Source organism: Carcharhinus amblyrhynchos, chromosome 26 (assembly GCF_965287045.1).
Source record: "Carcharhinus amblyrhynchos chromosome 26, sCarAmb.v2.hapA, whole genome shotgun sequence".
NCBI lineage: Eukaryota > Metazoa > Chordata > Chondrichthyes > Carcharhiniformes > Carcharhinidae > Carcharhinus > Carcharhinus amblyrhynchos.
Window position 1 is genome coordinate 13,416,117 of NC_137349.1, and position 288,358 is coordinate 13,704,474.

A 288,358-nucleotide genomic window follows, 5' to 3' on the forward strand; every position below is an offset into this window, starting at 1 on the left:
GCCCGGACTGATCCCTGTTCTATTCTGCTCCAGCTCCTTGGCCCCCTTTCCCGTTATATAATTCTGTACATTTCTACCCTGCTTCAGTTCTGTCAAAGAATCATTTAGACCCAAAATGTTAACTCTGTTCCTCTCCACAGAAGCTGCCAGAGCTGCTGAGTTTATCTAGCATTTTCTGTTTTTATTGCTGCCCATTTTCCTGTCTCTGCTTGGTAATGGATACTAAAATGATTCTCTGACCATGAGGAGTAGACAGCAGATTGGTTCAAGATTCTTTTGAAACTTTTTTGAAGCAGGGATGAATTTGTGGCCAGTTGGAGAGAGTTAGGGACTGAGTCAGGGTGGATTTACAATGAAGCACATTGTGCACAGACACAGTGTCCCAAACAGACACAATGCCCCCAAACAACAGGGGACCCCAAAATGATGAGCAAGTCTCCCACGGCCAATCAGGAACTGAACTACTGTGAAATCACTTCCAGAATTTACATGTCAATCTCTTGTCTGAGTCAATAACAGAAGAGAAGGCAACATTTCCCTGACACCAGCCCATGGAAATGACATTACACATGTGGCTTGTGGTGTGTTACTAAACTCTGTTAATCTTCTGTTCAGTGTTCCAACCTGAAACACCAGTTTCACGCAGTATGTTCTTCTTTTGTATATTAACAGGAAATGTTTGTGGAAATAGTGAAATCTCAGCCTTTCATTGAATTACAATAAAGAATATTTATTGAAGTAGAAGAAAGATAATAAAACACAGCAAAGAATAATCATAAACTTCAGCAAATTAATAGTAAGCACTTAGTCCCTTAAAGACTGAAAACCCAAAAAGTATCTGTTTCTCCCATAAAGGGGTGGCGGTGGGGGCAGAGATTGTGTGAGGGGGAGAGAGAACGTGTGTGAGAGGGGAGAGAGAGTGTGTGTGAGAGAGGAGAGAGTGTGTGAGAGGGGAGAGAGAGTGTGTGCGAGGGGGGAGAGAGTGTGTGTGAGAGGGGAGAGAGAGTGTGTGTGAGAGGGGAGAGAGAGTGTGTGTGAGAGGGGGAGAGAGTGTGTGTGAGAGGGGGAGAGAGTGTGTGAGAGGGGGGAGAGAGTGTGTGCGAGGGGGGAGAGAGTGTGTGCGAGGGGGGAGAGAGTGTGTGTGAGAGGGGGAGAGAGTGTGTGCGAGGGGGGAGAGAGAGTGTGTGTGAGAGGGGGAGAGAGAGTGTGCGAGGGGGGAGAGAGTGTGTGAGGGGGGAGAGAGTGTGTGAGAGGGGAGAGAGAGTGTGTGAGGGGGAGAGTGAGTGTGTGCGAGGGGGGAGAGAGTGTGTGAGGGGGGAGAGAGAGTGTGCGAGGGGGGAGAGAGAGTGTGCGAGGGGGGAGAGAGTGTGTGAGGGGGGAGAGAGTGTGTGAGAGGGGAGAGAGAGTGTGTGAGGGGGAGAGTGAGTGTGTGCGGGGGGGACAGAGTGTGCGAGGGGGGGGAGAGAGTGTGAGGGGGGAGAGAGTGTGTGCGAGGGGGGAGAGAGTGTGTGCGAGGGGGGAGAGAGTGTGTGCGAGGGGGGAGAGAGTGTGTGCGAGGGGGGAGAGAGTGTGTGCGAGGGGGGAGAGAGTGTGTGCGAGGGGGGAGAGAGTGTGTGCGAGGGGGGAGAGAGTGTGTGCGAGGGGGGAGAGAGTGTGTGCGAGGGGGGAGAGAGTGTGTGCGAGGGGGGAGAGAGTGTGTGCGAGGGGGGAGAGTGTGTGTGAAAGGAGACAATGAATGAGGGTGGGGAAAGAGAGAGTGCACGTGAGGGGTGGGTGTAAGTGTTGGGGGCGCTGCTGAGGAAGAGAGTATGTGTGAGGGGTGGGGGTGGAGGATAGAGGGAGTTTTTATGAGGTGAGGATCAGCCTCCAGATCCTGAGGTAGGAGAGTCCAGAGCCCCATGGACTGTGAATCCGCCTGAAAGAATTGAAGGAACAGCCATTGTTATATATGAAAGCCCGGCTCTTTATGTTGCAGTGCTGGTGTCTCATTGATGAGATCTTAAACAGAAATACCTTTATTGTGAGGCTTTAGCTATTTACCGTTTATTTAATATGATCCCAGCTGCTCACAGTGATCTTCCAGACTGTTCTCTGACCATGTGACTACATACATCACATTGTGGGCAATGCCAGTCCCAGGTTAACTCTTACTTTGCCAAGCACCTTACATTATAATTCATGCAGCACGTCGCAGTGATGGAGTGAGGACAAGAGGAAGAGAGAAAGTGTATGTGTGGAGGAGAGGGGTCTGTATAGCTGGGTTGGGGAGGTTACAGGGAGACAAGGTCCTGAAAGAATTTAAAAGACCATGAAATGAATGTTCTACAGAGCAGCTAGAATGTTGCAGCACCAGGATGGTGGGACAGACTGAGTTGCATCAGGGCAGAAGGTATGAAAAAAATCCAAAAGATGAAGCCGTTTCCCCAACTTTCAGTTGAAGCTGAATATGCTTCATAAGCATGAACATAAAGGAGAACATGCCTCTGTCTACATCAATGGGGACAAAGTAGAAAGGGTCAAGAGCTTCAAGTTTTTAGGTGTCCAGATCACCAACAAACAACCTGTCCTGGTCCCCCCATGCCGACACTATAATTAAGAAAGCCCACCAATGCCTCTACTTTCTCAGAAGACTAAGGAAATTTGGCATGTCAGCTACGACTCTCACCAACTTTTACGGATGCACCATAGAAAGCATTCTTTCTGGTTGTATCACAGCTTGGTATGGCTCCTGCTCTGCCCAAGACCGCAAGGAACTAGAAAAGATATGTAGCCCAATCCATCACGCAAACCAGCTTCCCATCCATCAACTCTGTCTACACTTCCCATTGCCTCGGCAAAGCAGCCAGCATAATTAAAGACCCCATGCACCCCAGACATTCTCTCTTCCACCTTCTTCTGTCCAGAAAAACATACAAAAGTCTGAGATCACGTACCAACTGACTCAAGAACAACTTCATTCCTGCTGCCATCAGACTTTTGAGTAGACTTACCTCGCATTAAATTGATCTTTCTCTACACCCTAGCTATGACTATGACACTACATTCTACACCCGCTTGTTTCCTTCTCTATGAATGGTATGCTTTGTCTATTTGGCATGCATGAAACAATACTTTTCATTATATGTTAATACATGTGACAATAATAAATCAAATCAAAAGCTGGTCTTTGTGTAATCTTCAAACCTGGATATTCCATCCATTGGGTGGGCGCTTGGTGAGCCTGGAAGTGAAATCAAAACATGTGCCTGGCTGCAATCCAGCCTGGAATGTGACTTCACACCAGCTCATAACACTGGCTGGAAAAGGCTCCAGCACTGCTGGATAGGAAGAAGCCAAGAGTGCAGAGGGTGTGGGCTGGAGCTGAGACTGCAGAGGATGTGGGCTGGAGCTGAGACCACAGAGGGTGTGGGCTGGAGCTGAGATCACAGAGGGTGGGGGGCTGGAGATGAGACCGCAGAGGGTATGGGCTGGAGCTGAGACCGCAGAGGGTGGGGGCTGGAGCTGAGACTGCAGAGGGTGCGGGCAGGCACTGAGACCGCAGAGGGTGCGGGCTGGCGCTGAGACTGCAGAGGGTGGGGGCTGGCGCTGAGACCACAGAGGGTGCAGGCTGGCACTGAGACCGCAGAGGGTATGGGCTGGCACTGAGACCGCAGAGGGTGCGGGCTGGCACTGAGACCGCAGAGGGTGCGGGCTGGCACTGAGACTGCAGAGGGTATGGGCTGGAGCTGAGATCACAGAGGGTGCGGGCTGGCACTGAGACCGCAGAGGGTGGGGGCTGGAGCTGAGACCACAGAGGGTGCGGGCTGGCACTGAGACCGCAGAGGGTATGGGCTGGCACTGAGACCACAGAGGGTGCGGGCTGGCACTGAGACTGCAGAGGGAGGGGGCTGGAGCTGAGACCACAGAGGGTGGGGGCTGGAGCTGAGACCGCAGAGGGTGGGGGCTGGCACTGAGACCACAGAGGGTGCGGGCTGGCACTGAGACCACAGAGGGTGGGGGCTGGCACTGAGACCACAGAGGGTGCGGGCTGGCACTGAGACCACAGAGGGTACAGGCTGGATCTTCTAATGTGCTCCTTCTGGAATACAGCCGCTGCGGAGCTGTACAAAATTCATTGTGATGGAAAAAATATGCAAAGGGGGTCTAGGCAGCACATTCAAACACAAACCTCATTCCCAGACACTTCTTAAAGTTTATTTCAGCTCAGACATTTCAACCCACCCTGGTCGAAGTTGTAGCTAAAAGGTAAAGGCTGCCCCACCAACCATGAGAGCAAACAGACCATATAAAATTGCATCCAAATGGCCCCTTAATGGTCTAAATTGTCTGGTTGTGAGTTTCTCAGTCTCATGATTGCCTACGGACTGAAACTTTGCATGTATGTGTAATGGGTCAACTGCCCAAAGTCTTTTTGCAGAATTCCACACGTTTCCAGATCGGGTGCCGCGCCCCAAGCAATGTAAAATCCTGGTCTGTATCTAGGAAGCTGAATCATATCATTGTGGAAAAGTACCAGAAGATACCTGCCCTGGGATCTGAATTCTAAACAGCATCAGGTGCCTACATTATTTCCAAAACAACTAAGCACCAGATCCCATCCCTTGTTTATGGATCAGCTCCATTCAGAACTGATTATATAAATAAACGCAAATATCCTGAGCTCCTTGACAAAATCTGCAGTTAACTTTGAAATATCATAAATCTTCAATCCAACACACAGGATATCTGGTGGGAAAGATTCCTGTGTCCTTTCTCCCAGCCAGCAAAAGGAAGGTTTTAGACTGTGATAGAGCAAAACCAAGTGATGGCAAAATAGCAAAATAGCAAAATCCATGGCCCACAGGGCCACAGCACCCCCCCCCCCCTTCCCAAGCCCAGGGGGATCAGCGCTGTGACCATTATTGTCCATGATATACATAAACAACACAGGTGAGAATGTGGGGGGACTACAAGTAAGTTTGTGGATTACACAGAGATTGGTGAGATGGCAATTAAGAAGGCATACGAATATTTGTCTTTATCAGTCATGGAATAGATTATAAAATCAAGGAGATTATGTAGGAGCTGTACAAAACTTGAGAGTGAGAGAGTCTGAGAGTCAGAGAAAGAGAGAGAGTCAGAGAGAGAGTCTGTGAGCGTCTGGGAGAGCGAGTGGCTCTGTGACAGCGACAGAGTCAGCGAGCAAGAGAGAGAGAGCGAGAAACTCTGAGACAGTCTGAGAGAGTGAATGTGAGAGTGGGAGAGTTTGTGAGAATGAGTCTGTGAGAATGAGAGAGTCTGGGAGTGAGACTGTAAAGGTGAGCCTGAGTGAGTTGAATGAGAGTCCGAGTGAGTGGGAGTCTGAGTGAATTTTATTATTGATAAACTTGCTTCACGTGATGTAAACCTGAGTGAGTGGAATCTCCTCGAATGAGAATTCAATTCTCAAAAGATTCAAGAGGAATTGTCCGGATCTTTCCAGTGTCAATTTGCTTAGTTATCGACCGGCTTCGCTCTTGCTGATTTTGAAACAACTCTGAACTGTCCGTATGTATCTTGCACTATTACATTGATGGAGCGCTTGTATTTCTCCAGTGCAGGATCTGGGTGCTGTCTTCTTGTCTCACATTGAGTGCAGTCAGAAACTCGACTGAAGCACTGGATGAAAGTGTTGTACGAAACACTAGTTAAGACACAGTGATTACCCTGGATAGGGCAAAGAGATTTACTAGAGCTTTAACTGAGGGAAGATTGGATATTCTGGGGCTTTTCTTTAGAACAAAGAAGGTGCCAGGGACCCAGGTTCAATTCCAGCCTCAGGTCACTGTCTGTGTGAAGTCTGCATGTTCTCTCTGTGTCTACCTGAGTTTCCTCCAGGTGCTTCGGTTTCCCCCAAAAGGTATGAAGTTAGGTGGACTGGCTATGCTAAATTGCCACTTAGTGTCCAAAGATTTGCAGGTTAGGTTGATTGGCCGTGCTAACTTGCTGCTCAGTGTCAGAGGGTCTAGCAGGATAAATACGTGGGCTTAAGGAGATAGGATCTGGGTGGGATTGTTGTCAATGTAGACTTGATGGGTTGAATGGCCTCCTTCTGCACTGAAGCGATACTATGATTCAACTGAGGTGTATCAAATTGAGAGGTAAAATGGATAGGCAGGAGCTATTTTTGTGAGCAATGGGGTCAACACCAGTGGGCATAAATTTAGAGTAATTGGTAGAAGGAAAACAAAGGGACCTGGGACACACTGTCTGAAAAGGCGACTGTGGTGAAAACCCAAATCAAATCTAAAAACTACTGGATATGTTGTAACCTGAGGTCAAAAAGCTGGAAAGTGGTCAAGGCTACCTGATTGTTATTGGCTGGAACACATGTTGAGTCAAATGGCCACTTCTTGCTCTGTATGTTTCTGATTCACAGCTCCAGAATCCAATATGATCCTGGGAGAAATATCAGTTATTAGATGCTCCATCATCAAGGCTACCCATTTTCAGTCCTGTAACGTTGTCTATGCCTCTGTCACAATTCATCTGCTGCTGAAAACTTCCTTCATTCTGCCTTTGACTATTCCAATGTACTTCTAGCTGGCTTCCAACTTGCACATTGTAAACTCTGCTTTCTGTTTCCTAACTTACACCAAGAACCATTCATTCGTGCTTGATTGCTTTGGTTGCCAGTCTAGCGAGGCTTCAATTTTAAAATTCTGATTCTCATTTTCAAATGGCCTACTCCCTCCCAATCTCTATAATCCCCTCCAGCCTCATAACTCAAAAAATCTGTATCCTTCCAACTTTGCCTTCTTGCTTATCTGACTCTCATTGTGTTACTGTGTATCTTCAGCTACCTAGTCACCAGGTTCTGAAATTCCCTAAATCTCTTTGCCATCTTTCTCCTGCTGCAAGATAATCCTTAAAACCTTCCTTTTTGACCACGCTCTTAGTCCCTATCCAGATATGCCTTTTTCACCACTCTACTAACATGCCCTTCTGCCTTGAGAGGGTTGAATGTCCATCCCCAATAATTTCCCTACCATTGACATGAGACTCACTGGTTTGTAGTTCCCTGGCTTATCTCTACAACCCTTAAGTAGTGGAACCACATTAGCTTGGCACCTCCTCGTGGCCAGAGAATTGAAAATTTGGGTCAGAGCCTCTATGATCCTCTCCCTTGCTTCCCATAGCAGCTAGATAAGATTTATCCACTTTTAAGCCTGCCAGCACCTCCAATACCTAGTCACTCCCCATCTCAATTTGCTCTGATTTCCATACCTTCATCATTCTCTTGGGTGAAGATGGATGTGAAGTATTCATTCAATAATCCAATGTTCTATGGCTCCATCTACAGGTTGTCCACTTGGTCCCTAATGGGCCTTATTCTTTCCTTGGTTATCCTCTTCCCATTGATATCTTGGGATTTTCCCTAATTTTACCAGCTAGAGCTTTCTCATATCCCCCCTTTGCTTTCCTAACTGCATTTTTAAGCTCCACACTGCACTTTCTGCACTTCACTAATGCCTCTGCTCATTTGAACTCCTCTACTTGCTAAAAGCCTCTGTTTTCCTTCTCATTGTATCCTGGATATCTCTGGTCTTCCATGGTTCTCTGGGCTTGTTATTCCTTCCTATCACTGTAGAAGGAACATGTTGGGCCTATAACCTCCTTTTTGAAATCTGTAGATTTCCCCACAAGTAGCCCTTCCCAATCTACCTTGGTCAGATCCTGCATCATTTTACTGAATTCTACTCTCCCTAATCTAAAACCACATTTGTTGCAATGTGTCTATTTCTTTTCATAATGAGCTTAAATTGTACCATGCTGTGATCACTATCACTAAAATGCTCCCCCTCCACCACTGGCTTCATTCCCCAAAATTAGATTCAGCCATCTGGCCCATCTAGTCTGCACTGACCACAATCCCACTCAGGCCCTATCCCCATTTAGCATAGCTACTCCCCCTGACATGGAGGGCAGTTTAGCATGGTCAATCCACCTAACCCACACATTTTTGGATTGTGGAAGGAAACCAGAGCACCAGGAGGAAACCCAGACACGGGAAGAACATGCAAAATCCAGAGTCACCCAAGCTGGGAATCAAACCCAGGTCCCTGGTGCTGTGAAACGGCAGTGCTAACCACTGTGCTGCCCAATCAGTGGGCTGTAACATGTCAAAGGGGTGAAGAATCATCAGATGGTATCTTCATGGGGAATATAATTACTAAGTCAGCTCCCTTACACAACAGGTATTTCAAACTGCATGTTTTGTGTGTGTGTGTGTATGTATGTATATGGGGGGGGTGGTGGTGGGGGGCTTGGATAGGGAAAATTCTGATTCCCCCTCTCCCACCCCAGATGGATCATAGGGGATTAAGTGTAATATTCCTCTGCCACCCCCCATTGTTTTCTGCATCTACCTTGGCAAGTGTAAGAATTTTATGTTTGAATGAGATTACCTCATTCTTCTAAACTCCAGAGAATAAAGGCCTAGTCTATTTAATCTTTCCTTGCAGGATAATCCCCCCCATCCCAGGAAATAAAAGCAAAATACTTCTGATGCTGGAATCTAAAACAAACCATGCTGAAAAATCTCAGCAGGTCTGTCAGCATCTGTGGGGAGAGAATTAAGCCCAACTTTGAGCCTAGATAACTCTTCGTCACGGCACTGCCTCTTTAAAAATTATTGCCCCTTGAGAAGGTGGTGGTGAGCTGCCTTCTTGAACTGCTGTTGTCCATGTGTAGGTACACCCACAGTACTGTTAGGGAGAAGTTTCAGGATTTTGACCCAGCGACAGCAAGGGAATAACGATACATGTCAAAGTCAAAACGGTGAGTAAGCTGGAGGGAACTTCCAGGTGACGATGAGCTCATTGTTCTTCTAGATGAAGGGTCTCCAAACTACAGCCCACAGGCCACATCCAGATGATAGTGGTTGTGGGTTTGAAAGGTGCTGCCTACAGAGCCTTGGTTAGTTCTTGCAGTACATCTTGTACATTGTACACATGGCTGTTACAGTTCTTTGGTGGCGGACAGATTAAATGCTTATTGGTGGGCTGAGTCAAGAAGGTGGCTTTGTCCTGGATGGTGTCGAGCTGCTTGAGTGTTGTCGGTGCTGCATTCACCCAGGAAAGTGGAGAGTATTCCATCACACTCCTGACTAGTGCCTTGTAGATGGTGGACAGGCTTTGGGAGTCAGGTGTGATACTCACGACAGAATTCTCAGCCTCTTACCTGCTCTTGTAGTCACGATATTTATATGGCTAGTCCAGTTCAATTGCTGGTCAATGGTAATCCCCAGGATGTTGATAGTGGGGGTTCAGTGATGGTAATGCCATCGAAAGCCAAGGGATTTATCGGGATGATACCGGGGCTAAAATAAATCGATTGTGTATACTAAGCTTACATTCCTTTGAGCGTAAGATGATCTAATTGAGGGTGTTTAAGATGGTTAAAGGAGTTGATAAAGTCAAGGAAGGGAAACTATTCCGTCTGATGGGGGAGTCCAGACAAGGGAGCAAAACCTTAAAATTACAGCTAGACGATTTAGGGATCAGGAATCTTCACGTGAAGGGTGGTGGAAATCTAATCTCTCTCACCAGGCTGGGGATCAACTGAAAAATTGAAATTGATAATATTTGTAAGAAAAGGTTTAAGGTTAACAGAACCTCAGGTTTCAGGGTTGCAGAAGCTACAGGTTTCTGGATAACAGTTCCTGCTGTTTGTCACTCAACACATATGTGAGGAAATAAAGACACAACAAGTGCTAATATTTATACATATAATCATTAAATATTCTGTAGTTCAACAATCATCCTAGCTTGTATTCCTTGGTATATACAACTCCGTGATCAGTTCCTTAGCTACATTCACTCAAAAATATTAAGAGTGTAGAAACATTTTTATCTGACATCTGTTCTCAAAAAAATAGTTTTATTTAAACTCCAGAAGGTTCAAAAATTTTTAAGTTTTTGTTTTTTAATTCAGAAATATGTTCTGAGAGCTGGGTATTGTAACACTGTGCACAGGGTTAGCAGAAAGTATAGCAAGGTAACAGAGGACAGACTCACTGCTTCATTTCCTGGCTCATTAAGTAAGTCACAAAGGAGAAATCTGGTTGAAATACTGGGGTGGAAGAGCAAAACAATGAATTCTGGATATCTAAACAAACTGGAAAAAATGCAATAGGACAGGACCACCTCAAAGGGAAGACAAACTTAGTCCTTCAAGCCCTTATCCAAATGGTTTTCCTATTTCTTTGTCTGATAAGGACCTCACCGCTCCGTGCCCCCAACGCTCCTCTTGCCAATCCCAAGGTTGCAATGTACACACAGCACAAGAAACTACACACAATCTTTGGTGTGAACAGAAACTTCCAACCGAGGAAGGTGAGGAAGTGAAAATACATGAACCATCGATCACACCCAGTGCTCTCCACTCATTCCTTGGCAGGTGGCAAAGGCGTTATTGGAGGCCATGTGGGGAAGCCTTTACTCCAAGAGACGTACAGGAGGAGGGATTCTGATCCTCTGGTATCACTGAACTTGGATGGGGCATAACACATTCAAACAGCAACTTAACACAAGTTTCAGACACATCCCAAACAGTGAACGACACTGAAGCATGTTGCAGTATGCACAACAGCCATTTGCCAATCGCAAAATCTTCAAAACAGTTGAGATGATTTGTTAATCTGGCTTTGGAGAGAGATGATTGGATTGTTGATGTCCATAAGGACCACCTGGGTTTTCCATCTCATCTGATCAAACCCTCAGGAATGTGGTACCCTCTCAGTCTTGCTCCAGTATCAGCCTAGATTACCTATTTAAGTCCTAGAGTAGGACTTAAGAACCCACAAGCTACTGACTTGGAGGGAAATGGGCCAGAGATTGGGGCGCAAGGGGCCACAGACATGAGATAGCTGTGAGGAGATGTACATACAGCAACACTATCTTTGATTCAATCAATGCTGCTTTCTGTTACAAATGAGTAAATCGCAGACCTAAACTAATGACGGACTGTTTCACTGCTTTACCCTCAAGTGATTGTTACGTTTTTAGTACTTGGGATACAGGAATTCAGAATGTCTGTATGCTATGCCTGTGTCCATACAGAACTCAAATTCCAGGTAACAATAAAAGTTAAATGAAAAGTAATCGAGACCTGATATAGATTTCTCAATAGCATTGGGTGAGCCAGTGCTGGTGTTTGTTCCAATGTGCTGTCATCATTTAGGTGAAATGGGGCAGGTGTCGGGTTTATTTAACTTTTTTTTGTGTTCACTGATTCCCAGAGCCAGTACCAAGTCAAGTACTGTACTGTCAAAAGCTCCATTCCAAATGTGGTGTATGGTGAGGTAGAAACAATACACTAACCCCAATTCTCATAGCCACATAGTGCCGTCATTGGACACATGGCCACGAGCTGTACCAACATCCATTGCAAGACAAAATACTAAATTTAGTCTTTTTCTATGGGCACCAACTGTTTAAACAAAGACAAGGGTTGGTCCTTCAATCACCACTGCTGTCAAGCAGTCACACTATGATTCTGCAGTCAGTTAGTTCCTGGTTTGGAACAAAACTCTAGTGCAATGTTAATCCAGCTTTAAAAAGTGCTCAGATCCCCCGGATGCTATAAACTGAGGAACGTGTTCTACAAAGCGTGTAGTTCTGCGTCTGGCAAACATAATTCTGACTGGCAACAGGGCTCAGACATTGCCCATATTCTTTAACTCTAATTTCAACCTTAATATATAATCCTGTACAGAATAGGCTGGTGTAGGCTGACCCTTTACCAATGTTGCTGTTTAATGGGGAGAGAGATAACATTCACTGACAGAAAAAAAAATTCGAATATTTTGCCTACACCTCCCAGATGCAGACTGAGTCCTTGAACCAGTGTGCTGGGAAAACAATTAACAGTTCAAACTTCAAAGAATCTTTACTTATAAATAAATTAAGGTATACAAAGGATTGTGCAAGACAGGATTGGAAGATTCCATTAGACTCCCAGGGGCAGGTTACCCAATTCTGCACTCGACAGCCCACAACCTGCTGAGGGCTTCTCTCCTCACATTCCAAAGACAATGATTACAGCAGGTCTCCCATAGTTCCAGCTCGGAAGGGGCAGTGAATGCAGTGGAATCGCTCCTCAGAGGTAGGTCAGCGAGGAAGTTAGAAAACAAAGGGACCCATTCAGAACTGTGGGGAATGTAGAGTGGAGATTGGGATCCAGCTGATATCTGCTTCTTGGAGGTCACAACAGAGAATGCCTGACTCATTCTCCAAAACACACTAAAATCAAATCTGTTGCAATTTCACCCCAACCTTTTCAGAGTAAATTAATGAAACAAATATCAAACAGAAACCAATGATGTCAGGCTATTGAATGAAGTCCTGTTAATACTGAACAAAATAATGTGGCCACATCCATGAGGCATCCCACCCACCCAGCCAGCCAGCAAAGACCCACTCCAAGGTAAAAGACAATATTGGCACATTTCATTGCTGGGCTGATAACAGTGTGATACACTGGAGCTCCTGAAAATCCTCAAATGAATGCCAATCACTCTGCAATTACTATCGTGTGTCAATGAATCTGGGGCTTGGTGAAAGGCATAAATCACAAAAGAACTGAAAATGCAAGGGTCAGATGGGAGAAAGCATTTGATTTGTAGATTAGATTTTCAAATCTGAAAACATTCAATGAAATGTCTTTACTTTGTCTCCAGTAGAGCAGTAAGATACTGTTGGCTATCTAGTGTACATTTTAAATTATTCTCTTTGTGCATCTCACAGGGCTGGACTAATTTAGGAATAAAAGGATCATAACGTGAATTGAGAGGGTGAGGATGGTGAGGTTTCAATGGGACCTTGCACATTCCTTTATGTTTTAACCTGAGTAAACTGCATCAGTCAGATTTTTGAATGTGCTTTGTAGAAGATTAAAGTACAATTGTCTTTCCTTAGATTGTTCAGATTAACATCTCATCTCAAAAGCTCAATGCAAGAAGCACTGCTAGAGAGATGGATGCATCACTCAACTGGAGCCTGAAAGACAAAGTTGCACAGCAAGTGCAAATCAGGATAAAGAGATGGCTTTGTCAGGGAATGGGACAGGAGCCACAATTCAGGAATCAGCATCGCACAACACAGAAGATGGTGTGGTATCAGCAGCCCTTAGCTGTCTAGAGCAGGTGACGAGGGAGCTTGTAGTTCAAGCTCTGAACTTGGAGGAAAAGGGAGGCAAGACTACCTTAGGTAAAGGTTAATGACATAAGCAGTTGTCTCGCTGTTGGCCCTTTAGATGGAAAGGAGGAAGGGCTGAGTGAAGAATGGAATATACAAACACTGGGAATTTCAGAACCACAGCATCAAGGCATAACTGAGGCCCTTGTAGGAGACATTGGCACAAGAGTGACCCTCATGGGCAGTGATGAAATCCTGAAGCACTGCAGCCAGGACACTATGAGACAAGTTTTGACAGAATCTGGATCTCTCTATCTCCAAAACATTATTCATTATATAAAATAATACAATCACTTACTCGTGATTCCATTCACTCCTGCCTGGTTTGAGATGGGGGTGGGGGTGACAGCACTGATATTGGTTCATTAGTTTACCCAGCCTGTTGGGGGAAAGATGCCATTTCATTGTGGGACTTGCCCAGTTGCACTGATCACAGTAAATAACATCTCTAGTAAGTTCAAACACCTTTTTCTTGGAGTTGGTAGGTGGGATCTGAACTTCAGGTTATTAGTAGCTAATAGCCTGAAAAGCAGATGTAGCATGGCCATTAGCAAGTGCCTGGCTGGCTTCAAAGAAGATTCACTGGATGCTGCAGCTTGTACCTGTAACCCAGCGAGTCAACGGATAGTAACTGCCCTCGGATTCCCAGTTATTGCAACCACTGCAGTTTCTGGACAGACATTTTAAATACTTTACGAGGAAAGTGGGCACTTAATGCCAAACAACCAGGGCAGAAAGCGCTCAAATAAACAGATGCCAACCCCTCAAACTAGTCTCTTTGGGTGGCAGAGTTTACATATAATACTTGGACCATATCTTGCACAGTGAAGAAGGCAGACAAAGGCAACAGCAGCAAAAATATCGCTCCCAAAAGGAAGAGTTTGAAGAGTCAGGTGAGGGGCACATAATGAACAAATTTGCAGAGTCTGGGGCGGGGAAGGAGGAGGAGACAGTAAGTCTGGGGACACAATGAACAAAAGTCCTGGATACAGCTTCCATTTTTTTAAACCCTTTGTCCTTTAGAACACTAAACTCTCCTCACTAGACAGTTACTGACAGGGATTCCCCCCTCCCATCCCCACAAGTTTCTCCAATTAAAGTTAGCGCTGGTCTCAGTCGATGCAGTTTTCCTCCTCTTGTGAAACACACACAGGAGAAGCTGGAAACAACTAGATGCAATTGCTTGCTGTATCTCTCTCTCTCGCTGGTTAAATAGCCATGCTAATGCCAGGTTTGCAGCTGCTTCTGGTCATATTCTGCTATCAATTTCTTAATGTGAGCCAGTTTGTTGTGCAGATATTCACAGCGATATTTCTCCTGGCTGTAATTGGGATTTGTCTGCATAAAAAAAGAAATACATCATTAAATTAAATTAAACTCAGACCCCACATCACACTCTCAACTTCTATGCCTGACAGTAACGGCAATTTCAAATATAACATTGAAGCAGTACTTGCAGAAGGCTATCGGGAGAGGGCAGGGCAATGGGATTAGTTTTGGACAGCTCCAACAAAGAGCAAGTATAGACAGGAAAGGCTGAATGGCTTTGTTCCATGCTGTAAACTCAAATGGTTGTATCTCCCAAAAATAATTGATTCATTAGATGTTTAATGATTTAGTTAGTGAGGCCAGTGACAGATCACACCCATTGCCCAGCAACTCTTCACTAAATGGGTTGCATTGAGTTAGAGGTGTTGTAATTAGCCTCAGAGAGACGGTAGCACACAGCTGATGCACTCTGTCCTAAATTCACAACACACTGCTGCTGATATTCAACTGGAATCAACTGCACTGCACCAACACAAGGTCTTCGCTGCACCCACTGTTTAAATTCTTTACACCTCTGTGTTACTCACTCTGCTCCGACACATTGCCACCAGCTTTCTGCATCCTACTAGCCTTGTCCCACCTGCTCAGCAGCTGTTCAGATGAGGAGGATTGTAACAGACACCTACAGACGCTGAAAGACATCGTCATAAGAACAGGATATGGCACTTGACTCATCGATTGACGGTTCTGACGTGCCACAGCGAAAAACTGCACCAACCTCCTCAAAAGACAAACACGGGACACAGTGGACAGAATACCCTTCATCGTCTAGTATTTCCCTGGAGCGGAGAAGCTACGACATTTTTCCAGAGCCTTCAACATGTCATTGATGAAGACAAACACCTCGCCAAGCCCATCCCCCCACCCCCATTTCTTGCCTTCAAACAACTGCACAATCTCAAACAGACCATTGTCCACAGCAAACTACTCAGCCTTCAGGAGAACAGTGATCACGACACCACACAACCCTGCCACAACAACGTCTGCAAGACGTGTTGGATCATCGACATGGATGCCATTGTCTCACCTGAGAACACTACCCGCTAGGTACGTGGTACACACTCTTGCGACTCAGCCAACGTTGCCTACCTGATACGCTGCAGAAAAGGATGTCCCGAAACATGGTACATTGCTGACACCATGCAGACACTATGACAATGGATGAAAGGACACTGCTCGACAATCACCTGGCAGGAATGTTGTCTTCCTGTTGGGGAACACTTCAGCGGTCACGAGCATTCAGTCTCTGATCTTTGGATAAGCATTCTCCGAGGCGGCTTTCATGACACATGAGAACACAATCGCTGAGCAGAAATGGATAGTCAAGTTCCGCATACATGAGGACGGCCTCAACTGGGATCCTGGGTTCATGTCACATTATCTGTAATTCCCACGATTTACCTGGGCTTGCAAAATCTCACTAATTGTCCTGGCTGGAGACAATAGACACCTCTTTAATCTGTGCTTAACCCTCTCTCCACTCACATTGCCTGTGCCTTTAAGACTTGATTACCTGAAAAGACTTGCATTCCAACCATTATCTTGTAAATTGAGTTTGTGTCTATATATGCCCTGTTTGTGAACACAACTCCTCATGCACCTGAAGGAATAACACTCAAAGCTTTTGCTACCACATAAACTTGTTGGACTTTGACTTGGTATTCTGAGACTTCTTACTGTGCCACCTGCAGTTACCAGGAGTTTGGCCTTTCCAGGGTTGCCCCCTCCACCAGAATCTAATTCCGGTTCACCGTTACTGTTCTAGTGGGAACATTGGCAGCAGCAGCAATTTCTGCATGACATTTACCTTCTTAATTTTTCGATATTCTTGTAATATCTGGTCATGAGTACTCTGTGAGAACAAGAACAAGATGCATGGGTAAAGGTCAGAGACAGAATGGCAACAGACTTTACAAAAATACAATCTAAACCTAATAAGGGGCAATCTCTCAGCATCATGTAAACAAGTGGAAGTTGGCCCACTTTTTGAATGTAGAATACTTGCTCTGGTTATACAGGTGATAGTCAGCTTATATAAAACAAATCTTTCTATTAAGTTCTCAGAAAAAATATTTCCACAAGTACTGTTTGACCAAATCACGATGAGACAGAGCTGAGGGGCTGCGTAACTGACCCTCAACCTCAAATGCTAAACAAACTGGGTCTCAAACCAAAGTTTTACTACATGGGTTCAAACAGCACCTGGGTCCACACACACAGGAGGGGATAAAGAAAAATTTGAACAGGGAAATGTGATGCTTCTCTGAAACACCTGAGTAATGTTTATAAAATGCACTGGGATTCGCTGTCCTGTCATTGACTGGTTGTGTGTGGGAGAGGCAGGTGGGAGGGCTATGTGTAATTATTTCCTGAGACTGAAGTAATTATCCTCATACCTTGTAGTCTGCAGATCCGGGTGAGAGCTGTTTCAGCTCAGCGTCAAGCTGTGTGAATCGCCTGGTAATGCTCTCTATCCTGGAGTGCAGGTCCCGGTACTCACTGTACTCTGCATTGAAATCAGTTTTGTAACCCTGTCTCTGTTCCTGCGATGCAATTGCTGCATATTTGCTGAGGGAGGAAACCACACCAGATAACACTTCACACAAGGAGTCAGAAAGAGAAGTGGCACTACCAGGGTATTATTACATTTTATGGTGTTACACAAACAACTCTGGGCTTCATTTATGCAAACATAGAAATTTTACAGAGAAATGCAACAGCAAGTAACAGATTAATTGAGGGGAAATGTGTTTCTGGTTGTGTAGCTTGAGGGAGAGGAATTTTGGACACCTTCCCAACAGCACAGTGGGATCTTTACCATTCCCCTGCACTGAACCGTACTTTATTCTCACATCTGAAGGATGGAAATTACAACAATGTAGCACTCCCTCAGCACTGGCCCTCTGACAGTGCAATCCCTCTGGCCACCAAATACAGAACATTTCCGTTTCCACTTCCAGACGCTGCTCAGTAGCTAGTCTGAGCTTGACAATCAGCAACTTTGGCTAGGAAGGCCAATAACTCTATTAGCCTGGGATCCCACAGGTGATCACACTGACCTATGAGTGTGAACATGTCTGCACATCATCTGGATATTCTACAATACAGTGATTATTGGAAATCATTGGGGGAAGTGTGGTAATATAGCAGTCATCCCAAGGAGCAGGCTAATATCTGGAGACAAGGCTCCAAATCCCACCATAGCGACTGGCGGAATTTAAATTCAACTAATAAACTCAAAATTTTTAAGATAATGTCAGTAACATTGACCATGAAACTATCATTTGTTAAAAAAAACTCATCCATTTCATTGGTGACCTTATGATGATCTTACTTCTTTGATCTGGAAGGGTCACCCAGACTCGAAGTGCTGGTTCTATTCTCTCACCACAGAGATAGTCAGACCAGCTGAGATTTTTCAGCATTTTCTGTTTTTGTTTCAGATTCCAACACCCGCAATATTTTGCTTTTATTTTATGAAGAACTTACCCGGTCTGACCTACGTGTGACTCCGGACCCACAGCAATGCAGTTGACTCTTAAAATGCCCTCTCAAATGGGCCAGCATCCACTCAGTTCAAAAGCAATTAGGGACGAGCAACAAATATTTTCCTTGCTAATGATTCCCACATCCCATAAAAGAATTTAAGAAAAGCTCACTAGCTTATGAAGAATAGACCCTTGTCTGAGTACAGCTGAACACGTATTCAACACATGAAGATATCAAGAGGCTGAAAAAGAAACACTGACTACAAGGGCCAGCCAAAGGCTGCGAAAGAATTTGTACTTACTGTAAATAATCAGGCACGTCTGATGCCGATGTTGGAACAGTGGAACTGTTACACATCCCATTCAAACCTACAAGGAAACAGATTAAAAAAGATGAGCCCAAAACATCACAAACGAGGCATGAAATCTCCAAACAGAGCAGCACCACTTCACCTAGCTCTTTTGTTCCCGAACCTTCCACATTTGCCCCATGTGCAACAGCACAACACCTCCAGCGGTCTCTCATCCAATAGTACAACCACTCCCCCACATAGCCCATGTCCAAGAGCCCCCTTGCACCACCTTTCTCTCTGTAAAGGGACTGAGAGTTGCTGTTTGCAATGTAAATGTCAGTCTGCTTTATTGCAGCTGAGGTCACTGAGTTATTGAATTAGGCAAGCACTCTACAGATAAAGGTGTGACTATGCTGCTCTGTTCAATGTTGTGCAAACCTTGCCATTAATCTTTTTATACGCAGAGGGGCACGGTGGTTAGCACTTCTACCTTGCAGCACCAGGGATCCAGGTTCAATTCTGGCCTTGGGTCACTGTCTGTGTGGATTTTGCATGTTCTCTGTGTCTGTGTGGGTTTCCCCCAGGTGCTCCGGTTTACTCCCACAGCCCAAAGGTGTGCAGGTTAGGTCCACTGGCTATGCTAAAATTGCATCTTAGTATCGGGGAATTAACAGGGTAAATACATGGGCTTATTGGTGTCAGGCTTGGGTGGGATTGTTGTTGGTGCAGGCTCAATGGGCTGAATAGCCTCATTTGCACTGTAGGGATTTTATGATCCTATGTTTGGTGTGAGTGGAAGATTGTCGCTGCAACGGGATATGTGCAGTGCAATCTGCACAGTGATGTGGAGCGACAGAATCAGCAGTTTGTGTTAGGTGGCTGGGTTGGAATGAAGTGACGTGGGGTGGGGGAGAAGAGCTGGAAATAGCATAAGTCTGTAAGAAGCCAACTGGTGAAGTGTGCAGCACACATTCACCAGCAGGGTGAGTAGGCACTGCAGCCATTCACAAAGCCGGCTTCACTGCACCAACAACTGGAGTATTTCAGAGATACGCAAAATGCTGCAAGTACCTCCCTCTGGTGGATTCATAGCATTGCTTCAAAGTTGATGGTTCCAAAGTACAATTTCTGGCAGCATCCGGGATTACAGTCAGGGAAAATGCTGAACACCGGATATAAATGCAGAAATCCTGGCAATACATAGCTCAGATTACTCAGAATAAGGAGAGATATACAGGGATGAGAAAACAAGAGGAGTCAGTGCGTGCGGGACCCGCACCCCAGACAGAGTCAGTGCGTGCGGGACCCGCACCCCAGACAGAGTCAGTGCGTGCGGGACCCGCACCCCAGACAGAGTCAGTGCGTGCGGGACCCGCACCCCAGACAGAGTCAGTGCGTGCGGGACCCGCACCCCAGACAGAGTCAGTGCGTGCGGGACCCGCACCCCAGACAGAGTCAGTGCGTGCGGGACCCGCACCCCAGACAGAGTCAGTGCGTGCGGGACCCGCACCCCAGACAGAGTCAGTGCGTGCGGGACCCGCACCCCAGACAGAGTCAGTGCGTGCGGGACCCGCACCCCAGACAGAGTCAGTGCGTGCGGGACCCGCACCCCAGACAGAGTCAGTGCGTGCGGGACCCGCACCCCAGACAGAGTCAGTGCGTGCGGGACCCGCACCCCAGACAGAGTCAGTGCGTGCGGGACCCGCACCCCAGACAGAGTCAGTGCGTGCGGGACCCGCACCCCAGACAGAGTCAGTGCGTGCGGGACCCGCACCCCAGACAGAGTCAGTGCGTGCGGGACCCGCACCCCAGACAGAGTCAGTGCGTGCGGGACCCGCACCCCAGACAGAGTCAGTGCGTGCGGGACCCGCACCCCAGACAGAGTCAGTGCGTGCGGGACCCGCACCCCAGACAGAGTCAGTGCGTGCGGGACCCGCACCCCAGACAGAGTCAGTGCGTGCGGGACCCGCACCCCAGACAGAGTCAGTGCGTGCGGGACCCGCACCCCAGACAGAGTCAGTGCGTGCGGGACCCGCACCCCAGACAGAGTCAGTGCGTGCGGGACCCGCACCCCAGACAGAGTCAGTGCGTGCGGGACCCGCACCCCAGACAGAGTCAGTGCGTGCGGGACCCGCACCCCAGACAGAGTCAGTGCGTGCGGGACCCGCACCCCAGACAGAGTCAGTGCGTGCGGGACCCGCACCCCAGACAGAGTCAGTGCGTGCGGGACCCGCACCCCAGACAGAGTCAGTGCGTGCGGGACCCGCACCCCAGACAGAGTCAGTGCGTGCGGGACCCGCACCCCAGACAGAGTCAGTGCGTGCGGGACCCGCACCCCAGACAGAGTCAGTGCGTGCGGGACCCGCACCCCAGACAGAGTCAGTGCGTGCGGGACCCGCACCCCAGACAGAGTCAGTGCGTGCGGGACCCGCACCCCAGACAGAGTCAGTGCGTGCGGGACCCGCACCCCAGAGAGAGTCAGTGCGTGCGGGACCCGCACCCCAGAGAGAGTCAGTGTGTGTGGGACCCGCACTCCTGTGAGTTAGTGTGAAGTGAAATACAAGCTGAAAGCACACTTGGGAGTATGATTTTATAGCTGTTACTGAGATTTTTTTTTGCAAGAAGGGAAGGAATGACCACTTTATTTCTGGTTACAAGGTTTTCAAAATACAAAGGGAGCTACAAAAGAGAGGGATTACAATATCGAAACAATTATAGCTGCGAGGAGGGATAATGTGGTGCAATGATCTTCAAATGGGGCCATATGGGATGAACTGAAAACTAAAAGAGGGGCAATCATGCTCCTGTGTGTTCAATAGATCGGCATCTGGGCGACCTGGGGGGGAGCAAATAAGTAGGGAAATTTCTTAATTATGAAAATAAATGGCTTTAAGAAGGGAGAATTTCAAGTATCATAATATTAACTGGGCATTAACTTGAAGTAAGGAGGGAGCAGAATTCTTGGAATGCAATCAGGAGAATCTCTCTTAAATCAGCATGCAGCGTATCCAACAAGAGGAGGGGTAATTCTGGCCTTAGTTTTAGGGAATGAAAAGGTAGATGCAATGAAAGTCAATTGGAAAGCACCTTAGTGGAAATGGCAATAATTCATTTTGATTTAGCCTGGTTATGTGCAAGGACAAGGATATAAATGGAATAACTCAAATTGGGAAAAAGCTAATTTTATAAAGCCAAGATGTGATTTAGCTGAAGTGCATCGGAAATAACTTCTTAAATGTGCCAGACCAGTGAGAGGCATTGAAAGAGGAATTGGGTTCAGAACAAGGATAGCTCTTTAAAGAAAAATGTGTTATTAACAAATTCAGTGCCTCTTGGATGTTAAGGAGCTTAAAGGAGAGGATAAAGGAAATAAGGGAAGTTCATGACAGATAGCGAGAGGTACATTTTACAGAAAATCTACAGAAGTATGGGAAGTAAGCAAAGAAAGAGCCAAGAAATCTTGTAAAGTAAAATGAAGGGGAAATTTTTTTTCAAAATAAATTGATATAAAGCAAAAGGATAACTAAAGAATGAGAGTTTATTGTTAACAGGATCCAAGGCAGTTGGCAAGGCCAAAACCAAAGCACTGAGTTTTTCATCATTGAGGGAATTTATTGACTTGTTCAGTCTTGTCCCCTGCTACCCCTTCTTTATTTATGGTCAAAGACAATTAATACTCATTCTATTTTCTTTTAACCATACCATAATAATTGACATTAATGAACCTTAATATTTAATTGACAAATGAATAACATATGTTATAGATCAGGTGGGTAATGTGTGTACCTGTGTGTGGAGGACGGTGGGGTGGAAGGATGTGGGTATGATTCTTAATGAATACATTAAGCCTGTTTTCACAAAAGCAAAGGATAACACAACAGGGAGGAGTGTGAAATACGAGATGAACTTAACATGCAAGAGAGGACATATTCAGGCATTTGACAACTTTGAAAATGGATAAATCCCCAGGCCCAGATGAAATTCAACCTAGGGTCAAAGGCTTTGACCATTTCCAATCCTCTTTGGTTACAGGTTGACAGAACTGGAGGATGTCAACTCCTACCATTGTTTAAAAAAAGATTAATTAGAGGCCAGTCATCCTAACTGTTTCCATGCTGTAAACCTCTATGACTCTAACCTCAGTGTTGAAAAAATTCTGAGGGACAAGATAAACCTTCATTCAGAAAGACAAGGATTAATCAAAATCTGTCAGCAGGGATTTAAGGAGGAGGCTCATGTCTGGCTAACATGGATGAATTTTTTTGAAGTAGTAATGAGGAGGGTTGATGAAGGTCAAGCATTTGGTGTTTTCTGTACAAATTTTAACAAGCTTTTGATATGGCAAACTGATCACAAAAGTAGAAGCCCACGGAATTCAAGGCAAAACAGCAATTTGGTTTCACAACTGTCTGAGGCAGGACGCAAAGGATAATAGTCGATGGATGTTTGTGTGACTGGAACGCAACATCTAGTGGTGTTTCTGCAGGACTCAGTCCTTGCTTTTTGTGATATACATTAATGCTTGGATTTGATTAGCAATTAAGAAGTTTGCAGATGACACAAAAATCATCTGTGCAGCTCATGATGAATAAGAAAACTAAAGTGCAGGAAGATATCAGTGATCTAGTCAGTTCGGTGGAGAGTGGTAAGTGGATTTCAGTCTGGAGATGTGTGAGGTAATGCATTTCGGTGAGGACAAAGGGGAAGGGAACAGTCAGATTCTGAGAAATGTAGAAGAACAGAGACACTTAAGAGTGCATCGCCACACAAATCCCAAAATGTGGCCACACAAATCCAAGGGTGGTTAAGAGGGATACTAGAAACTTGCCTTTATTAGCTGAAGCATAGAATATAAGAGTTCAGAGGTTATGCTGGAACTGTGTAAAATATTGGTTAGGCCATGGCTGGAGTACCACATACTGTTCTGGTCACCACGCAATAGGAAAAAAATATGTTTGCACTAAAAGGATACAGATGGGATTTAACAAGATTGCTTCTGGGACTGGAATTTAGGGATGAGGAATGATTGGATGGTCAGAGGCTGTCTTCTTTGGAACAAAGCAGGATGAGGGGAGACCCAAATGAAATGTGTAAAATTATGAAGGGTCTATAGATAGGAAGGCCCTATTTTCTTTGATTAAAGAGTCCATAACCAGGCAGCACAGATTTAAACTAAGAGGCAGGAGATTTAGAGGGAAATTCTTCCACACAGCAAGTACTGAGAATTTGGGATTCATTGCTTGAAAGGATAATAGAGGCAGGAATCTTCAGAATATTTAAAAAGCATTAGGATATTGCCATAACCTACAGGGTTACGGCAATATCCTAGTGCTTTTTGAATATTCTGAAGGCCAAGAACAGGAAAGTGGGATTAGGCTGGATGATTTCATATCTGCCGGCATGAACATGATGGGTCTAATGGCCTCTTTTCATGCTGTATATTTCTACGATTCTATGAACACCCACCTGCAGCCTTCTGAGGAGCAGTTTTCTTCTGCTCCCTGCAACTCTGAAGGAAATCACAGACTTTTACTCGCTCTCCACACCCTTCCTCGCTGCCCTGCTTCTCCCTTGCTCGCTCCTTGTCCTTATGCTTTTTAGGCTTTTTCTTTGACTTCACGTGGAGTGAAGGTGCGCTCGGATGAGGAAAATGCGAGGGGGGCGGGCAGACAGTTCGCTCTGGGACCTCCTGGCTTTCGCAGTCCCGGCCATTGTGACTTGAATTGCTGCTGACTTCTGAAGGAAGGTTGTGTGGTCGCTGAATATCCACGAACGCCGGCAAGGTGGAAGTGGAGCTCACCGAATCGGGGGCAGTCGACTGGATAGAGGAAGCTCCTGCCTCTTTCCCACTGGAGGGATTTATCCTGCCATTTAAAGTCGGTGGAACCCGACTGGTCAAAAGAGATATCCTTGGCTTCTTATTGGCTAATGGATCAATAAAATCGGTGGGTAGTGATCGTTTCTAGAAAGAGGAAACACTTCAAGTTATTTCTGCGCAAGCACAGCCTTAACTGATAGACTATATCAGAAACCGTTCATGACACATATTACTTTATTTCCACAGTAACCGTGCTGCCTGAAGGACACAGAGTGAGTTCACTACAAAGCAGACTGGTGAACTGAAAGGAAGTGACATGTGTGCAGTAATTTAACTTGGGACTGTGAATAAATAACACTCTAGGGTACAGTTACAAAACTTATAAATCTTGTTGCAGGATTAGAGATGAGAATACTTTTCCTCCCACAAGTTTTGGGCAGAGTAATCCTGACATTGTTGCAAAGGAACAAATCAATTCCTGACAAAGGACAGAGTTGTGGACATATTAACAATTAGTTTGGTCGGAATTTTTGTGTGCGCGTGTGTGCGTATGTGGGCAGGAGGGGGAGCGGGTGGAGGATACGCAAAAGAAGAAAAAGCAAGAGTTCACGACAGAGATGGTAACAGGACTTGAGTTCAACCCCACAAAAAGTTTTTCTTGTTAGCCAAGATTGTGTGTATTTGGTGGAGCTGGTGAGTTCTCTCCATTCAGCTCCAGTATAATTTTTGTCTAAAATTGCTGTAGATAATGGAGTACCTGATGGGACCAACAGTCTATCACCTTAACCCACTGAAGTTTAAGGATTTGAATGGTTAGAAAAACTCAGAAATGGCAGCTTGGACATTATTCAAACAAAAACTTATCACAGAAATACACATCTTCCTGAGTGCAATTCAAAGTTTTTCCCCGTGGAATGACACATAAATAATGCACCAGTCTACCCAGGGCCACCATTATTCTTGAGAAATTCACATAATAAACATTGATGCCTATATGGTGAAAGTGAGATAATTTACAGCAATTTAAAACTCAGTTATCTATAGAATCAGCATGCAGATTGCTAATTGCTTGCATATTAGTGGATCGACTCTAAGCCCAACTCAAAACCCTGTCGAGCTGAAATGAACTTATCAACAACTATATTCTCAGCCAGAATCCATGACAAACCAATTTAAAAAAAAACAATTCAAACTAGTTTTCCTTGCATCCTGGTGTGTGCTTCATGTGGCATGTACAGAACAATTGCTAACTGTTTCAAAGTGGAAGGCCACTGGAAACACAAATTACTTCTTACCATGAAGCACCAACCTTAATGCTCTATCATAGGTTTCATTAACAGTCCCAGTGTAATTATAATTTATTGATGCAGTGAGGTTGATGGTAAGATCTGTTTTACAAAAGGCTAATGGCATAAATTGTCCAGCAACTTGTTGCGATTCTCATCCCACAATGTAACTCCACCACGCTACAAACTGGAAGAATCATTTTTGAACACACTAATAATAAAACCCTATACCTTTTATTGGCCTAATACTGCAACCAAACTTCTCCCACTTTGCAATATTAGCAACAATAAGTGGGAAATGCCAGGTTGAGTCAAAATGTTTGTTCACAGCAGTCGTAAAACCCCCGGTACTAAACTCATTCCAGTCATATTGACAATGGTGCAGAAAAAGGCAAACTATAAACTACTTGATTTTATAAATGGGAAATCATATTCGATAAATCTAACTGTTAGCGTTTTGACAACGTAGCTAGCAGCACAGATAGGGGAACGAGTGTATAGCATCAGAATAGCATAGCAGAAGAGGCAGCTATTCACACTTGTCAAGCATGCACTGGCTCTTTCAAAGAGCAATCCAGTTAGTCTCACTAACAGCACCATAGGTGTACCTACACCATATGGATTCCAGCAATTAAAGAAGGCAGCTCATCTTCACTTTCTCAAGGGCAATTAGGGATGGGCAATAAATGCTGGCCTAGTCAGCGACCCCACATCCCCATGAACGCTTTGTAAAAATGAGGATCAGGTGGTAGAGTTGGGGTAGCTCGTAAGTTGGATCAGCGTTGATCTTAATGAATGGTGGAGCAGGCACAAGGCACTGTAAGATCCTCTGCTCCTATTTCTCCTGCACTTATAAATTCTGCTGCAACACGATTGGTGATGGTCAATGTGACATTCCCTCAGTTAACCATCCGCCTTGAACCAGTAATTCACCAATATACATGGGCACTGAAATTCACTTATGTACGGCATCAATATCAATTCAGTGACAGCAAACAAACCAGCACATTTGCCAAAATATCACCTTGTGCACAGGAGGAAAGCCTTTTGCTGTTTCTATAAAGCTGATACCAGTGACAAAACTAATTCAGTAAGAGCCCCTTCACTAAAGTTGGAAGGGTTTGTGTTTGAGCCTCACTCAAAGACATGACCCAAGGGTATCTTTTAGTGGGATTATGAGCTCACTCGGCTAACACTGGGACATTGCCACATGAAGACTAGTTTAAATTTAAATAACTCTAATTTCCTGACTAGTCATAAATGGGCAGCACGGTGATTAGCACTGCTGCCTCACAGCGCCAGGGACCCAGGATCAATTCCAGCCTTGGATCATCATCTGTGCAGAGTTTGCACATTCTCCATGTGTCTGTGTGGGTTTCCTCTAGGTGCTCCAATTTCCTCCCACAGTCCAAAAGGTAGAATCATAGAATCCCACAGTGCAGAAGCAGGCCATTCAGCCCATCAACCACAATCCCAATTCACACTGTTTTTTTTCATCCCCACAACTCCATGCAGTCCCCCCAGTACCAAGGGACAATTTAGAATGGCCAATCCACATAACTACACATCTTTGGATTGTGGGGGGAAAACCAGACCACCTGGAGGAAACCTACACAGACACGGGGAGAATGTGCAACTTCCACACAGTGTCCTAACCCAGAAATCAAACCTGATATGCAGGTTAGGCTGATTGACCCTAGTGTCAGGGGGATTAGCAGGGTAAGTGTGTGGAATTACAGGAATAGGGCCTGGGTGAAACTGTTGTCATACAGACTCTATGGGACAAATGGCCTCCTTCTGTAGTATAAGGATTCTACGATTTTTGGCTGTAATCAGTTCAACAACCACCAGGTGGGGCTGCTATCACAGACACTCCAATGTGGTGCGTCACACAGCCTGAAAGGCAACAAGGCCAAAATATTACAGTCACAGAGACAGAAAATCAGACAGACAGTAATTTACTAAGCAGCACCTTGCTGTAGATGTCATACCTGTGGTGGAGAGGCTGAATTTGCGCTGTCCTTTGGACTTGATGAAGGCGTCTCCCCAGAGCCCCCACTGGGATTGTACGGCTGACAGGATTTCCTATGGAAACAGAATTAACATCCAAAAGTGAGAGAAGTCTGGATCCGAGACGGGAGTGAGAGGCTTGCACAGAGGAAGGTGGCACAGATACACGTCACTAAATTATCCTGGTGCACAAAGAACAACACAGCATGGGAAACAGGCCCTTCGGCCCACCGAGTCCACACCGCCATCTTAACAATGTGTTTTTCCTCCTCCACCCTTGACCCATGTCTATGCTGATGGTACCCCCATTGGAAACCAGATTAAGGGGAGAATAATTTAGGGACAATTTGTTACACATTTCTCAACTAACCATACTAGAGAGTTGGTAAACCACAGCCGACAGAAAAGTCAGAACTGCCAACTAGGATCAAACATGTCTCCCAACACACTGCTGGGACCCTGGTCAGACCCATCACAGTGCTCAGTGCATTCCTTGTTCCAGTTCCATTTCTTCTGGGCACAAGGCAATAAATTGAAATAATCCAGCCTACTATTTTAAGCTTTGCGGAGACATCACTGGATCTGCTGTAATGTTACACACATTAAATTTCCATAGTGTCCAAATGTTGTTTTGTGTTTTTCATCCTTACTTTCAAATCACTCCAAGCCTTGCTCCTTTTCCCATCTCTGCAATCCTCTCTAGCGCACAGAGGCCAATGCAGTCCTCCAATTCTGGTGACTTGTGCACTTGCAGTGTCTACCTCTCTGTCACTGGCAGTCATGATATTAGCTGTCCAGACTTTGATTTGATTTGTCACATGTATTAGTATACAGTGAAAAGTATTGTTTCTAGCATGCTATACAGACAAAGCATATTGTTCATAGGGCACATAGGAGAGAAAGAAAGAGAGGGTGCAGTATATCGTGTCACAGTCATAGCTAGGGAGTCATACAGAAAGATCAATTAATATAAAGTAGTTCCATTCAAAAGTCTGATGGCAGTAGGGAAGATGATGTTTTTTGAGTCAGTTGGTACACAACCTCAAACATTTGTATCTTTTTTCCGATGGAAGGTGGAAGAGAGATTGTCCAGGGTGCGTGAGCTCCTTGGTTATGCCAGCTGCTTTTCTGAAGCAGCGGGAAATGTAGATGGAGTCAATGGATGGGAGACTAGTTTGCCCGATGAACTGGGCTACATTCACAATCTTTTTTTGTTTCTTGCTGTCTTGGTCAGAGCAGGAGCCATACCAAAATGTGATACATCCAGAAAGAATGCTTTCTATGGTGTAAAAATTGGTGAAAGTTGTAGCAGACATATCAAATTTCCTTAGCCTCCCAAGAAAGTAGAGGCGTTGGTGAGCTTTCTTAACTATAGCGTCAACGGACAGGTCGTTGGTGATTTGGACACCTAGAAATTTGAAGCTTTTGACCATTTCCACTTCATTGCCTTTGAGGTAGACAGGGGCATTTTCTCCTCTACGCTTCCTGAAGTCAATGACTATCTCCTTCATTTTACTGACATTGTGGGAGAGACGAATAACTTTGCACCAATTCACCAGATTCTCTATCTCTTTCCTGTACTCTGTCTCATCATTGTTTGAGATCTGACCCACTACAGTGGTGTCATCAACAAACTTGAAAATTGAGTTTGAGCAGAATTTGGCCAGAGGTGTAAAAGTATAGCAAGGGGCTGAGGACACAACCTTGTGGGTCACTGGTGTTGAGGAGAATCGGAGGGTGTGGGGGAGTCGTTGCCTATTCTTACTGATTGCAGTCTAGGATCCAGTTGCAGAGGGAGGAGCCAAGCCCTAGGCCACGGAGTTTGGAGATGAGTTTTGTAGGAATAAAGCTGTTGAACGATGAGCTGTAGTTGATAAGCAGAAGTCTGACATTAAGCGTCTTTGTTATCCGGGTGTCCCAGGGTTGATTGTAGAGCCAAGGAGATGGCATCTGCTGTGGACTTGTGGAGCGATAGGTGAACTGTAGTGGATCCAGGCAATCAGGGAGGTCGGAGTTGAAGTGAAGTTTATTTATTAGTCACAAGTAAGGCTTACATAAACACTGCAATGAAGTTATTGTGAAATTCCCCTAGTTGTCACAGTCCGGCACCTGTTTGGGTCAACGCACCCACGCAGAGTGACCCAAGCCAGGAATTGAACCCAGGTCCCTAGCGCTGTGAAGCAGCATTGCTACTGTGCCACTGATGCAATGCGATGACTAACTTTGATGTCATGACATGATACATGCCATGACTAATGTTTTAAGGGTTTTCATTCCCTTAAAACAGGAGGGAATTTCATTCCTTAAACTCTCTGCCCTTCTTTAAACAGATCCTTAAACTACATCTCCTTGTTCAAGTCTACCTCAAGTTACCTGTTCTGACATCTCGTTATCTGACTTTGTCAAATTCTATTGGTTAATAATCCCGTGAAGTATCATGGGGCTGCACCATGACATGCATTGCTGTCTCTCAGCGCCAGGGACCCAGGTTCAGCTCCCAACTTGGGTCACTGTCAGTGCGGAATTGCATGCTCTCCCAGTGTCTGCGTGGGTTTCCTCCCACAGTCCAAAGATGTGCAAGTTAGTTGGATTGGCTATGCTAAATTTTCCCTTAATGTCAATGGGACTAACTAGGGTAAATGCATAAAATTATGGGCAAAGGCCTGGGTGGGATTGTGTCAGCGCAGACTCTGGATGGGCCAAATGGCCTCTTTCTGCACCGTAGGATTCTATAGGACATTAAACAAGCATTGTTTCCAAATTGGCAGATTGTCCAAGGGCAGAACTTTGAGCTCTTCAACATTGGGTGAGGTGCCAGTGGTTACAGATCTGTCAGTGGATAGTAGAAGTCGGAACAAGTTGAATGTGTGAATTGAATGGGTGCATTTTAATGCATTTAAGCATGCTGGTTCTTTTCAGTTTTCTCACCAATGCACTCAAACCCAGGAAGCAAACAAGGTGTGGGACATTGACGAGTAAAATCTCAGGTAACCAAACATGGAACATTAGCAACTAAAAAGTGAGTTTATTAACATTGTTGATGACTATTCAGAACCGATCTGCACAGTCTTAATTCTAACATCACAACACTCATGGTCACGGTCTCTGACCTCAATCCAGCTTTAAAAACTCTACACCTGCATATTTGATAAACAGGGACATAAGTAATAAGCTTCTGATTGAATATGAGTGACTCTGTCCTCTTGAGGAGGACTAACCCTGGAATTTGGAACCACCTTTTCTGCTGTATCAAACTATTTTATACAGTGAATTATTTCCAAATGCAGTGACAGGTTTTTTAGTGAACAGCAGTCATTCAGCAACATCCCACAAAAAGCACAGATAAAAGATTCAAGGGAGTCCCCCTGCGAAACAAACATAACAACACATATGTACTAATGTGCTTGAATTTCAGTTGCTGTAAAAGTTGTGATCATGATCATTTGTATTGTGTGTGAATTGTATGGATGTCATAAATTTGTCATAAATTTTGGGGCTGTTGTTGGTCAAGATGGTAAGAGCATCAGGACGACTCCCCTGTCCTGCTTTGAGCAGCGTCACAGAATTTGATACATCCTCCTGAACAATCACTGAAAGTCTCAGTTTAAGAACAAAGAAAATTACAGCACAGGAGCAGGCCCTTCAGCCCTCCAAGCCTGCATTGACCATGCTGCCCGACTTGACTAAAACACCCTATCCTTCCAGGGACCATATCCCTCTATTCCCATCTCATTCATGTACTTGTCATGACACCTCTTAAAAGTCACTACTGTATCCGCTTCCACTACCTCCTCCCGGCAACGAGTTCCAAGCACGCACTACTGTGTGTAAAAAAATCTGCCTCGTACATCTCCTTTAAACTTTGCCCCTCGCACCTTAGACTTACACATCTGAGTAATTGACCTTCCACAATGGGAAAAAGCTTCTGACTAACAACTCTGTCCATGCTCTCATAATCTTGTAGACTTCTATCAGGTCTTCCCTCAACCTCCGTCGCTCCAGTGAGAACAAACCAAGTTTCTCCAACCTCTCCTCATAACTAATGCCCTCCATACCAGGCAACATCCTAGTAAATCTTTTCTGTACCCCCTCCAAAGCGTCCACATTCTTCTGGTACTGTGGCGACCAGAATTGAACACTATATGCCAAGTGGACCCTAACTAAGGCTCTACAAAGCTGCAACATGACTTGCCAATTTTTAAACTCAATATGCCAGCAGATGAAGGCAAACATGCCATATGCCTTCTTGAGTACCTTCTCCATCCGCATCGCCACTTTCAGTGACCTGTGTACCTGTACACCCAGATCACTTTGCCTATCAATACTCGTAATGGTTCTGTCATTTACAGTATATTTCCTATCTATATTAGGCCTTCCAAAATGCATTACCTCACATTTGTCCGGGTTAAACTTCATCTGCCATCTCTCTGCCCAAGTCTCCAACTGATCTATGTCCTGCTGTATCCTCTGATGGTCTTCATTGCTTTCCGCAATCCACCAACTTTTGTGTCGTCCACAAACTTACTAATCAATCCAGTTACATTTTCCTCCAAATCATTTATATATATTACAAATAGCAAAGGTCCCAGCACTGATCCCTGAGAAACACCACTCGTCATAGAATTAAGGATGATTTCACAACTGCACTGGAAGATAAACATTGTTCTGCACCTTAATATTATTTATCTGTTGATGTATATCTTTAACAAAGGAAAACCTATCAATCTCAGCTCTGAAAATGTGAATCGAATTCCAGCATCACCTTTGGCCATTTACTTTGGAGTGTGGTGTGTCCAGTCTGCCAGTTGGTTCACATGTACTGCATGCTTATCCTGAATATTAAGAGTAGAGATGGTAAATCCTTTTATCTCTTCAAATTTGTTAGTGTCTGTAAAGAGATAGCTGGGGTGAAGGAATAGTGAACATTTAATCATTTTCTTCTGTTTGTATTGGGATCTTTCCAACCTTTTCATCTGGTGTAATACAGTTCATCTCTCTTGGTAAATAAATGCTTTAATTTTTGTGTTAAAAGTTCATCGACAGACTCCTATGAATCTGTTCCATAACTTTCCTCCATGGTTCAAGAAAAGGTAAAAGCTCAGGTCTATCAAGCCAACTTTCACTCTGGGATCTGTATCAACACAGCTAGGATCACAATATGAGCTTTTTGGGGCAAACCTCCTCAAAGCATCAAATACAAAAACACAAGAATTAGGAATAGGCCAATCAGCTCCCTGAGCAATAAGATCCGCGGCTATGGCCTCAACGTCACTTTGTTTCTGCTCCCGAAACAACCCTCAACTCTCGTCAATCAAAAATCTATCTCCAGCACATCCTAATCTTAAAGCTAATGGTTACAAAGTATCTTATACGGAATTCACTGAAACAGACTATTCGGCTAACAGGTCCATGCTGGTTATGCTCCACATCCTTCCTCGTTTAACTCTAACAGTGTAACCTTTATTTCCCTTTCTTCCTAATGTGTTTAGCTAGTTTGCTGTTAAGTCTATGCTATTCAGTTCGACTACGCCATGTAATGGTGAGTCCCTATTCTTATCACTGTGAGATGTCTCACAACACCAGGTTAAAGTCCAACAGGTTTATTTGCTAGCACGAGTTTTTGGAGCACTGCTTCTTCATTGGATGAGTGAAGACTTGGGTTCACAAACAGGCCATGCCCTATTTGTGAACCCAACTCTTTACTCATCTGATGTAGGAGCAGTGCTCTGAAAGCTCGTGCTACCAAATAAATCTTTTGGACTTTAACCTGGTGTTGAGAGACCTCTTACTGTGCGTACCCTAGTCCAAAGCTGGCATCTCCACATCATGGTTATCGTTGTGGATAGGGAAGCTTCTCTTGGATATCTGGTTTTTATGACTTTTAGTTCTGGTTCCCTTGCAAGTGGAAATAACATCCATTGAACCCTACATCTGAAACTTCTTTCAGGCCATCTCCTCAATCAGTCTTTAAATAATGACATTTAAAAGCAATACTCCCTTAAACTACAACACGAAGGTTTGATTCAGCATGTCTCTCTCTGGATATGTCAACATTTGTCTTGCAACATACAATCCCTTCTGCAACTATTTTCATCCAATTGTTTGAAAAGGAAGCAATTAATGTAGAACCCAAGGTTCTTAACGAACATGCTCTCTGGGAGAATGCAACACGTTACAGCCTTCCTACAGTCTTCTCTCAATACAGGAGCAATGTCCTTGGCTCCTTGGTGCCCATCAGATAAATGCCATAGCAGTAAGAAGAATTTTAGGTAGCATTTTCATCTGATGCCTGGCTGATTGCCAGGAACCACATGCTGTTTACTCAGTTGAACCCATCCTTTCCTGTGACTATTTATAGATCTGGCTGCTGCAGAGCTGGTAGCACAGCTCATGAGAAAATGTAGTTCAGATCGAGGAAGTCCTGTTGGGGGAGCAGACTGTAACAAACATTTAACTCTTTAGATACTGCAGTGTCAGGTATGCAGAATAGCAATAAGACATAGCTGGAATGATGTTGCACTCTTGCCTGAGTTTAATAGTTATCAATGCAACAGAACATTAAAGCTAATGCATTACTGAATACTTAAAAGGAAGCTTCCATAGAATAAGAGCCTTCACTTCAGAAAAACTGGAAAGCACCATTCCATATTTTTTCTAAAAGTACAAGGATATCTATTGTATTTGTGCAGAATCACTGTTTATTCAGGGTAAGGATCACTCACTGTAATTGTACAGAGTGACTGTTTATTCAGGGTAAGAGTCACTCACTGTGTAACTGTACAGAATCACTGCTTTTCAGCAAGCTAACTGTAACGAGAGTCACTTTAATCAGGGTATGAATTGCATGACAAAGTTTGAAATTTGCAACAATTTGTTGATATTAAGCAGCAGATATTTTGGAAAACTGTCAGCTCTCATAACTGAAATTGCACCACTGTAGGAGTCAGTATGAAGTTTAACACTCTTGTGACAGCCATGCATTCTGTTGTCAGAAAGAACAAGTGCAAAGCTGTCAAGTCTCCTAGCTCAGACAAAACCTTACATTTCCAACTTGGAGGACAGTAATCAATCATCACAGGATACAGCAGAGCACAGCATACGTACAAAACCCACAGTGCTGAATCTGAAGCCCTATTTCAATTGATTAGAATGCTGGGTAAATGGGGTGGTGAAAACAAAGGAGACAAATGTGGATTTAAGCTTACAAGAGCCATCAGTAATGTTGGGGCCTTGCTGGAAAATTAGACACCCTGACATTTGCCCTACCTGAAAGCGAACAACACAAAGGGAACATTGATACAGGGATGAAAGAATCAAGTAGGAAAGGAGTTGTTCAAACATGGAGGATTGCTTCCTACTCCCATACTCTCCCTGCATTTGTGCTGCTGTAGTCTGCTTCTGCCCCCAGCTTATGCAGCATTGTGTTGACCATTCCTCTCCCAGGATCATGTGCCTTAATCCCACTGGGCATTACACCTTAGCATCCCTACAGTGCAGAAAGAGGCCATTCAGCCTATACTGACAATAATCCCACCCAGGGCCTATCCTCGTAACCCCACATATTTATCCTGCTAACCTCTATGGCACAAAGGGCCAATCAACCTAACCTGCACATCCGTGTGATTTTGGGAGGAGACCAGAGTGCCTGGAGGAAACCCACTCAGACATGGAAAGAATGTGCAAACTCCACACAGATAGTTGTCTGAAGTCAGAATTGAACTGGCTCCCTGGTGCTGAGAGACATTAGTGCTAACCACTGTGCTGCCTTGAGGGTGCTATACTGGCCATGAAGACAGTGCAGTGCAGATTCTCAGAACAATATCTGGGCTAAAAAAAGGTTAAATTTTGTGGCCTGAATTCACAGACTAGGTTTATATCCCCTCAAGTATAGAAGGTTGAGTGGTGATTTGATAGGGTAGGATTGAGAGAAACTAGAATCTACTACTTCTAGTTGGTTGGGGAGGTGTGGTGGTGGAGGGGAGGTGGCTTCCTAACAAGGGTGTGTAACTTTAAAATTAAAGCCAGGCCATTCAGGAGTAATGTTTAGAAGAATTTCTTCATAAAAAAGGATAGTGAAAATCTTGAACTCTCCCTGAATAAAGTTGTTGAGGCTGGAGGTCAGTTGGAAAACTGACATTGCTGTAATTATGTAGGGCAAAGGTCTTTAGGATTAGGGAAACAAGACAAGCAAATGGAGTCTAAGTGCAAAATGCAGCTGAAAGGCAGAACTGGTTTGAGTGTCTGAACGGCTAGCTTCTTTTCCTGCATTCCAGCGTGTAGCTATACACCTCATGAAGAGGTCGGTAAGGGAACAGGGTCTCCTGAATGTTGCCCCTCTAGACCAAATCCAGGAGCTGAAAGAGCAAACTTGGAAAATTGCTCTTTCATTTTTTTCTGTATCTGTTGCTTTTCTTATAGTATTATTTTTGTCAATAAACATTTATTCAGATTATACCGATTTTACGTTACAGCACTCTTGCCAGGGAATGCCCGGAGTGTACTACTATTGCCAGGGCATCTCTTATACATCACTATCGTCAGAGATCTCCAGAAAAATGTCAATATCACCAGGGTCGTACATAAAAAACACTTGATAACTACAGGTAAGTATTTGATTTTCACTATTGAGTGTTGATGTTACTTATCTGTTTCCACATCTCTATTAATCTAGCTGATCATTAATTTGCTTACATAATAAACAGCTAGCTATAAAACGGTCACAGCACTTCATGAAGCAATTCATTTTGTAAATTGCTGTGTTCAATTCCAATGCTAAGATAAGGTGCTATGTAGAACAAAGAACAAAAAAGAAAGAAAACTACAGCACAGGGACAGATCCATTGGCCCTCCATTGACCATGCTGTCCAACTGAACTAAAACCCTCGACCCTTTCGGGGACCTATCCCTCTATTCCCATCCTATTCACATATGTCAAGATGCTCTTAAAAGTCACTTTCATTTCTGCTTCCACTACCTCCCTGGCAGCGAGTTCCAGGCACCCACCACCCTCTAAAAAAATTGCCTCGTACGTCTCCTTTAAACTTTGCCTCTCGCATCTTAAACCTTTGCCCCTGAGTAATTGACTCTTCTACCCTGTGAAAAAGCTTCTGACTATCCACTCTGTCCATGCGCCTTGTAATTTTGTAGACTTCTATCACATTGCCTCACAACCTCTGTTGTTCCAGTGAGAACAAACCAAGTTTCTCCAATCTCTCCTCATTGCTAAGGCCTTCCACGTCAGGCAACATCCTGATAAATCTTTTCTGTACCTTCTCCACAACCTCCACATACTTCTGGTAGTGTGGCAACCAGAATTGAACACTATACTCCAAGTTCAGCCTAACTAAGGTTCTACAAAGCTGCAATAGGACTTGCCAATTTTTAAGCTCAGTGTCCTGGCTGATGAAGGCAAGCATGCCGCATGCCTTCTTGACTACCTTCTCCACCTGCGTTGCAACTTTCAGTGACCTGTGTACCTGCACACCCAGAACCCTTTGCCTATCAATACACTTAAGGGTTCTGTCATTTGTTGTATATTTCCTATCTGTATTAGACCTTCCAAAATGCATTACCTCACATTTGCCCAGATTAAACTCCATCTACGATTTCTCCGCCCAAGATTCCAACCTATCCATATCCTGCTGTATGCTTTGATGATTCTCATTGCTATCCACAAATCTACCAACCTTTGTGTTATCCGCAAACATACTAATCAAATCAGTTACATTTTCCTCCAAATCATTTATGTATATTACAAACAGCAAAGTTCCCAGCACTGATCACTGAGGAACATAACTTGTCACAGCTCTCCATTCAGAAACGCACCCTTCCACTGTTACTGTCTTTTATGACCAAGCCAGTTCTGTATCCACCTTGCCAGCTCACCTCTGATCCCATGCAACTTCACCTTGTGCACCAGTCTGCCATGAGGGACCTTGTCAAAGGCCTCACTGAAGTCCATGTAGACAACAGCCACTGCCCTACCCTCATCAATCATCTTTGTCACTTCCTCGAAAAACTCCAACAAGTTTGTGTTGCCTCTCACTAATACATTCACTTATTCCAAATTCTGACTCGAAGAATCCTCTCCAATAATTTCCCTACCACTGCCTCAAGGCTCACTGGCTTGTAGAAAATCAAGGATTCCTTTCTCAATCGTAAATTAACAAATTACAATAACTTGCCAGAAGAATTTGAAGTTGAAGATTTTCTTTATCAAAGTGGATCATTGTCTCACATACGTAGTAAGTATTACTTATTTTCCAGCGAGATTCAAGGTTCAAACCTCCAAAGGCCTAAACTGATTGATTCTAATTGGGACCACTAATGGATTCCAACTTTTGGCTAAAAGAGTAACATAGATTTGTCCTCGTGATCTTGTCCTTCCAGGTGGGCGGGTTCTGGGAGGTGTTGCTATAGAAGCTTTGCCGGCTTGATGTAATGGATCTCTAGATAGTATATGCAAGGCTTGTACTCGTTAGAGTTTAGAAGAATGAGGGGAGATCTCATTGAGACGTATAAGATGATGAATGGGATGGATAGGATAGAGGTGGAGAGACTCTTCCCGCTCAAAAAAGACAGTAGGACTAGGGGGCACAGCCTCAAGATAAAGGGGAGGCGGTTTAGAACGGAGTTGAGGAGGAACTTCTTCACTCAAAGGGTGGTGAATCTCTGGAATTCTCTGCCCGTTGAAGTGGTGGAGGCTGCCTCGCTAAGTATTTTTAAGCAGCTGGTTGATGGGTTCTTGATAAGAGAGGGGATTAAGGGTTATGGGGAGAGGGCGGGAAAGTGGAACTGAGCCACGACAGATCAGCCATGATCTTATTGAATGGCGGGGCAGGCTCGAAGGGCTAGATGGCCTACTCCTGCTCCTATTTCTTATGTTCTTATTTCTTATTGGTGGTGAATGTGGATGATTAAGCCAGTGGATGGGGTGCTGATACCTTTGTTCCAAAAGACGTTGAAGTTCTTGAATGTTGGTGGGCTATGCCCATCAGGCCATTATACTCCTGATACGTGCTTTTTAGGTGGTCAAGGCATTTTGCAGAGTCACTTGCAAAAAAATGCCCACCCTCTGACCTGTAGTAGCCATATAAAGTCACTGAAGATTGTGGTTAATGACGACTCCCAGGAGACTGATGCTGGGTAATGTTAATGACATTGAAACTATATTGTATCAGACTATTACTGATAAAAGAACTATGCATGTTCCTACACTGCACTGACTATACCAATTCAAGGAGGTGGCTCACTACAACTTCTCAAGGGCAATTAACGGTGGACAATAAAAGCTGGCCTTGTTTGCAACAGTTACATTGCATGAATAAAGTAAAAATGTTCATGATGTTTTACAATGTCATAAGCATGAAATAAATACAGGTGGCTGTCAAGGAAAAGTGGTTATTTATACTTTCAAATGTTTTGCCAGATATAAGCGCAGTGCAAACGTTATTTGCTATTTATCAGCCTTAGCCTGGTCGGGTGTTGTTACAATAGTAATTTTCTCTCTACCTGGGAAAACATGTTCAATATCCTTTGATATTCTTTTGACAAAACTCTGGTCAACTCAAACTCTCAGCTGGGCTTCATACATACCTCTATATTTATTTTAACTACTTTTTAACCCCCTCCCCACAATTGTAACTTACCGAACAAGAACTCTCTTCAGTAACTGTTGGTCACCATCTGAGTATCCAGGCCAATCTCTCTGGATCTCCTTGTATGCAAAGTCTTTCAGCGTAAAGGTACCATCCTTTACATTCAGGTTAGCCACCTGCAACACATCCAGGATACAACTCATCAGTGCAGGCTCCAAATTAGAAGATAAATTTGGATAGTCAGGAGAACATTTTCATCCAAAGGAAAGTGAAGAATAAGGTAAGCATTAAAGCAGGCAGTGCTAAGATACAATGAATGTGTTTCTGCAGAGGGAAATTAGTGAGAGACATGGTGGAAGGATGGCAGGTGAAGTTGGGACTATAATTGGGTGGGGTTAGGCATCCTTAAGTTTTATTATTGTCACAAGTCGGCTCACATTAACACTGCAATGAAGTTACTGTGAAAATCTCCTAAGTGCTACACTCCATCGCCTGTCCACTACACAGAGAGAATTTGGTATGGCCAATGCATCTAACCAGAACGTCTTTCAATTGTGGGAGGAAACTGGAACACCTGAAGGAAACTCATACACGTATGGGAGAACATGCAGGCTCTGCATAGACCCAAGGCAGGAATCAAACCCAGTCTCTGGAGCTGCGAGGCAGCTGTGCTAACCACTGTGCCACCTTGTTCCACCAAGTCTACCCTCCTGCGCTAACTCCAAATCCCTTGACCCAATTGATAAATCACTTTGGTGGGTTAACCCACCAGAATTGAAGAACACCAGAAGAGGAGACATCCTAAGCCACTAGGGTTATAAGGCCAATTACTTGTTAAAAATCAGGGAGGGACCTTGTAAAATCCATAAACTTATTCACTCTGAATCCCCAGCACCAAATCCTGACCTTACTGGGCATGCCTCTCTCTTCCTCCCTTTATGCATACCTTACAAGATCATCGCACATTATCAAGTTGCTGAGAAACGCCACCAACATTTTCAAGTACAACAAACTAGTTTGATGTGAAGTCACTATTGTTGGATCCAAATTACACACAACATACATTGAATAGCAGTGAGATCAATGAAGATATTGGATGAGGGAAGAATGTTGCTCTGGCAGAGAAACAATTCCCTGCATCTCTCTAAACAATGTGCTGTGGAACCTTTAACACACATCCATGATATATGTACATGTATATCAACATATACTTAATATTTTACCTGAAGTGACCAACTCTATCAACACTAGATTTAATGTTGGGAGGCACTGAATTTGACTAATTCTGCACCTGCAGGGGGAGTGTTTGATGGGGACAATGTAGAGGACAGATATAGCATCCTGCTCTATTTGTATTATGTCCGTTTCTCTTTTCCTTGAGGTCTCCATGTTTCCTTACTTTTCTTCTTCGGCAGTCAATCAGATGGGACACCGGGCCCATTTTTATTATTTTCCCGGGGAGGCCAAGCGTACCAAATTTAAAGTTCCTTATGAATACTAAGTCATTTACCTCAAATGACCGATCACACTTAACAGGATGATATCCCTTTTGTACACTAATTTGTTTCATTTCTATGTACCCAGATAAGTTTGGAAACACCAGGTCAAGTCTTGTCCAGAGGTGAAGACAAGAAAGAGAAGCAGGAGTAGGCCACCAGGCCTTTCAAGCCTGCCCACCATTCAACACAATCATGGCTGCTTTATACCAGCCTCGACTTCTTTTGGGTGCCATTTCCCCATAACCCTCTATTCCTTGTTCAAATATTTATCCCCCTCTTAAACACTTCTAATTAATGATCCAGCCTCCATTACCCTTGAGACAGAGAATTCCAGACATTCAGCACCCTCTGCAAGAAAAGATTTCTACGCATGTCTGAAATAACCAGTGCTTCATCTTGTAGCTATGCCCCCTTGTTCAAGGCTCTCCCACTAGTCAAACATCTCCCTGTCAAGCCTCCTCAGGATCTGATATGTTTTAATAAGGTCATCGCTCACTCTTCTAAACTTAAAGGAATACAGACCCAAACAATTTAGGCTCTCTTGAAAGGATAACCCTCTCATCCCAGGGATTAATCTGCTGAATCTCCTTGGGGCCGCCTCCAACGTTACTTAATCTTTTTTTTAGCTAAGAGGACCAAAACTGTGACAATATATTCCAGATGAGGCCTCACCAACACCCTGTACAATCGTAACAAAACCTCCTTATTTTTAATCTCTAACCCCTTTGCAATAAAAGCCAAAATGCTGCTGCCTTCTAATTACTTTTGGGACCTGCGTGCTCACACTAGAACATGTAGATCCCTCTGCACTTCATTCACCTGCAGCTTTCCGCAACGACTAGCGATTTCCTCTTTGACGATTGATTCTAATATCTTGCCAATAACAGATATTAAACTCTGTGGGCCTTCCTGTCTTTCTCCCTTTTTGAATAGGGAGTCACACTGACTGTTTTCCAATCTTCTGGTACTCTCTTAGAATTTAGCAAGTTACAAAAAATTTTAACCAATGGGCACACTATCTCCGTAGCCACTTCCATTACAACTCTAAGGTGCAGTTCATTGGGTCCTGGTGACTTGTCCACTTTTAACCCCTTGAATTTCTCTAATACTTTATCCTTTGTGATTGGGATTTTTCTAAGTTCTACCATGTTATTTGTAATCAGCCCATCTGATATCTTAGAGATATTCGCAATGTCTTCCACGATGAAGACAGATGCAAAAAATTCATTGAGGATATTTACCATTTCTTTGCTGTTATCAATTCACCTACCTGTATCAAAGAGGTCCCACATTTACCTTAGCTGCCTGTGTCCTATTTATATATCCGTAGAGACTCTTACAGTTTCTTTCTATATTGCATTCAAGTTTTCTCTCAAAATTTATTTTCTTCCTTATGAGCTTTTTAGTTTTTTGCTGCTGCACCTTCCTAGTCCTCCAATCTCCCACTATCCCTTAACACTTTGTATATCCTGCTTTTCCATTGAACATTATCCCTGCCTCTTTCCTATGGAATCCCTCCTTTTGATTGTTATAAACTCCTGCTGAATATTTTGGACCAGCTGTTTGAATATCAAGGGCAGCACAGTGGCACAGTGATTTGCACTGCTCCCTCACAGCGCCAGGGACCCAGGTCCAATCCCTGGCTTGGGTCACTGTCTGTACAGAGTCTGTACGTTCTCCCCACATCTGTGTGGGTTTTCTCTGGGTGTTCTGGTTTCCTCCCACAGTCCAAGAGACATGCTGGTTAGGTGCATTGGCTGTGCTAAATTCTCCCTCAGTGTACCCGAACAGGCGCCAGAGTGTGGCGACCAGGGAACTGTCTCAGCAACTTAACGTAAGCCTACTTGTGACTAATAAGCATTAATTTTAAACAGCCATTGCTCACCTACTGACCTACATCTTAGCTTGTTTACCCAGTTCACCTTAGACAACCCCTCCCTCATACTATTATAATTGCCCTTATTTAAGCTGAAGACATTGGTTATGGACCTACGGCAATCATCATCAAACAGTATCTGGAATTCTATCATATTGTGGTCACTACCCCTAGGGGATCCTTAACCACAATATCCCTTATTAATCCCTCTTCATTACACAAAACCACATCTAAAACAGCCTGTTCCCAGATGGAACAAAGAACAATACACCACAAATACAGGCCCTTCGGTCCTCTAAGCCCGTGCTGATCATGATTTCCTAACTAAGCTAAATAAAAAATCTTCTGCCCTTACCCAGATCGTATCCCTCGATTTCTTCCCTAGCCTTCTCAAAAGTCAACCCACGGAAAGCAACTGGCTCAGATGGGGTACCCAAACGAGCACTCAGATCCTGCGGAGACCAGCTGTCGGCAGTATTTTTAACCTCTCTTTACACCAATTTGAGGTCCCTAGCTGTTCAAGATGGCAGGTCTTGAAGCAGATAGCAGATGATGGTCCACCATTATCCTTGTACAAAAGGAGAAAGTCAGGCAGGGTGCCTTGATGACTATCATCCAGTGACTCAGACATTCCTCATTATGAAGTGCTTTGAAAGGTTAGTCACTGCACCAATTCCGACCTCCGAGATTGCCTGTATTCACTACAGTTTGCCTATCGCCGCAACAAGTCCACAGTAGACACTTTCTCCCTGGCCTCAACCCTGGATAACAAAAACACTTATGTCTGACTCCTATTTATTGACTACAGCTCAGCCTTAAACACCATTATTCCTCTGAAACTCATCTCCAAACTCTAGCCTGGGGTTTGGCTCCTCCCTTTGCAACTGCATTCTAGGCTTCCTAACCCACAGACCGCATCAATAAGGATAGGCAACAACACCTCCTCCATGATCATCCTCAACACCAGTGCCCCACAAGACTGTGTCGTCAGCCCCTTATTATACTCCTTACACACCTATAAGTGCGTGGTCAAATTCCCCTCCAACTCAACTTCAAGTTTGCTAATGGCACCACTGTAGTGGTCATGATGTGGGTATGCCGGCGTTGGACTGGCGTAAACACAGTAAAAAGTCTGACAACACCAGGTTTTAGTCCAACCTATTTATTTGATAGTCCAACCTATTTATCAAATAAATAGGTTGGACTAAAACCTGGTGTTGTCAGACTTTTTACTGTGTGTTACCACTGTAGTGGGTCAGATCTCAAACAATGATATGGGGAAGTACAGGAAAGAGTTAGAGAATGTGGTGAACTGATGCAATGACAATAATCTCCTCCTCAATGTCAACAAAACGAAGAAAATACTGTAATGTAGGCAGTAAGTAGCATGTCCTCCGTTATGCCTTCTGAAGTCAAAGGTGACAAAGTGGAAATGGTCGAGAGCATCAAGTTTGTAGGTGTCCAGATCACCAACCTATGCTGGTCCCTCCAAACCAAAGCTATAGTTAAGAAGCCCACCCATGCCCCCACTTTTTCAGGAGGCCAAGGAAATTTGGCATGTCTGCGACAACTCTCACCAACTTTCACAGATGCACTGTAGAAAGCAATCTTTCTGGCTGTATCACAGCTTGGTGTGGCTCCTGTTCTGACCAAGACTGCAAGGAATTACAAAAGGTCATGAACGAAGCCCAGTTCATTGCGCAAACCAGCCTCCAATTCATTGAATCTTGTCTACACTTCCCGCTGCCTCGGAAAAGCAGCCAGCATAATCAAGGACACTACACACCCCGGACATAATTTCTTCTATCTTCTTCTGTCACGAAAATGATACAAAAGTCTGAGGTCACATACCAACCAACTCCAGAACAGCTTCTTCCCTGCTGCCATCAGACCTTTGAATGAGCCTACTTGTATTAAGTTGACCTTTCTCTACGCCTTAATTACGACTGTAATATTACATGCTGCACTCTCTCCTTTCCTTCTCTACGTACGATATGCTTTGTCTGTACAATGTGCAAGAAACAATACTTTTAACTGTATATTAATATATGTGACAATAATAAATCAAATCTTCGTGTACCCAATCCAGATGCTTCTTAAGTGTTGCTAATGTGCCTGCTTCCACCACCACCTCTGGTAGTGTGCTCCAAGCACCTACCATTTCCTGTGTGAAAAACATCCCCTGCACGACTCTCAAACTTCTCCTTTCATCTTGAACCTGTGCCCCCTTGAAATTGACAGTTCCACCCTGGAAAAAGCCCTGATTATTCACCGTCTATGCCTCAATTTTGTAGACCTCAATCAGGTCTCCACTCAGCTTCCATCTTTCCAGTGAAAACAGTCCTAATTTATTCAACCTCTTATCACCAATGACCTTGGGACCAGGCAACTTCCTGATGAACCTTCTTTGCGCTCTCTCCAAAGCTTCCACAACCTTCTGCTACTGTGGTGACTAGAACCGTACACAATACTCCAACTGCAGCCTTACTAAGATCATATTGTTGCAAAGTGATTTGCAAACTCTTGTACCCAATGCCCCGGCTAATGAAGACAAGCATGCCATATGCCTTCTTAATCACCTTGGCTACTTTTAGGGAACTGTGGACCTGCATGACCAGCTCCCTCTGTATGTTAATGCTCCTAAGGGTCTGCCATTTAAAGTATAATTCACACCTAAATTCGATCCTCCAAAATGCATCACCTCATATTTGTCCAGATTAAACTTCATCTGCCATTTCTGTGCCCAAGTCTCCAATCAATCTATATTCTGTTGTATCCTCTGACAATCCTAGCACTATCAGCAACTCCACTAATCTTTGTGTCATCTGCAAATATGCTAATCAGACCACCCACATTTTCCTCCAGAGGTCCAAGCACTGACCTCTGTGGAACATTACCAGCTACAGGTCTCCATTCTGAAAAACACCCTTCCACTGCTACTCTATGACCAAGCCAGTTCTGCATCCATCTAACCAGTCCACCCCAAAACCCACGAGAGTTTTCGTATCAGTCTGCCATGTGGCACCTTGTCAAACGCCTTACTAAAGCCCACATAAACTGCATCCACAACCCTTCTGTCATCAATTTTCTTTGTCATCTCTTCAAAAAACTCAATCAAGTTGGTGAAACATGACCTTTCACTGTACAAAACCACACTGTCTGTCACTACCTTGCCTACTTTCTTCCAAATGTGCATAGATCCTATCCCTCATTATCTTTTTCAAGAGCTTCCCCACCACAGATGTCAGGTTCACCACCTATAATTTGCTGGATTATTCCTGCTTCTTTTTTTAAAGAAGGGAACAACATTGGCTATTCTCCAGTCCTCTGGAGCCTCATCTGCGGTCAAAGAGGATGTAAAGGTAGCTCTTAAGACCCCAGCTATTTCTTCCTTTGCCTCTCTCAGTAACCTGGAATAGATCCCATTTGGTCCTGGGGACTTGTCTACCTTAATAAAATTTAGGATGCCCGACACTTCCTCCTTCAATATATTCACATTATCTACAGTGTTCACACACCCATCCCTGACCTTAACATACGTCATGTCCATCTCCATGGTGAATACCAATACAAAGTACTCATTAAGGATCTCACCCACTTCCTATGGCTCCATGCATAACTTCCTCCACTGTTCTTGAGTGGGTAGGTTCCACAACATACTGCTCTAAAAAGCAATCGCTAATGCACTCCATAAGTTGTTCTTCTATGCCACTCCTTGCCAATTTGTTTTGTCTAATCAATATGCAGATTAAAAACTCCCATGATAATTGCACTTCCTTCCAAACATCTCAAAATGATATTTTCTCATTTATGCTCTGACTTCTTGAGGGGTCACATTTTGCGGGTCTATAGACAATTCCCACTCTTGCCTTCCTTCTCCTGCTATTTATTACTTCAACCCAAACAGCTTCTACATCACTATCCACTGCCTTTATATTAAGACTCAGCACTGCTCTGAATCTTCCTTTGATTAACAACGCTACTCCAACTCCTTTCCTCTTTGGCCTGTTCTTTTGAAACTTGCATACACTGGAATGTTGAGCACCCAGTCCTGGTCACCCTGTAACCATGTTTCTGTAATACAATTGTACTCAGATGTTTTAATCTGTGCTTTCAACTCATCTATCTTGTTGCAAATGTTTTGTACATTCAGATAAAGAACATTTTTTTTAACAATTAAAATCTGGATTTGCTTTGTGCTACATATGCTTATTTAATATTTCTGCGCCAGTCTGTAACAGTCAAGTTCCTCCTCATTACCCTGTGCCACTGCTCCCTCATATAGCCCTGAGTTTTTAAACCTTCTGTTTTTGGCACTCTCTCCCCTCCTAGTTAGGGCTCTTGTATGAGTTCTTGGTGTAACATAATATCATATGGTCTGTCCCCACCTGTAGTTTTCAGTTGACACCCAGACAAATCACTAACCTGCAGTCCTATCTTTTACTCTGACTTCCTAATTTTCCAAGCAACTGAACCCTCACCCCCTTTAGTTTGGAGGCCTCTCTACTTGTACAGTTATATCGTCTGCAAGAACACTGGTCCCAGCATGGTTCAGATGTAGGCTGTCCTAGTAGTACAGCCCCTATTTTCCCCCAGTACTGATGCCAATGTCCCACCACCTGATACTCATTTCTCCCACATCAGTCTTTCAGCCATGTACTCATCTCTTTAATTTTTTGTACCCTTCGCCAATTTGCACATGATTCAGATAATAATCAGGGTGAAGGTTCTGTTCTTCAATTTAATGCCTAACTCCTCAAACCGCCTACACAGAACCCCCTTCCTCGATCGATCTTTGTCACTGGAACACAATCACTGGATCCTCCCTCTCTCATTGCAAGCTCCTCTCCAGCTCAGAGCAGGTGTCCCTGGCACCTGGCAGGCAACACAAACTTTGAGAATCATGGTCCTGACTACAGACAACAGTGACTATTCTCCTTACCATATGACCCCCAAATACAACTACATTCGAGTTTGGACTCGCATTCAACTGCTGCTCCATGCTCTGGGCCTTGCGTGCTACCACCGTATCACACTTCTTAACTTGTGCTCAATTGCTGCATATCACGCTCTGCTGTGCTACCCCACAGAGATTTAATAAAAGAGCTCAAAATAATGAAGTGTTTTGATAAAAGAAAATAAGGTGAATCTGTCATAAGTAATAGAAGGGTCAGTAATTAGTGGACACAGACTTACAGAAATTGCAAACGAACTAAACATGAAAGAGTTTTTTTTTAAAAAAGTTATGATCAGGAATGTACAATCTACAAGGGTGATGGAAACAGATTCAATAGTAATATTTGAAAGGGAATCGGATAAATTCTTAAGGAAAATAACACAAGAGAGAGAGCAGTGGAGTGTGATTAATCAAGTATCTCATTCAAAGTGCTGGGATATGCCTGACGGCCTCCTTCTGTTTGATACCAAGGATCATCAAATGACAAAGGACAGTGGAGTTTGAACACAGTGAAAAGCTCCCTCTAATCTGCCCCAACTCTACGTTTGAGAGAGAGCCTTTCAATGGTCTGCAGTGTGACATTCTCAACATTAGCCATACTGTGGCCTCTCTGTAAGGTTTCAATTGAAGAAGACTTGATACGACACTGCAGCCAGGGCACAACTGGTCATCTGGCTGTGTTTAAATCTGGTACATGGATAAATTACAAATCTCTCTCCTATCGGATCCCTCAGTCCTACTTATGTCAGTTTATTTTCTGAGCTTGCTACCTGGTGCAGGAGATTTTCCAACGAGTCCTTATCCTGCTGGGTGATTCCATCCTTCTGCAATCGAAGAATTAACTCTGGTTTCTTGTAAGGCTTCAGAGCCAGTAGGTGGATGACGCGATCTCGATAAGGCAGATGGGAAACATTACTGACATACTTCTTCATTGTATTTGCCATGTTCACTGGCGTCGGTCGCCTCCTTTGGGGCACAGCATCAGGGATCCCGGGGGCTGGTTTACGGAGCACCCTTTTAGCTGAAAGTAAAAGAAACAAAATGAAAGGAGGAAGGCTGACAGCCAGCACGAACCATACAAGACCCCTAAACAGCAGCTTTACACCAGAAACATTAACCTATATTAGCCTTTTGTGTTGACAAACCTGCTGCATGCATCCAAACTAAACTCTACCCAAACAAACTCTAGAGTCAGTACCATAGCTCAACAGGACAAATATGAACATGAATGTTACATGGTGGGCTAGCATCAACCACACTGCACGATTTACTTCGATTGACTATGAAACTATAGCCTTGCCATTCTAATCTTAGCAGCACTAGAACATAAGTGGAGTGGAGAAGACCGTCAGGACAAGAACTCAGTTTACTGTGCTACAGAGGAATAGATGACTTTGGATTCCCAGAACCCAACACCACTTGGGGTTTCCTCATCTCATGTCTGGGTCTGTTTATAATAATTACTTCCCTACAATTAGTCAACAACTCTATTATTATTGTACCATGTGATTGGACGATGGACCATGGACTTCATTAATCCAACAATTCCTGGGTTCCTGTGTATTCAGGATTCCACACTGCTGGATGAAGAAAGGAGGAAATCTTGGATCTAAAAAGATCCAAGATTTGACTTAAACGCACCCAGAGCCATACAAAAAATCTTTCCTTTAACCCCAGTTCCAAAGATCAAGGGTATAGAAAGATTTTGGTTTGGCGTAGTGAAAGGGGTGATGGTTAGACCTGGGAATGCTGAGTCACGGTACTGGCAAAGTGCAGTATGAGGGAGATGTGTCAACTTGCAACAGGAAGAGAAGTTGAGAAACAGCCCAAGTGGAAATTGTCTGCTTTATTACGTGATGGTTGTCATGGTCAGTAGTCAAGTTGGTGAATATCTTTAAATCTGCCCTCTTGTCTTTGTGACTTGTCAAAAACTAGATCTGAATTATTCTAAGTACTCATCCATCTTTTTTAATTTCACCAACAGCAACTGTGTTGAGAACAGAGACCCTGCTCTTGCACCATCTAGTCCTGCTCATCAGTTTCCACATGCTCTGCTGAGAAGCATAAATGGATGCCAGCTAAGGTTATTTTAGCTCTCTCCTCACCTATATCAACTCATTGCCCACAGGCTTTGAGCATTGGCAAAGAATGTGAATGGCACAATGTATCAGATGGTGACTGATTAAGCAGATAAACGAGGAAAAAAGAGAAGTGGGCTCTGAATATTTCCTTCCAATTCAGCCAATCACTATTTTCCCTTTGATCTCAGTAGTTTTCAGTTTATCCACAAGTCTCTCAAGACATTTTAAAACTTGCATGCTAAAGCCAAATACCAAAAATCTGAAAAAGTCAAATGAGATCTTTCTTTCATAAGCACTTATTACCCTCACTTTAAAAAGGCTCCAAGGTTTATTCTCCAAGACAAATTCTTTAATTAGCAAAATGAAGCTCAGGAAGTTTTTGTTCAAACTACAACCATTGCCAATCTCCTCCACTTATCCAGCAGCATGCCATTTCATCTCCAGGTCCACCAGCAGCCATGGACAAATGCAGCACGCGCACGCACACACACACACACACTTATGATTCCGATCAGAAACTCCAAAATATCTTATGGAACCTGTCTGGATCATGAATTTTGCATCTTGAATTTGGTTAGGATGAGCACGAGATGTTTTGCTTCGGTATGATTCAAATGACCTAATAGGGAGCTTTTATCAAACAAAGTTTATTTCAGAATATAGTTAACATGTAAAGTAAGAAAATTAGCAAGAACTTTTATCAATTACAAATAAGAATCTAAACAACTACTATAACGTATAATCCTTAATGAATATATTTAAGATGTTCCAATCAAAATCAAAACCTTCCATAGACAAAACCCTTTAAACAAGTTCAACACACCAAAGTCTAATGCTCACATGATACTGGAAATTGAGTCCTTTGGTTGAAGTCTGCAGTCCTCTGGATTCATTCAGAACAGTCTGAAGACAAAACACCTTCTCAGAACCCCAGGGAAAGACTCTTTGGTCAAGCTAACCACAGAATTTTTACTGCAGGAAGGCAAGATCTTGCTTTCAGATAGCCAACAGAATTTCCAAAATCAGTCAGGAGAGAGAGAGAAAGCACTTCTTTTCAACTGGCTGTCCCTTCTAAAAATTCCCAAAAACACAAGCCTGCAGCTCAGAAAATGAAAGAACTTCTGTTACCTGACCAGCCAACCAGTACTTTTTTCTTTTAACAACAGATTTTTAAAAATCCAAAGTAAAAACAAACAACTTCAATGAAAGCCACTTGAGGACCAGTAAAAAGACATCTCCAGTCAAGCCAGCAACAATGACATCACTAAAGCTGAGAGAGCTGGAGAAATCATGATTTAAAAAATTCTTTCTTAAAGACACACTAACGTCATAACACGCGTACACACTTTCCAGCCATATTCCGCCGAAGGGTCTTCCAGACTCGAAACAATGACTCTAGTCTTTCTCCACAGATGCTGCCAGACCTGCTGAGATTTTCCAGAATTTTGTTTCAGATTTCAGCGTCTGCACTACTTCACAGACCATGATTGTCTCTCGCAGTTTGCCTTAAGATAGAAAGGAATTGCTCCATTTTTCACCAAACTAATGAACGGAAGCTCTGTGAAGGCCACAGAATCTGTTGCAGGACTGTCTAATGGGAACAAATCATTGGTGGCAACTTTTCCATCACAACACCAAGCTCTTTTAGAAACAACACCTTGATTTAAAGTTAACATGAAAACTAATGCCAATCCCTGTCTTAGCTCATTTCTATCAGAAATACATCCATCCATGCCTTTGCTACCTACAGACTCAAATTCTCCTGCCTGGTCCCCACCTTTTATAAAAGTTCAGCTCATACAAAACTCTACTGCCAGTATCCTAACCACACCAAGTCCAATTCACCTATCACTTTGTGCTCAACGACCCGCAATGGCTCCCAGTCAGGCAATGCATTGATTTTGATACTTTCAACCTTATGTCCAAATCCTTCCACTGCCATGCTCTGATATTGGTGACCTCTCCACTGCTGCAACACTCTCAGCTCTCTATATTTCCCTAATTCGGGCCTCGAGTATCCCCAATTTTAATCGCTCCACCATGGTTGGCCGTGTCTTCAACCACCAATGTCTTAAGATCTGGAATTCCGTCCCTAAATCTCTCCACCATGTTACCTTTTTCCTCCTTTAAGGCACTTCATAAAGCCAATGTCTTTGATCAAGCTTTTGGTCACCTATCTTAATATTTCCTTTTGCAGCTCAATGACACATTATGTTTAGTATTGTTTCTGTGAAATGCCTTGGGATGCTTTCAAATGTTGAAGGTGCTATATAAATGGGTGTAGCTGTTGTGGAACTACCCATGCACCTTAAGAATAAAAAAGCTTGGGCACCTAAATCAAGTCCATGGGGTCAGCACTGATGGTCCCACCTTGGTATTTACTTTTAGCAAGAGGAGTGTTTAACATCAGTGTAAATTATAATGAGATGTGGATCTCCACTGTTGTGTGTAACAGACTGTCACAGCTCATCCTCCAAATGTCACTCAACATTGAGCCAATTCATTAACAGTGAGAGAACATTTTGATCTGTTGTTGTAAACAGTCGGATCTATTTACACATCGAGTCGCACGAGTGGGTAGGTGTTAAAGGCTGCAACACGCACTAAGAGTTTGAAAGAAGTTAAATCACTAAAGCAGAGCTCATCAGAACCTCCACTTGCGGATAGTATACACTACCTACAAGTTCCAGTATGGGTCTCTGCTAGCTGTGCTGAAACAAGTGCACGCTTACACAATTTTACAGTGAGGCAACCATCAGTCTTCTCTCTGACTCGCAGTGGGATCTGGCCCATCACAAGATTTTGGCAGGATAAACTGTGACTTCCTCATAGCCAAGGCCATCCAACATTAACCACACAGCCACTCTACAGTGAAGCTCACTGGAAATGATCCTCAAGCTGGAAGCCTGGCTGATTATTCCACTCCTTATGTTGGACACTGAGGACATCAACTAACTTAGCAGACAGGAGATCCAGGTGGCACAATGACACAATGGTTAGCACTGCTGACTCACAGTGCCATGGTCCCGGATTTGAATCCCGGCTTGGGTCACCGTCTGTGTGGAGTTTGCACATTCTCCCCTTGTCTGTGTGCGTTTCCTCTGGGTGCTCCCGTTCCCTCCCACAGTCCAAAGATGTCTGGGTTAGGTTGATTGGCCATGCTAAACTGACCCTTAAAGTCAGGGAGATTAGCAGGGTAAATACGAGGGGTTACAAGGATAGGGCCTGGATAGGATTGTTGTCGGTGCAAGCTTGATGAGCCAAATGGCCACCTTCAACACTGTAGGGATTCTATAATGTAGGTCTTAAAATAGGAGACCTCTTATTTTCAAACTGTGTCCCCTACTTCTAGTTTCTCCCACAAGGGGAAACATCATCCTAAGCATCTACCCTGTCAACTCATCTGAGAATTTTATGTCTCAATAGAATCATCTCTCAATCTTCTGAACTCCAATAGATACAGACCCAGCCTGTCTAAACATTCCTCACAAAAGTAACCCTCCAACCCAGGGATCAGTCAAGTGTATCTTCTCTAAACAGCTTCTTAATTAAGGAGACCAAAACTGCACACACAACTTTTACCAACATCCTGTACAATTGTAGCAAAACTTCTGTATTTTTATATTCCATTTCTCTTGCAATAAGCAACAACATTTCATTTCCTTTCTAATCACTTGCTGCACCTACAACCTTTGTGATTCAAAATCACACCTTTGTACCTCGGAGTTCTGCAACCTCTCTCCATTTAAATAATACGCTGTCTTTCTATTCTTCCTGCTAAAGTGGACAAGTTCACATTTTCCATATTATACTCCACCTGCCACATTTTTTGCCCACTCAAGTAATGTATCTGTATGTCTATGCAGACTCTTCATGCCCTCCTCACAATTTATTTTCCTACCTTTGTGTCATCAGCAAATTTAGAAACCCTCCCTTCACCCAAGTTGTTGATAAAATTGTAAACAATCGAGGTCTCAGCACTGACCCCTGAGGCACTCCATTTGACAACCCATAAATAACCTATTTATGCCTACTCTGTTTCCTGTTAGCTAACAACTCAGTTATATCAAACACACTACCAGCAGTTCAAGGAGGCCACCCACCTCCACATCAGAATATTTTGGAAACATATAGATTGTAATCACTGATTTATTTGGATGCCATGAATACAGGAGTTATATTAATAGATATGATCATTAGCAACGTTCATCTAATGTCTGTATATATTAATTCAATTATTTCACACTCAAGCCCAATAGCTTAATAATCCCAGAAAGTCACCAGTTCTCTCAGTTTATGAACTTTAAGAGAAATTAATAAGAGTAATGAAAAATAATTAATTAAAGCTCTCTATTGTTTAAAGTCAATACTGATAAGTTTTCCATTTTAAAAGGAAGCCCCAAATTTCCACTTTGCTCAAGTGCTTTCATGCCAAACATGTGTAGCCTGTCTTGTGTGCAGGAGGAAATATTGAAGCACTGGTATACCCCGAGCCAGCAGCAAAGATCAGCTTTCTGACAATTCTTAGAAACTGCTGCAAGATTCCCCAGCTCTGCATCTGCCCAGCATCTGACAAAGGGGTGGAATGTGAATGGGATAAGAATGACACATGGAGTCTGGCCTATCAGATATGTAACATAGAAGTGACTATAGACAGCACCCTACCATCCCCAAATACTGCAGCAGCCCCTCTTGTGTATCCCTCAGTACCACAACAAGGAACTCTTCACCACTATCATTTTAATTTTAACTGAAAAGTGCCTTAAAACCTTTCTCTTTAACAACAGCACGGTTGGCAAAGCGAATGACACAAAATTTGGAAGACTGTGACAAGGACAATGTAGAACTTCAAAAGGATACAAACAGGTTGTAGAGTTGGCAGATTGCATATGAGATGATGCATTTTCGCAAGAAGAAAATACAATATATAAGCAATATAAAACAAGGGGTAAAATTCTTAATGAAGTGCAGAAACAAAGGACGTATATGTGTATAGATCATTGAAGGTGACAGGACAAGTTATAAAATACAGTGTTCTGGGCTTTATTAATCTGGGAATAGATTGGAAGAACAAAGAGGTTATACTGAATTTATCCAACAAACTGGTTAGACCTCAGCTGGAATATTGTGTACAGTTCTGAGCACTACACTATAAGAAGGATGTGAGCGCATTGGACAGTGCGCAGAGGAGGCTGATAAGGATGGTTCCAGTCATTTGAAACTTCAGTTATGAGGGTAGATTGGATGGGTTGGGACTGTTCCCCTTGGATAGAAGGACCATAACACCATAGAACACTACAACACAGAAACAGGCCTTTTGGCCCTTCGTGGCTGTTCCAAACCATTTTTATGCCTAGTCTCACTGACCTGCTCCTGGACCATATCCTTCCACACCCCTCTCATTCATGTCCCTGTCCAAGTTTCTCTTAAATATTAAAAGTGAGCCCGCATTTACCACTTCATCTGGCAGCTTATTCCACACTCCCACCACTCTGTGTGAAGAACACCCCCCTCCCCCCTCAATATTCCCTTTAAACTGTTCCCCCTTCACCCTTAACCCATGCCCTCAAGTTTTTTTCTCCCCTTGCCTCAGTGGAAAAAGCCTGCTTGCATTCACTCTATCTATACCCATCATAATTTCATACACCACTATCAAATCTCCCCTCATTCTTCTACACTCCAGGGAATAAAGTCCTAACCTATTCAACCTTTCTCTGTAACTCAGATTCTCAAGTCCCGGCAACATCCTTGTAAACTTTCTCTGCACTCTTTCAACCTTATTAATATCCTTCCTGTAATTAGGTGACCAAAACTACACACAATACTCTAAATTCGGCCTCATCAATGTCTTATACAACCTCACCATAACATTCCAACTCTTATACTCAATATTTTGATTTATAAAGGCCAGTGTATCAAAAGCACGCTTTACGACCCTATCTACCTGTGACTTTTAGAGAATTATGTATCTGTATTCACAGATCCTCTGTTCTACTAGATTCTTCAGTGTCCTACCATTTACCTTGTATGTTCTACCTTGGTTTATCCTTCCAAAGTGCAATACCTCACACTTGTCTGTATTAAACTCCATCTGTCATGATGTGGAGATACCGGCGTTGGACTGGGATAAACACATTAAGAAGTCTCTCAACACCAGGTTAAAGTCCAACAGGTTTATTTGATAGTAAACCCCGAAAGCTTGTGGGTTTACTGTCAAATAAACCTGTTGGATTTTAACCTAGTGTTGTGAGACTTCTTACTGTGTTAGACTCCATCTGTCATTTTTCAGCCCATTTTTCTAGCTGGTCCAAATCCTGATGCAAGCTTTGAAAACTTTCCTCACTGTCCACTACACCTCCAATCTTTGTATCATCAGCAAATTTGCTGATCCAATTTACATTATCATCCAGATCATTGATATAGACGACAAACAACAATGGACCCAGCACTGATCCCTGCGGCACATCACTAGTCACAGGCCTCCACTCAGAGAAACAATTCTCCACTACCACTCGCTGACTTCTTCCATTGAGCCAATGTCTAATCCAATTTACTACCTCTCCATGTATACCTAGCGAATGAACCTTCTTAACTAACCTCCCATGCAGGACCTTGTCAAAGGCCTTACTGAAGTCCATGTAGACAACATCTACTGCCTTCCCTTCATCCACTTTCCTGGTGCCTCCTCGAAAAACTCTAATAGATCGGTTAAACATGACCTAACACGCACAAAGCAAAGCTGATTCTCCCTAATAAGTCCCTGTCCATCCAAGTATTTATAGATCCTATCTCTTAGTACTCCTTCCAATAATTTACCTACTACTGACGTCAAACTTAACGGCCTATAATTTCCCAGATTACTTTTACAGACTTTTTTAAACAATGGAACAACGTGAGCTATCCTCCAATCATCTGGTACCTCACTTGTGGATACTGACATTTTAAATATATCTGCCAGAGCCCCTGCAATTTCAACACTAGTCTCCTTCAAGGTCTGGTCCTGGGGATTTATCTACTCTGATTTGCCTCAAGACAGCAAGCAGCTCCTCCCCTTTAATTCGTATAGGTTCCATGACTTCCCTGCTTGTTTGCCTTATTTCAGCAGACTCCATGCCAGTTTCCTTAGAACATAAGAACAATTTTATCCCTTACTATCCTTTTGCTCTTAACATACCTGTAGAAACTCTTAGGATTATCCTTCACCTTGACTGCCAGAAGAAGGTCAAGAGGTTTCATAGAGATGTTCAAAATCATGAGAGAACTGAAGAGTAGATAGGGAGAAACTGTTCCCATTTGTAAAAGAATCAAGAACAAGAGAACACAGAGTTAAAGTAATTTGCCAAAAAGCAAATGTGACGTGAGAAAAAAGTAGTTTGGGTCTGGAATGCACTGCCTGGAAGTGTGGTGGAGGCAGGTTCAGTTGAGGAGTTCAAGGGAGCATTAGAGGATTATTTGAATAGAAACAATGAGCAGGGATGTGTGGAAAAGGCAGGGAAATAGCACTAAGACATGACTCTATTTTGGAGAGCCAGCACAAATACAATGGGCCAAATGGCCTCCTTCTGCACCACAACAATTCTGAGATTGTAACTACAGATCATGACATCAGAGTTTGTTGGTTATCTGTTATAATAAACTATTTGGAAAGTCCAGGTAGTTCACAAAGATTGAAAAGTTGTCAAGATCTGTTTCACTTAATTGAAGATCATTTGTATTTGTGTGGCAGAGATATAGTTATGAATGAGCATTGGGAAGTGCATATCATGGGAGTGCAGACTGGAACACCATAGAACAGGCACTGGGAAACAAGAATTCACCCTTCTTTTACAGATTCCCTGCAGCTAATCCACAGAAGTAAATTTGGCATTTAAATGTTAACTATCAGTCACTGAAGAAAATTGTGCTCATTAAGGGGAGTGATCTTTATGATGAAAATGTATATTTTCCATTTCAAGAATCCTGTGTCAGCACCAAACATAAGAACATAAGAAATAGGAGCAGGAGTAGGCCATCCAGCCCTTCGAAATCCAAACATTCTTCGGGCGAGTACTGTATGGGTTTGGTACTGAGAATAGCTCCTGCTACACTCTACCCATCAAACACGCTCAGCAATGTGGAAGGAATTAAATACAAAGTTAATTTTTTCCTTACAGTGTACCTCAACATAAATCTGGCAAAGTGCTATCTCCTACTTCCAAGGTTTATTCCTCCCCCGGTAGCCAGTTTAATAAGAGGTAAAACATGTAAAATCAAGTTATGCTGTCATCACCTGCAATAAGATTGCAGCAGTGTACTGATTCATCTGACTTAATGCTCACACACTTTGCCCTTGTGAAGTGTGATGGGAAAATGATAATAAAGAGTAGCCAGCAATAGAACAAATCAACAGGGCAGCACCAGGGCCTTTGAGTAGACCACTGCAAGCATGCCCAGGATTTTCATACCTCTGTATCGGCCTCCGGGTTTAATAACTATCGCTCCACGACTTCGGGTTTCCTCCTCTGCTTGAGTCATACGTTCCCTGGTCATCTGGTACGAGTCATCAGTGGCGCACACAGTAATTTTATCCTGTATGCCCCCGAGACAATCTAGCTGCACATTGCCAAGGCTGCCAGAAAATGAACGTAAAGACACACAATTAGAAAGAGTTCTAAATAGGAAAAGTAAACATGCAAGGAGACCTTCACTTTGGCATATTGAATTATGTGGCCTGTAAGAAATCAACACAAAAGCCCTCACTGAATTTATCCAGAGGGACCCATCCCATGAAGAACAGATGGAGCAAAACTTGATGCCAAACACACGCTGTGTTAGTCTTCAGTTAGGTGACAGTGGATGGCACTATAATCAGTGCCAACAGCACTGAACAAAGATCCCTGGATCAGCTGTTCTGCACCGATTGCAACCCAGTGCCTCCTGCCAGAAGCCGCAGGTATTGTGGATAAGAATGACATCACTTAATGAGCTTGCACAGCATCCCTTGGGTGAGTTAATACAGACTGTTGTAGAAGTGCTCAATAGCACAAGTCTGAACTGACTGTTGTGAAAGTGCTCAATAGCACCTGGGCCATTTATTGGGTGACATTTCAGAGACTGGAATTAGAACCCTTCTGGGCCCACTTTGAAATGAGACAGGAGGAAGAACATTGCTGGTTGGGAGTTGGGGGACCCTGAAAGAAACCCAGAAAGGAGGATGATGCAGAGTTCTGTACCAACCAACTTGTTTGTGAAAGGCTGTAACCCCAATTGACTCAACATTTCATAACAAAACTGTAATCATAATTCCTTCCAGAGCACAGAATGGACAGTTGGTAAATTGAGAACTGACAATCCCCACAGGAAGGGAGCAAATGAAATAAATCTGCAATAAATAGTTCTATCTGCAGTAACTTAATACAGTGTCTGTTACTGGAGAACAAGGAGAATCACAGTAACTCTCCAAACATTCCACATCATGCAGCCCATGGATGGAGTAATTCTGCTAAGGGCTATAGGCAAAGGAAAGTCAGGCTGCTCAATTCCTCTGGGCCGTACAAATTTCCTTAATATCGATTATAAGATCACAGACAGCTGACAAAGGCTGACTATTCTATCTCAGCTCTTTCACCTTGGAGGCTACACAATTTCTCAACACTTGCTGACTTCTCCTTCTCTCCAAAATCATGCAGCAGTTATTACTGCAGGATCATTGCGGGGAATTATTGACTTAAACCTGCAGCTTCATTATATGGTTCTTTGTCAGACTCATTGTCAGACACTACACAGAGTCTATTCCATGTGGTGTTCATAGTACTTCAGTACTTGATCAAGGAGTCATCAAGGTGGACATACCGAAGAAACAGGCCTAACCAATCAGCTGTACCCATACTGTGGGTTCTTGTACATTTGAAATTGACACAGGTTCATTTCAAATGTACAATTCAATGAAGGAATTGATTAATTAGTGACCTGTTAAGGATAATTCCCTGCGTCAAAAAGAAAGTGAAACCCTTGTGTGTCTCAGCAAACATAAAACACCAGTTTTACAATGTTAGTAGCATTCCCCGTTCTGAATAAGTGGGTTTTGAGTTATAGTCTTGCTCCATGATGAGTTCCTCCATGGTGAGGGGCAGCACAGTGGTTAGCACTGCTGTCTCACAGCACCAGATTCGATTCCTAGTTTGAGTCACTGTCTGTGTGGAGTTTGCACTTTCTCCCTGTCTGCGTGGGTTTCCTCCCGGTGCTCCGGTTTCCCCCCATAGTCCGAAAAACATGCTGGTTAGTGCATTGGGCCATGCTAAATTCTCCCTCAGTATACTTGAGCAGGTGCTGGGAGTGGGTTTTCTCCAGGAGCTCCTATTTCCTCCCACAGTCTGAAAGATGTGCTAGTTAGGTGCATTGACCCGAACAGGCGCTGGAGTGTTCAACTAGGGAAACGTCCCAGTAACTTCATTGCAGTGTTAATGTAAGCCTTAGTTGTGACTAATAAATAAACTTTACTTTAGTTCATAGACTAACAGTTCTTGCAGGGATGAATGCTGCTTTACAGGGTGCTCTCCTATGGATGAGACATTAAATCAAGGCCCCAGCTGTCTGCTAAAGATTCCATGCTAATATTCAAAGGGGAGTAGAATGTTTTTGTATCCAGGTTAACGAACATTCTTCCCTCAACCAACATTGTCAGAAACTGGTTAATCAGTCATTAACCAGTTTTTAACTACATTTGTAAAACACTTTGAGAAAGTTAGGAGGCTTTATATATCAGCTTGAAAATCCTTCAGTCGGTCCCACCTACACATTGAAATAAAAGCTGAGTTATCAGTAGAGTCCCACTAGTAGCCTTGTGACAATATCAGGCCTTGTGCATCTATTATATAATGAATAAAGATGGCTGGTGACTGGTTAACACAGCTTTCTGAGGCAGTGAATAGAGAGGGAATAGTTTGTCAAAGTAAGAAATTGTGTGGACCTGTGTTTGGACTTTCAGTTCTCAATTTGCTCATGAGTTTTAACCAAAGTGCAAGTACACAAAAACATCAGCTTGTGAATTCTCAACTCTGACTGCAAAAATATTAAATCACCAAAGCAAATACAGCTTGACAGCAGATTCCCTTACCCTTCCCAAGAGGAAAATATTTTTAGCTCCTGCCTATACATTACAGATCATAATTACAAGACACAGCAACCAGTGCAATCGTCTGTGAATGTCAAAATCTGAATGTTGTTGGCAAATGGGATTATCAACTGATGGGGCAGCTTTATGTCTCAGCTCTCATACCCCACAAGCATTGTTGCTCTTCAAAGCAGAAGTGATTTACATAACTGCCCCAGTGGCAAAAATATGATACATATCCCAATGTTCTACACAACAGCAGTGTCTCTAACCCAGGTCATTTTCATTCCTTTATAGAACCCCATCCAGTAGAATGCTCAGGTCTCAATATTACAGTCAGTCAAAATGTATAAGAGGATTTCGGAGGTGACAGAACTGATTCCATCCTCATCTCTTCTCCTCCACAACCATCCAGTAAACACCCAATTTCTCAACTATTACCACATTCTCGTTTCAAACAATGCAAAGATTGCAAAGAATCACTGACAAGGTCCTATTAATTATCTGTAACATTTCTCACAATGGTGAATGCGAAATTAAACTACGGGAGCGCTTTAAGATACGCACAGTTCATTCTCTGCTGCAAAAGGCATTGCACTGCAGTAATATAACCGCTTCTCAAAATAAACTGCCCACTACAGATCAGGCAGCCACATACAGGCATGGACAAGATCACCAGGACTGGACAAGCAAGCAGCTTCCATTATGGTCAACCGAGTAGTCATGCTGGAGTGACAGTTCCACAGGTCCCGGAAGCTCATTAACACTTTTCATACAAGTCCAGATATGCATGCTGACAGGCTGTTTGAGGAAACACAAGATCCAGGGATGTTGTATTCTAACTTTTACTTTTACAGCGTGGTTAATCCCAGTTTGATTTTTAAAATGGTGAAGGAGTACGAATATAAGCAAAATTCAGTAGATTCTATGTATAAGGTATTTGAGAAAATCAAAATTAAGGGCCACAATGTTTGATGAAGAGTTATAGCATGGATAGGAAGTTAATTAAAATTCAGGAAAAAGAGCAGCGATTAACAAATGTTTTTAGACCAGAGGAATTTCAATAGCTGTGTCCCTAAGAGGTCAATGTTACTAAATATTTGAACTTGGATAAAAAATGCACAATATTAAAAATTACTGTCAACACAAAAAGAATTTAACTGAACAGGGTTGTAGGCAATTTCAAGAGAAAGACCGACTCAATTTAGCTGATGTCAGATGAAGTTTAATTTTACAGAATATGAACCAATTGATTTTGGGAGAAAGAATAAGGAAGTGAGCACATGAAATGATATGGCTTTATAAGGAATTGTGAGACTTGTTATTCAGATCCACTAATTTTAAAAAAATTAACAAATTAATTAAGCAATAAAAAGACAGGCTATGGAATTCTGATTTTAATAAATATTGTACAAAAGCAAAAATAATGCCAAACCTTTATGAATCATTGATTATTGTATCAGGTTTTGGATACCTGACTTTAGGAAGGCTGTCAATGCCATGGGGGGGGGGATGGGAAGATCCACAATGTTAATTCCAAGGTGTGGGGATTAATGGCAAGACAAGTATTTTGTTGCCCAATCATAATTGCTTTGAACTAAGTGGCCATTTCAGAGAGTGGATGATGTAATTTGAGCTTGTTAAAGACCTGATTCTACAGGTTTGCAACTGATGTCTGTGTACTCCAGTGTTTTAAGTGACAACATGGATTAGAACAAATCAAACATCCCAAAACATAGTTCTGGTCTCCAAATTGCAAAAAGAATATTGAGACATTAGAGAAGGTGCAAAGAAGATTTACATGAATTATTAATTATAATTAACAGGACACACTGAACACGCTGGGATTCTTTTTTGAAAAGACTGAAAAAATGACCTGAAAAGGTCAAAAAATATGCAAGGGATTGATGTGAAATATGTGGAGACGAGTCCACTTACAGTGGAGCTCAAAACTAGGGGCCATAAAATAACATAGTCACCAATAAATCCAATAAGAAATTCAGGAAAAGCCTCTTTACCAGTGCTGAGAATTTGAAAATGGCATGGAGTGGATAAATGCAGCAATGGCATTCATCTTAAGGGAAAGCTAGATATATATGGGGGAGAAAGGAACAGAAGGACAGGTTGATTGAGAGAGACAAAGCAAAACAGGGGGCATAAACACCATCATAGCACAGTTGGGCCGAAAGGCCTGTTTCGTGCTGTATATTTGAGGCAAGGTATGAAATGCTTTCCAAGGAACAACAGCAGAGCTAAATCTTACCGAGATTGATACTGTTGAATACAGTCAAAGCTGCACTGGGGATTGTCCCTGCCGACATTACAAAGGTAAAATGTGAATGTCCGCACTTCATTTGGGCAATCTGGCCTTGGAATGGTGATCCGCTGTTGGAAAGAAAAGAAAATGTCAGCTTTTCAAAACAAAATCCAACATGCTCCAGAAACATTCAACACAGTTTAACCACCACCACCACCGCCCCCCAAGAAAGAGGCACAAATAGGAACCAGATTAAAAAATTATTTAGAAGTCGTCACAGCCTATTGGGAACAATGTAAAAAGTGTCAGCCTCAGTTCAGTTGAAACAACTTCCGTCTCCGTCAAGAGGACAAAGAAAGTTTCACTCCAGGGCCTATTCTAAACTCAGCCCTTCACAGACTGATAAATTGTGCATTTTCTGAGATGCTATCAGATGAGACTCAACTTCCCTGTTTGGATACACACAAAATCCTGCAGCACCGTTCCAAGAACAGGAGAGAGTTCTTGCGGTATCCAGGCCAATATTCTTCCCTCAACCAGAAACACAAATTGGTAATTCATCCCATTGTTACTTCTTGGATCTTGCTGTGCAAAGTGGCCTGGCAAATAAGGCATCCAATAATGTCTTACGCATGTTATCTGTTTGATTTGAACAACTGTATGACAGGATGAAGGTTCAGTGCGATCGCTGACAGAATCATGATGTTACTGATGAGAAAGCTCCAAGTACTGCAGTGGTCACAGCTGCTAGACAGGTGTATAGTCCTGGTGCTGAACTAGAAGCCAACGGCTTCTTTCACAGTGATATTCAGTGTTCTAGCACTGGCCCTCATCAGAATCACAAGGAGATCAATGCACGTTTCAACCTCACTTCAACCAGCTTGTAATCGGAGTCTCACCAACATCAGTAGAGATAAAACAAAGGCGAAAATACAAATTAATTTCAGAAACTGATGAGAGCACTCAGAAGGTTTAGCAGCAGCAGCTGTGGACAGAGAAACAGAGTTAATATTATAGCCGATGACCGCTTGCTTATCAATTCAACAGAGATAATTGTGAGATAGTGCACTGTTGTAGGAAGAATAGAGGGGTCACTTATTATTTGGAACGCCCACGTCTGGGTGAGGTAAAGGAACAAAGGGATCTCAGTACAAATGCATCAATCTCTAAAAGATGTGCCAAAGGTTAGCAAGACCAAAAATAACAAGCACTGGGTTTTATTCCCAGAAGGATAGAATCGAAAAATAGGGAAGTTATGCTAAACTTGTACTGAACCTTGGTTATACCTCACTTGAAACACTGCATACAATTGTGGTTGGCATGCATTGAGAAAAGGATATTAAAGCAGGATGCAGAGAAGATTTACAAAGTTGATACTTGAAATACATAAGTATAACATATCAGGAAAGGAGTGACAGGCTGGGTCTTTGTCAGTAGGTCAAAAGCCATCAGCACTTCAAAAGGTATTTCACCAGATGAGAATGTCAAAAACGAGGTTGGTAGTGCAGACAGACCAAAAGATACATCGTTCCTCTAAAAGGAAGCATTTTGGGCAGACAATTGCACCATCCAGGAAAGGCCTATGTTAGAACTATAGAAGAAAGGGTACATATAGCCAACACACAGAACGAACCATAGCATCCTTAAAGTGCAGAAGGAGGCCATTCAGCCCAATGAATCTGCACCAACCCACCATTTTTTTTAAAAAAGTGTTATCCAGGCTCTACCTCTGTAACCCTACATATCTACCCCACTAATCCTCCCAACCTACACATCTTGGAACGCCAAGGGGCAATTTAGCTTGGCCAATCCACCTAAGCTGCAAATCTTTGGACTGTGCAAGGAAACCAGAGCATTGGAAGGAAATCCATGTAGAGAACATGCAAACTCCACACAGTCACCCAAAGCCGGAATTGAACATGGGTCCATGGTGCTATGAGGCAGCAATGGTAACAACGATGCCACCGTGCTGCCCATCAAAGGAGTATAATTAACTAATAGAGAGGCAGTTTCCATCTAGCAGCCTGAGGGGCAGGTTTTCCATTTAGCAGCTTGTAAGCTAGTTCTAGCGGGCCAGAAGCAAAAGTACGGAAACCTTCATTGAGCTGGTTAAATCTATATATTTGCCGAACCACGAAGAGACTTTCCCCAGAATAACTCCTCAATCGTATACAGCATGGTAAGTATAAGCTGGCCTTTACTTATAGATCAATTGAATGGGATGTTGTTTGGGAAGAGGGAAGTCCTGAAGAAATTCAAATCTCGTAAATCTATTTTGGATCAAATGGTTAATTTCTACTTAAACTGTGTAGATAGAACATAACAGTGCAGAAAAGGCCCTTCGGCCCACAATGTTGCGCCGACCAATTAAGAAAAAAGCAATGACCCTCTAACCTAAACCAATCCCTTTCCATCCACGGACCTCTTAAATGCCCCCAAACTAGGCGCATCTACAACTGCAGCAGGCAGGGCATTCCATTCCCCCACCACCCTCTGGGTAAAGAACCTACCTCTGACATCTGACCTATAACTACCACCCCTTAATTTAAAGCTACGTCCCCTCGTGCTAGCTTTCTCCATCAGAGGAAAAAGGCTATCACTGTCCACCCTATCTAAACCTCTAATCATCTTGTATGTTTCAATAAGGTCTCCTCTTAGCTGCCTTCTTTCCAACGAAAACAACCCCAAATCCCTCAGTCTCTCCTCATAGGACCTTCCCTGATATATAGTGTCTCTGATCATTATAGTTGTATTTGTGTATGTGTCTTTTTCTGCACTGTAATAAACAGTATTTGACAAGTGTCATGCTATGACTAGCTGGTTACTGTTCTCAGTGGGTCTTGCACATGACTCTTCACACCATTCTTGTGAAAATTATACACCACCACAAACCAGTGTCCCAGGTTGGGACACCCTCGCAAATAAGGGAAATGGGAGAAAGGGGGTACCAGGATATTGAATTCGGGTTTTCAGCCATGATCAAGATGAATGGCGGAGCAGACTCAAAGGGCCGAACAGCCTACTCCTGCTTCTAGTTTCTATAACATCAGCTGCACTCGTGACTTTTCTTTATTCAAAAAAGGCTAAGGTGACCTCATCAAGGTATAAAAGGTTTTGATAGAATGGAATCAAAACAGGATGTTTCCTTTCTGGGGAACAGCATAACTAGAAGTCATCAATATATTAGTTGGGGGCATATTGGTATTGTCGCTGGACTAGTAAACCAAAGACCCAGGGTAATGGTCTGGGACTTGGGTTCAAATCCCACCACAGCAGATGGTGAGATCCGAATTCAATAAAAATCTGGAATTTAAAGTTTAATGACGACCATGAAACCACTCAATTGTTATAAAAACCCATTTGAGAGAAGGAAGTCTGCTGTCTTTACCGGGTCCTGCTGACACGTGACTCCAGACCCACAGCAATGTGACTGACTCTCAACTGCCCAATGGATGGGCAATCACTGGTCCAACCAGTGACGTTAACGTCCCATGAACGCTCCCATGAACGAGATAAAAAAAATAAGAGAACCAGCAAGAAATCCAATAGGGAATTCAGAACAACCTTCTTTATGCAAAGAATGGTGAGAATGTGGAACCCGTTATCACAAGGAGTGATTGAGGGAAAGAGGAGCATTTAAGAGAAAGTCAGAAAAGCACATAAGGGAGAAGGGGAAGTAGATGGTCATGATGATAGCTTTAGAAGAGGAAAGATAGGAGGCAGCTCAAGTATACCATAAATTCTGGCATGGACTAAATGGCCTGTTTGTATGCAATATATCCTCTGCAATCCTTTCATAAAATTCATTCGAGATGTGGGCATCACTGGCTAAACCAGCATTTATTGCCCATTCCCAGTTGCCCTCAAGCTGATGGTAGTGAGCTGCCGACTTGAACTGCTGCAGTCCTGGAGGAGTAGGTACACTTACAGTGCTGTTAGGGAGGAAGTTCCAGGATTTTGACACAGCAACAATGAAGGAACGGTGATATATTTCCAAGTCAGGTTGGTGAGTGGCTTAGGGGAGGAGCCTCCAGGTGTTCCCAGGAATCTGATGCTATTGGCTTTTTAGTTGGTAGTGATTTTTGATTTGATTTATTATTGTCACATGTATTTGTATACAGTGAAAAGTACTGTTGTTTTGAACACACAAAGAACAGTGGTTAGCACTGCTACCTCAAAGCAATAGGGATCCAGGTTCAGTTCTAGCCTCAGGTCACTGTCAGTGTGGAGTTTGCACTTTCTCCTTGTCTGCGTGGGTTTCCTCCGGGTGCTCCGGAGGTGTACGTTAGGTTGATTGGCCATGCTAAATTGATCCTAAGCAGGATAGATGTGCGAGGTTACGGGAATAGGTTCTGGTGAGATTGTGGTCAGTACAGATCCGATGGGCCAAATGGCCTCCTCCTGTACTATAGGGGTTGTATAGACAAGGAAAGGAGAGGATGCAGAATGTAGTTTTAAGAGAGTTAGAATAGAGTTTTAAGAGCATAGAACAAGAGTAAAACAGAATTAGAGGGTATGCTGGGCATAGCTTGCAAGAAGTAGCCTCACTCTGGCACCATAGTGGTCATGTGTTTGGAAGGTGCTGCCTAAGGAACTTGAGTGTCCCTGCAGCGCACATGGCTGCCAAGCGTTCGTCAGTGGTGGAGGGATTGAACGTCTGTGGAAGGGGTAGCAATCAAACGGGCTGCTTTGCCCTGAATGGTGTCAAGCTTTGAGTGTTCATCTAGGCAAGTGGAGAGAATTTCATTGCACTCCTGACTGGTGAATTGTACATCTCCTATGAGATCTGTTGAGCATTTTCAGCCTACAATATTTTTCAATCGGCATTCCAGCATCCACAATACCTTTTGCTTTTGTTGTTTTGTTGGTTCTCTCAAACAAACTGGCGGAAGGATGTGGTTGTGAAGCTGCTTCATCTATGGCTACGTAATTGTGAATGCACTGACAAGCCTTTGATCAAGAACATTGGCAAAAAGCACAATTACTGTCTTAACAAGCAGTCAGGGAGACACTTCAAGACATGAGTTTGAGTGGCGGTGTTGGTGCAATGCTCAGTGGCATCCAGCAGAGTTAGTGACCGTGTGTGTAGGCACTCTTGTTCAGTCATGATGTGCACACTGTTTGCTCCCCTTGAGATTGAATTGTAAGTTTCAAACAAAGAACACCACTCAATGGGAATCTCCATTTCCATTGTTACTGTACCTTCTAGGCACATTTAAACTGCTGTCTGACAAGAAAAGCTTGAAAAATGGATTGTGGTGAATAATAACTTGCTTATTTGAGCAAATGAGAGGAGTAGGCAGATCAGCAGGGAAAATATCTTGCCCTTGATTAATATAAATATCATGCGGCATTGTTGCAACACTGAGCTCCTCAGAACTCCAGTTTGAACAAATGGGTATAACAGAACGTACTTTTGAAAATAAACCTGCAACCGCTGTCGGCAGTTTTACTATGCTGTAGTGCAGTTTCAACAGAAGTGGTTAGTGCTTCTAAAAAACACCTTGCATTTACATAGCATCTTTAATGTTGTAAATGATTATAAGGCTCTTCATAGAGTAATTATCAAACAAAATTTGACACCAAGCAACACAAGGAGTTATTAGGATACATGATTGAAGGTTTGTAGAGTGTGACTGACAGATTTTAATTTTTTAATTCTCAAAATAATTTCAAAGATGCAGCATCAGCAGCTCTAGATTTGTGTATAACTTAAGGCAATGTAAAGAATTGCAGGTTGATTCTTGCAGATCCTGTGGTAGGCTGCTTCATTATACATTACAAATGTAGTTTATAGTTTGCCTGCAGGCTTCTTTATTGCAGAAAACACCAGGTTTATAAAAAGTTCCACAAACATTGTACAGCACAGCACCCAGAATCACTGGGCTTTCTTAAAAGAAGTTTTTAAAGTAGAATAGAGGGGGATAGAGGCATTTAGGGAGGGATTTATAAAATCACAGAATCCCTACAGTATAGGAGGCCATTCGGCCCATTGAGACTGCACTGACCACAATCTCACCTAGGCCCTCTGCCTGTAACCCCTCAATTTACCCTATTAATCCCCCTGACACTAGGGTCAATTTAGCATGGTCAATCAACCTAACCTGCACATCTTTGGACTGTGGGAGGAAACTGGAGCACCTGGAGGCCTAGGCAGCTGAAGGCATGGCCACCAACAAAAAGGGGATTAAAATTGGGAATGCAAAAGAGGCCAGAACTGGAAGAGTCTAGAGATCTAGTATTGGACAACCAATGCTGTGCAACCCATCAGTCAAATATCCATGTGATAGTTTGGGAATCTAAATATGACTAATTTCTGATTAGTGAATAACAAATGAGTGAAAGACTCCTCCTTCGAAACAATATGATAGAAGACGTTTGTTAAGAATTTGTACAAATACAATTTACCTGTATGATGAATAAGTATTTCTACTAAAAATAAATTAGATATGGCGCTGGGGCTAAAGGGATCAAAAGATATGGGGGGGAATACTGCATGTGCCAAACATCATTTAACTGCTAATACCTTGCAGTTATAATTGCATTTTTCACGTACAGAAATTCTTCAAAGTAGGCTTAAGAAGAACGTCTGTTGAGCAGTGAACTGAGAGATTGGGAGTGGCAATTAGAAACATGCTTAAAGATACTGAGTTTGAGGCCGTGTTTAAAAATGAAAAAGGCTGGTGGAGGGATTTCAAGAGGAACTGAAGGGTCTCCCATCCGAGCTAGGACAACGGGAGAAGAAGGGATGCCAGGAGCTTGTTCAATGCCCAGTAACTAAAGCCAAGAGCTGCTGGTGCAGTATTTAGCTAGAAATCAGAAGATCTCAGCTTCTATCCTTGGTGTGTGCTAAGATCTCCTCAGCCAGATGATAGGAAAATATCATGCTTCTTCAGCATCCTGCATTTGAGAAATAAATATCTTCCAGGGATCAGAGCTCCTGGTTACTATTAAGAGTTGGAAAGTGAGGCTGCATATTAGGTATGGATTTAATGTGTAATAATGACACACACACTGCCTATACTCACACTAGGTTGTCCAAGTTGACCCATCTCAATACCACCAGATTCCAGATCCTCCAAAATGCAGAAGCAAGAAAGAATCTCCAAACAGCAGCATCCTCTTGCAAAGCAACATGGCCAGCATCGAAGCATCAATCACTCAAAACCGGCTCTGCTGACACCAGATTCCCGAAGCAGCTCTATCTGGAACTTGGTTGTGGCAGAAGACTCTCAGGAGGACAGTGCAAACGCTTTAGGGATATTCTCCAAGCATCTCTGATCAGATCAAACATGCTTGTTGACTCATGGCAACCCCTGACTCATGGCCAACCAAAACAGAGAAGATTCACTTGAGAAGACACCTCTATCGGCAATAGGGGTGAAGGCAAGGCACCAGAGACAATGCACAAACCTCAAAATTCATTTATCTACCCTTCAAGCACTGATCTGTTCCCAATGTGGCAGAGTCTACTTATCACATATTGGACTTAACATCCATTTCAGAACTCATCGAACCAAAATAGAAACAAGTCCTCCTCAATCCCAAGAGGCTATCTAGGAAGATTCACTAAAACTGTGCAAGTCAGCATTGCCTGTAGGAATGACAGAGGGAGGAAAAGGAGGAGAAATGGACAATTTTAAATAAAAACTTACATCTGACAAAATGATCAACTCTTGACAATATTGTAAATTATATCCCCTGGAGCCAATCCTCCCCAGAATTTTTAGTGAGTTATACAAACATTTAACAGAAACATAACTAAAGAAACTTCCAGCCACCCACTATAGCTGCAGCTCGGAATCTGTCAGAACATGTGGTTACACTAAGCTGAATATTTTCATAAGTTAGACTTACAGCTGAACAACATGAAAATGAATTTTATAGAGTGCCTGATCCACATCTCTCTAACCTTTCAGAGCCTGTCACATGCAACCACTCTTGTGCAAGTAAATGGTGACGTCAATTTGTGCATAAGTTCTCATAACTTGCAACGATTCATCTGTTTTTGATATACTGGCCAGTCCTATGAGATCTGAAAAGCACACAGTATCAGATAGCAAGACAGAGGAATACAGACTGACACAGATGAAAAGAGAAACATTGTCATGAGAACCAACTTGGTCAGCCTTCTAAATTTAATACTGGCTTCAACAATATGCAGCCATTACCACTGCTCCCAATTTTTTGAAGAAGTCGCTGGAAATATTTCTACTGTTTCCAGTTGCAGTTCCTCTAGACCAACTTTTCTCTTTTTACTTGATTATTACCACCCACTTTTGCTTTGCACCACTTAATTACTCCTTACAACAAAAACTATAACACTGACGAAGGGTTATCTTGACTCAAAACTTTGGCTCTGTTCTCTCTCCACAGATGCTGTCAGAGCTGCTAAGATTTTTCAGCATTTTCAGTTTTTGTTTCATATTCCAGCATCCACAGTATTTTGCTTTTGGCTTTTACACTTTGAAAGTATTTCATTGGATGTGAAGTGCTTTGACACAACCAGAAGCAACAATGTAAATGCAATTCCTTTCATTCTTGCTCCTGCCTTCAACACTATCACAGAATTTTTCTTTTGTTCTTTTTCCTCTCTGCACTTGCCTAAAACTTGTTTCATTCTGTATCTACTGTATCTGAAAGGCTAGCTACTTTACACATCAACTCTGCTTCTCTCTATATGGATTTTTTCTCATCTGCTGAGCACAAGAGGTTATTGCAGAAGGTCAGGGGACATGGAGTTGGGGGTAGGGTGTTAGCGTGGATAGAGGATTGGTTGTCAAATAGGAGGCAGAGAGTGGGGGTCAATGGGTGCTATTCAGATTGGCGGTTGGTGACTAGTGGGGTGCCCCAGGGGTCGGTGCTGGGGCCTCAGCTATTTACCATTTATATAGATGATCTGGAGGAGGGAACCGAGTGTAGGGTGTCGAAATTTGCTGATGACACCAAGATTGGGGGAAAGGCAAATTGTGCGGAGGGTGTGGAGAGTCTGCAGAAGGATCTAGATAGGCTGGGCGAATGGGCCAGGAAATGGCAAATGGAATTTAATGTTGGCAAGTGTGAGGTGGTCCACTTTGGTAGGAAGAATGGTAGGAAGGACTATTGCTTACGTGGCGAAAAACTGCAGCAGGCGACGGTGCAGAGGGACCTCGGGGTCCTTGTGCATGAGTCGCAAAAACCCAGCTTGCAGGTGCAGCAGGTGGTCAGGAAGGCGAATGGGATGCTGGCCTTCATCACGAGGGGGATTGAATATAAAAGTAGGGAGGTCTTGCTGCAGCTGTATAGGGCATTGGTGAGGCCGCAGCTGGAGTACTGTGTGCAGTTTTGGGCGCCGCACCTGCGCAAGGATATTTTGGCCTTGGAGGGAGTGCAGAGGAGGTTTACTAGGCTGATACCGGAGTTGAGGGGATTGAGCTATGAGGAGAGGCTGAATAAACTAGGCTTGTACTCGTTAGAGTTTAGAAGAATGAGGGGAGATCTCATTGAGACGTATAAGATGATGAATGGGATGGATAGGATAGAGGTGGAGAGATTCTTCCCGCTCAAAAAGACAGTAGGACTAGGGGGCACAGCCTCAAGATAAAGGGGAGGCGGTTTAGAACGGAGTTGAGGAGGAACTTCTTCACTCAAAGGGTGGTGAATCTCTGGAATTCTCTGCCCGTTGAAGTGGTGGAGGCTGCCTCGCTAAATATTTTTAAGAAGCGGGTTGATGGGTTCTTGATAAGAGAGGGTATTAAGGGTTATGGGGAGAGGGCGGGAAAGTGGAACTGAGCCACGACAGATCAGCCATGATCTTACTGAATGGCGGGGCAGGCTCGAAGGGCTAGATGGCCTACTCCTGCTCCTATTTCTTATGTTCTTATGTTCTTATTTCCAGCATTTCATAGAATCTATAGGGCAGGAGGCCTCCATTTGGCTGATCAAGCCTGTACCAACAACAATCCCACCCAAGTCCTATCCCCATAACCACACACATTTACCCTCCCAATCCCCCTGACACTGAGGGGCAATTTAGCATGGCCAAAATCAACTTAACCCACATGTCTTTGGACTGTGGGAGGAAACCCACACAGACATGGGGAGAATGTGCAAACTCCAGACTGACAGTGACCCAAGGCCAGAATTGAACCCGGGTCCCTGGCACTGAGAGGCAGCAGTGCTAACCACTGTGCTGCCACGCTGCCCATTGAACACTGACAGCAAATGAATTTTGGGGAATCTTACCCTGGTTGGGGAATCGAGAACCAGGAGGGACAGTTTCAGAATACCGAGTAGACTATTTAGGACTGAAATTGAGGAAAAGTTTCTTCACTCAACGGGTAGTGAACCTGTCAAATTCTCTACTACAGAAGGCTGTGGAAGCCATGTCACTGAACATATCCAAGAAAGAGATTGATAATTTTTTGGATTTAAATGGCATCAAGGGGTATGGAGAGAAAGCAGGAATGTGGCTTTGAGATTGAGGATCAGCATGATCTTATTGAATGGCAGAGCAGGGCTGACTAGCCTACTTCTAATTTTATAAAACAGATTTGAAGTGTAGTCACTGTTGTAATATTGACAACAAAGCAGTCAATTTACACAGCAAGCTCCCACAACAGCATTGAAGCCAGATCATCTGTTTCAGTGATGTGGGTTTTGAGGTAAATATTGGCCTTGGACAAAGAAAGTGGTACCTGTACTTTTTCGAATAGTCCAGAGGATCTTTTACATCCACCTGATAGGGCAGATGGGTTTAACATTTCATTTGAAAAATGGCACCTCTGACAGTGCAGCATCCCTTCAGCACTGGCATAACAAGTGTCAGCCTAGATTTTGTGCTCTAGTCTCTGAAGCAGGGCTTACACCTACCACCTTCTGAAATGAGTATACTACAAAGTGAGCCAAAGCTAACACCCCACTGTAAACTGCGAATAAATAACATCTCACGTGACTGAAGGAAATGGAGAAAAGGGAAATGCAAAAGTTTGATGCAGAACCTCAAATGCCATTAACAAATAAGAAATGTTTTAGCAGTGACTTCCAAAAATTAAGCTTTGTAAAAGCTCAGTACACAATCACAGAACAAAAGCATTGGCATTTCCTCAACATCATTTCCAGGCACCCCCTTTGACAAGTTATACCTTTTCCCAGAAAGTGGAAGGGGGAAGGGAAGTCACTACGAGCCAGGAGCTTACTGTAAGAAGCAAACAAATTATTTTTGTCACATTTCCAGGGTCAGAAAGTAAGAAAGAATCTAAGAACTTCTGCAAACCTATTAACACTTCATTCACTGCATGCAGGCAAAGGAAAACAGGACAAAACATAAAATGTTTCTTATGCAAATCATTGAATCATAGCGTGGTTATAGGACAGGAGGAGGCTATTCAGCCTGTCATATCTGTGCCAACTTTCTGCAATAGCAATTCGACTAGTCCCACTCTCCTGCCTTTTCCCTTTAACCCTGCAATTTTTTTCCCCTTCAGACAATGGTTCAATTGCCCTTCTGTAAAAGCTCTGAATGAATGCGTCTCCACCACACTCTCAGGTGGCATATTCCTGATCCTAATCACTCTCTGCCTAAAAATGCTTTTCATGTCATTTTTTTTTTGCCAATCACTTTAAATCAGTATGCTGTGGTTCTTGACCCTTCTGGCAATGGGAATGGTTTCTCCAAACAGCTCTCCAGATCCTTCATGGTTTCGAGTACATTTATCAGATCTCCTCTCAACCTTCTCTGTATGAACAGACCCAGCTTCTCCAATCTATCCCTGGAACCTGCCTGAAGTGGTTTATGCTTGAAAAAACATTGTTTTAACAAATGAAGTTAAATGCAGAGGACATAAGGATAAACCCACTGAGTTAAAGGGTAATTGTCAATGTCTCAAATGCATTACCATTCTATTATTAAATATAAGTTCATTTCCTAGCTCCATTATATTTAGGGAACGGGGGAACAAGAGGAAGGTAATTCAGCTCCCTGAGCCTGTTCCACCATTCAACTACACCATAGTTGGTCTGTATCCCAACTCCTTCAAATTGATTTGACTCTGCCACCCTGAACACCCTTGTTTGACAAAATGAGCAAACTTTTCTTTAGGATATTACATGGATTGGGTAAGGTGAAGAAGAGTACGCTGTTCAGTGTGCAAGGCAGATTTTCCTGTAAGGGGCACGAAAGGGCAAAATTTTAAATTTAGGATTTAAAACTTGGGCAATTTTGAGCTTGTAGTGCCCCTGACTCAAAAACTGAAAATACTGGAAAATCTGAGGTCTGACCGTATCTGTGGAGTGAACGGAGCTAATATTTCTCCTTCAGAGTTATCCAGATTTGAAATGTTAGCCCTGTTCTCTCTATATAGATGCTGAGATTTTCTAGCATTTTCTGCTTTTGTTTCAGATTCCATCATCTGCAGTAATTTGCTTTTAGCTAAGCGGCCCTGACTTTCTTGCTGGCGCAGCTGGTAATATTAACATATAATGGAGCTATATAACCTAGGGATTGTTGGCATAACCATAGAATTATAGGAACTTTACAGCACAGAATGAGGCCATTAAGCCCATTGTGTCTGCACCTAGCCAAAAAATGGGTCACCCAGTCTAATCCCACTTTCCAACATTTGATCCATAGCCCTGGGCACCTCAAGGTTACTTTTTAAATGATTTGACGGCTTTTGCATCATCATCCTTTCAGGCAGTGAGCTTCATCCTCTACAGCTCTCGGTGAAAAATATCTTTCCTCATCTCCCAGCAAAACATACGTATCTAAATCTGTGCCTCCGAGTTACTGACACCTCTGCTAAATAGGCTATTTCCACTCATTCTATCCCAGCCTCTCTCAATTTTATACAACTCAATCAAATCTCTCTCAGCCTCCACTGAAGTGATCTCAATCAAAGGCACTGCAAGGTGCCTTAGCATCTCCTGATGTCATCTAATAACTGTTCTTGGAAAGTACATTCACAAAAATCAGGAGGGAAATGGCATAAGCTTACCAACAGTATTCATCCTTCATGCTCCAATTCTCTACCAACTCTCATCACCCTCGCACATCAAGGAGGCTTTTTGGAGAGATACAAGAGGGTGGCTGGTTTTCCAATGACATTTAGCACCACTAAAAGAGACAAACTGTACCTCCACAGTAAGAGGAAATATTGTGCAGTTATAAATCAATCCCAGGGGCAATTGCCATAGTGGGTCTCTTAGTTGCAAGGTATTATCTAGAAGATTTATATAGCATACTTGACCCAAACATGGTTCAATATTCAACTACAAATGTGTTTTTGAGTTGATTTTTCAAAACTTTCTTTCCCAAGAGAACAATATTCCTAGTACTTCGTGTCGTTGTGTGTGCTTAATTCTGGACCAGCAGATGGGCGCCATAACAGCTCAGTGACTATCACTGCTAGCTGTGCAGATACATGGATTTGGGCCTGTGTCTGTGGGAGTTTGCGCGTTCTCCCTGTGGTTGCGTGGGTTTCCTCCGGGCACTCCGGTTTCCTCCCACACCCCAAAGGTGTGCTCTAAGGCTGATTGGTATACCAAATTGACATTATTCTCCCCTGAATCTGGCTACATTAGGGGTTCCACTCACATACACACAGGGCAGGGTAGGTGTAGGAAGATGTGGCGGCGCGGGCTCGTTGGGCCGAAGGGCCTGTTTCCCGTGCTGGGTTGTTCTTTGTTCTTTTTGTTCTAAATGCTGCTGGGAACAAGATACACAAATTACATTTTTTAATTTCTGTGTTGAAAAAGGCGAGTCTTGGGTTAGGTTTCATTTTTGAGGTTGTGAAGTGCAACTTGGGCAGTCAACCCAAGTTTTCTTGACACACGTGGCTTCAAATCAGGATGCCTATGATGCATTTCCATCCCTTTCAATACCATATTCGTCACCTTCTCCATCACAGGACCATTTCTGGTGTGTCCTTGAACTTGAGAAGCTGTCACAGACAAATCCACGAGTGAAATATAAAGAATATTAGTGAAACTAGTTGATGGCATCAGCTCAATAGGTAAAGGCAAGTGTGATAATGCATCTGCATTACCATGGTACTCTGAGTATATTTTATATCACAGGAATGTGCTGACCATCTTTGCAATTGGCTAGCAGCTAACAACAGCATGCCTTTATATAGCTCAAAAATTGTAGTTAAGGTTGATGATCAGTAAACAATGTGAAATGAGAACCATATAAATAATGACGAAACCATCATACAGCAATTATAAATCATACTGAATGCTTCATTTTTCAGCTATGAATAGTTAGATTCACTACCAGTCAGACTACATAATGCACAATCCATTAGTCATTCTTCTCCCAAAGGCATAATATGTCAAACGACTGCCCCATTCACTAAGGTGAAGCATCACAAGTGAGCAGAAATGGTAGTCTCAGATTAAAGTAGGCCGAGGAACGGCAAATAGATTTCAATACAGTTAAGTGTGAGGTCCTGCATTTTGGAAAGTCATCCAGACTCAAGACGTTGGCGCTATTCTCTCTCCACAGATGCTGTCAGGCCTAATGAGATTTTCTGGCATTTTCTGTTTATCTTTCGGATTCCAGCATTCACAATATTTTGCATTCATATTATTATATGGCAACAAAACTGGTTTACAAAGCTGTGGTAATATTCACACCCCTTTATGTTTTGAGAAGCTTGGACTATATATTCCAGACATATTAAGCAGTTGGACAGGTTCCACATGGGATGTGTTTGAACATGGGCATCAAATAAGAGGACCAAGTGCCCAACACTAAGATATTTCAAAGTGCAGAAATGTCAGAATCCTTGTACTCATCATCAGACCCCAGTTCAGGTGGAGCAACCATGCCTTGTACACCGCCTGAAGTTGGCCAAATTAAGGTCCAAGAAACCCTTTAAGGCAAATCTGCTTTGATTTATTATTGTCACATGTATCAACATGGTGAAAAGTATTGTTTCTTGCACCTATACGGACAAAAGATACTGTTCATAGAGAAGGAAAGGAGAAAGTGCAGAATGTAGTGTTAGTCATAGCTAGGGTGTACAGAAAGATCAACTTAATGCAAGATAAGTCCATTCAAAAGTCTGACAGCAGCAGGGAAGAAGCTGTTCTTGAGTCAATTGGTACATGATCTCAGACTTATATATTTTTTTCCCAAAGGAAGGTGGTGGAAGAGAGAATGCCCAGGGTGCACAGAAGAAGGTGGAAGAGAGAATGTCCGGGGTGCATGGGGTCCTTAATTAAGCTAGCTTCTTTGCCGAGGCAGTGGGAAGTGTAGATAGAGTTAATGGATAGGAGGCTGGTTTGAGTGATGGATTGGGCTATATTCACAACCTTTTGTATTATCTTGGCAGAGCAGGAGCCATACCAAGCTGTGATACAACCAGAAAGAATGCTTTCTATGGTGCATCTGTAAAAGTTGGTGAGAGTCATAGCTGACAATGCCAAATTTCCTTAGTTTTCTGAGAAAGTAGTAGCATTGGCGGGTGTTCTTAACTATAGTGTCGGCATGGAGGGATCAGGACAGGTTGTCGGTGATCTGGACACCTAAAAACTTGAAGCTTTCAACCCTTTCTACTTCGTCCCTATTGATGTCGACAGAGGTACGTTCTCCTTTACGCTTCCTGAAGTCAATGACAATCTCCTTTTTGTTGAAATTGGAATGCACTGCCAAGCAGGGTGGTGGAGGCAGACATGCTGGGATCGTTTAAGACTTATCTGGGTAGCCACATGAACAAACTGGGAACGGAGGGATACAAACGAATGGTTTAGTTGGACCAATGAGCTTGGAGGGCCGAAGGGCCTGTTTCCTGTGTATTGTTCTTTTTATTGAGAGGTTATTGTTGCCACACCAGTTCACCAGATTCTCTATCTCGTTCCTGTACTCTGTCTCGTCATTGTTTGAGATCCGACCCACTACGGTGGTGTTGTCAGCAAACTTGAAAATCAAATTGGAGGGGAATCTGGCCGCAGTCATAGGTGTACAAGGAGTATAGTAGTGGGCTGAGGACATAGCCTTATGGGGCACTGGTGTTGAGGATTATCGTGGAGGTGGTATTGTCACCTATCCTTACTGATATGGTCTGTGAGCTAGGAAGTTCAGGATCCAGTTGCAGAGGGAAGTGCCAAGTCCCAGGCCATGGGGTTTGAAAACGAGTTTTGTGGGAATAATAATGTTGAAGCCTGAGCTGTAGTCAATAAATAGGAGTCTGACATAGGTGTCCTTGTTATCTAGGTGTTCCAGGGTTGAGTGCAGGGCCAGGGAAATGGTGTCTGCTGTGGATCTGTTGTGGCAGTAGGCAAACTGTAGTGGATCCAGGTAGTCCAGTAGGCTGGAATTTATTTGTGTCATTACTAACCTTTCGAAGCACTTCATGATGATGGTTGTCAGACCCACCAGCCGACAGTCATTAAGGCACTTTGGTTTTTCTTAGATACAGGGATGATGGTCGTCTTTTTGAAGCAAATAGGGACCTCAGATTGTTGTAAAGAGAGGTTGAAGATGTCTGTGAATACCTCCCCCCAACTCCCAGCTGATCCGTGCAGGATCCCCATCTGGGCCAGTCAATTTCCATGGGTTGACCTTCAAGAAAGCTGCTCTGACATCTGGAATGGTGACCCCCAGATGTAGGTTCATCCGGAGCTTCCAGGGTGGAGGGCATGCTCTCACTGACGTTTTGCTCAAAACAGGCATAGAATGCATTGAGCTGATCAGGGAGACGTGCATTGGTGCTGGCGATTTTACATGCTTTTATCTTGCAGCCTGTTATGTCTTGCAGACCTTGCCATAGTCGGCAAGGGTCGATGTAGCTCGCCTGGGATTCTTATCTTGATCCAATACTGTCTTTTGGCACCTTTGATGGATCTCCTTAGATTGGCTTTCTTGAATAGGTCAGTGTTGCCTGATTTGAATGCCTCAGACCTGGACTTCAGCAAGCAGTTGATATCCCTGTTCACCCATGGTTTCTGGCTGGGGACGACGCAAATTTGCTTCTTTGGCACGCAGTCTTCGACACACTGATAAAATCAGTTACAGTGGTGCCGTACTCATTCAGGCTGGTCGCAGAGTTTTTAAACACTGATCAGTCCACTAACTCCAAGCAGCCCCATAGGAGATCATCCGATTCTTCGGAATGTCTTACAGGTCTGCACTCGGGCCCCACAGCCGTGTTAGAATGTACAAAAGATAACTCTAAATAGGCAAGAAATGGCCAACTTTAATAATGATGGTAAACTGATGGGCCTGACAACAAAAGTTAACAACAGAGAAGAACATATCTGGCATGAAGGATGCTAGCACCTTCAGAAGATGGGAGAGATAAAATTAGGATAGTCCAAACCCAGTTTGACTTCTTATTAAAACAAGCTATACCAACGGTACTTTCTGAAGCAGCAGATTGTTTGACAATTCATCATAAAGACAATAATGGACATATTTTCCCTGAATTTATACCCATTAAACTTCCATTCCTTTAACTAACTTCAGCAGTAAAGTTTTAAATCTAGCATTACAGCTGAATAAACAGAACATTAAGGGAAAATGCTTAAATGCTGATTCTATCCCCAATGTAGCTTGATTGCTCAGCCAGGTATCTGTGCAACAGAAATCAAAACATTGCAGGTGTGATTCCCAGTTGATAACAAACTCACTGATCTTAGTAGGGGTGCTACAATCAGTTTGCTTGTTATGCTAGGCACAAGAGGAAAAGAAGCATAGCATGGGGCCCCCACTGGATAAAAGAGAAGTGGCACTGAGTTTGGGATCCCCACTATCCAGTGACCTTGCTACAAAGTGTGTGCAGGGATCCCCTGTGAGAACAAGATTAGGTTGGCCTGTGATCTCACGGTGACTATTCACTCCCACAGGACTGGAATGTGTGTGTGTGGCTGGCATCCATAGAGCCAGTACTTCAGCAAGAGTCGGTGTCCCAAAAGAGAAATAAATAAGGCTATTAATTGTACACATGTTGAAGTAGGAAATACATGACTGTTTCAAAATATGCAAATCACACAGCTCAAAAAAATACAACTAACCACTCTGGTTTTTCTGGTAAACACAGTTAAACACTTGGTCAAATGTAATTCAATTAACCTCCCAAAACCATACATTAACCGGTCTCTTGGGAACCCTCGTACATGCAAATATTGAAAGGGGGATTTTGTGATTCATATTTTTGGAATGAGCAAAGCCAACTATTGTTTCCGAATTGGAGGTTATTTTTCCGCTTTTTAACATACAGGCATACTGAAGATTTAATCCACTGCATTAAGCTGGGTCCACATGAAGCTATGATTCCAATCACAATGTAAACTCCACACAGTGCTCCAGGTGCAGCCTCATTAATGCCCTGTACAGCTGTAGCAAGGCTTACCTAGTTTTATACTCCACCCTTTACAATAAAGGCCAGCATTTCATCTGCCTCAAAGTAGAAGGAAAATAGCACACATCGTGGAAACCTGAAACAAAAACAGAAAATGCTGGAAAAACCCAACTGTGAGGAGTTATGAAGACTCGATACATTAATGCTCTCCACAGATGCTGCTATACCTGCTGAATTTTTCCAGCATTTACTGCTTTTATTCAATTTGCCTTCCTAATTACTTGCTGTATCTGCATGCTAACTTTTTGCAACTCATGTACGAGGATGTCCAAATCCGTCTGCACTTCAACACTCTCAGAGAAAGAGTGGCATTATGGCAATGTCACTCGACTAGAATCCACAGACCCAGGTTGGAGACAAGGTTCAATTTAAATTCAATGAATAAAATAAATCTGCAGTTGAAAGCTAGTCTCAGTAACGGTAACCATGTTGTTGTAAAAACTTATCTGATTTACTAATCTTTTACGGGGAAGGAAATCTGCCTTCTTAACCTGATCTGGCCTACTTGCGACTCCAGACCCACAGCACTGTGGTGGACTCTTAGCTGCCCTACCAGGTCACTCAGATCAAGGCAAATCGAGATGAGCAGAAACTGCTGACCTTGCCAGCAACAGCCACATACCATGAAAGGATTTTTAAAAAAGTCTCTCTCCTCAACTTGCTTTCCTATTTTTGCATCTTCAGCACATTTGGCTACAATCCAGACGTGTCCCTTTATCCAAGGCATTAATATAGATCGTAAATACCCTTGATTCCTTGAGCTGTTATCTTCTGTCGTAATCTTTCATATAGCATCTTACTGAATGAATTTTGAAAATCCAAAAAATCCTTTTTTATCCACCTTGCTTGTTACATCCTCAGAGAACTCTAATAAATTTGTCAAACAGTCTTCCCTTTCACAAACCTCTGAATGACTATATTGATTTTTTACACGCTACAACTTCCTTAATAATGGATTCTAGCATTTTCCCAATGATAAGTGTTAGACTAAAGGTCCTTGCTTTGTCTCCCCACCTTCTTGAACAGAGGAGTTATATTTGCCGTTTTCCAAACTGTTCTTTCCAGAATCTCAGGAATTTTGGAAGATTATAACCAATGCATTCACTACCTCACTTCCTGTAGGGTGCAGTGAACTTGTCAGCCTTTAATCCCATTAGTTTTTCTATTGTTTTTCCTTCAGTGATCGTGATGGTTTTAAGTTCCTCCCTCTCTTTCACCTCTTGATTTTCTATTTTGTTGGAATGTTTTGTACCTTCTATTCTGAAGACAGCTATAAAATATTTGTTCAATATCTCTGCCATTTCCTTGTTTCCTATTATTAATTCTTCAGACTTACCCTCTGAGGGACCAACACTCACCTTAGCTACTCTCTTACTCTTTATATTGTCATGACAACGAATCATAGCCCTGAATTACTTATGTACATATTTAATTTTTAAATAAGACATATGTTTTAAAAAAGGATATCACAAGTCAAAGATGACTGAGAACGCAAGTTCTGAGAATGTAATTCATTGACTCCATCTACACTTCCCGCTGCCTCGGGAAAGCAGTCAGCACAATCAAAGATCCCAAGCACCCCAGACATACTCTCTTCCAACTTCTTCTGTCAGGAAAAAGATACTAACGTCTGAAATCACGTACCAACTGATTCAAGAACAGGTCCTACCCCACTGCCACCAGACTTTTAAATGGTCCTATTATATATTAAGCTATTCTCCTCATCCCACTACATCTTGCAACACTATATTCTGCACCCTATCCTTTCCTTCTACTCTATGTACTCTATGAATGGTGTGTTTTGTCTGTATAGTTTACAAGAAACAATACTTTTCACTGTATCTCAATACATGCGACAATAATAAATCAAATCAATTTAATTCAGTGACCATCTGTAAAGTTCTTGTGTGAATTACACGCAGTCCCAACAGAGACCACAAAATGCCACACCTTATTTCAGACTGACGCTTAAAAAAAAGCAACACAATAACTGTAATTTCCTGTGAGATAATGGAGGTTGATTACCATCGCAGTAGAAACCATCTCTTTTGAATTATATTCCAGACTGTGGGCATGATATGATTGGGAAAGAGCAGTCTGTGTGCTACTCAGGTATTGTAGTTTTAATCTGCTGGCATGGGCTGTGAAGATTACAGCTGCAGAACATTCATCAGGCATCCCTCACTTGCAACGTAAAAAAACCCCTCTCTCTCAGATTGCTGGAAGCAAGTCAGCAAATTCACAGTTGAAAAGGAAAACAGGACAGCTCCTTTCAACTAGCCTGCAGAGGCAAGAATCTCCAAACCAACTGCTCAGTTGTCAAAGTCAGTGCTATCGGAATCACCCAGCTTAATTGCCACAATGTTTCACCATCTACTTCTCATGATCAAGCCAAAAGGTGATTTGTATTTTATTTATTTTTGAATTCATTTCTCATCTTTGTATGTGCTGTTTTAGTATTTTCTTCTTGCAATTTAGTAACTAATAAAGTCACTCTTGAACTCAAGAAAGCTCAGTGAAATTGGCCTCTCTTTAAACATAAATATATTTGGGCTGAGGAAAGGGATGGGGTGCTTTTTAAATTAACACTGTTGTGACCAAAAGGGTTGAATACAGAAACAGCATTAACATTTCAGGTCGATGACCTTTGGCCAGCCTTCTTTGCAGACATTTGAGATACAAATTATCAGAACAACTTGATTGTTTTTCGGATATAAAATTGTAGTACATTTTATAACTGAATAGCTTGCCAATTCTCACCTTGAAGATAAATGCACACTTTGAATAGTCATTAGGCTGAGGTTTACAGGGCAGCTGCGTCTGAAGAACTATTTTGGGGATGGCGGCAAGTGTTAGTACTGACTGCACATAGCAATCTGCAATGTAAAGGAAAATACATTTTGCTTAAAATTGTATTCCTTTCTCAGAGTTATAAAGTCAATGCGCAGAGTGGATGAGGCAAGCCCCTAATCCATCTCGTTGCTTGCTCCAAAAAACAATTCAAATTGAATCCAATTCATGGTCCCATAAGAACATAAGAACTAGAAGCAGGCGTAGGCTGTCTGATCCCTTCAGGCTGCTCCACCATTCAATAAGATCATGGCTGATCTTCTCGTGGACTCAGTTCCTGCCTGCTCACCATAACCCTTAATTCCTTTACTGTTCAAAAATGTGTCTATCCTTGCCTTAAAAACAGCTTGCCTCAGCTGCTTCACTGAGCAGGGAATTCCACAGATTCACAACCCTCTGTGTGAAGAAGTTCCCCCTCAACTTAGTTCCAAATCTGCTTCCCCTTATTTTGAGGCTATGCCCCCTAGTTCTAGTTTCACTTGCCAATGGAAACAACTTCCCTGCTTCTATCTCATCTATTCCCTTCATAACATATTTCTGTAAGATTTCCCCTCATTCTTCTGAATTCCAATGAGTATAGCCCCAGTTTACTCAGTTTCTCCTCATAAGCCAACCCTCTCAACTCTGGAATCAACCTATTAAATCTCCTCTGCATCCCCTCCAGTGCTAGTATAACCTTTCTCAAGTAAGGAGACCAAAACTGTACACAATATTCCAAGTGTGGCCTCACCAGCACCTTATACAGCTGCAACATAACCTTGCTGTTTTTAAACTCCATCCCTCTAGCAATAAAGGACAAAATTCCATTTTGCCTTAATTACCTGCTGCACCTGCAAACCAACTCCTTGGTTTGCAGGTGCTATAAGGGACATAAAAAAGTAAAGGGAAGTTTATTTATTAGTCACAAGTAACCTTACATTCACACTGCAATGAAGTTACTGTGAAAATCCCCTAGTCGCCACACACTCTGGCGCCTATTCAGGTACACTGAGGGAGAATTTAGCATGTCAATGCACCTAACCAGCACATCTTTCAGACTGTGGGGGGAAACCAAATCACCCGGAGGAACCCCACGCAGACACAAGGAGAACATGCAAATTCCACAGAGACACTGACCCAAGCATGGAATCAAATCCAGATCCCAGGAACTGAGAAGCTGCAGTGCTAACCATTAAGACACCACGCTGCCCCATACTTCTCTCTAGTCTGAAACACTATTTCCCCTAGGCCAATTTTGTACCCATGCTACCAATATCCCATTAATCCCATGGCTTTAATTGTGCTAACAAGCCTATTATGTCTATCATTATCAAATGCCTTTTGAAAATGTATGCATCAGCCACACTCCCACATTTTTGAAAATGTATGTACGCATCGCCACACTCCGACATCAACCTTATCCCTATTAGTTCATCAGAGAACGCAAACATTTTTGTCAAATATGACTCAGTTCGAACAAATCCATGTTGACTTTCATTTATTAGTCAATACATTTCCAAATATCACTGCAAAACTGTTATTTTTTCTAAATTGCAACTTTTTTTTTCTAATTCCAAATTATATTTCTTCCATATCTTTTCAACTCAATACTTATATTTTGGGAACATTTGTCAGTATATGAAATAGTACTCCACTGACATTACTGCTTTCCAAAATGGTGCTTACCATTGGTAGCTGATTTTCCCCTTTACAACCTTGGGATAATGAAGCATCCCATTATTTCTCCATTAGCAAATAATACACAAACCAGGGAATATCTAATTATTAAACTCAAGTTTAAATATCATAGGAAACTTTGAACCTACTTCAAATTAGACAATTTTTTTTACAAACCAGCAATGACAAAATGACTTTCTCCTCAGAGAGATTTACTCAAGAGGGACAAGATATCTGAAAGGAACTGCAAACCAGGAGAAAGCAGAAATAAATAATATTTTGAAACATTCTACTTTAACTTATGTTTAACATTTAATCTCAAAGACCACTCTGCTACAGAGTATTCTAGAAACTTTTCAAAAGCAATCTTAAATATGATATTGCAAGATTTCAAAATGCCACTTGTAAATGGTATATATTCTACATGAAAATTAAATACAATATGTAGAGGCTGTGGGACTGCTACTGGTCCTGATTTTTTCCTCGAGTGCTGTTGGATGTGTTGTTCAGGGTTTGGTAAGAAGCATGAGGGCCAAGCAGGCACTCCGTATGGAGGACTATCTGCCGGTGTTGTGAATATGTTGGCAATGGCCATGATTGGTGCAGAGTAGACACTGACAGCCTCCAAAAGGATGTGTAAAGAGGCCCATGGGACCCTGTGGTGATGCAAAGAGGGCCACGTGACTAGGTTTGTGGGGGAGAAGAATGTTATAGCACAGTTGGAAAAGGGGAATTCAAAGGCTGCATCCAGAACTGGGCATAAGAAAATACAAGGGTGCCGCTGTTAGTTCTGTTAATTTGAAGTAAGTGAACACAAGGGTGTTGCAGATAAAGGTTATTTTGATTAATCCACACAACCCAGACCGTGGGAAGGTTCTGGAAAAGTGGGCCATTTTGTTGAAAATTGCAGCTGTGGAACTCAGTTTAATGGAGGCTTATGTCTGATGAGAATTGGTACCTAAACCTGTGAAGGAAAGGAACTGCAATTCTTCCTTTCAAAGATCACAGCTTTGAAGAACTTTGTGGCTGAAATTGTTGCCACATATGCTAAGTGGACAATCCAGTAAACCTAGGAGATCTATCTTTGCTCTATTTGCTATTTAATGTGTAATTTATAACAACAGTGATTTGCCTGTTCATTCATATTTATGTTCATTTTGATTTGATTGTTAAAGTGAAAGTTATCAAAGATTAAATTTTATCCGTTGGTTTCTTTCACTGGATTGTTCAATAAATTCAATTAATTTAGTTTGTTAATCTCCACGAGAGAAGTTAAAGCAGTGAGATGTCCCAGATTTCAGGGTGCACATATTAACCAGTAAGGAAATGAGTCCGTGTTGATCAGGTGTCTTTTAGTAAGTGGGAATGTTAGTATGGCTGCTCTAAATCTGTCTTACAGATTTCAAAGAATTATAGAATATGTACAGTACAGAAGGAGGCCATTTGGCCCATCGCGTATGTACTGACACAATCTCACACAGGCTCTATTCCTTAGTCCCACACATTTACTAATCCCTTGATACTAGGGTAAATTTAGCCTGGCCAATCAACCTAACCTGCACATCTCTGGACTGTGGGAGGAAACCAGAGCACCCAGAGGAAATCTACACAGAAAAGGGAGAACATGTAAACTCCACACAGGTAGTGACCTCAAGCTGGAATTGAACCTCGGTTCCTGGCACTGAAAGGCAGCAGTGCTAACCACTCCGCCTGGACATCCTAGACTTTCATGCAATAGTTTACAATTAGAAACAAATACATGAAAGGGGCAATCGGAACGTGAATAAAGACGGATAAAGATAAGTGCAGTCCTCAAGTTGAGGTACTAAATTGATGGGGAGGCTAATTACAACAATATTAGATCGGAAGTGAAGAATGTTGATTAGGGGCAGATGTTTGAGGGCAAATCAAGATCTGACATGTGGGAGGCTTCCAAGTGCAAGCTGTTAGGGATTCAGGACCGACACATTTCTGGAAGGATGAAGGATTAGTATGGCAAGTTTTGGGAACCTTGGATAACGAGAGATATTGTGAGCCTAGTCAAAGAGAAAAAGGAAGCATTTGTCAAAGCTAGGAGGCTGGGAACACACAAAGCAAGTGTGGAATACAAGTAGAAAGAAACTTCAGCAAGGAGTAAAAAGGGCTAAAAGGGGTCACAAAAAAGTGTTGGCCAGCAGAATTAAGGAAAATCCCAAGATTTTTTATACATATATAAAGAGCAAGAGGGTAGCCAGGGAGAGGGTTGGCCCAATCAAGAACAAGGAAGAGAATCCGGGTGTGGAGCCAGAGGAAATAGGTGAGGTATTGAATGAGTACTTTGTGTCTGTATTCATCAAGAGAAGGACTTGGTGGATGATGAGTCTGGGAAAGGATGTGTAGATAGTTTGAGTCATATTGATATCAAAAAAGGTGGCGGTATTGGGATTCTTGAGGAACATTAAAGGTAGACATGTCCCCAGGGCCTGATGGGATATACCCCAGAATACTGAGAGAGGCAAGGGAGGAAATTGCTGGGGCCTTGAGAGAAATCTTTGTATCCTCAGTGGCTACAGCAGAGGTCATGATGTGCAGATGCCAGCATTGGACTGGACGAAGGGGCAGCGCTCTGAAAGCTAATGGCTTTTGCTACCAAATAAACCTGTTGGACTTTAACCTGGTGTTGAGACACTTCTTACAGGGGAGGTCCCAGAGGATTGGAGAATAGCCAATACTGTTCCTTTGTTTAAGAAGGGTAGCAAGAATAATCCAGGTAATTACAGGCTGGTGAGCCTTACATCAGTGGTAGGGAAATTATTGGAGAGGATTGTTCAAGACAGGATTTATTCTACTTGGAAATAAGTGGACGTATTCGTGAGAGGCAACATGGTTGTGAAGGGGAGGTCATGTCTCATGAACTTGATTGAGTTTTTCGAGGAAATGACGAAGATGATTGATGAAAGGGCAGTGGATGTTGTCTACATGGACTTCAGTGAGGCCTTTAATGAGGTCCCTCACGGCATACGGGTGCAGAAGGTGAAGTGGCATGGGATCAGAGGTAAGCTGGCAAGGTGAATACAAAACTGGCTCGGTCAAAGATCTTGGGCTTGGGATTCATGTCACACTATCTGTAACCCCCATGACTTGCCTGAACGTGCAACATCTCACTTACTGTCCTGTCTGGAGACAATACACATCTCTTTAACCTATGCTTAATGCTATCTCCACTCATACTGTCTGCACCTTTAAGACTTGAATAGCAGATTAGCTGTAAAGACTCGCATTCTGTAAATTATGTGTGCCTTTATATGCCCCGTTTGGGATCAGAACTCTCCACTCACCCGATGAAGGAACAGCATTCCAAAAGATAGTGGCGTTTACTACCAAATAAACCTGTTGGACTTTAACCTGGTGTTGAGAGACTTCTTACTTGGTCAAAGATGACAGAGGATAGGAGTGAAAGGGTGCGTTTCTGAATGGAGGGCTTTGACAAGTGGCATTCTTCAGGGATCAGTGCTGGAACCTTTGATGTTTGTAATTTGGAAGAAAATGTAACTGGTTTGATTAGTAAGCTTGCAGGCGACACAAAGGTTGGAGGATTTGTGGATAGCGATGAGGACCATCAGAGGGAGGGTACAACAGGATATAGATCAGTTTGACACTTGGGTGGAGAGATGTCAGATGGAGTTTAATCCAGACAAATGTTAGGTAATGCATCTTGGAAGGTCTAATAGAGATAGGAAATATACAGTAAATGGCAGAACCCTTAAAAGTATCGATAGGCAGAGGGATCTGTGTGTACAGGTACACGGGTCACTGAAAGTGGCAATGCAGGTGGAGAAGGTAGTCAAGAAGGCCTACAACATGCTTGCCTTCATAGGCCAGGGCACTGAGTTTAAAAATGGGCAAGTCATGTTGCAACTTCATAAAACCTTAGTTAGGCCGCACTTGGAATATAGTGTTCAATTCTGATTGCCACATTACCAGAAGGATATGGAGGCTTTGTCAAGGGTACAAAAAAGATTTACCAGGACGTTGCCTAGTATGGAGGGCATTAGCTATGAAAAGAGGTTGGAGAAACTTGGTTTGTTTTCACTGGAACGATGCAGGTTGAGGGATGACATGATGGAAGCCTACAAGATTATGACAAACATGGACAGAAGCTTTTTCCTAGGGTGGAAGAGTCAATTACTAGGGGGCACAGGTTTACAGTGCGAGGGGCAACGTTTAGAGGAGATGTACAAGGCAGATCTTTTAGTTCCAGATGCCTGAAACTAGTTGCTGGGGGGAGGTAGTGGAAGCAGATTTGGTAGTGACTCTTAAGGGACGTCTTGACAAATACAAGAAAAGGATGGAAATATAAGGATATGGTCCCTGGAAAGGTAGGGGGTTTTAGTTAAGTCAGGCAGCTTGGTCAGTGCAGGCTTGGAAGGCCGAAGGCCATGTTCCTGTGCTGTAATTTTTCATGTTCTTTGTGAAGGAAGGCATTTCAGATGACAAAACCTTTTGCCCTGTATTGTTAAGTTCAAACAAAATTGATGGCCAGGCCTTTTGCAGTATACTATGTGATCGCTATCAAATGAAAAAAAATTTCCGTGGTTAGTTACCAAAACCTGCTGAGCAATGAAGAATATTTCAACACCAAAATAATAATGAGATCTACATAATAGCACTAATGAGAGTCAATTCTCTAACATGTCAGATGTTGACAATACATTGATCAGTACAGCTACTGAGCAGAGAGTTTGCTATTCCATTACAGAAAAACATTCTCAATACATAATATTTTAATCATAGAACGCTACAGTGCAAAGAAGGGGCCCTTTGAGTCTGCACCGACCACAATCCCACCCAGGCCCTACCCCCACATATTATTACCCACTAATCTCTCTAATCTAAGCATCTTAGGACACTAAGGGGCAATCTTAGCATGGCCAAATCAACCTAACCAGCACATCTTTGGACTGTGGGAGGCAACCAGAGCACCCGGAGGAAACCCATGCAGACACGAGGAGAACATGCAAACTCCACACAGACAGGACCCGAGCCAGGAACTGAACCCAGGTCCCTGGAGCTGTGAAGCAGCAGTGCTAACCACTGTGCTACTGTGCCACCGTAATAATCTTGTATCTGCTTGCACTACCTGTCAATTATTTATATGTTCCTGTGTCAATTGTTATTATGGAAACATAATCTATGTAAACTTTTCCTGCAGTAATTACACCTTGCATTCGGTGAAGGCACCACAGGGTCACCCACTGACAGAATAGGAGAGTTACAGGATGACAAGTTTATACTTTGATGCCAAAATGAACACTGGAATTCAAAAATAGGAAAAAACAAATGAACATATAACTTCAAAATGGTGAATGAATTGTATCTATGCACGCCGATCAAATTATTCCCCATGCCGTTTAACACATCACCAGAACACATTTTGTCATTGTTTGCTTAGTGATGGGAGAGTTGACACCCCCCCCCCCCAATTCTTAAGTCATCTTGTTAAGCTGCAGTTGGACATGTTTTATGAATGGATGCTGTATCTTTCTACATGCAAAAAGACAGGAAGGGCATCTTTCCTCTGCTTTATCCTATACTAGGCTGCCACTGCCCAGTAAAAACCTTTTTGTAGTCAGACCCAGATCCTTCCTTGCTGGTTGATCGGCTCGAATTTTCAATGTGATTGAAGTCAATACAGCTTATAAACTCAGGACAGAATTCCTGGTTGTGAAGCATAAATAATGTTTCCTGTATCAGTTTGTCCCTGTGTTGGAGCACTGCTTTCAAACTACCTCTCACATGCAGCTGGATCCCTTCTGGGCCTTTTTACTGGACTGTAGACGCCTTCAGGCATTGTTTTCCTAGCCAGTTAGTTCTGACTAAACTGTTAGCAGAAACTGTTGAGCACAAATGGTTGAGAGGTCAAGTCTGCCTGTGGTGATTAGCCAGAACAAAACAAACATAAACTAAACAGAAGCAGGCCAAGAATATGATCAGTAAAGCCAAAACTTGGACAACACGAGCAGTGACAACCAGATCAATAAATAATAATGGCAAATGCTGCAGTCTTATAAATCCCAGTCCTACAAATCCCACAGCAGTTAAGTCAGATTCAAAGAAGAACTGAATAATCTGCTTTAGGTTTCCTAGAGCAGCTCCTATTTCTGCAGTGGGCGCACATATTTAAATATCGAAAAAAATCTCACACTAACAAAGGCTAGATAACATATTGAAATTAATTGTGCTACAGTACTAAATTATTTTGCGCTTACATCAATCAGCATTAAAAAGACTTAACAAAAAGGAGACTCATCATTTTTCAGCCAGTTTCCCTCTCCTTGCCTTTCAAGATACTGACTCTGGCTCAGGCTCCATTCATTCCTTTCAGGTACCTTGCAAAGTGACAATCTGGTTTTGGTCTACTCAACTTTAATAGCCATTCCTGTCAGTCCTTCTCCAACCACAATGGGAGCAGAAAACACAGACTTAGAAATCCAGCTCCTCTTATGGTTCAGCAGATTTATCCACTCTGAACTGAAGAGATCAGGGCACAGCTTCAACCCGGGGTCTCTGCTGAGTTAGCTGATCTCAACCAAGTGAGGACAGCACAACTTACCTCAGTGTCACCAGGCTAGGACAAAGAAATATTTGCCAAAGTTCTTTGCTTCTGATCACTGGCTAGTAACTCACATTGGATGATGCCACCGTCTGTGGATGGCAGGTAATGGGTGGCCCAGTTTGACTTGGATAAGTCACGTGGCCCAGTTGGTGTACATGTCAGGTTAATAACTGAGTGGGGAAGAAAGAGGATGGGTTTACCATGATCTTCAAAACTTCTCTAGATATGGTGCAACTGCCAAAGGAGTGGAAGGTAGCAAATATGATAACCTTGTTCAAGAAAAGATGCAAGATATTGCTGTTAACTACAGGCTAGTCAATTCAACAGTAATGGTGGGTAAGGTTTTAGAACTATACTCAAGAAACAAATTAACTTTGCAATGTTTGCAGTAGATAAGATCTGAAAGATGCAGCATCAATTTGTGAAAAGGCAGATTATATTTGCCTAATATAACTGAAGTTTTTGAAGTAACAGAGTAGGTTGATGAGGGGAATGCAGCAGATCTCTCCGATCTTATCTAATAAATCTTAAGTGTTTGACGTGACACCCACAAAAAGCTCACGAATAAAGGGTCAATGTCAGCTTGAATAAAAGGATGGCTTGAGGAGTGAATAGTGGTGTTCCCAAAGAACAAAGAACAAAGAACAAAGAACAACCCAGCACGGGAAACAGGCCCTTCGGCCCAACGAGCCCGCGCCGCCGCATCGCCCTACACCTATTCTACCCTGCATGTCTACGAATGGGACCCTACTCAGTCAGATTCAGGGAAGAAATAGTGTCAATTTGGTGGAAACCAATTAGCCTAAGAGCACATCTTTGGGGTGTGGGAGGAAACCGGAGCGCCCGGAGGAAACCCACGCAACCACAGGGAGAATGCGCAAACTCCCACAGACACAGGCCCAAATCCATGTATCTGCACAGCTAGCAGTGCTAGTCACTGAGCTGTTGCGGTGCCCATCTATCGGTCCAGGATCAAGCACACACACCGACATGAAGTACTAGGCCACTCCTGGACTTCCAAGAGCAGCCCACGCACAACCTGCCGTGTGCATGCCCCTCGCTTGACACGAGGTGGACCTCCACCTGTGGAATAAAGACAAAACATATTAGTTATACAGCCTGCCCTTCCGGTGTCTCCCGAGGTTTACCCTATTTAATAGCCCCTACCATATCCCTCCATTCCCGTTTCACTCATATGCCTATCTAACTGCATCTTAAACGAGTCCAACGTGCCTGCCTCCACCACCCTACTCGGTAGCGCATTCCAGACCCCCACAACTCTCTGTGTAAAGAACCTTCCTCTTACCTCCAAATTATACCTCCCCCCCCTCACCCTTAATTGATGACCTCTTGTGTTCGTACCCAGTCTAGGGAGCAGTCTCTCACTATTAACTCTATCTATTCCCTTCAGTATCTTATATACCTCTATCATGTCCCCTCTCAATCTCCTTCTTTCCAAGGAGAATAGCCCCAGTCTCTTCAGTCTCTCCTCGTAACCCAGTCCCCCCATGCCAGGCAACATCCTGGTAAACCTCCTCTGCACCCTTTCCAGAGACTCCACGTCCTTCCGGTAATAAGGTGACCAGAACTGGACGCAGTACTCCAAATGCGGTCTAACCAACGTTCTGTATAACTGAAGCATTAGACGGCAGCTTTTATACTCTAAGCCCCTTCCTATAAAGGCTAACATCCCATAAGCCTTCCTAACAACATTCTCCACTTGTGACACAACCTTCATGGATTTGTGGACCTGCACTCCCAGGTCTCTCTGTACATCTATACTCCTAATCGGCCTACCTTTTATCACATAACTCCTCTCTGCATTATTCCTTCCAAAATGCATCACCTCGCATTTGTCAGGATTAAATGCCATCTGCCACCTATCTGCCCACTGCACCAACCTATATATATCCTGTTGTATCACCTGACAATCCAGTTCTGTACCCGCCAACCCTGCCATCTTGGTGTCATCAGCAAACTTGCTGATCACACCACCTACTCCCTCTTCTAAGTCATTTATGTAGACTACAAAGAGGAGAGGTCCCAGTACCGAGCCCTGCGGCACACCACTGGTCACTGGCCTCCAGCCCGACAAGGTACCCTCCACAACTACCCTCTGTCTCCTATTTCCCAACCAGTTCTCAATCCACCTAACTACCTGGCCTCGTTAAAGGGTCAGTGTTAAGACCACAGCATTTTTTGGTGTTGTCTATTGTCTTTTATTTTTCTTCACCTCCCCCCCTCACTCGTTCCCCTTATTTTATCCCCCTTTGCTTCCCATTTCCTCACTTTTCTCAATTTTACCTCTCTCCCATCCCTCCACATCTTCATCTGATTTCAGCTTCTCTGCCATTTGGCCATTAACACCTTCTATTCTATGGACTGCCATTAGCAGCCTTTCCCATTGTTTTTGTGGCTATGACTCATCTTTCATTCCCTCACCCTCAGTATAATATTTCCCACTTTCTATGCCTTTTAATTTTAACAAAAGGTCATCTAGACTCAAAATGTCAGCTGTTTTCTCTTCTTACAGATGCTGCTAGACCTGCTGAGATTTTCCAGCATTTTCTCTGTTGACTTTCTTTTGGTATATGACTTGGATATTCAAATACAGAGTAATATGCCAGCATTTATTGGCAATAGCAATCTTGGGGATGTGGGAATGGTACCAACTGACTGCAACAAGAAATGGATAAGCTAGATAAGTAGCAAATGGAATTTATTACAGAGAAGGTGATGTATTTTAGCATAAGGGATAAGGAGAGGCAACAAAGACTTAATAACAAAGTTCTAAAGAATGCACAGAGTTCTTTTGGGGACGTGTGCACACACAGTTGTGGTCACCACACTTTAGGAAAGATGCAAGAACCCTTGAGAGGGTGCAGAGGCAGCTTACCAGGATGGTCCAAGTGATGAGGGTTTTAATAAAAAGGTTAGGTTGGTGTAGTTGGGGTTGTTCTTGAAGCAAAGCTGTTTGAATGGAGATTATTAATTACTAAATTAAACATCTATTAAGAGATGTTCAAGAATATTAGAACATACAAAAGGTTTATATATGGTTGACAAAGGAAAGCTATTCCCATTAACAGATCATACAAAGACTAGAGGACATAGGCTTAAGGTTTTGGACAATAGATACTGATAAGAGGGATGTGAGGGAGGATGTTTCTATGCAGTGAATGGCAAAAGACCTAAAACTCACTTCCTACAAGGTGATGGAAGTGAAGACTAAGATTGATTTCAGGAGGAAATTGGATAGGCACTTGAAATAAACTTGCTAGGATAGGGCAGAGAAATAAGATAGACTGGATCACTCCACAGAGAATGGCATGGAATTTTTTTTCTTTTCATGGGATGTGGGCATTGCTGACTAGGCCAGCATTTATTGCCCATCCTTAATTGCCCTCAAGAAGAGCTGACTTCTTCAACTGCTGCAGTCCATGCAATGACAGTACACCCACAGTGCTCTTAGGCAGGAAGTTCTAGGATTTTGACCTGGTGACAGTGAAGGCACAGTGATATACTTTCAAGTAAGGATGGTATGGGACATGGAGAGTAACTCACATGTATTGGTGTTCCGATGCATCTGCTGGCCTTATCCTCCTAGATGCTAGTGGTTGTGGGTTTGGAAGATGTTAAATGGGGAGTTCCTGCAGGGCATTTTGTAGATGGTACACAGTGTGTGTTGGTGACAGAAAGACTGAATGTTTATCCATTTCAGAGTGGAAAAACCTGCTGAACCATCAGAGGAGCTGAATTTGAGTCTGTGCTTTCTGCTGCCCATAGTGTTTGACTGCTTCGACTTTCTTGTGGTTGGAGAAGGCTGACAGGAATGGCTATTAAAATTGAAGAGAGCAAAACCATATTGTCACTCTGAGCTTTGCCTAAAAGGAATGATTGGAGCCTGAACTAGAGTCAGTATCTTCAGGGATGAGAAGTGGTGTCAATCAAGCAGGCTGCTTTGTCCTGGATGGTGTACAAATTAACGAGTGTTGTTGGAGCTGCACTTGCCCAGGCACAGAAAATATTCTATCACACTGCTGGTTTATGCCCTGTGAATGGGTGGCTTTGGCAAGTCAGGAGGTGAATTATTGAGCACAGAAGTCCTAGTTCTGACCTGCTGTTAGACCCACAGTATTAATATGGCTAGTTCAGTTCAGTTTTTGGTCAATAGTAACCCCAGGATGTCGATAGTGGGGGATTCAGCAACAATACCATTGAATGTCAAAGAGTGATGGTTAGATTTTCTGTTGTTTGAGATGGTCATTGCCTGGCACTTGTGTGGCATGAATGTTACTTGCCACAGTTCAGACCAAGCCTGATATTTCTGGGCTGAATGGCCTCTGTGTGCTATGACATCATGCCTAATGCATTTTACAGTAGATTAGTAGGGTGAAACCTCATTTTGAAACATGTCCAATCCTGTTCTTGGCATGTGCTCCTGAATTCTTTATTGAATCAAGATCGGTCACTTAGCTTGACGGTAATGGAGAGTGATGCACATACCAGGCCATGAAGTTACACATTGTGGTTAAACACAGTTCTGCTGCTGATGGCCCACTGGGTGGCATGAATGCCCAGTTTTGAGTTCCCAGATCTGTCCTGAAACACTCTCATTTAGCACAGTAGCAATGCCAAACAAAATGATGGAGAGAATCCTCTGTGAAATTGGGACTTCATCCCCACAAGGACTTTGCAGTTGTCAATCCTATCAATGCATCTCTGATAGATAAATTGGTGAGCACGAGGTCAAGTAGGATTTTCCCTCTTGATGGTTTCCTCACCACCTTCTGTAGACCAAGTCTGGCATTCTTGGTTTTCAGAACTTGACCAGCAATGGTGCTACTGAGCTACTCTCTTTTTTTTATTCATGGGACATGAGCGTCACTGGCTGGCCAGCATTTATTGCCCACCTCTAGAGGGCAGTTGGGAACCAACCACATTGCTGTGGCTCTGGAGTCACACATAGGATAGACCAGGTAAGGACGGCAGATTTCCTTCCCTAAAGGACATTAGTGAACCAGATGGATTTTTCTGACAATCGACAACGGTTTCATGGTCATCAGTAGATTCTTAATTCCAGATTTTTTTTACTGAATTCAAATTCCACCATCTGGCACGGTGATATTCAAACCCAGGTCTCTAGAACATTAGCTGAGTTTCTGGATTAATAGTCTAGCGATAATACGACGAGGCTATCACCTCCCCGCTCTTGGTAATGGATACTGAAGTTCTCTACCCACAGTACATTCTATGCCGAACCCATCCTCAGTGCTTCCTCTAAAGTGGTGTTTAACAGGCAAGAATAATGATTCATTAGCTGAGTGGGGATGGTAGGTGGTAATCAGGAGGTTTCCATGCCCATATTTTTCCTGATGCAATGAAAGATCATGGGGTCCTAAGTCAATGTTGAGAATTCTCAGGGCACCTTCCATCCAATTGTATACCAATGCGCTGCCGCCTCTTGTAGGTCTGTCCTGTCGACGGAATAAGACATATCCTGGGATGGTGATGCCTAAAGCCACTGTAAGTTATGACACCGCACGTATGACAAATGTCAGGTGGCTACCTGACTAGTTTGTGAGACTGCTCTCAAAAACGCATCATATATCTTTTTTGTTTCAAGATATTCTCTAGTTCCCTTGTCAACCTTGGAGTTCTGGCTTTAGTTCCCCTACTTTTCAGCCTTGTTGGAACGTATCTAGCCTGTACCTGAAGCATCTCTTCCTGAAAGCTCACTCGTTGTTCCATTACATTTTTTCTTGTCTGTCTTTGGTTCCTTTTCACAAGATGGCAAAATCCTTCCTCAGCCCATTGGAATCAGCCCTCTTCAACTTTAGATGTTCTACTTTACATTGTTCCTTGCTCTTCTGCATTACGAGTCTAAAGCTAATGGCATGATCACATTTTTTCACATTGCCATCTTACCGTTGAAAGATTGGGCAAAGGATACTAAATTATACCTTAGCTTCTGAAGTCAGTCTGCAAATTACTGAAATTGAAATTACATGGTGATATTATGATGCGTAATCCACACAACTACACACACAATTCAAGTGGTTTGCAAACAAGAAATTGGATGGCAACGTAAATACTGAATTGCTTTCTCTAACTCCTCTCCAAAATAGAGTAGTGCTACTCAGGGAAGGTCAAAGATTATGGCAGGCCTCAGGTCAGTGGAAACATCAAATGCATCAGCCAGTGGACTTTTCACAGACTTCCTGTTACAAATTATTGTGTTACTGTTCTTTTTTCTCTTTTTGCACCTTAACAACTGCAGCAAAACGACCCACCAAACAGGAAAATAGATAGAAACAGAACAACATTGCTCAGGAATCCAGCACACGTCAAAACAGAATGCTGAGCTACTTGCACTCGAAGCTTTGATGGCACACCAAAAGCTAAATTCTAAAGCAGAGATGAGAGTTGTTGCCTTTGACATTAAGAGAGCTTTTGAGTGAATAAAGAGCCGGAGCAAATTCGGGATCAATGAAGGTCAAAAGGAAAATGCTCCAATGGGGTGGTGCCACATCCAACACAAAGAAAGATGGCTGCGGTTAAGAGGCCAGCTCCTCCGGGAAGCATCCTTCACCCAACCATCTTCACCCGTTTTACCTTCCCTCCAACTTAAGGTCAGGAGTTTGCTGACGGTCCTACAGAATTCAGTTGCATTCACAAATGCTTTGAAAATGAAGCAGTTTATGCCATCCTCCCAACAGAACTAATAACATTCAAGTTTACAGACAATCCAGCAAGTGGCAGGTACTACGGAAATGCCAGGTAATGCCAAAGTCATATAAGAGAAAGCCGCATACAATTGTTTCCTTGCTCTAAGTAATTTACCTTCTGATCCCACAAGTCTTGCCATTATCTACAAAGTTCATTTCAGGAGGTTGATAAAGTGCTTGCACTTACCTGGATTGCTGCAGGCAGAAAAACACTCAAGAACTCAACATCATCACCACAAAATTGTGTGCTTAATGGACCCCCCACCACTAGACTGAATATCCACTCCCTCCACAGCCTTGAATTGCAGCTGCAATATGTATGATGCACTGCCAAAACTCAAAGTTACATCAACAACTCCTTCTTCCCTTGTAATTTGCACAACTGAGCCTTCTCAGTTGTAGGAACACCATCAAGATCCCTTCCAAATCACACATCATCCCAACTTGGACATGTCTCACTGTCCCTTCATCACAAATGGATCTATATCCTGGAAATCCCAACCTAACACCATTATGGGAGCACCATCACATACTGTAGAAGATCACAGCACAGGCACACTGCTTTCTTGTTACAGCATCTTTATTTATTTTGGGTCTCACTCTACCACTATGCATCAGAGGTCTCTTGAATGAAGAATGCATTATTTTGCTTTAGGAGGCAGGACTCACACATTAAAATCCCAAGACTGAAAGAATGTTGGTTTTGGTTTACCTCACATCAGGAGGTGACGGCCCAGTAGTATTATCGCTAGATTATTAATCCAGAAACTCAGCTAAGGTTACGGGAACCCATTCAAATTCCGCCACGGCAGTTGGTAGAATTTGAATTCAATAAAAAAATCTGGAATTATGCATCTACTAATGACCATGAAACTATTATCGGAAAACCCCATCTGGTTCACTAATGTCCTTTAGGGAAGGAAATCTACCATCCTTACCTGGTCTAGCGTCCCACCCATTCATATTCTGTATACTTCCCACAGCCTCGGAGAAGCAGCTAGCATAACTAAGGACTCCACACACCCCAGATATTATCTCTTCACCTTCTTGCGTCGGGAAAAAGATACAAACGTCCGAGGACATGTGCCAACTGACTCAAGGACAGCTTCCTCCCTGCTGCCATCAAACTTCTAAATGGACTTACCTCGCATTAAGTTGATTTTCTCTACACCTTAGCTGTGACTGTTATACCACATTCTGCAATCCTTTCCTTCTCTAAGAATGGTATGCTTTCAATGTATAGCGTGCAAGAAACAATGCAGCCGAAATAATAAATCAAATCAAAGTGTTTCTGAGTGGACAGCTGTGATATGTGGTGTTCCTCGGGGATCAGTGTTGGGACCTTTTGCTTACATCACAATTTGGAGGAAAATGCGACTGGTTTGATTGGTAAGTTTGCGGATGACACAAAGATAGGTGGACTTGCAAATAGCAAAAAGGGCCATCAGAGGATACAGCAGGATATAGATCAGCTGGAGACTTGGGCAGAGAGATGGCAGATGGAGTTTAATCTGGACAAATGTGAAGTAATGCATTTTGGAAGGTCTAACACAGATGGGAAATATACAGTAAATGGCTGAACTCTTAAGAGTATTGATAGGCAAAGGGATCTGGGTGTACAGACACACAGATCACTGAAAGTGGCAACGCAGGTGGAGAAAATAGTCAAGATGGCATACGGCATGCTTGCCTTCATTGGCTGGGGCATTAACTTTAAAAATTGTTACGTTATATTGCAGCTTTATAAAACCTTAGTTAGGTCACACTTGGAATACCGTGCTCAATTCTGGTCGCCACACTACCAGAGAATGTGGAGGCTTTGGAGAGGGTACGGAAAAGACTTATCAGGATGTTCCCTGGTATGGAGGGCATTAGCTATGGAGAGAGGTTGGAGAAACTTGGTTTGTTCTCACTGGAACGACAGAGGTTGAGGGGAGACCTGAGAAGTCTACAAGATTATGAGGGGTATGGACAGAGTGGATAGTCAGAAGCTTTTTACCAGGGTGCAAGAGTCAATTACTATAGGGCATAAGTTTAAGTTGCGAGGGGCAAGGTTTAAAAGACATGTACGAGGCAGGTGCTTTTACACAGAGGGTGGTGGATGTCTGGAGTTCGCTGCTGGGGGAGGTAGTGAAGCAGATACGATAGCCACTTTTAAAGGGGCATCTTGACAAATACATGTATAGGATGGGACTGGACGGATATGGTTCTGGAAGATTTAGTTCAGTCAGGTAGCATGGTCAGTGCAGGCTTGGAGGGCCAAAGGACCTGTTCCTGTGCTGTAAATTTGTTCTTTGGTTCAAAAATTCAAATGTGACTCCAGATTCACAGCAATGTGGTCGATTCTCAACTGCTTTCAGGCAACTAGGGATGCATAATAAACGCTGGCCATCCGGTGACAACCATGTCCCATGAGTGAATAAAAAACAAACCATTGTTTTAACAGTTTAGTAAGACATGGAAGGCATCATGGTATTATACAGAAAGAAGCAAGTTATTCTTCCAGAGTCCTGCCAACATTCTTCCCTTGAACATCATCATCAAAACCAACTGTTCACTCATTGCATTGTTATTTCTGGTATCTAGCTGCATGCAACATGATTGTGGTATTCGCCTATGTACTAGTTCATTACACTTCACAATAATTAATTGTATGAAGCACTCAGGACATTTCTAAGGGACGCAATACAATGCTGTATAGAAATATCATTCTTTTATCAGCCTGTTTCTAATATTCATTTCCCAATGGAAGTAGCTGTGGGAAATTAGGAGCTAAAAGACTGATCTGATTGGATATATTGCCTTTAGCGCTTTGGTTTGCTGGGTGAGTTCAGCATTTACATTGGACCAATCTTCATCTTTCTTGAAGGTACTGACTTCAGGAAGAGTCACCAAAGTAACTATTTGTAAGCCACAATGATGAGCAATGCAGGAAATTCAGCCTCAAACAAGAATGTAGGCAAGGCCTATTTTGACTTCAGGCGGCATCCATACATGTGCAATATGCAGCAGGAACCCAGGATAGGTTCACCTAAACAAATCCGAGGGCACTCTGATCTGTGTAGCTAAAAATTTTAAAGTTAAAGTTTAAAGTTTATTTATTAGTGTCACACGTAGGCTTACATTAACAATGCAAAGAAGTTGCTGTGAAAATCCCCTAGCCGCCACATTCCCAGCACCTGTTCAGGTACTGAGGGAGAATTTAACATGGCCCAATGCACCTGACCAGCACGTCTTTCGGATTGTGGGAGGAAACCAGAGCACCCAGAGGAAACCCACGCAAACACGGGGAGAACGTGCAAACTCTACACAGCCACCCAAACTGGGAATCACATAAGGTTCCTGGCGCAGTGACACAGCAGTACTAACCACTGTGCCACCGTGCTGTGATATTCAGGGATTGGTGATGAAAGTGGGCAAAGGGAGTTAGGAAGTGAATGAGCCATGGTCAAGTAATGTTGCATAAAATGCTACATTCCATATAGTTATGCAATTTGGCTGTCTATCAATTTAACAATTAACTTGAAAGAAAAAAGACAAGCTGTGAATGACTGCACAGTGAATCACATCTGCACTGTCAAGTGTAGAATTTACAAAATCTTTCAGTAGTAAAAAGGGTTAATGCTGCTGACTCATACATCAAAACTGAGAGCTATACTGTTATGAAGACCAGAAAAGGCACTTGTTTCAATCTATGAATAGCATTATGTTCAAGTTTCAGATTTCTATAAAAAAGCCTGATAGGATTTTAATAAAAGAACAGAAACCCTGGCCAGTCCATCTGTTTCAATCAGTGCAGGGCCACTGGCATGTACTTATTACGCACATATCTCCATGGTGCTGTGGCAATCAATCTGACTCAGAACTGCTCCATCACCACACAATTGCAATTGATTCCAAATTCACCTTTCCCAATTCTTAGTCACAGTTGTGAGTACACATTTTAAATTACCAGAGGCTAGCAAGAGCTAGTAACGGGAAACATTGTCAAGCACATTGTCAAACCTGGCACAGTGATGGAGGGAAAAGGGAGGAGTGGGGAGGAAAAGAGAAAAACCAGATGGTTGATAAGTAACTTGCTGAAAAAAACATGTATAAACACATGCACAGTTGGGAAAGTCATTACATAAGGAGCAAATCTGACAATTTAAATCAGCATTTCTAATTTGGTAGGTGTAATTGGAGGATGGGAAGGATAAGGTTGGCTGGAAAAAGCAAGAATGGATTTCTTACCAATTTGATCTTACTGCTGGGAGTGTTTTTAACTATGAAAATGTTTTGGAATATCAACTGTCAACCCATAATTGTTTAATGTGAAGTACAACATCACAAGTTTGGCAAATTTTTAAGGAGACATTGGAGACTCTCTCTCTGGGGTGATTCCCCATGGTAAGAAGTCAGGTAGGCCTGACGAAGGAACAGCCTTCCGAAAGCTTGTGACATTTACTATCAAATAAACCTGCTGGACTTTAACCTGGTGTTGTGAGTCTTCTTACTGTGTTTGCCCCACTCCAACACCAGCAACTCCACATCGTGATTCCCCATGGGAAGGGATTTGTTGATGGCTTACAGATGCAGCTTCTGCATACCATCAGGATGAATACATGTTCCAACGATGGTCTGTACTGAGATAGTCGAGCTCAGACAGGAGCCTATGAATTTTTACAGCATTGCTAGGTTAGGATCATAGAATGTTTATGGCACCAAAAGAAGCCATTTGGCCCATCACATCTGCGCTGGCAGAAAGACAAGCCTCCAAGCTTAATCCCATTTTCTAACATTTGGTCCGTAACCTTGGAAGTTATGGAACTTAAAGTGCATAGTAAGACAACTTTTAAATGGGTTTCTGCTCTATTACCCTGTCAGGCAGAGTTCCAGACCGCTACAACCCTCAGGAGGGATGGAAAAACTGATCTGCCTTCTCATATATCTACCAATCACTTTAAATCCCTGCTCCCTAATCATTAACCTCGCTGTTAAAATAATTAGGTCCAGCCTCTCCAGGCCACAAATTTCCTCCCAGCCTCCTCTGTTCCAAGGAGAACAACCCCAGTCTGTCCAATCTTTCCTCATTTTCCAGTCCTGGCAACATTCTTCTAAATCTCCTCTGTACCCTCGCTAATGCAATTATGTCCTTTCTGTAATGAGCTGACCAGAATAGCACTCAAGTTGAAGCTTAACTAATGTTCTATATAGTTCCAGCACAACCTTGGCAAATAAATGAAAGGATTGAAAATGCCTTTTTAACCTGTCCTTCTATCTTTAGGAATCTGTGGACATTAACTCCCAGCATCTCTCACTTCATCTACTTATCCTATTTATTGTATAATTCTTTGCCTTGTCCAACCTCCCCAAAAGCATCACCTCACACTTCCCTGGGTTGAATTCCATTTGCCTATTTTCTGCCCTCCTGAGATCTTCCTGCTGTCTATAGCAAGCCTCTTTGTTATCTGTCTACACCACAGCCAATTTTTGTGCCATTTTCAAACTTCATGATCAACCTGACTACATTTACATCCAAATCAATAATATATACCATAAAATGCAGGGGACCTAGTCTTGAACCATGCAGAACCCCAATGGAACCAGCCTTCCAGTCACAGAAACTTGAAACCCTTTGCCTCCTGCCACTGAGCTCATTTTGTATCAAGTTAAGGGAAAGACATAAAAACAATATTCATGGTAGTTGTTGATCTGTGGTAAAAATGCTTGTTTCATCAACATTCAAATCACCCTTTTTTAAGCAATGTTGGTTGGGGAATAAGTATTGATTCCAGGATATTGGAAAAACTCTACTCTTCAAATAATGCTACATGATGTTTTATGTCAACCTCAAAGGGCTTGTGTGGCCCTGGTTTAATGTCTTATCTGAAAAAAAATGGCATCTCTTACATAGCACTGTTCCCTCCATATTGCATTATATCCCATAGACTATTAGTATAGTGCTTTATATTAACCCATTTTATTAACCCTTTTCTTGAAGCGACAGCCTAGGTTTCTCTTAATCAATTATTTTACAGGATATGCTTGTTGCTGGCAAGGCCAGCGGTGCATTTCTAAATGCCCTTAGATTGAGTAGTTTGAAAGGCTATTTCTGAAAGCCATTAGAGTTAATCATATTGCTTTGGAGTCATGTGGGGGAGACCAAGTAAGAACAGCAGATTTCCTTCCCTAAAGGGCATTCAGTCAAAAGGTAAGAATGTTAGTAAGGAGCCACAGCTAGCACCTTAAGACAGACAGACATGCATTTATTCAGTGCCTTATCACATTGCTTAAATACCACCAAGTACCTCATCTATAATTAATTTCTTTGGGTCAAACACAGGTATTTGGCAAACAGGAAGTTCCCTCAAACGGCACGGCAATGAGCAACATTGGCCAGACAATACGAGAATTTTATTCTGCTCTTCAAATTATGGCAAGGAATCTGCAGCAATCACCTGAACCAACAGAGTACAGAAGCTGCAACGATGCAGTAATCCCTTAGTATTTCATCGTAAGCAAGCACGCTGTACTAAGCTGACCATCAACTTTATGGATCAGGGTCACATTCACTGTTAACTGATTTCAGCCAGGGTGGCATAGGGTGCTGAGCAGCAAACTGACCCTCACTCAGGAAATGTAAACCTGCCAAAAGCTTCTGCTTCTAACTAGTAAGCAGCAACTCCTGCCAGAAGATTCCAGCACAAAAATAATTCAAAATGCTAATGTCATATTAGCCTTTATCGCAAAGCAGCTGTAATACAAAGTGGGGGAAGTGATGTTTCTGTTGTATGGAGCAATGAGGTATCTTCAATTCTGAGCACTGCACCTCAGGAAGGATATACTGGCCTTGTGGGTACTGCAACAAAAGAATTGTGCAAAAAGAAATTGCTCCAAAGATCCAAACAAAAATACAAATTGCAAGATTCCAAAGACTTACCCCTTGGTTTCCTTCAAAGCGAATCCCAGGCTGGCAGGACAGTTTGCTCTAAAAGAGAATGGAAGCACAGTTAAACTTTTCCATACGAAATACACAATAACTTACAACACATGATGGGAGGCATCAACTTCTAAACAGGACACTAACAGTGTGTAACAGCACTAAGTACCTACCATACCAGAAGACGCCTGTTTAATTTTTAGCCTATACTAAGCTAGGAAGCAATTGAGATGTTTTGGTTGTCTTCAATGAAGCTGCACCATCATGACAGATGAATCAGCAGGGGCTCCCGTTCCTGATCACTAACCATCAAAAACAGAATCAGCTAGCCGATAACACTGGCACACAGATTATCTGGTTGGACAGCATATGTAGAATCCTACAGCACAGAAAAAGGCCAAACAACTGGCATATAGGGCCAAAAGAGCTAACCAAATAGTCCCACTCCCCTGCTCATTTCACATTCACTGCTACTTTTCTTTTTTCAAGTATTTATCCAATTCTCTTTTGAAAGTTCCTATCGAAAAAGCTTCTACCACCCTTTCAGGTAGCACCTTCCAATTCACAACTCATTGCGTAAAAATATTTCCCATCTCCCCTGATCATTTTGTTAATTACCTTAAATCTGGCATTTCTGGTTACTGGCTTTCCAGCCACTGGAAATGGTTTCTCCAGATCAACTCTATTAAAGCTACTGGAAGGTTCTTGCTTGAACACTCCTGACTGGGAACAGATCCACACCTCTTTTCTGAGATGGAACAGGGTAGGGGGAATGTTTGCAATAAAAACCAACTATGGAAGCATGGAAAGATTGCCCTGAGGGAAAATGCCTCATGGGTAGGAGTGAACATATGAATTAGGAAAAGTCCATTCAGCCCTTAGGGCCTGCTCCACAATGGGACAACAATGTTGTGCAAGTTGCCATTCCAACACTGTTTGAATGCAGCTGCATTCTCCAAAACACCTAAATGGAAGCTGCTGCAACTTAGCTCTCCATGATCAATAACTGGCTACTACAAATGATGTAATGGCAATGAGGTTAACTGGTAAATTTGAGGCTCCCCTGATACCTTAGTCATTGAGCTCTGAAACACTAATGGTTCCAGTTCAATCGGTGCTCTGATCCAGCTATATTGGCGTACAGATTCCACAATTGGCAACAATATCTTGGATTAGCCAGGGTGGGAGTTTAACGCAATGTTTAAAATAGGAACATTACACTGAATTTTACAGTATAGGAACAGGCCATTCTATTCAACAGGTCAATGCTCCCGAAGAGCATTCTCTCCATTTATTCATCTCACCCCATTCCTTTCTTCATGTGCCTTTATAGCTTTCCCAATGGACCTATGCTGAATTTAAATCCCTCTTTTTAGTCTCCCCCAACAATCAGAATCAGGGTCAGAGGTTGGGGTTAGGAATATGCATTCATGAAACCTGGAAGTAATAATCAGCAGGTTGTACTCTGCAATTTCAAATTAATTACAGCAATAAATTGAGATTTCTGGGATTAAAGACTCCAAGTTATGCAGCGAGCGTGATGTATACCCACATGACATGGTCCATCATATAAAGGGCCAATGCAGAAATGGAATTTGGAAGAGCCAGAAAATGCATAGGATGCATTTAAAAAGAACAATGTCAACATCCAGGTTTACCAATGGTGGGTACAGTGAGGACCTTTCCTTAGCAATGGCAGGAAGAAACCTGCAGCTGTTACAAGCAGGGCTGATTAGAGGAGGCTGAGGAAGAGCGTTGTACCCAGCCACAGATGTGATGCTGGGAGCTTCTTAATTCTTAAAGTCGGGAAAGTGGTACATTTGCAAAATTACCTACATTATGTGATGTAGACCTCCCTTGCCAAACATAAATTATCATATTACTCCTCACGCCCATTTAAGTTTCAGCCACACCATTCCTTAATTCTCTATCTACTTCATCTCCCTCTACTGCTGTCAGCGAACCTAGCCCACATATAATGTGATGTATCTATCACAGTCAACCTTGCTGAATACACTGTATGGCTTTTAGGAGAAACAGGACTCAAGTACTGCTTTATCCCTGCTGCTGTCAGATTTTGAATGGACCTTCCATAGATTAAGCTGATCTTTCTCTACACCCTAGCTATGACTGTAATACTACTATTATAGAAAGGATATTATTAAATATTATTAAAGAGTGCAGAAAAGATTTACTAAGATGTTAATGGGACTTGGTAGTTTGAGTTATAAGGAAAGGCTGGATAGACTGGGACTTTTTTCTCTGAAGCGTAGAAGGCTGTAAGAAGTCTCACAACACCAGATTAAAGCCCAACAGGTTTATTTGGTAACAAACACGTTTGTGAGATACCCAGAGGGGTAATTTTTTCAGAGGGCAGTGAGGATCTGGAACCTGAGGTGGTGGTAGTAGAGAGAGGTACAATTTTGTCTTTTAAAAAGCATTTAGACAGTTACATGAGTAAGATGGGTATAGAGGGATATGGGCCAAATGCAGGAAATTGGGACTAGCTTAAGGGTTTAAAAAAAGTAGCATGGACAAGTTGGGCCGAACGGCCTATTTCTATGACTTTAGGACTACATTCTGCATCCTCTCTTTTCCTTCTGCCGTACGCACGCTATGAACGGTCTGCTCTGTCTGTATAGCGCGCAAAAAACAATACTTTTCATTGTATCCTAATACATATGGCAATAATAAATCAAATCAAATCAGTTGGACCAATTAGCAAGAAGATGATTAAGGGTACATCAGGAACTTTGAGATATTAACGCACATGCATTCTTCATAATTACAGACATTTTAAGGAAGTCCATCTTAATAGCTAGAGGATTGGTGGCAGAGGGAACTACAGAAACCATAAAATCCCTACAGTGAAGGAGGCCATTCGGCTCATTGAGTCTGCACCTAATCTCTGAAAGAGCATCTTACCCAACCCATTTCCCCATCTACTCGTAACCCCATGCATTTGCCATGGCTAATCCAAGTAAACTACACCTCTTTGGAAACTAAGGGGCAATTTTGCATGGCCAATCCACCTAACCTGGACATCTTTGGACTGTGGGAGAAAACGGGAGCACCAGAGGAAACCCACGCAGACACAGGGAGAACGTGCAAACTCCACACATGCACCCAAGGCTGAAATTAAACCCGGGTCCCTGGTACTGTGAGACAACAGTGCTCACCATTATGCTGCCAACTGCAAGGATGTCTACCATGGAAAGAGTGCTATCAAATTGAGGCTTCAAACACAGCATCCAATTAGGACCATTTAAGTCAAAATTGGAGGACAGGCACTTTACCCATGGACTTGGGACTGCACCTGATGATTTCCTGAGTCCAGAGAAACTAGTGTTGGAGGCTTTGATTCCAAAGGATTTAGTTCATTTAAAGTTTACTATTTTCCTCAGTTGCCTGAGGTTAAATAATGCTCCCATTGTCCATTCTTCTACACCAATGATCATTTTGGCTCTAGTGGGCAACTTGCATGCATGAGGTCAAGTACTGGAGCCAAGTTGTAGTTGTGTTTCATTGTTCACTGCTTCTAAGCATGCACCAGAGCCTAATCTGCCTGTTAAAACTATCTCAAGTTCTCCTCATTTACATTATTGAGCCAATTTTATAATTTAAAAAAACTTCTCATTTCACATCTCAGCCTTTGCGTTTCTGGAAAAGCGTGCCTGAATGTAAGAGTAGGCTGCCCCCCAAGCCTGTTATGCTACTCAATAGCTGAACTCCATTAATCAGCCTTGGTTCCATGGCTCTGAATACCTTATCCTTATCCAAGAAAAATCGATCAAGCTCAGTTTTAAAATGTCCAATCAACTCCCAGGATCAACCACCTTTTAGGGGGGAGTTTTCCAGATTTCCTTTTTGTGAAGGAGTGCTTCCTGACATCATCCTTGAAATGGCCTGGTTCTAATTTATAGTTATGGCCCCTTATGTTTAGTCTCTCCCACCAGAGGAAATAGTTTTCCTTATTGTGCATAACAATTGCTTTAATTGTCTTAAACACCTTGATTAGATCACTGTTTAATCTTCCACTCTCAAGGGAATACAACCCTAGTCCAAGTAATCTATTCCCATAATTTAAATCTATCCTCTTTTCTCCTTGGTCAGTCCCTCTGGATTAAGGATGACTTGCTCCCACTGTGGTTCAATGGGTTCTGAAATGGCTGATAATCCAATGCACAATCTGCAGATAATCACATGCAGTGCAGATGGTGCTAGAAGAATCCAGTAGATGAGTTGCTTGGAGATCTGTGTGCTCTCTGATGCCTTGATTTGGGCTCCTCATATTGCTGAGAAAGTTGCTTGATGTGTTCAATGCCTCCCTGAATGAACCTTCCCCATTTTAGCACATCACAAGTCAAAGCAATCCCCCTCCATCTTAAACCACCACCTCAGCCCCATTTTATGATTATGAGATAGGATTTATAATCATCTAGAAAGGAATAATTTGATTAGGGATAGTCAACGCGGTTTTGTGAAGGGTAGGTCGTGCCTCACAACTTAGAGTTCTTTGGGAAGGTGACCAAAGAGGTGGATGAGGGTAAAGCAGTTGATGTGGTGTACATGGATTTCAGTAAAGCGGCTGATAAGGTTCCCCGTGGTAAGCTTTTGCAGAAGATACAAAGGCATGGGATTGAGAGTGATTTAGCAGTTTGGATCAGAAATTGGCTAGCTGTAAGAAGACAGAGGGTGGTGGTTGATGGGAAATGTTCATCCTGGAGTTCAGTTACGAGTGGTGTACCGCAAGGATGTTTTGGGGCCACCGCTGTTTGTCATTTTTATAAATGACCTGGATGAGGGCATAAAAGGATGGGTTAGTAAATTTGCAGATGACACAAAAGTCGGTGGAATTGTAGACAGTGCGGAAGGATATTGCGGGTTACAAAAGGACATAGCTAAGCTGCAGAGCTGGGCTGAGAGGTGGCAAATGGAGTTTAATGCAGAAAAGTGTGAAGTGATTCACTTTGAAGGAGTAACGGGAATACAGAGTACTGGGCTAATGGTAAGTTACTTGGTAGTGTGGATGAGCAGAGAGATCTCAGTGTCCAATTGCATAGATCCCTGAAAGTTGGCATCCAGGTTGATAGGGTTGTTGAGAAGGCATACGGCATGTTAGCTTTTATTGGTAGAGGGATTGAGTTTTGGAGCCATGAGGTCATGTTGCAGCTGTACAAAACTCTGGTGTGGCCGCACTTGGAGTATTGTGTATAGTCCTGGTCGCCGCATTATAGGAAGGACGTGGAAGCATTGGAAAGGTGCAGAGGAGATTTACCAGGATGTTGCCTGGTATGATGGGAAGGTCTTATGAGGAAAGGCTGAGGGACTTGAGGCTCTTTTCATTAGAGAGAAGGTGGTTAAGAGGTGACTTAATAGAGGCATACATGATGATCAGTAGATTAGAGAGGATGGACAGTGAGAGTCTTTTTCCTCGGATGGAGATGGCTAGTACGAGGGGACATAGCTTTAAATTGAGGAGTGACAGATAAAGCACAGATGTCAGAGTTGGGTTCTTTACTCAGAGTAAAGAGGGCATGGAATGCCCTGCCTGAAACAGTAGTGGACTCGCCAACTTTAAGGTCATTGGATAAATATATGGGCGATATTGGAATAGTGTAGGTTAGATGGGCTTTAGATTGGTTTCAAAGGTCGGCGCAACATCGAGCACGGAGGGACCTGTACTGCGCTGTAATGTTCTATATTCTATTTTGTAAATTGCTGCCTGCTTTTCAGCTCCATTGCCTGTCCATCAAAATCCCACCCTTTCCCCATATAGCCACCTGTCCCTTACTGTTCAGTTGCTCCCATTAACACATTAGCTATCTCACCTTTCTTTCCTTATTAGCACTCTATCTCTTAATGGTACCATTAATAATCCCTTTAGTCTCATGTCCATTAGATATGTGTAAAAATCACCCTGGGATCACCCTAGCCCTGTTCTTCAATTCTGCCCCTCTTCCTCTGCCCCCCCTTTCTAACTCTATAATTCGGTACATTTTCTACCTTTCTTCAGATTGTGTATAAGGGTCATTTAGACCTGAAACCTTAACTCAGTTTCTCTCCACAGATGTTGCCAGGCCCCTGTGCAGTAACTCAAATATTGGATCAGTCAATGTCCAAATGCAACAATAACTAGACAATCTCCAGGCTTGGGCTGGCAACAAGTAACAAGTAACATTCATGTCACACAAGTGCCAGGCAATGGCCTTCATCAACCAGAGAGGTTCAAGCCAACACCTCATGTCAATGGCACTACTGTAGCTGAATTCTCCACTAACAACTTTGGGATTATCATTGACCAGCAATTGAACTAGGTACAAGAGCAGGTCAGAGGCTGGGAATCCTGCATTGAGTAAATCATCTCCTGATTTCCTGAAATCTGTCCACCATCTACCAGGCACAAATCAGGGGTGTGGTGGAATACTCGCTACTTGCTTGGATGAGTTCAGCTCCAACAACTCTCAAGAAGGTCAAGGCCACCCTGGACAAAGCAGCCCGCTTGATTGACACCCCATGCACAAACATTCACACCCTCCACCACCGACAAACAGTGGCAATCGTATGCATGACAAGTCACATTGCAGGAACTCACCACCTTCCAAACCCATGATCTGTACCAACAAGGACAAGAACAGTAGACACATGGGAAGACCACAAAGTTCTCCTCCAATTTATTTACCATCCTGATGTGGAAATTCCTCCGCTTGGTCAAAATTCAAGTGAAAGAGACAGTTGTATGTAGTGGAACATGGAAATATGGGCAGGATGTTACTACCGATTGGTCAGGCTATTGCATTTGTATTAAGTCAGTATATTTAACATTCTTGTTGCCGAGTGGTCAGTACACATTAATATTCTTGCTGCTTACTGTGTGGAATGGATAATAGTGTGTTTCTTAAGGGTAGCCAGATGTCACTGATGAGAATGGTCACTATCTTGCATGGTACATTGTTGGCAGATCGTCATAAATCCATGACTAGTCTTGTACGCCAATATGTGAGAGATAAGTTTGGAGCTTAGTTTGACAGTAGTTGACTTGTCTCATTCAGTTTGAAGTAGGTTTGATGTTTCTTGGGTTTAGCATATATGCTGCTACCTGTTTCCACAATGTAGGCAAGTCCACGGTACGCTGCAAATTTCTGGTCTATTGTAAGATGGCATTTTAGATGACGTGTCAAACTTTTATATCGCTGACTTGAGTATAAGTTGTGTTCTGTGAGGTGGAACTGATGTGCAGAAGATAAACACTTGTCTGAGTGGATGTAGTCATAGAGAAAGCAACTATTGGGCATGTGTTGCTCTGTTGTGAAGAGAATTCACTGAGTTGAAAAGCAAACTTAATATGGCGACACTCTCGTAGGTTTTTTTGTCACTGGAGTAGGCTCTTCTAATGAGGGTGTAGGAAACCAATTAGAAGGATGACAGAAAGATTGGTAGTTCAGGTACTTGTCAGTATGAGCGGGCTTACAACAGACTTCATATAATGGTGTGCCACTATCAGGCTTAATGAGAACATCAAGAAATGGTATGTAAAGTTTTGTTCCATCTCCATGGCTAAATTAATATTCAAATGTTGATTGTTAAGATGCTGTAAGAAACTATGAAGTTCTCTCATATCATGTTGCCCCAAATGACAAAAGCGTCATTGACACAGCAAAGCCAGAGCGCAGCTTTAAGACTAGCTGATCAAAGTGCTGCAAGTTTGAACTATTCCATGAAGATACTAACAATGATTGGTGACAATGGAAATCCCACAATAGCACTATTAATTTGTTTGAAATAGTAACTGCGCCTTGATAAGAATTAAGACACATCAGTAGAAGATTGTAAATGTGATCCAATGACGTTGCAGTTCTGTCAAAGGAGAAGTCTTCTTCCAAACATCGTTAACAAAGACATGTTGAAGCTTTTCATCTTGCACTCATCAGGACACTTCACAAAAATACCAATATAAGTGGAAAACAATTTTAAATTGGTTATCGGCACAATTTTTTAAGGCACACTGAAGATTATTTAGTAAATGTTGAATCATGGAATTACAGCTAAGGTTGGACACTGTTTTGAGTTTTGCAAGCACAGGCTGGTTGGGTATTGGGTAACTTGCTTTTGCAACCAGCAGCTGGGATATTATGTTTGATACACTCTTGTCAGTCTTTGGGATGTATAGTCGGGCTTGCAATGTGGTGCATTTGCAAGCCTGTAAGTCAAATATATTAATACACACAGCCCTGTTCTTTGAAAACAGAAAGAACATGTACACTCATTCCACCTGTTTCAGCTAAACAAAATAAGTGACAGCCATTCAATGGCTCATTACTCAGAGCAAAGCTGTGGCCAATCAGGATCAAGCTACATGATTTAAATTTCAAACAATGCTTGGCAATTAATTGTCAGCCACCAACAACTGGTGCATTCTCCAAGGCCACTACCTTTATCCACTTGCCAACAAATCAGCACTCTTGTCTTATATAATATATTGCTTTTCCATTATGTTGGTATTCTTACAAAGTGTCCTGATAAGTACAAGGCAAAAAGCTTTGACATTTCTCTTTTTCCTGCAGCAATGCACAAGTTCTGTACTACCAAACAATTCCTCATAGCTTATTGTTTGGCTAAATGATGTTGAACCAACTTATTAAACTTTGCGATTTGTTTGTGCAGACTGGTGTGGAATGCTTTCTTGAAAAAACCTGCTTTTTATTCCTTAAGTCTGTTGAGTTATAATTTCCTTGGCAAATCTTTGATGAGAGAAATGTTTGCATTAAGGGTCTGAATTTGGCATTTGATACAACTTGAGTATCATACTTGCTTGTTGAAAAATAAGCTTTGCAGTGAGATTTGATCAGTGCTCACTTAAAGTGCTAAGCTCTGAAGAATTACATTCGTCACTACATTCCTCAAAGAAATTATGGCTGTTGGTGAATTTTGTTTTGGGTTTGTTCCAGTTTCTGAAGTTTTTAGTGATTGTGCTCCCTGCAGAGCTCAGTTAAATGGAAGATTGTTTGAAAATCTAACGTTCAAAACTTCAAAAATATTCTGCTTATTTACCAAATTGAATAATCTCTCACTTTCCCACATTATACTCCATCTCACTGAATTACTCTGTCTCTCTCTTTACAGCCATGTCCACGTTGCAGTTTCTATTCCCACTTAGCTTTGTATTATATATAATCTTGGATACAACTCACGGTTTCTTTGTTTACATCATTATTGCGAACTGTAATGAGGCTCCTATACCAATCCTTGTGGCACTCCACTAATTATAGCCTGCCAGTCTGATGATGCCCCAACCTGTTCATTAACCAATCTTCCTTGCATGTTATGAGCTCCACCCACCCACCCACTCCACCTCCACGAACCCTATCTTTTGTATTTTATCTATGGCATTTTATGAAATGCCGATTTGAAACCCTAGTACACTACATCCACTGGTCACCCTTTATCTACCCCAAGGGATGATATAACAAAGGGTAACAAGGAGAATTTATTTTCTGCTGTCAGTCATGATGACCTGAAATAGACTGTTTGAAAGGGATGTAAAGCAGATTCAATAGTAACTTTTTAAAGGAAACTGAATATATAGTGAAAGGGGAACATTTTATAGGCCAAGTGGGAAAAGGAGAGTGGGATCAACTGGATAGCTCTGTCAGAAGACCAGGAAAAGTATGTAGTTGTGGCTGAATGGCCTGCTTCTGTGCGGAATCATTCTACACTTCTCTAATCAGTTTGGAACTCCCCACCTGATCATCGTCCAGAGGTTCCTGTTGGAAAGTGCATGTGTAGGAATAAAGGGAACAGGAACAGGTTCAGGTGTAATAACATCCCTTACTACTAGTGTACTACAATAAGGAATGGTGTTGGGGCAGGGGGGGCTCCCTGCCCAAAGTTCAAGACACCAATACGACCCTAGTCACTAAGATGAGTGTAAACTCTTCATCTAACACAATTGGGATTAGAAATAAAAATATTTGCTTCAACATCATGCCCTCACAAGTTAGGCCACTGAGACACCATGTATTTGGTAACTCCTTAAAACTATATGTTTCAATAGTAATTTATACCTTAGCTATTTTTGTAAAAATTGAAACCCTAACAGAAATGTCAGTTATAAACAACCTCCTCTGAAAATGCTCTAAAAATCTATAAATGAAACCGAAATACTCGACTGGGGAAAGCAGCAACAGACAAGTTCTGACCATCTGTGCTACTATCTGGTCTAACTGAAGGTATGAAAATACTCAATTAATATTCGGTGATAACATTCCATTCGAACAGCCATTTACTCAAACCAAACAGACACTTGCAGTCAACAAAAAAAAGGCTGTGATAAGAAATTCTTCCTGCAATTGTCATTTTGTAATTCGGATGGTAATCGAGCTGTTGGAGCCACGCTCACTCAGCAACAATATGGTACGGTATCAGAGACGGAGCAGAGAGTCAGGAAGTCATGACGAGCCCTGGCTTGCATGAACTACACGTTTAAACTGATCCATCATGTCTGATAGACAAGATTAATTCATAAAATGGAACACACATTAAAGCTTTGGAATGACTTGTAATACAAGTCAAAAGTGTTGCATACTCAAGAGAGCAGTGGAAAAAAATATACAAATACATCATCATGTATCAATGAACTTCATATTTTTGTTGCCAATCTCCCTGATCGGATATGAATTCCACAATCACAACTCTACATCTTTACCAAGTGAGCGTTCGACACACAGCAGCCATGGATTGTGGAGCACATCATAACTACCCCCAATCCTATCATTAACCAATGATCAAACATTCACATTTTGCAGTAGAGGCCATTGAGAGTTAGTGCGAAACCTTGAGTCAAGTTTTCTCCCCAAAGTTAAAGAAGGTCAACTATGACATGTGTGTTAATTTTGTTGAGGTCATCCAATGCAACACAAAACTATTTTTAACATTTAATCTCAAGAAAAAGTCTCAAAGAATTTCACAGAAGTGACATCAGATAAAAACCATCAATTGACAGACAATGATTGGTGATAGACAGCTATGTTCAAATGTGAAATTTATTTGCTCAAGATGCCAAACAACACCTGGTATCCATGAAACCTGTACAAATCAGAATCTCAGGAGAGGGTGACAGGTTGAGAAATTTTGCAAGAGTAAATCTAAGTTAGTAACAGGGAAAACAAGCTTCCACTTTCATTGTCATGTCTCATCACACTGACTTTATTCAAACTACAGATATTATTTCTCTTTCTATGGTGTAATCAAACCACTTCTTGATTTAATTTGACTTCTTTGTAAACATGCTGCTGTCCCATACAAGGAAATTTGGGCTTTCACCTGGATTACTCAATTTTAATCAAATCGATAGTCAAGGAGTAAGAACGTTGTCATCCAGGCAGAGGCTTGGGATTGTCAACCAAAATACATTTCTAATAATCTAGACAACTGATCAAGGCACCAGTAGGATCAATGGAGGCATTCAAAAAGGAATTACCTGAAACAAGTGAATATGCATGGTTTCAGGGAAAGTAGGGCATTAGGTGAACTGCTCATTCGGAGAGCAGCACAAACTGGATAGAATTCTATAGTGCAGAAGGAGGCCATTCAGCCCACTGAGTCTGCACCGACCACAACCCCGACCCCATAACCCCATGCATTTACCCTAGCTAGTTCCCCTGATACAAAGGGGCAATTTAGCATGGCCAATTCACCTAACCCACACATCTTTGGACCGTGGGAGGAAACTGGAGCACTCGGAGGAAACCCACACTAACATGGGGAGAACAGGCAAACTCCACACAGACAGTGACCCAAGCCAGGAATCGAACCCAAGTCCTGGCACTGTGAGGCAGCAGTGTTAACCACTTGGCCACCTTAGATGGGATTGGCCCTCCTCTGCACTTTAACCATTCTGTAAGTTAGCCTCGTTTCACATTTACTAAAATTACGAAAACCCTTCTTCTAAAACAAGCTGAGTATATAGACAACAATTATACAATAGAGGTGTGCGAATACAGGGATTCGACTCAACAGCAGCACTGTTTGACAATTCCACTAAGATATCACATTACTTGCTGCGACAGACTTGCAGACCAGTTAGCACTGTACACATTGGGAAATCCTTCAAAGGTATCATTGTCAATTACAAAATGAATACTGTAGTACAAGGTGTCAGTAGCTGAGCTGCCTGTGAAATACAAGACAGTGAGATGAAGGAGCGGAACACATTTACGTAACCATGATAACTTAACAGGGCCAGTAGAAAGAAAGCAAAAACAGACAGCTATTGCACAATACAGTACATGAGTCACCTTAAAGGAGTCATCACAGGAAGAGATGATCAAAACCAAAGAAAATACACACTGGAAAAAGAACTGAGAGTCCTATGACGTCTAGAGATATTGAAGAGCTGTGTCAGATTAGGGCTAAGCCACGAAGACCAGATTGCCATTTTACGCTGAGTTTGCTATCATCAATTCCAATACTATAATTGGCCTCTGTGCTCCAGGCTTAGACAGGCAAGAGAGATTTGGGGGAGGGGGGGAGCGGGAGCGAGGGCGACAGAGGGAGGGGGGGAGCAAGGGCAGGGAGGGGGGGAGCGGGAACCTATACTGCTATGGTCAATATTACCTTATGTTATATTCCTAATAGCCAGTTGCTGAAGAAAGAAATAGGAGCCTGTCCTTACTTCAAATGGATTTATTAACAGAGAGAACTAATATATGCATATGCCTCCTAACAACTCAATTTTGCACAAGTGTCATTTTATACATGCTCAAGTAGCATGTGAATTAACACCCTCCGCCTCCAAGTACTTAATCTCAACTGATAGAATTAACAACCAAATTTTGAAACAGTCTTGCCGAGCTGACTCCAACAGTTCCACTTGCTCCACCTCCAAGGACATAATGAGGAGAATACCATTATTTCCAATTACCCTCCAAGCCAAGCACTATCTGCCGGGACATAATTAAAAATTAACTTATGTGATATGGGGGTCACTAGCTAGGCCAGCATTTATTGCCCCTCCCCAATCTGCTGCAGTCACTTGAGATCTAGGTGCTCTTAGGGAGGGACCTCCAGGATCTAGCAACAGCAAAGGAAGAGCAGGCAATATATTTTCAAATCAGGGTAGTGAGTGACTTGGAAGGGAGCGCTGATAGAAGAACAAGGGCAGCAGATACCTGAGAACACTATGTGGTATTGATCATTAGAATGGAAGGCTCTGCCTGAAGAACCTCGAGTTCCTGCAGAGCATCTTGCAAATGGTGGACACTGTTGCCATTACTTGTCGGTGTTGAAGGGATTGAAATGTTTGTGAAAGGAGTAGCAATCAAGAAGGCTGTTCAGTTCTGGATGGTGTCCAGCTCCTCGAGTGTTCTTTGAGCTGTACTCAGCCAGGCGGGCAGAGAGTATTATATCACATGCCTGACTTGCACCTTGTACATTATGGACAGGTTTTGGGGAGTAGAGGTGAGTTACTTGCCTCAGGATTCCTAGCCCTTAACCTGCTCTTGTAGCCGTAGTATTTAGGCGGTTAGTTCAATTCAGTTTCTGGTCAACGGTAACCACCAAGCAGTTGATAGTGGGGGAATCAGCGACGGTCACGACATTGAATGTCAAGGGGTGATGGTTTGATCATCTCGATGTTCAATTACTGACACTTGTATGGCGCAAATGTCACTTGCCTCACAGCGCCAGGGACCGAGATTCAGTTCCAGCCTTGGGTCACTGTCTGTATGGAATTTGCACTTTCTGCCCATGTCTGCGTGGGTTTCCTCACACTCCATGTGCGGGTTAGGTTGATTGGCCATGCTAAATTGACCCTAGTGTCAGGGGGATTAGCAGAGTAAATGTGTGAGGTTATGGGAGTAGGGCCTGGATGGGCCAAATGGCCTCCTTATGTACTGTAGGGATTCTATGATCCTACTTGTCAGCCCAAGATTGAATACTGTCCAGGACTTATTGCATTTGAACATGGCCTGCTTCAGTATCTGACAAGTCACAAATGGTGTTGGACATTATGCAGCCATTAGCAAACATCCCACTCCCTGACCTTATGATGGAAGGAAGATTATTGATAAAGCAGCTGAAGATAGTTGGGTCTAGGACACTACCCTGAGGAACTCCTGCAGTGATGTCCTGAAGCAGAGATGATTGACTCCAACTACCACAGCCAGCTTTCCTTTGTGCCAGGTATGACTCCAACCAATTTCTGACCCTCATTGAATCCAGTTTTGCTGCGGCACCTTTTTGCCATATTCGGACAAACTCAGCCTTGATGTCAAGGCCAGACACACACACTTCAGCTTAGGAATTCAGCTTGTCCATATTTAAACCACGTTATAATGAGGTCTACGACTGAGTAACCCTGGCGGAACTCAAACTGGCCATCCGTGAGCTGGTTATTGCTCAAGTGTCACTTGATAGCACTATCGATGACCTTCTTCCATCTTCACTGATGATTGTGGGTAGATTAATGGCACAGCAATTGGCTGGCTTGGCTTGTCCTGTTTCTTATGTACGTGATTTCCCTGGGCAATTTTCCACATTGCTGGGTGGATGCCAGTGCTGTAGCTGTACTGGTACATTTTGGGTAGGGGCACAGCAAATTCTGGAGTACAAGATTTCAGTATTACTACCAGAATATTGTCAGGGCCCATAGCCTTTACAGCATCCAGGTCTTTGTCTCCACAAGGACTGTGCAGTGGTCACTCCTACTGATATCTGTCATGGACTGAAGCATCCGCGACAGGCATATTGGCGAGGATGAGGTCAAGTATGAACGAGGAGGCCTCATGGCGTAGTGTTAGCACCCCTACCACTGGACCAGAAGCTCCAGGTTTGAGTCAAACACCAGGACCTGTTGGCCATAGATGGAGCGTTCAATGTGACTCAATGGGCTGATAATCAGCTCACAAATCCTTCTACTAGTTCCCTACTACCCTCCAGGAGTGAAAAACAGTATGGTCAAGATAATTAACAACATTAGTGAATCAGATGGGTTATGACTATCAACAATGGTTTCATGCTTTTATCTGCCATTCCATCATCAACCTCACCCGTCACGGCCACAATGATGCAAACTATCTTCCTGAGCGACATTCTGTGCCGGAGATTAGTTTTAAAAGTTGTCCAATGAAATGTCTGATCTTAAATATTCATTTAAAGTACAATGCAGAGCTGAGATTAGCCACAACACTCAAATTTGACACTTATGACTTGGGATTTGAGCCAATAATAGTTGAAGGTCATAGAACCATAGAATCCCTACAGTGCAGAGAGGGGTCATCAGGCCCATCAAGTCTGCACCCACTCTCCAAGAGTATCCTGCCGAGGCCCCCCTCTCCACTGTATTCCTGTAATCTGACTCATTTACCACAGATAATACATTATACAACAAGAATTTAATTAGAGCTAGCCCCACGGCTGGTTATCACTTGCACATTTTCAAATCTTAAAACAATGATTTAGATAACCGCCTTATTAAAGTCATCTCTTTACATAAAACAGTTAACTTATTTACAATCAAAAGCTATTCACCTCTCACACTGCAGACAGCAAGACAAAAGGTTATAGCACCCTCACATTTAAAATCTATGAGGACAGCAGCGTAATGGTTATGTTACTGGACTAATAATCTAAACAATAACAGGAGTACAAATCTCTGAGAATTTCAGTGACCACTTCAAAAGTAGTAATAAAAAGCTTTGAAAGTAGCTCATTTAAAAAATTTCTGGCCATTAACTTTCTAACTTTGTTCCACGTTATCAGTTGACTCTTAACTAGCCTTTGAAATAGCCTAGAAAATAACTCAGTTGTATCAAACTTGACAACAACATCTCAAGGAGGTTCATCACCACTTTCAGGGAGCTATGGATGGATAATAAATACCAGCCTTGCCAGTGACACCCACATCTGAAGAAATACATTTTCAGATTGAATTATTTGGTCTCAGGACAGGGTTTCTTAATCACTCCATGTCAATTTGTCTCTCAAGTATTGATGAGGAGACATTCTGTAGAAGCTTTTCGTTTTGCATTCATCAGGACAATTGCAAGAATACCAATGTCAGGAAAACAACAGCTTTATGCTCTATGATAAGAGTACTGATCAATCAGCATAATTCTTAGCACACTGACAACCAATTTATCAGTGTGGGTTGGTTTGTCAAGTTGTGTGTTAATTCACAGGGTTCATGTGCATACACTGTGCCAATTTCAGCTAAGCAAAATAACTGATAGCCATTTGCTAACTTTTTCCTCAGAGCACTGGCCATGACCAATCAGGGTTTACCACCCTGGTTTAAATTTCAAACAACTGTTAAATGTCTGTCACCATCATCTGTGCATTCTCCATGGCAACTTATAAAATCTGTATGGTGCAGAGAACAAAGTACAGCACAGGAAAGGCTCTCCAAGCCTGTGCTGATCATGTCGCCTTAGCTAAACTAGAAAAAAATTTCTGCCCTTACTCAGTCTGTATGCCTCCATTCCCTCCCTATTCATGTGCCTATCTAGATGCCTCTTAAATGTTGCCAATGAGCCTCCTTCCACCACCTCCTCTGGCACCACATCCCAGGCACCCACCAGTCTGTGTGAAAACCGCCCCCTGCATACCCCCCTTAAACTTTCTCCTTGTGTCCCTACATAAATGACACTTTCACCTTTGGAAAAAACCTCTGACTAACCACCCTGTATATGTGTCTCAATTTTGTAGACCAGGTGTCCCCTCAGCCTCCACCTTTCCAGTGAAAACAATCCTAGTTCATTCAACCTCTCCTCATAGCCAACACCCTTGAGACCAGGCAAATCCTGGTGAACCTTTTTTGAAATCTGTCCAAAGCTTTCATGTCCTTCTGGTAGTGTGGTGGCCAGAACTGCACACAATACTTTAAATGCGGACTAACCACGGTTTTATATGCAACATGATTTACCAACTCTAGTACTCAATGCCCTGGCTGATGAAGACAAGCATGCCAAATACCTTCTTAATCACCTTAGCCATCTATGTTTCCAATTTTAAGGAACTGCAGAAGGAGGCCATTCAGCCCATCGAGTCAGAACCAACTCTCCAACGGAGCATCCCACCCAGGCCCTATCCCTGCAACCCCACATATTTTCCAATTCCTATACTCAATGCTCTGAAAGCTGAAGGGCAGTGTGCTATATGCCTTCTTGACCACCTTGTCCACCTGAGTTGCCACCTTCAGGGAACTGTGGATCTAGAAATATAGAAACCCTACAGCACAGAAAGAGGTTATTTGGCCCATTGAGTCTGCACACTGACCACAATCCCACCCAGGCCCTACCCCCATATATCTACATTTTTACCCCCAATCCCTCTAACCTACGCATCTTAGGACACTAAGGGCAATTTTAGCGTGGCCAATCAACCTAACCTGTACATCTTTGGACTGTGGGAGGAAACCAGAGCACCTAGAGGAAACCCACACAGATATGAGGAGAATGTGCAAATTTCATACAGGCAGTGACCCACACCAGGAATTGAACCCAGGTCCCTGGAGCTGTGAAGCAGCAGTGCTAACCACTATGCTACCATGCTGCCCTATCTACATGCCTAAATCCCGCTGTATGCTAATATTTCTAAGGGCTCTACCATTTACTGTAAACTTTTCTTCTGCAGTAAACATTCCAAATTGCATCACCTCACATTTATCCGGATTACGTTCCATCTGCCATCTTTCGGCCCAGGTCTCCAGCTGATTTATATCCTGCTATATCCTCCAACAATCCTCCTCACTATCTGTTACTCCCCCAATTCTTGTATCATCTGCAATGTCAGACTACCTACATTTTTCTCCAAATCATTTATATATGTTACAAACAGAGATCTCAGCACTGAGGATTCCTTGTGGAATCACTTGTCAGACCTCCAGTTAGAAAAGTACCCTTCCACTGCTATTCTCTACGTCCAATAAGAAGGAGGCCTCTACTGCCTCCTGAAGATACACAAGGCCAACACACCTGGCCATCCCATCCTTTCAGGCAACGTGATCCTGTGTGAGAACCTCTCCAGCCACATTGAAGGCTTCCTGCAACCCATTGTACAAAGAACCCCAAACTTCTGTCCGACATTATGGGCTTCCTACAGAAACTCAGCACACATGGAGCCATTGAACCAAGAGCACTTCTCATCACAACGGATGTCTCAGCACTCTACACCAGCATCCCTCACGACAACGGCATTGCTGCAATTGCCTCAGTACTCAACAGCAACAATTGCCAATCTTCAGATGCAATTCTACAGCTCATCCAATTCATCCTGGACCACAATGTCATCACCTACAAAAACCAGTTCTTCATCCAGACACACAGACAGCCATGGGGACCAAATTCGCACCTCAATGTCAACATCTTTATGCACAGGTTCGAACAAGTCCTCTTCACCGTACAGGACCTTCAACCGATGCTATACGCTAGATACATTGATGACATTTTCTTCCTTTGAACTTATGGTGAACAATCACAAACAACTGTATGATGACATCAACAAGTTCCATCCCACTATCAGACTCACCATGGACTACTCTCCGGAATTGCCTGCGTTCTTGGACACACGCATCTCCATCAAGGACAGTCACCTCAGCATCTCACTATACCGTAAGCCCACGGATAACCTCATGATGCTACACTTCTCCAGTTTCCACCCCAAATACATTAAAGAAGCCATCCCTTACGGACAAGCCCTCTGTATACACAAGATCTGCTCAGATGAGGAGGATCGTTACCGACACCTCCAGATGCTGCAAGATGCCCTCATAAGAATAAAAATGGTGCTCAACTCATCAATTGACAGTTCCAACATGCTACAGCGAAAAACCACACACTCCTCAGAAGACAAACATGGGACACAGCAGACAGAGTACCCTTTGTCGTCCAGTACTTCCCCAGAGCGAGAAGCTTCAACATCTTCTCCAAAACCTTCAAAATGTCATTGATGAAGATGAACGTCTTGCCAAGGCCATCCCTACACTTCTTGCCTTCAAACAACTGCACAACCTCAAACAGACATTGTCTGCAGCAAACTACCCAGCCTTCAGGAGAACAGTGACCACGACACTACACAACCCTGCCACAGCAACCTCTGCAAGATGTGCCGGATCATTGATACGGATACCATCATCTCACGTGAGGACAACGTAACAGTGAAAAAAAGCAAGGTTCAGTTGGATCGCTTGACAGTTACAAGGTAGCTAGGAATGAGTTAAAAAAAAGGCTTAGGAGAGCTAGGAGGGGGCATGAGAAGTGCTTGGCGGATTGGATAAAGGAAAACCCCAAGGCTTTTTACTCTTACGTGAGAAATGAAAGAATGGCCAAGGTGAGGTTAGGGCCAGTCAAGGATAGTAGTGGGAACTTGTGCGTGGAGTCAGAACAGATAGGTGAGGTGTTGAATGAATACTTTTCTTCAGTGTTCACTAAGGAAAGGAGTCATGTTTTCAAGGATGAGTGAGAGATACAGGCTGATAGGATGGAGGAGGTAGATGTTCTGAGGGAAGATGTATTAGCAATTTTGAAAAACCCGAGGGTTGTTAAGTCCCCTGGGCCAGATGGGATACATCCTAGGATACTTTGGGAGGCAAGGGATGAGATTGCGGAGTCTTTAGCTTTGATCTTTGGGTCCTCACTGTCCACGGGGATTATGCCAGACGATTGGAAAGTGGCAAATGTTGTTCCTCTCTTCAAGAAAGGAAACAGGAACGACCCTGGTAATTATAGGCCAGTTAGTCTTACTTCGGTGGTCGGTAAGTTCATGGAAAAGGTCCTGAGAGATAGTATTTATGACCATTTGGAAAGATGCAGTTTAATCTGGGATAGTCAGCACAGTTTCATGAGGGGTAAGTCCTGCCTCACAAATTTGATTGAATTCTTTGAACAGGTAACTAAGTGTGTAGATGAAGGTAGAGCAGTTGATGTCGTATACATGGATTTAGTAAGGCATTTAAGAAGGTTCCCCATGGTCGGCTCATGAAGAAAGTAAGGAGGTGTGGGATAGAAGGAAATTTGGCCGATTGGGTAAGTAAATGGCTGTCTCATAGAAGACAGAGGATGGTGGTGGAGGGAATATTTTCAGACTGGAGGCCAGTTACCAGGGTATACCTAAGGGATCAGTGCTGGGTCCACTGCTATTTGTGATTTTTATCAATGACTTGGAAGAGAGGGCTGAAGGGTGGGTTAGTAAATTTGCTGATGACATCGAGATTGGAGGAGTAGTGGATGAGGTGGAGGGCTGTCATAGGCTGCAAAGAGACATTGATAGGATGCAGAGCTGGGCTGAAAAGTGGCAGATGGAGTTTAACCCTGACAAGTGCAAGGTGATTCATTTTGGAAGGACAAATTTGAATGCAGATTACAGGGTCAATGGCAGGGTTCTGTGGAATGTGAAGGAACAGAGAGATCTTGGGCTTCATATCCACAGACCTCTGAAGGTTGCTACTCAAGTGGCTAAAGCCGTGAAGGCGGCCTGTAGTGTGTTTGCATTTATTGAGTTTAAGAGCCATGGGGTTACGCTGCAACTGTACAGGACCTTGGTGAGACCACATCTGGAATATTGTGTGCAGTTCTGGTCACCTCACTGTAAGAACGATGTGGAAGCATTGAAGAGAGTGCAGAAGAGATTTATCAGGATGCTGCCTGGTAGGTAGGTCTTATGAGGAAAGGTCGAGGGAGCTAGGGCTTTGCTCTTTAGAGCAGAGGAGGAGAGGCGACTTAATAGAGGTTTATAAGATGATGCGGGGGATAGATAGAGTAGACATGCAGAGACTACTTCCTGGGGTGGATGTAGCTGTTACTGTGGAGCATAACCTTAAGGTTCATGGTGGGAGATATAGGAGGGATGTCCAAGGTAGATTCTTTACTCAGAGTGGTTGAGGTGTGGAATATTCTGCCTGCTGTGATAGTGGAGTCGGACACTTTAGGAACTTTCACACAGTTATTGGATAGGCACACGGGTCACACCAGAATGATAGGGAGTGGGATAGCTTGATCTTGGGTTCGGACGTAACTCGGCACAACATCGAAGGCCAAAGGGCCTTACTGTGCTGTACTGTTCTATGTTTCACCAGGTATATGGTACATACTCTTGCAACTTGGCCAACATTGTCTACCTGATACGCTAAAGGGAAGGATGTCCCGAGGCATGGTACATTGGGGAGATGTCGGCTATGCTGGCATCTCCACGCACATAGTGTCTGCAAGGTCTCCCCTACAACAATGGATGAATGAACACTACTCGACCATCACTAGGCAGGAGTTTTCCCTTCCAGTCAGGGAACATTTCAGCAATCACGGACAATCAGCCTCTGATCTTTGGGCAACTGTTCTCCAAGGCTGCCTTCACGACACAAGAACACAGAACCGATAGCCAAGTTCCACACACGAAGAAGGCCTCTTTCGGGATCTTGGGTTCACGTCACACCATCTGTAACCCCCACGACTTGCCTGGGTTTGCAAAATCTCATTAACTGAGTTGGCTGGAGACAATACTGTGCTTGGCCCTCTGTTCACTCACATTGTCTAAACGTTTAAGACTTGGTTACCTGTAAAGACTCGCATTCCAACCATTATCTTGTAAATTGAGTTTGTGTCTATATACGCCCTGTTTGTGAACACAACTCTTCACTCACCTGAAGGAGTCTGAGACTCCAAAGGCTTGTGCTGCCAAATAAACCTGTTTGGAGTTTAACCTGGTGTTGTGAGACTTCTCACTGTGCTTACCCCAGTCCAACACCAGCATCTCCACATCATTCTATCCTCAAGCCAGTTTCATTTATATCCATCTTCCCAGCTCACCTCGGATCCCATTCAACTTCACATTCTGCATCAGCCATGAGGAACCTTATCAAAGGCTTTACTAAAGTCCATGTATGCAACATCCACTGTCCTGCCCTAGTCAAATAAGCCTATTCTCTTCCAGATGAGAGTACATCCGGTCCCTAAGAATTTTCTCCAATAATTTCCCCGTCACTGACGTAAGGCTCACACGCCTGTAATTTCACAGATTGTCTCTTCTGTCCTTCTTAAACAGGGGAAGGATGTTAGCTACTCTCCAATCCTCTGGTACTTCGCCTCTCAGTATTCTGGGAGATCCTAACTGACCCTGGGGATTGTCCACCTTAATGTTTTTCAAAATCTCCAATACCTCCTCCCTTTTTATCTCAACATGTCCTAAAATGTCTTCATCCTCCTTTCTACTCTCACCATATCCTTCTCTTTCATGAATACTGACGCAAAGGACTCATTAAAAGACCTCACCCATCTCATATGGCTCCGCACACAAATTCCCTCCACTGAACTTGAGTGGACCTATCGTTTCTTTACCTACCCTCTTCCTCTTTATCCCAAATTTTTGTTCCCATGCAAAAACTCTCTCTCCTCCACTGGGGCTGTCACTTATTATGTTTTGCTACATCTTTGTTGCAATCCCTCCAAGCTTGCACTAATCACTGTTCTGCCCGCCCCCATCCTATATATAATCACATTTCTCTTTCTCTTCAGTTAAGGAGTTCACAAACTCAAAAAATTAACTCAGTTTTCTCTCCCTATGGATGCCACCAGCTTTCAGTTTTGTTTTGGATTCCAGCATCTGCAGTATTCTGCTATTGCATAAAGCTGATCCACTAAGGTGGTAATTTTTAGGAACATAACCATGACTGATAGCTAGGGCTTACGGTACAGGATCTCTAAAATTCACCCAAATCACCGAGAACCAAATGAGGCCTCACTTGAAGTTATCACCTCAAGGGCAACAATCTGTCAGTACTGCACTGAATCATCAGCCTGGGCAAGGCAAAGAAACTCCAGCCTGTAGGGACTAAACTTTACAAACCTCTACACTCAGATGAAGGTGTTACCAAGGTATTCTGATGTAAGCTGAGACACCAGAAATGTTAACATAGATTTTCTCTCCACAGATGCTGCCTGACCTGCTTATATCTGGCATCTGTTTTTATTTCAGATTGCCAGCATCTGCAGTATTTTGTTCTTGTGCTAAGACGACTGTTTAACTGACACTAAACCTACTCAAATTCTCCACATCTGGAAAGGAGAACTATCTCCCTGATGCACACACCTCACTCCCTAATCCTACACAACACACACTGCCCTCAACTGTACCAATCTAATACTGCCATCAGATGCTGACCACCCCACCGGACTAACATGACCTGGTACATGAATTGTATTGCTGTGATTTTGGGATAGCATGGCATATTCAAATTGACCAGATCTTCACAAGGTGTCCACGGTGCACTAATAAAAAATTTATTTGGCGCCTGTTTCCTCAATGAAGCCAAGCTGTTTGTTTATCTTTAATAAACTTGTTAGTTTTAGAATTTTTTTAAAATTCAGTTAGACTCAAATCGACAAAGAAATTTACAAATATACGGGCCTTTCTGGAACACTAGTTCTGATCTGTCACAGCCATGATTCAGGGTTGAAAGATTTCCTTCAGAATTGCACACTACATTTTATCTTGAGGATGTCGCTTAAATGTGAGACCTCACTGCTCAAAAATTTGATAAATAAATCCCTCTCCAAAGAGGCAGTAACAGGTCACATAAGACACTCCCTTATTCTGGAGAAGCAGAGATAAACATATAATGAACACAGACACATACATGCAACACTAATTTCTATAACATTACACAAACTGAGTTTTTCTGCAAACTGAGACTGAACATTCAGGCACAGCATTACAATGTGCATACACACACACACACACTCTCACACTCTCCCCCCCCACTCAAATTGCTCTAAATTGGGAACAATTGCAATATTACAGCTGTATTGTGAAGTGGGGTGGGTAGCTGTTAACACAATACAATCAGCACAATTGAAATGAGCTACTGTGCTGTCACTGAGCCAGATGGCATTAGCCATTGTATAGGATTCTGCACACGTTTCATTTAGACACTTGGAGCCTGTTCTGCCCAGCACTGTACTGTTTATAGCCTCAGAGCTAAATCACTAGACAGCTAAAATCTGACTGCTCCTTGATGGCCTCCTGGGCAATGACACTTTGTGTAACCAAGTTCCACTCTCATTAGGTACACAGGGACAAAAGGAGTCATGTAAAGACTCAAGCCTGTTCTGCCATTGAATGAAATCTGCAACCTAACTTCATATTCCCACTTTTGCCCCACACCCCTCAATACTTTTAGATAACAAAAATACATTAATCTCAGATTTAAAATTAACAACTTATCTGGGCACTGATGGGAAGGTTGCATTTATTGCCCATCGGTGACTGTTGAGAAGCTTGTGAATTTTCTCAGTGAGCCATTGCAGTAGTATAGACTTCTTTAATAGAACAATGTTAGATCCTTCAGTATCACTGTCTATAGTTACTGTAAACTATAGTAAAATAGTTACTGTAATTAATGGGTTTATAAATTTGCAGAGTAATATCAAGATGGCAAACCAGAAGAGTTGAATTCTATAAGCTCAGGGCAGACACAGCTGAAGGTTCTATCATTGATGATGGAGTGAGATAAAGGCGGGGATGTACCAACGGTTTGAGGTGCTGCCCGGGAGTTGCAGGCTGTTGAGACTGGATGGTGATACAAGCACAAGGTACTGAGCTTGAATTAAATCAATAAGAGCCTGCAAGGATCACCAAAAATAAAAGTTCCAAGTTACTCCTGCAACTCCCTTCCTAAAAAACTGTTGCAACCATGTTCAACAGAAAATATCAAAACGCAGCTGGATTGTTTTTAGGCAATAGCACTGGGAATTATGGAACCGATGCAAGAGGGGCTGAATGGCTTCCTCCCGTTCTCAAATTTTGAACTTACAAAACCCTCTTCACATCAATGGGTTTATCATGCCTGCTCCAGGCTATCCATGAAGAAATTTTCATCCTGCATTGCGTTACACACAACACAATTCTTTCATCACTTAAAATCGAGCGTCTGTAGGGTACAACTGAAACCAATAAAGGAGCATTTCTTGTGTCCCAAATGGGCTAATGCTGAGCACAGGGGAACACAGATGAGGAATTGCCAGCTTTGTTCCTTAACGGGCCTGAGCAAGTTAGTGGACGGCAGCCAGAACAGATGTAGAACATGTTCCAAGAGGCTCCTTGAATACCAAGGAAAAACAGCATCAGTAAAGATTCTCTCTACCAATTGTTTCCAGCTGGAAGAAAGTGTGAATGTTGGATAAGAACAGGAAAAGGCTCCACACTGTTAAAGTACCTTACCAACATTGGCTACTCCGTCTCGTGTCAAAAATGATTAATTAGTTTAGAGAAGCTTTAAAGAATTAAGGACCAGAAGATCCAAGGTATGATCTCTGATCTGTATAGATGTTGGGCTCTATGACTGGCATCAAGAACACGGCCTGCAATATTGAAGGGCCAAAAGAAATCAATAGTAATTGATCTACATCAAGCTCCTTTTGCAGTCAGATCCTGAACTTACTAGCTCACAGACCACAATCAGTAAAGAAAGGCAACCACACTGGTGCCATCTCAAATCAAACCCAACCACCAAGAATGATCACATGATCAGTATGGCACTAAATGATCAGTTAATAATCTCTTTTTGGTGGTCTTGGGTGAAGGATCACTAATTAGGAAATGAGGAAAACTCTGCTAGAATTGTGAAATGGTTACAATAGATAATAGCATTGCCTGCCTATGCAGAAAGACTTGGACAATGTCAGATGTGGGTGACAAGCAGCAAGTAACATTCGTCACACAAGTGCTAGGCAATGACTATCTCTAACAATAGATAATCCAATCATCATCCCTTCCACTCAATGGCATTACCATCACTAAATCCTCCACTATCAACACCCTAGGTGGGGGGTGGTGGGGTGTGGTTAATCATTGGCCAGAAACTGAATTAGATCAACCATATAAATACTGTGGCTACAAGAGCAAGTCAGAAGCTGCAGATTCTGCAGCGAGTAACACCCCTCCTGAATCCCTAAAGCCTGTCCAGAAGTCCAGAATGTGATGGAATACTCTCCACTTACCTGGATGAATGCAACTCAACAGCACTCAAGATGTTCATCACCATTAAGGGCAAAGTAGCCTGATTGGCTGCACACCATCCATCATCTTCAACACTCACTCCATCACCAACATACAGTGATAGCAGTGTGTACCTTCTATAGGATGCACTGCAACAACTCACCAAGGCTCCTTCGACAACATCTTCCAAACTGGAGACCTTTACCACCTCAAAAGGACAAGTACAACAGATGTACGGAATACCACAACCTGCAAATTCCCTTCAAACCATGCAACATCGTAACTCTGAATTATATTGCCATTTCTTCACTGTCAGAATCAATGAGTCAAAATCCTCCCTAATGACGCTGTTTATCTTCACTATAGCAGTTCAAGGCGAGCTGCTGGCACCATCTTAAGGGCATTTGGGAATGGGCAACATAAAGGTTGGCCTCATCAGTGACACCTCCTGAAAGAATAAAAATTTCTCCTCTCAATTTCCTCTTCTCGAAGGAGGGCAGATCCACTTTTGCCGACCGATTCATGTAAATGAAGCATCTTATCCCCTGAAGCACTCTCACAAATCTGTTCCAGATTCTTTTCAATGTCTGCACATTGTGGTGTTCAGAATTGGCTACACCATTCCAGTTGAGGCAGAAGCACTGTTTTATAAAGATTCATCATAATCTTCTTGCTCTTATGCTCTTTTCCTCTGTTTATAAGCCAGGATCCTTAAGTGTTTGAATTGAACTAAATCCTTTATTTTACATTGCCTTTTTCACTGCATTAAATTTTGCCTTCTGTGAGATCCATTCCACCAGACGCTGATGTCCTTTTGGAGTCTATTACCAGCCCCGTCACAGTTCACAATATTGTTCAGCAGAACAGTGCACAGATTCAGGACATTGCTGTGCTTCAATTAACCATCCCTACTGAATGCAGTGCCTAAAAGGGTGGTGGAAACTGATTCAATAGTATCTTCCAAAAAGGAATTGGATAAATAGTTGAATGTGTAGGGTTATAGGGGGGAAAAAAAAGCAGACAGCAGAACTAATTAGATAACTCAAACAGCCAGTATAGGCATGATGGATCGAATGACCTTCTTCTGTGCTGTAAGAATTTATGATTATGGCAGTTAGTTACCTATTAGTCAGTTTTTTTCATATAAATGAAACCCACCTGCACTGGGTACTGGACAGCAACTGTATTCTATGAAACTAGAACATGGCCAGACAGGACTGTTAGGCAAGCAGATTAAAGACACAAAGAAATTAAGGCAGGTAACCCCAATCCTGTAGCCTCTTCTGACAATCCTTTGGTGTCTAGTCAACCAGAATATCATTTAACCTGAACCTCCTGAAGACTCACACGAGTTGTGTTTTTCTCTCGAAAGGTGCTGTTAGACCTGCTGAGATTTTCCAGCACTTTCCGTTTTTCTATCAGATCTAATAACCCTGATATTTTGAGACATTAAGAGCACACTCAAGTTACCTAGGTTTAAAATGTATTGAAATTTTTTTTAAGCCCACTTACCCAATCCCATGTTTATAGAGTACTCCTTCACTTTCCAACTGAGCAAGACAAACATTGGTAGGTAAGGGAAGAGTAAATTTCATCGCTTTGACTCTAGAACTCTCTCAGTTCTATTTTTGAATAGCCCAAAGCCAAACCTTTCCTGTTGGATTGTATCCAGTGGCAGTGCAACATTCGATTGATTGCACTGGCCTGTAGTAGCACTAGCTTTGCAGCAGCAGGCTGTTAGGCCGCCTCTAAAATTCAACCCAAGGCCACTTCAAGCAGGCTTTTTTAGCAGTTTGCATTCCAAGCATTAAAAACACCAACAATGGTTCAGCATTGCTAACACTGAATAGCTGTACAGACCAGAATGTTCTATGTTTGATTTCAAGCCTGTGCTGAGTCAGATCAGTCACTGGCCTTGATGTAATCCAAGGACTCCTAATTGAAAATACATATGGTGGGGGGACTGGTGAACAGCATATACAGATTAACAGATATGGAATAACCACTTGGATGGGGTAGTACAGGGCTACCAGAATCTAAAGAACAATACCCCAAGCAGACTGACTGCATTTCTTGGCCATTTGGCTAAAATCTAGTGTTAGATCTGGTGCATCTCTCTTGTGGGGACCATGAATTGGATTTACTTTGAATTTGGTTTCTGCAGCAAACAAGGAGATGGCTTTGGCCTTGGCTGGTCCACTCTATGCAGTGGCTTTTTAACTTCAAGAATGGAGTTAAAAAAAAAATCGGCTGTGATCCTCATCAAGTTTCTGGCTTGAACCTAATGCAGCAGAACACGGCTAAATGTCAGAGCTATGGCTGCAACTGTCTTTCCAGGCCAAGGGGTGCAGAACACTCTGAGTAACACTGAAGACATTGGGAGGAGGCTCGCCTGTGGATCAAACCTACCTCATGAAGCGGGTGCTGTTCCGAGTGCTACAGGATTGATGCAGCAGACATCATCTGCTTGCAAGACTTGCCCAGTGATGGCTATTTTGACGTGGTCTTCAAATGCATTGCAGGATGCATCAAACTTCTGAAGGCCTTCAAGGAAGGAAAAAAGAGACCAGGGCACCTCTCCATCCAGACTGTGGAACTTCTGTTCCCTCTATTGTCGCAGAACTGCTAGTTACATTCCGTATGTACAATCCCCACATCACTGAGGTAGGCATAATCATGTTCCTTGCCAGGTACGTCAAGCTGAACGGGAACAGTACTGAAGTGAAAGTTAGTTTTGAAATTTGGACAAGCAAATGCCAGGTAAAAGTGGCCTTGACAATGGATTCAAATGGGAGTCATCCCACAACTGCAGAAACTGCATGCCAGAGGGACATGCAACCAAGGAAGCAAATGCTACATCCTGTTTGGGGAGGCCGACCATCTTAACAAAGCCTGCCCAAAACGGAGCAGTGGGTATGCTCAAAACATCAGTGGCAGAGCAAAAAACAAGGTAATCACAATGGAGGTTCACATGTCCTTAACAACATCACAGCACAAGATGCTGCCAAAAAAGACAAAGCTTCTGAATCAAAAGGTGAAGGCCCCAGCACACCAGACGATACTTTCCCATTTCTATCACAAGAGAACATTCAATGCAAGATGAGGGAGCAGATAATGAAGCATGCTGAATAACTGTGACCAATAACAATTTTAAGAGGAAACGTAGCCCTGGGGATTTGTCCACCTTAATGCTTTCTAATATACCTAACACTTCCTCCCTCGTAATGGTGACTTGCCGTAGACAATTTTCATACCCCTCCAAGCCAGCATCAATCTAAAGTGTCCTGCTCCTTTGTGAATACCGATGCAAAGTACTCATTAAGGATCTCACCCACCTCCTTTGATTCTACGCACAATTTCCCTCCTTTGTCTTTGAATGGACCAACTCTTTCTCAAGCTACCCTCTAGTTTTAAGATATGTATAAAATGCCTGCCTTAATAGGCAGGATTCTCCTCAATCCTACCTACCAAGGACACTTCACGACCTCTTTTTACCCTCCTAATTCCCTGTCTGAGCTCTTTTCTACTTTCCCTGTATTCTTCAAGTGCTTCATCAGTTTTAAGTTGTTTAGATCTTATGTATGCACTTTTTTTTGACTAGACTCACAATTGTCCGGTCTTCCATGGTTCCCGAATCTTGCCATGCCTGTCCTTCCTTTTCACAGGCATGTGCACGTCCTACGCTTTGATCAACTGCGTGTCCTGTTTGTGTCCTCTGCGTTGACGGTCGGGTCCACCGATGGCAAGCTGGTGTTCTTCTCTAACCACTCCACCGATTAGCCAACTGTCACCGACAAGTTAACCAAAGGATGGGCAGGGGGACATAAAAGCTGAATATAAAACTGTTGACGCCAGAGAACCTCGAGGAACTCAAAACGGATTATCACAAAGGTCAGAGAATCATGAAACACTTCTGACTCGCCATCACTCGGGTGGGAAACAATCAAAGGAAACATTAAGAGATTATTCATCCTTAAAGGAATCCAGGAGGCGAGAAAGAGGTCGGAGATGCGTCCTGACTCCAGAAAAGCATGCAGAATCTACTCCAGCTGCAGTTGATGCGAAGGCAGATCTCCAGGAGGTAAGAACCAGCAAGGCTTTTTCTGCCTTGGAGGCCTCCAAGGTCATCTTCCAGTCCAGAGTCCGCTCCATTGAGCAGGATGAAACTTGCTGTGTTTCTTCTTCCAAAATGTGCACACACAGAGCTCTGTGCTCAGCAGCCTGAAGGAAGATGGGTCAGTAAAGTCATCGCAATTTGACATTGAGGATCAGCAAATCCTCCTATACTGGACTGTATGACTAGAAATCAACAGACAGCGCTGCTCCCAGTCCTATTTCTCATGTTCTTGTGTTCTCCCTGTTGTCTATCTCAGAGGTCTTAGACAACAGAGAGAGAGAGAGCCTGGACAAATCACTATCTCTGGATGAGCTGACTAGAGCCGTCAAGCCATTTGAGATGAGTAAAACTCACAGAAATGATGGCTTACTGGTTGAGTTGTGTTTGGGAAGGAAGAAAGAGACACTCGCACACCTCCTTGTGAAATATACCTTTCTTCGCAAAGGACATCTGGAAAGAAATGTGATGATATTTGTTGATGTTCATCTCGAGCAGCCCTGAAACGCTGTTCCCTGGGACAAACATCAACTGCTGCTGGACAACGAAAGATGCTCCTAGGCTGCCTGAAACATGTTTATCTTCCAGTGCAAAGACATGTCCTCGAACAAGTGTTGCAGACTGGCACATTCCAAGGTCCAGGGCTTTGTGCTGAGGGACGTACTCAAGTTTGAGGCAGCTGCCACCAAGTTAGAATGAAGGAAGTCTACTCACTGTGTAAGGCCTTTTAACCAATGTACACTGAGCAGCCGGTAACCAGTTAAAACCCCTCAGACTGTGCGCATAATCCTAAATCTAAGCAAATTTATTGAGGCACCTCAGAGTACAAACCATATACATCGGTATGTTGCAAAAAATTCTATTCTCTATAATGAAAATATTGAAATATGTGATGTTCCCAGTACTGAACTGAAACACCTGAGTGCAACTTGATTATTGGAGAAAATGTAAATATCATTGCATTTGACTGTTATAACAATTTGAAATGTTTTGTAATGCATATTTCAGACTTTATTTGAATCAAGTATATTTCAACAAAAAAATACTGACTACACTGAGATAAAATATCAAGTAATTTCTCAGGAAAACAGGTAGTTGATTGGTTGTGGAGTATTTTTTTCTCATTTATCTTTCAAAATTTTGGTTATTTGGTTTTGGCTCACTAACAGTGGTGAAGCTTATTAGATTGGTTGGTGAGTATTTTCTATTTATCTCAACGGGAGAATCTCAATCGGGTTAAGTAGAACAATTATTGAAATAAGAATAAAAATATGGCCGGCATGGTGGCACAGTGGTTAGCACTACTGCCTCACAGCGCCAGGGACCCAGGTTCAATTCCAGCCTTGGGTGACTGCCTGTGTGGAGTTTGCACTTTCTACCCATGTCTGCATGGGTTTCCTCTGGGTGCTCTGATTTCCCCCCACAGTCTAAAAGATGTGATCAGGTTAATTGGCCACGATAAATCGCCCCTTAGTATAAGGGGGATTAGTATGGTGAATACGTGGGGCTATGGGACTAGTGCCTGGGTGGAATTGTTCTCCGTGCAGACTCGATGGGCCAAATGGCCTCCTTCTGCACTGCTGGGATTCTATGAATAAAAGCACAGGCAGAACTGGCGACACTAAAGTGTAATCAGTAAAACAATTAATGAATTAAACACTAGGAAGATAGCAGGGCAGATGATGTGTGCCAGCTGCAGAATGTGGGAGTTCATTGTCACCTATGTGGAATCAGTGCCAAATTTGTGATGGACCAAAAAGGCAGCTCTTCTATCTTACCAATGTTTGGCTGGAGGAGATTGCAACCCATTACAGCTGGGTATCAGACAAGTTTGACAACACAAAGACACTGGAAGGGTCGAGAGAGACGATGCAGAGCTGTGTGTCATCAACATCTTTGGATGTCACCGGGGTAACAGATTAAGATAAAGATGTCAATGGTAACTTGTGATTCCTCCCTCTGTTTGAAAGTGCGCACGTGAATATTTCTCAAGAACAAGATTAAGGTCGCCTGAGGAGTTGCCTGCACAGATACTCGCTTCATAACACGTACTTTGGGAAGGCCATGGAAGCACCTCTGGGTGGGAAAGCACCTACAGGAAGCCAGAAAACTTGGAAGAAGGGCACTGGCACCCATAAGAAATCTGAGATGGAGAGCTTTTAAAAGCTGAACACAAGTCTACTACTATTAATAGAAACAGAAAATGTTGGCAAGACTCAGCAGCTCTGGCAGCATCTGTGAAGAGAGAAACAGAGTTAGATTCCTCACTCCAGACTGCCAGACCTGCTGATTCTTTCCAGCATTTTCAGGTCTTATTTCAGATTTCGAACACCCACAGTATTTTATTTTTATATTAGTGCCTGCTACTAGCAATTTAGGTAACTTCTTTACCCTGTAGTGAGAATGTGGAACTTCCTGCCACATAATGGTTGAAACAAATAACACATGTATTCAAGGGGAGGTTAGACAAGCATGAAGGAGAAGGGAATTGTGAGTTTCTCTAGTAAAAATCCAGGGTGAAGCTTGAGTGAAGCATAGAGTGGGTGGGCTGAATGGCCTACTTCTGTGTTGTCTATCCTTTGTAATCCACTGTAGCCCTGTAAATGGAGCAGTCAAGATTCATGCTAGCCTATACTTCGCTCTAAGCACGCCAGCATGCAGTAGTGGAGTAATAGAGCCTGTTGTAACACGGCAAACCCGTCATGTTTCAAATTATAACACTGTATATAGATGTAATTTTCTAACTTGTTAGTGCTAAAATGTAAGCTGTTATTTCTCTCCAGCCCGCAAGCTGAGAATGGAGCCATAATGTCTGTGGGAAGCTGGTTAGATTATTTGATCTGGTAATTCAGCATTCAGTGGGAAACCACATTTGCAAAAAAGGAAAGCTAAGGGTATCACTACCGGTCAACCACGGAATCTGAGCACCCCTATTCTACTTTGTCTTGATTGACATATCTTATAGCCATACGAGAGGCAGGCCTAGCTTTCTGCAGGCTGATTCAATCAGATAAATACTGGTAGAAATTTCTGTGCTCAGCATATGATGATGATCTGGAACACACTGTCTGAAAGGATGGTCATAGCAGATTTAATAATAACTTTCAAAGGCAATTGGATAAATATACAAACAAGAAATATTTGCAAGGTAAGGGAGGAGGACTAATTTGTTCATCAAAAAGGCAGCACAGGCACAATGAACAAGTTAACTCTTTTTGAGCTGTTTCATTCAGTGAGCCAGAGCTCCACAACTGCAAAGGTGTATGTTATCTAAAACCTAATCAAGAGATCTTGTTATTTGAACTTTTCTTTAATTCCTTAACGGGACCTGTGACTAGGTCAGCATCTTAGAAGGTGGTGGTGAGCTGCCATCTTGGTCCACTGAAGTCCACATGGTATAGATAAAATGATTTGTAATTTTTAACCGTTGTATCTGCTGAATTTGCTTGCTTCTTAAATTAGTCTTTAGCTTGAGTCAATCATGGTTAGGTTTTAAGTTTATTTATCAGTGTCACAAATACGTTTACATTAACACTGCAATGAGGTAAGTGAAAATCCCCCAGTTGCCATACTTGGGTGTCAATTTGGGTACAGAAAGGGAGAATTTAGCATGGCCAATGCACCCAACCAGGACATCTTTCAGACTGTGGGAAAGAAACAGGAGCACCCGGAGGAAACCCACACAGGCTCAGGGAGAACATGCAGACTCCACACAAAGTGACCCAAGCCAGGAATCAAACCCGGGTCCCTGGCGCTGTCAGGCATCAGTTCTAACCACAGCGCTACCCAGATTTTTAATCAGACTTCAAGAAGATTCTGTCTGCATCAGCCTGTAGTATTTCCAAAGCAAAGGCCAGCAATATCCATTAGACACCATTTATTTCATACAACACCAGGTTCGAGGATTATAGTGTGTGCAGATTTATGTTTGGTAGGTAACTTTTCTTATTTAGAGCAAGTAAGTGAAGCAACTTGAATTTTAGAACATGCGTTGAAACCTTTGCATGGCCCAGAAGCCAAACAATGGGAAAATTAAATTCTGGGGAAAGTTCAGATTTCATTAAGAACTATCCAACCACTGGGACATCCAAGTCCACACCTCTCACAGAGTGCCATGCCATCAACATGACCAACAACTCCTTGGATTAAGCAAATTCCAACCACTTGCTATCTTGCAAGCAGCAGTACCACTGTGCCACAGGCTTCTGAACTTGGGTATACCACCATATTAGAGCAGGACAAGAAACCAGAGATGGGATGGGCATTATCCCTGGCCACCCAATGGCTCAAGCAACATTCCAACCCATGGAATCTGTGGATGGAACGGGAGGGATGGAGGAATTGGAAAGAAAGTGAAAAACATTATGATTTACAATAAATGTTGCAGCAGCTGTAAAATTTATTCAATAACTGCCAATGACCATCAACAACCCGACACACACATTAATAAGTTCCATTTATAGAATCATAGAATGGCTACAGGGCAGGAGGAAGCCATTTGGCTCACTGTGTTCGTGCCAATTCTCTACAAAAGCTATTCACCTAATCCCACTCCTACCAACTTTCCTTCAAATTTTCCCTCTCAAGTCCTTATCCAATGGCCTTTGAAATCCACGATCGAGTCTTTCTCCACTGCACAGTCAGGCTGTGTATATCAGATCTTAACCACTGCCTGTAAAAAAAAACCTCCATGTTGCCATCTACTCACCCTCACCACCATTCTTGCACATCTTTTCCACACTCTCCCTAAAGCTTTCCTGTCCTTTCCAAAGTGCAATGTCCAGAGTTGGACACAAAAATCCAGTTAAGGCAAACCAGTATTCCATAAAGGTTCATCATGACTTCCTTGCATTTGCACAGTACACCTCATACATAAAGTCTATTTGCCTTTTCAACTACTTTCTCAACCTGCCCTGCCACCTTCAATGATTTATGCAGATACATCCCAGGTCCCTGTACTTCAAATATAATGAATTTATTTTGAGGTGACTCATATGGACAAAAATGGCATCCATTTTTCTCATAATAGCATGCTACAAAAAGGAAAGACCAGTTAATCTGTTCTTTTTTTTGTAAGTGCAACGAGACCAAAATGCTATTTAGGAAACTAGGAGAACTTTCTGCTCTTCTCAGAATAGTGCCATGGGACCTTTAACATCCACCTGAACACAGAGTTCAGTGTAAAGTCCCAACAGATAGTCCATACCTCTAACAATGCAGCACCGAACAACAACTTTCAAATTCTTTCATAACATAAAGTCAGAGGTTTACAGCATGGAAAGAGGCCCTACGGCCCAGCTTGTCCATGCTGCCTTTTTTTTTTAAAAGCCCTAAACTAGTCCCAATTGTCTGCATTTGGCCCATATCCCTCTATACCCATAGTAATCATGTAACTATCTAAATGATTTTTAAAAGATAAAATTGTACCCGCCTCTACTACCACCTGTGGCAGCTTGTTCCAGATACTCACCACCCTCTGTGAAAAACTGCCCCTCAGACATTTAGGGGTTAATATCTCACGCAACTATGAGCTTTTGCAAAACTTGCTAAACCAGCAGTTTGGCATATGAAAGGCATAAATAACTTTAGCCTGCTGTGAATTGATTTCAAAATGACAAGCTTAAGACATCTATGATTAATGAACTTACCCATTAACAGTTCTCTTTCTTTCAACATAACCATATTACAACCTTAGATATGGTTAACCTGACTAGAATAAAGGGTGTCTTGTGATAGCATCAGACCGCATGTGACCACGAGGATTGTAAAAATATATAAAGGGGGACTGCCCCGTTATTGAGCACGCCTTTGCTACCTGACTCCCAGCACTGAGTGGAAGTTACGTAGCAAAGGCTTGCCAGCTTGCATATGTAAGAAGAATAAAGAACGTTTGAATCGGACAGCGGTTGGTGTTTGCCTTTGCATCAAGGATGGAAGAGTCTCGTGAAAAATGAACATAACACCTCTGGACGCTTTTGTGTCTCTCCCCTTTCACCTGAAACCTATGCCCTCTAGTTTTAGACTTCCCTACCTTTGGGAAAAGATATTGACTATCTACCTTGTTTATGTCCCTCATTATTTTATAGACCTCTACAAGGTCACCCCTCAGCCTCCTACGTTCCAGAGAAAAAAGTCCCAGTCTACTCAGCTTCTCCCTATAACTCAATCCATCAAGTCCCGATAGCACCCTAGTAAATCTTTTCTGCACTGTAATTTAATAATATATTTTCAATAATAGGGTGACCAGAATTGCACACAGTATTCCAAGTGTGGCCTCACCAAGAAATGTCTTGTACAATTTCAACAAGATGCCCAAACTCCTGTTTTCAATATTCTGACCAATAAAACGAAGCATGCCGAATGCCTTCTTCACCACTCTGTCGACCTGTGACTCACTTTCAAGCAGCTTTGAACATGTACCCCTAGATCTCTGTTCTGTAATTCTCCCCAATGCCGTACCATTAACTGAGTAAGTCCTGCCCTGGTTCAATCTACCAAAATGCATCATCTCGCATTTGTCTAAATTAAACTCCATCTGCCAGCCCACTGGCTCAGTTGATCAAGATCCCACTGCGAATGGAGATAACCTTACTCAGTACACCATGCCACCAATCTTGGTGTCATCTGCAAATTTACTAACCATGTCCCCTAACTTCTCATTCAAATCATTAATATAAATGACAAATAACAGTGGCCTAGTACTGATCCCTGAGGCACATCGCTGGTCAGAGGCTTCCAGTTTGAAAAACAACTCTCTACAACCGCCCTCTGACTTCTGTTAAGAAGCCAATTTTGTATCCATTTAGGTACCTCACCCTGGATCCCGTGAGATTTAACCTTATGCAACAACCTACCATGCTGTACCTTGTCAAAGGCCTTGCTGAAGCCCACGTAGACAACATCAACTGCACTGCCCTCATCTACCTTCTTGGTCACCCCTTCAAAAAATTCAAATTTGAGAGACATGGTTTTCCACTCACAAAGCCATGTTGACTGTCCCTAAATCAGTCCTTGCATCTCTAAATGCCTGTACATGCTGTCTCTCAAAATACCTTCCAACAATTTACCCACCACAGATGTGAGGCTAACTGGCCTGTAGTTCCCAGGCTTTTCCCTGCTGCCCTTTTTAAACAAAGGCACAACATTTGCCACTTTCCAACCTTCAGGCACGTCACCCGTGACTATCAGTGATGCAAATATCTCAGCTAGGGGACCCACAATTCCCTCCCTAGCCTCCCACAATGTCCTCGGATATACTTCATCAGGTACTGCAGATTTATCTACCTTGATGCGCTTTAAGACTTCCAGCACCTCCTTTTCTGTAATATGCACACTCAAGACTTAAATATTTAATTCCTCAAGTTCCCTAACATCCATGCTTTTCTCAACAGTAAATACTGATGAGAAATATTCATTTAGGATCTCACCCATCTCTTGCGGATCTGCACAGAGTGCCTTGCTGATCCTTAACAGGCCCGACTCTCTCCCTTGTTACTCTTTTGCCCTTTACGTATTTTAGAAGCTCTTTGGATTCTCCTTTGCCTTATCTTACATTTTAAATAAAATTTCACAATGAACCATGAATATTAAAACAGGTGATCAAACTGGTAGATTTTAAGCAGCATCTTATCAGATGCAAAGACAGAGGCAGAGAGCTTGAGAGAGGAAATTCCACAGCTTAGAGCCTAGTCTCCCTCAGCATCAGCCCAGATTATACACTCAAGGCTGAAAGTGGAGCAAAAATGTTACAAGCGTATTAGTCTGCAAGGAAGAGGGAATTCACAGCAGGCAATGACTTAACAAGTTAACAGTCACAGGCTGATCATTTTTAGAAACACAATGAGCTGAAACATCACTGTTAGTCAAGGAGCCCACAGACCAATTACAGGAAGAGACACTTCTCTGATTTGGTGACAACTGGCCAAAGCTTTTGAGAGACTGTGCTGATAGGTTAATGTTCACAGATGGATGAGCTAGTGCACTGAATGGTCAAAACTCTCAAGCTGTGCTTAAACAACAGTCCCCTTGATTTGAGATTAGATCACTGTCCTCTGTCCCTCCACATAAGGGAGCCTTAGACCTTTGATCAGGAGACAAGAAACCTCACATCTGGCCAGATTGAACTTGTGCTAACCATTCAGGACAATTAGGAGATGGGGAAAGACAGGCTGCTGCTTTTGACAGCTGATAGAAGTCTGCTGCACGCTTGCATGTTGCTTCACATGCCTCCTAGCACAAGACAATCAGAGCAGCAAAAAACATACAAAACATTCAAAAAAACGTCCAACTGCATTAGCCTTTGGCACAGCTTTGTAAAGATTCAGATGGGAACAGCAGTGCACAATGTGATGCTGACCCATGTAGACTAAAATAGTACCAGATTTGATCTGTCTACTGAGTTGAATGAATCAGGCCAGGAGTAAGACCCCCTTTACCACAAGTTTGTGTTTATAAAAACATATTCAGAATTCTATTTCTCATCACTAGAGGAACTACGTGTGTGGCTGAATAGCCTACTTTTGCTCCTATATCTTATGGCACTGACATTGACAGGATGAGGCTCTTTTACTACATTAACATGTAATAACAGTGTCATTACACCTGTGAGGCATTTAGGTGTTTTTCCTACACAAGATGCTATACAAATGCAAATCATTGTTTTGAATGACAATCGGGTGAGGTACAAGCTGGTGGATGATCTTTGGAATCTCAGTAAGTGGAGAAAAACAGGGTGTGAAAATCGGATCTGGAAAGAGGCCAATGCTGTTCATTGACTCTCTACATATCAAAGTCTGTAAGGCAGAAACCATACCCTTTCAGCCATCACATCCCTGTTCTTGCTATATATATTGGCGAGCATTCAATTCATAATTCTATCTCCTTCACAATTACATTGGAACAAGATAGGATCAGGCAGGCTAGGAAGGCGTTTGTCTGGAGTAAGGGGAAATACGAAGATGTCAGGAAGTTGATTGATCATAATTCATGAAGTTAAAAGATCATAATTTTATCTCCTTCACAATTGCATTGGAACGATAGGATCAGGCAGGCTAGGAAGGTGTTTGTCTGGAGTAAGGGGAAATACGAAGACATCAGGAAGTTAATTGGACAAATAAACTGGAAGGAGGCATTCTTGGGGAAAAGTACCGAAGGAAGGTGGCAGATATTCAAGGAATGTTTGTCTGGAGCTTTGCATGACAACGTTCCGATGAGACAAGGAGGTTTTGGTAGGTCGCGGGAACCGTGGTGCACGAAGGCTGTGATGAACCTAGTCAGGAGGAAAAGGAAGGTGTACAAAAGGTTCAGGGAGCTAGGAGATGTTAAGGATCTTGAGGAGTATAAGGATTGTAGAAAGGAGCTTAAAAGGGAAATTAGGAGAGCCAGAAGGGGTCATGAGAAGGCCTTGGCGGGTAAGATTAAGGAGAATCCCAAGGCCTTCTATAAATATGTGAAAAGTAAAAGGATAAGAGAAGGGATAGGACCTATAAAAGGTGAAGGGGGAAAGGTCTGTGTGGAACCAGAAGAAATGGCAGAGGTGCTTAATGAGTACTTTGCCTCAGTATTCACAGTGGAAACTGATCTGGGAGATTTTGCTACAGGTTTGCAGCAAATGGAAAAGATTGAGTATGTGGATATTAAGGAAGAGGACGTGTTAGAACTTTTGAATTCTATCAAGATAGGTAAATCGCCGGGACCAGATGGGATGTACCCCAGGTTACTGTGGGAGGTGAGGGAGGTGATTACAGAGCCCCTGGCGATGATCTTTGTGTCGTCAATGGAGACGGGAGAGGTTCCGGAGGATTGCGGATGTGGTTCCTATTTTCAAGAAAGGGAACAGAGGTAGCCCGGGAAATTACCGACCGGTGAGTCTGATCTCAGTGGTTGGTAAGCTGACAGATAGGCTTCTGAGGGACAAGATTTATGAGCATTTGGAGAGGTTTGGCATGATCAGAAATAGTCAGCATGGTTTTGTCAAGGGCAGGTCGTGCCTTACGAGCCTAGTTGAGTTCTTCGAAAATGTGACTGAACACATTGACGAAGGAAGAGCAGTGGACGTGGTGTACATGGACTTCAGCAAGGCATTTGATAAGGTCCCCCATGCAAGACTTCTTGAGAAGGTGAGAGGGCATGGGATCCAAGGGGCTTTGGCCTTGTGGATCCAGAACTGGCTTGCCTGCAGAAGGCAGAGTGGTTATGGATGGGTCTTTTCTTGCATGGAGGTCAGTCACCAGTGAAGTGCCCCAGGGATCTGTTCTAGGACCCTTGCTGTTTGTCATTTTCATAAATGACCTAGATGAGGAAGTGGAGGGATAGGTTAGTAAGTTCGCTGATGACACGAAGGTCGGTGATGTTGTGGACGGTCTGGAAGGATGTCAGAAGCTGCAGCAGGACATAAATAGGATGCAGGACTGGGCAGAGAAGTGGCAGATGGACTTCAACACGGATAAATGTGTAGTGGTCCATTTTGGCAGGACCAATGGGATGAACGAGTACACTATCAAGGGCAGGAGTCTTAGCAGTGTTGAAGAGCAGAAGGATCTTGGGGTCTGGGTCCACAGGACTCTTAAATCGGCCTCGCAGGTGGAGGATGTGGTCAAGAAGGCGTATGGTGTACTGGCCTTCATTAATCGAGGGATTGAGTTTAGGAATCGGGAGGTAATGCTGCAACTTTATAAGACCCTTGTCAGGCCTCACTTGGAGTACTGTGCGCAGTTCTGGTCGCCTCACTATAGGAAGGACGTAGAAGCTACTGAAAGGGTACAGAGGAGATTTACAAGGATGTTGCCTGGATTGGGAGGCATGCCTTATGAAGATAGGTTGAGGGAGCTGGGACTCTTCCCCCTGGAGAGACGAAGGTTGAGAGGCGACCTGATAGAGGTTTATAAAATGTTGAGAGGAATAGATAGGGTGGATTCTCAGAGGCTATTTCCCCGGGTTGAAATGGTCGCTACGAGAGGACACAGATTTAAGGTGCGGGGAGGCAAGTACAGAAGTGATGTTAGGGGTATGTTTTTCACTCAGAGGGTGGTGAGTGAATGGAATCGGCTGCCATCAGTGGTGGTGGAGGCGAACTCGCTGGGGTCTTTTAAAAGACTTCTGGATGAGTATATGGGATTTAATGGGATTGGGGGTTATAGATAGGTCTATGGATTGGTAGGTATTGATGTGATCGGTGCAACTCGTGGGCCGAAGGGCCTGTTTGTGCTGTAGTGTTCTATGTTCAACTCGCCAGCGTAACCTGATGTTGAAACTTCTTACTGTATTTACCCCAGTCCAATGCCGGTATCTCCACATCAAAGCATTCAACTGCTAGACCTTAAACTGAAATGCCCTCCCTAAACCTCTCCAACACACACTCATTTATTAAAATGCTCCTTATAACTTACCCCTTTAATCATCTACCCAACTACCGTGTAGCCCCATGTCAAGTTTTGTTGCATATGCCTTGTGATATTTCCCTATGCCAAAGATGCTATATAAATGTAAGCCTGTATAAAAATTAGACATCCTTACTAAACAGATGGATTAGAAAACAGTACTGTGACAATATTGTAGGAATTGAGATAAATCGATCATGGATGCAAAAGACAAGATAATACAATACAAAGGAAAAATGGAGATAGAAAGCACAGTGTATGATACTGATAGGATTAGGCTGGTGGAGAACAAGGTTTGACCATGGTGTTAAGATGATATAATTCACAGGAGGGAAGGTAGACACAGATTACAGCTTTTCACCATTTACCAATCCCATCCTTCAAATAGGTAGGCAGGAGTGGCCAAGTGAATTACCTTCACTTTCAAATCCCACCTGTCTTACTCTAACCTACTGCAAAGTCCTTCAAACATGCACCCCCAGGTTTTTTCCATTTTAGTCCAAGCTCCCCATTCCTGGCCCTCTACAAGTAGCCTCTAGCAGCCTGGAACTCACTCCTCAAACCTCACCTCGCTCCACTAAGCTCAAGCCTTAAACTTTGGTTTCCCTGTTATCTTTCTCCCCTTTTCTCGATATAATTTATCTAAGACATTCTGAACATGAGCAGCATTGCAAACATGCGAGTTAAAAACCCTGCATAGCACAATTCAGTCAGCTGTGCCAAGTGACAAATTGGATCCAGTATCAGGCTGTAATTGACCCTCTGGGGCTGGCCTGGGCAGAATAAGGTTATTTAGCCATAACCTCAGTGATGTGATCAGAGAAGAATGAGTACATACTGCCCAAACCTTCCTCAGTCTCACATACAAAGGGTCTCTCTGCACAAGGCATAAAACCTCTGGGGAAATATCTTAGCAAAGGAAAATTAGAAATCCAATGGGATTTAGAGAGGGCAAAGGAAAGATTTAAAATAATGGTTTCAGGAATGAGGGGCTTCAGCCACCCAGAGGCGGCACGGTGGTTGGCACTGCTACCTCATAGCTCCAGCAGCCTGGGTTCAATTCCTGGCTTGGGTCACTGTCTGTGCGGAGTTTCCACTTTCTCCCCATGATTGCGTGGTTTCCTTCGGATGCTCTGGTTTCCTCCCTCAATCCAAAGATGTGCGGGTGAGGTGGACTGGCAATGTTAAATTGCCCCTTAATGTCCCAGGAAGCATAGGTTAGAAGCGGGGTAAATATATGGGGTTACGAGGATAGGGTCTGCGTGGGACTGTTGTCAGTACAGACTCAATGGGCCGAATGGCCTCTTTCTGCACTGTAGAGATTCTATGATTCAGCCACATAGGTAATTGGGGCTGTTCTCCTTGGGCTGAAGGCTGAGAGGAGATTTGAGAGAGATTTTAAAATGGGGGTGGTGCACTTGATGTAGTTTAAATGGATTTCAGCAAAGCCTTTGACAAGGTGCCACGTGAAAGACTTGTAAGGGCAAATGCACATTGGATACAGGGTAATTTGATACGTGGATTCAAAATTGGCTCAGTTGTAGGGGACAGACGGTGATGACAGAAGGCTACTTTGGAGTGTGATTTGGATTAGTAAGTTTGCAGATGACAAGATTGGCCGGGTGGTTAACAGTGAGGTGGGTGTGTCTCGGGCTACAAGAAGATATAGACAGAATGGTCAAAGGGCAAATAAGTGGCAGATGGAAATTAACCCTAAAAATGTGCAGTGATACTCTTTGGAAGGAGTAATTTAACAAGAAAATATTCAATGAAGGGCATAATACTAGGAAGTTTTGGCGTGTTTGTCTGAAGACAGAAGGGCATGTTAGTGGGGTGGTAAAAAAGGCATATGGAATATTCACCTTTATCAATCACACCACAGATTACAAAAGCAGGGAATTATTTTGGAGTTGTACAAAACTTTGATGAGTCCACAACTAGAATAGTGTGCGCAGTTCTGGTTGCCACATTATAGGAAGGATGTGATTGCACTGGAGGGGGTACAGAAGATTTGCCAGGATGGAACATTTAAATTATGAAGAGGGGTTGGATAGGCTTTGGTTGTTTTTGTTGGAGCAGAGAAGACTGAGAGGTGACTTGATTGAGGTGTACAAGATTATGAGGGACATGGACAGGGTGAATAGGGAGCAGCTGTTCCCCTTAGTTGTAGGGTCAGTCACAAGGGGACACAGGTTCAAAGTGAGGGGCAGGAGGTTTTGGGGGTTTAAGGAAAAACCTTTTTACCCAGAGGATGGTGATGGTCTGGAATGTGGTGCCTGGGAGGGTGGTGGAGGCGGGATGCCTCACATCCTTTAAAAAGTACTTGGATAGCACTTGGTACATCATAACATTCAAGGGTATGAGTCAAGTACTGGTATATGTGATTAGTGGGAGTTCAGGTGTTTCTTGCGCGTCAATCCAGACTTGATGGGCCAAAGGATCTCTTCTGCATTGTACGATTCTATGATCTGTTTAAAGTCATGAGAAACTTAGACAGTGTAGATAGAGAGAAACTGTTCCCATTGGCAGAAAGATAAGAATCACAGATCCCCTGGCCTATGGTGAGTGGCAAAAAATTCAATGGCACCATGAGGAGAAACTCTTTACACAGAAACAGGTTAAGACTTGAAATGTACTACCCAAGCATGTGACGGAGACAGATTCAATCATGCCTTTGAAAATGGAATTAGATAAGCACGTGAAGAGAAAAAAATTGTTGGACTATGGAGAAAGGTATGGGGAGTGGGACTTGAAACACTTGCAGAAAGCGGCCAGGGATATGATGGGCTGAATGGCCTCTTTTTGTCTTGTAACAATTCTGTGATTCCATCTGCAAAATATTACAATAAGCTATGTTTCAAAACAATCTTTTAAAACTTATACTTTCAACGATTTATTCTGCTCAGAGTTGCTTTGGAAATGGCACAAAGTCAAGTCACAAGCATGTCCAAGTTTGGGCATGGTTAAATGCAGGACATTTACTGCACCCAATATCATGACTTCAACCTCATATGGCTTATGCACCTGAACGAATGTCTCTATTTTGAGAGCCTTGACAAACTAATGCTGCAGCTACCAGGATCTAGATTAAGCTCTTTCTACACTCAATTCGAAGCTAGGTAATAAACAGCAGAGGAATTAGACTAACTGAACCAGTCTTTCAAAGAGTGGCATAGACATAGGCAATGACAGGCTGCACGCCATCTTTTTGTTGCTGTAAGATTTTATTTTTTCAGACAGGATTCTTATAGCTTACTCCTATCCATCTGGGCTGGGCTGAACTAACCAGTCCCAATTTTGCAGAAAGCTTAAGGCTGTAAACCCTGCTTCCTATATTCTAACTTACACATCAATTCCTATTCAGACTCAGTTCTCTACACTGGCTTTGGTTCAGCAACATCTTGATTTTAAAAACTGCTCATCTTAATTTTCTAATTCCTCCATGGCTCACCCCTCCCTGTGTTGAATTATCTGGCCTTCATTCCTCCAAATCTCTGAATTTCTCCAGTTCTGGCCTCTTGTGCATCCTTGATTTCCAATGCTGCACCATTGGCAGCCATGCCTTCAGGTGTCTGGGCTCTAATCTCTGGAATTCTATTCCTAAACTTCTTTACTCTCTCCTCCTTTAAACCACTTCTCAAAACCTAACTCTTTAATTAAGCTTTAGGTCACATTTTATAGTAGCTCAGTGACAGTCTTTGTTTGAGAACACTACTATGAAGTATCTTGGGAGGTTTTACTATATTAAAGACGTTATACAAATGTTATTTTGACAAAGGGTTGTCTGGACTCGAAACATCAGCTCTTTTCTCTCCTTACAGACGTTGTCAGACCTGCTGAGATTTTCCAGCATTTTTCTTTTGGATACAAATGCTATTGTTGTGAAGACTCGTAACGTTGACCAATGGCAGGAGTTCACAAATCTCTGCTCATAACTGTGACATAAAAAAGCCTTAAGCAGATAAATCAAGAAGTCTCACAACACCAGGTTGAAGTCCAACAGGTTTTAGAATTTGGATTATTCTAAAAACAACCGGCTGGACTGTAACCTGGTGTTGAGAGACTTCTTAACTGTGCTCATCCCGGCATTTCCACCTCTAGCAAATAAATGGCCAACCACCATCGTCAAAACCACAGCATCAGAAAGCAAGTAATGTTAGCATAGCTGGTAACGTATAAAGGACAAGTGTCTACGTAAGACCATGGGCTATATCTATTATTATTATGGATCTATAGATATCTATATGACATATCAAAAATCTTGTTCCCTGCATGCATTTCCAATAAACATTCAACATCGTAAACTATCTACACAAATTGACATGCTGCAAGCATCTTTCCTCATCTCCAAAGAAGGCCATGAAATGTCAACAGGTGCTGAAGAATATAATTCCAGTGTGACTAGCTTACATCAACATTTTCGCTGCATGGGATGGCACAGAGGTTAGCACTGTTGCCTCACTGTGCCAGGGACCTGGGTTCGATTCCCAGTTTGGGTCACTGTGCGGAGTCAGCACGTTCTCCCCGTGTCTGCATGGGCTTCCTCCTATAGTTCCAAAAGACGTTCTGGTTAGGTGCATTAGCCATGATAAATTCTCCCTCAGTGTACCTGAGCTGATGCTGGGGATTTTCACAGTAACTTCATTGCAGTCCTTGTGCATGAGTCGCAAAAACCCAGCCTGCAGGTGCAGCAGGTGGTCAGGAAGGCGAATGGGATGCTGGCCTTCATAGCGAGGGGGATTGAATATAAAAGTAGGGAGGTCTTGCTGCAGCAGTATAGGGCATTGGTGAGGCCGCAGCTGGAGTACTGTGTGCAGTTTTGGGCGCCGCACCTGCGCAAAGATATTTTGGCCTTGGAGGGAGTGCAGAGGAGGTTTACTAGGCTGATACCAGAGTTGAGGGGGTTGAGCTATGAGGAGAGGCTGAATAAACTAGGCTTGTACTCGTTAGAGTTTAGAAGAATGAGGGGAGATCTCATTGAGACGTATAAGATGATGAATGGGATGGATAGGATAGAGGTGGAGAGACTCTTCCCGCTCAAAAAAGACAGTAGGACTAGGGGGCACAGCCTCAAGATAAAGGGAGGGCGGTTTAGAACGGAGTTGAGGAGGAACTTCTTCACTCAAAGGGTGGTGAATCTCTGGAATTCTCTGCCCGTTGAAGTGGTGGAGGCTGCCTCGCTAAATAATTTTAATACGCGGGTTGATGGGTTTTTGATAAGAGAGGGGATTAAGGGTTATGGGGAGAGGGCGGGAAAGTGGAACTGAGCCACGACAGATCAGCCATGATCTTATTGAATGGCGGGGCAGGCTCGAAGGGCTAGATGGCCTACTCCTGCTCCTATTTCTTATGTTCTTATGTTAATGCAAACCTACTTGTGACTAATAAATAAACTTTAAGACTTTAACTTACTTTACAATGCAAATATAAAAATAAGGACAGTATAATTTTAAAATGCAGATTGAGTTCCATTTGAGTTGATCCAGTTATCTATCACAGTCTATCTCTACCTCACTATGCTTACTCTTGGCTCTCCACATGCAATACTGCAGGAGATGACAACTAACAAGTAAACTAACTATAAATACTTGGAAACATTAGTACAGGTTACACTATGTCCACTACTCCCCCGGGATTTATAATATGTTTCCAAAATAGAAGCAATACACTGCAGATGCTACAAATCTGAAATAAAAACAGAAGATTTTTCTGCATGGCGATAAGCATTGCTGCTTCACAGCACCAGCGACCCGGGTTCAATTCTGGCCTTTGATAATTGCGCAGACTTTGCATTCTCCCAGTAGCTGTAAGGGATTCCTCCAGTTTCCTCCCACAGTCCAAAGATGTGCATGCTTGGAAAAGAGAGGGGAGGGCCTGGATGGAATCCTTCTTCAGAGTCTCAGTACAGGCTCAATGGGCCAAACAGCCTCTTTCTGCACTGTGGGAATTCTATGGAAAATGCTGGAAAACTCAGCAGGTCTCTGGGAGAGAAAAAAAGAGTTAAAGTTAAATATGATTCTGAAGAAAGGTCAGACCTGAGTCTTTCCAGCACTGTTTTAATTATAGTATTAGTTTTACGTTGGAAACATTGAAGTGGAAAAAAAACAACTCAAATCACATCCCAGTATTTTAGAAAGCATTTAAAAAAAAAAATTATCTTCACAGATAAATACATTGCAGCGCAGTTTCAAAACACAATCAAACTGATGAATCAGAAAGTGTGGAATTATGATGCAATTTATCATCTTTTACAAGAAATATATAGCGATAATCTTCTGGTCTTGTATATATGATGAGCAGCACACATTACCACATTTCAACAATTTAAGTGGTGACTGAGGTGAGCAAAATGGCAGCCCTATCACTGCAGCAAACTGCCACATAGGCAGAGAAATTAATGATGGGTTACCTTCTTAGGTGGTGTGGGGAGCGGAATTGGCTCAGGGAGGAATCTTAATCAAGGACTCATTGAAGGATCTTGAGCTTGCACCCAAACTGACAATGAGTGCCTCATTTACGCGAAAGGATCTTGCCTCTCCTCTCTTATGGCAAAACACACTCAGTACTTCAATGAAGTTTGCAAGCTCAGTTACAAGATCAAGTCTGATTCCGACAGTATTCAGACATAGCAAGCATCATCAACTGCTGCTTTGTTCAGTTTAGAAAGATAAAAAGTTTATTTGTCACAAATAGGCTTACATTCACACTGCAATGATGTTACTGTGAAAATTCCCATTCGCCACACACCAATGCCTGTTCGGGTACACCAAGGAAGAGCTTAACACCGCCAATGCACCTAACCAACATGTCTTTCGGACTGGGGAGGAAACTGGAGCACCCAGAGGAAAATAATACAGACACGGAAGAATGTGCAAACTCCACACAAACAGTGACCCAAACTGTGAATCAAACCCAGGTTCCTGATGCTGTGAGACAGCAGTGCTAACCACTGTGCTGCTCCAGCAGGACAAGGTGGAAAGATCTCAGAGGATGTGTCAGCCATCCATCCAACAATGCAGACATTTGTCCAAATATGTCCTACACACAACAGGATAAATCTATCTCATCCAATTACAGCTATATGAGCCTTTCTCATCCATCAGTAAATTGATGGAATAATCAACAGTGTCATCAAGAGACAACCCATCAATATGCACTTTGGATTCAACCAGAAATACTTAGCTCCAGGCCTCATCACAAAAACTGGCACAACAAAAGAGCTGGCTTAGACACCAAAGCTACATTCAAATAGGTATGGCACCATGGAGCCCCAGCAACATGGGGTCAATGTGAAACTCTTCCAGTGACTGGAGTCATGCCTAACACAAAGAATATGCTTATGACTATTGCAGTCAATTACAACCACCCTAGGACAATCCTGCAGAGATTCCACAGAAAGGTATCTACCCAGTTAACTCTAGCTGCTTCATCAATAACATTCTCTCCATTATCAGATCAGGAATGGAGCTGATCATTGACAACTCCTGTCCTTATTTATATTCACAATTCTTTCAATAATGGAAGTCCATGCCAATCTATGACAGACACTGAATGTTGCCTAGACTTATCTGCCAAGTGACAGGTAATATTTGTGCCACAAGTATCAGCTAAAGACTATTAATACTGCTTACCAGTTATGTGGTCCATGGTCCAGAGATGGTGAGGTCAGTTTCAGCAATCCTATTGACATTGACTAACGCAGTGAATTTTTGAATAGATTGCATATAAACCGCTGAATGCAGAAACCCTGTCAGAGGCTGCTATTAAAAGTTTTCCCTCCAGTAAGATCTGTTGCCATAAAATATTTTACAGGAATGTTCTGGGGGTGAGGAATTATACACGCCATATTCAGCATCCTAAACCCTGCAGTAGACCCCACGGTATAGGGATCCTAAGGCATTTCCACCACATACTCACCTAATTTCTCCAGAACATATATCAAGACTAAACTCACCATCTGGTCGGCATCCTAATAGATGCTGATATGACAATTTAATTACATGAATAGCAATGCTTATAAGTCCTATGTATATGGAAAGTGACCAGGAGTACAAGGCCATGCAAACAGTAACAGCACCTGATTACCAAAATTGAACCATTTCTGAGACTGAATGTGGAAATTTACTTAGTTAGAATCCAAAGGTTAGTGTTGTAGCAGAGCTTTAACTAATGAAGTACTGCACCTTGGTCACTGTTTCCACATTCTCACTGCCTGATAATTAATCAAATAAGTTTAAAGTGTAGCTCCTCATTAAGTGCTTGTTTAAACAAAGCAGTAGTTGGGAAGAGACCTCAAGATAATACTGATGGTTAAACATTTGAATGCAATTAGTGTTACGGGGGGAGGGGATAAAGAAAATGCTAGAGTACCAGTTTCCAGCAACCTTATGTTCATTCACCCCATTGTATCTGTGCTAACTTTATAAAGGAGCAAACCAAAACTAATCCCACTAGCTCACGCAGATTTGCTTCTGTGTGCAAAAGAATCAAATCCACGTGTTTCCCAAACAAAAACCACGGATGAACAGGGAGATCGACTCAACAACAAAAACAGAAAAATGCCGTAAGAGCTTAGCAGGTCTGATTGCATCTGTGGAGAGAGAGGAAAGCAAATATTTCGAGTCTAGATGACTTCGTCAGAGCCTGAAGTCCAGGTGTCCCGATTCCAACAACCTGTCTGCTCACTTCCACAGATGCACCATAGAAAGCATTCTTTCCGTTGTATCACAACGTCGTATGGCTCCTGTTCTGTTCAAGACTGCAAAAAACTACAAAGGGTTGTGAACGAAGCCCAGTCCATCACTCAAACCTCCCATGCATTGACACTGTCTACACTTCCCACTGTCTCGGTAAAACAACCAGCATAATCAAGGATCCCACACACCCCAGACACATTCTTCCATTGGGAAAAATATACAAAAGTCTGAGGACAAGTACCAACCAACTCAAAAACAGCTTCTTCCCTGCTGCCAGACTTTTGAATGGACCTATCTCACATTAAGTTGATCTTTCTCTACACTCTAGCTATGACTGTAACACTACATTCTGTACTCTCTCTTTTCTTTCCCTATGTAGAGTATGCTTTGTCTCTATAATGCACAAGAAACAATAAGTTTCACTGTATACTAATATATATGACAAGAAGAAATCAAATCTCATTCATACCCTGTCCATACTTTTTCTTCGCCTGTTTTCTCCTTAAAGGGAGGAACAAAACCTAACACTATTTCAGGGTCTACAGTAAATACAAAAAATACTCCCAGAGCAAAATTTTGGGCAGTGCTACAAAGCTTTCAGATTAAACAGCAGAATGAGAACTTTACTGAATGAGTGGAATGCACTAGGAGTTCTACACTCCACTGAGCCCAGACTCGGACCATTTACATCAGGCAGCCAATCCCAAACCCAAAAAAAATTCAGAGGAGAACACTATAACAGATTTCTGACCTTACTAAACCAGAACTAGAGGGCACAGCCTCAAAATAAGGAGGGGGGGCAGTTTAGAACAGAGTTGAGGAGGAACTTCTTCACTCAAAGGGTGGTGAATCTCTGGAATTCTCTGCCCATTGAAGTGGTGGAGGCTACCTCGTTGAATATGTTTAAGTCACAGGTAGACAGACAAGGGAATTAAGGGTTATGGGGAGCAGGCGGGAAAGTGGAACTGATCCACTTCAGGTCAGCCATGATCTTACTGAATGGCAGGGCAGGCTCAAAGGGCTAGATGGCTTACTCCTGCTCCTATTTCTTATGTTCTTATCTTTAGCACATTTATGAACAAGATTTAACAACCTTAAGATTCCCACAGGAGTGTCACTGAGTTGTTACAGATCCATTTCAAAAACTTTCTAAATGCATGTCATTTTTTATTTCTTCAGTAACAAATGTCTAGAAACAAGTGGATGAAAGGCTTGTATGGAGCTTGGACAAACTGGACCAAGTAGTCATCTTCTACACTGAAACATTTTATGTAATCATGTTAAATTTAGTAATTTTAGCACAGAAACAGGCAATTTGACCTAATGGCAGCTCTGATGCTTCACCTGAGCCTCCTCTCACCTTAGCCTATCTATCAGCATACCATTCTATTCCTTTCTGAAGAAGAGCCATACAGACTCTAAATATTAACTCTGTTTCCCTCTTCAAGGATGCTGCCAGATCTGGGTTTTTCCATATTTTTCTGTTTTCATTTCAGATTTCCAGCAGCTGCTGTATTTCACCTTTCTTCCTTTTATTTATCTAATTTCCCTTAAATGCATCCACGCAATTCACCTCAGTGAAAATGCGATTGTGACTGCCACATTTTCATTACGGTGGGTAAACAAGTTTCTCCAGAATTTCCAATTTGATTTATTAGGGACTATCTTTTGCTTATCACCTTTAGTTTTGATCTCTGCCAAAAGTGGACAAATCTTCCTACGTCCAACCTATCAAACTCCTCATTGTTCAAAAAGATTTATTTGGTCACTCCTCAGGTTTCATCCACACAGATTAGATAAGCCAAATTTAAAATACCAAATAGCAGATAAAAGATGACCGCATAGAAGCAAATTCCCGAGTTTTCACGGATTGTCCATGGCTGCAGCAATCCCATTGGACATTAAACTATACTGAAAGCAATGTTACAAAGTTCAAATACCTGAGTGATAGTTAATTGTAGGCTTTAAACCTATTTACACCTCTCCCCTTTCACGAGGTGGCTGAAACATCAGGTTGATTTTACTCAAATCAATTTCTAGCCCCACATAAATTCAAGGAAGGAAATAAAGAATGCTTGTTCGTCACAAGGCCTACATTAACACTGCAATGAAGTTACTGTGAAATTCCCCTATTTAACCTATATTTAAACTTTAAGCAGAAGATGTACCAAAGACACAATTAAATAAATTGTTATAAAAAGATCTTCAGTGAAAATTATTGTATTGGCAACAAGTTCAAACACGAATTTGTCAGTGGTGAGTATGACCAAACCTGTAGTCAGATCCCTTTAAATGCTGCAGGTTCTGAAATGTGTGAAATGGGGAATGATTGTAGTTTGAGCTGACGAAACGTCATTGACCTGAAATGTTAACTCTGTTACTCTCTCCACAGATTCTGCCAGACCTGCTGTGTTTATCCAACATTTTCTGCTCAGAGTTATTAACTCTTCTGATGAATACTTTGGGTAATTTCTAGTTGGCACATGAAGGAAGTGGCTGAAGTAAACAGACCCCCCCCTTTCCAACCTCTCCCCTCCTCAGCCTGATCTCTCTTCTTTCCCCTCCTCAGCGGGGTGTTGGGGCTTTTTGGAGGGGATATACACCGGCGCTACCATGGTAACGGTCCCGGGTGGTGTGGCTGAGAGCCAGGGCTCTACCTCAGTGGGACTGGGGCCCGCTTTTCTACCCCCCCCCCCTTCTCCTCCCTCACACCACAAAAACACACACTGACTTTTTTAAAAACTCCCTACCTTGCAATTCTGGTAAGCCTCAAGCGCCCGCAACGCGCTGTCGGTGAGTTTGACATGAAGAACCGAGACATTGCTGCCCGAGCTGAGTTTGCCACAGGAGAGCCCATAGCTCTGCTCCTCCTTCAGCGCCGCCATTTTGCCTCGCGCTGCTTCCCCTCCCCCCGCTCACAGCCGGGCACCGCGGCCTCCCCGCACATAGAGCCAGCAACAAAGATGGCGCTCAGCCAATCACCGCGCCACGCTCCCGCCCGTCACAAAGATGGCGCCGGCCAATCAAGCACAGCTATGCCTGTTACAAAGATGCCGCCTATCAAGAAAGCCTGCTAAAAAGATGGCGACGGCCAATTAGCACTCACCACTTGCCTGTCAACAGTTGGGGTCGCCCATAACAAGTATGGCGATAGGGAACTGGGGTTGAAACATAAACCACTCGTCAATGTGCCAGATAGTAACCGTCAATTATTAACCAGAATAACATTAGTAATAAACAAGTTATTCAGAAAGATTGTTTGCAATTATTAGGAACTGATGGTTAATCGACAGTGCGTTGGCGTGGTTGTCACAGATGCTAACTATAATTATTTGCATTTTATGCAAAAGTGCAAAAAGTAATCAACAGTACAACACTGTATTAACACAAACTCCTCCAAAGTGACAAATAAGATTGCGAGGGAACCGAATCAAACAGGAGTAAACATGATTGTAGCCTTGGCCCTGCGTCCATGACCATGCATTGAGTCTGCAGGATCAGAATGGCTGCACTGACTCTAGTGACTCTATGCAGCTTCCTGAACTTTCCTGCTTCACTCCTGCCAGGAAAACTTTCAAAATCTGGAGGCAAAATAACTCATCGATGCGGAGAGGGTTAATCTGTTCCGGGAAAGTAATCTGTAACAGAAACAAAATGTTACTACACTACCATCTAAAGGTGGCTCATGTTCATTGCAGTTAAGTTTGAAAATGATCCTTTAAATAATTAAACAAGTTGATTAATGTAGACGGTTATATCAAAAATCTTCTCTCATCATACATAGAAATATAAGTGTAGGCCATTAGGCCCTTTGAGGCTGCTCTGCCATTCATCTTGATCATGGCTGATCAACGAATTCAATATCCTGATCCCCCTACCCCATATCTCTTGATCCCTTTAGCCCCAGGACCTATATCTAATTTCTCCTTGAAATCAGACGTTTTGGCTTCAACTACATTCTGTGGTAGTGAATTCCACACATTCACCACCCTCCTGGTGAAGAAATTTCCCCTCACTTCAGTTCTGAAAGGTTTACCTCTAAAACTATGACCCTTGTTCTGGACACCTCTCCCATTGGAACATTCTTTCTGAATCTATCCTCTAAGAGTTTTATAAATTTCTATGAGATCCCCTCTCATTCTTCTAAACTCCAGTGAATATAATCCTAACTGACCCAATCTCTCCTCATATGACAGACCTGCCCTCCTGGGAATTAGCATGGTAAACCTTTGCTGTACTCCCTCTATAGCAAGGACATTCTTCCTCAGATAAGGAATTGCACACAACATTCCAGATGTGGCCTATACAATTGCAGTAAAACGTCCCTATCCCCATATTCAAATCCTCTTGTGATGAAGGCCAACATACCATCTGCCTTCTTTACTATCTGCTGTAACTGCGCACTTACTTTCAGTGACTGTTGCACGAGGACACCAAGGTCCCATTGAGTATCCATCTCTCTCAACTTACACCCATTCAAGTAATAATCTGTCTTCCTATTATTGCTACCAAAGCAGATAACCTCACATTTATCCACATTACACTGCAGCTGCCATGCAGATGCCCACACATGCATGCATATCTTATCAATTCCTATATCCTTGTTTAGAGTCAAAACTATCCATGTAAACTTGACAAATTGTATTCCATACCAATGATGATAACCAGATTGTTACAGGAAGGTTCAGAACCTACAAGCTTAAAGGTGCATCAGTGAATGGGGCGAACATTGGGATAATTGGAAGAGACAAAATCTGAATTAATGCAGCAGAATCGCAGAATTGTTACGGTGCAGAAGGAGTCCATTTTTTATTTGATTTATTATTGGCACATGTACTGAGATACAGTGGAAAGTATTGTTTCTTACAAAGAACAAAGAAAAGTGCAGCGCAGGAACAGGCCCTGCAGCCCTCCAAGCCTGTGCCGATGATGCCCTAATTAAACAAAACAAAAACATTCTGCCCTTACATGGTCTGTATTCTTCTATTCCCTCCCTATTCAGGTACCCCTCCAGATGCCTCTTAAATATTGTTAATATGCTTGCTTCCCCCACCACCTCTGGCAGTGCGTTCCAGGCACCCACCACTCTCTACATAAAAAACTTTCCCCCCACATCATCCTTAAACTTTCCCCCTCTCACCTTGAACCTGCACCCCTTCTTGCATGTTTTGCAGACAGCATGTACCATTTATTGAGTGCATAGGGAAGAAGGAAAGGCATAGGGTGCTGGATATAGTGTCACAGTTACAGGTAGGATGAAGCCATGATCTTATTGAATGGCAGGGCAGGCTCGAAGGGCTGGATGGCCTACTCCTGCTCCTATTTCTTATGTTCTTATGTTCTTAAGAGAAAGATCAGCTCAATATATGATAGATCCATTCAAAAGTCTGATGGCAGCAGGGAAGAAGCTGTTCCTGAGTCAATTGGTATGTGTCCTCAGACTTTTGTATCTTTTTCCCATGGAAGAAGGTGGAAGAGAGAATGTCCGGGGTGTGAGGGGTCCTTGGTTATGCTGGCTGCTTTTCTGATGCAGCATGAAGTGTAGACAGAGTCAATAGATTTGGCCCATTGTACCTGCTCTGGCTCTCTAAATGAGCAGTATGATTTAGTGCCATTCCTCTGCCTCTTCTCTGTACCCCTGCGCATCGTTTCTATTCAAATAATCATCTAATAACTTCTCGATTGCCTCAATTGAACCTGCCTCCACTGCAGTTCTAAGCAATGCATTCCAGAGATAAAAAGTTTTTCCTCACACCACATTTGCTTCTTTTGTGAATCCCTTTAAACCTGTGCCCTCTTGTCCTTCATCCTTTTATGAGCAGGAAGAGTTTCTCTCTGTCTATTCTGTCCAGCTCCCTCTTAATTTTGAACATCTCCATCAAATCTCCTCTTAGCCTTCTTCTCACCTGATGAAGGAGCGGCGCTCTGAAAGCTCGTGCTACCAAATAAGCCTGTTGAACTTTAACCTGGTGTTGTAAGACTTCTTACTGTGCCTTCTTCTTTCCAAGGATAACAATCCCAAACTCTCCAACCTCTCCTCATAACTGAACTTTGTCATCCCTGGAACCATTCTTGTGAACCCCTTCTGCAGTCTGTCCAATTCATTCACACTGTTCCTTAAGTGTGGCAGCCATAACTATACATTATATTCCAGCTCGGGTCTAACTAGTGTCCTCTATAAGTTCATCATAACCTCCTTATTCTTGTACCCTATGTCCCTATCAATAAATTCCCCAGAATACAAATGTTTTATTAACTGTTCTCTCCACCTTCAATGATATATGCATGAATATACCAGGTCCCTCTGCTTCTGCTAGCATTTAAAACTTTAACCCTTATTTTATATTGTCCTAGTTTCTCCATGTTGTCCCTACCATAATGGCATGGTAGCACAGTGGTTAGCACTGCTGCCTCACGGTGCCAGGGCCCATGTTCCACTCTGGCCTCAGGTGACTGACTCTGTGGAGTTTGCATGTTCTCTCCATGTCTGCATAGGTTTCCTCCGGGTGCTCTGGTTTCCTCCCAAGATGTGCAGGTTAGGTGGATTGGCCATACTAAATTGCCCCTAATGTCAAAAATATGCATAGGATAGGTAGATATGCAGGGGCTATAGAGATGGAGTAGTTGGGTGGGGATTCAGTGCAGACTTGAAGGGCCAAATGGCCTTCTTCTGCACTGTAAGGATTATATGGTTCTAAATTGCATCACTTCACACTTTTCCACATTGAGTTTTATCTGTCACCTTTCTGCTCATTCCACCAAATTGTTTACGTCCTTTTGAAGCTCTGCACCGTCCTCTTCACGGTTACAAAACTTCTAATCATTCATAGCAAGTCAGATGAATTGATGACACAAATAGAAGTAAGCAGGTTTGATCTGATACTCATTACAGAGGCATTGCTGTAAGGTGATATAATATAATGTAAAAAAGGATAGCAAGAGCTTTTATAAATATATAAAAAGGAAGAGGCTGGCTAGGGTGAACGTTGGACCCTTAGAGGATGAGAGGGGGGACTTAGTGGTAGGGGATGGGGAAATGGCTGAGGTCTTGAATAACTTTTTTGTTTCGGTCTTCATGGAGGAGGACGTGAATAATTTGCCGGGTGTTAGCAATGGAAAGGTGGTAGGACTGGAGGGTCTCAATGACATTGTTGTTACTAGAGAGGCAGTGCTCGACAGACTGGAGGGACTGATTGTGGACAAGTCCCCAGGACCGGATGGAATGCATCCGAGGGTTCTGAAAGAAATGGCGGAGGTGATGGTGGATGCCTTGGTGGTTATTTTCCAAACGTCGCTGGATTCCGGGGAAGTGCCGGAAGATTGGAAAACGGCTAATGTTACGCCGTTGTTTAAGAAGGGTGGCAGGCAAAAGGCAGGGAATTATAGGCCAGTTAGTTTAACGTCTGTTGTAGGTAAAATGTTAGAATCCGTCATCAAGGAGGAAATAGCGAGGCATCTTGAGGGGTATTGCTTGATAGAGCAGACGCAGCACGGTTTTGTTAAGGGGAAGTCGTGTCTGACAAATTTATTGGAGTTCTATGAGGATGTGTCTAGGGCGGTGGATAGAGTAGAGCCGGTGGATGTGGTCTTTCTTGATTTTCAGAAGGCGTTTGACAAGGTACCTCACAAGAGGTTATTGCAGAAGGTAAGGGGGCATGGAGTTGGGGGTAGGGTGTTAGCGTGGATAGAGGATTGGTTGTCAAATAGGAGGCAGAGAGTGGGGGTCAATGGGTGCTATTCGGATTGGCGGTTGGTGACTAGTGGAGTGCCCCAGGGGTCGGTGCTGGGGCCTCAGCTATTTACCATTTATATAGATGATCTGGAGGAGGGAACCGAGTGTATGGTGTCGAAATTTGCTGATGACACCAAGATTGGTGGAACGGCAAATTGCGCGGAGGGTGTGGAGAGTCTGCAGAAGGATCTAGATAGGCTGGGCGAATGGGCCAGGAACTGGCAAATGGAATTTAATGTTGGCAAGTGCGAGGTGGTCCACTTTGGTAGGAAGAATGGTAGGAAGGACTATTACTTACATGGCGAAAAACTGCAGCAGGCGACGGTGCAGAGGGACCTCGGGGTCCTTGTGCATGAGTTGCAAAAACCCAGCCTGCAGGTGCAGCAGGTGGTCAGGAAGGCTAATGGGATGCTGGCCTTCATAGTGAGGGGGATTGAATATAAAAGTAGGGAGGTCTTGCTGCAGCTGTATAGGGCATTGGTGAGGCCGCAGCTGGAGTACTGTGTGCAGTTTTGGTCGCCGCACTTACGCAAGGATATTTTGGCCTTGGAGGGAGTGCAGAGGAGGTTTACTAGGCTGATACCGGAGTTGAGGAGGTTGAGCTATGAGGAGAGGCTGAATAAACTAGGCTTGTACTCGTTAGAGTTTAGAAGAGTGAGGGGAGATCTCATTGAGACATATAAGATGATGAATGGGATGGATAGGATAGAGGTGGAGAGACTCTTCCCGCTCAGAAAGGACAGTAGGACTAGGGGGCACAGCCTCAAGATAAAGGGGGGGACGGTTTAGAACAGAGTTGAGGAGGAACTTCTTCACTCAAAGGGTGGTGAATCTCTGGAATTCTCTGCCCGTTGAAGTGGTGGAGGCTGCCTCGCTAAATATTTTTAAGATGCAGGTTGATGGGTTTTTGATAAGCGAGGGGATTAAGGGTTATGGGGAGAGGGCGGGAATGTGGAACTGAGCCACGACAGATCAGCCATGATCTTATTGAATGGCGGGGCAGGCTCGAAGGGCTAGATGGCCTACTCCTGCTCCTATTTCTTATGTTCTTATGTTATGATCAGGGCTGGAATTTAGTATTCAGGGTGCTTCACACTTCAAAGAATGGGGAAGAACAGAAAAGAAGATGGGAGCTCTGTTAACATCGGATGAGTGTGGAGATGCCAGCGTTGGACTGGGGTAAACATAGCAAGAAGTCTCACAACACCAGGTTAATTTCCAACAAGTTTATTTGGTAGCAAATGCCACTAGTTTTCGGGGTTCTGTCCTTTCATCAGGTGAGTGGGGAGTTGGGGCAGAGCCCCGAAAGCTAGTGGCATTTGCTACCAAATAAACCTGTTGGACTTTAACCTGGCGTTGTGAGACTTCTTACTGTGTTTACCCTGGAGGCCTGTGACCAGTGGTGTCCCTCAGGGATCAGTGCTGGGTCCAATGTTATTTGTGATTTATATTAATGATTTGGATGAAAATATAGAAGGCATGGCTAGTAAGTTTGCAGATGACACCAAGATTGGTGGCATAGTGGATAGTGAAGAAAGATATTTCCAATTGCAATAGAATCTTGATCAATTGGGCTAGTGGGCTGACGAATGGCAGATTGAGTTTAATTTAGATAAATGAGAAGTGATGCATTTTGGTAGATTGAATCAGGGCAGGACTTACTCAGTTAATGGTAGCGAGTTGGGGGGAGTTATAGAACAAAGAGATCTAGAGGTACATGTTCATAGCTCCTTGAAAGTGGAGTCATGGGTGGACAGAGCGGTGAAGAATGCATTCAGCATGCTTGGTTTCATTGGTCAGAACAGGAGTTGAGACGTCTTGTTGAAGTTGTACAAGTCTTTGGAAAGGCCACACTTGGAATACCGTGTGCGATTCTGGTCCCCCTATTATAGAAAGGATATTATTAAACTCGAAAGAGTGCAGAAAAGATTTATTAGGATGCTATCAGGACTTGATTGTTTGAGTTAGAAGGAGAGGCTGGATAGACTGGGACTTTTTTCTCTGGAGCATAGAAGGCAGACGGGTGACCTTATAGACGTCTGTGAAATAATGAGGGGCATAGATCAGCTAGATAGTCAATATTATTTCCCAAAGGTAGGGGAGTCTAAACTAGAGGGCATAGGTTTAAGGTGAGAGGGGATACAAAAGTGTCCAGAGGGGCAATTTTTTTCACACAAAGAGTGGTGAGTGTCTGGAACAAGCTGCCAGAGGTAGTAGTAGAGGCGGGTACAATTTTGACTTTCAAAAAGCATTTAGACAATTATATGGGTAAGATGGGTATAGAGGGATATGGGCCAAATGTGGGCAATTGGGATTAGCTTAGGGGTTTAAAATAATGGCAGCATTGACAAGTTGAGCCAAAGGGCCTTTTCCCATGCTGTGAACCTCGATGACTCAATGATTCCAGAAATGAAGGACTCACCTTACGAAAAGAGATTGAGCAGCTTAGGTGTATTGATAAGCAGAGGCATCTGTGTGTACAGGTACAAAGGTCACTGAAAGTGGCAATGTAGGTGGAGAAGGTAGTCAAGAAGGCATATGGCATGCTTGTCTTCATCGGCCAGGACATTGAGTTTAAAAATTGGCAAGTCATATTGCAGCTTTATAGAACCTCAGTTAAGCTGCACTTGGAACATAGTGTTCAATTCTGGTCGCCATACAATCAGAAGGATGTGGAGGTTTTGGAGAGGGTACAGAAAAGATTTACCAGGATGTTGTCTGGTATGGAGGGCATTAACTATGAGGAGAGGTTGGAGAAACTTGATTTGTTCTCACTCGAGCAACAGACATTGAGGGGCAACCTGATAGAAGTCTACAAGATTATGAGGAACATAGACTGAATGGATAGTCAGAAGCTTTTTCCGAGGTGGAAGAGTCAATTACTAGGGGGCACAGGTTTAAGGTGCGAGAGGCAAGGTTTAAAGGAGATGTATGAGGCAGGTTTTTTACATAGAGGGTGGTGATGGGTGTCTGGAACTTGTTGCCAGGAGAGGTAGTGGAAGCAGAGATGGTAGTGACTTTTAAAGGGTTTCTTGACAAATACATAAATAGGATAGGAATAGAGGGATATAGGCCCTGGAAGGATAGGGGGTTTTAGTTAAGTATGGTTGGTCCAGGCTTGGAGGGTTGAAGGGCCTGTTCCTGTGCTGTAATTTTCTTTGTTCTTTGTTCTAGTTTAGGCCTATACTCCCTGGAGTTTAGAAGAATAAGAGGAGATCTAATTGATGCTAAAGATGCTAAAGGGGATTGACAGAGTAGACGCAGAGCAGATATCTCCTCTTAGAATCATAGGGGGAGATGACTCCCCTAAGGCAGAAAAAGGTCTTTCATCCCATCGAGTCTATGTCAGTCAAAGACCAACTATCCTTGTTAGAACAATATGCCATAGTTTTAGATGAAGGGGTGGCATATTTATAAGAGGAATGACTTCACTCAGAGGATGGTGATTCTGTGGAATTCTCTACCACTAAGTGCAGTGGATGCCGGAACATTAAACACATTTAAGGATGAGTTGCATAGGTTTTTAATTAGCAGTGGGATGAAGGGTTATGGGAACAGGCAAGAAAGTGGAGATGAGGCAGGGATGAAATCAGCTATGATCATTTTGAATGTTGGAGCAGGCTCGAGGAGCTGATTGGCTTACTCCTGCTCTTGGTCCTTATGTTTATGTTCTTATGAAGTACAAGGGTTCCTAGATTTCTGCAAAGAAGAAGCAGCAGAAAATTAACGGTGTTAAATCCACTGAATTTACAGCAGAGTAACAGATGGGTGGCACAGTGGGGGTTAGCACCACTGTCTCACGGTGCCAGGGACCCAGATTCAATTCTCAGCTTGGGTCCATGTCCGCGCGGAGTCTGCACATTCTCCCTGTGTCTGCGTGGGTTTCCTCTGGGTGTTCCGATTTCCTCCCACAGTCTGAAAGACATGCTGGGTAGGGTACATTGGCCATGATAAATTCTCCCTCTGTGTACCCGAACAGGCACCAGAGTGTGGCAACTAGGGGGATTTTCAGAGTAATTTCATTTCAGGGTTAATGTCAGTCTGCTTGTGACACTAATAAATTAACTTTTAAGAGATCATTGCTTTTATTCAGTCACTGTTGATGTTTCATCTCTACACAAGAGAATAGTTTGAATTATATCTGCTCATCCTGCTATTAAACACCTTCATCACCTTTCGCTTCATCTACTCAAGTTATGATTTGTTGGTGTTTTATGGAATATATGAAGTCCTCACAATTCTGGTGAATTGAAACAAAAACATTGGCCACAATCCTCCAGCCGTTCTCGCCCCGTTGCCGCTGTCCGAGAGGACGGAGAATTGGTGCTCAGGCAAATTTCCGCTCACTGTGGTGGGACAGGAGAACCTCGGCTGCCAGCAAGGTTGGAGAATTCTGGCCATTGTCTCTAACTACTAAGTTGATATCAGTGAGGAGTTTGTGTGTGCCCTGGTTGAGTGTGTTTCATGTCCCAGGCATTGTAATGAGTAACTCTATTTATTCAGCAGATTGTGGATCGTTGGTTAGGCCAGCATTTATTGCCCGTCCCTAACTGCCCCTTGGAAGGTGATGGTGAGCCACCTTCTTGAAACACTGCAGTTCCTGTGGTGTAGGTAAACTCATTGTGCTGTTAGGGAGGGAATTCCAGGATTTGGACCCAGTGACAGTGAAGGAACAGCGATATATTTCAAAGTCAGGATGGTGAGTGACTTGGAGGGGAATTTCCAGGTGGTGATGATCCCATGTGTCTGCTGCTCCTGTCCTTCTAGATGGCAGCAGTTGAATGGGGCGTTTTTACGCACTTTATAGCCACCTTGGAGAATATACTCTGTAAACTGAGTGCTCAAGTGAGAATATGATCATGTGACTACAAAAGTGATCCTGTGACAGAAACGTGGGAATTATTCCTGGGAGCTTAGGAAGAACACAAGTGCTTAAGCAGCTGCTAAGCTAGTGAATGAACTACCTTGTTGAAAGTTCTTGTTGACAGTCCTCCAGGGAACATCTACAATACTCCAAAGGTAGAATCTGCAAAACTGACCAAGGGAAGCCACCTCAGTTAATCTTCGCCTAATGCATCGCTCAATAACCTTTAACCTGCAATGTGAGTTAAAATATTTCCCAGTGGCAAACATAAGATCCAGATGGGCAGGACCTCGAGAGCAAAGGATGAATTCAGTCCATTCAGGTACTGCACTCAGACTCAAATAGGGACACCAGGGACTTAAAGAGCCTGAAACTGCAGTGTCTGCGGTGGGATGCTTGCTGCAGGCTCTTAGTGGATATTGCATATTTAGAAAGACGTATTTGTATCTGTGTTTCTCTAATGGCTGCTTGCGCACTTGAATGGGTGCGAGAGGATTTGAGTGGGTGCAAGTGGATTTGAGTGGGTGTGAGTGGAATTGAGTGGGTGCTGTTGGATTTGAGTAGGTGCTGTTGGATTTGAGTGGGTGCTGTTGGATTTGAGTGGGTGCTATTGGAATTGAATGGGTGCTGTTGGAATTGGATGGGTGATGTTGGATTTGAGTGGGTGCTGTTAGATTTGGGTGGATGCTGTTGGAATTGGCTGGGTGCTGTTGGATTTGGGTGGGTGGTGTTGGATTTGGATGGTGCTGTTGGAATTGGGTGGGTGGTGTTGGATTTGGGTGGGTGCTGTTAGATTTGAGTGGGTGCTGTTGGATTTGAGTGGGTGCTGAGTGGATTTGAGTGGGTTTCAGTGGGTGCTGTGGATTTGAGTGGGTGCTGAGTGGATTTGAGTGGGTGCTGAATGGATGCTGTTGGCTCTAAATAGGTTCTGGGTGGGTGCTGTTGGAGCTGGGTGGGTGCTCTTGGCTCTGAGTGAGTGCTGTTGGAGCTGAGTGGATGCTGTTGGAGTTGGATGGGTGCTGGCTGGGTGCTGCTGGGGCTGGCTGGGTGCTGCTGGAGCTGACTGGGTGCTGCTGGGGCTGGCTGGGTGCTGCTGGAGCTGACTGGGTGCTGCTGGGGCTGGCTGGGTGCTGCTGGGGCTGGCTGGGTGCTGCTGGGGCTGGCTGGGTGCTGCTGGAGCTGACTGGGTGCTGCTGGAGCTGGCTGGGTGCTGCTGGGGCTGGCTGGGTGCTGCTGGGGCTGGCTGGGTGCTGCTGGAGCTGACTGGGTGCTGCTGGAGCTGACTGGGTGCTGCTGGAGCTGACTGGGTGCTGCTGGAGCTGGCTGGGTGCTGCTGGGGCTGGCTGGGTGCTGCTGGGGCTGGCTGGGGCCGGCTGGGGCTGGCTGGGTGCTGCTGGGGCTGGCTGGGTGCTGCTGGGGCTGACTGGGTGCTGCTGGGGCTGGCTGGGTGCTGCTGGGGCTGTTACTCGGTTGATGTTACATTTTGGAGGCTGAGTCGGAGGAAGCGGAAATGGTTGTGATTGGCGTTCTCAGCAGCCAATCAGCAGATGGAGCCCGCTGCCAACGGCCAATGAACTGACCCGGGGCGGGACCTCTGTGTGAGTAGCGGAAATCAGGAAGAAGGTGAGTGTGAGGGTGAGGGAGAGGGAGAGATTTAGAGGGAGGGGTAGAGGGAGAGGTAGAGGGAGAGATTTAGAGGGAGGGAGGGGTAGAGGGAGAGATTTAGAGGGAGGGTGAGGGACAGAGGGAGTGAGGGGTAGAGAGATTTAGAGGGAGAGACAGAGGGAGGGTGAGGGGCAGAGGAAGAGGCAGAGAGGGAGGGTGAGGGGCAGAGGCAGAGAGGGAGGGTGAGGGGCAGAGGCAGAGAGGGAGGGTGAGGGGCAGAGGCAGAGAGGGAGGGTGAGGGGCAGAGGCAGAGAGGGAGGGTGAGGGGCAGAGGCAGAGAGGGAGGGTGAGGGGCAGAGGCAGAGAGGGAGGGTGAGGGGCAGAGGCAGAGAGGGAGGGTGAGGGGCAGAGAGGGAGGGTGAGGGGCAGAGAGGGAGGGTGAGGGGCAGAGAGGGAGCGTGAGGGGCAGAGGAAGAGGCAGAGAGGGAGGGTGAGGGGCAGAGGGAGAGGCAGAGAGGGAGGGTGAGAGACAGGGAGGATGAGGGACAGAGGGAGTCAGAGACAGAGAGGGAGGGTGAGGGACAGAGGGAGGATGAGGGACAGAGGGAGTCAGAGACAGAGAGGGAGGGTGAGGGACAGTGGGAGGATGAGGGACAGAGGGAGTCAGAGACAGAGAGGGAGGGTGAGAGACAGAGGGAGGATGAGGGACAGAGGGAGTCAGAGACAGAGAGGGAGGGTGAGGGACAGTGGGAGTCAGAGACAGAGAGGGAGGGTCAGAGAGAGGGATAGGGACTTAAAGGTGATGAATTCCACTGTGGGTTCACTGGGTGTTGCATTTCCAGGTTACTGTTTCTATCCTTGGCACAGAATCTGTCTGATTTACAATTTGTGTCTAGGTAACTCAGGCTTGGGGCCTCCAGTGTTGGAGAGTGGCCTTATGTTGACAAAGATCCTCCTGTAGTGGTTCAGCTGGGCAGTAGCTAAGCAGACACTCTCTGACTCTTTCCCCTCTCTTGAAAATCTTTGCTAGATATGGTTTGGTATCCACATTTGATTTATTGTCACCTGTGTGAACATACAGTGAAAACTACTGTTTCTTGCGTGCTATATGGACAAAGCATACCATTCATAGAGAAGTAAAGGAGAGAGTGCCAAATGTAGTATTATAGTCATAGCTAGGGTGCAGAGAAAGATCAACTTAGTGTGAGGTAGGTTCATTCAAAAAGCTAATGGCAGCAGGGGAGAAACTGTTTTTGAGCTGGTTGGAACCTGTCCTCAGATTTTGCTATCTTTTTCTCGATGGAAGAGAGAATGTCTGGGGTGTGTGCGGTCCTTGATTTTGCTGGCTGCTTTTCTGAGGCAGCAGGAAGTGTAGATGGAGTCAATGGATGGGAGGCTGGTTTGCATGATGGATTGGGCTACTTTAATGACCTTTTGTAGTTTTTTGCAGTCTTGGGCAGAGCAGGAGCCATACCAAGCTGTGATACAATCGGAAAGGATGCTTTGAGAACCCGGTCTCCTGTTTGACTGTGGGAGCATCAGCTTTTACATTGATGCTCTCCGCAGTGTGAACCCTATCACCATTTGCAATGGATAACTGGACAGCAGCTTGGAGTGTGAATACCTGGATCATTTTCCATCAGAAGAATTGATCCTGTGCTGGTTATAATACTCACATTTCTTTCTTTTTCTCTGTTGCAGTTTCTGAGCCAAAATGGAGGAGCTGGTATCGGGTAACCAGGGGGCAGCTGGAGATGCAGGGCCACAGACACTAGGGAATAAGCAAAATGTCATTGTGACCCCAGGGAAGAAATTAATCAACACAAAAGCTTCTCTCCTGGACAGTGGAGAAGATGTTGAGATGACGAATGGTGACACAGATGAGGATGACTCAGGTGATCTCCCTTCTCTGGAACGAGTTGGATTCGCCAAAGAACTGGAGAGAGCAGCTGAGGAAAGTTTGGAGGCCCGTGCATTGGAGGTGAATGGAGAGGACGCAAGCAAGGAAGAAAACTTGGACAGTTCGCAAGATCCAGATGATGAGTGGCTACAGGTGCTGGGTACGGTTAACTACCTTTCGTGCTCTAATAGATCAAATGATACATCAGCGCCGGGGGAGCGCCGCCCGGCCAGGGGGGGTCGGCGCCGGGGGGAGCGCCGCCCGGCCGGGGGGGTCGGCGCCGGGGGGGGTCGGGGTCGGCGCCGGGGGGAGCGCCGCCCGGCCGGGGGGTCGGCGCCGGGGGAGCGCCGCCCGGCCGGAGGGGTCGGGGTCGGCGCCGGGGGAGCGCCGCCCGGCCGGGGGGGTCGGGGTCGGCGCCGGGGGAGCGCCGCCCGGCCGGGGGGGTCGGGGTCGGCGCCGGGGGAGCGCCGCCCGGCCGGGGGGTCGATCTTTTGGTTCAGGCATTAAACTGACGACGTCATCCAGGCTGATCTTGTTTCTGGTCAACGAAGAACCTTTTTTTGTGTTTGCTCTGATTTAATAAAGTGCTTCCATTCGTGTTGGTTCTTTCTCACTCTCTGAGTGACAATGAGGGCCCCTGGCCTGTGATAGCGAACCCATCTCGGTGTCTGAATCCCGTTTTTGCCTGTCTCCCTTTGGAGGATCCGCAGTTGAAATTCAAATGTTCCTGTTCACTCCCTGGGCAAAATCCTTGCTGTTTCTCATTGTTAATGTGTAAACCCAGACACTGTGTTCACAGGATATTTGACTCTCATCACAGCTGAATCCAGATTATTTTTTACAAATGCAACAGGAGATTTGATGTGTTTTCTGCAGGGAACGGGCTTCTGAAGAAGAAGGTTCTGGTCACTGGTAAGCATGAGGAACAAAGGCCGCAGAAAGGTCAGACAGTAACTGTACATCTGAAGGTGATGCTGGAGGATGGGACGGAGGTAGAGGAAGATCCCAGTCTTTGTTTTACCGTGGGGGATGGTGATGTTATCCAGGTTGGTGTGAGGTCAGCTGCTGTGTTCTGGATGTCTTTGGCAGAGCCAGTTTGTATGGGAGCATCATTTCAGGCTCTCTCTCTTTCTCTCCTGGCAGGCGTTAGACCTCTGTATCCAGCTGATGGACCAGGATGAATTGGCGCTAATTATTTCTGATGCGAAGTATGCCTATGGCAGCCTGGGCAGGTGAGTGCGGAGAACTCCACGTTAAAACTGAGCCTTCAAAAACAGCAAACCCCACACCTTAAACTGCAACAATTTCATTGGTCTGTTTCTTCACTTCAATTCCCCCCCTCCACCACACCATCTACTGACTTTCATAGGGCTAAGAGTCAAGCTCTCTCTGTACTGTCCCCCCCATCAAATACACCCAGGACAGGTACAGCACGGGGTTAGATACAGAGTAAAGCTCCCACTACACTGTCCCCATCAAACACTGTAAGAAGTCTGACAACACCAGGTTCAAGTCCAACCGGACTTAAACCTGGTGTTGTCAGACTTCTTACTGTGTTTACCCCAGTCCAACGCCGGCATCTCCACATCATGGCTCCCATCAAACGCTCCCAGGACAGGTGCAGCATGGAGTTAGATACAGAGTAAAGCTCCCACTACACTGTCCCCATCAAACACTCCCAGGACAGGTACAGCACGGGGTTAGATGCAGAGTAAAGCTTGTTCTATAATGCTGTAGTGGATCTGTCACCAGTCTCTCTCTCTGAGATTTTGTGGACTCTTTGTGGTGCTGTGTTGATTCTCACAGGAATTTGGAGTGTTATAGCTCACAGGGTTTGAACCTATTGTTCTGAGCTGGGTTATACCCAGATCCCAGTGAGAATCTCTATCTCACTGTTCCCACAGGACTCTGTGTGTGAAGGTAAACATGCTGTCTGGCACTTTGTGAATTGAATCAAATGGTGTAGTGAGAGTTGTGTATGGGTGGTTATTTATAATGTTGTTTCTCACCTCTTTCTAGCTCCCAGCCTGTTGTCCCTCCAGGCAGCGCTGTCCACTTGGAGGTTCAGCTCCTCTCTGTGAGTGACGGCCCAGATATCGAACTCCTATCAGGAAAAGAGAGATTGCTGCTGGCCAATAAGAAACGAGAGCGAGGGAACTTTTACTTTTTGCGGAATGAATATGTCTTTGCAATCAGCTCCTACGATATTGCCCTCAATGTGGTAAACGCCACCTCCAAAGGTAGGTTCAGCCTCACCACATCAGGGATTGTTTGAATGGTACTCAATGAAAGATGCTAGCCATTGTGACAAACAGGAGGAGGCCATTCAGCCCCTCCAGTCTTCAACTATTCTGTGAGATCATGGCTAATGTGCGTTTTAACTCTATCCATCCACTTGGGCTCTTTATCTCTTAATAATCTTGTCTAGTAAGCGTTGATCAATCTGAGTTAAAATTATGATTGAGTTAGCTTTTTGTGGATGAGAGATTTCCACATTTCTACAATCCTGTGGGTGAAGAAATGTTTCCTAACTTTTCTCCTGAACAGTTGGGTCTGATTTTTAGCTTGTTGCCCTTTTACCTCTACTGCCCCACACTGGAAAACACTGTCTATCTGATTTAACCCTTTCATGATCATAAGAACTGAATCAAATTGACTGTTCACCTTCCATATTTTCGAGAATTCAAATTTAATTCCTGCCTTAGAACAGTTTAAAAGGTCTTGATAAAGTAAATGTAGACCAAAGATACAACCTCAGGCTAAAAGTATGATTCTTTAAAACAGAAATGAGGAGAAATTTCTTCAGCCAGAGAGTGGTGAATTTGTGGAACTCATTGCTGCAGAAGGCTGTGGAGGCCAAACCATTGAGTGTCTTTTAGACTGAGATAGATAGGTTCTTGATTAATAAGGGGATCAGGATTTATGGGGAAAAGGCAGGAGAATGGGGATGAGAAAAATATCAGCCATGATTGAATGGTGGGGAAGATTCAATGGGCCAAATGGCCTAATTCTGCTCCTATGTCTTATGGTTTTATGGTCTAAATGTTTCCTCTTATGGGGCAATCTTGAACAAGAGGTCACGGGTTTACGTTGAGAGGCGGTAGATTTAAAACTGAGATGAGGAGGAACAACTAATCACAGAGTGAGATGAATGTGTGGAACTCGCTGCCCCATAGCGTGATGGAGTCTGAATCATTGAATGGTTTCAAGAAGGAGATAGAGATATTTTAAATTTTTACAAAAGGGAAAAGGGGAACAGATGGGGAGGTGGATTTGAGACCAGGGAGAAATCAGCCATGATCTGATTGAATGACAGAGCAGGCTCAAAGGTCTGAATTTGTCTACTTCTGCTCCTCATGCCTATGTTCCGAACGTCACATGCTTGTGAATCTATGATGCTGTCCTCCCCCGGCCTATCTTTTCTTTCTGAAATGTGATGTCCGGCACCATACACAATTTCATAGCGAGGGGGATTGAATATAAAAGTAGGGAGGTCTTGCTGCGGCTATATAGGGCTTTGGTGAGGCCGCAGCTGGAGTACTGTGTGCAGTTTTGGGCGCCGTACTTACGCAAGGATATTTTGGCCTTGGAGGGAGTGCAGAGGAGGTTTACTAGGCTGATGCCGGAGTTGAGGGGGTTGAGTTATGAGGAGAGGCTGAATAAACTAGGCTTGTACTCGTTAGAGTTCAGAAGAATGAGGGGAGATCTCATTGAGACGTATAAGATGATGAATGGGATGGATAGGATAGAGGTGGAGAGACTCTTCCCGCTCAGAAAGGATAATAGGACTAGGGGGCACAGCCTCAAGATAAAGGGGGGGCGGCTTAGAACAGAGTTGAGGAGGAACTTCTTCACTCAAAGGGTGGTGAATCTCTGGAATTCTCTGCCCGTTGAAGTGGTGGAGGCTGCCTCGCTAAATATTTTTAAGACGCGGGTTGATGGGTTTTTGATAAGAGAGGGGATTAAGGGTTATGGGGAGAGGGCGGGAATCTGGAACTGAGACACGACAGATCAGCCATGATCTTATTGAATGGCGGGGCAGGCTCGAAGGGCTAGATGGCCTACTCCTGCACCTATTTCTTATATTCTTATGTACTCCAGTTGTGATCTAACTTTGTGCAACTGGAGAACTTCCTCTCAACTAGAGTATTGCATCCAGTTCTGGTCAACACACTGTAGGAAGGAGGTGAGGGTTCTTGAAAGGGTGCAGAGGAGATTTACCAGAATGGTTCCAGAGATGAGGAATTTTGGCTGCAAGATTAGTTTGGAGAAGTTAGGTTAATCTCCTCGGAGCAAAGGAGATTGAGGGGTGATTTAATCAAAGTGTGCAATATAATGAAAGACTTAGATAAAGTAGACAAGGAAAAACTCTTCCCATTAACTGATTGTAGGTGAACCAAGGAATACAGATGCAAGGTTTTCTGTCTCCAGCTGTGGTCTAACTTTGCATATCTGAAGAACTTCCTTTTACATTCCAGCTCTTTTGTTATAAAAGCTGACATTCTACCAGCCTTTTGGATTATTATTAGCATCCATTACATTTTAATGATCTGTACAGAGAGGTTCCCAAATCTCTGGGAACTCCTCTGTTTCCAGTTTTTCAGTATATAAATAATACTGAGGTCAAATATTTGAAGTATTGTGTGCAATTCAGGTCACCACACCACCAGAAGGACATGGAAGCTTTGGAGAGAGTGCAAAGAAGGTTCACTAGGATGTTGCCTGGCCTGAAGGGTATTGGCTATGGGGAGGTTGAATAAACTAGGATTGTTTTCACTGGAAAGACAGAGACCGAGGGGAGACCTGATAGAGATCTACAAAATGATGAGAGGCATAGACAAGTGGATAGTCAGAGGTTTTTTCCCTTGGGTGGAAGTGTCAATTACATAAGGGGATGGGTTTAAGTTGAGAGGGGGAAAGATTAAGGGAGAGATGCAGGGGACAGTTTTCATGCAGATAGTGACAGGTGCCTGAAAAGCGCTGCTAGAGGAGGTGATGAAAGGAGGCACCTGGATGGGTACATGAATAAGGAGGGAATAGAGGCATATGGACTGAGTAAGGGCAGAAGGCTTTTTTTAGTTTAGTTAGGGCATCATGATCAGCAGAGGTCTGGAAGACTGAAGGGCCCTTTCCTGTGCTGTACTTTCCTTTTGTTCTTTGTTTCAATTTCTTTTTGGTTCCAAATGGATAATTTTGTGCTTAGCTGCACAGTTTGCCCCCTCCATTTAGAACATAGAACATTACAACGCAGTACAGGCCCTTTGGTTCCACTGGTCGGTGCAACAATCTAATGACCCTCTAACCCAAACTATTCCAATGTTATCCATATGCCTATCCACTGACCATTTGAAGTTGGCAAGTTCACAACTGCTGCAGGCAGGGCATTCCACGCCCTTACTACCCTCCGAGTAAAGCACCTACCTCTGACATCCGTCCTATAACTACCACCCCTTAATTTAAAGCTATGTCCCCTCAATGTTCGTTCAATGTCTGTTTATGATTTTATGGTCAGATCTCCAATGCATACTAAACCAATCTACGTGTCAGCGGCAAAGCTGGGATCTCAGTTGTATAATCTAAATCAGTGATAGGGGAGTTCCCAGGAGCAATTCTGTTGGAAAACTGCTAATCGCAAACTGGGAGCTTTAAACTAAGCTCACGCTCAGTGCTGCTATCTTCCTGTATGAACTATTGTTGCATAGAATTTCACAGTTACAAAACACAGCAATACATCTGTGTGTAGGACAGTCTCCCCGCTATATGACCCAGTTTGTTTTTTTGGTTTGCTTTTTTAACTGTTCTCTACATTGTTTCCCCAGGTGTTTCTCAGGGAAGGGTGCTCTCCTGAGGTCTGCTGTCCCTTCCCCTCTCTTCCTCCCTCCCTCCCTCCTTCTCTGATATTTGATGTGAATTTTGCAGTGGACTTTGCGGACGCAGAGGAAGAAGAGTTGATGGAAGTGAAGGTGAAATGTCTGAATAACCTGGCAGCAGCTCAGTTAAAACTCGAACACTTTGAGGCAGCTCTCAAATCCTCAGATGCTGCCCTCAAGCACCAACCAAACAACGTCAAGGCACTCTTCCGGAAAGGGAAGGTAGGCCCAGGTCCTAATGAATTTGAATCTCAATATTATAAACCTGCTTAAATGATATCTTTGTATTACACTTGGGTAAACTAAAGGAATTTACAGAAAAGTCAAAAAGGAATAAGATCAGACTGATCATCTGGTGTCAAATGAATTACTGTAAACAGGAACAGAAAACCCAGCCCAGTCACACTGCAAAGTCCTTACAAACATCCGGGAACTTGTGGCAAAATTCAATATCCATCCCATAGATTAGTTGGCAACATCCTGACACGTGAACATAGGAATTAGAAGCAGGGGTAGGCCACTCGGCCCTTCGAGCCCTGCTTCACCATTCAAGAAGACCATGGTTGATCTGATTGTAACCTTAACCCACATCCTGCCGACCCTGATAGCCTTTCACCCCCGATAACCTTCCACCCTCCCCCTTGTTTATCAGAAATCTATCTTCCCATACTTCCAAAATATTTAAAGATTCTGCTCTCATTGCCCATAGAGGAAGAAAGTTCCAAAAACTTCTCATCCTCTTGAGAGATAAGAAATTCTCCTCGTCATTGTCTTTATTGAATACCCTCTTCTTTTTAAACAGTGACCTCCCCGCCCTGTTCTAGATTCCCTGACTAGAGGAAACATCCTTTCTGCATCCACCCTGTTAATGCCCCTCATTAGCTTCTTTGTTTCAATCAAGCCATCTCTTATTCTTCTAACCTTTAGTGGATACCATCCTAACCTTTCCTCATAGACCACCCATTCCTGGTATTAGTCTAGTGAACCTTCTCTGAACTGTTGATGCACTTACACTTTTCCATAAATAAGGAGATCAACAGTATTCCAGATGCAGTCTCACAATATCCTGTACTTTTCTATTCAATTCCCCTCGTAATAAATGTTAATGTTCTAATAGATTTCCTAATTACTTGCTGTTCCATGTTGTCATTCATGCACAAGACACCCAGAGCCCCTTGAATCTCGGAGCTTGGCAATCTCTCTCCAATTAAATAATAAGTGACATTTCGCGCCACAGAAATGCCAGGCAATTGCCATCACCAATAAGAGACACTCTAACCATTGCCCCATAACATTCAATGGTGTTACCATTACTGAATCCCCCCACTGTCAACATCCTTGGGGTTACCATTGACCAGGATCACAACTGGACTTGCCACATAAACACACTTGGCTACAAGTGCAGGTCAGAGGCTAGGAATCATGCGGCAAGTATCTCACCTCCTGACTCCCCAAATCCTAGCCACATCTTCAAGGCACAAGTCAGGAGTGTGATGGCATACTCTCCACTTGCCTGGATGGGTGCAGGTCCAACAACACTCAAGAAGCTCAACACCATCCAGGACAAAGCAGCTTGCTTGACTGGCACCACATCTACTCTCTCCACCACCGACGCTCAGTAGTAGCAGTGTGTACTATCTATACGATGCACTGCAGCAATTCACCAAAGATCCTTAGACAGCACCTACCAAATTCACGATCACTTCCATCTAGAAGGACAAGGGCAGCAGATACATGGGAACATCACCACCTGCAAACTCCCCTCCAAGCCATTCACCATCCTGACTTGGAAATATATCAGCTGTTCCTTCACAGTCGCTGAGTCAAAATCCTGGGAATTTGCTCCCAAACAGCATTGTGGGTCAACCCACATCACATGGACTGCAGCAATTCAAGAAGGCAGCTCACCACCACCTTCTCAAGAGCAACTAGGGATGGGAAATAAACGCTGGCCAGCCAGCGATGCCTATATCCTGAAAGCAAAATACTGTGGATGCTGGAAATCTGAAATAAAAACAGAAACTGTGGGATAAACTCAGCAGGTCAAGCAGTGTCTGCTAAACATCACTTAGAGGAAGCACTGAGGGTGGTGGGTACAGAAAATACTCTGGGTGGGGAATTTCAATGTCCATCACCAAGAGTAGCTCAGTAACACCAATACTGACCAAGCTGGTCAAGTTCTGAAGGTCAAATATGCCGGACTTGGTCCACAGCAGGAGGTGAGAAAACCATCAAGAGCAAAATTCCTACCTGAACTCATCCTCACCAATTTATCTATCAGAGATGCATTGATAGGATTGACCACTGCAAAATCCTTGTGGGGATGAAGTCCCAGTTTCACGGAGGATGCTCTCCATCATTTTGTTTGGCATTGCTACTGTGCTAAATGAGAGAGTTTCAGGACAGATCTGGGAACTCAGAATTGGGCATTCATGCCACCCAGTGGGCCATCAGCAGCAGAACTGTGTTTAACCACAATGTGTAACTTCATGGCCTGGTATATGCATCACTCTCCATTACCATCAAGCTAAGCGATTGATCTTGATTCAATAAAGACTTCAGGAGCGCATGCCAGGAACAGGATTGGACATGTTTCAGTGAAGCTACAACACAGGACTACTTGCGTGCAAAAGCAGCATGTGATAGGCAGAGCTAATTGATAGCACAACCAATGGATCAGATCGAAGCTCTGTTGCTCTCCGTATCCAGAGTGCATGGTAGACAATTAACAACTAACAGGAGGAGAACACTTCAAAACAACCTTGCCCTCAATGATGGGATTCCCAGCATGGTGCAGAAGAAAAGGCAGAAGCATTTGCAGCTATCTTCAGTCAGAAGCAGCGAGTGGATGATTCATCTCAGCTCCTCCAGTGGTTCCTAACATCTCAGATGTCAGTTTTCAGCCAATTTGATTCACTCCGTGTGATATCAGCACTCAGGAGAAACTACCTATCTGCATCTACCCTTTTGCACTCTGCAAGAACTTTTTAAGTTTCAATGAGATCAGCTTCTCATTCTTTTAAACGCTATAGAATATCAACCCAATTGATGAACACTCTGGATACTGCCAAGACTCTGGGGCTCTGACAATATTCTGGCAATGGTACTAACAACCTGTGCTCCAGAACTTGCCATGCCCTAGTCAAGATGTTCCAGTACAGCCATCTACCCAGCAACATGGAAAATTGCCCGGATATGTCCTGTACACAAATCAAAGAACAAAAACAGCCTGGGAAACAGGCCCAATGAGCCCGCGCCACCATTTTAACATTACCAGACCCCCTCCACCCGTGACCCTTATCTATGCTTATGGCATTCCACATTGAGGGAAAACTAATTTAGGGACAATTTATTACCTCCAATCAGCCTAATAGCACATCTTTGGGGTATGGGAGGAAACCGGAGCACCCGGAGAAAACCTATGCAAGCATGGGGAGAATGTGCAAACTCCCACAGACACTGGCCCATCAGTCTACTCTCAGTCATCAATAAAGTGATGGAAGGGGTTATCGACAGTGCTATCAGGCAGCGCTTACTCAGAAATAACCTGCCCCCTGACACTCTGGGTTCTGCTAGGGTCGCTCAGTTCCTGACCTCATTACAGCCTTGGTTCAAACATGGACAAAAGAGCTGAATTCCAGAGGTGAGGCCGCGTTTGACCGAGTGTAGCATCAAGGAGCCCTAGCAAAACTGGAGCCAATGGGAAAACTCTCCGCTGGTTGGAGTCATACCTGGTACAAAGGAAGCTGGTTGTGGTGGTTAAGGTCAGTCACCTCAACTCCAGGACTTCACTGCAGCTGTTCCTCAGGGTAGTGTCCTCAATCCAACCATCTTCAGCTGCTTCATCAATGACCCTCCATCATAAGGTCAGGAGTGGGAATGCTTGCTGATTGTGCAATATTCAGCACCATTCACGACTCCTCAGATACTGAAGAAGTTCATTTCCAAATGCAGCAAGACCTAGACAATATCCAGGTTTGGTGGCATGTAACTATCGGAGCCACACAAATGCAATCGATGACCATCTTTGACAGACAATCTAACCATTGCCTTTGACATTCAATGGTATTACCATTGCTGATCCTGCACTATCAACATCCTGGGGGTTATCATTGACCAGAAACTCAATTGGACCAGCCATACAAATAATTTGGCTACGAGACAGTTTAGAGGTTAGAAATACTGAGGCAAGTAATTCATTTCCTGACTCCCCAAAGCCTGTCCACCATCTACAAGGCACAAGTCAGGAGTGTGATGGAATACTTTCCACTTGCCTGGATGAGTGCAACACCAACAACACTCAAGAAACTCAACACCAGCCAAGTCATTGCTACCCCATCCACACATATGCACACCCTCCACCACTGTTGCACAGTGGCAGCAGTGTGTACCATCTACAAGATGCACTGCTGGAACTCACCAAGGCTCCTTAGGCAGCACCTCCCAAACCCATGCCCACCACTATCTAGAAGGACAAGGGCAGCAGATGCCTGGGAACACCACCCAGAGGTTCTTCACCCTGACTATATTGACACTGTCGCTGGATCAGAATCCTGAAACGCCCTAAGAGCACAGCGGGTGTACCTACACCACAACAGTTCAAGGTGGTGACTCACCATCACCTTCTAAAGGGGCAGTTAGGAACGGGCAATGAATGTTGGCCAGTAACACCCACATCGCGTGAAAAAACAAAACAAATTGTCAGCCTTTCCATTTTAAATGATCATGTTCAGGTTCATAGTGTCTGTAATTGATTGTAACTGCGCCAGTGCTGATGGAAGAATAATTAGTGTGTCAGGTTTACATAGGAAATCTTATTATAATAATGAAGACAGGAAAGTAGAATGGAATAAAAAAAAGGGCAGAATGTAATTAGGTGTGTGTGTGTGTGTGATTATGACAGTAATCAGCAAAGGGGGGGGGATTGCTGAAGTTCAGATTGTGTGTGTGTGTGTGTGTGTGTGTGTGTGTGCATGTACGTGTTTGTATGTGTACTTCTGTGCGTGTGTGTTAGTGTTTCACTGCTTGCATTCTGGTTAAATTATCCAGGATGCTTTCACCATGCATCTCCTTTATTGAGTCTCTACTGTTGAAGCTGAACAGGATGTCTGGAGGTCTCCATGTTGCTGGGACTGCAGCTCCCCCAGTGACATTACTGCACTCAAACCCAGATTGTGCTGAAGGATCTGTCGCTGTTTGATCCTGTAACCCGACCTTGCTTTGTTGCCACTACCACGAGTGAGGGATTTGTCTGTCTTGAAGGATGAAAACCAAAGCCTATATTTTCCCATTCCTCTTCCTTTATGTCATGCAGTTGTTGTGTGTCATTGAATCTGCTTCTGCATCGGCTCGGATACTTGTTCTGAGAAGCTATTCAAGCAGGAAAGGTAACACAGTCTTCCTCTTGGAGTCCACACTTACTATTGGGGTTTATACCTGTGAACTGGACATTCATCAACCCAAAACTGCCCGTTTAATTGGCAGGATGAGGGGAGGTCCCAGAGGATTGGCAAATAGCCAATGTTGTTCCTTTGTTTAAGAAGGGCAGCAAGGATAATCCAGGTAATTACAGGCTGGTGAGCCTTACAGCAGTGAGAAATTATTGGAGAGGATTCTTCAAGACAGGATTTAATCCCATTTGGAAATAAGTGGACGTATTAGTGAGAGGCAACTTAGTTTTGTGAAGGGGAGGTCATGTCTCACGAACTTGATCGAGTTTTTCGAGGAAGTGACAAAGATGATTGCGGGTAGGGCAGTGGATGTTGCCTACATGGACTTCAGTAAGGCCTTTGACAAGGCCCCTTATGGCAGACTGGTGTAGAAGGTGAAGTTGTACGGGACCAGAGGTGAACTGACGAGGTAAACACAGAACTGGCTCAGTCATAGAAGACAGAGGGTAGCAGTGGAAGGGTGTGTTTCAGGGCTGTGACTAGTGGCATTCCTCAGTGATCAGTGCTGGGACCTTTGCTGTTTGTAATATATATAAATGATTTGGAGAAAAATATAACTGATTTGATTAAGTTTGTGGATGACACAAAGGTTGGTGCATTTGTGGATAGCGAAGAGGACCATCAAGATACAGCAGGATATAGATCGGTTGGAGACTTGGGCGGAGAGATGGCAGATAGAGTTCAATCTGGACAAATGTGAGGTAATGCATTTTGGAAGGTCTAAATACAGATAGGAAATATAAATGGCAGAGCCGTTAAGAGTATTGATAGGCAAAGGGATCTGGGTGTACAGGTACACAAGGTGCTAAAAGTGGCAAAGCAGGTGGAGAAGGTAGTCAAGAAGGCATATGACATGCGTGCCTTCATTAGCTGGGGCATTGAGTTTAAAAATTGGCAAGTCATGTTGCAGCTTTATAGAACCTTAGTTAGGCCGCACTTGGAATATAGTGTTCAATTCTGGTCGCCACACTACCAGAAGGATGTGGAGGCTTTAAAAAGGGTACAGAAAAGATTTACCAGGATGTTGCCTGGTACAGAGGGCATTAGTTATGTGGAGAGGTAGGAGAAACTTGGTTTGTTCTTACTGGAATGACAGAGGTTGAGGGGCAACCTGATAGAAGTCTACAAGATTATGAGGGACATGGACAGAGTGGATAGTCAGAAGATTATTCCCAAGGTGGAAGTCAATTACAAGGGTGCGTAGGTTTAAGGTGCGAGAGGCAAGGTTTAAAGGAGATGTAAGAGGCAGATGTTTTACACAGAGGGGTGGTGGGTGCCTGGAACTCACTGCTGGGGGAGGTAGTGGAAGCAGGTACGATGGTGACTTTTAAGAGGTGTCTGAACAAATACATGAATGGGTGGGAATCGAGGGATATGGCCCCCGGAAGGATAGGGGTTTTAGTTCAGTTGAGCAGTATGGTCAGTGTAGCTTGGAGGGTCGATGGGTCTGTTCCTGTGCTGTAATTTTTTTTGATCTTTGAGACTGTACTCTGATTCCCTCTTTGTTTCCTGTTCCCCCTCTTTGTTTCCTGTTCCCAGGTCTTGGCCCTACAGGGTGAATATGCAGAGGCCATACCTGTCCTACGGAAAGCTTCAAAACTGGAACCGTTAAACAAGGTGAGTGGAGATTTGCAGATGGTGCCTTGGCAGTTGTGATTTCTGTTGTATGTCGCTGAGTTGGGACTTCAGCTCTGAGACAGACAGGGCAAAGTTTCATGTGTGTGTGTGTGTGTGTGTGTGTGTGTGTATTGGCCTGTATCTGTGTGTATGTGGAATCTGTATTGGACTGCATCTATCCAGACATAGTAAGTAATTGTTGACTGATTTATCTGGGTATCTTTCAGGCAGCCTGGCTATTTTAACAGCACCAGTGGTTGATTTGTTGTTCTGTCTGTTGCCCAGCACTGAGCAGCTCCTTGTCTGGATTCGGGGGGGGAAGGACTCTTTTTATGATTTCAGGATGTTACAAAGGGTGGCATAGTGGTCAGCACTGCTGCCTCACAGTGCCAGGGACTCGGGTTCAATTCCGACCTCAGGTCACTGCCTGTGTGGACTTTGCATGTTCTCCCCGTGTCTGCATGGGTTCCCTCTGCGTGCTCCGGTTTCCTCCCACATAATGTGTCAACTAGGTGGATTGGCCATGATAAATACATAGAATGAAGAACAAAAGAAAATTACAACACAGGAACAGGCCCTCCAAGCCTGCACCGACCATGCTGCCTGACTTAACTAAAACCCCCTACCCTTCCAGGGACCATATCCTTCCATTCTCAACCTATTCATGTAATTGTCAAGACACCCTTAAAAGTCACTATTGTATCTGCTTCCACTACCTCCCCCGGCAGCAACTTCCAGGCACCCACCACCCTCTGTGTTTAAAAAAAAAACTTGCTTCTGACTATCCACTCTGTCCATGCCTCTCATAATTTTGTAGACTTCTATTAGGTCACCCCTCAACCTCCATTGTTCCAGTGAGAACAAACCAAGTTTCTCAACCTTTCCTCATAGCTAATGCCCTCCATACCAGGCAACATCCCTGGTAAATCTTTTCTGTACCCTCTCCAAAGTGTCCACATCCTTCTGGTAGAGTGGCAATCAGAATTGAACACTATATTCCAAATGTGGCCTAAGGTTCTATAAAGCTGCAACATGACTTGCCAATTTTTAAATTCAATGCCCCGACCAATAAAGGCATCTTCTCCATCTGCATTGCCACTTTCAGTGACCTGTATACCCAGATCCCTCTGCCTATCAATACTGTTAAGGGTTCAGCCATTTACTGTATATTTCCCATCTGTAATTAGACCTTCCAAAATGCATTACCTCACATTTGTCCGGATTAAACTCCATCTGCCATCTCTTGGCCCAAGTCTCCAACTGATCTATATCCTGCTGTATCCTCTGATGGTCCTCGTTGCTATCCGCAAATTCACCAACCTTTGTGTCGTCCACAAACAAGTGCTTTGTTTGGAATTTTCTGTGATTTTTTTTTAAACAGTCGATGTTGCTCCTGATCTGCAGGCGATTCAAGCTGAGCTGACCCAGTTGTTGAGGAAACAGTCAGAGCAGCGGAGCATGGAACAGGCCATGTGCCGGAAGATGCTCGGAAACATGGCTGTGCCCACTCGCTCCTCCACATCACCACCATCATGGGTATGTGAATTACAAACATATTGTCCAATCATACAGGTTACAAGTAGCATCCTGATAAAAATCTTCACACAATAGGAATGCTCACCTGAGATGGAGAGGGAGCTTTACTCTATCTAATCCCATGCTGTACCTGTCCTGGGAGTGTTTAGTGGGGGACAGTGTAGAGGGAGCTTTACTCCCTCTGACGAATGGCAGTTGGAATAGAAGGAGCGACTGAATAGACTGGGACTTTTTTCTCTGGAGCATAGGAGGCTGAGGAGTGACTTTATAGAGGTCTATAAAATAATGAGGGGCATAGACAAGGTAGATAGTCAATCTTTTCCCAAAGATAGGGGAGTCCAAGGCATAGGTTTAAGGTGAGAGATACAAGTGTCCAGATGGGCAATTTTTTCATAGAAGGTGTTGAGTATCTGGAACAAGTTGCCAGAGGTAGTAGTAGAGGCAGATACAATTTATCTTTTAAAAAACATTTAGACAGTTACATGGGTACGTTGGGTATAAAGGGATATGGGCCAAATGTGGGCAATTGGGATTAGCTTAGGCGTTTTAAAAAAGGGTGGCATGGACAAGTTGGGCCATGCTGTAAACCTCTGATTCTACTCTGCATCTAACCCTGTCCTGGGAGTGTTTGATGGGGACAGTGTAGAGGGAGCTTTACTCTGTGTCTAATCCCGTGCTGGCATCCAACACGGACATTCATAACGCTGAGGAACAGACAGTGTTTTACATTTCTTTCCCAATGGAGAATTGCAGTTTTTACTACAATGCTGCACGGTTTTTAATCCCGTCTGATTCGGATCTGTTGACGAGAGCTTGGCCCCTCTTGCTCGGGGTTGGAAAGGGGATAAAGTAACACACTGACCATCAGGAAAGGGTAATTTCTGTGTCTTGGTGTGAGTGACCTGCTGTCCTCCTCTCTGCTTTTCCAGAAGATTCCATGGAAGTGGCTGTTTGGAGCAACAGTGGCAGCGATTGGAGGTGTGGCAGTGTCTGTTATCGTCGCTGCAAGAACCTAACAGTGGGTGAGCGGCCATACTCTTAGAGACAGGCTGTAATTATAAGCTAAATATTTTTGAATGAGTTCTCTTCCCCCATTCCAGAACATCGAGCCTCCAATTCAGGTTTTGTAAATAAATTGAAAGGAACCAAGCCAATCCATTCCATTAAAAATGAGTCATTTTGGAGCATGTATTGGCTGCTGATTGGTTGATATAACTCTGTTTTGATTTGACGTTAATTTATTTCTTGAGGGCATGGAGCTTGCTGTGAAGATAAATTTATCTCAAATGTTTATAGAATTATAATAAAAATATTTCTATTGAATTCTGTGTCTGAGGTTGCTACTAACTCAGTAGATTAGATCAAATCTGGTACTATTTTAGTCTACATGGGTCAGCACCACACTGTGCATTGCTGTTCCCATCTGAATCTTTACAAAGCTGTGCCAAAGGCTAATGCAGTTGGACATTTTTTTTTGCTGCTGATTGTCTTGTGCTAGGAGGCATGTGAAGCAACATGCAAGCATGCAGCAGACTTCTATCAGCTGTCAAAAGCAGCAGCCTGTCTTTACCCATCTAATTGCCCTGAATGGTTAGCACTAGTTCAATGTGGCCAGATGTGAGGTCTCTTGTCTCCTGATCAAAGGTTCCCCTATATGGAGGGACAGAGAGGACAGTGATCTAATCTCAGACAACAGTCCTCTTGATTTAAGCACAGCTTGAGAGAGTTTTGACCATTCAGTGCACTAGCTCATCCACCTGTGAACATTAACCTATCAGCACAGTCGCTCAAAAGCTTTGGCCAATTCTCACCAAATCAGAGAAGTGTGTCTTCCTGTGATTGGGCTGTGGGTTCCTTGATGTTTCAGCTCATTGTGTTTCTAAAAATGATCAGCCTGTGACTGTTAACTTGTCAAGTCATTGCCTGCTGTGAATTCCCTCTTCCTTGCAGACTAATACACTTGTAACATCTTTGCTACACTTTCAGCCTTGAGTGTATAATCTAGGCTGATGCTGAGGGAGACTAGGCTCTGAGCTCTGGAATTTCCTCTCTCAATCTCTCTGCCTTGACCTTTGCACCTGGTAAGATGCTGCTTAAAGTCTACCCAGTCTAAGCTTTTGGTCACTGCAGGTCATCAAGTTCAGGCTGCTTCACTATGTTTGCCCTAAATAAACAGAAAAGTCACTGCCCAGAGATAAAACTGCACACTAAACTACAAACTTGGTCAACCAAGCTAAACACTAAGAAAGGGGGGGTCTTTTAATAAACTGATATTTTCTGTATGGTGTAGAACTCCTGAGATCTAGACTCATTCTACCAGTCCCTGGAAAGTCAGGGTCACCTGGTCCAGGCCTCCTTGTGGACACCGGAAGGATGGTGTCAAGGGTTCGGAAGAGGTCAGGATCTAGACCTTCAGCAGGATTTTTACAGATAGCAGCCTCCAGACCAGGGGGCCATGTCGCTGAGGCAGGAACATGCTTTAGGTAGGGGAGAAGGAAGAAAACAAAAAAATTCCTGAACACTGCGTGAGAGCAGAATGCTGCTAACACAAGCTGCGATCAACTCTGTACAAATAGGACTTGCTCAACTGGCATGGCTGGTATACCTTTTTCAGCCTAATTAATTATATTGCATCAAATAACCATTTCTGCTTAATAAATTATCTTAAAATTACTTTAGTAAACATCCTCTCTCAAATGGTGGAAAGGTGCAGTGTGTAAAATTATGTATTTGAATAAAAAGTCAAGCCTCTCACTGACAAGATGGTCAATGATAGGAGCAGTTTAAAGCTGCAGGATTTTGTACTCAGGTCAACACACACAACTAACACAAACAATTGCATTTATTTATATAAAAAAAGTGTAGTTTACCACTGGAGAAATGGTTACACACACATGGGGAGAGAGACTAGAGAGCAACCTTCTCAACACTCAGGGAATGAGCCCCACAGTTTTAACTGATCTGATAGTCCCTCATGTAGCTGAGAGCTTTACTGTAAAATACATTACACACAATGTTCAGAGTGAGGTTCTCTCAGTCCAGGCAGTCACTCTCTCTCCCATGGCCATTCATTCATACACTCAGCCGAGCAATCACTCATTCGCTCTCAAACACCCAGTTGTGGTCTGGGTAATTACTCACTCTTGACCTGGGCACTGGACAGCAGGTCAAGCTGGGAATGACAAGAGTGAGGTGTGCCTATAAACATGGGAAAGTCCAGTGCTTGCTCCCACGGGCAAGGGGAATGTTACAGGCCGGACGCATCAGCACCAAGAGGAAGCTCTGACAGTGGGTCAGAAAAGCGGCGCTGGACCTTTGCTGGAGTTGGTTTGACATCGTCAGTCTGAGCTGAGAGCTGGAGTTCAGGTGCGACAATGAACATGGAGCGAATGTTGTCAGATCGTCGCGATGGCAGCTCACGTCGCCGTACTGTGAGCACCTGCAACTGGCGCTGCCCATCTGCAGTGCCCGCTTCCGCAGGGATACGGCCCACAGTGCTGACCATGCCAGGGGGCAGTTTGATGTTTCGCGTGGGCAATGCAGCATTGCGCCGAGGTAACTTGATGCTCGAAAGCATGGAAAAGGCACGTCGTTGTACAAGAGAAGGGCGAACCGGCAGAGTCCCGGGTTCATTCAGGGGAACGCGCTGCTCAGGGAGGCCAGGTGGGGGCTGGAGCGAGGACACAGACTGAGGCAAAGGTCGGGGCTTTCCTGTGAACTTGAACACCGCCGCACCTGGAGGGAGACAGAGAGAAAGAGCATTTATTTACACCAGTGAGCTTGTAGTGAGACGGGTGTCACAGACATGGGTTGCGCTGTCTAATGTACAAATCACACTGAACTACTCCACACACACTGAGCTAAAAGAACCTTGGAGATTTGTAAGTATACAAGGTTGCAACCTACTTTTTACTGACCTCCGGCCTCCCCTTGCACTGGCCGATCATCGAGCAGACTCTCCATACTGAGAGAGGCCTCTGAATCCATGTTTTCCTCATCAGAACCTCTTTGTTCCAACTCCGGGAGTTCAAGTGTCAGCTGATCCCTGTGAGAGAGAGCAGGGTGTCAGTGTGCGTGGGATCCGTACCCCAGTGAGAGTCAGTGTGCGTGGGACCCGTACCCCAGTGAGAGTCAGTGTGCGTGGGACCCGTACACCAGGGAGAGTCAGTGTGCATGGGACCCGTACCCCAGTGAGAGTCAGTGTGCGTGGAACCCGTACCCCAGTGAGAGTCAGTGTGCGTGGGACCTGTGTCCCAGGGAGAGTCAGTGTGCGTGGGACCCGTACACCAGGGAGAGTCAGTGTGCATGGGACCCGTACACCAGGGAGAGTCAGTGTGCGTGGAACCCGTACCCCAGTGAGAGTCAGTGCCTTGCAGAATGATGCAGTTCTTAACTCACCTCTCTTCCTTTATCGATTGGATTCGCTCCATCAAGATTTCCTCTTCATGTTCCATGTCAGTGTCTGAAGGCTCTTCCTCATCTAGGCTTCCCAACTTTTGCGGCTTCTCCTCAATAGCTTTTGGACTACGGGGTCCTTTGTTCTGAAAGGAGATGGGGGAAAATGATCAAGGCTCCTGATCTCTATGTGATCCGTGCTTCCAACGGGCAGGCTGATATCTAGATCCTTGGGACAATAGGGACTGAGGGATACATCTCAGCCCCGGATCCAGTTCTTAATCCTGACCCAGCGACACCCATGTGCATGTGGACAGGGTGACAGCCAGCAGGAGAAAGGTGTGTCTGTAAAACCTGACCCCAGGAGGAGGCTTCAGGAGCGGCTTGAGGGGAAGGCTTGAATTGTAGAACTGACTATTACAACTTTCAATATATACGATCTTGCCCACAGGCCACAGCTTGGCTCTGTCTCTCTACAGAGGTGGCCAGCTCCTAGCTGGTGAGGGTGAAGATGGGAGTGAGCGGGGTGGATGTGGGGTTGGCATGGGATAGGTGAGATCATTGGAGAGCAGTCTTCAGCCAGATCTTCAACCATGCTGTTTACTCACTGAGATTTGCTGCATCTTTTAGTGAGTCAATTTGTCAACTCTCACTACCAAACGTTGACTGTGATTGTACACACTTGCAGCAATTAATAATGCATCCCATATCCACTTGCTGCCATGCCTTGGCAACACCAGACCAATGGGACAGCTGTCAGGGAGGGGGCATGGAGTGAAAAATCCAATTGGGGAGTTTGCAAATGAAGTGAGCATTATGAGGGGGCAGGGTTCAGGGTTCAGGGGACAAACACAACAACACACGCGCTGTGAACAGGTGGTTGCTAGTGATGGAGTTGAGTGCGGGAGGGGTTGGTTTCATGCGATAACCAAGGAATGAAAAGAGAACATGCGGAGAAAGGGTCAAATGAACCAGCCCAGTACCTACCAGCACCCCATCGTATGGAGCAGAGAACCCAACTTCAAGAGGCCAGAGCTGGAGAGTGAGAGTGAGACAGTGAGAGAGAGAGAGAGAGAAGGCACCAAACATTGTCCCAATCAGATCACCGTCAAATACAAGATCAGAAACATTAACAGAGCAAATTCTTCAATCGATCCCACACCAAAAAGGAGAGTTGACACAGCAGAAGACACTGCCCCCTCCCAGTCAGCTGACCCTGACTCCCCAGTTACTGGCATCTTCTGTTCAGCTGCCATTCAGACCACGACAGTCAATTACAGTGATAAAATCCCAGGGAGAAAAGCTCCTTCAGGTCCAAAAAACAATAATTGCTTAGCACTAGACCTTTCTGATAGAGATATAGGCTCAATGGGCTGAATGGCCTCCTCTGGTTAATAAGATCACTCAGGAGTGAGAAGCCATTCAGCCCACTGAGCTGGCTCCAACATTCAGTAAGATCATAGTTGATTTGATTTGCAACCTTAACACCAGTTTCCTGCTCGAGCCCTTACTTCAGTTGCTGATCAGAAACCTACCTAGGTTAACCTTAAATGTATTCAATCGCCTCTGCTCTCTGTGGAAGCCAAATCAAGACACTAAAAGAAACTCCTCCTTCACTGGCCCTTAAAGGTGAGAACCTTTATTTTTAGCTTGATCTTCCAGATCCAGATCCCTCCATGAGGAACAACATGCCTTTAGCATCTACTCTGTCTTCTCTCCTCAGAACCTTGCATGTTTCAATCAGATTATCGCTTATTCTTCTGACCTCCAACAAGTGGAGGTCCAACCTAGAATCTCAGAATCCCTACGGTGCAGGAGGCCATTCGACCCCTTGAGTCTGCACCAACCACAACAGCACCCAGGCCCTACTCCCACGACCCCATGTATTTACCCTGCAGATCCTCCCAACACTAGGGTCAATCTAGCATAGCCAATCCACCTAACCCGCACATCTTTGGACTGTGGGAGAAAACCAGAGCACCTGGAGGAAACCCACGCAGACAAAGGGAGAATGTGCAAATTCCACACAGTGACCCAAGGCTGGAATTTAACCCGGGTCCCTGGAGCTGTAAGGCAGCAGTGCTAACCAGTGTGCCACCGTGCCACTCCCTGCTCAACCTTTCCTTATGAGATAAACCTCCTTCATCCCAGGAATCAGCCTTCTTGGTATCTGATGCAGGAGATGGAAACTGCACACAATGTTCTGGAGACAGTCTCACCAATGCTCTGTACAGTTGTAGTAAGACATCTCTACTTTTATACTCTATCTCCCAGGCAATAAAGGACAACAAGCCATCTGCTCTCTTAATTACTTGCTCTATCTGCACACTAACATTTTGGGATTTGTGTACTTCTCTCAAAGGGGTTGTGAATCTATGGAATTTGCTACCCCAAAGCATGGTGGATGCTGGGACAGTGAGTAAATTTAAGGAGGAGTTAGATTTTTAATTGGTAATGGGTTGAAGGGTTATGGGGAAGAGGCAGGAAAATGGGGATGAGGAGCATATCAGCCATGATCGAATGGCGGAGCGGACTCAATGGGCTGAACGGTGGAGCAGACTCGATGGGCCAAATGGCCTAATTCTGCTCCTATATCTTATGAACTTATGAATTTATGTACAAAGACAGCCAGATCCCCCTGTATCGCAGCATTTGCCATTTAATTAGTAATCTGCTTTCCCATTATTCCTGTCAAAGTGGACATCTCACTACATTATAATCCATCTGACAAATTTTGCCCACTCACTTTGTCTGTCTATATTCTTGTGTAGACTCTATCCTCCTTGCAACCCGCTTTGAGTCATTTTTATATCACTGGCCAATTTGGTTGCAATAATGGATCTCTTCATCCAAGTCATTAACATAGATTGGAAATAGTTGATTCCCCAGCACTGATCCCTGTGACTCGCCATTAGTTACACCTTGCCAACCTGAAAGTGATTTGATTTATCTCCAATATCTGTTTCCTGTTGATAACCCAGTCATCTGACCACCCCAATACCATGAGCTTTTATCCTATGAAATGGCACTTTATTGAATCCTGGAAGGTGCAGGGTGGAGAGTAAAAGAGGGGATACGAGAAAGCTCTGGCTGGTAAAAGGGAAAGCTCCATGATACTCTACAAATACACCAATGGGTAGAGGATAACCAGGTAAGGCCCATTAGTGATGATGGGGGCCATTTACAGGTGGAGTCAGAGACTTCAACGAACGCCATGACATTAGCAAGTTTTGAGGAACAAAGGGACTTTAAAGACAGAAGGGCATGTTAATGGGTGAAAATTGCAACTGGGACACTTTATCAATCGAGGCATAGGTTACAAAAGCAGGGAAGTTTGCACCGACACACAAGAAACACCTGACCTCCCACTTAATCCCAATTGCCAGCACTTGGTCCATGGCCCTGAACGCAGGGAAGTCATCTTGGAGTTGTGTAGAAATTTGGTGAGCCACAGACAAAGTGTCAAAAGAGAAAATGCTGGAAAATCTCAGTAGGTCTGGCAGCATCTGTAAGGAGGAGGTGCTGCCAGACCTGCTGAGGTTTTTGAGCATTTTCTCTTTTGGTTTCAGATTCCAGCATCCGCAGTAATTTGCCTCTTTACACAGATAGAATACAGTTCTGGTCGTCACATTATAGGCAGGATGTGATTGCACTGGAGTGGGTGCAGAGGAGATTCACCAGGATGCTGCCTTGGATGGAGCATTTAAATTATGAAGTGAGATTGGGTAGGCTTGGGTTGTTTTTGTTGGAGCACAGAAGACTGAGGGGGCGACCTGATCGAGGGGTGCAAGATTATGAGGGGCACGGACAGAGCAGACAAGGAGCAGCTATTCCTCTTCGTTGAAGGGTCAGTCACGAGGGGACATAGGTTCAAGGTGAGGGGCAGAAGGTTTAGGGGGGATGTGAGGAAAAACTTTTTTACCCAGAGGGTGGTGACGGTCTGGAATGCGTTGCTTGAGAGGGTGGTGGAGGCAGGATGCCTCACATCCTTTAAAAAGTACCTGGATGAACACTTGGCACATCATAACACTCAGGGCTATGGACCAAGTGCTGGCAAGTGGGGTTAGGTGGGAGGTCAGGTGTTTCTCATGTGTCGGTGCAGACTCAATGGGCCAAAGGGCCTCTTCTGCACTGTGTGATTCTGAAGATCATGGGAGGAAAGCCATGAGATCCAGAGAGGATTGTCAACCTTTATCCCATGCATTTTCCAGGTTTTTTTTTTCTAATGATTGTGATTATTTTACTTCCTTTTGTTTTGTGATTTCCTCCAATCTTGAGATGCCTCTAACGCAAGTCAGATACAAAATAAAAGCAAAATATTGCGGATGCTCTGACAAAGGGTCATCTGGTGCAAAACATTTGCTCTATTCTCTCCCCACAGATGCTGTCAGACCTGCTGAGATTTTCCTGCATTTTCTGTCAGACACAAAACACTTGGGACAAAATCTCAACCATTTCCTAGTTTCCCGTTATCATTTCCCCCGCCTCAACCTCTCTCTCACTCACTTTAGCAACTCTTTTCCTTTTGCTATATTGTACAAGGTTATACAGTCTGTTTTTATATATCTTGCTAGTTTTCCTATCTTGCGATTTCCCCCTCTTTATTCTGCTTTTAGACGTCCTTTGCTAATTTCTTAAATTTTCCCAATGTTCTGTACTTCCGTTTAAGATTGAGGTGAGGAGGAATTTCTTCACTCAGAGGGTTGCGAATCTTTGGAATTCTCTGCACTAGAGGACAGTAGTTGCTCAGTCATCGAGCAAGTTTAAGACTGAAATCTATAGGTTTCTATGTATTAAAAACATCGGGTAATATGGGGATAATGCAGGAAATGGTGTAGATGTACAAGATTAGCCATGATCCTATTGAATTGTGGAATGGATTGGAAGGGCTGAATGGCCTACTCCTGTTATTTTTGTACGTTCTTTCCCCAGTACTGGAGCCAGTGCCCCAGGAACCAAAGCCCATTCCCCCAGACCGATCTTAGAGCCATCGATTCTTGATCTGATTCATCCTGAGCCAGTTCACTGGAGGCTCAGGCAGTAATCCAGAGATTATTACATTTTTAGGTCAGTGTTTTAATTTGACCCCTAGCCACTCATACTCTGAACCTCTTTTTCGTTCCTACCTGTGTAGTAGGTGCCCATATTAACCCCACCAGGCAGGTAATACAACCTTTGGGACTGTCACTCTTGGCTGCAGAGATCAGTATCTATCTGGTACAGCAGACTCAAAGGGGCTGAAGGGCCTCCTCAGGTTCATGTGTAACAGGTTGAAGCGGGGGGTGGGGGGGGTGCTCAATGGCCTCCTTTGCTTCACAGACATCAGGCTTGAGGGGACTGAAGGGCCCCTTCCTGCTCCTCTATACTGAGGTGGTTAGCGATATTATCATTGGACTAGTAATCCAGAGAGTCAGGGTCAACTCTGCTGACCCAGGTTCCAATCCCACCACAACTGATGATGAAATCTGAATTCAATAGAAATCTGGAATTAACAATACAACGGTGACCATGAAACCATTGTCGATTTTTGTGTAAAAACCCATCTGGTTGACTAATGTCCTTTCAGGAAGGAAATCTTCCCCAGTGTGACTCCAGATCCACAGCAACGTGATTGACCTTAACTCCCTGTGAAATGGCCCAGTGTGACACTCAGGTCAGGGGCAATTAGGGATGGACAACAAATGCTGGCCCAGCAATGCTCACATCCACGAACAAATTTTAAAAATTAGGAGTGATTTTGCTGCCTTACTCGGAGGAGGGAGAGGCGGCGAACCGCAAGCTGTTCTTCCGTCTCCAACTGGGCAATTCCATCCATTTTGATTTTGTATTTCTGCATCTGTTCCGTGATCAGGAGCTCAACACACCTGTAACCAGAACACACACAAACCATCAAACACAGCAAGTCATATCAACCCACAGAGTACCAGCCAGGACTTACATTTAAAGAACAAAGAAAATTCCAGCACAGGAACAGGCCCTTCGGCCCTCCAAGCCTGCATCAACCATGCTGCCCAACTGAACTAAAACCCTTCCGGGGACCGTATCCCTCCTGTCCCATCCTATTCATGTATTTGTCAAGACACCCCTTTGAAGTCACTACCGTATCTGCTTCCACTACCTCCCCCGACAATGAGTTCCAGACACCCACCACCCTCTGTGTATAAAAACTGCCTCATACACCAACACAGCCAAAGTGTAGTCACTGTTGTAATGTGGAAATTTCAGTAGCCTATTCATGCACAGCAAGATTCCACAAACATGTAATTTGATAATGACCATGTAATCAGTTTGAGAGATGTTGGTTAAGGGAAAGTTAATGCTCTGAATAGTGCCACGGTGTTAATTGTATCAATTGAGGTTAAGTGCATACCGATTCGATAGCTAATCAAGCACATATAAAGAGACATGTGCTGACAGGGAGAGAGTAGCGTCAGGAGGTATATGTCAGTATTGTTTAACACCATGAATAAATCTATCCCGAGTAAAGGCTGGCTTTGGATTCTACTTCACCATTGGCTATCAGGAGCGTAACAATGGAATATTTTACATACAACTGCGAGAGTGGATGGAACCTTGATTTAAAGTCTCATCAGAAAGGTGGCACCTCTGGCAGTGCAGCATTCTCTCAGTACTGCCACAGACTGTGTCAGACTAGAGCACATGCACGCGCACACACACACACACCAGTGCCTGGGGCTTCAGTATTCTCTCTCTCACTCTCTGAATACAGTATTAGTTTCACAGTGGAATAAGATCAGATGAAAACCCACATGGTTGTCTTGGAGACATCCTTCATACTTGTCAGTGGATCCGAGTTGTCTGGTGAACGGAGAATGCACGGTGCAAAGACAATCGCCAAAGCGTTGGGAGACATACGATTCATCTCTTCCAAAACAGCCACTCTGAAACCAACAGTACAGTCATGGTGAGGGGAGAAACTTCACAATAATACCAGCCAGAACAGAGAGTTTACAAATCATGTTCCCAGCTCCTTAAAGTGACAGGAAGTAGTTGGTTCCATTGCGACTAATTAGGTAAATGTTTGGCTCCTTGACATTTTGTACAACAACCTGCATTTATTTTGTGCTTCCAACAAGCAAGCTCTCCCTCAAAGCACTTCACAGAAGCTACTCAGAACAAGATGGATACCAAGATCAAGAAGGAATGGTCAAAAGCTTGGTCAGGGACGGTTTTATGTAGAGACAATAAGAAGTCTCACAACACCAGGTTAAAGTCCAACAGGTTTATTTGGTAGCACGAGCTTTCGGAGTGACACACTGAAAGCTCGTGCTGCCAAATAATCCTGTTGGACTTTAACCTGGTGTTGTGAGACTTCTTACTGTCTCTACATAAAACTATCTCTGACCAAGCTTTTGGTGTTGTGAGACTTCTAACTGTGCCCTCCCCAGTCCAACGCCAGCATCTCCACTTTACGTGGAGAGGCAGAAAGATATAATGAGGAAATTCCAGATCTTAGACAATGTGAAGATATGGTCACCAGTGGTTATTAGCATGGATAGAGGATTGGCTAACTAATAGAAAACAGAATCGGGATAAATGGGTCTTTTTCCGGGTTGGCAAGATGCAACTGGGTGGCCAGAATATTCACACATTGGGAGTTTGCAAAAGAATAGGTGACGGTCCAAGAACAGATGAGTGTAAGAAGGAGCTGAAGCGAGATGGTATTATGGAAACAGGAGAAGGAAATCCTGGTCAGATGCTCAGGTGAGTCAATATGACTCAGTGTCAAGAGATTGAAGTTGTGGCAGGGTCCAAAGACAATGTTTAGCCTCAAGAATTTGCAACTAGATATCAGACAACACAGAGGATGCAGAGGGGTTGACTAAGGGGTGAGGGTGGTGGAGCGGGGGAGAGACAACAAGTCGTTGGTATCATGAACGGACGTGAGGAACCTGTTCCCAGAGCTGTGGATATTGTCACCGACTGGCAACATATGGATAAAGAGGAAGGCGCCAAGAGTCCATCCTTGAGGGATTCTAATGTAACAATGCAAGTCACGTTAGATCTGATCGGAATTGATCGGAGATACCCTAACTGTGGAAACAAACAAGATCAGTCCCACTGTACAGAGGAGTGATTTGAAAAAAGTTTCCTTTAGGATAATTGGGCAAAAGTTTTGTCCATTGAAGTTTTGATCATGGGAATAATTGGAGTTTGATTATAATCTGTTGAGATTCTGTCCATTGGGATGAGATTTAGTCCATTCAAATTCTGAGTGCAGGAATGAATGGGGAAATAGTCACATTTGACCCAGTGAGATTCTATCTAATAAGGAGGAATGGGAAGGGTTTGGGGGAGTGTACATAGACTGTCCATTTTCTCATGACTCAATCTCACATTTCCACATGAGTTTCACAAACTCAATGTTCCAAAATGACTCAAAGCTAGTGAAATAGGTTTGAAGTGTAGTCACTACTGTAATGCAGGGAAATGGTGTTCCAGAATTGTCTAAAGTAGCACAGAACTCAGTGAATAAATATTTCCATTTTTATGAAATGATCAACAGTTTAAATAAATGAATTCACTGCCAAACCAGATGGCAGATTGCCCACTCATCGTCAAACAGCCTGGCACCCAATCTCAGGGAGCCAACTCTCTGGTTTCTTCACTGACTGGGTCAGGGTCCCAATGAAGGTGAACAGCAAACAGCCTAGGGTCACTCTCTACACATGGGCTGTCGAGAGGAGCGTGTGTTCCCAGTGGCAGATCGTTAGTAGTTTCTCGGATGTAGAGTTGATCATTTGGAAAATCACAGTTTGTCGCATTGACTCTTCCCCCTTCCCACCCACCGAAAATCTGACCTGCCATTCCAACCCATACCAAATGTAAGCCCCCACCCCACCTCCCAACCCAGCCCCCAACCTTCCCCACTGAGAGTGTGGCCCTAAACCCTTTCCACAGAGGGGGTGTGACACCCCCCTCATCCCCTTTTTCTCTGCGTCAGCTCTTTCCACTGTGAGAGCACAAGGGGTTGATGCCCCTGGTCTGAGTGTTAAGGTTTGAATGTTGGCTTTTGTCAGGATTGTGTGTCCATTGCCATGGTTACTCCATTTCCAGCTTTCCTCTTACTTGACTAAGTGGAAGACGAGGCGTTCTAACGTGCAGTAAAAGGGGCCCGGCAGCTGGTCCAGGACGCTGTAAACCGCTTGTACCTGCTCCTGTCTCCCCGGGTGTTCTGATGGACAGAGGGAAAAAAAAATAAACAGCGTAGAAATGGGAAGTGATACATTTTACTAGCAAGGATGAGGAAGAGGTCATGTCAACTAACAATATCATCTTAAAGAGAACTTAAGGGACACGGAGACCAGCGTGTACAGACACAAAGCTTTGACAGTAGCACAAATTTTAAAAAATTGTATTAAAAAAAGGCAGGCGGGATCCTGATGTTTATAAATAGAGGCAAAGAAAACAAATGTAAAAGATCACGCTAAACTTTTATAACTCGCTGGTGAGGTCTCAGTGAAGTATTTTGTTCGATTCTGTAATCACAGATTCAGAAAGATGTCAGGCCTTGGTGAGGGCACAGAGGAAAGTTACTTAAAAATGCTCCCAGTGGCAGGAAGGTTCATAACCAGAGGGACACAGAGTGAAGAGAACCAGACGGGGAGACCAGGAGAATTTTTACCCAGCGTGTTGCTGTGATCTGGAAGGCGCTGCCTGAAAGGGTGGTGGAAGCAGATTCGATAGAAACTTTTAAAAGACATAAATACTTGGAGGACAAACTTTTCAAGGGAGTGAGATTAATTTGACAGATTTACTAAAATTGACACAAGCCTGATGGGCTGAAAGGCCTACTCCAGTTCTGTCAATTCTAACATTGAGACCGTAGAAATATGAAATACTCAATGCTAATCCAAACTGCACTCACTCACCAATAGCATGCAGGAAGTCATTATACAGGGAAAAGGTCATTAGCGGGATTGGGAGTTCACGGAGCCATTGCTTAAGCACTCCAGTGATGGCGTGAATGTGGTACTTCTCCAAGCTAACGGATGTAGGGTCTGAAACAGAGAGAGACAAACTTTACAAACACATGATCACAGTGTGCACACTGCAATACAGAATAAAGCTCCCTCTACACTGTCCCCATCAAACACCCCCAGGATAGGTACAGCATGGGGTTAGATGCAGAGCTCCCTCTACACTGTCCCCATCAAACACCCCCAGGACAACAACAGCATGGGGTTAGATTTTCTTTTTTGTTTAAGGGATGTGAGAGTCGCTGGCTAGACCAGTACTTATTGCCCATTCCTAACTGCCCCTGAGAAGGTGGTGGTAATTGTTGTCTTGAACTGCTGCAGTCCCCGAGGTGTAGATACAAACACAGTGCTGTTAGGAAGGGAGTTCTAGGATCTTGACTCAGCGATAATGAAGGAACGGGTGAGTGTCTCAGTGGAGAATGTCCGGGTGGTGGAGTTCCCAGACATTTGCTGCCTAAGGAACCTTGGTGAGTTCCTGCAGTGCATCGTGTAGATGGTACACACACACACAAATGGAACTGCGTGTTGGTTGTGGAGGGAGTGAATGTTGAAGATGGTATTGTGGTGCCAACCAAATGGGCTGCTTGGTCTGGGGTGGTGTCGAACTTTGAGAGTGTTGTTGGAGTCGCACTCATTCAGACAAGTGGAGAGAATTCCATCACACTTGTGCCTTGTAGATGGTGGACAGGCTTTGAGGATTCAGGAGGTGAGTTACTCTCACAGGATTCCCAGTCTCTAACCTGCTGTTGTAGCCACTGTGTTTATGTGGCTTTGAAGAAGTCGCACAGACTCAAAACATTAACGTTTTTTCTCTCTCCACAGACGCTATCAGATCTGCTGAGACTTTCCATATTTGCTGTTTTGGTATCACTAGTCCAGTTCAGTTCAGCTTCCAGTTTGGTGTCTGGTGAATGTTAATCCCCAGGATATTGACTGTGGGGATTCAGGGATGCAAAAGCCATTGAATGTCAAGGACTGATGTTCAGGGCGGCACGGTGACACAATGGTTAGCACTGCTGCCTCACAGTGCCAAAGACCCAGGTTTGGGTCACTATCTGTGTGGAGTCTGCACATTCTCCCCATGCCTGCATGGGTTTCTCCTGGATGGTCCGATTTCCTCCCATAGTCTGAAAGATGTGCTGGTTAGGGTGCATTGGCCATGCTAAATTCTCCCTCAATGTATCCGATCAGGCGCCGGAGTGTGGCGACTAGGAGATTTTCACAGTGGCTTTATAGCAGCGTTAATGTAAGCCTACTTGTGACACTAATAAATAAACTTAAATAAGCTTAAACTTAAATAAGCTTAAACTTAAATTTAAATAAACTTACACCCTCTCTTGTTGCAGACGGTCATTGCCTGGCACTCATGTGGGATGAATGTTATTTTCCACTTGTCCGCCCAAGCCTGGATATTGTCCAGGTCTTGCTGCATTTGAACATGGACTGCTTCAGTATCTGAGGAGTCGCGAATGGTGCTGAACACTGTGCAATCATCGGCGAACATCCCCACATGGTAGCACAGTGGTTAGCATTGCTGCTTCATAGCTCCAGGGTCCTGGGTTTGATTCCCGGCTCGGGTCACTGTCTGTGCGGAGTTTGCTCATTCTCCTTGTGTCTGCGTGGGTTTTCTCCGGGTGCTCCGGTTTCCCGCCCACAGTCCAAAGATGTCTGGGTTAGGTTGATTGGCCCATGCTAAAATTGCCCCTTAGTGTCCTGGGATACATAGGTTAGAGGGATTGGTGGGTATAACATGTAAGGATATGGGGATAGGGCCTGGGTGGTACTGTGTTCGGTGTGGACTCGATGGGCCAAAGGGCCTCTTTCTGCACTGTAGGGTTCGATGACATCTGACCTTATGACGGAGGGAAGGTCATTGATGAAGCAGCTGAAGATGGTTGGGCTCAGGACACTAACCCTGAAGAACTCCTGCAGTGATGTCCTGGACCTGAGATGATTGATCTCCAACCACCACAACCAGCTTCCTTTGTGCCAGGTATGACTCCAACCAGCAGAGAGTTTTTTCCCCTACTTCCTGCTGATGCCAGTTTTACCTGGGCAACTTGATGTCACACACAGATAATGGCTGCCTTGATGTTAAGGGCTGTCACTCTCACCTCACCTCTGGAATTCAGCTCTTTCGCCCATGTTTGAACCAAGGCTGTAGTGAGGTCAGGAACTGAGTGACCCTAACTGGGTGTCACTGAGCAGGTGCTGCTTGATAGCGCTGTCGATAACCCCTTCCATCACTTCACTGATGATCGAGAGTAGACTAATGGGTGGTAATTGGCCAGGTTGGATTTGTCCTGTTTCTCGTGTAGAGGACATATCTGGGCAACTTTCCACAATGTCGGGTAGATGCCAGTATTGTAACTGGACTTGGCTAGGGGAGCGGCAAGTTCTGGAGCATAAATCTTCAGGCCTATTGCCAGAATATCATCAGGGCCTATTGCCCTTGCAGTATCCAGTGCCTTCTTGATATCATGAGGAGTGAATCGAATTGGCTGAATACTGACAGGAGTTGAATACAGGAATTGGGACATCTTGTTCAAGTTGTACAAGACATTAGCAAGGCCGCATTTGGAATACCGTATACAGTTCTATTATAGAAAGGATATTATTAAACTAGAAAGAGTGCAGAAAAGATTTACTAGGATACTATCAGGACTCGATGGTTTGAGTTATGGAGAGAGACTGGATAGACTGGGACCTTTTTCTCTGGAGCGTAGGAGGCTGAGGGGTGGTCTTATAGAGGTCTACAAAATAATGAGGGACATAGATCAGCTAGGTAGTCAATGAATTCCACAGGCTCACCACTCTCTGGATGGAGAACCGTCTCCTCATCTCTGTCCTAAATGTCTATCCTGAATCCTCAAACTGTGACCCCTGGTTCTGGACAAAAGCACAAGAACAAATCACTTACCCTCTTCCAACCTCTGCCGTAACTCCTTCATCTTATTTGCTGCTCCAGATTTCCGGTAAATTCCCTCGGTGTACAATCCATTCATTTCCACGTACTCCACCAGCACCTCCATCACCACAGGCACCGCCTGGCTCTCATCAGTCAATTCACTGACCCCCACGCCAAAATGCTGCGACATCCCCTCAGCGTCGCTCTGAGGATATTGAAGAGACAGTGAGCTTGACAAAGCTGCCGCGATGGCACCGCGTGCCCCTGCTGCGGGCCTGGCACGGTGACTGTCTGTTCTGATGCAGTGCCGGGCACTGCGATAGAGCTCACCACGGGCACCAGCTGCTCCATGGCTGACGAGGGAAGTTAAGGACAGCATCAAAGCAAAAGGAGAAGCGTGCAAAGTGACGAGGATTAGTGGGGAGCCAGAGGATTGGGAAACTGTAAAAGCAAACAGAGGACAACTGGAAAAGCAATAAGGGGGGGGGAGAAGAACGGTTAAGGACTCTGGGTCTGTACTCGTTGGGAGTTTAGAAGGATGACGGAGGATCTTATTGAAATTTACTGCGAGGCCTGGATAGAGTGGACGTGGAGAGGATGTTTCCACTAGCAGGAAAAACTAGAACCAGGGGGCACAACCTCAGTCTACAGAGACGATCCTTTAAAACAGAGATGAGGAGGAATTTCTTCAGCTAGAGAGTGGTGAATCTGTGGAACTCTTTGCCACAGAAGGCTGTGGAGGCCAGGTCACTGAGTGTCTTTAAGACAGAGATAGGTCGGTTCTTGATTAATAAGGGTTATGGGGAAAAGGCAGGAGAACGGGGATGAGAGAAGTATCAGCCATGATTGAATGGTAGAGCAGACTCAATGGGCCAAGTGGCCTAATTCTGCTCCTATGTTTTATGGTCTTGTGGTTGAAGATGAAATATGAGTGTAAACTAGCCAGTAATATAAAAAGATAAGAAGAGATTTTTTCAATATATATAAGGTAAGAGAGAGGCAAAAATAGAAATTGGACCACTGGAAAATGAGGCTGGAGAGGTAATAATAGGAACCAAAGCAATGGCAGAGGAACTGAACAGTTACTTTGCATCAGTCTACATGGTGGAAGACACCAGTGGGATGCCAGAGCTCCAGGAGAGTCAGGGGGCACAGATAAGTGTAGTGGCCATCACTAAAGAGAAGGTTCTGGGGAAACAAAGGTCTGAAGGTGGGATAAGTCACCTGAACCAGCTGTACTACACGCCAGGGTTTTAAAAGAGATAGCTGAAGAAATTGTGGAGGCATTGCTGGTGATCTTTCAGGAATCACTGGAGGCAGGGAGGGTCCCAGAGGACTGGAAAGTAGCTAATGTAACACCGCTGTTTAAAGAGGGAGGCAGCAGATGGGAAATTATAGGCCAGTTAGTCTGACTTTGGTCATTAGTAAGATTTTAGAGTCCGTTATTAAAGATGAGAACATGGAGTACTTGGAAATGCATGATAAAATAGGAATGAATCAGCATAGCTTCGTCAAGGGGAGGTCATATCTGACAACTCTGTTAGAGTTCTTTGAGGAGGTAACAAGGGAGTTAAAGGAGAACCAATAGACATGATTTATTTAGATTTCCAGAAGGCCTTTGACAAGATGCCACATAGGCGACTGTTAAGTGCTTATGGTGTTAAGGGTAAGATCCTGGCATGGATAGAGGGGATTGGCTGACTGGCAGAAGGCAGAGAGTGAGGATAAAGAGGTCTTTTTCAGGATGGCAGCTGGTGACTAGTGATGTGACTCAGGGGTCAGTGTTGTGTCCACAACTTTTCACAATATACGTTAACGATTTGGAGGAAGGAACTGAAGGCACTGTTGCTAAGTTTGCAGATGATACAAAGATATGTAGGGGGACAGGTAGTATTGAGGAAGCTGGGGGGCTGCAGAAGGACTTGGACAGGTTAGGAGAGTGGGCAAAGAAGTGGCAGGTGGAATACAATGTGGAAAAGTGTGAGGTTATGCACTTTGGAAGGAGGAATGGAGGCATAGACTATTTTCTAAATGGAGAAATGCTGAGGAAATCAGAAGCACAAAGGGACTTGGGAGTCATTGTTCAAGATTCTCTTAATGTTAAAGTGCAGGTTCAGTCAGCAGTTAGAAAGGCAAATGTAATGTTAGCATTCATGTTGAGACAGCTAGAATATAAGAACAGGGATGTACTTCTGAGGCTGTATAAGGTTCTGGTCAGACCCCATGTGGAGTATTGTGAGTAGTTTTGGGCCCCGTACCTAAGGAAGATGAGCTGGCCTTGGAAAGGATCCAGAGAAGATTCACAAGAATGATCCCTGGAATGAAGAGCTTGTTGTTATGAGAAACGGTTAAGGACTCTGGGTCTGTACTCATTGGGAGTTTAGAAGGATGGGGAGGTGGGGGTGCGGGGGGTGGAATCTTATTGAAACTTACAGGATACTGCAAAGCCTGGATACAGTGGATGTGGAGAGAATGTTTCCACTAATATAAACAAACTAGAACCAGAGGGCACAACCTCAGGTTAAAGGGTCGATCCTTTAAAACAGAGATGTGGAGGAATTTCTTCAGCCAGCGAGTGGTGAATCTGTGGAGGCCAGGTCATTCAGTGTCTTTAAGACAGAGATAGGTCGGTTCTTGATTAATAAGGGGATCAGGGCTTATGGGGATGAGAAAAATATCGGCCTTGATTGAATGATGGAGCAGACGCGATGGGCTGAGTGGCCTAATTCTGCTCCTGTGTTTTACGGTCTTATTGCTAGTTTAAATAGCTCACCTTTTTGTTGTAGCCGGTTTGACAGGGGCTTTGGATCTTCATGAGGCACTTCTTGTGACACATCATTTTACAGGCTGGAAACAGAATGGAACAGATTATTTAGCTGGGTCGATCCAAAATACTGATCGGGCAGAAAGAAACAGCAAGTCCCAAAGAATTCTTCCTCTGCAATGACCTCTGTCACGATCGAAACAAACCTTCAATCAAATTGTTTCAATCTTCCTCATAGTGGAAATGGAATGGTCACCATGAGAGCAGTCAATGAGATGGGAGGCGCATTCTCCCCATGCTTGCGTGGGTTTTCTCCGGGTGCTCCGGTTTCCTCCCAAACCCCAAAGATGTGCTCTTAGGCTGATTGGTGTAACAAATTGTCCCTAAATTAGTCTCCCCTCAATCTGGTTTCCAATGTGGAGTGCCGTAAGCATAGACAAGGGTCATGGGTGGAGAGGGGACTCACAGTGTTGAAATGGCGGCGCGGGCTCGTTGGGCCGAAGGGCCTGTTTCCCGTGCTATGTTGTTCTTTGAATTGATTTAATTTATGCAAATGACACCAAATGGAGTCTTTAAACTCATGACCAAAACTATAGCTAAATCTCCCAATAAAAGCAGGATTATTTGGTGAGCAAAGCGCAGTGAGTAGAGGATAGTTATACAATATAAATCAATCCCAGTCACATACAGCACTGCAGCTCCAGTGGGATCGACAGGGAATGTCACTAGCCAGGTAGAAAGCGGTATCCCCAAAACTTTATTCACGCCTGGTGACGTCCCCACTGTGTTCTGGATAAAGGATAATCCCTGCTCTGCTTCTCACAGACTGAGCTGGAGAGCTGGTACTGGCCTTGCCAGAGTCTTCACGTCCAGGCCAATGCCTCGATTCATTTGGTACTTACTGCAGCAGAGTAGAACTTTGTCCATGGCCCAGATGTACGAGGAACACTGCTCGCACGACTGGCGGATGTTCACCTGGTAGCTACGGAACAAATGACCAAAGTGCTCCTCTTTCTGAAAAATGCAAAGTTAATCAAATCACAAACCATGACTCAGGCAACAGCCAACAATAAACAAAGGAGCCCCCAACCCCCCACCAACCAGCCAAAGAGAGTCCCAGGGGTGATCTCTACAATCCCTCCAAATTAATGCAGTCATACACTGTGACGAGACAAACAGTTCATTCTGTCCTGAGGACTTTGCTGAGGGTGATTTGGGCTAATTATCCTCATGAATTTTGCTCAGTTCTCTCAGGGCACCAGGATCCTTGTGTGACTCTGTGTCAATAACCCTCTCACACAGCAAATAATCACTGATCGAAGCCAATCTTAATGGGGAACAGAGAACGAGCTTTGTGATCCAATACTCACAATTTGATTCCTTTTCCGCCTCTTCTTGCGTGCTTTTGCTGGCTGCTCGAGAAAGAGAAAAAAACCGTCAAAATACAAGCTCGTTGGAACTCCGCTTGGCTCAGAATCTGAATGCTGGAAATCTCGGAGCAGGAGGAGGTTATTCAAACCCTGAACACCATCCAATGAGATCTACATTTCAAATCCATTTATCTCCCTTTGTCCAATATTCCTGCCATCCATGTCCAATAAAAGTCTCAGCACCTCAGGTTTAAAAGCTAAAATGACACCCCCCACCCCCACTCCGCGTCCACAGACTATTTGGGGAAGAAAGTTCCAGATTCCCACTCTCCTGTCGGTCTCTGACATCACCGCTGAAAATTCAAATCCTCCCCCTCCACTGCGCGGGTGGAATCCACCTCAAGTTGAGGTGAGGAGCAGTGGGGGATGGGTTCCTCTCATATCCTCCTTTCAGTCACCGCACTAATCACTCAGACTGAAACACTTGGCCCGTCACTCCTGTGCTGGCTCAGAAGAAGCAACCCAGTTAGCCCCACTCACCTGCTCAATCCTGCAAATGTTCAACTATTTCCCCAATTTTATTTTAAAAGTGATTAAATGTCCCTCCAGCGCCCTTTCAGGCAGCATTTTCCAGGTCACCACAACTCGCTGCCCCCCTGGTATTGTTACCGATTCTCTCCAGTCTGCGTCCCTCCTGCCGCTGGGAACATTTTCTCATTATTCACTTCATCAAAACGCTTTGTGGTTTTAATCGGCTCCATTGCCGAATCTTATTTGCTCCGCAAACAATCTCTGCAAATAACCGAAGCTCCTTGTTCCTGGTGCTTCCCTCTGCGCCATGTGGGGCCCAGAATTACCTTAAGCATCTCCATCTCCTCCTTCTTCGAATAACCCCGGGCAAACTCATCCAGCAAGGACTGGAAGAGGTTGAGAACGAACTGCACCTCAGTCTTCTGCCTCTCACCAACGATTCTGGCCAGGAGAAGTTGATAATTCCGCATCAGGTCCTTGTAGCTCACGTGCGTCTGCCCATTCTACAGAGGGAGGGAAATGGAGACTGCAATCAGATTTAAAATCATTACTTTGAACGTTGCTCCACAACTCAACAGAGCAAGGCTCCCAGGTTCAGCCCCTCGCCTGTACTGATCCGAATGCTGTGTGAGGGTTAGGCAGCAGAATGGAAGATTTGGCCTGGGCTGCACCCCTGCGATAACCAACAATATTCACTAACTTCAGAAATTAGGCAAGTGAATGCTCACTGGCGTAACCTGCACTCCAGAAAGAGTCAGCGTGTGTGGGAGCCGTACCCCAGTGAGAGTCAGTGTGTGTGGTACCCGTACCCCAGTGAGAGTCAGTGTGTGTGGTACCCGTACCCCAGTGAGAGTCAGTGTGTGTGGGAGCCGTACCCCAGTGAGAGTCAGTGTGTGTGGAACCCGTACCCCAGTGAGAGTCAGTGTGTGTGGTACCCGTACCCCAGTGAGAGTCAGTGTGTGTGGGACCCGTACCCCAGTGAGAGTCAGTGTGTGTGGGACCCGTACCCCAGTGAGAGTCAGTGTGTGTGTGGGACCCGTACCCCAGTCAGAGTCAGTGTGTGTGGGACCCGTACCCCAGTGAGAGTCAGTGTGTGTGGGACCTGTACCCCAGTGAGAGTCAGTGTGTGTGTGGGACCCGTACCCCAGTGAGAGTCAGTGTGTGTGGGACCCGTACCCCAGTGAGAGTCAGTGTGTGTGGGACCCGTACCCCAGTGACAGTCAGTGTGTGTGGGACCCGTACCCCAGTGAGAGTCAGTGTGTGTGGGACCCGTACCCCAGTGACAGTCAGTGTGTGTGGGACCCGTACCCCAGTGAGAGTCAGTGTGTGTGGGACCTGTACCCCAGTGAGAGTCAGTGTGTGTGTGGGACCTGTACCCCAGTGAGAGTCAGTGTGTGTGTGGGACCTGTACCCCAGTGAGAGTCAGTGTGTGTGTGGGACCCGTACCCCAGTGAGAGTCAGTGTGTGTGGGACCTGTACCCCAGTGAGAGTCAGTGTGTGTGTGGGACTGTACCGCAGTGAGAGTCAGTGTGTGTGTGGGACCTGTACCCCAGTGAGAGTCAGTGTGTGTGTGGGACCCGTACCCCAGTGAGAGTCAGTGTGTGTGGGACCTGTACCCCAGTGAGAGTCAGTGTGTGTGTGGGACCTGTACCACAGTGAGAGTCAGTGTGTGTGTGGGACCCGTACCCCAGTGAGTCAGCGTGTGTGGGACCCGTACCCCACTAAGTGTCAGTGTGTGTGGGACCAGTACCCCAGTGAGAGTCAGTGGGTGTGGGACCTGTACCCCAGTGAGAGTAGGTGTGTGTGAAATCCGAACCCTATGTTCACCCACAGTTGACAGTCCTGTTAATAAGAACATAAGAGCTAGGAGCAGGAGTGGCCCCTCGAGCCTGCTCCGCCATTCAATAAGATCATGGCTGATCTTTTTGTGGACTCAGCTCCACTGACCCACCCACTCACCATAACCCTTAATTCCTTTACTGTTCAAAAATGTATCTATCCTTGCCTTAAAAACATTCAGTGAGGTAGCCTCAACTGCTTCACTGAGCAGGGGATTCCACAGATTCACAACCCTTTGTGTGAAGAAGTTCCTCCTCAACTCAGTCCTAAATCTGCTTCCCCTTATTTTGAGGCTATGCCCCCTAGTTCTAGTTTCACCCGCCAGTGGAAACAACTTCCCTGCTTCTATTTTATCTATTCCCTTCATAATCTTATATGTTTCTATAAGATCTCCCCCTCATTCTTCTGAATTCCAATGAGTATAGCCCCAGTCCACTCAGTGTCTCCTCATAAGCCAACCCTCTCAACTCTGGAATCAACCTAGTGAATCTCCTCTGCATCCCCTCCAGTGCCAGTGTGTCCTTTCTCAAGTAAGGAGACCAAAACTGTACACAGTACTCCAGGTGTGGCCTCACCAGCACCTTATACAACTACAACATAACCTCACTGTTTTTAAACTCCATCCCTCGAGCAATGAAGGACAAAATTCCATTTGCCTTCTTAATTACCTGCTGCACCTGCAAACCAACTCCTTAAGATTCCTGCACAAGGACACCCAGGTCCCTCTGCACAGCAGCATGCTGCAATTTTTTAACCATTTATACTCACGTGGACGGGGTACATGCTTTTGAGGTTCAGTCGGAACTTCTCGGTCACTTTGATGAAGAGATCCTCGATTTTTGATTTCCGGGAAGCTTGGGAACTGAAGTCATTCACCTGGAAATGAAACATCGATCAATCAGCGAGAGAGCATAGAGTGTGGAAGCAGAGTGTGAGAAGGAGAGAGAGAGAGAGAGAGACAGGAGGCAGCGGCAGAGGGAGAGGGGGAGGGGGCCGGGGTCCGGAGGTGGTGGTGCAAGGTGAATACCAGAGGACGGAGTGAGTGAGGAGTCTTTGCACAGACGATGGGATTACCAATAGACCCCAGTTGCTGTCGGCCGGTCGCCGCCTCACCTTGTTCAGGAGGAATTCGTCCAGATTTTTCAGTTCATTGGCGTTGGTGATTTTCTGGCCTAGGTGGGCGCCCCACTGCTCCGACACGGTGGTGGCGTTACTGATCTTAATACTGCGGCTTCGCTTCACCTTTGTTGTGTTTTCTTTGGCAAGGTCCAGGTACGGATGACTAGCGGAATGAGCCAGGGGAAAAGTGGCAGATTTGCCCAACTCCCCTTCTGCAAAGAAAACAGCCGCATTTAATCCCAAGAAATACACCCGAGACCCATCAGCTACACCACAACCATTCAGTTGTCATTTCCATCTTATCCCCACGGGTTGGGTTGGAATCTGTGCCGCCCAAACTACCCGGAATGAGAGTCGCCCCGGTCCCGGGTGCAGTGCTGGAAGAAAACTCTCGAACCCAAAACACCACACAGCAGCTCACTGCTGCGTTCCGGGAACACCAACCACTTCCCATTCTGGAGCAATTCTCGGGAACAGAATCAGGAATAGTGGAACGGTCAGAGGAGGGTCTGCCGAGGGAGGGGAAGGTTTTAACAGCACAGAGGGAGGGGGCAGAGACGGACCTTAAGGGAGGGATCAGTAGAGGGTGCTCGGAGGAGCTTCCGTGACAGAATAATCAGACAAGAACACTGAATGGAGTGGGACTGATAGGAAGGAGCCTGGGGTAAAATCGTTAACTAAATGTTTGTGATACTTGGCTTTTAAATCAGTGCAGTGAATACAACAGCAAGGAAATGATGCTAAACTTTTACAAGCCGCTATTTGGGCTCAGCCATGACAATGTGTTTAATCACGGGGATCTCATTTTCGAAAGAATATCAGAGCCTTTTGCAGAGAGTACCAGAGAAGATTGACCAGAATGGTACTCGGGATCCGGGACTTTGGTGAATGTGGAGAGGCTGGAGAAGCTGGGGTTGTTCTTCTTGGATTACAGAAGGTTAGAAGAGGTGTTCAAAATCATGAAGGGTTTTGATAAAGTGAAGAGGAGAAGCTGTTGTCTTTTGGAAATATATCGCTAACCAGAGCTCATTGGAAAAAAGGTTATTTAGACTTTCTGACACAGATCTACTATTCAACGAGGTCATGGCTGATGTGGCTTTGGCTCCAACCCCACTTTCCCTCTACTCCTGTACACTTTGATCTCCTGATCAAGAATCTACCTATCCCAGTCGTAATAATATTTACTGATCTTGCTTCCAGTGCTCTGGGGGAAGAGAATTTCACAGATCAAAGATCCTCTGACAGAAAACCTTTCTCTTCATCTCTGTTTTAAATGGAAGACACTTTATTTTTAAACTGTGTCCGCTTAGTGCTCATCTCTTCCCCAGGAAGTCAAGATGAGAGGTCACCGAACACCAGATGAAAGTCCAACGGGTTTAGTTGAAATCTCAAGCTTTCAGAGTGCTGCTCCTTTCTCAGGTGATCATCTGCTGTTGTGTGACCTCTTACCTTGTCCACTTCAGCCCAAGTGGCATCTCCATGTCATCTTCCCAGGAAAACTCATGCTGTAAAATGGCAAAGTGGCACAGTGGTTAGCAGTGCTGCCTCATAGCACCAGGGACCCAGCTTCAATGCCTGGCCTCAGGTCACTGCCTGTGTCGAGTTTGCACATTCTCCCCATGTCTACGTGGGTTTCCTCCGGGTGCTCCGGTTTCCTCCCACAGTCCAAAGATGTGCGGGTTAGGTTGATTGGCCATGCTAAATTGATCCTAGTGTCCATAGATTAGCAGGGTAAATACGTGGCGTTACGAGGGTAGAGCCTGGGTGGGTTTGTGGTTGGTGGGCTGAACAGTCTCCTTCTGCATTGTAGGGATTCTATGAAAACCATCCTCTCAATGAGGATGCTGTCAATTCCCCTCAGGATCTTGTCAGTTTCAATAAGATCATCTCTCATTCTTCTAAACTCCAAAAGATACAGGCCTGATCTTTCCTCAAAAGATAACCACTTCATCCCAGGAAGTAGTTTGGTGAACCTTCTTTGAACTGCTTCAAATGTAATTCTATCCTTTCTTAAGTAAGGAAACTAGAACTGCACACAGTATTCTGAATGTGGTTTCACCAAAATCCTGTACAACTGTAGCAAAGCATCCGTACTTTTATATTTCATTCCCCTTCCAATAAACAATAACATTCTATTGGCCTTCCTAACCACTTGATGTACTTACATACTAACCTTTTGTGATTTATGCACCAGGACACCCAGATCCCTCTATACCTCAGAGTTCTGCAATCGCTCTTCATTTAAATGGAATATTAATAGTCTATTTTTCCTGGCAAAGTGGACAAGTTCACATTTTCCCACACTGTACGCCAACTGTTACATTTTTGCCCACTCACTCAACCTATCTATATCCCTTTCCAGAGGCTTCTTGCGCTCCTCACATTTTTCTAGCTGCCTTTTTGTCATCGGCAAATTTAGAAACCATACACCTGGCCCCTTTGTTTAAATCATTGATAGAAATTATAAATAGTTGAGGCCCCAGCACTGAACCCTGCAGCACTTGTTGCATCTTGCCAAAGCAAAAATTACCCATTTACGCCTACTCTGTTTCCTGTTAGCTAGCGAATCTTCTATCCATGAAATATATCTGCCCTCCTCTATGAGCTCTTATTTTACATAGTAACTTTTGATTCGGCAGCATATCAAATGCCTTATGGAAATCCAAGTATACCACATCTACAGTTTCCCCTTTATCCACATTATTTAGTACTTCCTTAAAGAACTCTAATAAATTAATCAAACATGACTCCACTTTCACAAAACCATATGGCCTCTGCCTGAACATACTGACATTTTCTAAGTGCTGCTATGACCTCATTAATAATGCATTCTAGAATTTTCCCTGTGACAGATGTTAGGCTAACTGACCTGCACTCTCCTGCTTTCTGTCTCCCTTCTTTTCCTTAATAGAGGAGTCACATTCACTATTTCCCAATCTAATGGTGTCTTTTTTAATTAAACTCAATGAATCTACAACCTCATTAGCCACTTCTTTCAAGGGATGACGTCCATTAGGTCTTGATGACTTGTTAGTCTTGAGTTCTAATAGTTTTCCCTGGTGATTGTAATTATTTTAATTCCTCCCTCCCTTTCACCTTGATTCAGATGTATTTCTGGGATATTATTTGTATCTTCTACAGAGAAGACAGATACAAAAATATCTGTTCAATGAATCTGCATTTCGTTATTTTGCATTGTTAATACCCAAGATCCAATCTCTACAGGGCCCACATTTATTTGGCATGGAGGCTGTCCAGGTAGGATTCACTAGCTTGATCCAGGAAATGGAGGGACCTCCTTAGTAAGAGAGGTTGACTAGGTTGAGTCTCTCCTCATTGGAGTTTAGAAGAATGAGAGGTGACCTTATTGAGACTTATCAGGTTCATAGGGGGGCTTCAGCCCAACAAGTCTGGGCTGACACAGATGAGTCGCTAATCTAATATTTTCTTGCCTCTATGTGGTCCATATCCCTCTAATCTGCTTCCACCATCATCTCCGGCAGCACATTTTCACCCTCTGTGTGAAAAACTTGCCCTTTACATCTCTTTTAAACTTTCTCCCTCTCATTCTCAACCTATGCCTCCCGAGTAATTGACCCTTCGACCCTGGGAAAAAGGCTCTGACTGTGCACTCTATCCAAGCCTGCCATAATCTTGTAAACCTCTATCAGGTTCCCCCTCATCCTTCAACACTCCAATGAAAACAAACCAAGTTTGTTCAATCTTTCTTCATGGTCCATATCCTCCAAACCAAGTAACACCCTGGTAAATCTCTTCCGCACTCTTTCCAATGCATCAACATCCTTCCGGTAGTGTGGCGACTAGAATTGTACACAATATTCCAAATGCTGCCTAACCAAAGTCTTATACAGCTGCAACATGATTTTCCAATTCCTATACTCAACACCCTGACCGATGAAGGACAGTATGCCATACATCTTCTCGACCACCTTGTCCACCTGAGTTGCCACCTTTGGGAAACTGTGGATCTGCATGCCTAGACACTAATATTTCTAAGAGCTCTACCATTTACTGTAAACCTACCTTCTGCAGTAGACCTTCCAAATCGCATCGCCTCACATTTATCCAAGTTAAATTCCATCTGTCATCTTTTGGCCCAGGCCTCCAGCCGATTTATATCCTGCTGTATCCTGACAATCCTCATCACTATCTGCTATTCCTCCCATTTTTGTATCATCTGCAAATTTACTAATTAGACCATCGAATTTTCCTCAAATCGTTTATATAACAAACAACACAGGCCCCAGTACTGATCCTTGTGGAACGTGCTTGTCACAGATCTCCAGTTAGAAAAGTACCCTGCTACTGCTACTCTCTGCTTTCTATGCCCAAGCCAGTTTTGTATCCATGTTACCAGCTCACCTCAGATCCCAAATGACTTCACCTTCTATATCAGCCTGCAATGAGGAACCTTATCAAAAATCCATGTATACAACATCCACTGCCCTGCGCAATTATTTTTGTCACTTCCTCAAAGAACTCAATTGAGTTTGAGAGACACAACCTTCCCTTCAGAAAACCATGCTGCCTATTGTTAATAAGCCTATTCTCTTCCAGATGTGAGTACACCCTGTCCCTAAGAATCTTCTCCAATAATTTCCCCACCATTGATATAAGGCTCACAGGCCTGTAATTTCCCACACTGCCCCTTTTGCCCTTCTTAAACAGAGGAACAATGTTAGTTACTCTCCAATCTTCTGGTACCTCGCCTGTCTCAGTATCCCCAACTGGCCCTGGGGATTTGTCCACCTTAATGTTTTTCAAAACCTCCAATACCTCCTCCCTTTTTATCTCAACATGTCCTAGAATGTCAACATTCTCCTTTCTACACTCACCATATCCTCTTTTCTGAATACTGATGCAAAGTACTCATTAAAGGACCTCATCTGGCTCCACACACAAATTCCCCCTACTATCCTTGAGTAGACCTACTCTTTCTTTAGCTATCCTCTTCCTCCTTATATATGCATAAAAAAACCTTGGGATTCTCTTTAATCCTGCCTGCCAAGGACAAGGAGAAAGAGAATGATCACAACTGATAATGGTGATATTGTTAAAGAACATTGCAAACCGCAACCCCCCCCCGCCCCCCCCAAAGTTCCATCAATTCAAGAACCATCCCTTTGGATTTCCAATTTACAGATGTTACTCCACTATTTAAGGAAAGTGAGAAAGGGACAGCAGTGAATGATGATTAAACTGCTGTTAGGATATTACTAAATAATGATCTGGTGAGTAACTGCTTTGAAAATGTGCAGTGGATCAGACAGTTGGCTTGGAGTTGTTCAGCCTGGGTCACACCTAACAAACCCGATTGCATTTTTAGTGCCAGGGCTTGGATGGTGCAGAGTTTGTTCAGTGTGTTCAAGAGTGCTTCTTGAGGCAATATGTAGATAGTCCAACTCGGGAAGGGGCTATCTTAGAGCTGGTTCTGGGAAACGAGCCCGGACAGGTGACTGATGTCTCGGTGGGGACCATTTTGGGAACAATTCTATAAGATTCAAGAAACTTGTAGAAAAGAATAGAAGTAAGCTCAGGGTGAAAGTACTAAACCGGGGGAAGGCTAACTACGATAGTACTGGGCAGGAGCTAGGGAATGTAGACTGGGGCGGCCGTTTGAGGGTAAATTCACATCTGATATGTGAGAGCTTTTTAAAAGTCAGTGTTAACAATTCAGGACAAGTATGTCCTTGTAAAAATGAAGGACTGCTGTGAGGCAGCAGTGCTAACCACTGTGCCACCGTGCCTGGGTCCCTGGCAATGTGTGAGGCAACAGTGCTAACCACCGTGTCTGGGTCCCTGGCACTGTGTGAGGCAGCAGTGCTAACCACTGTGCCCGGGTCCCTGGCGCTGTGAGGCAGCAGTGCTAACCACTGTGCCACCGAGCCTGGGTCCCTGGCTCTGTGAGGCAGCAGTGCTAACCACCATGCCTGGGTCCCTGGCAATGTGTGAGGCAACAGTGCTAACCACTGTGCCACCGTGCACGGGTCCCTGGCGCTGTGAGGCAGCAGTGCTAACCACTAAGCCACAGTGCCCGGGTCCCTGGCACTGTGAGGCAGCAGTGCTAACCACTGTGCCACTGTGCACAGGTCCCTGGCACTGTGAGGCAGCAGTGCCAACCACTGTGCCTGGGTCTCTGGCACTGTGAGGCAGCAATGCTAACCACCGTGCCCGGGTCCCTGGCACTGTGAGGCAGCAATGCTAACCACTGTGCCTGGGTCCCTGGCACTGTGAGGCAGCAATGCTAACCACTGTGCCACTGTCCCATTCATGAGGAACTCTGCTTTGTTTATGTTTTTAGCTGCTTTTACTTTTAGTTTGATTATTGTTACAGGTTTAAAATAATTCACAAAGGAGGTAGAAGGGAAAGTGAAGATTCTGCGTAGAGGAAACAGGAAACTCACTCTCCCCGAAGCTCTTCAATGGGTCTTGAGCGAGGCTGGAAGTCTCATCACTCGGTGTCTGTACCGGCTCCTTTGAAGACTTTTTTTCAGCTTGTCTCTTCCCGAGAAATCTCCGTAATGGACCTCGGTATGAAGATCTGTGCAGAGACATTGAAGGCAGAGAGTGAGAATCTGTAAAGTGAGGAGGTGCCCAGCAAGCCGAGAGCTGGTGTCAGTGAGTTCGAGTCTCACCAAATCACAACCATCACTGCTTGATTCACACTCACTCACCCCCTTCCCCATCCCACTACTGGCCTTTCCCCTCAGTGTCCCACTCCTACCCATGGATCCTGGCTCAGAGCTCCGGCAGTTCTTGCCGGCGCGGGCACGGTGGTTATATTTGTTCAAAACTCAACTTTGGTAAATGTTGCCAACTCCCATCATCAGCAAACTTTCCAACATTCCGCCAGTACCTCGGCACTTATTCACCCCACTTCACGCTCTGTGTGAACGGAAAATTTCCCCCACTCCCCAAACCCAATAAAAATCCTCCCAATCCCAGTTTGGCTCGTTACAATCATTGGCATCCCTGCTGGTTGCACCAAAGGAGAGGCTGACCCTTCCCCCTGAGCTGAGGTTACCTCCAGCTGGTACACACCGGGAGGGCCCATTTACCCAGAAGGAGCTGGGTTCTCCCTCCCTGCACTCCCAGCGCCTCCAACCCAAAATCCTTTGAGATTTTTGATGCACAATCCCCAGCGGAATCCACTGCCAATCTCACAATCCTCATAATCACTTCTTCTCAGTCTGAATCAGTGACCAGTGAGGAGGGGGCAGGAATCTGGGCAGATGTGACATGTCCTGCTTGCGCTCCTTCCTCGCCCAGCGGTGTGGGGGTAAATTAAGGGCAGACTGGGGACCAGACCCTGGGCTCTCCTGGAGTGAGCGTCTGACGTACTTTGGGGATTCAAGAGTCTGTGTGGGATCCAGTTCCTGAGACGTTTTCTTCTGCACCGACGCTTTAGTTGGAGTTTTGTCACTATCTTGCTGTCCATTCGTTGGGGTCTACAGGGAGAAACAAAAAGAGACAGAGAGAAAACAGGAGAAGACAGATGAGAGAGTGAGAAGAGAGAGAACTTACATTAGAAATTATGCCCAAGTAAAAATGTAATAAGATCAGAAATTCTGATTTAATAAAATAAAAGCAAAATAAAATGTTTTCCCGTTAGTGAGGCGGGGGAATGTTGCCATGGAACGTCCCGTTAGTGAGGGGGGGGATGTTGCCATGGAACGCAAGAGAGCAGAGAAATCTCACTGCTAGACTCAAGAGCCTAAAAGCCCATCGGATAATCATTCCTGAGCTTTTCTTCAGCCACTGGCTCCCCTCCAGGGGCAGTTAGTCACCGGCAGACAGAGTTACTCACAATCCGCCCTCCCTGATCCTTCATCTCCTCTCTCTCTCTCTCTTCACCTCAATCTGCTCTGAAACTTCCCGATTCTTTTAAACTCGCCCACAATAAACCGCAATTGGCACAAACCCAACATGGCCACAAGTGGAGATTACCGACTGTGTGTCTGCAAGGAGGGGGCTAACGGATGACCGATGTCTTGTCCGGGATCAGACACACGACGGCGCATTGAATGTTACGAGGATTCAGAGTGTCGTCAAATTTCAGAGTGGGCTGGGGGAGGGTGGGGGCGGTGGTAGAGAGAGAGAGAGAGGAGGAGGAGTAGGGGGAGGGTGTGGTGTGCTTAAAGCTGAGGTGATCCTGTCAGATTGGGGGGGGGTAGGGAGCAGAAGGGGGTGGCTACTATCTTTGGAGATCCTCAGCAGTGACCACTTCTCTGCGCCCTGTTCACATTGAGGTTCTGCACCACAAGGAGAAAATGGCTGAGGGGTTGAGTCTCCTCCCGATCAGACTGGCCTAGCGTCTCCCAGTGATCCAGGCCCAGAAGGTGCTCTCCAAGGACCAGCTGTGACACTTGAAGATGAGGAGTTTGGCGATGGAGATGAAATTACTTCACAATCTCTGATCACTATCGCCCAGGAGGATACAATCTCCAGTGAGCTCAGAGCTATGGCAGGGAATGTCGTACCAACAATGGAGCTTCCGTCAGGAGCCAGCAGGCAGTGATCAGGAGTGGGAATCTCGGCTGATTTCTCTCCCTCCTTACTGGAGGCCAAGACCGGTTCAAATGGGGGTTTTACGGGTGGTTCTTAGAATGAAACTTCACAGATGGGAAATAATTAGCCAATCACGCTTCTGTTCTTTATTCTCAAATATTTATCCAATCCAACAGTTCCTATTGAATCCTGTTTCCCTGACCTTTCAGGCAGCGCCTTCCTGATCACAACAACTCACTGATTAAAGAACTGCTTCCTCTGGTTCCCTTTGGTTCTTTTGCCAGTACCCAAAATCTGTGTCCCTTGGTTCACCAAGCCTCCTCTCACTGGAAACAGTTTCTCCTTATTCACTCTGTCAAAACCCTTCGTGATTTTGAACATCTCTTCATCCTGTCTGCTCCAGTTCTGCTGGAAGGAGAACAGTTGCCCAGAAACGTGTGGCTTGGTGGACTGGCCACTGTAAACGTGTGGGGTTATGGGGATGGGTGGGGGGAAGGACCGGGGTGGGATTGCTCCTTTGGAGAGTCGGTGCAGAGTTGATGGGCCAAGTGGCCTTTCTGCACTGTAGGGATTCTATGATTCTATCACAGCTCTGGCAGCCTCTCCATGTGATTCCTCCCACTCGGTGCTACTGTGGAGTTAACGGAAGGTGATGGGAACAGGAATGGGGAACTAAGAGTCCCTGCATAACTGGGCCACCCCATTGGCTTCATACGTATAGAGACATACGGAAACGGGGCATAGGAAAGGTAGATAGTCAATATCTTTTCCCAAAGGTAGGGGAGTCTAAAACTAGAAGGCATAGGTTTAAGGTGAGAGGGGAGAGATAGAGAAGTGTCCATAAGGGCAATTCTTTCACACAAGAGGGTAGTGAGTATCTGGAACAAGCTGCCAGAGGTAGTAGTAGAGGTGGGTACAATTCTATCTTTTAAAAAGCATTTAGATAGTTACATAGGTACGATGGGAATAGAGGGATGTGAGCCAAATGCGTACAACTGGGATTAGCTTAGGGGTTAAAAAAAAATAAGGGCGGCATGGACAAGTTGGGCTGAAGGACCTATTTCCATGCTGTAAACCTCTATGACTCTATGAGGCGGTGGCACAGATACTGTCCTACACGCCTCCTCTGAAGATGTTGGGATCTTTCCTGAAACGTTACCAATGTCAACGAGAATTTCCAGGGAGCGAATAGTTGAGGCAAACCACAAGACACACTCCAAACTCTCTCGAAACACACACCCAGGTCTGACATCAGTCAGAGGATATGAGAGAGACCCCACCACTGGGAGCTTTTCAAATGCAATCAAAGGAATGAGTTAAATTAGAAGGGAAAGAAATTCTTTTGAGGAAAGACCATCTGGAGTAAAATAGTCAAAACTCAAAACAGAGTCAACAGAATCGAGACTGGGTGAGACGTACAGCTCCCCCCGTCCCAGCTGACTCAACTATTAATCCCCTCATCCAGCAACTCCCACTGCCATCCGGTGGGAAAGCAGACATTAGTCCAGGACAGAGATTAATGCCAGTCCTGGTGTATAATCGATAGAGTGGAGTGTGTAGACACTTAGGCATAGTGCGTGTGAACAGAGTAGGCGAGAACACGTGTGCTGCCCTGACCAGGTGTACACTCATGTTCTCTTACACACACACACACACTCCCTCGGGATCAGTGCACCCTCACTCACTAACCGACAAGCCCCCAGGAATGGCAGAGTCAGCAGGAACAGGAAGGAGCCACGAAGCAGGAGTTGTGGCTAAATTCCGGGTGGCTTTTTGTGACAGAGATGTGGAGCTGCACGGATTAATCCAAGCCTTCAGCACCACAGGAATGCAGTCAGGAGATGGAGAGATGCCAGTTTGTAACTAAATTAATCCCAGCAGATGATTCACTCGCTCAGTACCATCTGGATCACAATCTGAACCATCCTCCCAAACACACAAAACAGCAGAGGGACCCTCACTCACCTCTCTTGATGGGGTCTCCACTTCCCCATCAGCAGGACTGGATGCGACCAGCATCAAACCTCGTTCCTGAGGACAGAGCTCCTTATTTCTGTTGTGTGTGTGTTTGGGGGGGGGGGGGGGGGGGTAAAGAGTGGGGGAGGGGTAAAGAGTGGGGGGGGTAAAGAGTGGGGGGGGGGGGGGCGGGGGGTAAAGAGCGGGGGGGGGTAAAGAGCGGGGGGGGTAAAGAGCGGGGGGGGGGTAAAGAGCGGGGGGGGGGGGTAAAGAGCGGGGGGGGGTAAAGAGCGGGGGGGGTAAAGAGCGGGGGGGGTAAAGAGTGGGGGGGGTAAAGAGCGGGGGGGGGTAAAGAGCGGGGGGGGGGGTAAAGAGCGGGGGGGGTAAAGAGCGGGGGGGGTAAAGAGCGGGGGGGTAAAGAGTGGGGCAAAGGGGAGATAGAGGGAGAGGGAAAGAGAGAGAGGGAAAGGGGGTGTGTGAGAGAAAGGGAGAGGAGGAGAAAAGAGAGTAGTTTGAAATAATACTCCTAACATCAACATTCCTGGTTATGAGCATTGGAAAAAATAATGCAGGATCAATATGAAACTGAGGCCTTTTTTCAATCCCACACTCCACTTTTTGGTTCATGTTCACAATCCCCACCTATTGAAGCGGGCTGGGATTGTTTAGTTATTGATCCAGCCATGAGCCCCTTAACAGTGAGTGGAAAAAGGGGGGAAAGCTGGAGACCTTTTCCTTGTTGCGAAATCAACCGCCCTCTTACCCAGGACTGCGACGGTGCAAATAACTCAAAGCCAGAGAAAGGCCCAGGCCTGACCCAAGTCTCCCCTCCCTGAGCTGGTCCAAACCACGCCCCCCCACCCACCTACCTCGGCTTCAGCCCTTCCCCTAATGCCTCAGCTCCCCCACCCGAGGCCTCAGTCATTCCCCCTCCTCCCAGACTCCCTCCCCGGTCCTCAGCCCTTCCCCAGCCCCCCTCCCTGGGCCCCCAGCCCTCTCTCCCCCCGAGACCCCAGAAGCTGCCTATTTGGTTCTTACTTGGTGTTGGTCAGCGAAGGACTTTCCATCTTCTCTGTTGACAGGCTGGCGAACTCAGTGTGCCGTTTATCTTTCCATTTCTCCCCCTTGTTTCTCAGTTTCCCCTGGTCATTGTATCGGTGGATGCCTCCCAGCGAGGATACAGCACTCTCTGCCCCGTCGCCAGGGATCTGCCCACTGTTATCCTGCAGTGCAGCATTTTGGGATTGGACCCTTTCTGCTGGTTCTTTCCAAGCCAGCATGGTCTCACCAGTCACCAACTGAAGACTGTTTGGCCTTTTCAGCGGCAAAGTTTCCTGTTTATTTTTGCTGTGCTGTTGCACGGTTTTCTCAGTTTCACTGTTATTGACCGAATTCCTGTCCAGTTGTTTCTCCCACACCACACTCTGAACTAACTTAGTCTCACTCGGCCTCTCTGGGGAAACGGCAGCCTCTGCCCTTTCATCAGCCAAAGGCCACTGATTGCCCTGTTGTCCCTTGACCTCTCCCTTGGTCTTGGCACTGGCTGTCTGTGCCATCTTTTCCACAATCTCGAGTGTTTTAACTGGCAGGTCAAACGCAAGGACCGGTGAGGGTCCGTCCTGAGGGCTCGGTGATACCAGTTGTCTCTGGAACTTATCATGTTCTAAACCGCGCATTCGCCGATTCTCTCGTTTCTCCCGACACGAGCTTGACCTCTCCGTGCCCTCTGGCAGGGGTTTCTGGGGCGCCGGTGACTCTCCCAGGTCAACGCTCTCCGTTGATGCTGGCAGTTCCTGGCGGGATTCGATCTCTTTGGCCACCTTAGAGTCCTGGTCAGCTGTGGGCTGGGATTGGACAGAATCTCGTTCCCGTTCCTGCATCTCACGTTCTCTCCGAGCGGCTTCTTCCCGGGTTTTCTGCTGCTCCTCGCGTAGTGAACGGACTCTGCAGCCAAAATAAACATTGGAGAGGGTGTTTGGATGGTGCGGTGGGTTAAAGCAAGCACGCGCGTACATTTCTATAGTGCCTTTCACAACTAGACCTGGAGTATTGTGGAGACAGACACAGAGTTACATCCCAATCTGTGCAACTTCTTCAGAGCTAAAGGGCAGATTATTTAGGACAAGAGGAGGAATTTCTTCGCTCAGAGGGTTGCGAATCTTTGGAATTCTCTGCGTCAGAGGGCAGGGGTCGCTCAGTCACTCAGCAAATTCCGGACTGGGAGCGATAAATTTCTATCAATTAAAAACCTCGGGGATACTGCGGGAAAACGGTGTAGAAGTCGGAAGTCAGTTACGCTGTGAAAGGTCTGAACGGCCTACTCCAGGCCCCCGCGTGCTCACAAAGCCAGTGCAGGTGGAATGGTGACCAATAGATAAGTTTGGGAGTCAACTGAAGATTAACAGCAGCCAGGATTCCTCAGTAAACCAAAGGCCCCAAGCCGGAGAACGGAAAGGGGCAGAAGAAACCGCGGGGAGGCGGTCAGAGTCACCCAGGAAATGGATTCGGAGAATGAAGGAGTCCAGATGGCGGATCTGCGTCCGTGGAGATGGCGGAACAGAGGGAGAGCGCACAGCGAGCCACCGGGAATAGAAACGCAGCTAGAACTGAAAGCGTCGGGAGCACCAGGGAGAATCTGTGGAGACTATTCCCTCCGGGGGCGGGGGGGTGGGGACACTTCTTCACAGGGACGGCAGTGGAAATCTGGGACATTCTCCTCCCTAAAGGCTGGAGGTAGGTTGACAATTTCAAACGGAAGTTAATAGATTTCCTTCAGCTCAGGAAGATTTTAAAGGGATATGCCGGCAAGAAGAGTAAAAGGATTTTAAGGTCCAGGTCAGTCACAATCTAGCCAAACGGTAGAAAGAAGCTGAAGGGGCTGAATGGCCTCCTGCTATTCCCCTGAGACTGAGGGGGCTGGGGATCAGCAATGTGCTTTCAGTCCATGGGGCAGTGTGTTAGCCCCTGGAACTGGCAGCTCACACAGCAGTTACCAACCATGGCAACCGGAATAACTGGAGTGCGTGCTTTAATAACAGTTACCTTTTCCGTGCCAGATAACCACGACAGGCAGCCTGACACAGGGTGATGGCACGTATCTGCTTCTTATAGGCTTGTCTTTGCACATAACCCCTCCACATCAATTGGATCACACTAGCAGCACTGTGTCTTTGCAAGGCCAACCTCACCAAATAGGAGCGACAGTAAGCCTGGAGAGAGAGATCAGTCAGTAGTGATTCTGTGCAGTTACACAGTGAGTGACCCTTACCCTGAATAAACAGTGACCCTGTACAGTTACACAGTGAGTGATCCTTACCCTGAATAAACAGTGACTCTGTACAGTTACACAGCGAGTGACCTTTACCCTGAATAAACAGTGACTCTGTACAGTTACACAGTGAGTGACCCTTACCCTGAATAAACAGTGACCCTGTACAGTTACACAGTGAGTGACCTTTACCCTGAATAAACAGTGACTCTGTACAGTTACACAGTGAGTGACCCTTACCCTGAATAAACAGTGACTCTGTACAGTTACACAGTGAGTGACCTTTACCCTGAATAAACAGTGACTCTGTACAGTTACACAGTGAGTGACCCTTACCCTGAATAAACAGTGACCCTGTACAGTTACACAGTGAGTGACCCTTACCCTGAATAAACAGTGACTCTGTACAGTTACACAGTGAGTGACCTTTACCCCGAATAAACAGTGACTCTGTACAGTTACACAGTGAGTGATCCTTACCCTGAATAAACAGTGACTCTGTACAGTTACACAGTGAGTGACCCTTACCCTGAATAAACAGTGACTCTGTACAGTTACACAGTGAGTGATCCTTACCCTGAATAAACAGTGACTCTGTACAGTTACACAGTGAGTGATCCTTACCCTGAATAAACAGTGACTCTGTACAGTTACACAGTGAGTGACCCTTACCCTGAATAAACAGTGTCTCTGTACAGTTACACAGTGAGTGACCTTTACCCTGAATAAACAGTGACTCTGTACAGTTACACAGTGAGTGACCCTTACCCTGAATAAACAGTGACTCTGTACAGTTACACAGTGAGTGACCTTTACCCTGAATAAACAGTGACTCTGTACAGTTACACAGTGAGTGACCCTTACCCTGAATAAACAGTGACCCTGTACAGTTACACAGTGAGTGACCCTTACCCTGAATAAACAGTGACCCTGTACAGTTACACAGTGAGTGACCCTTACCCTGAATAAACAGTGACTCTGTACAGTTACACAGTGAGTGACCTTTACCCTGAATAAACAGTGACTCTGTACAGTTACACAGTGAGTGACCTTTACCCTGAATAAACAGTGACTCTGTACAGTTACACAGTGAGTGACCCTTACCCTGAATAAACAGTGACCCTGTACAGTTACACAGTGAGTGACCCTTACCCTGAATAAACAGTGACCCTGTACAGTTACACAGTGAGTGACCCTTACCCTGAATAAACAGTGACTCTGTACAGTTACACAGTGAGTGACCCTTACCCTGAATAAACAGTGACCCTGTACAGTTACACAGTGAGTGACCCTTACCCTGAATAAGCAGTGACTCTGTACAGTTACATAGTGAGTGACCTTTACCCTGAATAAACAGTGACTCTGTACAGTTACACAGTGAGTGACCTTTACCCTGAATAAACAGTGACTCTGTACAGTTACACAGTGAGTGACCTTTACCCTGAATAAACAGTGACTCTGTACAGTTACACAGCGAGTGACCTTTACCCTGAATAAACAGTGACTCTGTACAGTTACACAGCGAGTGACCTTTACCCTGAATAAACAGTGACTCTGTACAGTTACACAGTGAGTGACCTTTACCCTGAATAAACAGTGACTCTGTACAGTTACACAGTGAGTGACCTTTACCCTGAATAAACAGTGACTCTGTACAGTTACAGTGAGTGACCTTTACCCTGAATAAACAGTGACTCTGTACAGTTACACAGTGAGTGACCTTTACCCTGAATAAACAGTGACTCTGTACAGTTACACAGTGAGTGACCCTTACCCTGAATAAACAGTGACTCTGTACAGTTACACAGTGAGTGACCTTTACCCTGAATAAACAGTGACCCTGTACAGTTACACAGCGAGTGACCTTTACCCTGAATAAACAGTGACTCTGTACAGTTACACAGTGAGTGACCCTTACCCTGAATAAACAGTGACTCTGTACAGTTACACAGTGAGTGATCCTTACCCTGAATAAACAGTGTCTCTGTACAGTTACACAGTGAGTGACCTTTACCCTGAATAAACAGTGACTCTGTACAGTTACACAGCGAGTGACCTTTACCCTGAATAAACAGTGACTCTGTACAGTTACACAGTGAGTGACCTTTACCCTGAATAAACAGTGACTCTGTACAGTTACACAGTGAGTGACCTTTACCCTGAATAAACAGTGACTCTGTACAGTTACACAGCGAGTGACCTTTACCCTGAATAAACAGTGACTCTGTACAGTTACACAGCGAGTGACCTTTACCCTGAATAAACAGTGACTCTGTACAGTTACACAGTGAGTGACCTTTACCCTGAATAAACAGTGACTCTGTACAGTTACAGTGAGTGACCTTTACCCTGAATAAACAGTGACTCTGTACAGTTACACAGTGAGTGACCTTTACCCTGAATAAACAGTGACTCTGTACAGTTACACAGTGAGTGACCCTTACCCTGAATAAACAGTGTCTCTGTACAGTTACACAGTGAGTGACCTTTACCCTGAATAAACAGTGACTCTGTACAGTTACACAGCGAGTGACCTTTACCCTGAATAAACAGTGACTCTGTACAGTTACACAGCGAGTGACCTTTACCCTGAATAAACAGTGACTCTGTACAGTTACACAGTGAGTGACCCTTACCCTGAATAAACAGTGTCTCTGTACAGTTACACAGTGAGTGATCCTTACCCTGAATAAACAGTGACTCTGTACAGTTACAATAGTGACCCTTACCCTGAATAAACAGTGACTCTGTACAGTTACAATAGTGACCCTTACCCTGAATAAACAGTGACTCTGTACAGTTACACATTGACACTTACACAGTAACTGTCATGGGGCAGCAGTGACTGGGGGTATGGGACTGTTATGAAATAGAGATATAACTAAGTGACATTTGTACTTTGTGGGTGTTAGGAATTTATATTTCTGTGTCTGCGAGTTAAGAAAGAGGAGACCTGAGTTTTGGTTTAACTTTATAAGGTGCCTGCAATTTTAATGAGGTTTTATGACTCTAGAAGTAGTTTAGTGAGAGGTAAACAATAAAACAGAGAAAATAACTGCTGCTGAGCAAAAGGGGCCCTGAGAGCATGAACTATCGAGATGGAGCAGGCAGAACGTCAAACGGGACAGACAGCAAATCCCAAACTAAAGAAGAAAGTTCCAAAGGCCAGGAAGGGACAAGGAAAAGCCCCAAGGTGATAGCCAAGTTCAGAAACAAGGTCAGGGATTGTCAATAGATCCATGTCAGTGAAATTGAGAGTGAGGAGCGTTCCACGTTTAAAATGAAGCAAACAAAGTAAAATAGGTCTTGTGAGAAGCCAGAAATCTGTAACTCTTTACTCTGGGCCTGGGAAGCAGGGGTGTTTTGTTAGACCAGCTGAATATCTGAGAGGGAGGGTCGAAGGTGAAACTTGCAGTGCATATGGTGATCCAGGGGAGAGAAACATCAGAAAGAGAGCTCAAAACCTTGGAGGTGGATCCTTGTGGAAGATGTCTGAGGGAAAGATTCCAAAGCGAGTACTCCAAAGGCTGAGATTGGAAACCGTCATGTGAAAGAGAGTTCCAGTGAGACCAATTGGCTCACTGAGTTACAAGTGTCTGCGGGAAGTTGATGAAGTTCAATAGCCTGTTTGGGGTAGAGTCCATCACTTAATGTCTAACCACAGGCCGTGTATTGGTTACTGGACTGTGTATTTACTGTAAACATTAGCGAGTACAAGATGGATTTTGTAATTTGCATTCTGTACCAATTCCTTACAAATCTTTACCTATCTGGAAAGGTGTAGTTATTCAGCATTGTATGATTCTATGGTCGCAGTGTAATACAGTTCATCCTTTCTTGTTTAGTAACCCTCCAGTCACCTTCCAGTAATTGTTATTTGGGTCTCACACACCTGAATGGTGATTGCAGCTTGTCTCATCTTCAGGAACCTCCTCCTTTCCAGGATTCCTCGGAACCAGGTCTGCAGGAGCAGGATTTTCCGCATCACTTCCCTGTGCAAAACATCCTGAAGTTTCTGACGTTCCGTTTCCTTCATAAAAACCTGGGTGGGGTTGGAGTGGACAGACAATGATACCCAGCCCAGCAACTTCAACACATCATCAAGAATGATTCATGTTTAATGGGCATCGGCAGAACCTGACCCAGTTCAACAAAAAAGTGAGCAGGCAATTTACTCCACCAGCGATGCACAGTGGCACCCCACAAGATGCACTGCAGGAACTCACTAAGGCTCCTTAGGTAGCACCTTCTAACCCACGACCATAACCTTGTACAAGGGCAGATACCTGAGAACACCATCACCTGGAGGTTCCCCTTCAAGTCTCTCAGCATCCAGACTTGGAAATATATCGCAATTCTTCACTGTCGCTGGGTCAAAACTCTGGAACTCTTTCCCTAATGGCACACTGTTTAGCACAGCTGCCTCAGAGCGTCAGGGACCAGTGTTCAATTCACAGCTTGGGTCACTGTCTGTGTGGAGTTTGCGCATTCTCCCCGTGACTGCATGGGTTTCTTCCGGGTGCTCCAGTTTCCTCCCACAGTCTGAAAGATGTGCTGGTTAGGTGCATTGGTCACGTTAAATTCTCGGAATGCGGTAACTAGGGGATTTTTCACAGTAACTTCATTGCAGTGTGAATGTAAGCCTACTTGTGTCACTAATAAATAAACTTTAAATCTAACAGCACAGTGGGTGTACCTACATCATAGGGACTGCAGCGGTTCTAGGGGCAGCCAACCACCATCTTCTCAAAGGGCAATTAGGGTTGGGGAGTCAATGTTGGCCCCAGCCAGTGATGCTCATATCCTGTAATTAAAGTGAGCTCACTGTTCAATAATCAGGATGGTTCCCACTGATTTATTCCTTCCAGATCCTGAATGATCTTAATGAGCCACTGGGACAAATCCCCAGATATTTCTGACCTCAGAATAATCTGAAATTGGGGCCAGTCTCCTCGGTTTGCCTCAATTACAGACGATGAATTTCAGTAAACTCTGGGGTTGTATTTCTTTTTTAAACAGGATTCCAAACGTTTTTCTGTAATGTAGTGAATGGGGATCCAACTGATTCGCTGAGGGAATTGTAAAGGTCCTCTACCATTCCTAACCACTAGATGGAGCAGTCTCAGTGAGGACCCCAAAATGTCAGCAGCAACCAATGGCCGTGCCAACCGTGGCCAAAACCGGCCTGTGCCAACCGTGGCCAAAACTGGCCTGTGCCAACCGTGGCCAAAACTGGCCTGTGCCAACCGTGGCCAAAACCGGCCCGTGCCAACCGTGGCCAAAACCGGCCCGTGCCAACCGTGGCCAAAACCGGCCCGTGCCAATTGTGGCCAGAACCTGGGAAGGGAGAAGGCTGAGATCAGGTGTCACGCTTGCACCTGCTCTGGAATGTTCCTCAGTATGCTGCCTGCCAGTTGAGGCCTGGTTAGTAGATCGCTACCTTGGTTTTCCCAATCTGACAGTTGTTCCTGTCTAACTCCAGCCTGTTGAACAAGATGTCAATCAGTTTCTGCACCGGTTCACCATTCCTAGGGAGCAAGACTCGGAAGTGATCCACGAATTCCTGCAACACACAAGATCCAGAATTGACAGGCTGAGGTGAATATCACATTGCACTATGACTAAAGACTTTCTCTCTCTCTCTCTCTGTGGGGTATTAGCGGGTCCAAACCGGTCTCCCTAGTTTTGTTAACTTGAGTTTCTTCAGCATTCTGTTGTGTGTGACGAACCTTGCTCACCTTTCGCCCCTTTGCTCGCTGATCTATTTTAATCCCTGGCTAAGCAACATCTTAATTTAAAAATCCTCATCTTCACATTGCCCTTCCGCCCTCTGTAAACTCCCCTGATTCCAGCACCTCTAGCATCACTCCACCAAAGGCAGTGGTGCCTTCAGGTGCCTGAGGCCCGAATTCCCTCCCGACACCTCCCTTTTTAAGACACTCCTCAGATTAGATCTTCTTGACAAAGGCTCTGGTCACCAATCTGAATATCTGCTCATGTGGCTCAATGTCAAACTTTGTTCTGTAACTAATGCATTGGAATATCTGACTATGTGAATGGCACTACCAAAATGCAAGTTGCCATTGTCTCGGGTCACTCACTGAGCTACAGATTCCAGTGGAACAGAGGCAGCTGAAACTGCATGGACAGTCTAAACCCCTCACTCGCCGCATCCCTGTGCCCCCTGTCCCTTGCCCATCATACCTTGAAGGTGTACTTGGCGCTGTAGCCTGACCGGCGTATACGGACCGTCTCCAACATCCCCGTATACTTCAGCTGCTGCAGAACCAGCTCATCATCAAAACACAACTCCATCTGAGAGAGACAGACACATGGTCACCAGGCAGGTCGCACATGCACGCTCACTCACACACACACACACAACCAGATGTGCCTCTGGCATGACTGAGTAACACAGCCATGAAGAGAATTTCAGTAGAGCAGGCCGGTGCCATGTTCTCATTGGCTAGAGAGGTTCCTCACTGGCACCCAGAGATTGGGTCAAATTAAAATCAGTTTCAAATCACCAACAAAACCATTCAAGATTCTCTCCTCCTGTATAACACTGGGGTACAGTACTGGTGGGGATGGGTCTGTCACTGTATAACACTGGGGTACAGTACTGGTGGGGATGGGTCTGTCACTGTATAACACTGGGGTACAGTACTGGTGGGGATGGGTCTGTCACTGTATAACACTGGGGTACAGTACTGGTGGGGATGGGTCTGTCACTGTATAACACTGGGGTACAGTACTGGTGGGGATGGGTCTGTCACTGTATAACACTGGGGTACAGTACTGGTGGGGACAGGTCTGTCACTGTATAACACTGGGGTACAGTACTGGTGGAGATGGGTCTGTCACTGTATAACACTGGGGTACAGTACTGGTGGGGACGGGTCTGTCGCTGTATAACACTGGGGTACAGTACTGGTGGAGATGGGTCTGTCACCGTATAACATTGGGGTACAGTACTGGTGGGGACAGGTCTGTCACTGTATAACACTGGGGTACAGTACTGGTGGGGACAGGTCTGTCACTGTATAACATTGGGGTACAGTACTGGTGGGGACAGGTCTGTCACTGTATAACACTGGGGTACAGTACTGGTGGGGACAGGTCTGTCACTGTATAACACTGGGGTACAGTACTGGTGGGGACAGGTCTGTCACTGTATAACACTGGGGTACAGTACTGGTGGGGACAGGTCTGTCGCTGTATAACATCGGGGTACAGTACTGGTGGGGACAGGTCTGTCGCTGTATAACACTGGGGTACAGTACTGGTGGGGATGGGTCTGTCACTGTATAACACTGGGGTACAGTGCTGGTGGGGACAGGTCTGTCGCTGTATAACATCGGGGTACAGTACTGGTGGGGACAGGTCTGTCGCTGTATAACACTGGGGTACAGTACTGGTGGAGATGGGTCTGTCACCGTATAACATTGGGGTACAGTACTGGTGGGGACAGGTCTGTCACTGTATAACACTGGGGTACAGTACTGGTGGGAACAGGGCTGTCACTGTATAACACTGGGGTACAGTACTGGTGGGGACAGGGCTGTCACTGTATAACACTGGGGTACAGTACTGGTGGGGACAGGTCTGTCGCTGTATAACACTGGGGTACAGTACTGGTGGAGACAGGGCTGTCACTGTATAACACTGGGGTACAGTACTGGTGGGGACAGGTCTGTCGCTGTATAACACTGGGGTACAGTACTGGTGGAGACAGGTCTGTCGCTGTATAACACTGGGGTACAGTACTGGTGGGGATGGGTCTGTCGCTGTATAACACTGGGGTACAGTACTGGTGGAGACAGGTCTGTCGCTGTATAACACTGGGGTACAGTACTGGTGGGGATGGGTCTGTCGCTGTATAACACTGGGATACAGTACTGGTGGAGATGGGTCTGTCACTGTGTAACACTGGGGTACAGTACTGGTGGTGACAGGTCTGTCACTGTATAACACCACTGGGGTACAGTACTGGTGGGGATGGGTCTGTCACTGTGTAACACTGGGGTACAGTACTGGTGGTGACAGGTCTGTCAATGTATAACACCACTGGGATACAGTACTGGTGGGGACAGGGCTGTCGCTGTATAACACTCGGATACAGTACTGGTGGAGATGGGTCTGTCACTGCACCCCAACAATGTGGGCCACCTACAAGGCACACTGCACTAACTCTCTGAGGCTCCTTCAGCCGCACCTTCCAATCTCGCTGCTTCTGATACAGGCAAGGCTTCCGGAACTATCTTTTGGTGTGAATCCATTTTATGTTGCAGAATCTCAGAGTGAAAATCTATGAGCCTTGGAGGCAGCGGGGGAAGGGGTGGGGATGGGGTGGGGGGCAGCAGCAGCAGTCAATCCCCAATATCCACCCTTCAGGCCACTCCCACAGGGAGAAATAACATGGAGAATTCTGAGGGCCCATCGCTCTGAGCTTTCAGTCTGAGACCCATGGCAGCCTTTGCTGTCTCAGAGCCTGTGACTCCGAGTATTTGTGACATAGTCCCACTCGCAGTAACAACCTCTCGCTTGGGAAGCCCTACTCTAGGACAAGGGCAGCAGATCCCTGGAATACCAGCACCTGGAGATGCCCTTCCAAGTCGCTCACCAACCAGACTTGGAAAATATCTCCATTCCTTCACTGTCACTGGCTGAAAATCCTGGAATTCCCTCCCTAACAGCACTGTGGGTGTACCTACACCTCAGGGACTGCAACAGGTCATGAATAAAATTACCACAACCTTCTCAATAGCAACATATCCAAAACTCACAAATAAATGGAAACAGAGGCAGTTCCTCGAATGTTCCTCACCTTCTTGGCATTCGACCGGATACATCGGATGAAAAAAGGCTCAGCTTTGCCTAGAGTCTCCATCAGTTTATTCAGAGAGGCCTGGAACACCAATCAGAATCAATGTAAATATACACAAAACTGTGTTTTACTCTTTCCACCGCTACTGACACAATATTAACACAGAGTAAAGCTCCCTCTATACTGTCCCCATTAAACATTCCCAGGACAGGTAGAGCAGGGGGTTAGATACAGAGTAAAGCTCCCTCTACACTGTCACCATCAAACACTCCCAGGACAGGTAGAGCAGGGGGTTAGATACAGAGTAAATCTCCCTCTACACTGTCCCCATTAAACATTCCCAGGACAGGTACAGCATGGGGTTAGATACAGAGTAAAGCTCCCTCTACACTGTCACCATCAAACACTCCCAGGACAGGTAGAGCAGGGGGTTAGATACAGAGTAAATCTCCCTCTACACTGTCCCCATTAAACATTCCCAGGACAGGTAGAGCAGGGGGTTAGATACAGAGTAAATCTCCCTCTACACTGTCCCCATTAAACATTCCCAGGACAGGTACAGCATGGGGTTAGATACAGAGTAAATCTCCCTCTACACTGTCCCCCATCAAACACTCTGGAGTTGCTGACGTGCCTGGAACTGTGCGCTGATACTGGGTGGTTTCTTCTTCTTGTGCAGGTGCAGCAGGGACTTGGTGGTCCGATCGTGAAGGGTCATCCGGACGATGTGCTTTAAAGAACTTGAGTCGATAAGTTTCTGGAGAAGGACGTGGGGAGAGAAAGAATCAGTGAGGGTTTAGTTTAATGTGGAACACACTGACACTGAGCAGACATTAACAGTGACATGCTTAGCACCTGCACAACTTTCAGAGGTCTCATCGGTAATATATTAAACCCAGTGGCACACAGCCTGAAGTCATCTTCCATTAATCTAACCATCTGGGCCACGAAATATCCAGCTGGGTCAGTGAGGTGCCCCAGCCAGCCTGTGCCCACACGTAGCCCGCAGCCCAGGCTCTGAATTCCATTGCTTTAGCCATGAGGGATAAACAATGGCCCAGTAATAGGGGCATGGTGTGAACAGTGCATGAGTTCTATCTGCGCTGCTGGCATCTGTGCTGCTCCAGTCTCTGCTGCATTCATAAACCCCACATCAGAGTGACGGAGGAAGGGGGGGGGTTCCTCTGGAAACTGGAGCCTGTGACCTCTCAACCCCAGACCATGAGCACAGACCCTCCCAGACCACCTTAGCCTTGGATCTGCACCCACAGAATCCTGATCAGAATAAATCTGCGAACAAGAGTGCTGCCCATAATACGAGCGAAATGTCACGGATTCTCGACATCTGAAACAGGAACAGGGATTCTGAGCCCTGCCGGGTTTTCCAGCATTTTCTGTTCCTGAGAGTGTGAATACGACACAAACAGAAGGCAATTGTTGATTGTTAGAATGAGCGAGAAACTGAATGTTGCCTTTTGTACATTCCCTGGCTTCTCTGAACATCTCCAGTCTGAAGCTTCTCCAACATGCAAAACAGGCCTGGACTCCATTCACCCCCAACCGCAACAGCAAACTGTTAAAAGTCAGAAAATTTAAGAAACGATTACTCAAAAAGGACGTTTACCTTGGGAATGTTCAGCTTTGGTTTCGAGCCTTTAGTTTTCCTGTTGAGATATCAAAGTGTTTTAGAATGTTTTCCTGAGAGTGAATCGCTCGGGTTAGTCCAATCAGCAAGCAGCATGAGCAAGCACCAATCGGCAAAAAGAAAACAGCTGATAGGTCGAAATCTCCAGTCCGAGGAGTGCAGGGATTGGCTGAGCCATGGGGGCTCCAGGATGCTCACAACTGCCCGGGGGGGCACTGCATACCCCCACCCCCACCCTCGCAGCACCCCACAGCCCCCCAGAACAGTAGACCACATGGGGGGCAGGGGGGGGAGAGAGAGGGCGGGGGGGGGAGAGAGAGGGCGGGGGGGGGAGAGAGAGGGCGGGGGGGGGAGAGAGAGGGCGGGGGGGGGAGAGAGAGGGCGGGGGGGGGAGAGAGAGGGCGGGGGGGGAGAGAGAGGGCGGGGGGGGGAGAGAGAGGGCGGGGGGGGAGAGAGAGGGCGGGGGGGGGGAGAGAGAGGGCGGGGGGGGAGAGAGAGGGCGGGGGGGGAGAGAGAGGGCGGGGGGGGAGAGAGAGGGCGGGGGGGGGGGAGAGAGAGGGCGGGGGGGGAGAGAGAGGGCGGGGGGGGAGAGAGAGGGCGGGGGGGGGAGAGAGAGGGCGGGGGGGGAGAGAGAGGGCGGGGGGGGGGAGAGAGAGGGCGGGGGGGGGAGAGAGAGGGCGGGGGGGGAGAGAGAGGGCGGGGGGGGGAGAGAGAGGGCGGGGGGGGGAGAGAGAGGGCGGGGGGGGGAGAGAGAGGGCGGGGGGGGAGAGAGAGGGCGGGGGGGGAGAGAGAGGGCGGGGGGGGAGAGAGAGGGCGGGGGGGGAGAGAGAGGGCGGGGGGGGAGAGAGAGGGCGGGGGGGGAGAGAGAGGGCGGGGGGGGAGAGAGAGGGCGGGGGGGGAGAGAGAGGGCGGGGGGGGGAGAGAGAGGGCGGGGGGGGGAGAGAGAGGGCTGGGGGGGAGAGAGCGGGGGGCAGAGAGAGCGGGGGGCAGAGAGAGCGGGGGGCAGAGAGAGCGGGGGGCAGAGAGAGCGGGGGGGATAGAGAGCGGGGGGGATAGAGAGTGGGGGGGATAGAGAGTGGGGGGGGGGGGAAGATGGGGGTGAGTGGCAGGGGAGAGACGGGGGTGTGCAAGTGGCAGGGGTAGGGGGAGATAGAGAGGGGTGTGTGCTGTGGGAGACAGGTAAGTGCTGGGGCGAGGGGTGAATGGAGAAGGGTGGGGGGGGGGTGGGCGGTCGGGTTGAAGTTGCGGGGGGGAACAGGGAGGATGGTGGCAAGTGGTGATGGGGTAGGGGTAACCCACAGGTTGGGGGAGGTGTGAAATTGCTGAGAGGTAACTGTTTTTTTGAGGCTCCCAGTTTGGAAATGAGGCAACTTCTGAAATCAGCCTCAGGTTCCGGGGGGGGGGGACGCTGCGGCAGTAAATTTATACACCCCGGCTTTGGGATTCCTCTCAGTCAGAGTAAAATCTGCAGCAAGCGTTTCCCAACTCATTCTGAGAGAATGAAGCGCATTTGTTTGGAGCATTCAGTAATCCGTGCACTCGGGGGAACTGGGCCACTCACTGCCCAGCTTCTCTTGGGACATTTCCAGCTCTCCTTTCTCCTGGGTGTCGCTGTTCTTCAACCCGGGTACGACAAGCTCGTAAACGGGTACATTGGCGCTCTGTTACCCACCCCTCCCCATCGTCACTCCGGTCTGCGCCAGAGGGTGAAAGGTCACCTTCAGATGCACTTAATGCACTTGGTGGAAAAGTGCAGTTAGCCAATCGGCTCTGAGATTCAGCTTCGTCTTGTTGCGAGCTTGTTACACACACTGTCACACGGCATTTACATCGGAGGCACCTGAATGGTCTTTTACACCCAGAAGAAAGAGATCTGAAAGCTGATCCAAAGAGAAGGTTCTGGCGGGGAGACAACTCAAAGGAAACTCACAGGAAGTGGCCGTGGATTCTTTCGCGGCCTCGCCATGGTTTGAGGAGGGTGTGGGAGCCATCACCGGACTCGGCACATCTCCGAATACTCCTCATCAACTGGGCGTGCAACTCACTAGGAGGCCATTTGTGGGAGAGAAAGAATACGACAGAGAAGAAGTCATGAGGAGAGAGGAGGCCAATCACCAAAAAGGCACAAAAGTTGTCAGCGTGGCTGTCACCATGGCAACATGCCAGACCACCACCTCGAGATCCAAAGCCACCAACACTCAGCAAGTTGTCATTGAGCCACCATGCGGTTAACAGGATCCCAGTGACCCACTGCTTCCTCCCAAAGTCAGCAGCTGGGCAGAGGGCCAGTGTCACAAACTCCCAACACTCAGACCAGAATCAAAAAATCTGCTTATTTACACAAAGGATTGTTGTCAAAACCCAAACTGGCTCATTACTGCCCTTTGGAAAAACAGGACATTCCATGTGACTCCAGTCCCGTGTTTATGAGGTCAACTTTTATGCCCTCAGGAGATGGGCAGTCTCAAAACAATTTAAAAAGACAAGAAACATATTGTTCGATTAAACTATTATTAAAAACTACTTCCACACCAGATTAGTCTCTGTAAGTGGGTTAAATATTGACATGGAAAGCCTTTGACCATGGGGCAATATTCCAACAGGGTCATTCCTGGTGCCGCTTTGGGTTCCTATCTCCATGCTCAAAGTATTCCATCTCTCAACATTACTTACGTCAATGTTTCAATTCCATGGAGGCACAACAGCAAAAACAAACTCCAACGCTGTGGTATTTACTCTGCTTTTCCCAGGTAGTTAAACATCACAGCCCCTGCAGAACCTCTCAGACAGACATCTCTCTCCCCTCTACCCAGCACACCTTGCACCCAGATCTTCCCAGGAAGCCCCTGAGGACCCACCCCGCACTGGTCAACAGGCTAATAGACCAAACACAACTGGTCACCTGTCAACTTCACAAGTGCGGGCCGTTTTATATCAGGAAGCTCAGAAACCAAATGAAAAAACAAATGGTGGTCTTTAACTTAAGGACTCTGGAGTGCCAGGAGGAGGAAGTGATGCCTCAGATATACAGAGTCTTGGTCAAACTCCCACCTGGAGTTAGTGGGTTCAGTTCTGGATTCTTTGCTCCAGGAAGGAGATATTGTCCTTGGAGGGACTGCAGTGCAGATTCACCAGAATGATACAGGGATAAGGGCTAACTTATAAAGAGGGTTTCTATCAACTTTCTATTCCCTTGTATTTGGGAGGTTTAGGGGTGATTTTTTTCAGTACTTTAATTCTAATCAAAGAAGCCAGTTCAAATTGAGTCCAATCACAGTCCCCATGAGGGACAAACCCCGATCCAAGCTGATAGGATGAGACATTGCACCCCCTCCTGAGCTCGATCTAATGCTTCATCTGAGCCAAAAGGCTACCCTGATCCTTTATTCTAACCGAGCTTAGGCAAATCACCATCACAAGATTCAGACACTCCCAGTGCAGGATTCAGCACACCCACTCCTCCAGGGAGCATTCAGCAACCCCCTAACCCCCAGTGCAGGATTCAGCACACCCACTCCCGCCCCCCCCCACACCCCCAGTGCAGAATTCAGCACACTCACTGCCCCCCCCACACCCCCAGTGTAGGATTCAGCACCCCCCCTCCAACCCCCAGTGCAGGATTCAGCACACTCACTGCCCCCCCACACCCCCAGTGCAGAATTCAGCACACTCCCCCACCCCCAGTGCAGAATTCAGCACCCCCCCACCCCCAGTGCAGAATTCAGCACCCCCCACCCCCAGTGAAGGATTCAGCACCTCCCCCCCACCCCCAGTGCAGAATTCAGCACCCCCCCACCCCCAGTGAAGGATTCAGCACCTCCCCTCCACTTCAGTGTAGGATTCAGCACCCCCCCCACCCCCAGTGCAGGATTCACCCCCCCCCAACCCAGTGCAAGATTCAGCACCAACCCCGCCCCAAAAACCCAGTGCAGGACTCAGCTCCCCACCCCCCTCCAGTGCAGGCCTTTAAACAATTTACAGGATTGAATTTGACAGACGCACAGACGTTATTTGCTCTGGTGTGGCAATCTACACTAGGAATTGTGTTGATTGGAATTTGAAGGTATTTTTCTCTAGTTGATTGGATTAACCGGGGCAGTTTGATGTCTGTACGGAGGCTCTAACACCTTGGCTGGCTGTATGGACTGTCCCCCTCCTGCATTGTGCCTCCATTGAGGAGAAACTTCCTCTAACCTGCTTCCTGCTGTTGCAATGAGCAAATATGTCTTCAAATGTCTCAACATTGAAATCTCCACACGTAGTTTCAAAAGATAAATCGTGCACAGAATGTCTGTAGAACAGATCTGGAGACAGGACGGCAAACTGAACACAGAGAAACCATCTCTTCGATTCTTTGCTCCCACGTGTCCCCTCAGTAACACACTCATTGAATCGAAGTGCTGAAAGGCCCTTCAGCCCATCGAGTCTACACCGACAATAACGGCCATTGAAGGAGCACTCAATGATACACAGTCACTAAAGGTGCTATATCCCACAAACACTTCTTAAACACCAAATATAAACAGGAATAAAACAAACAAATCTTTCAGAACACAATGAACTGAATGAATCTTTTTCCTGAGAGCTCACTATGTGTCTGTGGCCTTGGAACTTTTACAAGTTTACACCAGTGACACTGGTTACATTCCTGGATTAATAATCCAGAGAGGAGAAACTCGAATCCTGTCTGAGATAGGACTGATATTAGAACCCAACAGGTTCAGGAATGGAAGCTGGGAGAGAGCTATTGGCCTGGTCTGGCTCTGAATCTCTAAGTCTCTCCCGAACCCTCCCACCTCACCCTCATTCTTTAACCCCTACCTCACTCCTTTCACTCCAACTGTGACTGGCAATTAGCTTAATGTTTCCCACCCTCCCCCCCAACCTCTCCTCCCTCACACCGCCCCTGCTCTCTCCCCCCTCCAACCCCGCAATAATTCTTACCGAGGGGTCTTTTCTGTTGGGGTGTTTGATCTCTGTAATTCTCCGAGGGGGACACGGGGAACTTGGCGAATCATTCCTGTAGAGGAGAGGACAATGAGGAACAGACTACCACCCCCTGTCCTCACCACCCACCTGCCCCCCCCCCCCCCCCCCCACCAAGCTCCTTCTCACCCCTCTGCACTCGGCCCCCCCCCACTCCGCACCCCTTCCCGCAGCTTCTGTACCCGCTGAGATTTTCCGTGCCCAGAGTTGCCCGGCCTGTCGGAACGCAGCCACCGCTCGGATCGCAGCCCGAAGAGTCGACCACCGGAACACGGACACGGGATCCATCCCGATCAGTTCCCGGATAAACGCACTGTCGCTGCCTCGCAGAAGAGCCACAATGTCAGGGCGCATGTAATCCGTGTTCTTCTCTCGAAAATCCTGGGAGCGCAAAGAGAAATAAATCAGAAGGTCAGTCGTGAAAAAGAGAGGGAGGAGAGGGGGTAAAAGGGGTAGGGGGTGGGGGGGGGGGGGAGAGAGAGCGATGGGGAGAGGGTGAGGGGCGGGCGAGGGCGGGGGTCGTGAGAGAGAGAGGGTGAGGGGGGGAGCCGGGGGATGAGTGAGAGAGTGCGACCAGCTGTCCCGCACCTTGATCTGGTATTTAACTTTGCCGGCAAAGTGCTGGATGACGAACGCCGGCTCCATCACCGGCGTCCCCACGAAGAAGCGGTTGTCCTCATGTTGCTGCTTCAGCTTCGCAAGAAGAGTCTGATTGGTGGCGTGAGGGAAACTGGCAACAGAAACAAGAATCACCACATCATAGAACGTAGAACATTACAGCGCAGTACAGGCCCTGCGATATTGTGCCAACCTGTGAAACCAATCTAAAGCCCATCTAACCTACACTATTCAATATTATCCATACGTTTACCCAATGACCATTTAAATGCCCTTAACATTAGCGAATCCACTACTGTTGCAGGCAGGGCATTCCACGCCCTTACTATCCTCTGAGTAAAGAACCTACCTCTGACATCTGTCCTATGTCTATCACCCCTCAATGTAAAGCTATGTCCCCTCGTGCTAGCCATCTCCATCCAAGGAAAAAGGCTCTCACCGTCCACCCTATCTAATCCTCTGATCATCTTATACGCCTCTATTAAGCCACCTCGTAACCTTCTTCTTTCTAACGAAACAGCCTCAACTCCCTCAGCCTTTCCTCATAAGACCTTCCCACCAGACCAGGCAACATCCTGGTAAACCTCCTCTGCTCCCTTTCCGATGCTTCCACATCCTTCCTATAATGCGGCAACCAGAATCGTACGCAATACTCCAAGTGCGGCCGCCCCAGAGTTTTGTACAGCTGCAACATGACCTCACGGCTCCTAAACTCAATCCCTCTACCAATAAAGCACGTCACATCACTGTGACACGCTCCCCTCGGACATGCCCCCCCCCACCCGCATCCTCCCGCACACGCAACACCCTCCTCACTCGCTTCCTCCTGTATGCCTCCCCCTCCCCGCACATGCCCTCCTGCACGCCAGCCCCTCCCTACACACGTGTCCTTCCGCACGCCTCCCCCTCCCCACACACACACACAAACACGCCCACTCTGGCTCCCTCCTGTTTTTCTAACACAGGAACATGAACTGACTTTGTTCCACTCCTCCTGCTCCCGTACCCAGGCTCTCCCCTCCCCGCCTCTCCCCACATACTTGCTCTCTTCGTCCAGGAGGTGGAAGAGTCCAGTTGGCTTTTTGCTGATTAAGTGGATGCAGCCCACATTGTCGGTATAGTCAATGTTGTGCCAGGTAATTCCCTCGCTCTGATATTCCTCCTGTAAAGCAAGCAGCCACACTGCGCTCAGAGTTTGCCGGGGGACTGATCGGAACAAGATGCCGGTTACCCAAAACCGCCGGGCAAAATAACCAAACGCCAGAGTTTCCCACCAACACCCACCATCGCCCTCATCCACCCCAGAGATCACAACAACCTCTGACCAGTTCCACTGCCCCCCCCCCACTCACACGCAGCCCCCGCGGGTGCGCCCCCCCTTCCCAAACGCTCACTCCCCCCCTCGCTTACAGCCAATGGATAGAAAGGTCACGCACCTTGGGTCAAAGGCCAGGTTTTGGGGGGGGGGAGGTGAAAGGTCACATCTCACCTGCTCCAGTTTGAAGATGTGTTGGTTGAAATAATACTGCAGCTGCTCATTAGCATAATTTATGCAAAACTGCTCAAAACTGTTGTTCAGGAAATCCTCAAAACCAAAAATATCCAGAACGCCGATCGACAAACCCTGCGGAGAAAGAACGAGAGGCAGTGAGAGAGGGGGGCGAGAGAGACAGAGGAGGGGGGGGGGACAAGAGAGACGGAGGAGGCAGAGGGGGGCGAGAGAGACGGAGGAGGGAGAGGGGGGCGAGAGAGACGGAGGAGGGAGAGGGGGGCGAGAGAGACGGAGGAGGGAGAGGGGGGCGAGAGAGACGGAGGAGGGAAAGGGGGGCGAGAGAGACGGAGGAGAGGGAAGAGGAGGTGGAGAGGCAGAAAGTGGGGATGGGGGAGGGGGCAGGGGAGGCGGGTGGGGTGGAGAAGAGGGGAGGGGGAGGGGTTGTTAGGAGTTTCCTATAGGCCCCCCAAATTGTGATAGCGATGTGGAGGAAGAAATTGCAAAGCAGATTATGGATAGGTGTGGAGGTCACAGGGTAGTTGTCATGGGTGACTTTAACTTTCCAAATATTGATTGGAACCTTTATAGGTCGAATAATTCGGATGGGACAGTTTTTTTTACAGTGTTTGCAGGAAGGTTTCCTGTCACAACATCTGGATAGGCCGACAAGAAGTAGGGCCACACTGGACTTGGTACTGGGTAATGAACCCAGCCAAGTGTTAGGTTTGTTTGTGGGACAGCACTTTGGAGATAGTGACCACAATTCTGTGCCTTTCATTATTGCAGTGGAGAGGGATAGGGCCATATGGCAGGGCAAGGTTTATAATTGGGGGAGGGGTAATTATGATGTAGTTAGGCAAGAATTAGGGAGCATAAGATGGGAACAGAAACTGTCAGGGAAAGGCACAAATGAAAAGTGGAACTTGTTCAAGGAACAAATATTGTGTGTCCTTGATAAGTATGTCCAGGTCAGGCAGGGAGGAAATAGCTGAGTGAGGGAGCCATGGTTCACAAAAGAGATTGAATGCCTTGTCAAGAGGGAAAAGACAGAGTATGTAAGGATGAGAAAACAAGGTTCAGTTGGGTCACTTCAGAGTTACAAGATAGCAAGGAATGAGCTAAAAAAAAGGGCTTAGGAGAGCTAGGAGGGTGCATGAGGTATCCTTGGCAGGTCGGATCAAGGAAAACCCCAAGGCTTTTTACTCTTGTGTGAGAAATAAAAGAATGACCAGGGTGAGGTTAGGGCCAGTCAAGGATCACAGTGGGAACTTGTGCATGGAGTCTGAAGAGATTGGAGAGGCGATAAATGAATACTTCTCTTCAAAGTTCACTAAGGAGAGGAGCCATGTTTTTGAGGATGAGTGTGTGATACAGGCTGATAGGATGGAGGGGGTAGATGTACTGAGGGAAGCTGTATTAGTAATTTTGAAAAACCTGAGGGTTGATAAGTCCCCTGGGCCAGATGGGATACATCCTAGAATTCTTTGGGAGGCAAGGGAGGAGATTGCAGAGCCTTTGGCTTTGATCTTTGGGTCCTCACTGTCCACAAGGATCGTGCCAGAGGACTGGAGAATGGCGAATGTTGTTTCTCTCTTCAAGAAAGGAAATAGGAATGACCCTGGTAATTGCTGGCCTGTCAATCTTACTTCGGTGGTCGGTAAGTTCATGGAAAAGGTCCCGAGAGATAGGATTTATGACCATCTGGAAAGATGCAGCTTAATCCGGGATAGCCAACATGGACCTGTGAAGGATAGGTCTTGCCTTACAAATTTGATTGAATTCTTTGAGGAGGTAACTCAGTGTGTGGATGAAGGTAGAGCAGTTGATGTCGTGTACATGGATTTTAGTAAGGTGGTTGATAAAGTTCCCCATGGTCGGCTCATGAAGAAAGTAAGGAGGTGTGGGATAGAAGGAAATTTGGCTGATTGGATAAGTAACTGGGTATCTCATAGAAGACAGAGGGTGGTGATTTTCAGAGTGGAGACCAGTTACCAGCAGTGTACCATAGGGATCAGTGCTGGGTCCTCTAATATTTGTGATTTTTATCAATGACTTGGAGGAGGGGGCTGAAGGGTGGGTCAGTAAATTTGCTGATGACACCCAGATTAGTGGAATAGTGGATGAAATGGAGGTCTGTTGTAGGCTACAAAGAGACATTGATAGGATGCAGAGCTGGGCCGAAAAATGGCAGATGGGAGTTTAACCCTGATAAGTGCGAGGTGATTCATTTTGGTAGGACAAATTTGAATGCGGATTACAGGGTCAATGGCAGGTTTCTGAGGAATGTGGAGGAACAGAAAGATCTTGGGCTTCATATCCACAGCTCTCTGAAGGTTGCCGCTCAAGTGGACAGAACCGTGAAGAAGGCCTATAGTGTGTTAGTGTTTATTAACAGGGGGTTTGCGTTTAAGAGCTGTGGGGTTATGCTGCAACTGTACAGGACCTTGGTGAGACCACATTTGGAATATTGTGTGCAGTTCTGGTCACCTCACTATAAGAAGGATGTGGAAGCATTGGAGAGAGTGCAGAGGAGATTTACCAGGATGCTGCCTGGTTTGGAGGGTAGGTCTTATGAGGAAACGTTGAGGGAGCTGGGGCTTTTCTCTTTAGAGTGGAGGAGGATGAGAGGCGACTTAATAGAGGTTTATAAGATGATGAGGGGATAGATAGAGTGGACGTGCAGAGACTATTTCCTCGGGTGGATGTAGCTGTTACTAGGGGGCATAACTATAAGGTTCATGGTGGGAGATATAGGAGAGATGTCCGAGGTAGATTCTCCACTCAGGGAGTGGTCGGGGTGTGGAATGGACTGCCTGCTATGATAGTGGAGTCGGACACTTTAGGAACTTTCAAGTGGTTATTGGATAGGCACATGGAGCACTCCAGAATGATAGGGAGTGGGATAGCTTGAGCTTGGTTTCAATCAAAGCTCAACACAACATCGAGGGCCGAAGGGCCTGTACTGTTCTATGTTTCTATTCCGAAGACTTGGATGAAAGTAGGTTTGAACTGGCAGTTCAGCATTCCAGGATTTAGATACTTCAGATGACAGAGAGAGGGTGACAAAAGAGGTGGAGGTGTTGCTTTACTGATTAGGGAGAATGTCACGACTATACAGAGGGAGGACAACTTGGTGGGATCATGCAGTGAGGTCATATGGGTAGAACTCGGGAACAGGAGCAGTGCAATCACACTGTTGGGGTTGTACTGCAGACCTCCCGATAGCCAGTGTGAAGTGGGGGAACTGATATGTCAGCAGATTATGGGAAGATGTAAAAACAACACGGTTGTTATGATGGGCGATTTTAACTTCCCCAACATAGACTGGGATTCCTTTAGTGCCAGGGACTTGGATGGTGCAGAGTTGTTCAGTGTGTCCAAGAGTGCTTCTTGATGCAATATGTAGATAGTCCACTCAGGAAGGGGCCATCTTAGACCCGGTTCTGGGAAATGAGCCCGGACAGGTGATTGATGTCTCAGTGGGGAATCATTTTGGGAAGAGTGGTCACAATTCTATAAGTTTCAAGATACTCGTAGAAAAGGATAGAAGTAATCCCAGAGTGAAAGTACTAAACTGGGGGAAGGCTGACTACGACAGTGTTAGGCAGGAGCTAGGGAATGTAGACTGGGGGTGGCTGTTTGATTGTGAGCTAGCGAAAAAGGGGGCATACATAAATTTCAGGGAATTGAAAATAAATAAGGCTCTTGAGGAATACAAAGATAGCAGGAAAGAGCTTAAACAGGGACTTAGGAGGACTAAAATGTCATTGGCAGGCAGGATTAAGGCTTTTTATGCGTATATAAGGAGGAAGAAGGTAGCTAAGGAAAGAGTAGACCCACTCAAGGACAGTGGAGGGAATTTGTCTATTGAACCAGATGAGGTGGGTGAGGTCCTTGACGAGTACTTTGTGTCAGTATTCACGAAAGAGAAGGATATGGTGAATGGTGAGTGTAGAAAGAAGGATGCTGACATTCTAGGACATGTTGAGATAATAAGGGAGGGGATATTGGAGGTTTTGAAAAACATTAAAGTGGACAAGTCCCTGGGGCCAGATAGAGTCTCCCAGAATACTGAGAGAGGTGGGGGAAGAAATTGCTGAAGCCTTGGCTAAAATCTTTGTATCCTCTTTAGCCTCAGGCAAGGTACCAGAGGATTGGAGAGTAGCTAACATTGTTTCTCTGTTTAAGAAGGGCAAAAGAGACAATCCGGGAAATTACAGGCCTGTGAGCCTTACATCAATGACGGGGAGATTATTGGAGAAGATTCTTATGTTCAGGATGTACTCACATCTGGAACAGAATAGGCTTATTAGCGATAGACAGCATGGTTTTGTGAAGGGGAGATCGTGTCTCACAAATGCAATTGAGTTCTTTGAGGAAGTGACAAGAAAAATTGCCCAGGGCAGTGCATGTTGTATACATGGACTTTAGTAAAGCCTTCGATAAGGTTCCTCATGGTAGGCTGATACAGAAGGTGAAGTCATATGGGATCCAAGGTGAACTGGTTAAATAGATACAGAACTCGCTTGGGCATAGAAAGCAGAGAGTGGCAGAGGAAGGATACTTTTCTAACTAGAGGTCTGTGACAGACACGTTCCACAAAGATCAGTGCTGGGGCCTCTGTTGTTTGTAATATATATAAATGATTTGGAGGAAAATGTAGGTGGTCTGATTACTAAATTTGTCAATGATACAAGAATTGGGTGAGTAGCAGATAGTGAGGGGGATTGTCAGAGGATACAGCAGGATATAAATCGGCTGGAGACCTGGGCCAAAAGGTGGCAGATGGAACTTAATCTGGATAAACGTGAGGTGATGCAATTTGGAACGTCTACTGCAGGAGGAAAGTTTACAGTAAATGGTAGAGCCCTTAGAAATATTAGCGTACAGAGGGATCTAGGCATTCAAATCCACAGTTCTCTGAAGGTGGCAACTCAGGTAGACAAGGTGATCGAGAAGGCGTATGGCATGCTGCCTTTCATTGGTCGGGGCATTGAGTATAGGAATTGGAAAATCATGTTGCAGCTGTATAAGACTTTGGTTAGGTCACATTTGGGGTATTGTGTACAATTCTGGTCACCACACTACCGGAAGGATGTTGATGTATTGAAGAAATTTACCAGGATGATGCCTGGTTTGGAGGATATGGACTATGAAGAAAGGTTGAACAAACTTGGATTGTTTTCATTGGAGCATCGGAGGATGAGGGGGAATTTGATAGAGGTTTACAAGATTATGGCAGGCTTGGATAGAGTGCACAGTCAGAGCCTTTTTCCAGGTTGAAAGATCAGATACTTGGGGGCAAAGATTAACAGTGAGAGGGAGCAAGTTTAAAAGAGATATAAGGGGCAAGTTTTTTATAGTGAGATTGCTGGACAAGGCTTTACCATCACGGACTCCTCCATGTCCTTTTTGTTTAGGAGAGCGTGGTTAATCCGGAGAACAATCCAATCAAAGAGTGCGGTGTACAGGGACTTGGCCATGGAGTCTCGGGTTGTTATCGCCTGGAATATACCACAAAACAACCAATCAGAGCAGTCACTGCGCAAAGACACCGGGACTTAGTTATCCAGGTCACAGCCTCCACCCAGCCCAGCCAGACTGAGCCCCGCCCTGTCCAGCCCAGCCCAGCCAGACTGGGCCTCGCCCCACCCAGACCAGCCCAGCCAGACTGAGCCCCGCCCTGCCCAGACCAGCCCAGCCAGACTGGGCCTCGCCCCGCCCAGACCAGCCCAGCCAGACTGGGCCCTGCCCCGCCCAGACCAGCCCAGCCAGACTGGGCCCCGCCCCGCCCAGACCAGCCCAGCCAGACTGGGCCCTGCCCCGCTCAGACCAGCCCAGCCAGACTGGGCCTCGCCCCGCCCAGACCAGCCCAGCCAGACTGGGCCTCGCCCCGCCCAGACCAGCCCAGCCAGACTGGGCCCTGCCCCGCCAGACTGGGCCCTGCCCCGCCCAGACCAGCCCAGCCAGACTGGGCCTCGCCCCGCCCAGACCAGCCCAGCCAGACTGGGCCTCGCCCCGCCCAGACCAGCCCAGCCAGACTGGGCTTCGCCCCGCCCAGACCAGCCCAGCCAGACTGGGCCTCGCCCCGCCCAGCCCAGCCCAGCCAGACTGGGCCCCGCCCCGCCCAGCCTGACTAGATCCTGCCCCACCCATCTGGACCTGGCCCCGCCCCACCCTGCCAGACTGGGCCCTGCTGGACTGGTCCACATTCCCCCACCCAGGCCCATGCCCCACCAGGCCCCACCCTTGCCAGACCAGGACCTGCCCTGCCTGACCCCGCCCCACCAGACCAAGCCCCACCCCCACTCCACCCTGCCAGACCGGGCTCCGCCCCACCCCACAAGACCAGGCCCCATTCCACTCAGCCAGACCTGTTACACATTCCACTTCAGGCAAATTCTGCCAAGTTTCCCCAGTATCAGAAGCAAACCTGCCTGAAACTGTGAGCTGAATCCTATAGTGCGACCTACCTCATTGTGGCTGTACGGCAAAATCAGCTTCTCCCCCACTGTCACCGTCTTCCTCTTTGTTAAAGCTTCAACTAGCATGTCCCGTTTTACCTGGAGAACACGGGGAGAGAGCAATCACACCGGAGCTCCATCTACAACCTGATTTTCACATTGTTAACAGGGTTTTGAGGCACTGGAGAAGGGGAAAAACAGATGCCAGTTTGGTTGGGTTCCCCTGGCAGCCAGTTCCATAAAGGGAGTAATCACCTTGTGCCAGGCCAGAATTTGAGACCATCATGGGCAGTGTGGCTGCATAGGGCAGCAGACACACCCACTGAGCCAATCCGGAGTCCAGCTGATTCCAACTGGAAAGGATTCTCCATACATTCACCGACCAGGAGGCTTTTTATCCAAACTGAGGTTGTGGTGTCACTGGCTAGGCCGGCATTTATTGCCCATCCCTAATTGCCCTTGAGTAGGTGGTGGTGAGTTGGCTTCTTGAACTGCTGCAGTCCCCAAGATTTAGGTACACCCACAGTGCTTTAGTAAAGGAGTGAAGGCATTTTTGCCCAGTAACAATGAAGGAATAGCGATTTATTGGGAATCCATCAGGAATTGGGAGTCCATCAAGGAAACCAGTCTCCCATCCATTCACTCCCTCTACACTTCATGCTGCCTTGTAAAAGCAGCCGGCATAATTAAGGACCCCTCGAGTCCAGGGCATTCTCTCTTCCAACTTCTTCCATCAGGAAAAAGGTACAAAAGTCTGAGGTCACATACCAACTGACTCAAGAACAGTTTTGAATGGACTTATCTTGCATGAAGTTGATCTTTCTCTACACCCTAGCTATGACTGTAACACTACATTCTGCACTCTCTCCTTTCCTTCTCTATGAACAGTATGCTTTGTCTGTACAGTGTACAAGAAACAATACTTTTCACTGTACACTGATGCATGTGAGAATAATAAATCAAATCAAATCCTATTAACCACATCCTTATTAAGGGTATAATAATTGTATTTAATTATGTGCAGGTTGTGAGCATTAACTAGGAATTCACTCATTCTCCAATCAACAGGAACAGATGGAAGATGCATGTTTGAAATGTATATCTCTGTAAATAAATCCTCATTAAAAAGTGTCTCCAGATTGTCTGCAGTTTTATCCTTCACCCACCTTCAGCAGCTCTGACAGGGTGTCCAGCACTTCGGGGGGTCCCACCTCCAAACTCTCCTCCCTGCCAGTGGATTTCCTCTTATAGATAACATTCCCGAGATAAAGGATTGCGGAGAGAACAAAAAATATCCTGAAGGGGGAATGGGAGAGGTCATGGAGCTTTGCAAATCCGGAAACATTCAACAATTCCAACTGTGTGAGATATTTAAATACTGCTTATTTGATAATTTATCAAATGTTAGTGGAATTGTATAAGAGGCTCCTCCACACACGCTTTATTAATCATCCTTATCGCTCTTCAGAGTCAGAGCAGAGAGGACTCTACCCCTGTGCCGGGAGGGGGTGGGGCCCTGGAACGCCCACCTGTCAATCATCATCAACATGATACTTCTGGTAATTACAGAACACACTGTGATTGGCTTGCACTGACCAACCAGAGGGAGCCTGTGATTTTGGTGATAAATGAGACGGGAATATAAGGACAGGTAACTCACTCAATCTTGGTCCTGTGCAGAAAGCCCACCATCTCCATGGCTTGTTTCAGCCGCTCAAAGTCATGCTTCAGATCTTCGCCATCGTCCAGACAGAAGTTCTGCTTCTAGGAGTCAGCAAGAGAGAGGACATATTTCAGCCCAGAACGGGAGACAGAGAGCGAGAAACAGACTGCACGCCAGGGAGAGAAGCAGAGGTTGGAGAAATCACACAAATGCTTTGGCCTCAACTACATTCTGTGGGAGTGAATTCCACACATTCACCACCCTCTGGGTGAAGAAATTTCTCCTCGCCTCAGTTCTAAAAGGCTTACCCCTCATCCTCAAATTATGACCCCTAGTTTCTGGACTCCCCCCACCATCGGGAACATTCTTTCTGAATCTACCCTGTCTAACCCTGTTAGAATTTTATAAGTTTCTATGAGATTCCCTCTCACTCTTCTAAACCCCAATGAATATAATCCTAACCGACTTAGTCTCTGCTCATATGACAGACCTACCGTCCCAGGAATCAGCCTGGTAAAACTTTGCTGTACTCTCTCTTTAGCAAGGACATCCTTCTCCAAATAAGGACACGAAAACTTTCTCTTTCATTCATTCACGGGACATGGGCATTGCTGGCTGGAGAGCATTTATTGCCCATCCCTAGTTGCTTGAGGGCAACCACGTTGCTGTGGCTCTGGAGTCACACATAGGCCAGGATGGTAGCTGTCCTCCCACAAAGGACATTTGTGAACCAGGTGGGTTCTTCTGTCAATCAACAATGGTTCCATGGTCATCAATTGATCCTTAAATACAGATATTTTTCATTGAATTCAAATTCCACCAACTGCCATGGCAGGATTCAAACCCGGGTCCCCAGAACATGAGTTTCTGCATCAATGGTCTAGCGATAATATCACTAGGCCATTGCTTCCCTCTATAACAAGGGCATCCTTCCTCAGATAAGGGCACTGAAACTGCACACAACACTCCAGGTGTGGCCTCACCAATGCCTTACACAATTGTAGCAAAACATCCCGATCCCTATATTCAAACCCTCTCGCTATGAAAGCCAACATACCATTTGCCTCCTTTACTGTCTGCTGTACCTGCACGCTTACTTTCAGTGATGGATGCACGAGGACTCCAAGGTCTCATTGAAACCTCACTCAATTAACACCCATTCAAGTAATAATCTATCTTCCTGTTATTGCTACCAAAGTGGATAACCTCACATTTATCCACATTATACTGTATCTGCCACGCAGATGGTCACACACACATAGCCTGTCCAAATCACGCTGAGGCATCTTTGCATCCTCCTCACAGCTCACCCTCCACCCAACCTTTTATCATCTGTCAATTTGGAGATAATACATTCAGTTCCCTCTTCCAAATCATTAATATATAATGTGAACAGTTGGGGTCCCAGCACAGATCCCTGCAGAATCCCACTAGTCATTGCCTGCCAATCAGAAAAAGAGAGTGTGAGTGAGTGAGCACGAGGAGTGAGAGCGAGGCGGGGGAGTCCAGACGGTCAAAATCAGGCAGACACCAAGTAAGATGGCGGCTGCTTACGCTGACAGCAGACCGTGACAAATCCCCCAGTCCCGCCCCCACTGATTATACACCCGAGTGTTCAGTGACTAAGTTTATTGCAGGCGCCCCACTGCCCTATCCAGGCCCATATTGAAGAGATGCCCAATGTCACTGAGGCACCAATCAGCAAAGAAGATGCAACTCCGGAAGAAGATGGATCTCCAGAGACACCCCGAGGCGGGAAGGCGGGTGTCCTCAATCACACTGAATCTGGAAATTCCACCCACTGAGGCTCCCTCCACCTGCTGATGTCCCAGAGTCCAGGGCCACTGACAGTCTCCGTCCCCCACTCTATCTCCGGTTGGGAATATCAGTACGAATCTCTCTCTCCGGTTGGGAACATCAGTGCGGATATCTCTCTACTGCTAATTTAGGTTTGACGTGCTGGTTAGGGTACGTTGGCCACGCTAAATTCTCCCTCAGTGTACCTGAACAGGCACCAGAGTCTGGCGACTAGGGGATTTTCACAGTAACTTCATTGCAGTGTTAATGTAAGCCTTACTTGTGACACTGATAAATAAACTTCAAACATCGTTAATCAGTAGCTTGCCCGCTGGCTGTAGAATTATCAACCAACCTGATTGAGGTAGTAATAATCTTCCGGCTGCTTCAAATGGAAATCTCGTCGTTCCGACTCACTCGCCCCCATTAGCAAGTAGTAAAATACGTGATAGTTCCTGAAATGGCCGGGGGGGGGCGAGAGGGGAGGAGGGAGGGAGGGGCGAGAGGGGAGGAGGGAGGGAGGGGCGAGAGGGGAGGAGGGAGGGAGGGGCGAGAGGGGAGGAGGGAGGGAGGGGCGAGAGGGGAGGAGGGAGGGAGGGGCGAGAGGGGAGGAGAGAGGGAGGGGCGAGAGGGGAGGAGAGAGGGAGGGGTGAGAGGGGAGGAGAGAGGGAGGGGTGAGAGGGGTGAGAGGGGAGGAGGGAGGGAGGGAGGAGGAGGGAGGGAGGGACGAGAGGGGAGGAGGGAGGGGCGACAGGGGAGCAGGGAGGTGCAAGCAAGTGAGAGAGAGAGACAGAGAGAGAGAGGCTGTGAGGAGTTGCTGTTGGTGAACCACAGATCAAAGAGCTCAACGAATAAAAACATTAACCTTTATTCCAGCTCCAGCCACACGCTCACTATTAATCCGGATAACACTTGCAGCGCTGGGCGTGAGAGATCGAGGCACAGGCTGGGGGAGGGGGCAGGTCAGGCCTGTGAGCCAATAACTGATGGGTGTGGAATGGTCACTTGCGCAGGGAATGCTTTATGATGTATGGGTGCTACATAAATGCAACTCTGCACCAGCAGGAGATGAAGGGGAGGAATCAGAAACAAGTAAACTCGAACTGAGATTGTGAAGCAGGCTGTCAGCTCAGAGAGAACAGACATTGGAGGTGGGGGGACCAGGACGCACTCACACGTCCCACCTTTGACCTCCATCCTGCTCCTATTCTCATTAAAAAAACGGGGAAAGTTGACACCGTCTCTGACTTTGATGTCCAGCATCTGGTCTGAAATGGCCAATCAAATTGCTCCCTGACATAAGGTTATCTAGGGTTACTCTGTAAAAGGCCAGAGGGTGGGGGGGGCGTCACTGACCTCGCAACCTAATCTTACCTCTCATCAGCTTCCTGAGACACCAGGCGGGATTTTTCCAGGAGATATTTCTCCACAACAGCCCTAGAGAAACAGGGAAAATTAATCCAATGTAGTGGACAGAAAGGGACAGAGACAGAGACAGAGGCAGAGGCAGAGAGAGAGAGAGAGGCAGAGAGAGAGAGAGAGAGAGAGAGGCACAGAGAGAGAAAGGCACAGAGAGAGAGAGAGAGAGGCAGAGAGAGAGAGAGGCACAGAGAGAGAGAGAGAGAGAGAGGCAGAGAGAGAGAGAGGCAGAGAGACAGGGAGAGAGGCACAGAGAGAGAGAGGCACAGAGAGAGACAGAGAGAAAGAGAGGCAGAGAGAGAGAGAGAGGAACAGAGAGAGAGAGAGGCACAGAGAGAGAGAGAGGCACAGAGAGAGAGAGAGAGGCACAGAGAGAGAGAGAGAGGCACAGAGAGAGAGAGAGGCACAGACAGAGAGAGAGAGGCACAGACAGAGAGAGAGAGGCACAGACAGAGAGAGAGAGGCACAGACAGAGAGAGAGGCACAGACAGAGAGAGAGAGGCACAGACAGAGAGAGAGAGGCACAGAGAGAGAGAGAGAGGCACAGAGAGAGAGAGAGAGGCACAGAGAGAGAGAGAGAGAGAGAGAGAGGCACAGAGAGAGAGAGAGGCACAGACAGAGAGAGAGAGGCACAGACAGAGAGAGAGAGGCACAGAGAGAGAGAGAGAGAGGCACAGAGAGAGAGAGAGAGGCACAGACAGAGAGAGAGAGGCACAGACAGAGAGAGAGAGGCACAGACAGAGAGAGAGAGGCACAGACAGAGAGAGAGAGGCACAGAGAGAGACAGAGAGAGAGAGAGGCACAGAGAGAGACAGGCACAGAGAGAGACAGGCACAGAGAGAGACAGGCACAGAGAGAGACAGGCACAGAGAGAGAGAGATTACAACAAATGGCTGGAAATGGAGGTGTGAAAATGTTGAGTGTCAGATCATCAACTGTCAAAGTGTGAAAATGTCACGCATCCAAAAAACACTGACATCAAACTCACACAGGGAGCTGTGAACATGGAGGAGGAGCTGGGATCGGAGATGGTACACATCAACCCAAACGTTTCTGTCCCGCCCACCACGGGTATTGGAGCGAGCGAGGGGCAGAGCATGGAAAGGCCCATTGACCTGGGGCGGATTTTATGGTTTTGGGATGAGCCACGCTGTCGAAGCCGCCCATTGAGAGAGAGGATGTGTCAGAGGGAGAAAAAGAGAGGTAGAGAGAATGTGAATGTGCGTCATAAAGAGGGAGAGAGGGAGCGATGTGGTGGTGGTGGGGGGGCGGGGGGGCGGGGGATGTTGCAGGGAGTGTGAGTACACGAGAGATGGAGTAACGAATACCCGATGCTGGGACAGAGTGTGTGTGTGTGAGTGAGAGAGAACGGGCGAGAGCGGGGTGTGGGTCGGGATGTGGGTGTGAGACGGAGGGGCTGATTCTCAGAGTGGAGACTCCTGCTCCTTTCTAGGGTTTGAGTCTCAATCCTGGGTTTGAGTCTCGTTCCCTGTCTCACTGCCAGATGTGAGGCGAACACCTGTATGGGTCACTCCCTGCTGTCAGGCAAAGTGTTCATTGTTCTAAAGCACTGCACTCAGCAACCCCCACCCCCGCCTCCAAGTGAGGGGAGGTGGAATATCAGCTCAGGAACTCATTCCCACACCCTGCGTCCATCAACATCAGAGCGAGAGAGAGTCTGGCTGCTTCTGGGACCCCCTCCCACCCTGGCCAAATGGATTTGTTTTGAAACAACTCAATCTCCCCTTCCATGTAAAGTCAAACAAGTTAATCTGAAGGTCACGGGTTCACACTCACCCTCTAACGAGTCCATTTTCTAAGTAATTGACCTGGATAAATTTGCCAAACCTGCTGGAATTGTTGTTGTGAGCCGTTTTTGCATTTCCAAAGGCCTGTTGGGAAAAAGCAGACAAAGTGAATTGATATCGAGCTGGCATAGAGAGTGGCAGCAGCGTGAGACTCAAACTACAAATCCCCTCTCCCCATTCACCAACTCCCACTCGCTCCTCCTCCCTATCCAGTCCCTCTCCACTGCTCTCCCTCCTGTTCTTCCTCTCCCCACTACTCCATTCCTCCTCTTCTCACTCCCTCCCTCCCTCCGCATCCCCCACTGCTCCCCCTCACACCAGGAGTGTGAACAGGACTGGCACTGCTCACACACTTCCCTAGTTAGCTGATTCCTCACTATTGCAGTTTAAAGACTCAATCTGAGAGGCTGTTTTTCCCTCACGTTTTCTATCGATTAATCACCAGCCTTTGTAGCTGTTTCTATCTTGAGCCAAAGTCAGCCCTCACCCTGAGCCATTGTCACTAATTCAACCTCTCTGTCTAATGATTTAAAAAGTTACAATATTAAAATTTACAAATCTCGCTCATGTTTTAGTTTATTCAATCATAGGATGTCACTGGATAGACCTATATTTATTGCCCATCGCTAATTACCCTGCGAAGATGCTGGTGAGCTAGCTTCCTGAACCCTCTGCAGTGCATGTGGTGTAGGTACACCCACATTCTGTTAGGGAGGGAGTTCTAGGATTTTGACCCAGCGACAGTGAAGGAACAGCGATATTTCCAAGTCAGGATGGCAACCGACTTGGAGGGGAACTTCCAGGTGGTGGGTGTTCCCAGGTATCGGCTGCTCTTGTCCTTCTAGATGGTAGTGGTCATGGGTTTGGAAGGTGAGTGTTGAAGAAGTTCCTGCAGTGCATCTTATAGATGGTATACGCGGCTGCCACTGTGCATCACTGGTGGAGGGAGTGGGATGTTTGTAGATGGAGTGTCAATCAAGCAGGGCTGCTTTGTCCTGGATGGTATTCTGAGTTTCTTGAGTGTTGTTGGAGCTGCATCCATCCAGGCAAATGAGGAGTATTTCTTTATTTAGTTAGTTATTATTGTCACAAGTACACTTACATTAACACTGCAATTAAGTTACTGTGAAAATTCCCCTAGTCACACTCCAACGCCTGTTTGGGTACGCAGAGGGAGAATTTAGCATGGCCAATGCACCCTAACCAGCATGTCTTTCAGACTGTGGGAGGAAACTGGAGCACCTGGAAGAAACCCACACAAACACGGAGACAACATGCAAACTCCACGCAGACAGTGACCCAAGCTGGGAATCGAACCCGGGTCCCTGGTGCTGTGAGGCAGCAGTGCTATCCACTATGCCTCCCATGATCCAAAGATAGATTCTTAGAGGTCTTATAGCATGGAAACAGGCCCTTCGGCCCAACTTGTCCATGCCATCCTTTTGTTTTAAACCCCTAAGCTAATCCCAATTGCCCGCAATTGGCCCATATCCCTCTATACCCATCATACCTATGTAACTGTCTAAATGCTTTTTCAAGGACAAAATTGTACCTGCCTCTACTACAACCTCTGGCAGCTTGTTCCAGACAGTCAACACCCTCTGTATGAAAAAATTGCCCCTCTGGACACTTCTGTATCTCTCCCCTCTCACCTTAAATGTATGCCCCCTAGTTTTAGACTCCCCTACCTTTGGGAAAAGATATTGACTATCAAGCTGATCTGTGCCCCTCATTATTTTATAGAGCTCTGTAAGGTCATCCCTCAGCCTCCTATGCTCCAGAGAAAAAAGTCCCGGTCTCTCCAGCCTCTCTTTACAACTCAAACCATCAAGCCCGAGCAGCATCCTAGTAAACCTCTTCTGCACTCCTTCTAGTTTAATAGTATCCTTGTGATATGTGGGTAAGGATAATTGGACTTGTTAAATTGCCCCTTAGTATCAGGGGAACTAGCAGGGTTAGTCCATGGAGTTGGTGCAGACTCAATGGGTTGGATGGCACTGTAGGGGTTCAATGATTCACTTCAGCGATTCTATGATTTAATTCCACTTTCCAGTACCTGGTCCGTAGCCCTCCAGGTTCCAGCTCCTCAGGGACACGTCCTAGTCTTAAATCGCAACAGTGAAGAGAGGATAAAACGGTATAAAAACAAGCTCAATGCAGCTTCAGGCCTCGTTCCACCTTCTCCCAATCTCACTTCCCTACCAGGACCCTCACTCTGACACCTGATGGGTGCTGATTTGCGTACTTCCCCCCAGTAGGCCCCAGGAAGGTCCCAAGACCCACAAACAATCACCTCTTAAAGGGGCCAGGCTACTACAGTCCCCACATTCCAAGTCATTCATGTAGATTGTGAACAACTGTAGACATCGCACTGATCTTCGTGGCACCCACTAGTAAACAACCTGCTGTCCTGAGAATGATCCTACTCTCTGCTTTCTGTCAGTTAACGTACTTTTAATTCTGAGTTCTCATTTTGTTTCTAACATTTTGTGCGGAACCGTATCATCTTCTGTTAATCTAAATACACCACATCCATTGGTTCTCTTTTATCAATGCTACAAGTAATATTTTCAGAAACTCCAACATGTTTGTCAAACATGATTTCCTTTTGTAAATCCTGCCCAGTTTAACCACTATTTTCTAAGCGTCAAGTCCAAAGATTGCCATCCTTTTTAATAGATTCTAACATTTTCCCTATCACTGATGTCAGACTAACAGGTCTGTAGTTCTCCATTCTCCCTCTTTCTCCCTTCTTAAATAGCAGTGTTACATTCACTATGTTCCAGTCTGCTGGAACCTTTCCAGAATCTAAAGCATTTTGAAAGATATCCATCAATGTATCCACTATCTCTCTCATCGCCTCCTCCAGCACTCTGGGATGTAGCTCAACTGGTCCTGAGGACTCATCAATCTTCAATCCAGTTAACTTTTCTAGTACTACCTCTTTACCAATACTAATTTCTTTCAGTTCCTCTCGTTCACATGACCTTTGTGTCACCGAGTATTTCTGGGAGATTTTCTGTATCTTCCTCCTTGAAAATATGCATAAAGTAACTGTTCAGTTTCTCTGCCATTTCACAGTAATTCATTGTAAATTTTCCTGTCTCCGCCTCTAATGTTCGACCATCTGTTCTAACTAATCTTTCTCTTTTCATCTTAAGCTTTTACAGTCTGCTTTTATGTTTCTTGCTTGCATTCAAATTCTCTTTTCCCTTCCTTTATCAGTTTCTTAGTCCTTTGTTGCTGTGTTCTCATTTGTTCTCAATCCTAGGCCTTATCACATTTTCTAGCAATTTTACAAGCCACATCCTTTAACCTAATTCAATATTTAACTTCTTTTCTTACCCACAGTTGATTAACCTTTCCTGTTGGGTTTGAGTGCCTTAGAGCATTGTATATTTGCTGGAGACTATTTAATATTCCTTTAAATACTGACCATTGACTATCCACTGTCAAATCCTTTGATATATTTTTCCCCAATCCACTGTAGCCCAATTGTCCCTCATAGTTTCAGAATATGCCCTCTTCAGAACCTTAGTTTCAGAATGAACCACATCACATTCAACCTTAATGCAAAATTAACTGTTCCTGGGTGGTACAGTGGTTGGCAGTGCTGCCTCACAGCACCAGGGTCCCAAGTTTGATTCCAGGCTTGGGTCTGTGTGGAGTTTGCACGTTCTCCCCATGTTCTGCATGGGTTTCCTCTGGGTGCTCTGGTTTCCAGTCCAAAGATGTGCAGGTTAGGTGGATTGGCCATGCTAAGTTGTCCCTTAGTGTCAGGGGATTAGCTAGGATAAATGCATGGGGTTATGGGGATAGGGCTTGGGTGGGATTGTGGTTGACGTAGAATCGATGGGTCAAATGGCCTTCCTCTGCACTGTAAGGATTCTATGAAAATTATGGTCACTATTGCCGAATGGCTCCTTTACAGCAAGGTTATTAGCCTTTTCTTATTAGATAACACTAAATCTAAAATAGCCGGATCCCCTCTAAGTTTCTCAGTGTACCTGCTCCAGAAACCCATCTCAGACACATTCCAGGAATGCATCCTCCATGACAGCACTGCTAATCAGGTTTGCCCAACCTACACGCAGATTGAAATTGCTCATTATTACTGTTACCCATATTACATTTAGCTCCAATTTCCCGATTTATACAATGCCCAACGTTACCACTGTCATCTGGTGGCCAATGAACTACCCCAACAATGTTTGCTGTCCCTTGCAGTTTCTTAGTTCCATCCAAACTTATTACACACCTTAATCCTTCAATCTAAGATCCAGTCTCACTAATGTACTGATCTCATCTAACAGTGCTATCATCCCACCTCCTTTTTTCCCTACAGGTATCCTTCTGAAATGACAAATATCCCTAAAGATTCAGCTCCCGGGTCACCCTGTAACTATATCTCCGCAATGCTAATTAAATCAAACCCATTAACTTCAATTTGTGGCTTAGAATCATCTATATTGTTGTGACTGTTGTGTGTAGTCAGGTCGCGTGCCCTTAACTTATCTTTTTGATCCTATTTGGTGTTTGCATTGCTACTTTTTCTACTTCCTTTTACCAGTTTTGCTTCCCTCCAGTTAGAGCTCCCTCAGTTTCCACCGCTGTCAATCTAGATTAGACCCTCCCCAACAACACTCACAAACCTCTGCACAAGGAGGCCCTGGCGCTACTAAAGTGCAACTCGTACATCCATGTACAAGTCCCACCTGCCCCAGAGCCAGTCCCAATGCCTCAGAAATCAGATGGCCTCCCTCATACACCAATTCTCCATTCATGTGTTCAATTGCTTTCCTAACCCTTTCTCACCAGTATGTGACACAGAGTAATCCTGAGATTACTGCATTTTAATTTCTCTCCTAACTTTCCAAAATCTGTTTTCAGGACCTCATCCGTCTTTCTATTTCTATCGCTGCTACCAAAGTGGAACACCGCTTCACCCTTCCCCAGAGGAACAGATTCGCTCAGTGACATCCCTGAGCTTGGCAGTAGGGGAGCATCCTACCATTCTGGAGCGATGTTTACAGCTGCAGAAACATCTATCTGTTCCCCCAAACTAACTAATCTGCTATCAATGTTGTTCTTCCACTCTTCTTTCCCCCCTGCTGTGCAGCTGTCGCTTTCGTGGTGCACTCGAAACCATTGCCTTCACCAGTATCCAAAATGGCAAACCAGTTAGTGACTGACATCAAATCAGAAGACTCCTGCCTGATTCTCTCAGGCTGCCGATTGATCACCCATTCCCTTACTGCCTGTGGTGTAACCATCTCCCTAAATGTGCTATCCACACAGCCATCAACCTTGTCAGTGTACCATGACTCCAGCCAACTCAAGTTCCTGGAACTGGTACAGATGTGTCTGTCCCAGACACTATGTATCCCAGACTTCCCACGTTCCACAGGATGCGCATTCTAATCATCCAAGCTGCCCTTCCCTATCTTAACTTCAGAAACTATTTATTATAAGTAGAATAACTGAGTAGTTACTCACCAATCCGCTTCTTCTGCTGCATCAATGTAAGAAACAAATATTGGAAGGTGAAAACGGGAGAAAAAGAAAGGGGCAGCTCCTTCCCCAGCCCTCGCTGGACTCCCTCCCTCACCAGCTTCTCCCTCAGTTAAAGCCATACGCTGGCTCCTGACCAAGCTCCTTGCCAAACTGGGCGTGATGGCAAACATTATTTTAATAATTCTTAAGATGTGGGAGTTGCTGAAAATGTTGGCATTAATTGTCCATCCCGAGTCACTCAGAGATGGTGGTCGTGATCTGGTGACACCAAGAGGTTCCTGGGCCACCACAGATGACACATTAAGAATCAGTCGCATTGATACAGCACTGGGGTTACACAGGTGAAGGACAGTAGTTCCCATTCGACAGATCAGTAAACCAGCCAATCCCAACACTTTCTGCTGTGATTCCAGAATTCAAATTTTTAGATTGCCTCCTGGGGTTGGATTACAAATAACCAGGGCACACGCAGACATAAAAACCTCCAAATAACTACGAGTATTGTTGTAATATGGATGATGCAAACACAGGACAGAAGCCCATACTCGAGGGAACTCACAATTGAGGGGAGTTGAGAGGAGTGACCTCACCAGCACAGCAAGGTTATAATTAATCCATCCTAATTAACACAGATAACTGCACTTCTCTTTGCATCTTCTTGTTAAGTCTCCCCCCCACCACTTCCTCACTCTCCTCCTTCTCCACCCCTCCAGCAACGCTGAGGCCTTATACTTGGAAAAGTGAAAGAATGTGAGGTGAGTTAGCCAATGGCACAGAGAGTTCTTGCAATGTGACTCCTAAACTCCATCTGGTGCAAGTGCCTAAAGGCAGAGGGAAGCTATCACCCCATCTCCCAGCAGACTGGCTCAGGAAGGCTGAGGAACCAAAGGGAGGGTGGAATAAATATAACAAGCCCAAACAACTCACACTAAACAACCAGAAGCCTGACCAAGCTACTTACCGAACCCGATAAAACAAACCCGGTGTGATGGCAAACTTTTTTTTAATGATTCTGTGTGGGTTTTCTCCGGGTGCTCCGGTTTTCTCACATAGTCCAAAGATGTGCAACTTAGGTAAATTGGCCACGCTAAGTTGCCGCTTAGTGTCAGAGGGACCAGCGGGGTAAATATGTGGGGTTATGGGAATAGGGTGGATTTGTTATTGGTGCAGGCTTGATGGGCCAAATGGCCTCCTTCTGTACTGTAGAGGTTCTATAAAAAATGTCCCAGAGACTGATGCGGCTGGGGGCATCCAGAGGCAATGTACTGGCCTTGTCCACAGATCACCAAGAGGGCAGGGCAGGTTCATAGGGCGGTTAAGGTGCTATACGGGACACTTGCCTTTATCAGTCGTGGTGTAGGTTGCGCAGTTAGGCCATGGCTGGAGAACTGTGCACAGTTGGGCCATGGCTGGAGAACCGTGGGCAGTTGGGCCATGGCTGGAGAACCGTGGGCAGTTGGGCCATGGCTGGAGAACTGTGCGCAGTTGGGCCATGGCTGGAGAACCGTGCGCAGTTCTGGTCACCTCACTGTAGGAAGAATATGATTGCACTGGAAGGGGAGCAAAGGAGATTTACCAGGATGCTGACTGGGATGGAGCATCTGAGCTCTGAAGAAAGGCTGGATGAACTTCGGCTGTTTTCTTAGAGAGGAGAAGTCTGAGGGGGTACATGACTGAGGTATAGAAGACCACAAGAAGGAGTTAGGTGTATTTCTGATTTTTAAAAATGGGTTAAAGGGATATGGGGAACAGGTGGGGAGGTGGATTTGAGACCAGGGAGAGATCAGCCATGATCTGATTGAATGGCAGAGCAGGCTTGAAGGGCTGAATTTGCCAACTTCTGCTCCTAATTCCTATATTCCTGTTATGAGAAGCATGGACAGGGTGGATAGGAAGCAGCTGTTCTCTTTGTTGAAGAGTCAATAACGAGGGGGCATGGGTTCAAGGTGAGGGGCAGGAGGTTTGGAGGGAATTTGAGGAAAGATTGTTCACCCAGCAGATGGTGGGAGGCCGGAATACGCTGCCTGGGAGGGTGTTAGAGATGGGAAATCTCACAACCTCTAAACAGTGTGTGGATGAGCACTTGATACGTCGTAACATTCAAGGCTGTGGACCAAGTGATGGACAGTGGGATTAGTCGTTTTGTTGGTGGAGACTCAATGGGCCGAAGGGTTTGTATAACTAAAACCAGGGAGAGCATGTCCACAGGCCCCTGAAAGTGGCAGGGCAGGTGGACAAGGTGGTTGGTAAAGCAAATGGAAACTTTCCTTTAATGGGTGAGGTGTTGAATCCAGAAGCAGGCATGTAATGATGGAACTGTATAAACACTGGCCAGGCCACACTGGAGTTTTGTGCACAGTTCTGGTCACCACATTACAGGAAGGACAAAACTGTGCTGGAGGGACAGAGAGCGCAGAGGAGATTCACAAGAATGTTGCCAGAGTTTGAACATTACAGCTATGAGGAAAGGTTGGATAGGTTAGGATTGTTTTCCTTAGAACAGAGGGGTGACCTAATTGGGGTACACAAAATTATGAGGGACCTAAACAGGGACAGGAAAAGACATGCTTTCCCCACTGAGGGATCAGTTACTGGGGGAATAGATTTAAGGTGATTGTTGGAAGGAGTATAGGGGACAGGAGGGAAAACCTTTTCATCCAGAGGGTATCTGGAATTTTTTATTCATTCATGGGACACTTCATGCTGGCCAGTATTTATTGCCCATCCCTTGTTGCTACAAGCAGTTGAGAGTCAACCACATTGCAGAGAGTTTGGAGTCACATATAGGTTAGACCAGGTAAGGGCGGCACATTTCCTTCCCTAAAGGGCATTAGAACCAGATGGATTTTTCCAACAATGGTTTCATGGTCATCAGTAGATTCTTAATTCAAGGTTTTTTTTTATTGAATTCAGATTCCACCATCTGCCGTGGTGGGATTCGAACCCAGGTCTCTAGAACATTAGCTGAGCTTCTGGATTAATAGTCAAGTGATAATACCATTAGGCCATCACCTCCTCATGGCCGAAATTGGTGCTCGAGACTGAAATGCTCAACTCACTTAAAAAGGTTCCTGGATCTGTGTCTGAACTGCCAGAACCTGCAGAGCTACAGACCAGGTGGCACGATGGTTAGCACTGCTGCCTCACAGCACCAGGGACCCAGGTTCGATTCCCGGCTTGGGTCACTGTCTGTGTGAGTTTGCACACCCTCCCTGTGTCTGTGGGGGTTTCCTGCGGATGCTCTGGTTTGCTCCCACAGTCTGAAAGACTTGCTGGTTAGGTGCATTGACCATGCTAAATTCTCCCTCAATGTATCCGAACAGGCACCGGAATGTGACGACTAGGGGATTTGCACATTAACTTCATTGCAATGTTAATGTAAGCCTACTTGTCACACTGATAAATAAACTAAACGAAAACTAAGGAGCTGAAAATTGAGACTAAAATAAACAGAAAATTCTTTTTTCTCTTTTTTTGGCTGGTGCAAAAATGATGGGCAGAATGGCCTCTTTCTGCACTGGAACTTTTCTATGGTTCAATGGTGATTGGTCGAAGATTGGCCTTTTGAGAGATTTCAGCCTGGGAGAGGCAATGGGAACAGGAATGGGAGTGGGAAGAAGCAGGAGATAGAGATGAATGGGCACACAATCAAACCGTCCAAAGCAGGAACTACCACAGAGTGAGTGAAGATGGAATTTCTATTTACCCAGGAAGAGACAGTCACAGCAGGAGCTGGGAGCAGACATTCTGCTGACATTCAGACAAAACAGCAGTGACGCAACTTCCTGGCTGACCTCGCTGTGTAATCACAGAGCCAGGAGCCGCTCTGCTAGTGATGAGCAGGCAGTGAATGACTGGCTTTGCCAGCAACCTCTACATCCCATGAACAAATAAAACATTCAGCTACTGTACACCTACCAACAGCACACGGCCAACACTCAACTAGAGCGCTCCGTATAATTCACACTTACAACAAGAGTGACTCACACTCATCATAAAATCTTACAGCTCAGAATGAGGCCATTCAGCCCATTGTCCCTGTGTCAGCTCTTTGAAAGATCTGTCCAATTACTTCACCCCCTCCCCCACTCTTTACCCTACAGCCCTGCAAATATCTCCTTTTCAAATATTTGTCCAATTCCCTGGTGAAAGTTCCGATTGAAGCTGCCTCCACCACCCTTTCAGGCAACACATTTCAGATCACAAATAAATTTCTCAATGGGCAGAGCGCGAACAAGAAAGAGTTCTTTTTATTTCAAAAATATACTTTATTCATTAAAAAAATCTCTCAAATACGCTATTGCGAAACGACAGATCCAAAAATTACAAGTAGTGTAAAAAAAAGAATCAAGAAAGAGTTTGAGATGGATCTCTCCCTCTGACTGGAAGAAAATGGAATCATAGCTTTGGCCTGATTCACAGACACAGTGAAATGAGTCACTTTTAAACTGCAGTCAGTGGCAACAAACGGGCAAAACCAACTGGATGGCACATGTGACGAACCGAGATACAGCATAAATCCAGCAGGCGATGCAGCAAGGCAGTACACAGCAAGATCCCAGCACAATGAGCTGGCACAGCGCACAAGATCCCATATGTTGTACAAAAGGACATAAGGTTCCACAGGCAAGGTCAGCACTGCTGCCTCACAGCGCCAGGAACCCAGATTCAATTCTGGCCTCGGGTGACAGTGTGGAATTTGCACGTTCTCCCTGTGCCTGCATGGCTTTCCTCCAGGTGCTCTGGTTTCCTCCCACTGTCCAAAGATGTGCGAGTTAGGTGGATTGACTGTACACAATTGCCCCTTAGAGTCAGGGGATTAGCAGGATAAATGCGTGGGGTTATGGGAAGCAGGGCCTGGGTGGGATTGTTTCGGTGCAGATGCGATGGGCTAAATGGCCTCCTTGGGATCCTATGACAGCATGTCAAGATCCCACATGCCAGGCTGAGACAGCACAGAGCAGGATCCTGTGCGGAGACATCGCACAGCAGGATCCTGATGAAACAATGGATCAATCCATCCATTTTCAGAAAACCTCCCATTCACAGCACAGGGTCAGTAGTATTTACTTGTATACTCCCGCCTTCACCCGACCCACACCTGACCATTCTGCCCATCTGACTCCCTATCCTGGCCTCCCGCACCCCTCCCCATACTCAGATTCTCATTTCGACACAGCTCTGGGATTGCCTCTATCAGAGTTAAGTACCCTAACGCCGTTCCCCGCACACAGTGCATCCGCCCAGCTTCCTCCAGTTAACTCAGTGTGAAAGCTGCCTCAGTCTGAATAACACTCATTCTCTCTGTGGCCACAGTTGCTGCTCTCAGGAAATTTGCAGACACGGAGATACAGAGCTTTGTCCACGCTCAGACACCCTCCTCGACACGTCCACAGAAAGAATACAAAGAGTGTCACACACTCAGACTATTTTTAAATTTAGAATGCTTTTAATCATTTTTGCCTTCAGTAATAACAGCCCTGCACAAAATAAAAACCCAAATAAAATAAAAAAGCCCATCTGGAATAAATTACAAACTGTGCAGGGAGGCAATGACAGGCTATTCAACGTCCTGCCATTCCCTCCTCCTTCACCACAACTCTCCAAATATGGGAAAAGGCTCAGAGAAGGACTGAGCGCCCTCCTCCCCTCCCCCACCCAGGCCAATCATCCGCTTACTCACATCGGAAGTTGAGACACTTTGAAATAAGCTCCAACTTAACAAGGCTTCAAGACTCCGGTTTCCTTATGATTACACATCTCCAGCCCCAACTGGCTGTCTCTCATTATCCTGCCATCAAATTCAACTCCTGCTTTCTTCCAATTCCCGGGGATGCCCGCACTGAACATCTATTAACCCCTCATGTACCAAAAAGAAAGGATCTCTGCCAGAGAAGAAACAGGAAGCAAGTTGATGGCCAGGCACAGGCCAGCCAAGCCAATCACAAAGCTCCATGTTCCCCGGCCCAGCGTCTGTCCAGCTGGCCCAGGGCAGCGGCAGGAGCTGCACTTGTCTCATGTCAACGGTTAGTTAGTTTGAAAGAGAGATCAGCCAGGCACCCTGTTCGTGATTAACCTCCAGGACCTATCAAAAATCCTGCGTCTGTGTGCGCGCACGCATGGATACATTGTCGAGTGTGTGTATGTGTGAAAGGTAAGGATGTATGGTTCTCATTGTTTTCAGAGTCACAGTACCAAGGCCCACACATCGAGGACATTTAGTGAGGGGAGGCAGGCCAACCAGGCACAGGCTGAAACGCTTTGAGACATGAGTGTGAGGTGATGATTGGGCAATCACTCCCTGTAAAATGGTGTTTCTGTGCATGGCCAATATTTTTCAATGCATGAGAGAAAGAGGGAATGAGGACACCAGAGTCAGGCACACGTTTACAAGCTAAAGCATTGACTGGGGCTTTGAAACATAGGACACGGAGATGGTTGTTACAGAGAGCAGGCAGAGCAATGACCAATCTCCGGAGGCATGAAATAGCCCATTCATCCCATCATGTCTGTGCTGGCTCTCTACTGGACCAAATGATCTACTGCCATTCCTCCGCCTTTTCCCTGCACATTCTTACTTTTTAGACAACAATCCAATTCCCTCTGGAACACCTCGATTGAACCTGCTTCCATCAGACTCTCAGGCAGTGTATTTTAGATCCTAATCACTCAAAGCATGAAAATATTTTTCCTCATGTCCCTATTGCTTCTTTTATCAGTTAACTTAAATCAGTGCCCTCTTACTCTCAATCCTCCCACCAATGGGAACAGTTTCTCTCCATCTCTCTCCAGACTCTCATGATTTTGAACACCTCACTCAAATCCCTTCTCTGTCTTCTCCAAGGAGAACCCACCTGAATTTCTCCAATCTACACAACTGAAGTTTCTCATCCCTGAAACCATTCTCATAAACCTGCAATCTCTCTTCACAACTTTCTTAATGTGAAGTTTCAAAACTGTACACAGTGCTCCAGCTGAGGATAAACCCGAGTTATATATAGATTTGACAACAGCCACCTTGCTCTTGCACTCTTTGCTGATAAGTGTAGGATGTTATTTACTTTGTTATTAACCACTTTCTTAATCTATTCCCCAATGATTTATACACATCTACACCCAGTCCCTCTGCTCCTGCACCCCTTTTAGAGTTATTCTCTTTATTTTCTAGCATCTGTCTGCATTCTTCCTTCTTCTTATAAGGCACTTTATTAATTGCTTTCTGGGAAGTTCCTGTACATCACATCAACAGTATTCCCCATATTAACTTTTTCTGTTACTTCCTCAAAAAAACCCCCAGCAAATCAGTTAAATTGAATATATTAAGACACCCATGATGACTTTCCTTATTTAACCCACATTTGCCCAAGTGACTAGAGATTCTATTCCTGATTATTATCTGTAAAGGGTTCCCCACCATGAGGGTAAAACAACGGCCTGTAGGTGCAGGGTTTATCTTCACTTCCTTTTTTAAACAAGGGTGTAAAGTTGCAATTCTCTCTCTTCTGGCACCAATGCTGTCTCAGGAAATGGACAAATTATAGTCAGTGCCTCTGCAAATACCACTCTCTCCTTTCAGTACCCTGGCACCATCCTGATCAGCCGTAAGTACAGACAGTCTCTCCAATACCTCCTCCTTACTGATTTTAACTACTTCCAGTGTCTAAATAAACTCCTTTTTCACCCTGACCTCAGCAGCATCTGCTTCCTTGGCAGAGACAGATACAAAGGATGAATTCAACGCCTCGGCTTCCATACGCACATTGTCTTTTTTCCCCCAATTCTGTCCCACTCCCCCTTTTACCACCCTTGTAATAGGAATATTAATCCCCCCCACTCCCCAGCCAGGGCAAACATAAATCCACATCCATTCTGTAAGAGTTCAGTAAGTTTCAAAGAGATTGCCCCTCATTCTTCAAAATTCTAAGGAATACACACTCCTCATAAACCAATCCTGCCAGCCCAGTCTGGTGAACTGCTTTCCATTTCTCTTTATCCACCTTCACTGCTTTCCTTTATCTCTTAGCGTTGGAGCACCCCCACCTCCTCTTCCATCAGTCTGGTGAACCTCTGTTGCAATCCTTTTATGTTAAGTATATCCTGCTTCAATAATGGGACCAAAGCTGTACACAATACTCCAGGTGCAGTCCTGCCAAGACTCTATACCACTGCAGGAAGACATCTTAAAGCATATTATTTAGGTTGAACATTGATTGTGAGGGCAATGTATTTGTACGTTGGCAATGTATAAAAGGTTCGCACAAGCATGTTCATGCCTGCGTAGGATTTGCTAAAATTCTGAACCATTTTCCATCAATGCGAGTTATTGGTTCTGATATTCTAGCAGAGGGAAGCTTTTTCTCTTTGTCTCCCTCCTTTGAAACCCATTCATTGACTTCTTGCTTTGATTGCTTTATGCAAGCTGAGATGGGGGTCTAACATTCAAATTTTAAAATGTAGGATATGATGAAACGTTCAGTTGTAATTGCAAACTTTGGTACATGTTTGTAAACTGTACTTTTGTGCAGCTGTACTTTATTTAAGCACTTGTTTTGGAGGCACCTCTTTACTAAATAAAGGATCCACTTAAATCTGAAAAAAACAAATCCCCTTGCAATGAAAACCAACATCCTATTTGCCTTCCTAATTACTTCCTGCACCTGCATACCTTATAGTGACTCATGAATAAGGACACCCAGGTCCATTTGGATGCCCGCACTCTTTTCACCAAGTAAGACATATTTTGCCTGTTTTCTCTACCAAAATAAATAAGATCACATTTATTCACATTATATTCCATCTGTCCTGTTCTAGCCCATTCACTTTGCCTTTTCAAGTCCTCTCTAAGCCTCCTTGCATCCTCCTCATGTCTTACATTCCCCTCTAGTTTGGTGTCATTAATAAATGCAGAAATATTACACTTGGTCCCCATATTCAGATCGTTTATATAGATTGCGAACAGTTATAGACCCAGCATTGGTCCTTGTGTTACACTACTAGTAACAGCCCGTCTTCCCGAGAATTTATTCCTACCCTCTGCTTTCTGTCAGTTAACCAATTCTCAGTCCACACCAGTACATTACCCCTCATCCCATGAGCATGCATTTTATTTACTAACTTCCTGTGTGGGACCTTATCAAATGTCTTCTGTTAATCGAAATACACCACAGCCACAGGTTCTCTTTTATAAATGTTACAAGTAATATCCTCAAAAACTCCAATAAGTTTGTCAAACATGATTTCCCTTTCATAAATCCACGTTGACTCTGCCCAGTTTAACCACTATTTTCTAAGTGTCAAGTTATCACTTCCTTTTTAATAGATTCTAACATTTTCCCTGCTACTGATGTCAGACTAACTGATCTGTAGTTTTCAATTCTCCCTCCTTCTTAAATAGCTGCATTACATTTGCTATGTTCCAGTCTGCTGGAACCTTTCCAGAATCTGAAGCATTTTGAAAGATAGCCATCAATGTATCCACTATCTCTCTCTCATCGCCTCCTCCAGCACTCTGGAATGTAGCTCATCTGGTCCTGGGGATTTATCAACCTTTAATCCAGTTTACTACCTCTTCACCAAAACTAATTTCTTTCAATTCCATTTTTTCACATAACCTTTGGGAGACTGAGTATTTCTGGGAGATTTTCTGTATCTTCCTTCGTGAAGAAAAATAACTGTTTAGTTTCTCTGTCATTTCCCTGGTCTCCATTATAAATTCCCCTGCTCCCTACCTACAAATGGCCCCTAAATGTTCCAGCTAATCATCTTCTTTTCACACAGTTAAAAAATCTTTTACTGTCTGACTTCATGTTCCTCGCTAGCTTGTATTTATTTTCTCTTTTTCCTTTCTTCCATCAGTTCCTTGATCCTCTTTTGCTGGATTTGAAATTGATCCCAATCCCCGGGTTTGCCACTTCTCCTGGCATCCTCACAAGCCGCTTTGTTTGATCTAATGCGACCTTTACCATTTTCTGTTAACCAGGGTTCAGTAACCTTTCCTTTTGGGAGTTTATGCCTTTGAGGAATGTATATCTGTGACTGACCACCCAGCATCTCTTCAGACTGGAGCTGCTGCCTGCCTACCGTCAACTCTTTGTGTATTTTCTCAATCAGTCAACTTGCCCCTCAGAGCTTCACACTTTCCTTTCTTCACATTTTAGATCATTGTTTCAGAACAAACTCTCTCGCGTTCAAACTGAAGGCAAAATTCAATCATATTATGGTCATATTGTATAATGGCTCCTTGACAGCATGGTTATTAATTATCTCTTATTACACAACATCAAATCCAAATTAGCCCAATCTCTAGAGAAAACGCTAGAAAATCTCAGCAGCTCTGGCAGCATCTGTAAGGAGAGAAGAGAGCTGACAAACCTTTGACAAAGGGTCATCTGGACTCAAAACATCAGCTCTTTTCTCTCCTTCCAGATGCTGCCAGACCTGCTGAGATTTTCCAGTGTTTTCTCTGTCGGTTTCAGATTCCAGCATCTGCAGTAATTTGCTTTTATCTTTCAGCCCAATCTGTAGTTGGCTCCTCAATCTACAGCTCCAGAAATCTGTCTCGTTCACACTCTGGAAATTCCTGCTCCAGGAGTTTGGTGTTGATTTGGTAACGTGGTCTATGTATGAATTGAAGTTACTGCTGGATTATCCACATTACTTGCATCTCTAACTTATACAATGCCAACATTACCTGTACAGTTTGGTGTTCAGAAACAACTCACTCCTCCCAATGTTTGCTGCTCTTTGCTGTTTCTTAGCTTCACCCAAAACAATTCTACATCTAGATCCTGTGTTCCAAGATCCTTTCTTACCCCAATGTAATGATCCTGTCCATTATTAAGAGTGCTATCCTTATAGACTATAGTATTCACATGCCCCAAGAAGGCTTCCCTTTTATGTTAGCTGTCAGTTTCTTCTCAAGCCTTCTCATTGCTTCTTCTGTGTTTATTCACTTGCCTGGACATTGTATATCCAGCCTGTATCCCGATTGTGTTGACTGCCTGACATCTGTTGTGCGCACACTTTCTCTTAAGAACATAAGAACATAAGAAATAGGAGCAGGAGTAGGCCATCCAGCCCTTCGAGCCTGCCCCGCCATTCAATAAGATCATGGCTGATCTGTCGCTGCTCAGTTCCACTTTCCCGCCCTCTCCCCATAACCCTTAATCCCCTCTCCTATCAAAAACCCATCAACCCGCATCTTAAAAATATTTAGCGAGGCAGCCTCCACCACTTCAACGGGCAGAGAATTCCAGAGATTCACCACCCTTTGAGTGAAGAAGTTCCTCCTCAACTCCGTTCTAAACCTATGAGGTTTACTATGAGGTCTTTAATCCTATGCATTTGTATTACTTATTTTAAATATTTTGGGGCAAAAAGTTGACTATATAATCCAATAATACAATAATCCAATAATACAAACATCAACCAAATTAATCACCTATATATCCATTTCAGGTAACTTAATTATTTCTCCCAATGTTGCTGCAGATCAATTTCTGCCCACTGACCATCAGGTCCTAGAGGTTGTTCCCTCACTGGTTCCCAGTATTGCTACTTTCTCTCACCAAGTTCAACTATGTTATGTATACACAGTGACACTATGCCTCCTATGAAATAGCTTCCAGGGTCTTGCAGTCAACATCTTTGGGTTCCTAACACTAAATTAATTGCAGCTGGATTGAGACCCTGGAAAGAAAATCTAGCTTGTTTCTCCCTCCACAAATGCTACCTGGGCAGTTGAATGTTTCCATTTTTATTATTTTCATATGGGGTTGCACACTGTTTTAATTTTAATTTTAACTTCTTCATCTCTACCTCTTCTGTTATCCAGGGACTGGCTTGCCCTGCTTTTCCACTTCTTGGGAATAAACCTGTCTCTGTCTGAACCACCTCTTTTCCAAAGGCAGCTCATTGGTTACAGTTTAGCACGGCAACTTTGGATACCAGTTGTTCCGAACCATTCTTACCCCTGTGGAGTTGCCTTTCACCCAGTTAATTACTCTGCATTGCTTCTTCTCATTTTCCATTGCAACCTATGATCATGGTTCCCTTAACGTTTGATGGACATTCTCCCACTAACACCGTGATCCACTTGGTCCACCTGATGTGAATCAGTTCTCAATGCATTGGAAACATACAGCTGTGAAAAAATGCCCGAAACACCCTCTGGTAACTCTTACCTCACTGTGCCACTATCACACTCTATATTTGGATAATTAAAGTCTCCCATTATAACCACTCTATAATTCTCGTACCTCCCTTTAATTTCATTGCAAATTCATTCCTCTACATCCTTCCCACTGGTTGGTGGCCTGTAGACTGCACTCAGCAACATATTTGCATTCTTCTGTTCCTTGGCTTCTTAGCTTTAGTCAAATAGATTCAGTCCATGACCGCTCTGAGTCACCCTCTTGCTCCAATGCTCTTGTTAACCAATACCACCACTTCTCCTTTCCTATCTTTCCTGAACACCTTGTATTCCAGAGTATTTAACACCCAGTATGTCCTTTCTTGTGCCAGGTGTGTACAATTTTATTCTTTATCTGTTTGTATATATCCTGTGTCGGTAAGGAAAGCAGTGTGTCCAAGATTCATTGGAATAGTCTTTTGGAGTCAAATCATCAGCAGAGTAAGGAATGAAAGAGTAAAGGTGTTACCTCTTTGCATTTGCAATAAGGCATGGTGTTGGGCTTCAACTTACAATAAATAGGGTCCATTTGAAATTTGCATTCGATGTGTGGTTATGACATTTCAAAAGAGCTTCAAAAGGTGAGAAGGAACATTTGCTTCTTACAGGAGCTTTGTGAACAAACTGAGGCAGACGTTTTAAACATTACTGATCCAAAATGGAAGCATGAAAGCTTTTAATATTTAGGGAACGTACAAGTTTAAAGGGATTTGTGAAGACCACAGGGAAACAGTATTAATGAGAACAATGTTTTAGCTGCAGTGAGTTGCCGCGGGGAACGGCTCACCAAAAGCCAGGCTCTCTGGTGAAAGATTCTCAACCGAAGGAAGTGATCCCGTCTCGGGCAGGAGAATATTCCGTTCTACGAAGCAGTTTGTTTGTTGGAACCCGCCTTTGGAAAATCAGTTTGGTGTTTTCAGTTCTGGGAAGTCATAGATCGTACTTTGCTTTTGGTGTGAAAGACAACTCCTTGATTTGGGTAACAGATTGTGAATTTCCCAGTTGAGAATCAGTTGTTGCCAGTAAAAAAAATTGGTTTCGTTGTGTACACGTGTAAAGCATTCATGGGGGTTATTTTGTCAGAAAAGTGAGATGTCACGGGATACAGGTGGCAGGTTGAATCCAAAGTTGGCTCAGTGATAGGTAACAAAAGGTAAAAGTCAGTGGATGTTTTTGCAAATGGAAAACGGTTTCCAATGGTGTTCCACAGGACTCAGTGTTGGGGCCCTTGCTGTTGGCATATATTAATGATGTATAATTAAATGTGGGAAACATGATTGGGAAATTTGCAGATGACAGAAAGTAGTTGACAGTGAAGAGGACAGCTGCCAACTCCAGAATGAGGTCAATGGTCTGGTTGAGTGGACGGAGAAATGGCAAATGGAATTCAATCCGGAAAAGCATGAGGTGATGCATTTGGGGAGAGCAGACGAAGTAAGGGAATTCTCAATAAACAGAAAGATACTGAGGGAGGTTGAGGAAGTGAGAGTATGTCCACAGGTCGCTGACGGTGATGGGACAGGTGGATAAGAAAGTAAATAGAAACTTTCCTTTACTGGGCAAAGTATTGAATCCAAAAGCAGGGATGTAATGATGGAACTGTATAAACACTGACTAGGTCACCACATTACAGGGGGGATAAGACTGCTCTGGAGAGAGTGCAGAGGAGATTCACAAGAATGTTGCCAGGGTTAGAAAATTGCAGCTATGAAGAGAGATTGGATAGTCTAGGATTGTCTTTCTCAGAATAGGAGGCTCAGGAGTGACCTAATTGAGATGCACAAAATGAGGGGCTGAGGAAGGGTAGACACGAAAGACTTGTTACCCCCCAGCTAAGAGGTCAATTACCAGGGGGCATAGGTTTAAGATGATTGGTGGATGGATGGGGGGGGACATGAGGAAAAATGTTTTCATCCAGAAGGTTGAAAGGGTCTGGAGTTTGCTGCCTAAGTTGGTAGTTGATGCTGAAACACTCCCCTCATTTAAAAGGCAGCTGAACCTGGATATGCAATGTTAAAGTCTGCAAGGCTATGGAGCAGATACTGGAAAAAAGGATTAAAACAAACAGCTGGTTTCTTTTTTCCTCCTTTTTGTCTGGGCAGATATGATGAGCCAAATGGCCTTTGTCTGCCTTGTAACCTTTCTATAGTCCTATCTTTTTCTAGCTGTGTTTCTTTTTATCACGTGTTTAAGTTTGATCTTTTCCTTTAATAAATGTTTGAAGTCTTTAAATTTTAGAAGTTATCACTGGTGTCCTGTGCTTTTGGGTTCAGTAGCTGTCCCCCCATTTTCTACAATACAAAAAAAACGTTCAGCCGAGGTGGATTTCAAGCTGCTTCGTATTAACACCCGCTGCAGTCCTGACACAGGGTCACACTTCCACATGGCAATCTGTGCCTGTACCTCACCAACCTTATTTATCACTCTGCGCATTCACATACAAGCATAGTAACCCTGATTTAAACTGTGTTACTTTCTGCCGTACTCGGAACCCACCTAATTCTACTTCCTCTCAGCCTGCCCCTTCCTAACATGGAACTGTTCCTGTCTCTAACACAGCCTCTTTTCTCACTTTATGCATCTTATTCCTAATTTTTACTTCAAACTCTGGTGCCCATCTCCTTATCAATTTAGCTTAAACCCTCCCCAGCCACACTAGTGAATGCCCCGTGATGACATTGGCCCCTGTGCTGTTAAGGTGCAACTTGGACATTTGGAACAGGTTTGTTCTGCACCAGAACTGGTCCTAATGCTCCAAGAATCTGAAACCACCCCCCTCCTGCACCACGTTTCAAACAACACATTGAACCTTGCTCCCTTCCTATTTCTATACTGGCTGGTGCAAGGCACTGGGAATAATCCAGAGATTACTATCTTCAAGGTCACACTTTGTCATTTTCTCTCCAGCTCCTGAAAACCCAACTGTAAGACCTCAGTTCCGATCTCTTCCACGGGTACTGGAGCCAACGTGCACCACAATTTCTGGCTCCTTTCCTTCCCACTACAGAATGTTCGGCATCCTCTCCATAATGCCCTTTACCCTGGCACTGTGTGGGACTTACAATGACAAGTTACAGAAATGCCTGCCTGTCCCCCTCACTACGAATCTCACATAACATCACATTTTTCACATTCATTCTCAGATTGTGGGTGTTGCTGGCAAAAGCAACATTTCTTTCCTTTCCCTGTAAGCAAGAGGCCCAGTGTTTGCAAGGTCAGTGCAATGAAGCACGCCACAAACTGCCAGGAACACAAAGGGTCTCAATTAACAAGGAAAGATTGTAGAGAGGCCGGTAGCCCCCTGCCCCTGCCAACTGTCCGAGTCTCCACAATCTCTTCAACAGGTCTTCAGACTGTTCGCTGTCGAAGGGAGAGCTCCACTCTTTGGGGTGATTACCCACTCTTGGCCTCACTGATTCCCCCAAACCAGATGACTCTCTCCTGCTGTGTTACCCTTAAAGGGACAATCATCACAGTCACATAGCGAGTAGTTAGGAATCAGCCGTGTTGCGTCGGACTGCATCAGTACAGATCCACGACAGCTTCAGGGTGACTTGGAACACACTGCCGGAGGAGGTGGTGGAAGCAGATTCTATAACATTCAAGAAGCATCTGGATAGATACATGAACCTTCCACACCCCTGACGAAGGAACACCGTTTCCAAAAGCTTGTGAGATTACTATCAAATAAACTGGTTGGACTCTAACCTGGTGTTGTGAGACTTCTTACTGTATATACATGGATAGGGAATAGAGGGACATGGATCATGTCGAAGCAAGAAAATATTAGAGTGTTACGTGTTGGCACAGGCTTGGTGGGCCGAAGGGCCTGTTCCTGTGCTGTACTTTGCACTGACGAACTCTTAGAGAATAAATTAGGGAACACTTTGGGACAGGGGTGGGTGTTGATGAGGGGAGTGAAAGGCCATACAGAGAAGAGGATCTTATTATTTGCTGACATTGAGAAATCTGTACCAATAACCTGTTGGCATTCAAAAGTCTAATAGAGGGCTGAATCCCTGTCCAGGGCAGAGGACAGTGTTGGTGCCTTCCCAGTTCACACGGAAACGTGGCAAACTGCACTCCACAGATAGCCATCATCAGTCACTCTCAGTGCATCATGGAGCTGATTTGAAGGGTTGTGGAATTGTACCAGCAGCCAATCGAACGGCAAGATCTCAGTTAAATCCCATTCGCTGCATCTGTGCTGGTCGGAGCTCTGGTTCTGGAATCGAGCCAATCCCACAATAACCTGTGTGAGCCAAGATTAGGCATTCTCTACTGCAGTGTTAGGATACACCCAATCAGCGCTGCCTTCCAGACAACACCAAAGTCTGGTCTTCCCTCTCAAGTGGGTGCAAAAGATGCTGCTGAGAGACTGGGAGCTCCTCAGTGGCACACTGGTTATCTCACAGCGCCAGGGGCCCGGGTTCAATTCCAGCCTCGGGTCACCATCTGTATGGAGTCTGCACGTTCTCCCCGTATCTATGTGGGTTTCTTTTGGGTGCTATAGTTTCCTCCCACAGTCCGAAAGACGTGCTGGTTAGGTGCATTGGCCATGCTAAATTGCCCCTAAGTGTCAGGAGGATTAGCAGGGTAAATACATGGGGTTATGAGGATAGGGCCTGGGTAGATTGTGTTTGGTGCAGACTTGGTGGGCCAAATGGCCTCCTTCTGCACTGTAAGGATTCTATGATTCGTCCCTCAGCCAACATCGCAATTAAACACATTCAAATTGATTGGGATGGATTGATTGTTGTGTATTGTGGGGAAGTGGAGCTCAGAACTTAGTGTGATCCAACACTGTTCTGTTTATGGGATCTTGCTGTGCCAAGTGTTTACTTAACAGTGGCTATACTTCAGAATCAAATTATTAACGTAACAAGAATGTTATTTATCTCAGTTTAATGTCTCCTCTGAAATGTAGCAGGCGGCATGGCACTCCATCAGCGCTGACCCTCTGACAGCACGGCACCCCCTCAGCACTGACCCTCTGACAGCGTGGCACCCCCTCAGCGCTGACCCTCTGACAGCACGGCACCCCCTCAGCGCTGACCCTCCGACAGTGCTGCCCATCACGGCCCAATATCTCATTAGGAACAGTCAGCAGCTGCTTATCCCTCTGACTCCATCGCAGCACCTTAATCGCTGTCTCACTCGTTCACAGAGAGTTGGATTCCTGGTGAGATAGGGTCCACAGTTGAGAGTCCAAAGAGAGGGAAGCAAATGACCATCGGAAAGTTACAGCACAGAAAGAGGCCATTCAGCCCATCGTGTCCATGCTGGCCACAAAGAGTAAAAAGAAACCAGCTTCTCATTTTGATCTTACTTTCCAGCACCGTGCCCCCCAGCCCTGCCGGTTCCCGCATGGTGTCCTCCGGCCCTGCCTGTTCCAGCACTGTGCCCCTTGGCCCTGCCGGTTCCCGACCGTGCCCCCAGCCCTGCCAGTTCCAGCATTTCCGACACCGATCCAGGAACCTTTTAAATGAGTCGAGCATAAAAGGCTCTCGCACCGACAGACAGTGAACTCCAGACAGAGAGACAAAGACTGGCTGTTGGGCGGAGTGTCTGGGGCTATGAGATGTAGACAGAATGGTCAAATGGGCAGATAAAATTTAATCCTGTAAAGTGATGCACTTTGGAAGAAGTGATTTGACAAGGAAGGATTCAACGAATGGTGGGTCACCAGGAAGTTACGTGGAACAAAGGGATCTTGATGTGTTTGTCCACAGATCTCTGAAGGCAGAAGAGCATGTTAGTAAGGTGGTGAAAACTGCTTCTGGGACACTTGCCTTTATCGATCGAGGCATGGATTACAAAAGCAGGGAAATCATATTGGAGTTGTATAGAACTTTGGTGAGGTCACAGCTGGAGCACTGTGTGCAGTTTTGGTCGCTGCATTATAGGAAGGATGTGATTGCACTGGAGGGGGTGCAGAGGAGATTCACCAATGCTGCCTGGGATGGAACATTTCAGTTATGAAGAGAGGTTGGATAGGCTTGGGTTGTTTTTGTTGGAACAGAGAAGACTGAGGGGCGACCTGATTGAGGTGTACAAGATTATGAGGGACATGGACAAAGTGGCTAAGGAGCAGCTGTTCCACCTTGGTTGAAGGGTCAATCACGAAGGGACAAAGGTTTAAGGTGAGGGTGGGAAGTTTAGAATCATTGAATCCCTACAGTGCAGAGAGGGGCCATCTGGCCCATCAAGTCTGCACCAACCACAATCCCACCCAGGCACAACCTCCTTATCCCTACACATTTACTTGCTAATCCCTCTAGCCTATGCATCTCAGGACACTAAGGGGCAATTTAGCATGGCCAATCAATCTAACCCGCACATGATGGGACTGTGGGAGGAAACTGGAACACCCGGAGAAAACCCATGCAGACACAGGGAGAACGTGCAAACTCCATAGTGACCGAAGCCGGGAATCGAACCCAGGTCCCTGGAGCTGTGAAGCAGCAGTGCTAACCACTGTGCTAATGTGCTGCCCATAGAGGGGGATGTGAGGAAAAAAACCTTTTTACCCAAAGGGTGTGACAGTCTGGAATGTGCTGCCTGGAAGGGTGGTGGAGGGATGCCTCACATCCTTTAAAAAGTATCTGGATGAGCACTTGGCATATCACAACATTCAGGGCTATGGGACTAGACGGGAGTTCAGGTGTTTCACGTGTGTCAGTGCTGACTTGATGGGCCGAAAGGCCTCTTCTGCATTGTATGATTCTCTGACACCCACCCCCCTCTGGGTGAAAGGGTTTTTCTTCATGATCCCTCTCACCCTTCCAACAGTCAAGGAGGAACGGGTGTGGGGTGGAGAAGGGCAGGAGGGGAGGGTGGGGGAGCGGTGAGGAGCTGTGAGTGGTGGGGAGTGAACAAGACAAAGCAATATCCTGAAACAAAGTCTGGGAAGTTTGGGAAACTGTTCTCAATCCAGCAGCCCTGAACATTGTCCAATAATCTCAGCCCAATCTTTCCATTCAGCTTCTTCAGCTCAGAGCTACTCGCTCTGGAATTTCTGTCAAATCACACATTTTAGGTTTCTTCCTGACCATTTTCCAAAGCTTCCTTCTGGGTCGATTCTTTCAATGTTCCTCACTGGCCACGTGCTGTTCAGAGGCAGGAGCGAGAATCAGATTTCAAATTCTCAGCCAAGTCTGAGCTCAGAAATCAGCCGTGTCGCTGAGTGGCCGACTCCAAGGATTCAATTACTCTCCAAAAATAGAAATTACAGTAACTGGGTGGTGCAATGCAAAACTTTCCCCAGAAAACCAGCTCAGGATGACACGATGGAAAGAAAGCAAAAAAAAAAATCACATTTCTAAATCTCCATGTTCCGAAGTACATTACAGCCAGTCATACAAGCCCTTCAGTGCAGAAGGAGGCCATTCAGCCCATCCGGCCTGCACTGACCACAATCCCACCCAGGCCCTCTCCCCCTAACCCCACCTATTTACCCATCTAATCCCCCAACACTTTTCTGAAATGTTGTTATTGTTACAATGTTGGAAAATAGAAGCCAATTTGAACACAGGAAGATCACACAAATAACACAGTGATAATGACAAGATAGTCCGTTGGTTAATTTGGTCACAATCTCACTGTTGTTTGAACAATCTTGCTGACTTCACACTTCCTACATTACAACAGTTATTATACTTCACAAGTTCCTGATTGGATGGAACACTAACTGGGTCGTGCAGAGGCCAGGTACCATAGCAAATCCTTTATCCAGTCTCTGAAGGCAACCCACCTCTCACATTTCAGACAAATGGTTTGAATTCAATACCAGCTCACACTGCTGCAGTGTTGGAGACAGACAGTAAATGTTGATCATCCGTGGACAGCATTGCAGTCCAGAGGGATCAAAACCAACTGAAAGGCATCCTAAACCCTCAATGACGGGCCAGGGAGGAAACCTCGGGAGGCATTGGGAGAGGGAGGATGTCAGAGAGAAGCAGGAGTGGGAGAAGAGGGTGCGAGCAGGGCGGAATGTGGTTTTGAGTCAGGGAGAGGTGACATTTGGGGCGGACATGCTTTAATCCTCTCTCACTTGGTAGCTAAAGAAATGGGAATTAATGGCAATGCCGGAGAGAGGGCTGTGATCAGCATCAGTTCGGGAATGTGGAAACCCAGGAATGTGTTTATAGTTACTTCCTGCCCTGGGGAACGGCCAACACAGACAACCCAAGGAGGTGTCTGCAAGATCCTAAAGACCGCAGTACTCTCCTATAGCACGAAGCTTTGAGCGGACGTTGCAAATATCCCCTATAGCTCCTTAGAGAGTGCTGTTCCAAGCTGGGTACAAGGTCCGTGGCATGGAGGGTGGTGTACAGAGAGGAGAAGCCAAAGAAATCCTGCTGGTATAAGGGGTGACATATTAGCCTGGATTGAACAATTTGGGCGGCTTTGACAAAGGATCATCTGGACTCGAAACGTCAGCTCTTTTCTCTCCTTATTGACGCTGCCAGACCTGCTGAGATTTTCCAGCATTTCCTCTTTTGGAGCCTGGATTGAAGATTGGCTGGCTGGCAGAAAACAGAATATGCATAAATGGATCTTTTTCTGATCGACAGAATGTGAGGAGAGGAATCCTGGAGGGGTGGGTGCTGGGACCTCAACTTTTTACAATTTATAACAATGGCATAGCTGAGGGGAGTGAAAGCACGGTAGCTAACACAACACAAAGATAGGAAGGAAAGTATGTTCTGAAGCAGGCATGGGGAGGTTGCAGACAGATATAGATAGGCTGAATGAGTGAACAGAAATCTGGCTGACGGAGTATAATGGGAGAAAATGTGAAGTTCACTTTGGCAGGAAGAATAAAAAAAGCAGAGAATCACTTAAACAGAGAACAGCTGCAGAGTCCGGAGGTGCAGAGGGATCTGGGTGCTCTAGTTCATGAGTCACAAAAAGTTAGTGCAGCAAGAAGGCTAATGCAATGCTATTGTTTATTACAAGAAGAAATGAACATAAAATGAAGGATGTTACGCTTCAGTTATACAAGTCATTAGTGAAGCCACACTTCATACTGTGTGCAATTTTGGTCTCATTATTTAAGGAAGAATGAGAACGTGTCAGAGGCAGTTGAGAGGAGGTTTTACTGGATTGATACCTGGAATGAGCAAGGTGTCTTATGAAGGTCAGACGGACTGGGCTTGCTGGAGTTTAGAAGAGTGAGGGGTGACTTGATTGAAGTTTATAACATCCTGAAAGGTCTCAACAGGGTGGACGTGGAAAGAATGTTTCCTCTTGTGGAGGAGTCCAGAACTAGAGGGCTCTGATTTAAAATTAGGGGTTGCCCTTTTAGTAAGAATATTGCCCTTTTAGGACAGAGACGAGGAGAGGTTTTCTTCTCAGAAAGTTGAGCGACTTTGGAACACTGCCTCAGATGGCGGTGGAGGCGGGGTCACTGAATATTTTTAAGGTGGAAGTAGATAGATTCTTATTGGGAAAGGGAATCAAAGGTTCTCGGGGATAGATGGGAATATGGAACTCAATGCAAACAGATCAGCCATGATCTTACTGAATGGCAGAGCAGGCTCGAGAGATCGAATGGCCTCCTCCTGCTCCTATTTGCAGGTTTGTAGGTTTCCAGCATCCAGCTTTAGTTGGTGAGAGGAGAAACTAAGCTTACAAGTTCATAGAACAAGTTGTGTTTGACATAAATGGATTGGCTACTAATATCATCTTTACTGTGCTGTATTAAAAAAGTCCAGGATCCTTCTCCTTGTCATCAATTTTATTTTGGCATCATGTTTAGAGATGTCATTGTGAAACAAATCATTCAGAATCTTCAAAGAATCTGCAGCAGAAATATCCCAGAGTAAATACCTGAACTGACCTGACAAAACATTCAAATCCCAAACTGAAAATGCTGGAAAATCTCAGCAGGTCTGACAGCATCTGTGGGTAGAGAACAGAGCCAACATTTCGAGTCTTCATCAGAAAGGACATCCAGACTCCAAACGTTGGCTCGATTCTCTCCCCACTGATGCTGTCAGACCTGCTGAGATTTTTCAGCGTTGTCGGTTCCCCCCCACCACCACTCTCCCCTGCGCACCCCCCCAACCGTTCCAGCATCCACAGAATTTTACTTTTATCTTTGTTCAGCAATTATCAGGCAGCATTCTCCTTCACATCAATTTGGCTGAAGATTCTAAAAGAGATGACATCTACACTTTAACAGAATAGCAATGCATTGTGTGTTCTGCAATTTCATGTCAGCCTCTGTTGTAACACCATGATTATCACAGGATTATATTGAGAAGAAAGAATATTGCAGCCTTGGCCACATTGTAACGTTGCCACAGCACGTGTTTGAAACTGATTGGCTGAAAGTTGTGCAAAGACACCCAGCAATGGACAAGCATCAAGAACCAGTGAGAAAGCAAGCCAGTAATTTTGGATTTTTCTGACCCATGTTTTAACCTTTCACTCTCCCCCTTTCCCCAGTCCTCAAACACCCCATTCATAGAACCGTAGAATCCCGACAGTGCAGAAAGAGGCCATTCGGCCCATCAAGTCTGCACCGACTATTACTCAGGTTTACCCTATAATCTCATGTATTTACCCCACTAACCTACATGTTTTGGGAGACTATGGACAAATTTAGCAGGGGCAATCCACCTAACCTGCACATCTTTGGCCTCAAATTCAATGCTCAGATATCCCTCAACACCCGCCCTGCCCATAATCGACAGCGACAAGTAGCAAGGGACAGTCCACTTTAGTTCAATACGCTTCAGCAACTGTTTAAGGGAATGTATGCTTCACTTCAACATTGTTGCCATTATAAACAAGAGTTTAACCTCATCGATATCAGCTTCAACAGCGTGACTGGAGCTGCAGTCCATAACTTCATTGCTGCCTGTTACTGAAAATAATGACAAGTTGATAATGCAGCACACACTAACTCAAACTCATCTGCAAACACCTCCAGTGTCAGACCGGCACACTGGCCGTTTGCAAAGCACAAGTCACTTACTAGAAGTTTCCAAGCCACGTCACAGCAATTACATTAAAAATAAATTTGCCACAAAAGGACATTTCAGAGCAGATGACTAAACCTTTGTTCAAAATTCTAAGCAGCAAGTTAAGGGAGGAACGCGGCGTTGTGAAAGGGTATGAGAGAATTAAGCTGCCAGCGGACGGGTGATTAAAACTGGGATTCTCTGAGGCATGAGGCAGCGCAGAGACCTGGGAGGGCTGTGGAGCTGGAGGGGTTACAAAGAGCAGTGGGTGGGCGGAGAGGCCATGGAGGCAGATTGGGAAATCAGGATGTTGGCAGGCCAGGCGCTAAGGGAAGTCGGCAAGCACCCGAGGCAGCAGCCTTTCAGATGAGCTCGTGTTACAGACCTGGAGGCCTCACAACTAGAGGAATTCCCTCCCCTCCATCCCTTCCTGGCAACCACCTCTCCCCCCACCCACAAAGCACAAATATGCTGTTTTTGACAATGTATATAAAATCTGTAGTGATTTGAAGGTGGAAATTTTGCCAGTTCTCATATAGTAAGAAGTCTCATAACACCAGGTTAAAGTCCAACAGGTTTATTTGGTAGCAAACGCTACTGGCTTTCGGAGCGCTGCCCCTTCATCAGGTTCATCAGCCACCCTCCTGACGAAGGTGCAGCGCTCCAAAAGCTAGTAGTGTTTGCTACCAAATAAACCTGTTGGACTTTTACCTGGTGTTGTGCGACTTCTTACTGTGTTTACTCCAGTCCAACGTCAGCATCTCCACATCATAGTTCTCATCTAACCAGGGGCAAAAAACAGGGAAAGTCTCAGCTCCCAGTGAGTTTGCTGATTCTTGTTAGCGTGGAGATGGTGCCGGCAGTCGGCTGAAACGAGTTGGGAAAGAGGAGGTGGAAATTTGTCAGGAGTTCTCATTCCTGAGCAGTTTCCTGGCATTCGTGTCCAAGCGATGATGCTCCCCATAGTTGAACAGTTGCTGAGACTCTCAGTCCCTCTCAGACGCCCACAGTTGGAAGCCGCACACATTGGTTGGGGGGGGGGGGGGGGTGGGGGGGTTGCTGTATCTGGACTGCATTGAGACTGACAGTAATAACTGAATAGTGGTGGCCACACTGTAGGTCGGCTGGCTCCGAGCTGTGTGAACAAGTCTACGGAGGGTTACCAGGCTGAAGGGGAACGAGGGGCCCATTGATTCAGGGCTGCAAGAAGAGGATCAGCTGATACAACACTAGGCTCTTGTTACTGAGAATAAAAACAGGAAGGGATTTTTTTTATTCCTTGCTGTGGGAGGGGGCGGTGGGGGAGGAGGTCCATGTAGGCTGTGAAACCCCCTCCCCCATACAGACAAACCACCAACCACATCTTCTGCTTTATGGCTTTGCACAGAAGAGTCAGAGAGAACAGAAAATGCCACGACTGAGAGAGAAGCAGCAAGGCGGGGGGTGGCCCGGAGCCCGGCCGGGGGGGCGGGGGGCGGCCCGGAGGGCGGCTGGCCCAGAGCCAGGCCCGGGGGGGGGGGGGTGGGGGGGGAGTCGGCCCAGAGTCCGGCCGGGGTTGCATGTTACCAATGCTCCAGGATTATCCCAGAATTAAAGCTGAATCTGCCATCACTGCAGCAACTCCCAGTGGAACGAGCACCAGGAAGCCATCGTTCTCTCTTTTAACAGTTGTGTTTACTGAAATAAAAATGTTAAACATGTAAACACAGATTGTCAGGATAATCAGGGATGATCCATTCAGCTGATGTAGAAGCTGCGATGGGCCATGGGGGCAGGACAAGGGGTCGGGTTGGAAGAGGGACCTGAAAGAGTAATCCCAACTTTCCTCAACATCCTTCGTTGGATGATGGAGTTGGATCAGGGTAAATTCCTCAGTGAACTGCCAGGCCTCAGGAAGAGTGGCGAATGGTCCTGGTGAATTCATATCAACACTCTGAGTTAAATTAGGATACAACCTTAAACCTGCACCCCAGCAAATGCAGACCCAGTTTGTCCTGTCATTCTTGACTATTCAGAAGCCTCTCAGGTCTTTCCCTTTTCTCAAAGCAGTTCCCTTTGGTTTCCTGGACACAGATTTAGATCCAAGCACTGATCTTTACGTCAGGACAGTCATCTATTTCCTGATTCCTTGGAACAATGACAGTTTGTCAGCTGTGGTACTCGCACAGCCCAAACACTGTTACTCTGTGCCAAAAAAGCAGATGTGTCAAGAGGCATCTGCTTATTATTGCAAAACCATGAGCACTGTTTGTGAATAATTGCCATCTTCCCGATTTTAATGACATCCTTTAACAAATCTGAAACAGGGCATTTCTCCGCCTGCTGTAAGCACCCATCAAACTTCTTATCTGAAATAACCCAATGCGGATCTTTCATTATTTTTCCTCGAGATGAAGGAAATACACAATGAGAAACAGAACAAAACAAACTCTCTGCAGTACCACACTCCCAGGACAGGTACAGCACGGTGTTAGATACAGAGTAAAGCTCCCTCTACACTGTCCCCATCAAACACTCCCAGGACAGGTACAGCATGGGGTTAGATAAGAGTAAAGCTCCCTCTACACTGTCCCCATCAAACACTCCCAGGACAGGTACAGCACGGGGTTACAAACAGCATAAAGCTCCATCTACATTGTCCCCATCAAATACTCCTAGGACGGGTACAGCACGGGGTTCGATACAGAGTAAAGCTCCCTCTACACTGTCCCCATCAAACACACCCCAGGACAGGTATAGCATGGGGTTAGATGCAGAGTAAAGTTCCCTCTACACCATCCCCATCAAACATTATGTGAAGATGCCGGCGTTGGACTGGGGTAAACACAGTAAGAAGGGTTTGACAAACCCCGAAAGCTTGTGAGGTTACTATCAAATAAATCGGTTGGACTTAAACCTGGTGTTGTCAGAGTTCTTCCCATCAAACATTCCCAGGGCAGCTACAGCACAGGGTTAGATACAGAGTAAAGCTCCCTCTACACTGTCCCCATCAAACACTCCCAGGACAGGTGCAGCATGCGGTTAGATACGGAGTAGGGTGCCCTCATCTCCACATCAATAACTTTCTAAATGCAAACTTCACTCCGTGGGCAGCACAGTGGCACAGTTGTGCTGTTGCCTCACAATGCCAAGGACCTGGGTTCAATTCCCAGTTTGGGTCACTGTTTGTGCAGAGTCTGGATGTTCTTCCCATGCCTGTGTGGGTTTGTTCCGGGTGCTCCGGACGCCACCCACAGTCTGAAAGATGTGCTGGTTAGGCACACTGACCCCAACAATTGCCAGAGTGCGGCAACTAGGGGAATTTCACAGCTTTCTTCATTGCATCGTTAATGCAAGCCTTACTTGTGACGAAATAAGCTAATTTGAACTTCCAAAATCTCGCACACCCGGTATAACAATGACCATTTTTCAGCTCCTATCTGAATCTCAGAGCCTCTGTGAATGAAGGTGATAAATCAGCAGCATCTTTCAATGGGTGCTGTACAGCAATAAAGTTCACAGCTTCAGAACTTTTATTTCACTGAGAACCAGTTTTTAATTCAATTAATGAGGGGAAATTGTTTGCAGTGACGTTCTGTAACACTGGCACTGCGGATGATGTGGGAAGCGCTGCCTGAGAGGGCGACGGAAGCATATTCAATT

At 45.0% G+C, this 288,358-nt stretch overlaps 3 protein-coding genes across 6 annotated transcripts in view; 1 reads left to right on the forward strand and 2 right to left on the reverse strand.

Moving 5' to 3' along the window:
- Window positions 1–9,769: 9,769 nt before the first annotated feature.
- ell (elongation factor RNA polymerase II) lies at window positions 9,770–158,963 on the reverse strand. The gene is made up of 12 exons (XM_080212665.1): window positions 158,817–158,963; window positions 105,896–105,943; window positions 62,807–62,928; window positions 57,896–58,059; window positions 48,141–48,391; window positions 39,090–39,214; window positions 27,423–27,516; window positions 23,794–24,289; window positions 18,337–18,403; window positions 16,943–17,114; window positions 16,354–16,398; window positions 9,770–14,555 (listed from the first exon to the last, which is right to left on the reverse strand). The coding sequence occupies exons 1-12, from the start codon at window positions 158,949–158,951 to the stop codon at window positions 14,439–14,441; spliced, it is 1,836 nt and encodes a 611-aa protein (XP_080068791.1). The 5' UTR covers window positions 158,952–158,963; the 3' UTR covers window positions 9,770–14,438.
- An 11,285-nt stretch (window positions 158,964–170,248) lies between these two features.
- fkbp8 (FKBP prolyl isomerase 8) lies at window positions 170,249–187,926 on the forward strand. Its single transcript, XM_080213012.1, has 9 exons — window positions 170,249–170,285; window positions 171,969–172,327; window positions 173,044–173,213; window positions 173,311–173,399; window positions 174,187–174,407; window positions 178,087–178,259; window positions 185,027–185,104; window positions 186,509–186,640; window positions 187,570–187,926. The coding sequence occupies exons 2-9, from the start codon at window positions 171,982–171,984 to the stop codon at window positions 187,654–187,656; spliced, it is 1,296 nt and encodes a 431-aa protein (XP_080069138.1). The 5' UTR covers window positions 170,249–170,285; window positions 171,969–171,981; the 3' UTR covers window positions 187,657–187,926.
- A 1,557-nt stretch (window positions 187,927–189,483) lies between these two features.
- Window positions 189,484–288,358, reverse strand: part of myo9bl (myosin IXb-like) — a 100,067-nt gene continuing 1,192 nt past the window's right edge. The window contains exons 2-40 of one of the 4 annotated variants that reach the window (XM_080213163.1): window positions 256,029–256,123; window positions 254,187–254,249; window positions 253,168–253,267; window positions 251,013–251,116; window positions 250,519–250,648; window positions 249,362–249,451; window positions 248,276–248,392; window positions 242,886–243,020; window positions 242,437–242,558; window positions 241,367–241,508; window positions 240,961–241,159; window positions 240,737–240,812; window positions 237,723–237,836; window positions 235,772–235,811; window positions 234,782–234,904; window positions 234,148–234,228; window positions 231,525–231,635; window positions 230,761–230,883; window positions 229,213–229,362; window positions 225,095–225,261; window positions 223,091–223,996; window positions 222,062–222,149; window positions 218,930–219,036; window positions 217,993–218,129; window positions 211,562–211,779; window positions 211,217–211,324; window positions 208,936–209,112; window positions 208,079–208,120; window positions 207,611–207,722; window positions 206,718–206,791; window positions 203,957–204,149; window positions 200,929–201,057; window positions 200,126–200,231; window positions 197,806–197,937; window positions 196,785–196,899; window positions 192,023–192,070; window positions 191,039–191,181; window positions 190,558–190,685; window positions 189,484–190,375 (exon numbers count right to left, since the gene is read on the reverse strand). In XM_080213163.1, coding sequence (XP_080069289.1) covers window positions 189,888–190,375; window positions 190,558–190,685; window positions 191,039–191,181; window positions 192,023–192,070; window positions 196,785–196,899; window positions 197,806–197,937; window positions 200,126–200,231; window positions 200,929–201,057; window positions 203,957–204,149; window positions 206,718–206,791; window positions 207,611–207,722; window positions 208,079–208,120; window positions 208,936–209,112; window positions 211,217–211,324; window positions 211,562–211,779; window positions 217,993–218,129; window positions 218,930–219,036; window positions 222,062–222,149; window positions 223,091–223,996; window positions 225,095–225,261; window positions 229,213–229,362; window positions 230,761–230,883; window positions 231,525–231,635; window positions 234,148–234,228; window positions 234,782–234,904; window positions 235,772–235,811; window positions 237,723–237,836; window positions 240,737–240,812; window positions 240,961–241,159; window positions 241,367–241,508; window positions 242,437–242,558; window positions 242,886–243,020; window positions 248,276–248,392; window positions 249,362–249,451; window positions 250,519–250,648; window positions 251,013–251,116; window positions 253,168–253,267; window positions 254,187–254,249; window positions 256,029–256,123 — 5,733 coding nt within the window. In that variant the 3' untranslated portion in view covers window positions 189,484–189,887. Of the gene's footprint in view, window positions 190,376–190,546; window positions 190,686–191,038; window positions 191,182–192,022; window positions 192,071–196,784; window positions 196,900–197,805; window positions 197,938–200,125; window positions 200,232–200,928; window positions 201,058–203,956; window positions 204,150–206,717; window positions 206,792–207,610; window positions 207,723–208,078; window positions 208,121–208,935; window positions 209,113–211,216; window positions 211,325–211,561; window positions 211,780–217,992; window positions 218,130–218,929; window positions 219,037–222,061; window positions 222,150–223,090; window positions 223,997–225,094; window positions 225,262–229,212; window positions 229,363–230,760; window positions 230,884–231,524; window positions 231,636–234,147; window positions 234,229–234,781; window positions 234,905–235,771; window positions 235,812–237,722; window positions 237,837–240,736; window positions 240,813–240,960; window positions 241,160–241,366; window positions 241,509–242,436; window positions 242,559–242,885; window positions 243,021–248,275; window positions 248,393–249,361; window positions 249,452–250,518; window positions 250,649–251,012; window positions 251,117–253,167; window positions 253,268–254,186; window positions 254,250–256,028; window positions 256,124–288,358 lie in introns of all 4 variants that reach the window. The other 3 variants (XM_080213166.1, XM_080213165.1, XM_080213164.1) reach the window with 3 other exon arrangements.

Coding starts and splice junctions, on each gene's coding strand:
- ell (XM_080212665.1), bottom strand. CDS start 158,951: ATGGCGGCGCTGAAGGAGGAGCAGAGCTATGGGCTCTCCTGTGGCAAA. Junction 105,944..158,816: donor AGGCTTACCAGAATTGCAAG/GTAGGGAGTTTT, acceptor ATTCTCTTTTAG/AGCAAACTGTCCTGCCAGCC. Junction 62,929..105,895: donor GCTTTGAAGGAAACCAAGGG/GTAAGTCTTTGG, acceptor TCTTTCCAACAG/CGGATCACCATTCCAAGGCC.
- fkbp8 (XM_080213012.1), top strand. CDS start 171,982: ATGGAGGAGCTGGTATCGGGTAACCAGGGGGCAGCTGGAGATGCAGGG. Junction 173,400..174,186: donor GCCTATGGCAGCCTGGGCAG/GTGAGTGCGGAG, acceptor ACCTCTTTCTAG/CTCCCAGCCTGTTGTCCCTC. Junction 174,408..178,086: donor GGTAAACGCCACCTCCAAAG/GTAGGTTCAGCC, acceptor TGAATTTTGCAG/TGGACTTTGCGGACGCAGAG.